The sequence below is a fragment of the Lepidochelys kempii genome, chromosome 10 (genome assembly GCF_965140285.1).
Source record: "Lepidochelys kempii isolate rLepKem1 chromosome 10, rLepKem1.hap1, whole genome shotgun sequence".
In the NCBI taxonomy this organism is placed as follows: domain Eukaryota; kingdom Metazoa; phylum Chordata; order Testudines; family Cheloniidae; genus Lepidochelys; species Lepidochelys kempii.
The window spans coordinates 30,049,677-30,311,015 of record NC_136389.1 but is presented as its reverse complement, the minus strand read 5'-3'; the positions used below and the strand labels follow the sequence as shown (position 1 = coordinate 30,311,015).

Here is a 261,339-nt window from a genome sequence, read left to right as displayed (position 1 = left end):
ACTGTAACTCCACTGATATCAGGGCAGTTCATCCGGGCATGCGTCAGTGCACAGGAGATCAGAATTAGGCCCATTCCCTCTGCACTGTGTGGGATGCATGTGTTCAAACTGGTCAGGAGTGGTTGCTTGGTAGGCAGAACTGGTGAGTGGTTAGAGCAGGGGATGGGGCCTGCTCTCTGCGATGTCACTCATTTGATGCAGAATGTGACCGTAGGCAAATCGGTAATGGCTATGTTTTCCACAGAGGCAAGGGATTTTTTGGCTGCCTCTGTTCTTGGGTGTGAGCCCCAGACAGAGACAACTTCTGAGAGGCGCTGAGCATCCACAGCACCCATTGAGTTCAACTGGAGTTGTGGGTGCTTAGTTCCACTGAAGATCAGGCCAAAGTGGTGGCAAGTTGGGCATCCAACAGGAGTAGCTTGTCTGAGAATTCTGTCCTTACCATGTCTGTTCCTCATGGTCCGTCTGTGGATGGGGACAATGATCCCAATCTACCACACTAAGGGTACATTTGCACAGCAAAAAACCCCAAACCACACGGCAGTGAGGCATGGAGCTCGGGTCTCCAGATTTGGGCTTGCGGGGCTTGCATTACGGCACCAAAAACAGCTGTGTAGACACCCGGAGAGTGGATTTCAGACCCCAAGCTCCAGCCTGAGCTGGAACATCTATGTGGCTATTTTTAGTGCCGTAGCATGAGCCCGACCCCGTGTCTGAGACTTGCTGCTGTGGAGCTGTTTTTTTTGCTGTATAGACATACCTAAAGGGCCTGATTCTCTTTCACACTCGGGCCCCTTTACATCAATGCCTGTTGATCTGAATTAAATTCAGATCCTTTTAAGAGAGCCCCGCGGTTCCTCTAGGGTGTGGGTGTATGTATGCTGCAGCTATGGTCTCTTTTAACAGTCCTGTTAATTAATCATTTCAAACCAGCTTGGCTGAGAGCCTAAAACCCCCAGCGGATCCCTAATCCAGCGCCTGATGGAGCGTGCGCAACCTTGGCACGTGCTCCCCGTGCTGCCCAACGCTGGAAAAATGCAGGCCTTGGCAGCCTCAGGACTGTCCCATGGCTGCCCTCTCCGTGTGCAAGGTGTGGGACTGTGCCCCACAGGGCTATGCATAGAGGGGAGTCTGAGTGGTCTATCACACCATTGCACTATCTGAGCACCTCACGGGCTTTCATGTAGCCATCCTCCCAACACCCTTGTGTGCTATTGTCCACGGAGTACAGATGGGGCACTGAGTCACAGAGAGACTAGGTGACTTGCCCAAGGTCACAGAGCAAGTCTGTGGTGCAGCAAAGACTCAAACCCATCCCTCCCAAGTCCTAGGCTAGTGCCCAAAACACTGGACCTCCTGCCTCTCTATGCACAGATCTCTCCGCTCTCACATGAAAAGGAGTGCCAACTAACTCCATTACACCATTTCCCCTTCTTCTCCAGTCCTCAGAGAGCCCTGCAGGGACCCCGGATCTGCATGGGGGCAAGACTGGGAAAGGAGGTGTATGAAGGAGATGTGTCTAAATCTCCTAGTCTGCGGTGAAACGCTCAACCAAGGTATTTACTGCATTATTGCAAACCGCTGCATTCTGGGGTGACTCCACAGTAACCACATGCTAAACCCAGGGGCAACCAGGTATCTAGTATCACACTGTAACATGCCTCTCTGCTGGTACTGTGAAAAGTGACCGGAGGCAGCTGGCTTCTGAACTATCACAATCAGTGGCCGCAGATAGTCCGTAGACGTAGACAGCCATATTGTACCAGTGGTAGTGCTGACGTAGAAGGGATAGGGAAACCTGCTCAGCTCGCCCTACTGAGCAGCTAACTAGGACCTGAACATATTGGATGGGGATGCTCTCAGATGCCTGTTCTATGTGGCTAAGTCTTTATCTCCACAGCTGGAGGCACCTGCAATCTACCTATGCGAATTGGGTTAACAGTACAGGAGCAGGTGTGTTAAAGACAGACAGGTTCCTGTGGGCTTGCTTATAATAAATAATACTTTTCGCTCCTACAATATCTTCCATCAGAGGAGCTCGGAGAGCTTCCCAGAGAAATCTTAGCCTCACCACATCCCGGTGAGGGAGGTAAACGTTACTTCCATTTTCCAGATGGGGAAACTGAGTCAGTGAGCAATAAAATGGGCCCAAGCCTCTAAGTCTTTTGCTGATTTCAGTGGAAATTAGGAGCCTAAGTCACTTGACCATGGCCTGCCAGGCAGTCTGTGGGAGAGGTGGGAATGCAGGTCTCCTGCCAGTGCTTTAACCTCCCCTTAACATTAACACAGGGATGAGAAAGGACAGGGTAAATGCTGAGACTGGGGGTCCATGACAATTTACACCAGCCGAGGATCTGCCTCTCCATCTTTCCCCCCTGTAATACACAGCACTGACTCCATTGCTAGTGCTTGATTAAACAAATAATCAGCAGCAATACTGACAAGTGAAATGAGTGTGCCTGAAGCTGCTTTAGTGAACACCGAGCTCCTGCTCGTCCTCTTCCAGTGCCCCGCGTCTGTGATCTGTGGTGCATCTATCCTGTTCCGTACTGGCTCCCAGTGACAGAGTGCAGCAGGCAGATGTAGCTAGCTAGTGAGAGAACTATTTCATTAGCCAGCATTTTGCAATGAAAGAGGGGATTTGAGGTGCCAACGCGAGGTGACATCACTCCCCTACCTGGAGGGGAACTGAGCAAATAGTGTGAGGTGCTGCCAAGCTAGCGATAGGGGTGGAAAGGAAAGAAATCATCCCCCGGCGTGGAGAGGAGGAAGAAGAGGAAACTAGAGCCAAGCAACATGGGATGCAGAGAATGAAGCTAATGGAAAAGGGGGAGAAAGAGTCATGGGCGGCGGGCATTGGGTATCATAGGCTGAGCCTACCCAGTCAGGAGTAGCCCCACCACTGCTCTGCTGTCAGTTCCCCTCCTGCTTCCCGCTCTGCGGGCATCTCTTTCCCTGTGCCATGGCTCCGGCTGGGGCTGCCCTGCCTGCCCTCCTGGCACTGGGGCTGTACTGCCCGGCCACCTGGCTCTGGAGCTGGGGGTGCTAGCCTGGGGCAAGGGCCAACAGCTGCAGTGTAGACAAAATGCTCTGGGCTCTGGCAGGAGGTGCAGAAGGGGTGGGGCCTTGGGTGGAAGGGGCGGGGTTGAGGGCTAGCCTCCCCAAGCCAGTGGTTTACCTGTCGGCCATGAGTGTGTGTAACACACTACAAATCTTTGGGCCCAATCCATAGAGGTGCTGAGTGACAGCTATAAGAATTGCTGAGGATGCTCAGTGAATCGCAGCCTCAGGCCCTTTGTGGGGAGGGGAGCAAACCTAACCAGCCAAACCTACCACAGGCAAATGATCCATTTGGACTGGACCAAGCAATATACAGCTCAGGGAGGATCTTCTTCTGGCAGAGCAGGGTAAACCTTCTGTGCAGAGAGCACAGGCCTGAAGACTGAAAAGCATGAAGGCAGAACAAACAAGGGGGATTTCCTGGGCCCACAGAGTTCATTGCCTGAGTCTCAGTTGCCATCTTTCACACCGGAAAACATCACAATTGATTTCTGTCTAGTACCAAGGCAGCAGGGGACCTTAGTGACAGTTAATGTATTACAGTCTTGTAAATTAATAATGCTTTGCCTTTCTGTAGCACCTTTCATCCAAGGATCTGAAAACCCTGTGAATCAAACCTAACCCTCCTCTCAAGCTCCCACGCCTGCATCCTCAACGGAGAAACAGTTATTGTTTGGCATGCTAAGAATTTCCAGTGCTGGGGAGCGTTTCCAGGGTGGTTATGCAAATCAAGAGTTCTATTTGTAAGAAAGCCACAAACCCACTTCCCACACCTCCCCTGCCTCCCTGCGTACCCCCCACATCCTCAGCACACTAACATCTGAGCAGGGGGACTTAGAGCAAGAGATGGAAACTGGACTTGTTCCTTTCAGGTGGCTTGGTGTGTGCAACAGGACATGGTACCGGGGATGGCTTTACCATGCCGAGACCTCAGTCTGCTGGAGGGATGGTCACGCTTTGGATGGCTTCCATGACTTGCTAAGTTCATGCAGACTGCACGGCTCTCAAAGGCACAGAGCTCCAAGCAATGGCTTGTAGTGTTTGTGTTAAACACACTAGTGGTGTGTAGCAAAGTGATATCTTATGCTTACATTTGGGCCCTTAACTCCGTGGGTCAGTGGCTTAGTACCAGAGCTATGGCATAGGTGGACGGGAGTCAGGAGATGCTTTTTTTCCTCAGTCTGTGGGCTAATGTGCACTAGGGATGTGAAGGAATAAGGATCCTGGTGTTGCCTATGGCTGGTGGCACTCAGTGACATGTGCACAGGAGTTTTGGAGCAGCTTTAGGGATCTGACTCCTGGCCTACTGGAGCTCCAAAATGCTGTGGGAGAAAAATAGTGTCTCATTGTGTACAAGCACCTGATGGTCAGTACAGTGATGCAACCTTAGGGATGGCTTCTCTCCCCCATTCCCCGTTGCTGGATCAGCCCCATGTTCCCAGGCACATGGGGTCAGCGGCTCAGAATTAAAATGGTGGGCTCCAGGAAGGAGAGGAAGGGGATTGTCAAGCTCAGACTTGGTGAAAGAAACCCCGAGGCCTGGTGCGGATGGTGGGGAAACCCCTCAGCGAGAGAGAACCATTGCAAGTCACATGATGCTGTCTGGGCTGGAAGACTGAGTTAAAGCAGACCATGACATCTAGTTTTATATGGGTCGGATTCATCCCCTGTGTAACTGGAAGTCAATGAATTTACACCAGGGATGACTTTCATCTAGAGGGCTGGGATTACACTGTGTCACTTCAGAGTAACGAATGGAAGTCAGTAGAGTTATTCTGGATCCACAGTGGTGTAAATGAGATCAGAGTTTGGCTCTGAACATTCAGTCATTGAAGCTCAGGAAAACCTCATAACCCCTTTGTCGAATCTATTCCTCCTGTGCTGGCTCCGCAATGTCCAGTGTGCTGGGGTCCTGACTTTCCTTCACGCCATTCGCTCACCTCCTTGGAGCTGGGTGATCCAGAGGTGTTGGTTTCTCAGTCACCGTAGTTCATGTTCCTCCCTCCTAGAGATTTATGAGGCAGTCTGGGTGAGAGCCTGCACTGGTGTAAATTGGTGTAAATCAGTGTAGCTCAGCAGCAGTCATTGAAGGAGCTACAGTGATTTACGTCAGCTAAAATTGGGCCCCATTGCTCTAGGTGCTGTACAAACGTAATAAATGGCAGTCCGTGTGCCACACTGGCCATCCGTGTTCAATACATTCATTTCCACTGCTGCCTCTCGCTGCTGGACCAACTGTTGAATGTACCACAGGGTCTTAGAACTGAGCTCTTATTCCTAGATCCTCATTTCTGCAGGGACAACTCCAGCTCGATGCTGACTGTGGTTACAGATTTCCCTTTAAGGTTACCAGCGTCAATTTTTATTCTAAATGGATTTAGTTATAGACAATCCTCTGAGGGATAATTCTTCATCCAATCATCCCTGCGCTGTGAAATCTCTACGGATATCTCTTGCTGTGCTTCCAACCTCAGCACAGAGCTCACAGTTCGTCCCTCTTCCTCTAAACCTTCAGCTGATGAGTGCTTGGCTCGTTATCCTCAGCCTACTTGGTGTGGCATTTCCATGGCTTTCTGGACTTCTCCAGCTGAGGTCAAAGGGCGATGAGATCAAAAGGAAGTGGAGACCCTGAAGAGGTCCAAGTGACCATGTTCTAATCACTTTGCAAGCAAGTAAGATGGAAAATGGACTAGTGGTGCAATGGGATGTTAGCATAGGGATGATGGGCACAACTGGGGCACCTGTGACAGTGATAAACATGTAAAGGGATAGGCTCCAATTCTGCTGTAAAACTGGCCCTTTTTATGCCATGGAGAGGATAGCTGGTGAAAATGGTCCTTGGAGAATGCCCTCAGCACAGTGGGGTCTTGAGCCAGCATAGAGATAGCATAGGAGCTCTGCACCAGTCCCTGGCATAGGGACATGGCTGGGGCAGGGAGTTGACCAGAGCACTCTGGCTAGTCTGGACCAGTAGAGCAGTGCATAGAGGAAGCCCGGGGGACTGCTCTAACTTTCACTGGGGACCAGGCAGGCCCTGAGCTGGGCCTGGAATTAGGAAGACAAAAAGGTGTCCTGAAGCCTCCTTAGCCCTCTCTTTTCACCTTCTTGGGTTGTCTTACCCCAGGAACACAGCTGGCCCTTTGCAGAAACTCTGTGGTCACCTTGAGCCCAAACAAGAGACGATTGCTTGAGGATGCCAGGTGAGGCCTTAGTTGCAGTGGAAGGAATGAGGCCGTGATGGACAACAGTGGTCTGGAATGCATCCGTTTGGGTCTGTAGTGCGTGTTATTGCAATGGGGCTACAATATCTCTCTGTTCTGACTCCCAGGAAGCAATGAAAATAGCGTGATGTATTTGTAGCCAACAAGCAGATCTGAAGGGAGATCTATTATTGCTCCAAACTCCAACCTCACTAACACATCTATTAGATCCAAGAAATCTGTTAGTCTTTAAGGTGCCACCGGACTCCTCATTGTTTTTGTGGATACAGACTTGCAAGGCTACCCCTGATACATCTATTAGATTTTGTCATGTGTAGCTAAAATATAAACATTCCTTGGAATCACAGACCTGTAGGACGGACCTTGAGAGGTCATCTAATCCATCCCCCTGAGCTCCGGCAGGACCAATTATACCTAGACCACCCCTGACAGGTGTTTGTCCAACCTGTTTTTAAAAACCTGTGGTGATGGAGATTCCACACCTCCCATGGAAGCCTATTCCAGAGCTTAGCTGCCCTTAGAGCTTGAAAGTTTTTCATAATATCTAACCTAAATCTCCCTCACTAAAGATGAAATCCATTACTACTTGTCCCTCCTCACTCTTCTTTTCGCAAGACTAAACATACCCAGTTGTTTTAACCTTTCCTCAGAGGTTAGGTTTTCTAAACTTTTTATCATTTTTATTGCTCTCCTCTGAGCCCTCCACTTTGCCCACATCCTTTTTAAAGCGTAGCACCCAGAACAGGATGGACACAGTACTTCAGATGAGGCCTCAGCAGCAGGCCTACTGACAGCAATTCCGGGCCCCACAGCAGAACAGTCGGTGGGTCCCCACGCGCACACACAAGCCGTGCCTGTGCAGACGCAGTCCATCTGACATTTGGGCAGTGCTGCGCCTGCGGTGGCTGGTGCCCAGCGAGCTGCCAGCTTTGCTGCTGGGCACGCTCTGCCGGCAAGGCCTGGGCTTCCACATGCCCGCCTGGTAGGGCTGCCAACTGTCTAATCGCGCAAACCCAAAAACCTTTGCCATGTCCCCTGTCCCGCCCCTTCCATGAGAGCATGCCCCTGTCCTGCTCCTTCTCCGAGGCCCCGCCCCCTGCTCATTCCATCCCCCCTCCCTCCATCCCTCGCTGTCCCCCACCCTCACTCACTTTCACCAGGCTGGGGCAGGGGGTGGGGGTTGGGGTGCAGGCTTTGGGAGGGAGTTTGGTTGCAGGCTCTAGGCTGGGGTAGGGAGGGGGTTGGGGTGCAGGAAGGGGCCAATTATTTCCCATTTTGTACTTGTGCCTTTGATTTTTCCTAACTAAGTGTAATACTTTGCACTTGTTTCTCCTGAATTTCACCTTGTTGATTTCAGACCAAATTCTTCAATGTATCAATTTTTGAATTTTGAATTCTGTGAGCATTCCTCAGAACTGTGCAATGTTATATGCTTGCTTGTGAAGTTGGGGCAGTCAAGTGGCTATGGGCCAGATCCTCAGCTTGTGTATAATAGCCTAGTTCCATGCAAGTCAAGTTACACCAGCTGAGGATCTGGCCCGATGACTAGTGCTTAAGGAAGCAGCGTGGGAACAAAGTGCAGGGCATCTCTCCTGAGTGGCCATGAGAGATCGATTTCCAAGCTGGCTAGAGGGTCTGTGCATCTCTGTATTGGGATCACAATTCAGTCACCTCATTAAGAAGAACCTCTTGAAAGACATTGCTTTTTGCTGTGACTCATTAAGAAGGAAGGTGTCAGGAAATGCCTCGCCTTGCCCTGCCCTAGCAGATGTGGTAATTGCTCCAGAGAGAGCCCATCCAGTCAAGGGCTCAGTGGAGGAGGGGAGACATTATCAAGACCAAGAGGTACAGCCCAGGATTACTTGTGAAACCTGGGTGAAGGTCAGAGCTATATCCGCAGTGCAATGCTACTAGTGTCACCATGGAGATGCTAGGTGCATGCATCAGTCTCTGGGAATCTACGCAATGCAGTTCAGTTGCTTCATTATCTACCTTTTCCCTTGCTTTGTAGTCCACTGCATACATTTCTAAATCGGAAGAGCCTCCACAATCAATTGAATTCAGAGGCTGTGCGGGCAGAGGCCAGAAGGCTGGGACACCTGTCTACCACTGTGCATGTGCGTTACCAGGAATTGTCATGGAGGACTATGGGAGTTCTCTCCACTGCCCAGTACTGAGGGGCTTTTGTGTTGGTGTTAAAAGTGACTAGGGTTGTCAGGGCCTTCATCAGATGGGGTGCAGGAAAGCGTGGACTTTGGGTCAGGGGTGTACAACACACAAGCAGGTGTAGATCCCAGTGTGGGTTCATCTATGGCAGAAAATCCACCTGGGGTGGAGTGGGGAGGGCTAGTCTGGAGCAAGGCTGCTGCATCTTCTTCTCCACAAAGAGGCCTACGGACAGCCAGTATGGCACTGTGCTGGGGTGGCTGCCCCACTCCTATGAGAGATAGGGCTAGAGTAGGCCAGAGTGGCTGCGCAGAAGAGGAACCAATCAGGAAAAGGCCTACTGGGAGCCAATCAGGGCCAGTATTACAGCCAGCCAATCAGGGCTAGGCTAGGCCCTATATAAAGGCTGCCCAGGAAGCAAGCAGGTGGTCTGCCCCAGATCTTCATTGGGGAAGGTCTGTCTCCTGAGTAGGAGACAGACACCTTGGACAGAGCAGAGCAGAGCAGTGCTGGGCAGGCTCACAGGAGCATAGAAGGGCTCTGGCCCAATACATTCCAGACTGCAGGCCCTGATAGAAAGGGCCTAGAGGGTGTGAAGGGGAAGTGGCTCAGGGACAGTTAGACACAGGGAGAGAAGGAGGGCAGGGAGGCTGCCACCAGAGTAGTGGGTGGGCCTGGGTCCCCTCCTCTCCCCCCCCCCCCTGTACAGCACCTGGCTGTGGAATGGTGTCCGTGACACCCTGCAACTGGCCCTTGAACAGAGGGGCTAGACTTGAGGGGTTGTGGTTGGCCACTGCGGCAGAAGCAAACTGGGAAGACTGCTGTTAACCCCCCATGCCCCCTGGAAGGTGCGAGTGTGGACCTGGGGGCACTGCTGAAGGACAGTGTCTTGAAGAGAACACTGGGAGCAACACAGGTCGAGACACCAATCGAGGGTGAGAGATGGGTGGGACACCACCAGCAGAGGGCGCTCCACATGAACTGAGCTAATTCCCAGAGTGATCCGCAGGAGGCACTGCGGTGGTGAGTCCCAACCCTGGTCACAGGCACCAAGAGCATGTGGCACTGGTCGAGGACAGTGACCAATAGCGGGCAGACTCAGTGCTTCCTCACAGCAGAGCTGCTGGCAGAACATAAAGCTCTCTAATCCCAACGGGATCGCTGAGGAAGGGCAGCGGAGCGCGAACCTCCAGCCCCAGACTCTCTCTCGCAGAGCAGGGTCCCCTTCTCTCTCTTACGACCCCCTGGTGAGCAGCGGCCCTTCCTGGCCTGGGAATCTGCATCTCCCTGGCTCAGCAAGCGTGAATCTGAGCCTTTAAGTGTGTTGGCACAAAAGGATCAAGAGTTAATCCTGTGTGTGTTGGGAATGCACGCGTAGGCACAGTGCCCTGTGCAAGCACAGAGATAATGAACACATGCGCTGGGACTGGAATTGGTTGAAATTTTGCCTTCAAAATACGTTTGATGAAAAATGGCCCTTTTTTTTTTTTTTCCAAAATGGAAACTTCGTTGGGAAATGCCAAAATTTGGATTGGGGGGAGGGGTGGCGGGATCCCAACAACTGAAAAATGTTGGCTGAAAACCAAAAAATGTTCAGCTTCCCCCCACCCCCAATGAAAACTCTTTATGGGAACCAAAACCATTTCCCATCCCACTCTAGTAGGACCAACAAAATGGGCCAGGACCTTACTGAAGCCAAACACCCCTTGAGTTATGACCTTAGGAATGATTTGTGCATTTGGCCCCAGGGTTAGTACAAAAGGAATCCTAGGGAAAAATCTGTACTGCCCTAGCATCATGCAAAAGGTGAGGAAATAAGGCCTGAAAACAATCAACCTGTGTGTTGGGGGTGGGGGTCTGGCTGGCCAACTGGCCCCTTTTAGGGAAGTCGGGCTACCATAAAACTTCTTTAAGGGTAGACAGCTCATTTTGGCTCACCTGGAAGGAACTAACTGCCCAGGTGGCTAATTGGCTAACTAGCATCTGGACCTGATAAAAGGCCATGGGCCTCACAGTGAGAAGGCAGCTCCTGAGGAGAATGTTCCTAGGGAAAGGTCTCCTGGATAGCTGTAGCCAAGCCTCCAAGGAGCATATGCCTGAGGGGATTCTGCATCAGGCCTAGATTGGTAGGAAGTGGAATCAGGAGCCAGATCCTCTGGGGAGAAGGTACTGGGAGGAGCTCCTCTGCCAAGGGAGCCTGGAGGCAGATGAAGGTAGGTGGTGGCTCAGGAGACCAGTAGTGAGTCTGAAGACCCAGACCTTCTCTGCTTAACAGAGGGTCCCTGCTCTGGAACCTAGAGTAGAGGGTGACCCTGGGTTCCCTAGCTGACCCCAAAGAAAGGAGATGTAGTTCTCTGCTGGGGCAAGAATTATAGAGCCTGGGCTGGAGCCGAAGACCTGGCATAAGGCCATTGGCCTGTTTGTTCTTTGGATTCTTTATTATCCTGCAAGGGATAGGGCTATAAGTGGCCTGGCCAGAGTGCTGAGGGGGGGCCTTGATGGGGTGCTAGCATCAGAGAAACTGTTGTATTATGCCTGGCCATGAGGGGGTGTGCTGAGTGACACCTCTCCTCCCTACAGAGACTCTTGCTTGAGAAGAGAAACATGACCCAACCCTGATTTACAGAAGAACTTCTGCACAAGTCTGTCCTATGATCAAATGTATGATAGGACATTAACAGCTGGTGGTGAATTGGCTTCCAGGGGGAATGAGAATTTATCTCCTGTAATAATAATTAGTTAGCTGTTAGTGCTTCTCTTCCAAGGATCTCAAAGCACTTTACAAGGGAAGGTTAAAATCCTCATTCCATTTACTGCCTTTTGTGAAGAGCCTTGAGAGCTACAGACAGCAGGTCAGTGGCAAAAGCCATCCTAGACCTCAGCTGCCTTACCTGCCATTCCAGTGTCCTGGCCTCTGGTTATACTGCTGCCCATCATACCTAGCTTGAGATCACCAGCTGTGTGGAGTGGTCGTCTGGTTCTGTAGTGTGCTTTGGTGGCTCTCTGGTGTCGGTTCCCATCTGACTATATGCCGTATAGGAATGTTTCCATCTAATGTGATATCCTGTGTCTGCTAGTGCCAGATGCTTCCGGAGGAGCACTAAAGCCTTGGAATAGATGATTGGGCAATAACATGCCCATAAGGGAAACGTCTGCCTTGCCTCTGGCAGCTAGCACTTTGTACCCCCAAAGTAAGGGGAGCTTATACCCATAATCTGTCCAATGTAACACTGCCCATTTATTCACTGTAAAATGCAGAGTCCTCTTTTAAAATCCTACTGCTATCTTATGGCAATGAGCTCCACAGACTGGCTTCTGCATTGTGTGACAAGGTATTTCCTTTATCAGTCTTAAATCTGTTGCCGTTTAACTTTGTCAGGTGTCCCTTTGTTCTTAAATGATCAGAAAGGCTTGGTAAGAATAACACAGTGATCACCTCTACCATGTGCCTGTAGGTTTTGTTTTCCTTTACTTCCTTCTGTTTCTGTTCCACTCATGGATTGCCTGACCTCTATCTAATCTTTAGAGTGTCTCCCTCCATGGCAATCACTTAACCCCTTCTGTTTCTGCCATGGTGTGTTCTTAGTTTTTTTTGGCACCTGAGTTTTTGATAAGTTGCTTGTGACTGTTGGAATTTCTAACTGCTTGAAATTTATCTGAGGGAAGGAGTGTTTATATAACCTGCCCAGGTATTTTGCATTGTGCTTGCCTTGGATCAAACATGCTGTATAAATAAAATTTAGTGCTCCTTGTAAGAATTTTTAATCCCATCCTGACTCTTTAGAATCTGTAACTCATGCTCACGTTGGTCTTAGCTGGGGCACTTGCAGTTGGTCACATCTGAACTTGTGACTGCTTCAGTCTCCTGAGAGGTGAGGGATGTGTGCTCTGTTGTCCAGGTTGATTCATCCTCCAGGGATAGATAAAGGACTATGGTGCTTGTGCTGTGAAAGGAGCCAGACTAAGGGCTTGTTAACGTGGCACGTTACTATGTGGCAATGGCAAGACAGGTGGATGTATAGCAGACCAGCTTGCTGCATAGTAACATCCCATGTGGACGTGGCTACAGTGCACTGAAACTCCCAGAGTGCAGATTGGCTTATGCTGCAGGATTTTCCATGCATTACAGCAGTGTCCACATGGGCTGCTACTGCACAGCAAGCTGGTCAGCTGTAGTTGCATACTCTGGCTGTCTATGCAGCAACTTACCATGTAGACAAGCCCTTATTTACGTACACTGTTGCATGGATTCAGGTAGCTTGTGGGTGAGCCAGGTGAACTTGCAGGTGCTTATACAAACTGGACCTCTCAATGTTTTAAAGTTTGCTAATCATTAGAACACCATGCTCTTTGTTCAGGGGACGCTCTGGGTGAACTGATGCCCCACGTGAAGAATTTTTATTGGTGCTACTCCTTCCCCATCTCCGCTTCTTAAATATCAACAAAATATGGCAGGTCCCTCACCCGACTTTGCCTACCTATTCTTTGGGTCACCTTTCTTCCTAGCCTCCTCATTTCTTGCCATCTCCCCTGGGTGACTTGTTTCTGATGAGCTCCTTTGACTTGCACTTTGGGACTAGCTGTTGAAACGCAGGTGTCTTCTGGCCAGATGGCTTCTTCCTGCAGGGGAACATCCCTTTCTTCCCCATGCAATATGGTTCTGTAGGCAGCCATCCCTCCATGCTGTCTAGGGCCACCCCTTTGTTTGTGTTTCAGGGAGAGTTATGTTCTGATGCTCTGACTACTGCTTCTTGATGGGCTGGATTTAAAAACTCCTCAAGTTACTATACAAGTGAATATTTTGATGGTGACAGCGATGTTGATCTAACCTGGGTAAGGAGCACTTGTGCCATTGCTGTTGAAGGGAAGGAGCAGGGAGGGAACGGACATTTTATGCAATGAAATTGTTTTCTTGGCAACTTCTCTATGTATCCCACACCCTGCATAGCCTGTCTGCTCCACCCTGAATTCTATCCTTTCAGAGTGGTCTGTAAATACCATCTCTGCTGGCCACTTCTCAATGCGTGAGATGGAATTCTTTGCTGAGAATTGGCACTGGGCATGTTTGAGACCCCATGCCAAGAGACATTCCAACACGCAGTGATTTCATATCACACATACCAGTTGCCTCTAAAGACACTTTTCAGAGTAGCAGCCGTGTTAGTCTGTATTTGCAAAAAGAAAAGACATTGTTTCCTTTTTCTTAGCACTACATCACATACCCCATCCCCAGTAAAACTGAGGCTGTGGATTCACAGCAGAGTCCTGGCTTGCAGTGATTGATGTGAGCTGGCTAGTTTGGGAAGCAGTACCAAATTTGGTTTTTTCACCTGTTTTTTCCAGCATTTATCTAGGGAGGCGACAAGCAAATTGTTTAAATATAGATAGATTACTCTGGAGTTGAGAGGATCCTAGTTTTCTCTTTCCTCCAGGCTGAGTATTCAAGAAACCTGTGTATAAATCTTATTAGCGATGCACCCATTGGTTCAAAGCCTGCCTGCCTTCCCTACACACATACACAAACTTTTAGGGGCCATTCAGAGTCAGAGCAGAACTTTGTGCTTCAAGCCTCTCAAAGGAGCTGAACTGGAACACCAAATCCAAATCAACGTGAGCACTGGAGGCATTTGAATTTGTATTGCCATCTAGATTCAAACTTCTCAGCTTAGGCCCATCTGACTAGTAGATCTAAATTAAGGGCCAGATTCTAATGCCTTTGAATTGTTGAGCAGGTTGTCCTTTAGTAGTCCCACTGTGTTCACTGAGAATACTCAGTGTGGCAGAGTACAGTACTATTCAATGTAAAAGTAAGGATCTCAATCTAGCCCCATACAGTGAATGATCTGGAGAGATATTCCAAATGTAGAGCACTGGGGTAGAGGTTTGGAAAAAATGGTTTGGTATCATTTTGGTTTTTTCCCCCCCTTCATGGGAAATATTTGACTCTCTGGGGGGCGGTTGTCAAAAGATTTTGATCAAAACCTGAAATATTTTGAATTGGAAATGCTGCTGTGGTGCTTTAAGGGAGTTGTCGGTCAGGTGCCTCATATTCCCATTCTCTTCTATAAGCTTGGCCATACTACATCTCCCATGACGCATCCCAGTCTCCCTCTTCATGAGGTAGTTGAATCACGCATCTTAGGCTGTGGTGCATCATGGGAGATGTGGCCTGGCCGGGAAATCCGACACACGGAGGAGAATGGCACCATGAGGCAACCAAACTGCACTTCTCAGGAGGCAATGCAGTGGCATATCCCAAATGAGACACTTCAGTTTTTGGCTGAAATTCTTCGGGCTTTTTAGGTGGAAAACCACTTCTTCAGGTTTTGGGCACTTTGTCTTTCAATAAAATTGAAACTTTCTGCAGAAAGCAGATGCTTCTTATTGCCATTTTTGTTTAGTCAAACTAATCTTCCAGCAGAACTGGTTTGGCAGAATACTGTCAACCCACCCTCCTAACGGGGCTTTAGCTGAGCAGTCAGTCTGCAGTCATGGGTCATTCAAGCTGGAGTCTGTCTGTTTTTTGAATCTTATGTTTTGCAGGAAGATCCAATTCCTGGTCAGCAGCATCTGAACATAGTATATGAAAACAGGAGCCCTGAAATGCCTCTGGGGCTGCATCCTCCACTTTAGTTTCCCAAACTTGCAGGAACGTGGCCATTCTTGTTCCAAACCAGTTCTTCATGTGGAAGCCGAGTTCTATTCAAGGCTTTTTCTCAGGGGCGGGGGTGGGGAAGTAGCTGGCTGACCATCAAGGGAATGTAGGCAAACATGTCAATGGAGAAAGCAAAGTTGTGCAGTACAGGGACCAAACACCTTCATGGGGGACCTGGGGCCTGATCCCACAACCTTTGCATGAGTAAGAACTAGTCTCATGAGTAAATGAAATCTCCATGAATGGACCGGGTGGGCTGGATCAGACTCCAGCAGCACTTAATCTGTGCCATGGCTGAGCCCTGGCACCTCTAGGTTTGGCAGTTCATGGCCCCAGCACCCCTGGGCTTCCTGCATCAGTTATGAATGTAAAAAGTTGCTTGAGCCTCAGCACCTCTTTCGTTACAAATGAAACACTGGGCTCCAGGATTTCTCGGGGCTCCTGCATAAACACAATTCCTTCAGTTTAGCTGAGATAAATAAGTGGCAGCTATTTTTACCGTCAGATTGTACACGTTAATGACAACTGTCCATACATCCGTAAATGGGTGACACTACCATTCCCCTTCCAGCAATGGGGCTAAATATTAAACACTAATCAAAAGCAAATGCTCATTCGAGCAAAACAAACCAAAGCTGGTTTGCCTGAGTCAGTGAGGCCAGCGGTGTGAGTCATTTGGCATGAGAGCGCATCGTGGAATACATGATCTTCTCTCCTCTGTCCACAGCCAAGGTGCTTTACACAGGAAAGGAAATCTGACCTATTGTTATAGTTGGCACTTGGAGAGCAGTGCATGTCAGTGTCTTTAGTCATCTGCTTCCCCCATGAGGGATTAGGAAGTGTGTGTGTGGGGGGGGAGCCAAAGGAGGAGATGTGGGCCTGGCCAATGGGGGAAGAGCAGCATGCAAGCTGGAAATGTGGCCTCTGTTTATACACAACTGAGGGAGGATTGTCTAGTCCTTGCACAAGTTGTTACATGGGTGGGTGTCGGTCTGCCCATCCTCACCACTGCCTCAGCACCACTTGTGCTGCAATCCTCAACCCTGCCTTTGTTTGTTTCCCCTTGACTATGGTCTCCCCTGGCTTGCAGCCTCCAGCACTCAGACTGTTGCTGCTCCTCGGTGCATTTCATTATCAGAGGGCAACCAAAAGCCTGTCCTCGGACCACTCCACTGAGCTCCTGGCTGTTTCTGAAACCAGTTCCAGATACCCTTCTCCCTCACACACCATGGACTTGGTTCAGCTAACCTCATCAGTCTAGTCTCTTTCCCCCACCTTGATATTACTCCTGGTCATCTAGTCCCTTGGTCTCCTCTGTCCATTCACACACCATCATCTCTGTTTGGTGCAACAGTCCTCTCTGCAGCTCCTGCTGTCTGCTGCAGACCACCTTTGTCCCCGTCCCTTGTACAGTCCCTCAATCTTAATGTGCTTTGAAATCTCAACTCTTCTCCCTCTGCTACTAGTTATCATCTGGGGGCCAGAGTCTGATTTCAGTTGCACTAGTGTAAATTCAGAATAAATCTATTGGCTCCCATGTAACTAGCGTAGCAGTAACTATCTTGTGTCACTTTGCAAAGCATTTTGGAATTGTGTGCGTGGAAGATGCTATGCAAAATAAACTTTTCTCTGCGTATGGCCTGAAGGCTGCCCTCAGGATGGAAATAGCTTGCATGCTGACGGGGCCTGTGGTGATGGGAAGCAATCAATAAATCATGTGCCATTTCTGGTTACACTGCAAGTCATTTTGTTACATATCAGGGTTCAGTCTGATTTCCCACCCCAATTCCTTTCCACCTGTTCAAAATCAAGTTGGCAATCATTGTTCTCAGCTGTGAAAGAATCAAATGTCAGCTTTTTCCCCCGAAGGAAAGAAATGGAATGAGAGGGTCAGCACAAAACTCCTCTTGCCACTACCTCCTATGTCAGGTTTCAGAGTAACAGCCGTCTTAGTCTGTATTCGCAAAAAGAAAAGGAGTACTTGTGGCACCTTAGAGACTAACCAATTTATTTGAGCATAAGCTTTCGTGAGCTCTGTAGCCACTTGATTACTAGCTGACTGAAGTGAAAGTCTTAGACATCTTTTACGTGTTCTGAACATAACGGCCACACTGGGTCAGATCTAGCCCAGTACCCTGTCTTCTGACAGTGGTCAGTGCCAGGTGTTTCAGAAGGAATGAACAGAACAGGATAACTATCAAGTGATCATCCCCTGTTGTGTAGTCCCAGATTTTGGCAGTCAGAGGTTTAAGGACACCTGGAGCATGGGTTTGTACCCTGACCATCTTGGCTAATAGCCATCGATGGCCTATCCTCCATGAACGTCTCTCTGTGGGTGGGTTGGTGTGTGTTTTTTTTTTTTTTTTTTTTTAAACCACTGTTAGTCTTGGCCTTCGCAACATTCCCTGGCAAGGAGTTCCACAGGTTGACTGTGTGAACTACTTTTTGTTTTTTAAACCTGCTGCCTATAAATTTCATTGGGTGCCCCTGGCTCTTCTGTTATGTAAGGAGGTAAATAACATTCCTCTAGTCGCTGTCTCCAAACCATTCATAATTTTATACACCTCTAACCTATTTTTCCCCCCCCCCCCCTTAGAAAAGTGATGACTAAGATGATCAGCCCCAGTTTTTTAATCGCTTCTTGCGTGGAAGCTGTTCCATACCCCTAATCGCTTCTGTTGCCCTTCCCTTCTCTGTAATCTTTCCAATTCTAATATCTTTCTTGAGGTGCTTGCATACCATTTCTGTAGACAAAATATAAATGCCACTATCCCTTTCCTAATGGTTCCTAACATTCTGTTAACCACTTTGAGCAGGAGTTTTCAGAGATCTATCCACAATGACACAAAGATCTTTCTTGAGTTGTAACAGCTAATTTAGACCCCATCATTTTATAGGTATAGCTGAGATTGTTTTCCAGTGTGCTCTACTTTGCATTTATCAACACTGAATATAATCAACATTGAGTTGGTGTCAGGCATGTCCAGGCCCTTTTTTAAAAGAACAGATTTCCCATTCCTCTGATTTTTATTATGAGGATTAGGCAGACATGGCCTAACTTATAAAGAAAGCAGTAGGTGAGAAGGTTCTTGAGCCCTTCTGAGAAGGAGGTGTTGCCCCTCAAAGCTTCACTTCAGGTGCAGAGAGGCAAAATTGCTCTTGCAACACCAGTATTTCTAAACCGACTTAGATGCTAGGCTGCCCATTCCAACAAGGGATGGGGTTGTATCCTACGACTATTTGAGACAATAGGCCAAAAATCCCCTTCAAGTCCATGGCAAAAGTCTTGCTGAGGGTATGTCTGCACAGCAATGAGTCTTGGTGCCTGGGTTGACAGCTGTGGGCTCACACTATGGCATGAAACATAACTGTGTTTAGACATGGGGCCTCTGATGCCTCTGGAGAGAGGATGGGCTTCACAGCCTGAGCTCCAGCCTGAGCCACAACAGTTACTTTTACAGCCATAGCACAAGCCAGAGTCTGTCATCCCAGGCACGGATACTCCTTGCTGGGAGCTGTCACTCACTGCGTGGACATACACAGAATTTCAGAAGAGCAGCATCGGGCCTCTATTATACACTACTGCAGTTGTGGAAAATAAGATTCCTCCACTAGTTGGAAGAAATCCAGCAGGGCTATCCAGCTATCGCAAAGGCTGTTGGCTTGTTTTGCCCTTCTAGTGGGTGACTTTTTTTCTGTTTATCTCCCATCACTGCTCTGAGTCGAACTCCATCAGTGCGTGAGAATTGGCCGTGAGAACGCTACCGGGAGCAAATGCTCCTCTCCATTATGCCCATGCATCCCTATAGGCCTGAGGAGGAGTTGCATCGATGTGTGTGAAAAGAGACTTTGGCCTCTAGGGCTTGAACCAAAGCCGACTGGGGTTAGGAAGGACTGTCTGGACATGTGTTGAATTATTTCTTTGCAAAATGGTTGAGGGGTGCTGCCATATCAAAATTCCATTTCCCCCCCAGTTGATCTCCTGCCCCTTTGGAGCCTTGGCCCCTCTCTGAAGGAAGCTAAGCCCTCTCTGAAGCTCGCAGGCTTCCATCCCTCTCCCACGTAAACTCTCAAGCTGAACGCTTTTAACTTGATTTTTGGGATCAAGTTAAAAGCATTGCCAGAAGAAAAATCCATGATAAGACGACTCCTTCCTCCCAGCACACCCTCCCCAGGGAGAGGGGCTTGGGGGCAGCCCCTTGTGAGAACACTGACTGCTCCTCCCAGCATGGCTGGCACTCATTCCTGCCCAGCCTGATGTGGAGGTAAGTTGTTTGCCCAGCAGGCTGCAGCTTGCTGTGACCATTGGTAGGCTGCTGTTTGCAGTAGGTATTTGGTGCACCTGTTTGCAGGTGGAGTGGGGAGTGAAGGATTTGCTGCCTGTTTGCAATCTACCTGTTTGTCAGGTGCAGCCTGGGCCCCCGGCATTGATTCCCACAATGCAGTAGTGGGAATGGGGTGACGTGCTGCCTTGAGGGAACCACATTCGTCCTGGGGCTCTCAGGGGCGTGGGGGGGAATCGCCCTGGGGAGGGTGCAATATGTGCTGGAGTACTTGGGCATGGCACAGCCAGCAGGATTTGCTCCTCTGAAGGAGAAACCGGCTGAACGTGCTCCTGTGACACACAGTCACGTTCCCCCTTGACGCTGACAATCTCAATAGCCTTGGATGCAAATGGAAAGCTTGTGCCCACATAACTGTGGTGCCTGAAGCCTGACTCATTCCACAGGGCTGTCAATCAAGTGGTGGGTGAAGAGGAATGCACACACCTGTCCCTAAAACAAGCAGCATCCTCCGGGTAAGGGGACACACCCTGCCCTGCTAGGCGACTGGCCTTGCATCCAGCCCCTGCACAACATAACATGTGACAAGAGGGGTCCTCTCCAGTAACTGTAAGAGCCAAGAGGAGAGCTAGGCAAATTCCTCATTGGAGAAATATGTTCTTAATCAACTTGTCATGGAATTTCAGAGGGAGTTGCCTTCCTTCAGCCAGTACTAGCTCTCACGAAGGAATTTCACTAGGCCTGGCTGTATCTTTGCTCGAGCAGATTTTGGCTTAATGATTATACACCTGAGGGGGTGTGTGTAACCCAAGGTGAAATCTCCCCACATTAGCAAGGGCTCAGCTCTAGGTCTTGTCTGAATAGAGTAAATAAAAGATTCATAGATACTAAGGTCAGAAGGGACCATTATGATCATCTAGTCTGACCTCCTGCACAACGCAGGCCACAGAATCTCACCCACCCCCTCCAGCTCAAGATGCTCCGGCTCAATGCTGATACTCAGAAAATGCAATGTTCATTTTCCAGTTGGCATGAACATTCCTTGAAGACCTGGACTTCCCAGATGATGTCACTCTCCTATCACATACCCAACACCATATCAAGAAAAAAACAACTCAATGCATTCAGCCAGCAAATTGGACTGAAAATCAACCGCAATAAGACAGATATCGTGACCTTTAATATTGCCTCACCAGTACAGATTGAGGATTATGTTCTCACCAATGTAGAAACGTTCATATACTTGGGCAGCACCATCAGCTAGGAGGGTGGAACAAGCCAGGACATCCGGAACAAAATCAGTAAAGCCGGGAACACCTTCAGGAGCTTAAATACAGTCTGGAAATCCTCAAAATACACCACCAAAACCAAACTCAAGATTTATCAGAGCTGCGTACTTTCAACACTACTTTATAGTGCAGAATGCTGGGGGATGAGAAAGTAGGACATGTCCAAACTGTCTTCATTCCATACAGCCTGCCTCAGAAAAATCCTCTGTATCTTTTGGCCCAGAACAATCTCAAACCAAGACCTATTGACACAGTGCAGCCAAGAGGATCTGAGCACCATCATTGCCAGGAGGCATTGGAGATGGATCAGTCATGTACTTTGGATGGAAACTGATTCCATCACCAGAGTAGCAAGAAGATGGACACCTGAAGGCAAGCGAAAACTACATGAAGAGCTGTGGAAGCCAAGCTGAAAAACCTGGGGCACAGCTGGAGAACCATTGCAAGACCTGCCAGAAACAGACAGGAATGGAGGAACTTTGTCACTGTCTAAACACTAAAGGCGTAATAGGAATGTGATGATGAGCAATGAGGTGCTTAACACTACAGACCCTAAGGCCAGAAGGGGACCAGTGGGATCCTCTAGTCCTGACCTCCTGCCTAACACAGGCCAGAGAATTCTACCCCGTGATTCCTGCCAGGGTGAGAATTGTTCTTCCCCATTGTGTAAATGATGTTATTGAGCCCAATAACTTGTTGAATTAGAGACAGACTCCTGATTTACAGCAGCTGGATCGCCATTGGAATCCATGGAGCTATGCTGATTTACATCAGCTGAGGATGGGACCCAAAGACTCCAAGCAACATTGAAATTCCTATGCCTGCAGCAATCATGAAATCTCAGTCTCTGCAGCTACCCCTACAAATCCACACACGGCATCCAACCTAGAAAACTAATATAGATGTGTTGCTTCTTGTCCTTCTGCAGCAATGTATTGCAGGGAACCATCTGCTGCTGCATTTTTAAGTGTAAAATAGAGCCACGAGCTCTTGCCTTATTAAAACAAAGAGTTTCCCCGCATTTTGAAGATGAGGAAACTGAGGCACAAGGGTGAAAGAGTCAACAAGGTCACCCAGGCCTCCTGAGTCCCTGGTCAGTGCCCTATTCACTTCACTACACAGTGTCCCACCTTCAGTTTCATGCATTGTGACATCCTGATGCTGCACCACAATGCTAGGCTGCCAGTCCTACCATATCCTGCTCATTGGGTGGTGTCTCCTCCCCCTCTCCCAGAGAACATAGTTTGAACATTGGCACCCTGGACACCCAGCATGGGCGCACACCCCATTGTGCTGCTACGTATGCTAGCCTTTTTTAAAGTCTGAGCTTAAAATTTGTATTCATGCTATCCATAAATATGAAATATCCTTGTGTCCGATACTGATGGGCATAGAGGCCAGATCCTCAGCTGATCTAAACAGATGTAGTCCAGTGAGAAGCTGATGGCGTTACACCTCTTGGGGATCTAGGTTAGACAGTTACATTACTGAACTGTAGCTTAAAAACAAATGAACACCGTTGCATGGGGGGGACAACAAAGTGGCCTGTTTCTTCACTAACTCTCTCCAGTCTAAATTTGAGAGCAGGTCAGAAAGTGTTGCCAACGTTTCCCATTAAATGAAATTCTAAAAAAACATGGATTTGGAACTAATGAAACATTCTGTTCTGATGTCAGAGTTCCTTTTGATAAGTTATAAATGTCAAAACACTCTTGTGACTCTAATGTAGGTGTATAAATATAGTATTAAAATCCTGTTAGTACAATATGTCAAAATAAAATGAATTGCAATTAAAAAGTTGAAAGACTTTTACCTCTATTGAAATGTTTTGACAACACTGAACTGAGTCAATGAATCATGTAAGGAAAAGGGGAATCAAGCCCAGTGTATTTGATAGGTGTTCTTAGCTGAAAACCAGTTTGTATCAAATACTTCCATTACATTTGGCACTAATTGGGCCCCTTAGCTGGCAATATCAGGAAAAGAGATGACTAAGAGGGGAATATGATATAGGTCTAGTAAAATCATGACTAGTGTGGAGAACTTAAGTGTGCGTTACCCCTTCTCATAATTGCATTGTGTGACCCCTAGTTCTTGTGTTAATAGGCAGCAGATTTAAAACAAAAGGAAATATTTTTTTCACACAACACACAGTCAACCTGTGGAACTCCTTCCCAGAGGATGATGTGAAGGCCAAGACTATAACAGGGTCCAAAAAAGAACTAGATAAGTTAATGGAGGATAGGTCCATCAATGGCTATTAGCCAGGATGGACAGGGATGGTGTCCCTAGCCTCTGTTAGCCAGAAGCTGGGAATGGATGACAAGGAATGGATCACTTGATGATTACCTGTTCTGTTCATTCCCTCTGGGGCACCTGGCATGGGCCACGGTCGGAAGACAGGATACTGGACTAGGTGAACGTTTGGTCTGACCCAGTATGGTGGTTCTTACGAATCCAAGACCTGAATGGGCTCTGGAGACTGGGCTGGGCTTTCCAAGTCAGTGTTGAAATACTTTGCAGGGGAAGCCTACCCAGCTACTGCACATATTGTAGTTGTTTTGGGGTATACGGGTAACCAGCCCTGGAGATTGAAGTGATCAGGGACCTTTCACCAGTACTAAATCCCCATGGAGTAGGGGAAATGAGATGTGATCCATGGGCATGCAGGGATTCATCCATGTAGTCAGCTGCAGGATCAGGGCCCTATGTAAGACTAGCAGAATCCGGCTCCCTCTAGCTCTGTTACTGCAGTACATGAATTTTCAGCTTCCTTACTTTTGTAACTGGGGAATATGAACACAGTGAGAGTGATGAAAAGGTCTGTCTGATGGAAACCTTTGAAAGCAAATCTCAGCCTTCCTTGCTTGTATTTCTACTTACTGGCTGTGTGTGAAGAATCATTTGCTTAAAGAATTAGAGGGGAAAAACTCCAATAGGAAGGAGCAGAGTTGATAGGAGTTAACTTCTTGCTTGCTAACAGCACCCTGTGTGCGAAGCTGAGCTGCAAGGCTGCACATGAAACTGCCCTCCGCTGCAGTGGGTGAGTGCTCAGACATCAGATTTCTCATCCTTGGCTCTTGTCAGGGCCACTCCCCTGATGAACAATATGCTGGTTTCCAGGAACCAGTTCTGCCTGCTTTCTGTTGTCAAACCTCCCTCATTCCACCTCTATAAGGAAAGCAAAAGGTTACACCCTCTGCAGGGGCAGATTTTGCTGCCAGCACCCATCCTGGAAATGAGGCTCTAACTGGTGCAGGCCAAAGCAGGGGGCTGGGCCTTACTTACAAAGATGTATGCACACACCTCTGCATATAGAAAAAGGCACAGTCCCTTCCACAGAGAACCCTGATCCTGAACTCCCTCACACTGGGGTAAGAGCACTGAAGCCAGTGCCTGATTGCGATCTCACTAAGCAACTGGTATTTGCAGCCAGGAGAGATGGGAACGTAACTAAGTGAATGTGTACAGAGAAATGGGCCATGTCCTGCCGCTGCTGTGAAAGGACAGAACGTAGACAGCATGTCCTAGGCAGAGCCTGCTCCCTAGTTTAGCTGACTCCAGTGGCAGCTAAGGGCATTGAGCACCTGCAGGAGAGGCGCTGTAACTAGCAATGAAGTGAGAGCGGCAGAAATGTTCTAGCTGGCTTTGTAATTTTCCATTCTCCCTCAGGTGCCCCTCACCTCCCTGTTTACTTTAAGCTTGTGGATCTAAAACAAAGGACAAAGTTGGGACAGATTTTGTTCCTGCCTATGCAATTAATGACTAAATAGTTAATGACCTAGAAAGCGAACTGCACGGCTGAAAAACTCCACAAACTGGGAGAAAAGTGGGAGAGCCTTTAGTTTTTACTGCAGCAGTAGCTGCCTCACCCAACCCTCAGCAGCCTGCAGGACCAGCAAAGAGCCAGACAGCCCTTTCTGCAGAGAGTCATTGTGGGCTAGGGCTTGAGCAGTTTCGGCAAACCCTGGTTCCTTTAACCCTTCCTCTGCTGACCGTGAAAACCAGCTTGTACTGACCACACCCCAGAACCCTGCCTGGTAACATTTTTGCAACACAGCAGCAAGAGAGGGAAAGAACTTCCTACAGCCGCTCACAGTATGTAGTGTGACATAATGGCCCATCCCAGACCTGCACAAAGAGGGGTGTGGGCTGGGCCAGAGAGAGAGACCGAAGGGAACAGCTCTGCGTGTGGGGGCTATGACTCAAGGCACCTTTCTGTCTAGCGACTATGCCCTTCCCTTTTTGCCTCCTACCAGTTGCACTCTGAGTGTGACTCTAGGATGGCAGGTGCCAAGGAGATCAAGTGATCCAAATGTCTCACTCCTTCCCTCGGACAAGACACCATGTCTTTATTGTAACACACTATGTCCCAAATTATGGCACAGCTCCACGGGAGTTGACTGAACTGAGCTAGCTTACACTAGCAGAGGGGCTGGGCCTTTTTTTTGCACATGCAATGGGACATCAGGTGTTTCAAGGCCTGTCAAAATAGGTGGTGGCATTGGGTATTCCAGGCCATAGGGAAGTGTGTGATGGGAGAAGGATCCTTCTGCCTCAGTGGGAGGAGGGACTCTAGAGTCCCAAGCTGCTTTTAGTAACAAATTATCTTCCTCACGCATAATTGGATGCCAGTGGAACAATCATCCCACATAAGAGTGTCAGCCTCTGACACCATGCATGATGGTCCCCTACTTGGGAAGAAGGGATCTGAGATCTTGGGGTGTGAGTGTGCCAGTCATTAGGAGGGACTATATTGCACTCACCAATGAGCCCATGAGGTGAGAAACCCAGTTGTTCCACTGCAAAGCCTTTCAGCACACTGCCTGCCTACACACACTGTCTCCAGATCCCTAAGTGAACCCTGAGGGCTAGGGCTTGTCTAGGTAGGGAAACTGACCACAATAGCAATCGTTGAATAAACTCTTCTGGACTCACTATTCTGGCATGACTCCCCATTTTGGTTCTCTTATTCTGGAATAGCGACAGTGCTTTGAATTCACACCCCACCTCATTCCAAAGGAACTTCCCTGCATGGCCAAGCACCTACCCAGTAACATCCCTGTCTGCCCAGGGTGGGGGCAGTTCCTCCCTCGCTCTGGGTGCGGGAAGGAGTTCTTTCCTGCCTGGGACTGGGAACCTGGCCAGCATCTATGGCTGTTGCATAGGTGGAGTGGAGCTGGGGCTCCAGCTTCGGGGAGGGATAGCTCAGTGGTTTGAGCATTGGCCTGCTAAACCCAGGGTTGTGAGTTCAATCCTTGAGGGGGCCATTTAGGGGTCTGGGGCAAAAATTGGGGACTGGTTCTGCTTTGAGCAGGGGGTTGGACTAGATGACCTCCTGAGGTCCCTTCCAACTCTGATATTCTATGTTCCCTACCCACTTTGCCTGCTTGCTGGCAGTGAGGCATCTCGGCTGAGCAGGACTCTAGATCGTTAAACTACACCATCCAGGTGACTGTCTCATGGCAATGGCTCTCCCTTGAGATAACCCTGCTTCTGAGTGCTTCGTGCTTCTCCCTCCCTCTGTTTGTTTACAATGGGGGGAGGGGCAGTGGGAGGAAAGATGGGATAAACACCTGCTGGTGTCAGGAGGCGGTGCAAGCATTCAGGCTCTGGCCCAAGGATATTCGCATGACAAGATCTCATTACTGATTTAACCAGAGGTGTAGACAAAGAGGATCTCTGTTCCTTATGCGCTTGTTTGCTGCCTAGGCCTGACCACCACAAATGATGAGGCCAGATCCCAGTTGATGTAAATCAGCACAGCTCCACTGCCTTCTGACCCATAATCCCCTGTGATGATTAAACTGTTTGGGGTGGAGACGGTTGGCGTCACAAACAGGATTATGCCTGAGCATGACCAATATGTAACGGCAGCAGGTGCCCCTATGCAGCAAAGACCTGGTTCCTTTGCATAAAGGAAGCTGAGAAATGATCTACTGCAGAAAGATGAATCCATCAGCCTTCAGTGAGTGCTACCAGTTAGGGGAGGAAAGATGATGGTGTTTTTTTTTTTTTTTTTATCTGATCAAGCCAGTGGAATAACTCCCTAATTCACTGCGTTTTTTCCATGCAGCCTTCACTTCGTAATTGGCCCAGAAATCTGTTCCCCACAGTGTCCCAGCACTTCCCTTGTAAATTAAATCTGCAGTGTCCTGCTCTTCTCTGTTCCTTGATTTACATCATGCTCTTGGGGTAAACCCCGTCTGTCTGTCTTGCATGCTCAAGAGTCAAGTTTATTTTCCTCCCACCTGTTGTTCTTCCCGCTTTCCACAAGGGGGCGCATAGGTCACATTTGCTGGAGTGTCTCAGCTTGTCTAGTCTGTACAGGAAGGAGGTTGAGTTAAAGCAGCAGTTGCAGGTAAGCAGGGCCCAAAGCATTTCTGTAGCCGCTAAAATACTATTGCCTGGGGTGAGTTGTTCTTTTCTTACACTTCAGTGGCAGGAACTGTAATAATACATGAGACAGGGCTTGTGCGAGGCAAGGAGCTGTAGAGGTTGGAGGAGAAGCTCTCCTGAATTCTAATCCTGCCTTTGACGCTAATTTGTGTGGCTTCAGGCAAAGCTCACCTCTGACCCACCTGAAATGTAGACAGTCCTACATGCCCGTGTGCCTGTGCAGTACATACGGCGATGTTACTATTTACCCCTTTGCTGATCCATCAAGTCACTTCCCTCTCTTCCTCGAAGCCTTGTCCAAATGCCACCTCTTTCTACCAGAGTGCTTTTCAGCAGTAGATCACAATCTCTTAACACCCCTGAGGTAGGGAAGCATTAATTTATTATCCTCATTTGCCAACAGGGAACTGAGGCACAGAGACTAACTGATTTGCCCAAGGTGTGGGTCACAGGAAGTCCATGGTGGAGAAGGGAATGGAACCCAGGTCTCCCACAGCCTAAGGCTGTGCTCTAACCACTGGACAATCCTTTCCCATCAGTGATGGGACTCTTGCCACAGTAGCAGAAACATCCGAGTCACCTGGGTTAAAAAAACTTGACAGGCAAATCTAAAATCCTCCAGCATTTTCCTGCATGCAGTTTGGCCTGTGTGAGCAGGGGAGACAGAAAATGAATCCCTTTAACCCATCTCGTCACAATGCTGCTCCCATCCACCGTTGCTCTGGGGCTTGCTCTGAATTTTGCACAACTAGAAGCTTTCAAATCTTAAAAAAATAAAAATAAATAAAGTGTCAACCTGAAGGCAACTTCTACTTTTATGGACACCAACAGCAATGCTGGGCTTACCTTTGTCCAAAATTCAGGCTCCTAAAACCTGGCTTTCAGATGAAGGTTGGCTTCCGTGGTGCACAATTCAGTTTGCTAATTCATCTCCATCTACACTCAACAGTTTGCCCACCTTAGCAGCCAGCTCTGTGTCATCACGTGTTAGGAGTGGGTTTGGAATGAACACCCTTGGTGGCTCCAGTTTCTCAAGGACTTAGAAATGTCAGTGCTTAGTGCAGACATCTGTCTGCCACGCCTCAGAGCCTTTGCTGCAGCCAGGCATATTCTCTGCTTTGTGTCTCTCCAAGCTGGCCTTTGTGGTTGGGAAGTAGTGTGGTGGTTCTTTCCAAATTAAGCTATGGACAAACCTAGCTGATCTCTGAATGAATTCACCATGGGTTGGATCTTCAGTGGAACTACAACAGTTGACACCAGCTGAGAATGCTTTGGCCTAGTGGGTGGGTCTCTTTTCTCCCCTCGCCTTCTCCGTAGCTCCTGATTGAGTTACTTGCGCTTCTTAGTGGGGTTTGTTGGTGTAGTGTAAAAATTGGGTAATATCCTTTGAATGTTCAGAAGCCGTCTCATAGGCCTCCTTGTCATCTCTTGCAGAAGCCATCAGAACCCTGCTGCAGCAGCAGTGTCCATAGGTAGCTGAGTCTGGTATAGTTAATAAACGTGGTTATTTGGAATCCATCTTTGGCAGTGTGGCTTCCCCGTATTCTTAATGCTGGGTAGACAGCAGCCACACAACAGTTGGGAATGAAGAATCAAGCAGACAGCACAGCATGTCTTCCAAGCTTTGACTACAAGAACATTGATCTTAACTAAAAGATGGCGGTGTGGGGGGGAAACCTTTGCTCAGTTGGCTCACTTGAGCCATCTGCTGCAAGGTGCTCCTCAAGCAGGCTTGGCCACAGGCTGTGCTGACAGCGCCTGACTCAAGTGGAGTTAGAGTTCCTTCCTCTAAGCCCAGGACACATGCCATATTGATCACCCTTCCACAAGGCGCTCGTCCGTGCTGAGCCATGAAGCTTTGGATTGACTCACAGCCAGTGCTCCATCTGCTGCAGGAACCAGCCCCATGGTCACTGCTTTCTGGTTAACAGCCTGCTGCCTGAATTCAGAAACAGCCTCCCCTCTTCAGTGCCCATTTCTCTGTCATCCTCCCCCGCCCCTGCCTTTGAATGTTTCCTGTTTCTTCTTTAAGCCAAATCACTTATGTCCTGACTCCATCTCTGCTTCTTTCCCAAGTGCTTGCTTCCTCTTGCCTGCTTCCCTTTATGGTGGCGAAAAGTTACAGTTTCATTGTGCAGCTCTCCTCTTCGCAAGGAAGGAGGCTCTGCGAGGTAGGAAGCCTGGTCTAATAGACTGGTCACGCTACTGAGACCTGCATTCAGCTCCTGGCTTGGTTTCAGACCTGCTGTGTGACCTTGTCCAAGTCACTTAATCTACCATGTCTCCATTCCCTGTCAGGAGCATGAGGGTTATACTGACTGTGACAGTTCTCAGGGTACTCAGGACTGGGAGTTACCTCATTATCCCTGGCCTCAGCATGAGGGAGTCTTGCTTGTGCTAAGTGGGGAGTTGGCTCCCTAACATCTCCAGAGTGTTAGTCACTTGAACACTATCCTCTGGGCTATACCAGCAACCTTTGCCTTGCAGGATAGCAGTTGGTGCTCCAGTCTGAATCCCTTTTGAGAAATTCCCCAGTCCCTATCCAGCTCCAACCTTGGCTACTCATGGCACTGCCAGGCCTGCTGGTCCCAAAGCAACAGAACACATTAGCTTGTAAGATTCTGCTCAGGATCAGCACTCTTGCTTAAAACACAGCGCTTAACTATATCCAGAGTGGAAACAAGAATAAGTTGATCAAGTGATAGTAAGAATACTGGAAACAGCTGGTTACATGTAAAACAAGATCATAACTACCTTCTAGAGGCTAAACTTAGCTCTCAGGTTAATTTTCCTGTCTAAAGAAACTTCTCACCTGGAGTTCTCTACAGCATTCTTAACCAAGGTTAGCTGAGATCCCAGTTTCACAAATGGGGACATGCTGTCTGTTTTGCTTCCTAGGTGCAGGATGAAGGGATGCTGTCTTTGCCTTCTAGAAACAGCCCCTAAATTCATGGGCTTTACTCAGACAGGATAAGTTGCCTCCAAGCTTCTGTCCTGTGCTCCTTTCCTGTTGATTTTGTGTCTCTTGGTTGATATTTGACTTCATATGTAAATGGACATCCACTGTGCTAGCTTCCATCCGAACAGATATACAGTTTTTTACCTCCTGCCTGGAGGAGAACCTGTTCTTTCACCTATGCTGGTGACTAATACCTTGATACATACATTAAGAAAATTGTGTGTGTACACACACACTTCTTGCGTAGTAGCTGTGCACATACTGGTCGTCAGTGTCATTGTGAGATGTGACACCATCTTTCATTTAAGACCTTTTTGGGAAACTAGAATGTACACACCAGATTCATGAGCTTTCTGTAATCTCACTCTTCCCTCCTTGTCAGCTGACAGTAAGATTCTTGAGTGACACTGACCTACTTTGCAGGGGTGTAGTGAGAATTCAAATCCATTGATGATGGAGTGCCATACAATACTCAGCTACAGTTCAATTATCCTTTCTGGTCTCCTCACCCCCAATCAGGCAGCTCCTGCACCCTCCTTTCCACCTTCAGAAAAAGAGAGGTGATCAAAGGACCAGGGAAGGACAGAGGCTGGGAGATCTTCAATCTGGAGGGTTTTCCCCAGATCCAGCAGCATCAGTGGCAGAGGAATCTCTCTGCTGCACCACCACTCTCTGTTGCCAGCGTGTGTCATGAGAGGCACTGTGCGGCTAGTGCCAGTGGCTGTTGGAGGGGAAAGAAGGATCTGGTGAGCTACCTTACACTGCAGCTCCCCATCCCCTGGTAGATCTCTGTGCTGGAAGCCCCTGTGCTAGGACACCCTTCCTGTTCAGGTATACATGCCATTAAAGAGGGCGGAGCTTTTCTGGAGCTTTATACAACTAATACCACTGGAGCTTGCCATGGACTCCAGCAAGAGGAGCTTGCCAAAGGGTAACACCTCCCTGCTTACCCGCCTACACTGACACCGATTATCCACATAGACCTACACTCTCTGGCAATGACACCAGTCATCCATGATCTGCCACCCACTTGCAGTGCCTCTGGAGCCTTGTAAATATTCCCAGGTATCCAGGCGAGCACTGGAGTCCACAGCCATCCTAAAACACAGCTGGGAGCTGCTTCGCCACCTGCAGAAGTGCACTCTTAGGTCCCCTGTTCCATTAAAGCAGGTTGTCAAATTGCATAGTCATTGAGCGTGTATATACCACTGTTGGACATGGACACTGACATGAGCTGCTTTGTGGTTGGTGCCTCCCTTCTGGGTTAAACTCTGCAGTAATGCTGGTATGCTGTGGAAGTCAGCAGTGTTTTCTCCAGGAATTGAAATGGGGGTGTGTGTCTGAATTTACGGGGGGGAGAGGTCAGGGCTGATGAGGAGTGAGACAGTGAGGGCGAAGACGGGCTTTATGGCACCATAGTAAAAACCTGAGAAATGTTTCATGACCATTTTATTAGATTTAACTCCTGTTTTAAAATCATACAAATTAATGTTGGCTACCCAAGCCGTCTGTGAAACACTACATCTACATTCTTCTTGGTTTCTTGTTATAATTTTGAACAACTCTGTTAATGAACTTCTTCAATGCAGTGCGTTCATCTTCAGTGGCATCTTGTGTGTCCAGTACTTCCATTCCTTCAATTGATAAGCTCATTAGTTCATTCACGTGATCAGGCAGAAGGCGACTTCTTTCAGAATACAAAATTGTATTCAATGACTAAAAAGAAAGCTCAGCTGTAGCTGTTGTAACTGGGACTAGAAAGATGAATTCCTACTACTTTCACCCCAGGAAACATAGCACAAAGATCGGGTTGAGCCAGTAGTGATGATAAAAAAGAAGTTGAAGTCAAATATTCATTCATTCATTCATTCATTCATCGTATGATATTCCACTCTGTGTTCAAATGCTCTATTCTGTCCTGATCACATGGTAGCCCCATTGCAGGTAGTGCCTCATTCCACTCAACTGTCGGCGTTTTTTAAGACCGGGATCTGTAAAAGCTATGTAGAGGTTGAGTAGAATCCAGAAGTCACTGTTGTAGAGATGTAAGAATCAAGTCTGTGTACTTTTTCAGCTGGCTTAACAAATACTTCTTGTCCCCTTCACTTAAGGAGTCAATATAAGTATCTAAGGTGCCACAAGTACTCCTTTTCTTTTTGCGAATATAAGTACCTTCACTAGTCAACTTCTGGACTGAAGTCTTTGCTTCTTCCAGTACTTTTTCAATGGATATCTCTCTGATCCAAATGTAGCTTCTCTTGCTGGACAGAGATCTACTACTGTTGTAGCAGATGCCTGGATGACATTATTAAATGACCCAAGTGGTTTCAACAGTTGACTTACGAGAGAGCATGGCGATGAGTCTTCTCTGAACTTAGTAATAAAAGTAGTCCATCTCAGCAGATACTTTCCAAAGCCAGTAATAATGGTTGTAGTAATTTTAAGACAACAGCCAAGGATCGCTCGTGATAAAGCCAGCAGGTTTTCCCAGGTTGGACTAATTTGAACTTCAGTCCCAGTGTATCTTTTATTTTTTCCCAAGATGTTCAGACTTTCTGGACTCTTGTTGAAAAAAGAATATAATGAAGATATTACATGTATGGCTTTTTAATGCCTTTCTGAAGATTCTGCAGTTTGTACTAGTGCTAGTTGGAGTAGATGGCCTCTGCAGTGTGTACAGGAGAGATTAGGGTTACACTTTTCTCTGAGCAAAGCTTGTGCTCCACCATGTCTTCCAGAGAAGTTTGCAACTCCATCAAATGCACAAGCAGCCATCTGTTTGGGGTTCAATTTACAAGCATTTAACCCTTCTAAGAAGTGGGTTGTCACAGATGTAACCATTGTGTCTTCTATAACCTGAACATCTAGAAATTCATCTACTGGCCTACAAGTGACATCAAGATAATGTATGCAGTGACGTAATACTTGATGCCCATTTGCATCGGTGCATTCATCAGCCATGTATGCACATTTTCTGAATGTGGTGAGAGAGTTCGTCACTTTCTCAGCTGCTGAGTCTTTCACTGTTGCACTGCATGCTTCTAGCCAGTCAGTTGAGTTTCCTGCACAAAGATAGTGAGCATTTGTTGGTCTTGGTCAGAACAAGAGTCCAACTTCAGGATTAACAAATGATGCACTTAATATTGGCCTACTGTTTGTAGTGTGTGATATCTCTTGCTTAAAGAGAAAGTATGACGTGACAGCCATGTATGTTTGAATAAACTGTGTCTCCAGCATTTTTAATAGTCTTGTTAAGTACTTCTAAAATTGGCTTTGACCGTGACTGGCTTATAAGGCTTTCTGCATGTCGATGCAGTCTAGAGCAGTGCTTCTCAAGCTATCTGGTGTGGGGGACTGGCAATTTTATTTTCCAACGTGCACACAGACCGGCAGCTGATGGCATGCGGACCGGCACCGGTCCGCGGACCACCACTTTGAGTAGCACTGGTCTAGAGGATTGGTGTTTTGCAGCCTTTTCACATTGGCTTTGCTGATCGGTCTGGCAAACCAAGCTCCTCCACTTTTATTATATAAATCCATGGTATGATCACATCTTGAATACTGCCTGCAGTTCTGGTCCTGGATACCTAGCTAGAGTAGGTGAGCTCATGTAAATACAGTCTGGTCCTGAAGCCTTCCCCCCCCCTCCCCTGGCTCATTACTAGCTGTCTCGGGAGAGCTCATTCAGACCTTGCTTACAAATCATAATTTGTATGATTTGTAAGGGGGAGGGGTGTTTGAGGAAATTGGGGGGGGAAATTGGGGTCCACTGCGGGGCGGGGGGTTGTTTGTGAGGATATCCCCGGTACTCAGTCCCATTTTATAGACCTGTTCAGAGCTGTTTTTAGAAATGTAGTGGAAATGTACAAACATCCCTATCCGTACAGGACACCAGGAGCACTCACTTTGCATGGTCCTTGCACGTGCAACCTCCTTTAAGAGGTGCTACTATTGCCTTTCTGGTGCATTTCTTAGATTGGATATGTATCCATATGCTCTGTCGTGCGCAGCACTCATGGTCTCGAAACACACACAAGCTCATTCTTGCACGATTTGGGCCTGATGTGGCAGTCCTTAATTGGACTAAAATGCCACTGAAGTCCAGGGTGATTCTAGCCTGTGCAAGGGCTGGGGAGGTCAACTACAGCTTGGCAGTGGTTTCTGTTCAGGGCTGCACAACTCCATGGGAAGCCGCAGATGCAGGATTTCTTCCAGAGCACCCAAGTGCATAAGGGGACATATTTCTCCTTGTGAGATTCTCCCAGTTTGCAGACCAGTGCTGAGGGGTGTGCTGTAGAGCTATGGGTCAGGGCACCTTCAGGAACACAGGAAGTCCCTCTCTTTCCCCAAGTGTGGGCATTGCGTTTGGAGCCAGCCCTTGTGTCTTCCCCCCTGCACCCCCACCTGCCTAAAGGTCAACCAGGATCTGGCTGGGTAAGACCTGCAGGTTGGGCCCTTGCTAATTTTCCTTCAGAAGATTCATTTCACTTTAATTTCCTCCCCACTAGATCATAGACCCTCAGGCTAGGGATTGACTTTCATTTACTTGCAAAGCACCAAAAATGTTTAGGGCTCTGGATAAACAGCAAAGTAAGTGTGTGTGTGTGAGAGAGAAAAAACTCTCCAAGGATGTGCCTAGTTAGTTCACCAGCAGTGAGAAAATGGCTAACTAAACACATAGTTGCCAACTTACCAAATATTGTGAGACTTGTGAGTGTGTGGGTTCCCCCTCCGCCCCATAGTCTTCATGTAATTGAAGAGCATCTCAGTGCCAGAGGGCAAGGGGCTCCTTGATATCTGATGGAAAATTTTCAGGTGGTCTGGTCAGTTCAGTGTATCTGATATGTATCATGTAAGGTGTTTACTGGACAACTAAGAACACACAGATCACGAACATTCTTGTGGGGCTGGCATGTGTAGTAAATGCCCAAGGGACCAACCCTAGGTGAGGGAAATGTGGCACTAAAATGTGTTTACCAGGCTGTGGAGAAGGTAAATATGTTTCTCCCAGACAAAGGACTGATGACCTACGCTTGCAAGTCAATTCTGACACCTGGTAGGAGACAAGTGCTCCCTTCTTTTGCATCGAAGGGGCAGAAACAGATCAATTTGTGTAACAGAAAACACCAGTGGAGGAAGAAACTAGTACAAACCTTTCACCACCAGACTCCATGTCGCCTTTCTCACAGGTTCAGTGAACGCTACTTTGGGGTAAGCCAACATTCTGAAAAATCCCTTTCAATATTCACTGGACTACAAAAGTGGGGCAAAGAACCCTCCCCCCTGTTACCTTTTCACCTAACAGGACAAAGAAACGGAGCACTTTGTCTTTGGAGAGAGATCCTGACCAGAGAGGTGGTCTGCCATCTTGCTGGAAGAAGTGTCTGCCAAGTTTTACCTGATACCTAGACCATAGTTTGTTAAAGTCTTACAAGTGAAAAATGCTTTCTAATGCTATTTGTTCATAACCATTTCAACCTTTACTGCATATATGGGGTCTTAAAACCTTTGTAATCTTGTTTTAATCTGAACCATCCAATGAACAGTCCCTTCAATTCAGTGATAAGCTGTGCCTTTCCTCTTTTTTTTAGAGGAGCAAACATCTTTGTGGAAAGGGCTGGATACTAGAGCACGTGGTTTTGGGGACAGTCCAGGACGGGACGGTGTGGAGGTCATCTTGCCACTACTAATGCTGGTGGAAACTAGGGAGTGACTGTGTTGCTGCAGGAGGCAAACTGCTGTCCCATTATGGGATGAGGGTCGCACAGCATACAAACAGAGTGCATCCCTGTTGCTGACTGAGCAGCCCCAGGCAGGGAGCTGCAGAACCAGAGGACTTGGGCTTACATGGCAAGTAATGAAATAACCCCTCACTGGTCTGGATGGCACCCAGCTCCCAAAATCCTAAAATTAACTGGGAATCTCAGATTGACTTTACAAAATTAAAAGTAAGTTTCTCGCCTCTGGGCTTGTGGAGAAAAGCTTGAAAAGTGACCGAACTGTGACCAGAATGCAAATAAAATCAACCCAAACCATCTTTCTATGATGGTATCGCTACATAAATCTCATAACTTTTGAAGACTTGGGGTTGGCAGTATCATAAACAAGTTCCCCTTTTCTGAGGCTTTAGGCCAGGAGCAGTGAGCACAGTTACTGTATAGATTGTATGTTTGTTTTTCTGACTCTCGGTTAAGATGTCAGCTGCTCATCTCACTAAAGCAGTGTTGTGTCTAAAGCAGGGGCTCTCAAAGTGGGGGTCACGAGCTGTCAGCCCCTATCTCAAAACCTGCTTTGCCCTCAGCATTTATAATGCTCTGTGAAAGGGGTCACCAATACAAAAGTTTGAGAAACCCTGGTCCAAAGGACTGAATGGCCATCAAATGGTACTGGCCCCTCTAATACTCAGTCACTGTGCTTTTTATTCCTAGATTACCGCTTTTAATGCCACTAGCCCAATTACACCCTCCATAATAATAAATCCTGCTCTTTCTCCAGCTGCTGTAGAGCCAGCCAGCCTGGTCCATGTTAATGACTATTGCCCTGTAGTGCTTGCTACAGGGCGGAGCCATCTCCACTCCTGTGTACATGGGATTTCCCTTCTGAGGCCTCTGTGAAGCAGCCCCAGATTATTCGAAGCAGCAGCAGCCTGGGTCATACACACCCGCCCCATTCGTGCAATGAGCTGGGTCGGGCTCTGGGCAGCCAGTGATTTCCAACCAATGACTAAATTGGCACCACTGTAACTAGTTGACCATGGGGGGGAGGGGTGTTGAGGAAATTCAGGGGGTGGGATTACATCCCCACTGGGGGGTGGAGGGGGGCGTTGTAAGGATATCCCTGGTACTCAGCCCCCTTTTCTAGACCTGTTCAGAGCTGTTTTTAGAGCTGCAGTGGAAATGTACAAACACCCCTCTCCGTACAGGACCCCAGGAGCACTCCCTTTGCATGGACCTCGCACGTGCGACCCCCTTGAAGAGGTGCTACCATTGCCTTTCTGGCGCATCCAGGGAGAGGCGGCGCGAGGCAGCGCCCAGCTGGCCCCTGCTTGCCCGGCGCCGGCGCTCCAGCCTTGGCAGCCCTCGAGCCGGAGCCTGCCCTTGCCGGCGGCTCTGCCATTCAGGATTAAGCCGCGAGCCGCGCCAGCTGTCGCTAGCCCTGCCAGCGGCGGGGATCGCTGGAGCCCCGCCGCGCCTGCGGGGCCGGAGCCCGTCACATGGCCCGGCCGGCTGGGATTAGGCGCGTCGCGCTGCAGTGAAAAGCCGCGGTGGCCATCCGGGGGCGGCGGCGGCAGCAGCAGGACGCGGAGAGGCAGAGCGAGCGCGGCCGGAGGGAGCCCCTCGCTGCAGCCACATGGCCGCGGGGCGCTGCAGCGGGCGCCGCGCCCCGGGCCGGGCGCTGGCCGGGAGCTGTGCCCAGGCCGAGTGACTGCGGGCCGCGGAGAATGTCCTATCTGCGGCCTCCGGGCAGGGACCTGGAGCGCTTCGACGGGCTCTCTCTCATCTACTGGTAAGCGGGCTGCTGGCCCGGCCGGGAGGGGGCGCCGCGGAGCGGAGCGCTGGCCCAGGGGAAAGGGCCGGGTGTTTCTGCCGCCTGCGGCGGCGCACAGCCCAGCGGGAATGGACCCATCGCGGGGGGGTCCCGAGGAGATCGCGTTGACTTGTGATCGGGGAAGGGCGCTGCTTGGAGTCGCTTTGCAGGTCCCCTGAAAGGAGAGCAGGTGCATTCCTCTAACTTCCTTCTTCCAGCCACCCTTTACAAGGCTCGACTATTTAAGGCCACTAGGCTTCAGCCCCCTTCCTCTGTGAGATGGGTCACTGGGGTTGTCTTTCTGGTTGGGGGAACTGAAGTAGAGCGAGGTGAAAAGCTTTGCCAAGGGTCCCACAGGGGTGGGAATATCTCCCCAAAGCTCTTGGCTCCCAGCCCCTCGTTTTGTGACCTCTCTCTAAGCCAGTAGCGTTTGTTTGGGATCGTAAGTGTGCACAAAACATTTCGAAAGGGACATTGCAGCCTTTTCCCCAGCGGCGCCAATCAAGTTGCACCAGTAGAAAAGGCAGCAGAATTGAATTGGTTCCCTGCTCCGAGACTCTTACACTAGAAGGGACTGAGTTTAAAAGATACATTTGCCAGCCAGCTTCCAGGTGTGATACCCTAGAAATGCTAAACTGGCACCTGGGGTATGCTAACCCCCTAGCTTGGGATCATAGAAACAAGAGCTCCTAGGACTAGGACAACTCCATGAGATTCTAGGAACCTGCACCAAGACTCTCGCCAATTACTTCCTCTCAGGTTGATAACTGGAGAACCACCCCATGGAAGGACAAATGCAACTAAAAATGACTTAAAATAAACCAGTAGCCTGTGGCAAGGAAAGGAAGAGGGTTTGATAGACTTTGGAGCTGAGCTGCTACTTTTTGAACAGTCCTTGTTCCAGGACACTAACAAGCAGAAATGGGTAAGGCTCCGAGGGTCTCTTCAGCTTGCAGAGTCATTTGTCCTTCTGCTCCCATTCAGATCTGGTAGCATTTCCCATCCATTTTGTCTAGGTTTAAATAGTGGAATGTGGCCTAGACAAAGGGGATCAGGCCCCTGGAGCCTGCTGCACAAGTCCAGTCTGAGACCGCAAATGAAATGAGTGGTGGTATCTGGTCAAAGGCAGATGCACACCCCACATCCATACGCAACTAGCAGTGCCTTGCTATGGGTCTGATCTGAGGCCTAATGAAGTGAATGGAAGGCTGTTTTGGATTGGGCACTAGGAGGAGGACCAGGTAGCTTGGATGCTCAATTCTCTCTAAATTCCACTTGAGGTTGAGTAAACTAGTTAATTTCCCAAATGGGGCAGTTGGAAGGAAGCCTGCCTGGTACAGTGTATGACTCCTGCATTCCATATGCAAATACTGTCGCCATCATAAATGGGGAATGTGCTGGAAAATTAGTGCTTAACATCGTCTGTCCAGCTGGTGTCATTCCAAGTAGGTCCATTGTCCTCAAAGAAGTTATGCCAATTTACCACCAGCTTAAATCTGCACCAATATCTAATTTAATTCTCCCAGGCTGGTAAGTAGTAGTAACCCAACTGCAGAGGAGCAGATAGGTTAAGGGACCTGGCCACAGCCCCAGAATCAGTGTCAGAACCAGATTTGGACCCAGGAATTCTTGATTAGCACCCTGATGCTCATACCATGCACAAAATGACACATGCAGTTTTGGTTCTGACAGGACATTTGATACTGTAAGTGCTTGCTTGGTTAGAAGAGTAATTATCTGATTAAACTGGCAGTAAATATACAACTGTGTTTAAAACCTCAGAAAGGGAGAGCATGGTGTTACTGAAACCAATCAGAAATAAATGACAAGGGCCTGATTCATCCCTCAACTGTTGTGTGAATTGAGCATCCAAGCTACCTGGTCCCCCTCCCAGTGCCCAATCCAAAACAGCTTTCCATTCACTTCCTTGGGCTTCATCTGACTTTCTAAGGTACATGCTTCCATGAAGCAGAAAATCTGGGCAGAGGAAAGACGGCTAATATCTAATTGTAAATATGGTACATAGACTTATATGTGGGACCCGCTCCAGTGTACATTGAAGCCAATGGGAGTGTTCCCATTGACTCGAATGGACCCAAGCTGGGCCCATAGTGCGACTGACTTCATTGGCTGATGAATTATGGATTCAGTGGGCTAGGACCTCAGCTGGTGTGACCTACTGTAGATCTGTTAACTTCAGTGGCCCTACGCTGGTTTTCCTCCAGTTGAGGATCTGGTCCTGTATTTCTAGTGACATGTGAGACACGTTCAGGGGGTTTTGCCTTTAAAAGCAATCCTGAGCTTTCTGAAAAGGGCTTTCTCTTGCCTTTGCTAGAAATAATTCACTTCTTATGTCCCCATAATCCCATAAAGGTTTCATTATGCCTTATAAGGAAGAACCTAGTAAGGGGAGACTAAGCTCTTTAAATTTGTTTTCTTTGATGGTTTAACACTTGAATGTTGAACTAAACGTAACAGAGATTTGTGTAGCTTCCACTGGAATTCATTAGCAAATTCCTTCCAGGAGGGATGGAGAATGTTATAAGCAAAGAATATTTTTGGATTGCTCAGTTGCTTTTTCAGCTGCAGGAAAAATTTTTACTCCTCTAACAACTTAAAACCCGAGAGATGCTTCCACAAGGAGGGTGAAGTCTGGACTTAAATCCAGATCTCCAGTTTCCAGCACGTCACCGCCTGTATTGAACACATGCAAAAGGTGCATCTCAGCCCTGTAGGATGCGCTATAATAATAAGCAATCAATTGTTTTCAGGCACACAGAAATGTGTGAGGTGCCTCCAGGAATAAGCAGAGACATTGTGCTTTCCCAAAGACGTTAGACGTTCCTTTTTAAAGCATGTGCAGTGTCATCATCTGCTCCTGAATTTGGCTCCCTCATGATTCCACCCGAACCACCTAATACTCTTAGTGACACTTGAGTGTATTCAGTGTTGACTGTGCTGACTTTAGGGCTGGAACTCTGAGTTTACACCTGTGTGGTGGAGAGCGGGATTTGGCCCAGCGTCTCCAACTTGGTGGAAGTGGAAATACTTGTGAGCATAGGGAGGTCTCTAGATTACCGCGTGGTAGGTAAAAAGGTGTGGGGGATGACTTCCAGTCCCTACATCCTCCTCTTAGGCCTTGTCTACAAGAGCAAGCTTTTGTAGCAGCAATTGGCCATAAGCAGAACTTTGGAACAATGGTGGAAGCAAGAGGCGCCCCAGCCTCCAGATTTGCGCTTGGCTTGTATTGAGCATGCTCAGTAATATCTGCTGAAGCCACTGCCCTCACTCTGCCCCTCCCCCCCCACTATTGGCAGGTATGAGTTGTCTCTGGTGGAAGCTGCAGTGCAAACAGGACTCAAGTGTTTTTTATCAGCATGTTCTCATGGAAGAAAGGATGACCTAGTGGATGGGACGCTAAGCTGGGCCCCAGGAGACCTAGGTTCAGTTCCTGGCTTAGTTGCAGATTCCCTGTGTGAACTTGGGCAAAGCCTGTAATTTATCAGTGCCTTTGTTCCCTGTGTGCAAAATGGGGGCTTACACTTTCCTGCCTCATATGGGTATAGTGAAGGTACAATCCACTCACAATTTTGAGGCGCTCAGCCTCTATGACAGTTAAAGAAGAAGGATGGTCCAGTGGTTAGGGTGCTAGCTGGAGAGGTGGGTTCAACTTCCTGCTCTGCCACAGCCTTCCTGTGGGACCCTGGGCAAGTCACGTAGCCTCTCTGGGCCTCAATTCTCCAGCTGTAAAATGGGCATAATGGCACCCCCCCCCCCCAGGGTGTTGTGAGGATGAATCATAGAATATTAGGGTTGGAAGAGACCTCAGGAGGTCATCTAGCCAATCTCCTGCTCAGGACCAATACCAACTAAATCATCCCAGCCAGGGCTTTGGCAGGCTGGGCCTTAAAAACCTCAAAGAATGGAGATTCCACCACCTCTCTAGGTAACCCATTCTAGTGCTTCACCACCCTCCTAGTGAAATAGTATTTTCTAATATCCAACCTAGACCTCCCCCACTGCAGCTTGAGACCATTGCTTCCTGTTCTGTCATCTGCCAACCCTGAGAACAGCCTAGCTCCATCCTCTTCGGAACCCCCCTTCACGTAGTTGAATGCTGCTATCAAATCCCCCTTCACTCTTCTCTTCTGCAGACTAAATAACCCCAGTTCCCTTCGCCTCTCCTTGTAAGTCATGTGCCCCAGACCCCTGATAATTTTCGTTGCCCTCCGCTGGACTCTCTCCATTTTGTCCACATCCCTTCTATAGTGGGAGGACCAAAATTGGACGCAGTACTCCAGGTGTGGCCTCACCAGTGCCGAATGGAGAGGAATAATCACATCCCTCGATCTGCTGGCAATGCTCCTACTAATATAGCCCAATATACCGTTGGCTTTTTGGCAACAAGGGCACACTGCTGACTCATAGCCAGCTTCTCGTCCACTGAAATCCCCAGGTCCTTTTCTGCAGAACTACTGCTTAGCCTGTAGCAGTGCCATATGGGATTCTTCCATCCTAAGTGGAGGACTCTGCACTTGTCCTTGTTGAACTTCATCAGATTTCCTTTGGTACAATCCTCCAATTTGCCTCGGTCACTCTGGACCCTATCCCTACACTCCAGCATATCTACCTCTTCCCCCAGCTTAGTGTTGTGACGTTGCACCCCATAATGCTTTATAGAAATATGCTTATGAGTAAATATGACATAACTGGAATATGTTTTATGCTAGATATGCCATGTAACATATCTTTGCAAAGGTTATGTTCTACTGAATGTATTCATCCTATTTGTATGCATGTATCATTTTTATATCTGAAGTTAGGAATGTTGGCTCTATGCTTGTATTTAAAGTATTTGCTGTAGAAAGCACTTACTGCAGATTTGATCAACATGGTGTGAAGGGGTTATTCAAGTAAATGGAAATACTTGGCTAACAATGGACCTTGATAGACACCAATCCACATCTGAGCTTTCTTGGGAACGTTCGGGCTAACATGTGGGCAATGGCTTGGCCTGTAGAGAACTGAGTCATGCATGGACATGTGACTTGCCCATGTGACTTCAAAAGTCCATCTTGTAGCTGTGATTCTACACAGGGAGGAAGAGGGGTTTCCACCCACAAGAGAGAGACTATATAAGCCCCTGGAAATCCCTCCATTCTGTCTTCAGATGGCTCAAGAGATAGCCTTTCCACCCCAAAGAGATGCCTGAAAGAAACTGGAACAAAGGACAGTAACTACAGGGGTGTCAGTGATTGCTGGACCCAGACTAGGAGGAAGTCCAGTCTGTAAAAGAAGCTTATTGGAACATCTCTGAGGGTGAGATTTACCAGCATTTAGGTTGTTACTGTATTAGGCTTAGACGTGCGTGTTTTATTTTATTTTGCTTGGTAATTCACTTTGTTCTGTCTGTTGTTACTTGGAACCACTTAAATTCTACATTTTATATTTAATAAAATCACTTTTTTACTTATTAATTAACCCAGAGCAAGTACTAATTCCTGGGGGAGCAAACAGCTGTGCATAGCTCTCTATCAGTGTTATAGAGGGCGAACAATTTATGAGTTTACCCTGTATAAGCTTTATACAGAGTAAAGCGGATATATTCGGGGTTTGGATCCCATTGGGAACTGGGTATCTGAGGCTGGAAACAGGAGCACTTCTTAAGCTGTTTTCAGTTAAGATTGCAGCTTTTGGGGGATGTAGTTCAGAACTGGGTCTGTATCTGTAGCAGGCTAGCGTGTCTGGCACAACCAGGCAAGGTACTGAAGTCCCAAGCTGCCAGGGAAAACGGGCTCAGATGTAGTCCCAGCACATCAGGTGGTAGTTCCCAAGGGGGTTTCTGTGACCCAACCTGTCACAAGTGTCATCTGCAAATTTGCTGAGGGTGCAATTAATCCCATCATCCAGATCATTAATAAACACATTAAGGATTGTGAGATGCTCAGGTACTATGGTCATGGGGGCCATCTGAGCACCTAAGGTAAACAGAGGGTGTCATAAATATAAAGGGAAGGGTAACCACCTTTCTGTATACAGTGCTGTAAAATCCCTCCTGGCCAGAGGCAACATCCTGTTACCTGTAAAGGGTTAAGAAGCTCAGCTAACCTGGCTGGCACCTGACCCAAAGGACCAAGAAGGGGGAAGGCTTTTGTTTGTGCTCTTTGTTTCATGGTGGTTCTCTCTTGGGACTGAGAGAGGCCCGGCAGAAATCCATCTTCTCCAATCCATCCTAATCCAAGTCTCCAATCTTGCAACCAGTATAGGTAAGCCAGGCAAGGCGGATTAGTTTATCTTTTGATTTATGTGAATTTTCCCTGTGTTAAGAAGGAGGTTTATTCCTGTTTTTTGTAATTTAAGGTTTTGCCTAGAGGGATTCTCTGTGTTTTGAATCTGATTACCCTGTAAGGTATTTACCATCCTGATTTTACAGAGGTGATTCTTTTACCTTTTCTTTAATTAAAATTCTTCTTTTAAGAACCTGATTGCTTTTTCATTGTTCTTAAGATCCAAGGGGTTGGGTCTGTGTTCACTTATACAAATTGGTGAGGATTATTACCAAGCCTTCCCCAGGAAAGGGGGTGTAGGACTTGGGGGATATTTTGGGGGGAAGACATCTCCAAGTGGTCTCTTTCCCTGTTCTTTGTTTAAAATGCTTGGTGGTGGCAGCATACTGTTCAAGGGCAAGGCAAAGTTTGTGCCTTGGGGAAGATTTTAACCTAAGCTGGTAAGAATAAGCTTGGAGGGTCTTTCATGCAAGTACCCACATCTGTACCCTAGAGTTCAGAATGTGGAAGGAACCTTAACATGGTGGCAGAGCAGTGGGATCATTTTGAACCAGAGATCATTTTGAACCAAAAGCTCAGACCTGAAGAGCTTTTTTTTTAAAGGTGAGAGCAGCTAGAGGGTTTTCTGTCTATTTGCCTGGAGACAGAGGTGTTAGAAAAATCCCTTTGTAAAAAAACTTTTTTGAGCTGGAGTTTTTTTCTACCTAAAGGCAGGGTAGTTAACCTCCTGCAGGGAAATTCACAAGTCTCCCCCCCCACCCACCCCCCGCTCCCCTCTCGGGTATACCTAGAGTTAAGCACAAGAAAGCAGGAAAATGACTACCAGTGAAGCAGCTAATAAACTAGAGTTGGCCAGATTTGAAGCTGAAGAGAAACAAAAAGAGCATGATAGACAGATGGCCTTAAGGCACTTGGAGGTGGAGGCAGAAAAAGCCAGGGTGGAGGCAGAGGAAGCTGCGCAGAAGAGAGCTATGGAGGAGGAGAAGGAAAAAGAGAGGAAGCTTGCACTGGAGATGGAGAAGGCAAGGGCTCAGCAGAATATACCAACCAACCCTAGCAATCCTTCTCCAGGTACCGCTTCCCATCCCAGAAAGTTCCCCACCTACAAGGCAGGCGATGATACCGAGGCCTTCTTAGAAAACTTCGAAAGGGCCTGCCTTGGGTACAGCATCTCTACAGACCAGTACATGGTAGAGCTGAGGCCGCAGCTCAGTGGACCCTTAGCAGAGGTGGTGGCTGAAATGCCTAAGGAACACATGAACAGTTATGAACTTTTTAAAACCCAGGCGAGAGTCAGAATGGGGCTAACACCTGAGCATTCCCGTCGGCGTTTCAGAGCCCTAAGGTGGAAACCAGACGTGTCATTTACCCGACATGCCAACCACATTGCGAAACATTGGGATGCCTGGATATCAGGAGCAAGTGTTAAATCTCCAGAAGAGTTGCCCTTCCTAATGCAAATAGAGCAGTTCTTAGAGGGTGTTCCTGAGGAAATAGAAAGGTACATCCTAAATGGGAAGCCCCAAACTGTAATTGAGGTGGGAGAGATTGGAGCCAAATGGGTGGAGGTGGCAGAAAAGAAAAAACTAGTAGCAGTTGGAGCGAATATCAGAAGGGGCAACCCGAAATAAAACCCTATCACCGGGGGCAACCCAAGGCCCCCCCTACATCCCACGGAAAACCCCAGACACCTTATCGTCCCACCACACCATTCTCTAGCAACTCACCTTGCCCCAGTGACCAGTCAACTGGGCGATGTTTTAAATGTAATGAGCTGGGGCATGTGAAGGCCAACTGCCCCAAGAACCCAAACAGATTACAGTTCATTGCACCGGGGTCACACCAAAGGTCCTCAGGCCCAGATGCCCCCCAGATACCCTTAGAGCGAAGGGAAACTGTGAGTGTGGGTGGGAAGAAGTTTACAGCGTGGAGGGACACTGGAGCGCAGGTGTCAGCTATCCACCAATCCTTAGTGGACCCCAACTTAATCAACCCAGAGGCCCAAGTGACAATTCAACCCTTCAAGTCCAACTCTTTCGATTTGCCTATGGCCAAGTTGCCTGTCCAGTACAAGGGCTGGTCAGGACTGTGGACTTTTGCAATCTATGATGATTATCTCATTCCCATGCTGTTGGGGGAAGACTTGGCCAACCAGGTAAAGCTGGCCAAGAGGGTGGGAATGGTCACCCGCAGCCAGACTAAGCAAGCTTCCACACCTATTCCTGTTCCTGAGCCTTCCACCAGGGCCCCGTCTGGGTTACCAGAGACCCAGATGGAGGTGGTGGAACCGGATCCTCTGCCAACGACTGCAACGGCCGTAGTGGATCCAGTCCCAGAGACCCAGCCAAAGCCAGTCCCTGAACCGAAACTGCCGAAGCAACCAGCACCAGAACCACTGCCAGCACTGAGTCCAGCGCTTGCAACTCCGTCTACAGCTCCAACACCAGAGGGTACCACGAGCCTGCACTGGCAGCAGCAGCAGATGACCCTACACAAGAGGCTCAGCCGGAGTCTGAAATACCCCATAGTGCACCAGCGGAGAGCGGTTCATCGTTAATGGAAACAGCCCCGTCACCTGCATCACTTCCAGAGGGACCAAGCCTAGGTCCACAATCCAAATGAGGAACTGATGTCTCCAGCATCAAGGGAACAGTTCCAGGCCGAACAGGAAGCAGATGAAAGCCTCCAGAGAGCTTGGATGGAGGCACGGAGCAACCCACCGCCTCTCAACTCTTCAAATCGATCCTGGTTTGTTGTAGAAAGAGGACTTTTATACAAGGAAACTCTTTCTAGTAGGCACCAGGAAAACTGGCATCCTCAGAGACAGTTGGTAGTTCCAACTAAGTACCGGGGAAAGCTCTTGAGCTTAGCCCACAATCATCCTAGTGGCAATGCTGGGGTGAACAGGACCAAAGACTATTTGGGGAGGTCATTCCATTGGGAGGGAATGTGTAAGGATGTTTCTGCCTATGTCCGATCTTGTGAGGTATGCCAAAGAATGGGAAAACCCCAAGACCAGGTCAAAGCCCCTCTCAAGCCACTCTCCATCATTGAGGTTCCATATCAGCGAGTAGCTGTGGATATTCTGGGTCCTTTTCTGAAAAAGACACCCAGAGGAAAGCAGTACATACTGACTTTCGTGGATTTTGCCACCCGATGGCCGGAAGCAGTAGTTCTATGCAACACCAGGGCTAAAAGTGTGTGCCAGGCACTAATAGACATTTTTGCCAGGGTAGATTGGCCCTCCGACATCCTTACAGATGCAGGAACTAATTTCCTGGCAGGAACTATGGAAAGCCTTTGGGAAGGTCCTGGGGTAAATCACTTGGTTGCCACGCCTTACCACCATCAAACAAATGGCATGGTGGAGAAGTTTAATGAAACTTTGGGGGCCATGATACGTAAATTCATAAATGAGCACTCCAGTGATTGGGACCTAGTTTTGCAACAGTTGCTCTTTGCCTACAGAGCTGTACCACATCCCAGTTTAGGGTTTTCATCATTTGAACTTGTGTATGGCCGTGAGGTTAAGGGGCCGTTACAGTTGGTGAAGCAGCAATGGGAGGAGTTTACACCTTCTCCTGGAACTAACATTCTGGACTTTGTAACCAACCTACAAACCACCCTTTGAACCTCTTTAGCTCTTGCTAAAGAAAACCTAAAAGATGCTCAAAAAGAGCAAAAAGCCTGGTATGATAAACATGCCAGAGAGCGTTCCTTCAAAGTAGGGGACCACGTCATGGTCTTAAAGGTGCTCCAGGCACATAAAATGGAAGTGTCGTGGGAAGGGCCATTCATGGTCCAAGAGTGCCTGGGAGCTGTTAATTATCTCATAGCATTCCTAACCTCAAACCGAAAGCCTAAGGTGTACCATATTAATTCTCTAAAGCCCTTTTATTTCAGAGAATTCAAGGTTTGCCAGTTTACAGCCCAGTGAGGAGATAAAGGTGAGTAGCCTGAAGGTGTCTACTACGAAGGGAAAAGTGATGGTGGCGTGGAAGAGGTGAACCTCTCCATGACCCTTGGGCATATGTAACGACAGCAGATCAAGCAGCTGTGCACTAGTTACGCTCCAACATTCTCAGCCACCCCAGAACTGACTGAACGGGCATACCATTCCATTGACACAGGTAATGCTCACCCAATTAGAGCCCAACCTTACCGGGTGTCTCCTCAAGCTAAAACTGCTATAGAACGGGAGATCCAGGATATGCTACAGATGGGTGTAATCCGCCCCTCTGGCACTGCATGGGCATCTCCAGTGGTTCTAGTTCCCAAACCAGTTGAGGAGATACGTTTTTACATGGACTGCTGTAAGCTAAATGCAGTAACTCGCCCAGACAACTATCCAATGCCACGCACAGATGAACTATTGGAGAAACTGGGATGGGCCCAATTCATCTCTACCTTGGACTTAACTGAGGGGTACTGGCAGGTGCCGCAAGATGAATCTGCCAAGGAAAAGTCACCCTTCATCACACATGTCGGGCTGTGTGAATTTAATGTGCTCCCTTTCGGACTGTGGTATGCACCCACCACCTTCCAAAGACTTGTAGATGGTCTCCTAGCGGGATTGGGAGAATATGCAGTCACCTACGTTGACGATGTGGCCATATTTTCGGATTCCTGGGCAGAACACCTGGAACATCTATAAAAAGTCTTTGAGCGCATAAGGGAGGCAGGACTAACTGTTAAGGCTAAGAAGTGTCAAATAGGCCTAAACAGTGTGACTTACCTTGGAAGGTGGGTCAAGGAACTATCAACCCCCTACAGGCCAAAGTGGGTGCTGTCCAAAAGTGGCCTGTCCCAAATTCAAAGAAACAGGTCCAATCCTTCTTAGGCTTGGCTGGTTATTACAGATGATTTGTACTGCAATACAGCCAAATTGCCGCCCCACTAAAAGACGTAACCAAAAAGAAACAGCCAAATGCCGTTCAGTGGACCGAAGAGTGTCAGAAGGCCTTTAACCAGCTTAAAGCGACACTCATGTCTGACCCTGTACTAAGGGCCCCAGACTTTGACAAACTGTTCTTAGTAACGACAGATGCGTCCGAGTGTGGTGTGGGAGCAGTCTTAATGCAGGAAGGACCGAATCAAGAGTTCCATCCTGTCATGTTTCTCAGCAAGAAGCTATCTGAGAGGGAAAGCCACTGGTCAATCAGTGAAAAGAAATGTTACGCCATTGCCTACGCTTTGGAAAAGCTACGCCCATATGTTTGGGGATGGCGTTTCCATCTGCAAACCGACCATGTTGCGCTACAGTGGCTTCATGCCGCCAAGGGAAATAACAAAAAACTTATTTGGTGGACTTTAGCTCTCCAAGATTTTGATTTCGACATACAACACATTTCAGGAGTTTCTAACAAAGTGGCTGATGCACTTTCCTGTGAAAGTTTCCTGGAATCAACTGGTCCAAATCGTCCTTAAGATGTGGAAAATATTGTTAGTCTTTATACAGTTAGTAGTATATTTAGAGATCCATGTGTCTTATTAACTCTGTTTTTTCCTAAAGCTCCAGGAAGAAATCATAGCCAGTGTTTTCACCCTATCTGTGATTTGGGGGGCGTGCCATAAATATAAAGGGAAGGGTAACCACCTTTCTGTATACAGTGCTGTAAAATCCCTCCTGGCCAGAAGCAACATCCTGTTACCTGTAAAGGGTTAAGAAGCTCAGCTAACCTGGCTGGCACCTGACCCAAAGGACCAAGAAGGGGGAAGGCTTTTGTTTGTGCTCTTTGTTTCATGGTGGTTCTCTCTTGGGACTGAGAGAGGCCCGGCAGAAATCCATCTTCTCCAATCCATCCTAATCCAAGTCTCCAATCTTGCAACCAGTATAGGTAAGCCAGGCAAGGCGGATTAGTTTATCTTTTGATTTATGTGAATTTTCCCTGTGTTAAGAAGGAGGTTTATTCCTGTTTTTTGTAATTTAAGGTTTTGCCTAGAGGGATTCTCTGTGTTTTGAATCTGATTACCCTGTAAGGTATTTACCATCCTGATTTTACAGAGGTGATTCTTTTACCTTTTCTTTAATTAAAATTCTTCTTTTAAGAACCTGATTGCTTTTTCATTGTTCTTAAGATCCAAGGGGTTGGGTCTGTGTTCACTTATACAAATTGGTGAGGATTATTACCAAGCCTTCCCCAGGAAAGGGGGTGTAGGACTTGGGGGATATTTTGGGGGGAAGACATCTCCAAGTGGTCTCTTTCCCTGTTCTTTGTTTAAAACGCTTGGTGGTGGTAGCGTACTGTTCAAGGAGAAGGCAACGTTTGTACCTTGGGGAAGTTTTTAACCTAAGCTGGTAAGAATAAGCTTAGGGGGTCTTTCATGCAGGTTCCCCCCATCTGTACCCTAGAGTTCAGAGTGGGGAAGGAACCTTGACAGAGGGCTATACAAGTTCCTATACAGACACACTGTTAAACAACGACAATCTGCCTAAATGCTTTAAAAAACACCCTCAGCAAAACCCAACCCGTTAGTGTATCTTCACAATTTGTGGGCATGGCGCCAAAGTCCCTCAGACCTCACCTGACTTCATTTTCATGGGATTGCAAATCAGGTGGGTGAAAAGCTTCCTCTCCCCAAAAGTTTGCTCTCCTCTCCAGTACACAATTTCAGACCCAACCCTGTATCCGGAGAAAAGCTCTGCTGGATTTAGCTGCCTGAAGAGTTTGTGCAGCAATCTGCCTAGCAGAAGCTGCTCTGTTTCTGCTACAGTATGTGTCTGATTAGTCCTGTTGATTGTCGGCTTAGGGGAAAGCCAAGCTCCCTCCAGGATCCCCAGTGTGTGAAAAGTGCCAGATGGGCTGGGTGGTGTTCTGCTGGCCTTATACTTTGCTTAGTATTTTGTCCAGAAAGCGAGCTCTTCAGGGCAGCAAACAGATGGCAAGTGAGATAACGCTGCCCCATCACTTTGATAAATGTGGCCCAACTCTGCTACTGATTAAAAGATTAATTTGTTATAGTGTCTGGAATGAATGAATGAACAGATTAACTAAACTGACCCATACCCTGGTACTTTTTGTGCAGTCACACCTGCTGGGAAGTTACACTTGGGCAACCTTTCCCCTGCACAGATGAGTGAACAGAGCAAGTTCTAAAATCTGTGTCCTAGGCAGTGATTAGTGGCCGGGGACTGGAAGCCAGTGCCCTTAGGTTCAGTTTCTGGCTATGTTGCTGTGATCTTGGGCATTTAATTTTGTGTCTCCATGACTCAGTTTTCCCATCCGTAAAATGGGCGCAATACTGCTGGCCTACCTGCGGGCACTGGGCCTGATTGAAAGCCTACTGAAGTCAGTTGATGGGATTTGGATCAGGCTCAACTATGAGGCTTAATTCATTAATGCTTATAAAGCACTTTGAGATCCTCCAGTGGAAGTGAAGTCAGCTTTGCAAAATTGTCATGAAATGTACAGCTTAGATACAAATATCATCCTCTCCAACAGTGAGGATAAAACAAATGAGAAATTATCTGCCCATCAAAAGTGATGACTTGCCTTGGCTGGATAGATTTTTTTGCAAGTCTGTGCCTTGCCATGTTATTTGTATTGGTGCTAGCATTGTGCTGGGTGCTGTACTAACATGGAACAGAAACACAGTTCCTGCCCCAGTAGCTCACAATCTAAGTATAAGACAAGATTCAGTATAAGGTGGATTCAGACAGATGTGGGGTGCACAAAGAAACAATGAAATGATACTGCTCAGCATGACCAGGCAGTGATCTCAGCACACCAGCTGTCTGACCACTGTGGAGTTTGTCCCAGCAAAGGAGGGATTTGAAGGGGGCCAGTGAAGCTGCTTTATAGATGTAGATCTCCCTCGCTGAAATACAGCCAGGAGCACAATGAGCAGTAAGATGGTGCAACTGGGCTGGAGAAAGGAATCAAAGAAGCCGAAGGAGTCGAGCCGTGCTGCTGACATAGGCAGGGGTGGGGAAAGGGCTGTGACAGGTGAGAACAAGACTTACTAAAAAGAGAAAGGAGAGGAGAAACGGGACGAAGGAAAGAGGAGGGAAAGAGCACTTCTAATGCAGGGGAGATAGAGAAAAATCAGATTACTGTTCAGTAGCAACTGGAATGTTACTGAGATCCTTGCCAGGAGTGGGGTTGTGAGGAGGGAGAGATGAAACCCGCTCAGCCACTGTGGGGTGGGGCAGCTCCTAGACAGGTCATGAGAGCTATTGTATTATTTACGCTGCAAGCTCTGTTGGGTAGAGACTGATCACCGCTCTGTGATGGCCCACAGAAATGTGACTGAGTGATAATGGATGAAGGGATCTGGTATGGCGTTTTCCTTCTCCGGCCAATGAAGGAAGTGTTGGAATAACCCATTGGCTTCGGTGGCAGAAGGTGGCGTCAGCAGCCGACAGGCTATCTTTCAAAAGCAGACACCGGGAGGGAGGAGGCCTTGGTGGGCATAAGGAGAAATGGGGCAGCTTCCGTGTGGGCTCGTAAAGGAAAACACACACGGTGCTGCCTGGGACTGGCTCCTGCTGTCCGGTGTGCCTAGGTAGCTCCATTGACTTGAGTGGAATTATTACTGATTTGGCCCCAATCCTACAAGTTACAATGCTTGGACAAGCCCCTTCATGCTTCTTCCCATGGTACCCGAGGCCTCACAGGCCCTTTGGTTTCCTCAGGGCTTAGCATAGAGGCCCACCCATTGCCGAATCAGGGCCTTATGCCAGTCTGTCAGGCAGATTCGATCCCTTTCAGCCTGAGAACATGAGGCCTCTTTCTCAGAAGGCATTGGGTGTTATGCTGTTTGGTCTCCACGGGGGCAGGGTTCCATCAACCGCTAGAACAAGCGCTGGTCTCAGTTTTCCTGATTTTTGTTTTTTGATTCCTACTTTGATCAAAAGGCCTATTTTGACCAAAAAGAAAAGGGAGAGAACTTTCCCACTTACCTCTTTTTTCCAAGCAGCTCAAGGGCTATTAGAAGTTTTTCTTACGTCAAAAGTTCAACAGAAAAGGTTGGTGAAACGTGCAATTTTTTGCCACGGGGGAACCCAAGAAACTATTTCCACAAAATGTTCTTCATGATTTTTCTTTTCATATTTCCACTCTGCAGTTAGATCTCATTGGAGCCAGAGGGTAAGATCCTTGTCCTAAGGAAATCTATGGGGTTTGTCCAACTAAATCAAATGGGACTAGGATTTGGCCCTGAGGACTTTATTTTAACATCCCTGTTCCTTTCCTTAGGCAGCTGCTTCTCTTCCCCTGCTGCTTTTCTTCCATGTACAGTGAATTTTTCAGTGGGCTTTGGAATCATTGGGACTTATCTCCCTTTGGTTTCCTGCTGTCGGCCTCTTATTTTCCCCAATTAATTTGCTGCCCATCAGGGGACCCAGACAGCTTAACCCAGAGGGCAGAAAGTATTTGCAGGCTGGCAGATGGAGTCTAGACTGGATGCCTGGGGAGAGAAGGGATCTTAGCTTTCAGTTCTTCCAGTCTGGAAGGAACAACCTGCTTTTGTTAATAAGTTTATAACCAGTGAAATCCTGCAGCTGAGGGGATTCGGAAACCTAGGGGACTTAGTAATCCTGTTAACCCTTAATACATCTGATTTGCTGACTGACTAAGAGCTGATTGATTTTAGCTGGAGTATTTTATTTTTCTTAATATTGTTTGTTTGTGTGCGTGCGTATCAACTTGTTTACTTGAATGAATACAATATTTTTAGATACAGCTGAGTTTCTACTGCATTTAAAATAGGTTTCCTTATAATTCAGGGCAAGAAAGAACGTGTGTGTGTGTGTATGTAAATCTCTGTGTTTGTGTACACACACACACACACACACACACACACGTCCACTGGATTGGAGTCAAAATTAGATCTATAGTTCTTGATTCTCTACTCTCTCACTTCAGTGGGGTTACACCAGTGTAACTCCAGAGTTGTAACAATGAATTGGGCACGTTGTGTTTATTTCACTCTTTGCACAATATGTGTTCTAGGGAACTCAGTGCGACAAGACTGAGACAAATGGCTTAATAACAGTAAAAGAAAAGATTTATGAAGAGTAATAATAGAAGAAACCTTGCAAAGGCTATTAGTCCTCACACTTCAATGTATAAACTAATCATGAACTAGTGTCATGAAAATTTCCCAACCTATTGGTATGTTATTGTGCTGTTAGATGCGCTATAGGGATTTTACTGTCCTTTGATGCATTTGGCTTTGGCCTTTGTCAGACAGGACAGTAGGCTAGATGGACCCTTGGTGTAATTTAGATTGGCAGTTTGTACCCCTCTGTGCAATCCTAGCAAAAATGCTACATTAATGTCTTGGCAGAACTGTGGTGCAGGAGATCCAAGTGGAGCTGTCTGCTCACTGAAGGTCAGATAAATAGTAGCATGAATTCTGAGGTCCACCCGTACTCCGTTGGAGTACTCCCTTACTCCCCGAGTAGTCTCACTGGGGGCCGTGGGAGCATTTGTGGATGTGTTACTATGCAGCCATGACTGGGTGTATGAGACTCTTGCCCAATGGCAGTGATGGGTTTTAGAGGAAGGTGAGAGAAGAAGAGAAAATGCTAAATGTGGGGGACGCTCTGCATCATGTCTGCAGTGACCTCTGATCATGGCTGGGATGTGGTATGGGTGAAACCTTGGAAGGGGGACTTCAAAGGGCAGCAGTGCATGTTTCCCTCTTTGGAAAAGCATGAGATAAATTGACGTTACTGTCCCCCAGACCTTGAAGGGCAATAGGGGTGCTGGGAAGGGCAAGCTGTAAGGAGCTCTCGAGAGCTGAGGGCAGATTTGGGCGAGTAGGATGGAGGAAGCATGGCTGTAAAATTAAACCATCAAATCAACCTCAGAAACTGTTCCAGGAAGGAAGCTAGAGCCTTTTGTTTGTCCACAATAGCCACTTAAACTAAGCAGATCTGTTTCTAAACGGCTGAGAGATTAGACTTCAATTGTAGAAAGACAGAGTTTCTGACTCTTCCCCAAATTACAGCAAGCTAGAAAAGCAGATTAACCTTTTGCTTTGTGAGAGAAGGTTGGGAGCAGAAGAGCAAGGATTGCAAATGCGGGGGCAATCCCAGTCAAACTGAACTTGCAGGGGGGCGCTATCGAGGAACATGCCGCAATAACTTGAGTGGTTTTGAAAGAAAAAAGAGCTTGTTAAAGCTTCCAAAAATGAGATATTTACATTCCGTTAATCTTGATCTCAAGTCAACACATCTGGCGATTTGGACTGAAACAGATGTTGGTACATACGGTACTTATAGAATGTTTGTCTCACTTGGATACATAGGTACTACACAAACAACCTCATCACAGAGCCGCTGATAGCTTGTTTACCCTCTCTTCAAACTTTGTAAGAGAAATGCTTGTCTTCCTGAAATTTCTTATTTCACTTTGCCTGTTGCCAAGGGATGTTGTGAAGCGCAAGAGTGTAACTGGGTTCAAAAAAGAATTAGATAAGTTGATTGAGGAGAGGTCCATCGATGACTATGAGCCACGATGTCCAGGCTCTGACTACCAGATGTTGGTACTAGACAACAGAGGATGGATCACTGGATAATTGCTCGGTTCTGTTTATTCCCTCTGGAGTACCTGGCATTGGCCACTGTCGGAGGACAGGGTACTGGGCTAGATGAGCCATTGGTCTGACCTGGTATGGCCGTTCCTATATTCTTAGATGATATTTGGGGTGAGGAGAGAGGGAAGGGAAATTAACCAGATGAGGTATTTTTTGTACGTGGAAATATTGAACTTTGAAGGGGCATGTGAAGCTGTGTATTTTACTTAAGGGGAAAGTCTAACCATTTTGAAAACCATCTCTCAAATCTGCTTTGGTCTATAAACCCACATTTGTTTGAGGTTCTTCAGTCCTCAAAAAGAAGGATTGCACAGAATTTTCTTTATGAAGTTGGGCTGACTACTTTTGATTTCCTCCTTCTGAAAACTACACATACTATCTTAATAGTCAGTGACATTTGAAAACTGTGTTGGGATAATGGCTGCATGAGAGAGTGTGACTTTTTTTTTAACTTCTTCAAATAATCTACACAATCTAAATATAGACAAAAATATTATTGAGGAGCCAGATCCTGAAATTTTTGCTCATTCAATCACTTGTTGGGTTTAGTGGGATGTTGTCTGAGTTGTGACTGAATAAAAACAGAACAAAAACTGAGTTAAGATGGGTAGACTTGGGGGTCAAGGTAGATAATCAGCTGAACATGAGGAGCTCCCAGTGCAGTGATGTGGCCAAATGGGCTAATTGGATCCTTGGATGTATAAAGAGGGAATATCAAGTGGGAATAGAGAGAATATATCGCCTCTGTGTTTGGTATTGGTGTGACCACTACTGGAACACTGTGAACAGGTTTGACATCAACAATTCAAGAAGAATGTTGAAAAAATCGGAGAGGGTTCAAAGACGATGCACAAGAATGATTAAAGGGTTGGGAGACCTGTCTGATAGTGGAAGACTCCAGGAGCTCAATCTATTTATCTTTCCAAGAGACAGTTAAGAAGTGACTTGATCACGTTCTATAAGTACCTAAATGAGGAAGAGGAATTTGAAGAGCCCTTTCTTGTCAATCTAGCAGAAAAAGGGTTTAACAAGTTCCAAGGCTGGAAGTTGAAACCAGATCGATTCAGGTTAGAAGTAAGGTGCAGACTTTTCACAGGGAAGGTAATTAAGTTTACCAAGGGCTGTGGTGGATTCTCCACCACTGGAAACTTTAAAATCGAGACTGGATTTTTCTTTTTAAAAACCATTCTCTAGTTGAAGCAGGAAGTCTTCTGGCCCGTGTCAGGCAGGATGTCAGACTGCAAGACCAGAAGGGACCATGATGATCACTTAATCTCTGAACCTATGAATTTATTTTTAGGATAGTGTTTTGTGTGCAGCACAGTGTGTCGTAGTTCTGATTGAGCTGCAGCAGTTATAAGCCTAGTTTTTTCACAAGTTCCCCCCACATCCCTGTAGAGGCAGGGGTGGGAAGCAAGCATCCTTGGGGCCACTTCCAAGAGAACTACTGTAAATGAACAACCACACCAGAGGAAATGGTCAGGGGCACAGGCAGCAGCTAGGCTAAAGCTAACGTCACACCTGCTGCAACCATTTGGTGTTCATTGCTCGTTCCCACATCGCTCCTGGCCTGGTGGGACTGCCGTCTCATAGGTGACGGTTGCCATCTTGGCCAGCACAGCGGGGATTGATGTGGGAACCCCCAGAGCTAAAAGCATGAGCTGCTACAGCCCCTGGAGCACTTAAACTGGAACTATAACAGACTCCTGTCTTCTGTGAAGCAGGCACAGGGAGACCTAGTTTTAGCAGGCGTTAAGCTGTCTGAGGGGGAACCTAGGATATACGTCAAGCAGCTAACTTGCATTAAGACAATGGCCCTGTCTTCTCTAGGATTTGACTGTGTTAATATTCACCCTTTCCCCAAGGTTAGGCATGGCCCTCCTTTCACCAGCATTCACCTTCACCCCTTAAGGAAAAGGGGACAAAGTGAAAGGCCCCTTGAGATCAGTGATGAGGGGAGGATGCCTCAGGGTGGGAGGAAAAGAGGCTCCATGGGTGTATGATGCTCATGGGAGAGGGATGCAGAATTCTAAGGCGGGGGAATCTCTGTGCATGCCCATTTCCTGATGCTCACTGTAACAAAATGGTACATTCCCACAAGCAGGAAACCAGCAGGAGTCTGCTACTTGCTGCTTTACTACATGGTACTGTGTGCATCTGGGCTAGGTTAGGGCTGCTTTGCTGCTGGCTCCTCTGTGTATATTGGGAATGCTGGGGGTCAGCTAACTTCGTGGTCCTACGTGTACCGTCTTGGGCAATGCTGCGGGCTGGTTCACTGTCTGCCCCGAATGGCGTGTTCTAAATGTTCCCTCCTCATAGTCCTAAGTAGGGCAAGAGAGAGATCAATTATTTATTTATTTATCTTTGAGTCCCAAGTGACCAGGGGAAATGTGTGAGAAGGCAAAGTACTGTATATATCCTAAAGGCTGGTTTCAGAGTAGCAGCCGTGTTAGTCTGTATTCGCAAAAAGAAAAGGAGTACTTGTGGCACCTTAGAGACTAACCAATTTATTTGAGCATGAGCTTTCGTGAGCTACAGCTCACTTCATCGGATGCATGCCGTGGAAACTGCAGCAGACTTTATATATACACAGAGAATATGAAACAATACCTCCTCCCACCCCACTGTCCAGCTGGTAATAGCTTATCTAAAGTGATCATCAGGCTGTGAATCCAGAATTCAAAACCATGCTGGGTTAGTTTTGTCCTTAGAAAGTTTTGCAAGAACCCACCCACAGCCGACTTGCCCTGTCAGTAACTGAAAACCGCACTTCGAATACATTCCTTTCATTGCTGATATGCAGGGACCCACCTGGGACAGAGAGATGTGTTTCCAGATTGGCTGAGTCTGGCTTCCGTAGAGCCGCTCTCCAAATAGCTGTGAATGTTTCCCCTCTGGGGCTTTATCCTGCAGTCCTGCCTGTCGACAGGAGCCCTGCCTGTGTTAAGGACTGGACGATCAGGCCCTGAGCTGGCCCTCTGTTGAAGCAGAAGTTGGCTTTGGCAGTCATGTCACTGACAAAGCTGTAATATGACAATACTTCAGCTGTTCTCCGTCTGGTTGTGCTGCTGGCCATCAGGAGAGGGAGGATGCAGGAATGTTGCTAGAGAAATCAGGGCAGGCCAATCAAAGTCATGATTTCTGGTCTCTCTAGAGAATGTAGGGTTATTTATCCTCTGTAGCCTATAAATCCTGGATTTCCCTGCACAGCTTCGCCAGGGAACTGCAGTTGCCTGGCTAGGTCCTGGTAAAAAGCCATTGAGAGTGCTGCTACTCCCAACCTGAGTGAGACTGCTAGACTGTTCTCAGTGACACAAACTATTAGTTATAGTACTTGGATTTCTCGTACAGTCACTCCTCACTTAATGTTGTAGTTATGTTCCTGAAAAATGCTACTTTAAGCGAAACAATGTTAAGTGAATCCAATTTCCCCATAAGAATTAATGTAAATAGAGGGGTTAGGTTCCGGGGAAATTTTTTTTGCCAGACAAAAGACATTATATACATATACAGTATAAGTTTTAAATAATTTTAAACAAACAATTTCATACTGTACCCCCCAATGATGATTGTGAAGCTTGGTTGAGTTAGGGGCGTAGCGGGGTCGGGGTGCAGGGGCTTGCCCCGCTCTACCCACCCGGCATTCCAGCGGGGGAGTGGGGTCGGGGTGTGGGGGCTTGCCCCATTCCACCCGCCCGGCACTTCAGCTGGGGAGCGGGGTCTGGGGCTTGCCCGCTCCCCGGCTGGAATGCTGGGTGAGCCAAACAACCTTATAATGGAACATAGCGTGACTTTAAACGAGTACGTTCTCGAATAGATCAGCAACCTAATAACAAAACAACTTTGAGGAGTTAATATACATACACATGCCACCTGGTCCTTGGAGTTAATTTGACACTTTGTATATAGGCCTGATTCGCATTTACACTAAGGCCTTTTTACACCACTTGGGCAGTGTAAAGGGGCCTTAAAGATTACATGTACCTTAGGGTAAATGAGAATCAAACCCCTGGGGAACATACTCCTCCTCGCCTTTGTGAGCAGCTTCAGCAGCAAGGTTAAGATGGTGTGAGGATCTGAGGCATTTCTGTTGTCTCTAGCACTCCTGGTGAGCGCTGGAGGGGAGAGCCGAGGAACAGGGGGAAGGGGAAGCGGGCACTGCTGTGAAGTATTTGTATAAACCCATGTCAGATCTCCAGCCGTATGGGTGCTTCCTTATGACCGGCAGTTTTAAGCCATGAGTAATCGAATTAACCCCTTCGCTACCACTGCAGGAAATGGCGCGTGCCTTGCAGCAGTTTCCTTGGGAGATGAACCAATGAACCAAATGTTGCCGGTTACAGGTGTGCTGGGCAGCACGGTGTTTTTCAGACGTATCTGCCTTCTCAGTCCGCACTGGAAGGGTTAACATGTAAACCGCTGGTCAGCACACACATATGCGCGCCCCCCAACCCACTGTCCTGCTGCATTGAAACATGATTGTCAAGGTTCCTCCCCCACTCTGAACTCTAGGGTACAGATGTGGGGACCTGCATGAAAAACCTCCTAAGCTTATCTTTACCAGCTTAGGTCAAAACTTCCCCAAGGTACAAAATACTACACCCTTTGTTCTTGGATTGGCCGCTACCACCACCAAACTAATACTGGTTACTGGGGAAGAGCTGTTTGGACACGTCTTTCCCCCCAAAATACTTCCCAAAACCTTGCACCCCACTTCCTGGACAAGGTTTGGTAAAAAGCCTCACCAATTTGCCTAGGTGACTACAGACCCAGACCCTTGGATCTTAAGAACAATGAACAATCCTCCCAACACTTGCACCCCCCCTTTCCTGGGAAATGTTGGATAAAAAGCCTCACCAATTTGCATAGGTGACCACAGACCCAAACCCTTGGATCTGAGAACAATGAAAAAGCATTCAGTTTTCTTACAAGAAGACTTTTAATAAAAATAGAAGTAAATAGAAATAAAGAAATCCCCCCTGTAAAATCAGGATGGTAGATATCTTACAGGGTAATTAGATTCAAAACGTAGAGAACCCCTCTAGGCAAAACCTTAAGTTACAAAAAAGATACATAGACAGAAATAGTTATTCTATTCAGCACAGTTCTTTTCTCAGCCATTTAAAGAAATCATAATCTAACACGGTACCTAGCTAGATTACTTACTAAAAGTTCTAAGACTCCATTCCTGGTCTATCCCTGGCAAAGACAGAATATAGACAGGTTTCAGAGTAACAGCCGTGTTAGTCTGTATTCGCAAAAAGAAAAGGAGTACTTGTGGCACCTTAGAGACTAACCAATTTATTTGAGCATAAGCTTTCGTGAGCTACAGCTCACTTCATCAGATGCATATTGTGGAAACTGCAGCAGACTTTATATATACACAGAGAATATGAAACAATACCTCCTCCCACCCCACTGTCCTGCTGGTAATAGCTTATCTTGGTAATATAAGCTAGAATATAGACAGACACACAGACCCTTTGTTTCTCTCCTTCCTCCCAGCTTTTGAAAGTATCTTGTCTCCTCATTGGTCATTTTGGTCAGGTGCCAGCGAGGTTACCTTTAGCTTCTTAACCCTTTACAGGTGAGAGGAGCTTTCCCCTGGCCAGGAGGGATTTCAAAGGGGTTTACCCTTCCCTTTATATTTATGACAATGATGTTTCTGAAAGCATCTGAATGCAAGGCTGAGTTCCTCCATGCTGTAACTCCCTTGACTTCAGTGGATTTACACCACAGAGGAATTTGGCCCATGCTAGACACAGCCTTCCCACTAAATAAGCTTGGTCTTTGTCTCACGGTTTTGAACAGAGTAACCGGGACTAACTTCAGTGGTGTCTCTCCTTATTTACACCGCTAAGGAGAATTTGCCCCACAGCCTCTCTCCTGGGTGAGAAGGGGGAGGCAGGAGCCAATCCTAATAGAAGATTAAAGCTGCAAACATGCAAACTGCGGCAGAGAATAGCTGAGATGAATAAAATGCTGCCTCTGCAAAGGTCGTGTGAGTTTCCTTCCAGTGGTTAATGTGGGAATGCTGGGGCCCTGACCCACCATGCCATCCTGTACTGCTGACTGTGCCACCTAATCTGATAACAGATTGGGTGATTAGCGAGCTGGATGATGCAAATAGCCGTAGTTATGGCAACAGGGAGAGAGGCCACAGCCCTTATGGGAGGCATGTTTATGGCAGCAGCCCTGCTGGAGCTTTAGGATTGAGATCTCTGGATAACAGGTGTTCTGTAGATGCATGAAATTAATAACTGGCAATAATAATTAGTCATTATTTTATTCCATTAGAATACGTTGCTGCTCTCCAGCCTGCTGTGTTGCAGTATTCCTAGCACTGCAGCCTCCTGTCACACATGCTGATGCTTTATTGAGAAGTTGCTGTTTTAATTCTGATCAGCTAAATTCTTCAGCTGTTCTTCGTTAATAGCACATTTCCAGGTGGCTTTGCAAGTTAAAAGAAGGACTCTGTTACTTTGTAATGAGCTGATGTTTGTCTTTCTGTCTCTTGGAATTGCTCAGCTGGCTGTCAGAAGCCCTATACTGCTGTCAGTTACTGGAGATTCTCCATTGGCTAAAGTTGTAGGGACCTATTCTTTTGGCATTTTAACTCTGCTGTCCCTGTGAAGTTTCTAATGACCCTGCTGTGTTAGTGACACTAGAGAAATCATGGGTAGCTAAAGGTTGTTACCCTGATTAAAATGTGAGTTTCACTTTGAACAATTTAATCAATATAATTAGCTCATTTTTTATTAATTTATCTGAAATTGTTCAGTGAATAATATTTATGAAAATATTTCAGCCGATGGATAGCTTGCAATATCTTTTCACCCACTGACCAGTGGAGAGTGTGTGTGGGTGTAATTTGTTACTGAAACTTTGACTGATCACCTGCGTCAGATGGGTTATTTTTTGTTTCTTGCTTGACTGCATAATCTTTGTTCAGACTACTTTTGCTTCAGCCCTAATTTAATTCTGTTTTATCACAAAACAAATTTAGGACCTGCATTAAAAGAAACCTGTGTAAATTCATAAAATCTCTTAACCAATGTTAATGGGACAAGGTAGAAAAGAGAGAAAAAACAAACGAACCTGAATGAGTTTAAACAAGAAGGCCTCCTGATACAACTCAAGGACTGTGTGAAGATCATGCCCGGTGAACAAGAACAGTGTGTAACCAAAAATCAGTAAACCAAAACAGGTGTGTCAAAAACTAAGCCTAGTTGGTGGACAAAATCATGAGGGAATGGGCTGTTCTCTCCAATAGGCTGTTCCATCCATTGCTCCCTTTGAGTCCTTAAAGAAACACTTTGGGGAGAAAAATAACTACTGGAGGGAGCTTCTCCATCATGCCTGCCACCCCCACCATCTCCTGCGACTTTTTCATCCTGATCCTGAGAGATGCCCTGACCAGACCAGAGAGGGACTCAGATGATCCTGTGCTCCAGCTGAATCTCCGACACCATCTAGGATGAAATGGGATTGGACTTTACTGACAAGAACAGCTCCAGCTCATCTCAACTAACTTCCCCAAAACTAATGTCCCCAAAAAGACATTTACCACCATCTAAGGAACTGAGAAACAAAGTGATTTCTCCTGCCCCCGCTTCTTAAAAATTCTCTCCAGCTCAAGGGAAAGGGAGCAAGGAACATTGTTAAAATGAAAGCCTTATTAAAACTTTACATTTCAAATGCTTTAACTGTTTCTCCTTTTCTTTATCTTTAATAAAAGGTTAAAGGATTTTTGATAGTGTTTGACATGGCACTAAGCAAACTAAAGCTTCTGTAGGCCAACCCTGGTTTAACATTAAACAGTGACTGGGTTATGTTAACATCTTTTGGTCCATTTATTCCATCTAGATTAATACAACATTTCTGACACCCAGTGGGGGGCCTGGAGGGTTAATACATACTTAGAAGCTAACACCTTGGCAAACAAACAATTGTTTTCAAAGTTAGTGTTAAACCAAAAAAATTGTTTTTAAACCCTTAAAGAGGCTGGGCTTGTTTGAAAAAAGCATGCAAAGCAAACTGTTTTATTGTTTTTGCTTGTTTAACCATTGTTTTAAAGCTAACTTTAACGTTTTCAAATGATAAAGTATTTTTAAGAAAAAGCAATAGTAGTAAAAATTAAGTTGCTAAATCAGACTTTTAAAGTTGGCTTGGCTCTCTTGTTAACAAAATGCTAGCTTATACCAGGGCTGCTGCTGCATTAACTGTAAATTAAACTTCAAACCACCAAAAGGAAGAGTTGTTGCAACACCAAACATTTTGTAATCGTTTTGTTTTTAAAATGTTGCGCAATGTTTTTGTTTGCATTTTTTTTGCAATGTTTTTTTCCTGTTTTGTTGTTTGTTTTGTGCCTGTGAGACAGAAGAATGTTAGTGGGGCAGGTTAGCTTTCCTGTAAGGGGCTAAGTTGCCATGATGGCCATTTGTCCTCTCAAATGTTGGTGGTAAAGCTGGTGGGCAAGGTCTGTTAGACCAAAAATGCCTGCAAATCTTGACTGCCTTTGCGTGTTGCAAATGGCTCATAAATGCAAGTGTAGTTCCAAAAGAACTTTCTTTAAAAAAAACAAAAAAACCAAAGCACCACACTTAAAGAAAAATGCCATCCGGGCTAAAATGTTTCTCCAACAAATTAAGATTGCTTACTTGGTGCATACAATTTTCATGGTTTGTGTAACTTGTACAGCTTTAACTGTGTAAGCAGCAAAAAAGGGGAAAATTTCTCCCCCACCCCCATCTTGAGTGTACAGCAAAAGACATAAGATCTAGGTTGTACTTAAACATGTTGCAAACATATAACAGCAGCAGGTTTAAGTTTTGTTTTAGCTACAAATATAGTGAAATGTAAGTTTACACTTTTTAGATGTTAATGAAACTTACCTATAAATTTTCTAATACTTAATCAAGTAAAACTTATAAACCCAATTTTAAAATATATGTACAACCCTTAAAATATAACCAAGTACCTTTTACCTTTCCTCTAAATGACTAATTTTTTTTTCTTTGTAACTGTAATTTTATGAAAAAATGACCAATCCTAGGTGGAATTGGCTAATGGGAGCAATTATGTTGTAATAATTTGGCCTATAAATTTTCTTTAATTGTAAATGCAACCATAAAAACTGATTGTAGCTTCATAAAATGTCTCAATAACCCAAAACGACAAATGTTAAAGGTTAAGGATACAAAAGGGAGACCAAAAAACCCCTGAATTCATTCAAGCAAAAAGGCTTGCTAATGTAACTCAAGGAATGTGTTAAAATCATGTTAAGAAACAAAGAATAAAGTATAAACAAAATAGTATATCAAAAACTAAGCCTAAATAGTAAGCAAAATAGTAAATGGATGGGCTTGTAGCAGATCGCTGCCTCACCAGCATGGCGCCTCCTGCTGGCTGTTCTGGGAATTAGCTCTCTCTGCCCTGGAGTGCCCTCTATAGGCTGGTGCCTCACTCTGTTACCTACTCCTCTGCAGTCCCTTTATCTCCACCACACATAGGCCCCACGTCCCTCCCAGACCCCGGTGCCCCTGACCTTGGGGTGCTACCCCTCACCCAGGGAACCCCAATCCCCTGAGCCCACCTCGCCTCAGTGACCCACTGCCAGTCTTCAACTAGTCCCAGCCCTCAGGGGCAAACTGCAGTCTGAAGTGGCCACTTGTCATTGGCTAGGGTGTTGGACCTACTGCCTTTCCCTGCAGCCCCAGTACCTCCTTACGCCTTCCTGTCAGGCCTCAGCCTGGGAGGTTGCCAGGCCTGAGCTGCCCAGCTTAGCCTACCCCTACCACTTCTCCAGTCCTGCTCTGTTTAAGGTACCCTGTGCTCCCAGGCAGCCAGATCCTTCCCACCCCAAGGCTGGAGTGAGATTCCCTGTCACCTAGCTCATAGCCCTTTTTATACCAGCCCAGATTGGCTGCTACCTGCCTTCTCCTGATTGGCTCCTTGGGGCAGAGCTGGTTTTAACCCCTTTCTCTCCGGAGCGGGGTGCTCACCCCGCTGCAGGGGTATTCCCCCTCCCTTCTCTTTGTAAGTCATTATTATTATTATTATTATTTAAGTCTTTAACTACTAAAACAAGCTTCACCCTCATGGCTGCCACCCATACTGTCTGCTAAAACCCCGGGCCTTCGTCATCCTGATCCTAAAAATGTCCTAACCAAACTGGGCCAAAGAAGAAAGACCCAGATGATATTTCTAGCTCCAGCTACATTCCATACGCCATCTAAAATAAAATCCTACTTAAACAATAGTGGCATCAGCTCATCTCAACTAACTTCTTTTCTTCCCCTCCCCCAAAAGACAGTAATTGCCAATCTTTAATATCAGCTAAAAATGGTCAGTTAAGAATATTTTTCCTTCTTAAAAACTCTCTTCAGCTCCAAAAAAGGGCAAATTGTTTTTGCCCCCAAAGCCTTATTTTATACTTTACATTGCAAACGCGTTAATTAATTTTCCTTTATCTTTATTTAAATTGTTGTAATTTATTATTGACATTAGCCATAATATTAAACCTATATCTAAAACCTCTATATGCCAAACCTTGTTTAATATTAATCTGTATCTAAATTTATATTAACACCTTTAGCTTATTTATTCCAGCTATACTAATAGAACAAGCCCCATGGCACATGCTGTTAAAGTATATTACAGAGCACGGTGACAGATCTGGAGGATCAGAGGAGGGAGGGGGCAGGTCAGCCAGTGAACTGGCTGCACAGTGCAGCAGACCAGGCTACGAGGTCATGCAATGAGTGAGCAAGCAAGATGTCTGGCTCTGAAGCAACTGTCTGCTGGGTGGGAGGTGGGGCCAGTCAAGTCTGAACCTCAGACTAAGTAAAAAGAAAAGGAGTACTTGTGGCACCTTAGAGACTAACCAATTTATTTGAGCATAAGCTTTCGTGAGCTACAGCTCACTTCATCGGATGCATATTGTGGAAAATACAGAAGATGTTTTTATACACACAGACCATGAAAAAATGGGTGTTTATCACTGCAAAAGGTTTCAGGAGAGTGGGGTGGGAGGAGAGAAAACCTTTTGCAGTGATAAACATCCATTTTTTCATGGTCTGTGTATATAAAAGCATCTTCTGTATTTTCCACAATATGCATCCGATGAAGTGAGCTGTAGCTCACGAAAGCTTATGCTCAAATAAATTGGTTAGTCTCTAAGGTGCCACAAGTACTCCTTTTCTTTTTGCGAATACAGACTAACAGGGCTGGTACTCTGAAACCTGTCAGACTAAGTAGTCACCTCAGGGCAAGGCATGTCAGGCCACTGACTGGCTGAAGCCCTCTGTTGGTTGCTGGCAGGGTTTCTCCAGCATTGGCTTCTCTTTATCACTTCCCTTCTCCCTAGGTCTGACTGTCATACGTATCCTGTGTCGTTTCCTTGGGCAGGTCTCTCTCCTTGTGCCCTTCTTGTGCTCATCTCTGCCCCTGTTCTTGTTGCTGTGTTTGAGTGTTTTCTGTTCCCCTCTGAGTCTGTCACATGCTCCCACATCCTGCAACCAGTCAGCACTGAGAGCAGGATGTAGTCACTTGCCAGGGAACAAGGAGACCAAATGCACCCATTCCGAAGCTAGGTAAGTATAACCAAGCAATTCAGCCTTTTTTTGCCGCCCCATGCTGTGGGCCCTGAGCCAGTGCCCCGCTTGATGTGCCTTTTTCCTCTTCCTGCTGCTCACTCCTTAGAAGCAGGGAAGAAAGGAAGAGGGAAGTGCAGAAGAGAGTCTCACTCACCCCCAGCCTCAAGACTGTGGGGCATGCAGAAGCTTCCTTTGAGACATGGCAGTATCCTCCTTTCTTCAATTCTTTTTGTGTTCTCTTGCACGCCATCAGTGTACAAGCACCCAAAGAGGGACCACTGACCTGGCTCCCGAGCTCCTGGAAGAGGCTATTTTATTATCATGAAGGAGGTGGGAGTAGCACGTACAGGTGAGGTTCTGATTTTAACAGGGCACCCTCCCCTTTTATGAGAAGTGGTGTGCCCCAGTGACTAGGGCATTGGACTGGGACACCAGAGGACTTGGGGTCTAGTCCCAGCTCTGTTACTAGTCTGCTGTGTGACTGTGGGCATTTGTGTGCCTCAGTTTCTCCATCTAAAATCCATGGATAATGATACTTTCCTCCTTTGTAAAGTCCATGGAGAGCTGAAGATGAAAAGAGTTGTTGATTGTTATGGTAAAGCCATAACTTCTGTGCACAAGGTAAGCTTTTGGGTACCCTAGAGCTTTCTTTTCTGATTGGACTTCCAGGATGCCCACTTACTGCATATGGGGGAGTCCTTCTATCTGTGCATTTTCCTTAGAGAAAGGTACTGCAATTTCTAGGTTCTTCCCTTAGGATTAACTCCAGGATCTAGACCAGGGGTCTCAAACTCAAATGACCACAAGGGCCACATGAGGACTAGTACATTGGCCCAAGGGCCGCATCACTAACCACCCCCCGCCCTGACCCCATCCCCACTCCACCCCTTCCATGAAGCCCCACCCCTGCCCCACCTCTTCCCACCCCTTACCTGCCCCCATTCTAACCCCTTTCCTAAATCAGGGCCTTAATTTAGTAAACTTGAGTCATCCATCCTATTTGTTTAACTTTTTAAAAACATTCTGACTTCATTTACCTACACCAAAGAAAAAATCAGGTGTATGTAAAAGAAATCAACCCCCCTTAGTTACCAAAAAGAAAAAGTTACAGTTGCAAAGTGATGACAGTGTGGTTCTGTATAGTGTTGTTTACAGAAGTCAAGCACTTAAAAGCAAGGAAATGACTGCTGACACAGTAAACCATGTTATTCTTAGCAGGTGTAAAGAAGCACATGTTTCATCAGACCACAAGGAACTTAATTAACTATGATGTCAGATGTTTCAGCTGGTTATCTGATAACTGAAACTTCTTGGGGGAGGGGAAGAAGGTATTAAACATCCAAATTATATATGTATACCTCAATGCCACATAGCAATCAGCTGAAACACCAATCCACTTGCATAATTATTTGTGAATTAATGTATTTCGAGTGGATAGAGCACTGGACAGGAACTCATGAGACCTGGGTTCTTGTTCCAGCTCTTGCCAGTGGTCTGCTGGGTGACCGCTCTGTGCCTCAGTTTCCCCACTGCAAAATGAGGATTATGATACTGACTTCCTTTGTAAAGCATTTGTGATCTACTGATGAAAAGTGCTAGAAAAGAGATAGGAATTATGATAATTATTGTTACACTTTTCCCTATTTTAAACTATACACGTTATTCTCAAGGAACAGCAATTACTTTACCAATAAATATTACCGTCAATGACTACATATATTTTCTGTCATCGATAACGCTTACCACTCATAGGGCTTTTCACCAATTGATCTCAAAGCACTTTACAAATGTGGGTAAGCGTGATCATTCTCCCTTTAGTCTCACATGCGGAGTCAGTGCACAGCTGAGACTAGAACCCTGGACTACTGACTCCTAGCTTGCTCACCGGATCATGGGGCATGTTTAACAGTATCTACCTTTTAAAAAAACTAGAAACTGAAATAAGGATAAAAAGACTAATAGAAAAATAATTGAAAAAAAAAATCCCTAGGTTAGATTTCAGGTTGATGGTGTGTGATGAAATAGGCCTTTCTTTAGATGCGAATATTTTGCTTGTATGTTAAGCCGGTTAAGGATGTCCTTTACTTCTCATTTCATTGGTCTTTTAAATGTTTTCGGGAGGAGGGGCTGGAAGTGGTGTGATAACATTATCATTACTTAGTGACTTTGACTTTCATTTTTTTAACCAAGTTTTTTTGTGTTAGGATTTGGATTTCTTTTTCACTGCTTCTGGCAGCTCTACTGGGGATGAAATATTAGGAGATCCGCTCTCATGGTGTTACAGTAAATGAACAGTGGAAGTATTTTAAGACAACCAGATCTGGAACTGGCATGCTGAGATGCCCCCCACTTCCCCCAAACAATTTGGTGAGAGAAAAATTTGGTTTCAAAGGCTCCTGGACTTTTGGTACCTCAATCAAGCTAGGTAGGAATTTTGGGGTTTGGATCCATCTCTTTAAAAGAACAAAACAAAAAAACCTCAACCACATCTCATAAAATCATAGGCCTGGAAGGGACCTCAAGAGGTCATCTAGTCTAGTCCCGTGCACTGATGGCAGGGCTAAGTATTATCTAGACCATCTCTGACAGGTGTTTGTCCAACCTGCTCTTAGAATCTCTCCCGCCTCCAACCCAAATACCATGCTGTGTATGGGTTTCAATGGAAGCTGAAAGCATTCCTTCTCTGCAGTGCTAAGGCATGTTAACCATGCAAAGGATAGAACAGAAATTCTGCTTTAACTGTATTTATTTTCAGGCATTCTTTTAGGGCCTGATTCTGGAAAGCATTTAAGCATTTAAGTCCCCTTCTTCAACAGAAATGCTAGCTAAGAGCAGGGCCTTAGACCTGAATAAATACAATAGTACCATTTTGTAACTCTCCAAAATGTTACATTTGGGTTATAAAGTGTTGATGAATTTGATACCTTCCTCAAAATATTTGAAAAAAAAAATTGTTGAAAGCTATTTTGATGTAATTTGGAGCCTGATTCTTCTCTGGCTTGCACAGTTGTAAATCTGGAGTAACTCTATCCAATTCATTTATCTGGGAGGAGAATCAGAATGCCGTCTGATAAATTACTACACCAGGTCCACTCAGTAGATGACTGCAGTTTGTATTGTTTTTATTAACTCCTTCAGCCTCTAGAAGGCAAATCAGAATATTTTGCTGTGTGGCATGTGCCCTCTGAATTTTAGCCCATTGGAAATGGGAGTGCTATTTTGAATTCAATCAGTACTAGAGATAGACAAAGAAAAATTTCCAACTAAACAGTTTTCTGTTGGAAAATGCCCTTTCTGTAAAATGGACATTTTTGTGTGTGAAACTGTGTTGATTTTGAGACTTTCCCATGGGGGATCAAAATTGAAACTAAAATTTTAATTTTGGATTTTTTTAAAAAAAAATTCAAATTTCATTTCAAATTTATTTTATTTTGTTTCACTTTGACTCATTGGCATTACTTCACCACATGTTAATAGCAGTACACATGTCACATTATGTGCTACGACTCCTGACATGTTGTCATAGATACTAATTAGAGGAGCAGCTGTTTTCAGTATGCTACAAAAATGATTCCAGGTTATCCCAAGGCTAGTGAAAACTGCTGCTGCTTTAATTGGTACATAGAGTGCTTGTCTTATTGTGTTGAAAATGTTACATTACAGTATAATCAGGAGACATTTTCAACAAGACAATAAGATAAGGATGTTTCAATCTGTACTAAGTAGCAGCTGCCCTTAATTTTAAAAATAAAATAGAATAAAAAATAAAAAAATATTTTGACTGCTATAGTGAGATGTCAGTTATAGGACATACTATGACTTATCATGAGATTTTGACATGGTTGGACAGGTTTTGATGTCATAGTTTGCCCTGCTACTGATATGTTACAACGTTTAAAAAATAATATAAAAAAACCTAAAATAAAATTAATTTTGAAACAACAATTTTTGTTTGGAAACACTGGTTTTCTAAATGTAATTTTCTTTTTCTATATGAAATTTTGGGGAATTTATATTTCAGGGGAAAATGTGAAAAATATTTGTTTTTGTTCCAATCAGAACAAAAACAGATATACAAAGTTCCTGGGAAATGGAAATTGAGACAGTTTCAGTCACCCTAGCAACCCGAACTTCAACCGTGCTAGCAACTCCAGGGCTGGTGGGACCATGCTCAGGTTACTCTTTGGCAGGCTTATCACTGTGGGCTGGATCCTGTGATGTGCTTGGCACTGAGACCCTGGTCCACGTAAAGCACTTAAACATATGCTTACCTTAAACATGCGGGTAGTTCCATTGACTTCCGTGACTCTCATGTTTAGGTTAAGCACATGCTTAAGTACTTTGCTGCATCAGGGCTAGAATGCTCAGTTTCTTACAGGATCAAGACCATAGTGAATTGCATGTGTATACATTTTTGTTTGTTTTCGTGTGTATGGTGTCTGGTTTTACCTGGGCTAAACACTCTGGGCCAGGTTGGCGTAATTCCATTGCCTCCAAAAGTAGTACATACCCACTGACTTCAACAGAACTTTGCCAAAATATTCCAGCTGAGAGTCTGGCCTATGAACCACAAAAGGTTAATTTTGTGACTCATTTTATTAGCAATGTTTCAGAGGGTTGCCTGGCCTTGTATAAAACACGTCATTTAATGAGTCTTAGAGGCAGGATAGAAATACTCTATTATTGTGGTTTTGGAAGATTATTCATGCATTAGTGGATTTGGAATATGATTGTTACAATAACCAATAGGAGCATAAAAGGTTTGAGGCTGTTTAAAATATCCATTTACAAATGAGTTGTTGCAGGAGGCCTGCCTGAACTAGCCTCCACTATCCACGTGTTTTGCTGTCTGGTGGGGGAGAGCATTTTTGGAAGAGTTGGACAAGAACTGCAGAAAAACAGAGGTCCAGCGGTTAGGATGCTTGTCCAGTACTTTGGGGATCGGGGTTCAAATCTCTGCTCTGCCACAAAACCTCCTGTATCACTTAGTCTCTCTGTGTTTGTTCCACATCTATAAAATGGGGACAATAGCACGGCCTTACCTCCCAGAGGTGTTGTGATGATAAATATACTGATGATTGGGAAGTGCTCATCCTTTAATAATGGGGACCATGTAAATACCTAGGACATTTAGATAGCTAGAAACATTATTCAAATAACCATCCCTCACTCCCAGATTCACTTTAACCACTCAAGCAAATCTGTATTCACTACAGCCAGTCAACATTTTGAATTTTCATCTTTTTGACAAAAAATTTTATACATTTATTTTAATGAATAAATTCACATTTTTGGAGGATGGTTTCAACCAGCTAAAGAGCTGGTTGGAGCTTTTAATTTTAAAATATTCATCACATTAAAAAAACTTTTTTTTCTTTTGAAATTGCAGTAAAATTTGTTGAAAAAATCCACATTTGTTACTTTTTTTTTTTTTTGACCCGGGGTAGTATTCACACCAGAAGTGTTTACTGGCCCTCTTGAAACCTCTTTGTGGATATAGGAATCATCCTGTCAACGAGAAGTAATAGCATCATGTGACTTTGGGTGACGAATCACCAGCTCAGGTAATGAACACTGAATAGAATGTACTCCAAGCAATACTTATGATGAGATGAGTACATATAAACCATTTGTTGAACAATTCCCAATTTGCTCTTGGCTATCAGAGCAAAGTTCTGGAGAACCAGAACCAGGAAAAGAAGGTACCTGACAAATGAACCCTTAAATACACATTTGTCTCTCTAGGAGTTAATACCCACTTCAAACACTGCCCAGCAGCAATTCATTCCTGCACCGAGATCCATTTTCCCATTGAGTTTAAAGCAAAATTCCCATTGATTTTAACACAAGCCAAGTCAGATCCTGCGGGTGGTATAGTGGAAAGGAATGTGGTCTAATGGTTAAAACAAAGCATTTGGCATCAGTTCAACTATTTCAGGCTCTGCTACTAACTCATTATATGACCTTGAGCTAGTCACCACAACCTTTGTGCCTCAGTTTCCTCATCTGTAAATTGGGGATCATAATGCCCTAACTTTGCAGACTGCTTTGAGAGCCTTAGATGAAAGAGACTATTTAAAGGCAAATTATTCCTGTAAACTCTCAGCAGATATTAGCACAGCCAAAGTTGATTTACTTGGTATTAACTGGGCAATGCTACAGCCCAAATAAGATATTAAAGAGGGAAAAACTGTAAACAGTGCAGAATGTTATTACTTTCAAAGCTTTGCTGCAGATTTAAAGCCTTCGGGGACATTAGCGACATGTCCTGGCTTCAGCGCTGAAGGGCAATGTTCATGTGTTGGTTATTTAGGGGATATTCCAAAAGGTAAACAATAAAAGACATCAAATAAATACACCACTGCTCTAATTATGTATGAGCAGCACTGCTTTGAGGAGGGGGTGGGGAGAGGCTGAGTGCGTATATATAGATGTCTTTGTTGTTTGTTCAGGAAGGCACTTGCAATAGGCCATGCTGGTTTTGTTTGGATTGCATAAGCTTTAATCTAAAGTTAGAGATGTTTTTAGTTGATCTGTGTTAATGTTGGGTGGGAATTAACATGCATAAGAGAAGGTCATGTGACCTCTCCCCCTTTTCCATTGCTTTATCGGATTCCTGCCAAAGCAGAGTGGCTAGAGGCTGGCTGGGCTGGGCTGGAATCACACAACCCAGCGAGATGCCAGCGATCTCAGTCCTTTACAGAGGTGCCGTCATTATTAGCAGGTAGTATCTCTGAGCAGCGAAACTGATGAAAAATGTGTGGCCAGTCAGGAGAAGGAAAGGAGATTGCGTGGTTGGGCTGGGGTGTTTAAGAGCCTCCTTGGGGAAATACAAAATTCCTGTCTGTGCTACAGATATTTAATGTCTAATCTCATCTCAACTGGGCAAGAGGAAGGGAGAATTCCTTTGGTTTCCACAGAAAAGTGATTCAGTAAGGGAGGGAGGGGGGATTGTGTGTCTGCTTCAGAAAGGGCTGAGGCAGTGATGCAGGCTGAGAAAATCAGAAGTGCCTCCCTTAGGATAAGGGGGAAGACTTGCCTTGTCCTATCCTGGAATATCTCCTGGCCCTTGGTACCTTTCCAGGACTTTGGTTCTTTCTCTCCGAGCTAAACGAGGGGAGGGAGCACAAGTGACTGTGTGATCAGGATGGAGTAAGGTATAATGGGGTGATAAGTGGAAGGGCTAAGGGTTATTAAATTGGAATGAGTGTAAAAACCTTCAGTGAAATGATGTTCTGAATAATGAGCTCTTTTGTTTGACTGCCTGCTCTCATGGGGAAGGTTTCCTTCCTATTCCTGAAGTCCCAGCATTGCATAGGAAGTGATTAAGAACAGAGGACTTTTTGGAAGTCCTACACACCTAGTATGACACTGCCTTGTGCTCAGGGTAATTTGCTCCGAAATCAGCCCTCTCTGCTCCTTTGCGATGCATTTTGTATGATCAGAAAACTTGTTCCTGCTAACGTTAATGCTGTGTGAGTTTGGGTTTTTGTTAATTTATTCCATTGTTTGGGGGGATCATATTTAGGAAACATTTTTGGAGTAATCAGCTAGTCACCTGTTTTATGAAACCCCTATCCTGACATTACGTTTGAGTTGGGTTAAAACTCAGTTTCCTGTTTGTTAATAACACGTTTTCTTCAGGCATGTATCCAAGTAACTCTGCATTGTAACTTCAATATGCTTAATTAGGGCCACATAGTCTGCTAAAGTAAATTGGTGTAGTTCTATTGAAGTCAGTGGAGCTATTCTGATTTACACTAGCTGAGAAACTGGCCCTAGATGTTCATCTAATGCCTCGAATATGTAAAATACTATATAAATATTAAGTATGATTAATATGAAACTGAAGTAGGAGGGATGAAGATTTTTTGATTGGAAAGTAAAATTTGATCAGAGACTTAGTCTTGGATATTATGGTCTCTGAGGGGTAGTTTTGAGCTGCGTGAAGGTACTTAGTTAGGATTTAAATCTTGATGTCCCTACAGGCTCTTCTGGAAAAATGAAGGGTTACTCCTCCCATCACCTGTTGGGTTTAGATCTGGTTAACAGGCTCTGCTGTATCCACTTCCATGTTATTGCTGAGACCAACCCATGTCAAATCTCATGCTGAATCACGAAACACGCATTTTTCCTCCAAGGTGAACTATGGGAACAGGAGAGTATGTGGCAAGAGGCTGAATTAGAGAGGACTCGGTACTGGGTTGTTGTCTAGAATATTTGGGCACTTTTGGCTTGTTAGGTTAAAGTCCTATGTAACACAGCTGTCATGAAAGTATCTCAGGGCCAGGAGAAGAAAAAGGACTATACCTGAATTCTAAACAGGGCTTTAGTGATCCAAATAAAATAAAAACCTGTATTTCTGAGGCAAGTTGAGTCTAATACTGAGGCACTCTGCAGCCTTGAGTCATTTTTAAATAAATAATTAAAGGGCAGAAATTTAAAGGTCTTCAGCATTGGCCTAACTCTGTTCCCATTGAAGTCTGTCCTGCCTCAAATGTCTCTCAAAAGCCTTCATGGTGGGAACTTGAGCTAGGTGGTGCCTCAGGATGGGAATTTGTCTATCCTAATCTCTTGTAGTGCAATATATTGGTGTAGCACTGTCGATGTCAGGGGTCTGGATGATAGTGTGTTAATGTGACCTTATTTATATCTGTGCTGAAATGTCAGAAAGGCTGGATCTCTACCTATGTGCCTGGGAGGAAGTCAGAGTTACTAGGGAACATACACAGCCTCTTGATTCTTCCCAAGTGTTTTGAAGTTACCTTGTTAATATGTTTTCTGTTTTTACTTAATATTGGGACTCATGTATTTGCTTGGGTGTCAGAGAGTGGGAGTCCCAGATTCTGGAGGTCTAGAGCATCTGTTTTTTGACTAGAAAGGTCGGAACGTTTTCGCTAAAATGAAATGTCAGCAAAACATGCCATTTCATCCGAGCCAAAACATTTTGCTGAGAGATATTGGTTTCCATGAAATCATAGAATCATAGAACTGGAAGGGACCTCTAGAGGTCATCTAGTCTAGTCCCTTGCACTCAAAGCAGGACTAAGTATTATCTAGACCATCCCTGACAGGTGTTTATCCAACTTGCTCTTAAAAATCCTCAACGATGGAGATTCCACAACCTCCCTAGGCAATTTATTCCAGTGCTTAACCACTCTGACATTTAGGAAGTTTTTCCTAATAATGTCCAACCTAAACCGCCTTTGCTGCAATTTAAGCCCATTGCTTCTTGTCCTATCCTCAGAGGTTAAGAAGAACAATTTTTCTCCCTCCTCCTTGTAACAACCTTTTATGTACTTAAAACTGTTATCATGTTCCCTCTCAGTCTTCTCTTCTCCAGACTAAACAAACCCAATTTTTTCAATCTTCTCTCATAGGTCATATTTTTCTAGACCTTTAATCATTTTTGTTGCTCTTCTCTGGACTTTCTTCAATTTGTCCACATCCTTCCTGAAATGTGGCACCCAGAACTGGACACAGTACTCCAGTTGAGGCCTAATCGGTGCAGAGTAGAGTGGAAAAATTACTTCTCGTGTCTTGCCTACAATACTCCTGCTAATACATTGCAGAATGATGTTTGCTTTTTTTGCAACAGCATTACACTGTTGACTCATATTCAGCTTGTGATCCATTATGACCCCCAGATCCCTTTCTGCAGTACTTCATCCTAGGCAGACATTTCCCATTTTGTATCTGTGCAACTGATTGTTCCTTCCTAAGTGGAGTACTTTGTATTTGTCCTTATTGAATTTCATCCTATTTACTTCAAACCATTTCTCCAGTTTGTCCAGATCATTTTGAATTTTAATCCTATCCTCCAAAGCATTTGCAACCTCTCCCAGCTTGGTATTGTCCACAACTTTATAAGTGTATTCTCTATGCCATTATCTAAATCGTGGATGAAGATATTGAACAGAACCAGACCCAGAACCGATCCCTGCAGGACCCCTAGCGTTCAGAGTGGGGAAGGAACCTTGACACTGTGAACCACTGATAACTACTCTCTGGGAATGATTTTCCAACCAGTTATATACCTACCTTATAGTAGTTCCATCTAGGTTATACTTCCCTAGTTTGTTTACAAGAAGGACATGCGAGACAGTATCAAAAGCCTTATTAAAGTCAAGATATAGATAATGTTTGGGAAGGTTTGGGGGTGAGAGAAAGGCTCATAGACTTTACGGTCAGAAGGGACCATCATGATCATCTAGTCTGACCTCCTGCACACTGAGGTAATGAACTTCCTCACTTTGACTGGAGGAGGGGGGAAACACATGAGACACTCTAGCTCGGTGGGTAGGGCACTGGCCTGGGATGTGAGAGACTAGGTTCAATTCCTTACTCTGCCTGATTTGGGGTGCTATGGGATGAAAGTCTTGCTCTAGAACAGGAAGCTGAGTTTGGATCTCTCAAGCCAGGGCCCTACCCACCTCACTATAGAGTGTGACGTGATGCAAAAGCATTTGAACAAAAACATTGAAAGTTGCCACAAAATGGAGTTGTCCTCCAGTCAGCTCCAATTTGGTCAGTGCTCCTCTGTGTTAATCAGGTGTGTGCTTTAAAACCTTGGAGCTGAAATCTCCTCCGCCTCTCACCAAATTCCTTCATTACAGAATGAGTTGGTTTAAACTGTTTTTGACAGTAGACTTGTTGGACTATTGGTCCAAATTCAGATCTAATTTGTGTACCAATGTATATCTGGAATAAATCCATGAGCCAGAGTGGTGGTGTTCCACATGGATGCTGGTCTTATTGAGAACACAAACACATATATTTTGTGTGTATGTGTGTGCCTGTCTTTTCCATCCATGTGTGGGTATGTATACATTTGCTTATGTCTGTGTAACTTTGCGAGGTTTTATTTTTGCCCTCTACCAGCATGCACCAGTTTGTGTCTTTTGAAACGGTGGGTTTTTTTGGTATGGTTTTATGGGCAGAGATTGTCGGGGTGGGGTGGGGGTTTCTGTGTGTGTGTGTGTGTGTGTGTGTGTGTGAGAGTCACTATTTTCGCCTCTTCAAACTGTATCTGGTCTCTTTTCCAGGACACTCATGGGACCATATGGAATGGATCGAACAGTGCACTGCATTGATTTCTATGACTGTGCAAATGGGCTGGGTGAGTACTTAGTTGATGTGCAAGTATCACCTTGGGGTATTGGAGAAAATGCACCATCAAATTGAGCTTCCAACATCTTGAGTGGCAACCTCCTCATGCAGGTACAAGGCTGTGTCTTCTTTTAAATAGCTTCTGGAGTATGTAAGGGAGCTATACCCTTAAGAAAGTGCTGGTCTTCTGGTTAATACACAAGAGTGGGTGATGAGACCTGGATTCTATTCCCAGTTCTGCCACAACCTTCCCAGGTCACCTTGGACAAATCACTGAGGCCCAGATTTTCCAGAATGTCCAGTGATTGTTTTGTGTACCTCCATTTTTGAGTGGCCAGCTGGAGACACCTTGATTGGGGCACCCAAACTAATATTTGTTAAATGTCAGTCCTTGTCTCTCTGAGTCTCAGTTTCTCCACTTGTATAATGGGGACATACATATTTCTCCACTGTTGTAAAATATGCTGAGATCTCTGGGAGAAAATAATTGTGTAGGTGTATTATTTTTATTATATTGTAATGTTCAATGACGGGAAATTGAAGCTGACTCCAGCATCCTCCTCACATGCCCCCAGCCCCCTGCCCTGACTCCTGCACCCCCACACATACCCAGCCCCCTCACATCCCATGCCCTGACTCTTGCACCCCCCACATTCCCACCCCCACCCTGAGCACCAAACGGGAGGTCCTGCATCCCCGACACATTCCCACCTGCACCTCTCGCTCCAGATGGGAGCTGCCGAGGTAAGCACTCCACACCCAAACCTCCTGCCCCAACCCTGAGCCCCCTCCCTCATTCTAGCTCCTGGCCAGACCCTACACCCCACCCCAGCCTGCTCCTTCACCCCCAGCCCTGTGCTCAGTGCACTCCCACCCTCAGCTCAGTGCAGAGAGAGAGGAAGAGAATGGGCTAGAACCAGGGAGAAGGTAGATACCCACTCTGCGTGGGCAGAGCCGGGATCCCAGACCAGCAGCATGCTGAGCGGGGCTGGCAGCTGGGACCCTGGCTGGCAGGAGCCAGCGGATGGAATCCCAGACTAGCAGCGGGCTGAGTGGCAATGGGCTGAGCCGCTCAGCCCACTCCTGTTCTGGGGTCCCAGCTGCCGGCCCCGCTCAGCCTGCTGCCGGTCTGGGGTTCTGGCTGCCTGCCCCTTGCCAGCCGGGGTCCCGGCTGCAGGCCCTGCTCAGCCTGCTGCTGGCCTAGGTGAACAGAACTTCAGGCTGGCAGCAGGCTGAGAGGGCTGGTGGCATAAGGTCAGCATTTTAATTTAATTTTAAATGAAGCTTCTGAAACATTTTGAAAACTTGTTTCCTTTTCATACGACAATAGTTTAGTTATAGAAGATACAGACTTACAGAGGGAGACCTTTAAAAAAACATTAAAATGTATTACTGGCACACAAAATGTTAAATTAAAGTGAATAAATGAAGACTCGGCTCACCACTTCTGAAAGGTTGCCGACCCCTGGATTAGATGGTCATAATGGTCTCTTCTAGACTTGACATCTCTGGATATTCACTTTCTGAAAACAGCCAGGATTTGGCATTGGGTGAATCAAAACGTGGGTTTGAGACCTTCCTAAGAATGACTGTGTTTCACAGAGGCAGTGAGGAGCAAATGAGCCTCTTCTTCCCCGCAAGCCCTTTAAGACCAATGAAAACACAAAGCAGTCCTGAAAACACAACCGTTGCTCAGACAGATGCTTGTCTTGACTTCAGTGGGAGCAGGGAGGCCAGCACTGAGCGCTTTTGAAAACCTCACTCTCTCTGAACACCTGTCTGGCAATGGGGCTGTCACCATGCTATAGCCCACCCAGACATGCCCCGTCTTTGGCAGCTAGCTGGCCCCCCTTTTCCACTCGGTGATGTCTGCAGCTAGACTATGGCTGCCTACTGCTTGTGCTGGCAGGAAGTACGTGCCATGCATGCTCTGCTCCTTGGGCACCCATGCAGTGCCAGCCACAACTTGACCTGTTCTCCCTGTTCGTTAGATTGAACTCCGCCCTTCATGAGGTGTGGATTGGAGGGTCTGTTTCTGGTGCCTGGCCAGCTGCAGATTGTCCATCTCCCAGTGAGAGCTGCCATGAGATAGGTAGTTAAAGTAACCTCATGCTTCCCTCTCTTGCCATAAGCGGAGTCTGCAGTGCTGCACAGGAGTAGAGAACCACTGCTCTAGCACTCTGCGCAGACGTTACCTTAGCAGCATACATTTCATGACTTGGAAGTGCTTTGTAATACCTACACTTTGAAAGGTAGGACAGAAACCCAAATTCTATTCTAGTCTGCTCATTATTTCCTGAGATTGAAGGAATAGTTCACCTGCATCCTGGAATGCTACCTTCAATTTAGGAGAATCACCTCAATTGTTACAAGTGGGGTGTGTATGTGTATAATGTATGCAGCATAAAAGCTTAATATCATATAGACAGATCCTCAGCTGGTGTGAAGTAGCAGAGCTTGGAGCTAGCTGTAAAATCTTTTTTCTGCCCCCCCCCTCCAAATTATTAAATGATTTTTGGGGGGTCACATGTCCATGGAAAATTTTGCAGTTTTTTGGCCAAGAAAAAAAAATCAGCCATAAAGTGAAATATTTTGATTCTGAAATGGTGCTGTGGTGAATCATGGAAGTTGTAGTTCTGGTGCTTCATGCTCCCATTCTTCTCAGTGGGCTGCGCTTCATGGTCAAACCATGTCTCCCATGATGCACCATGCACCTCTTGGTGAGAGGAGGCAGTGCATTGTGGCCGTGGTACAACCTGACAGATGAAATCTGGCTGAGGAGCCTGGCCTGTGGAAAGAGAATGGGAGCATGAGTCACTGGAACTGTAATTCCCATCAGGCACCACTATGGCATTTCAGAATCAAAATATTTTGGCTTTTGGCCAGTTTTCAGTTCTGTGTTTCAACAACTAAAAAATCCCCCAAAATAGAAATTGGCTCTTTTTAATGAAAATTTTTAGTCAAAAATCCAATTTCCTGTTGCAAAACAGCTCCTATGGAAAACTTTCAGCCAGCCCTTTGAGTCAATTTATGGTAGTTTGCACCAGCTGAGGATCTGACCCATATTTTAGTTTTTAAAAGCATGAAGTTTTTGGCTAGGTTTGTGTGCAGTGTTACCAGCACAGCACAGAAGATGCGGCCGAAGGAGTCGGGTGGAGGCCAAAGTTGGCCACTAACATAAAGTAGAACTACTTTACAGCCCAGAGCAGCTGCAAATCCTTATCATGGAAGGTGAGAGCCAGAGTAACACATTATGTTCCGTAGAGTGCATACTTAAAAAAAAAAAAAAAAAAAAAAAAAAGAAATGACAAATCCATCTGAATTCATGATGGGGAGCAATCAGCGAGACTCTTCAACAATCATAGCCAAAGAGAAAGAGGTGCTAAGAATTTCAGCTCTGCAGATGAACTAGTAAGTGGAATTTCAGCTCTCCTGAGAAACTAGTGCACGGTTGTTTGGTAGCTGTCTATTTTCAGCCGTCGGAATGAGTTGGTTGACAGTTGTGATGTCATGTCCACTGAAGGAATAGCTCTGCCTCTATGGAGCTTCCACTCTGGTGATGGGCTAACCTGTGCAATGACTGGGAGCTCAAAGCGTTTCCATTATCCAGTGGCTCGGAAATTTCAGCTCCATAGATGAACAAACTTGGTTCAGTTGCTGGGATTGCAGCTCTGGGAATGCACTAGCTAGGTCAGTGTCTAGAAGCTCAGTAGATTGTCTAGCATGCATTAGCCTTTCACATGTCCTTAAATGGTATACTCCATCCATATGTTGCTATATCAGGTTCTAAAACTGTATCTCTCCACCAGACTCTACCCAAGAAGGGGCGAGAGGCCTTTGTAAAGTGTTGCAATATGATGCAGCTGGTGGTACTGAAGTCTGGTGATTGTTTCCAGTGCAGTCCTTCAGCTTTTCTTCCTGTTCTGTTGTGGGATGAGCAGCATTTCTCAGAAAAGCTGAGGTCCAGTCATCCTCACCTCATCATCTTAGAACTGAGCTGAGTGTGGTTCACCTGCCACCTGTCCCTGACCCCAGACTGAAAAGAAGCCAGAAACTGCAAGTGTAACAGAGGGAGTAAGAGAAACATAACTGAACGTTGTCAGCTTAGGCGTGGAACAGGAGTCTGCTCCACGGTGTCTAAGAACAGGGATAAAGGTCACAAATCCTGAGGTTTGGTACCTGGGATGGAAAGCCAAGGAATGCATGAACAGGTGGAAAGCACTCAACTTTGAGCAGCATATCACAACCTGGGCAATAATAATAGTTAGCCCTTACATAGTACAGTTCATCTACAAAGCTGGGTACCCGTGACCACCTCTGTTTTACAAACTGGGGAACTGGAGCACAATGACTGACTTTGCCCAAGGTCACATAGCAAATGTGGCAAGGCAGGGGCTTGAAAGCAAGTCTGTTGTTTGTTTTGTGCCTGATCCAATAGACCTGAGTGTCTATTTGGCACCTAGTTGTTGAGCGTCACTGAAAGCCACCAGGGATCATGACCGCTAGACTAAACGAACAGCTTATCCAGGGACCCCTTGACCTGTAGTGGAGATGGAGATCCAGGGGCACTATGAGATTACAGGCCTGAGTATTTTCTCAAATGGCACAGGAGGGAGCAGGGTTTGGTGCAAAAGAGCAACCCCAGGGTCTGAATTTTGAAATATACCCTAAAGAACCTCACACAAACGCTGTCTGGGTCATTCTAAGCTCTACCCTGACCTGGCATTTCCGCCATAAACCTTTACTCTGTGAAAGAGAAACCATTGATGATACCCGTACCAAGTCCAGGACCTTTGCCAGAAAAGAAAGATTAAAGAGATCCAAAATAGGCTAGATTATCAGGCCCTAAGAATGACTTAATAAGCACTATACTGGGACACTGATGCCATCACAATTAAAGGGGCACTGTCAATTTAATTTTGGTCCCAAATATGAGTTGGGTTAAAATAAGTCAGCTCAGACAAGGGCTTAAGCTAGTGGACGGCCCCTTGTTCAGCAGAGAGGAAGTCTTGGAAGCTGGGGTGGGACAGAGGAGAGATGAGAAGGGACTTAGTCTCCGTCTCTGTTTAGAGCCTTTGGGATGAGTACTCCCTCCTTAGGGTTCAGGGTAATGTGTAGTCTCCTCCCCACCCACTTCTCTGTAGCCTGGCCTTGTCCCCCTCCTCATGTCTATCTGGGTTATGTCCTGCTCCCATTTCTGGTCGTTGGGGCCTGCTCCCTCTGAAATCAGTGGCACTCTCTTGCTGTTCCTCAGCTGATTTCTGTGGCAAAGCCCTTTGTACCCGTCTTTGCCATTGTAATAATAATAATAATAAATAGGAGTTTTGCCAGTGATTTCAGTGGGGCAAGTTCAGGACCACAGTCCTTCATCTTTGTGGCTATCTTCCCCTCGCTGCATATATAACTATCCAGCTCAGCCAATCACCCAAGACATTTCCCTCTTCTCCAGAAGCTCCTCCATACTACTTCTTACTATCCTCAGCAACTCAGATGGTTTCTTGCTTGTCCATCTTTGGTGTCAGGTTTCCCACCTGCCTGTTTTGTCCTTGGCCACATTCAGCCCCATAATTTCCATTCCATTATGCGTGCCACATCCTTTGCTCCTGCTCCCACAAATAGGGCACTAGTGCAGAAGAGCAGTTGAACAGCCTGAATATTAAGCCACACAAATGCAAAAGGATCCTATGGTTGTAAAATGCTTATCCAAAAATAGAAATAGGGCTTGAGCTGTGTCACAATTTAGCCCTTTAGGTTGGTTTCTGTATGTAACAGGAGACTCTTCCCCAGGGGTGTTCTGAGTCTGCAGCTGATGCAATTTCTGCTGCATTAGAAGTAGCTGCATATCGCTGTGGAAAAATCTGAAGTCTCTTAGTACCCAAATTAGGGGCAGCGTGCAGGGACTAGACCTTTCAAGTGTGAGAAACAGACACGGCCCTTTGCACTGCTTTGGTTCTGATTCTTAAGTGTATGTGTGTGGAGGGGGAACGCACGTGGGAGTGGGTGGCTTTGGGGGAAGTCAGGGGAGGAGGCTGTTTTGTTTGCCAATATTGGAGTTAAAGTCAGTGTTTTCCCCTATCAAAGTTTCAATGTGTCTGAGACTAATACTGTGAGTAATCACTGACTTTAATAAATAGATCGGATTTTCTGATGACATTTTTGGGGATAAAGGAGGATTTGTAGATACTCTGGCTATATTAAACCATTATTACAATTGATTCATGGACACTAAGGAGAAATGAGTGATTACAGGTTTTTTCTTTCAGTACCTAAACAGAGGAACAGCTAGACTCTGCAGTCTTCAAAATACACCTGTGTGTGTTACACTAGAGTTGTAATTCTCAGCAAATATATAATTTTACATTATTTCTGTCCCATATTTTGTATAATTTCTCCCTGTTTTTTTTCTAGCTGATACAGTGTAGAAAGATGCATGGGTGATTGTTGGAGTCCTCATCAGTAAAAGTCTAAGTGCACACAATGAGACCTTAAAGCTCTAGATACTCAGAGGAGACAGAATGGTCCTGTCAGAGCCTATTAATCACAGCACTTGGTCTTGGTAGAAAATAAATTGTGTCTCCTTAGATGTTCAGGAGAAACATCTGCAAATCCTGGAGAAGGCTACCTGAGGCTGTCAACATAATATAACCGTTTTTCTGCTAGGCAAGAGGGGGAATGCAACAGCAGAACACAGGTGTATGTATGGGGGGACTTGGCAGTTTGTAGCCCCTATACACAGAAGAGGTGGGCTATGCGCACATACCAGCATAGAAGAGGGTTTTGGGACAGAGCGGTGGCATGTGGCGTCAAGTGGTGACCAAGTGCCTTGTAGAGGGTCTATAATGGGTAGGGGCACTATTCTAGCCACCTGGCTACTCCGACAGCCAGAGAGGGACTCTGGAACTGTATCCCATCTACCACAGAGTTTGCTGCAGTAAGCCCACTCACTCAGGCTTTGTGCAGTGTGGGGAGGAAGTGAATTTCAGGCTGAGGTTTATCTGGTGTTCTGTGTGGTGTATTGCCAACCCCAAGTGTTGAACAATCCCGAGCCATGCCCACAATCATGCTACTGACTTAAAAATAATGAGATTATCAAAAATAATTTTTATTCACTTTTTTTTTTGTTTTTGAACCTTTTGGGTTCATCTTTTAAGCTTTTCTACACAAATTGAGAAGGCTAGAAACTTTTGTTTAAAAGCTGAGGTTCTCAGGTAATAATTTGACTCTGGAAGATGGGCTCTTATGAAAAACTGCTATTATGGAGAGGGACACAATACAATGGCTAGTTAACAATACTGCTGTTGTAGACAGTTAAAATTGGTGTACTTTTAAAGAGCAAATGTTCCCAGATTATTAAAATGGAAAGAATTTCCAATATTCAATTCATATTTCTTGCTGCTTGTTTTTAGTTTTTGCACTTTGCTCACTTTGGATAGCTTGAACACACTAGTCAATTTCACCTCAGTTTCTAGTCAATTTCACTTTCAGGCTCCCCTGCATTAGCCCAGGTGCAATGCTGCAATGTTGAGGTTACAAAAAAAATCCACTGGCATTTTTAAAATAATAGAAATATTTGCACTGGTCTTCGGTTTTGTAAGAATAGGCTTTACAAAAAACATACCGTTGGACCAAATGACCAGACAGTGTCCCTTTAACAGGTACACTATATGTGACCAGACTGTGGTTAGGGTTAAGACAGGTGCCAGGCTGAGCTCTTTAATGGAGGCTGTGAAATGCAAATAAGAAAAAGGAATTTGAAGCTTTTCTCTCTGTTGTGCCTTCTTCCGTGCTACTCTTTATGCCTAAAAGCCCTTCCTATCCCAGTGCTAATGCACTATTAATTCAGATGTCTTCTGGAAACTCCTGTCTTCTATGAATCCTGCTGATACCAACCCAGACCAGAGGGAAAAAACACATATTAAAAAAATGTCCCTGGCACTCTCCCATTGCTGTGTCTCCCATAGTGCTCAACATGCTGTTAATGCTTAACAAAAAATAATCAAAGAAATTGAGGTCTTCCAGTTTTCTTACTAATTAGAAACAGAAAGAGACCAGCACCCCCTTTCCTCAGCAAAGAGGTTTGTCAGCATTTCTAACCATGCTCTCTAAGTGCCCCTGACTGTGAGAAATGTGTGCAAGGACAAGAGGATCACATCCTTCATAGACATTTAATGAGAAATTGAAGTGGGGCACACACACACACACACACACACCTGTGTACTTTTGCCCTCAGGTGGCTTCATTATGCGTGGGCAGTGCTCAGAGGCCCGAATACTGCTTGGGATGCATGTCTGTGGCCCCTGTGGGAGTCAGTGTGAAGTGCGGGTCGACCTAAGGGCAAAATGACCCAGCAGAGTGAAGGGTCTCTTGATCTCCTCCCCTTCTACAGGGTGCATGTTGTGCAGACCTGCATTCCATTCATCTTCCATTAGATCCCCATTGCTAGTGTGGGAGAGGAATTAATTCACTGCATTTATTTAATCCTGAGCTTCCTAAACGCTGCTCTATCCTCGAGGTCCCTGCCCTGAAGGTGCTTCCTTCCTCTGAATCCAGTCTTGGGCTGTCTTCAGCCCTGACCCATGTGAGTTTCTGCAGGCACAACCCAATCTGTGGGCCCCCTGGCAGTGCAAAGTCCACCAAGTGGTGGAGTGAGTGCTTAATTTGTGTCAGGGCTGAGCCCCGGCATCTCTAGCCTTGCCAGTTCATAGCCCTGGCAAGGCTTGCTGCGTCAGTTATGAAAGTAAAAAAATTGCTTGAGCCCCGGCACCTCTTTCATTACAAATGAAGCACTGGGTGAAGCCAGTACTGTAGGGCACCCTCCGCATCACAGGGGGCCCACAGCTGGCAATTGTCTCTCCAAGAGTAGGCAGCGGTGGCCTCTGAGGAGGAGATGTGCGGACTCAGCACATTTTTAGGCATCTTCCAATGGTAGGACTCCTCTGGAGCCCCATCTGCTCTCTCTTGGCTGGGCGTCTTGGGGATGATGGTGGACCAGTCGCCTCCTGCCATCCCTCAGGGCATAGGTGCTGACTCCATGGGTGCTCCAGGGCTCCATGGGTGCTCCAGGGAAAAATTAGTGGGTTTCTGCACCCACTGGCAGCCAAGCTCCCCTCCCCCTCCTCTGTGTGCGCCGCGTCCCCGCTCCTCCGCCTACCTCCCAGCGCTTCCCGCCCGGCCGCTGCCAAACAGCTGTTTGGCAGCGTTAGCACGCTCCGGGAAGTGGGGGAGGAGTGGGAACTTGGCACGCTCAGGGGAGGAGGCGGGGAAGAGGTGGGGCCAGGGTGGGGATTTGGGGAAGGAGTTGGAATAGGGGCAGGGAGGGGGTGGAGTTGGGGCAGAGACTTTGGGGAAGGGGTTGTAATGGGGGTGGGAAGAGGCAGGGTGGGAGTGGGGCCTCATGGAAGGGGTGCAGTGGGGGTGGAGCCAGGGGTAGAGGCGGGGGTCGAGCACCCAGGGGAAAGAGGGGAAGTCGGCATCTATGCCTCAGGGCACGTTTCCCCCGGAGCACAGCTGTACCCAGCTGCGCACAAGGGTGTGTGCTCACTGCACCCAGTGGGCCAGTGCAGGGAGTCAAGCCCATGGTATTCATCCAGCCCTGGCGCTCCCCACTTTGCTGCCATGGTTCTGTCTCCACAGCGATACGGCTCAGGCTGATACACACATCCTTCATGGTAGCTTTCTAAATCTAGTGATTTCTTGGAACTTTGAAAATACTCTTGGCCATCTCACCAGGCAAAGCAAAGGAGATAAGCGATTTAAAATAATCTCTGGGTTAGGGCAGATAATCTCCAATTAATTAATTAGAAGTGTTATTTACAAGTGCCTACTTCAGAAAGACGCTAAGGCAGCTAGGTCATAATTTACGCTGTTTTTGTTTTGCTGATGGTTCAAGATAGCTCTGCTATCACCAGTCTAAAACCATGATGATTCTTTTCCAGATGGGCCAGATATGTAACATTATATCTCTGCCACTGGATTTGAGATTAGATTGGTTTATGGTGCTCTAGTGTGCTAGGGCTTGTGATATACACAAAGATGCAATCCCTGCCTTAAGGAAGTTTACAAACTGTCAGACGTGATGTAAGGAACAAAGGGTAATAGGATGCTAGGGATGAGCGCACTGGAGGAAAGACAGGGTAATGGTAGAGTTGGGTTGAAATTTTTAGATTGTCAATTAAATTTTCACCATTTTTTTTCTTGTTTTTATGAGAACTGGTCAGTATTTTAAACTTCCACATTTAAAAAGTGGGGGGCAATTAAAGCATTTCAAGAAAGTTTTTTCTCTTGTTCTGGTGTCTCTAAGTAACATCAATAGAATGACAACGTCACTCAGTGGGGCCACTGGGTAGCGTGATGAAGCATGGAGTTCATTGGTTAGCTATAAAGAAATGTTTTAGCTGGCTAACTTCATGTAGCTGGCATGGCAGGAAGTGGGTGGTCCAGGAAGGTGGTTGCCTTGCATCTCTGGAGAGAAGGATGATCCATGCACAAACAGCTGATAAAATGGGACCTGAATCTGGACCATCCTTGCTGCTGAGTTTGGTTTTGTAAAATTGAACCGTAACTGATGAGTTTTTACAAAACCCAGATCCATCTCTCTTGGCCCATCAGAAAACAGGGAAGTCTAACAGGATGTCAGGCATCTTCCTGCTGTTGTGGGAACCCTGGCGTATTGTATATATCAATGTACTGGGGCAAATGAAATCCATGGAACGATGACAATTTACACCTGCCGAGGATCTGTCCCTTAGAGCCTTTCCTTGGCTTCTTTTGTGCACAAGGGGAGTTTCGGGGGAGGGAGGAGGAATAGGACAAAGAGGCACTTACACACACTCAGGGAGCAGCCAGCATCTCACAATTTAATGGTTTCTGAGTTCAGCGGGGGAGAACCGGAGGTCCACAAGCAGCACTACACAACCCTAAGGGATCAGACCAAGGGCATGATCCCGGAATGACTCACCATGCCCTATGCTCTCTGTTTGTAAAATGGGTCATGAATCCCTCCCGCCCTTCATAAAGCACTGATAACAGTCAGCCTGCAGGCATATATTATTATCATCTTCCCATCTGCACTGGCTGGCAGCGCACACTGCACACTTCTGGAGTGTGTAGTAGTTGCTGCTCCTGTGTGTGGTCCCTCAGCCCCCAGCTCCAGTCCCTCTCCCCAAAACACGCATGCAGCTGCAGCGGCCATCAATAGTTCCCGTGGCCGCTTTGGAATCAACCGGCTTTGTTCATTTCTGGCTGAGTGTTCTCAGAAGGTGTTGGGCAATGGCTCCCCATCCCTCAGGGCCCTCCCTTGGGGCATGCGTCCAGTGGGTTTCATTTTGCCACTGCTCTTGTTTGTGAGGCCATTTGGAGGCTGGGGAGGGAACCTGGGCTGCGGTGTCTTCAATACACTGCTGTCTCAGTTCTAGGTCTCCAGTTCCTCCACCCCAGCCAAGGTGACCAGTGCCATTGCTCAGAGTCGGGGTGAGATGGATTAAGGTCTGAGGTTCTGTGACTCTAAGAACCTCTCGGTGCCAACTGGCCAAGGGGTCACTGCTTTGTAACATAACTCCTAACAGGCCTGAAAAACTCTCTACACCTAGCACCCCACTTTCATGGTATCTATCCATAAATGATGTCATGGAAGATTTTCAGTGAAAGCCAGGATCATGCTGATCATTAATATTGTTGTGTCTAGTCAGATACTATGTAAAAAGTTATATATGTACAGTGAAAATACATTCCTAAAGCCTGGCTCAAGGCAGGTTTGGCAAACTGGTTTCGGCCAGACAAAGGATGTGTATTCCCTTGTCCACCTCGGTTCACATGAAGCCTTGTGAGCCAACCCAGTGGAAGCCCTGTTAGCATATTAAGTCAACATGAGGATGTGAAGTCAGCCCACCAGGGAATTAACTTTAGGTGTCATCCTGATGCTGGGGACCAATTGTGAGTTTTGGGGGATATAAGGAGAAGGCAAAAGGACACCTCTTCATCCTGCACCTGAGGAAGTGACTGGGCAGAGAGATTACATTCGTGAAAATGGGATCCCCAGCTGCACTGGGTGGAAGTACTGTAAAGGGCATGTAGGTGAGATAAGATAGCTTTTAGACTGATGTTTAGTGTGATGGGTGCCACCTGGAACCGGGGTACTACTGAGCCCCCTGACACACCAGCCTGGGCTCCCTCTCACACTGTACTGCTGTGACAAGCTGCAAAGCCCCCCAGCCGGCACTTTCACCAGCATTCACACAGGTAGGGACACACCCAGCTGCAGTTACACGCAGGCTTTCTAACCACCAGCTGCCCAGCCTGGGACCCCAGAGCAGTACTGTCCTTCGCTGTGTATGGGTTTAATACCCAGTCTGCCTCTCCCTCAATGTGGGGAGAACAATGCACACTTGTGGTAACCAAGCAGAGATTTTCCCCAAGCACTCCAGTCAAAACTCACTGATTTTGACTAAAACAAAAACAAAATCTGTCTTTTGTAGTTAATAAATTTAAGTGATTATAAGGGCCAGTAAACAGATCAAAGCAGATTACCTAGCAAATAAACAAAAAACACAAACTAAGCTTAACATACTAGATAGATAGTTAGGATAGAATTAGGAGAGTCTCACCCTGAGAAATGATACAAGCAGGTTGCAGATTCTTAAGGGACAAGCTGCACTTGCTTTACAGCTTGGACTCTCCAGGTGTTTCATACACAGACTAGAAATCCCTTTAGCCTGGGTCCAGCACTTCCCCCAGTTCAGTCTTTGTTCCTCAGGTCTTCTTGTGTGGGGAGTGAAGAACCACAGATGATGTCACTCCCCACCTTATATAGCTTTTGCATAGTGTGGGAACCCTTTGTTCCAAAGCTTGATTCCCAGACCAGTCTGTGGAAAAATACTGACATCCCAAGATGGAGGCCAGCATCATGTGGCCTTGTCACATGTCCTTATAGAGTCATAGCAGCCATCACTCACAGGCTGCGTGTAGTGTTCTCAGGAAGGCTCACCAGGTGGGAGATAAGCTTCTCCTATTGTTCTCCCTAATGGCTCATTGACCTGAATAGGCCCTTCACAACCAGCTGTCTAGACTGAAAGCATTTTGTCTAGTGGGCATTACCCAGGTGTAACTACAATTGAAATACAGATACATAGTCAATATTCATAACTTTAGATACAAAAATGATACATGCATACAAATAGGATAATCATATTCAGCAAATCATGACTTTTCCAATGACCTCTCACATGACTTATCTTGCATAAAATGCATCATAATTATGCTATAACCATATCATACTCATATCACTATGAAGAATATGGGGTGCAGTGTCACAGTTAGCATGTTGAAGTTGTTTGTCTCTAGAAACCATGTATGGATTTTGTTTTGTGCCAGGAGCTGGATATCACAGGGGAACACTTCAAAGGGGCGCTGGGACTGGGGTGCACTTATTGATAAACTACAAAGTCAAGTGAGGGCTGAGGAGATTGTTTGGGTGGGTAGCAGGCTGCTGTTGTCAGGGAGCTGGCACCCAGGTAAGCACCAGCAAGGTCTGTCTTGCTGGAGGTAGGGGGGTAGCCAGGTGACTCTCAATCCTGGGTAACCTGAGAAAGCATCACAAGTTCCATTGAAACTAGACCCACCAATGGAGGCGGGGTTTGCTCAGGTTCCCAATGCAGGGGGCTGGTTGGACTGCCTAGAAGATCAGGGAGAGGTCAGCTGCCTAAGTTTTACATATGGCCAGAGGGCTGTGACCATTTTCTGTGCATAAGGATCTTGTGACACATCCATGCCTTTGTTGTCTCAAGACTGCAATGCGCTCTGTGAGGAGTTGCACCTTGAAAGACATTCAGAACCGGAAAAGGCAGCCTGCTTGTTGACCAGGTATCTCACTGTGGGCACGTCACCTGGCGTCCCAGGAGTCCTGCTGCCTGCCGGTGGGTTTCTGGATGAAGTGTAAGGTGCTGGTTGGAAAATGCAAGTTATTTTCCATGGGAGACTTTTAGAAAAAAATCATTTCAAAAGAAATGACGGTGAATGTGCTTCATTTTCTTGATGGGAAGAATTGACCGCAGGGAAAAGGGTTGGTTTCCAAAAATTTTCCAGTTAAAAGAAAATGTTGATTTTTGAGAACTTAAATATGTTCCTAAAAGGTTTCTGGTTTTTTGAGGAAAACTTCAACCAAAATGGACATTTTTGCAAAGATTTTTGTTCTGGTCAAACAAATATAGCAATATGGAAAAAATTCTCACTGGCTCTAGTTCTAAACTATGAAGCCAGAGTTTTAAACTGTGATCACCTGCCTGCTTCGGAAGCCACAGCCAAGACCAGCGGAGGAGCTCAGACTGTAAACAAGAAGAAACTATTAGCAGGGCCTTCTCTGTGAGAACCCCTTGACTTTGGAACTCCCTCTGCCCTAGGTCCAGAATGGCCCCCATCCAGTGGCCATCAGTTCATCTCGTCACGTGATCATCTGGAAAAGGGTGAGAATCCTAAGGGTGATTAATGGATGGAGGAGGAGAATTGTTTCTACATTTAGTGTGCCTGGCTTGCTGGCTGCAGGTCTCCTGGGATGGGTGGAATGGCTGCAGTTTAGCTCTAGTGAGGGGAATTTGATGTCAAGGGCATCCGGAATGAATGGGCAGGTGTGCTCAGAAATCTAAACAAGGTCACGGTATGTTGAGATATTCATTGCTGACCAGGGAATTCAGCTGCACGACTCCCATTAATTGTAATGAAAGGAAGTTGTGTTGCTAAATCCCTTAGTTGGCTTTGCAAACCTCCATCTAGATCCCTTAGCATGGCATTAAGGTCACAGATCTCCCCCAGAGGCTGCTCAGTAAAAATAGCTATTGATTTCTAAAAGCTGTCCTGTTGATTAGGATTTTTCAGAGCTGTTCGACGAGGAAGCCACTGGGCATAAAGGACCTGGGTTGGTTGCTTTTCCAGTGGTGCTACAGCGTCCCATGTTGGGGGTGTGGGACTGAGCATTCTTTGGCATGTATTCTGCCTTCTGAAGAGCCCCATTCCTGCCTTGGATTCAGTGCAGTCAAATGTCTGATCAGCAGTGGATCTCTGGGAAGATTTGTTAATTAAAGCCAGCACTCTTAATCCCACTGTCCACAGTCCAGAGCCCTAGAATTGGGATTTAATGAGCCCATGACAAATCAGTCTCTTCTGCCTTTTCCTGCCAAGCAGCTTATGTAGTTCGGCATTGCCATGTGTAAGCACCATAAAAACCCCTGCATTAAAATAACATCAGCTATGCCGCATTCAGAGGCAGAAATGGGTTGTGGTACTCCCTTAGCAAAGAAGCCTCAAAGCAGGGGATGCTCTTACTCTGCTCTTCATACACAGAAATCTCTTGAATGCTATGTAGGAATATTTGGTCCCAATTCTGGACTATGGTCTTGCTCCTGTGTACGACTCCAGAGGAATAAAGGGGCTGGAAGCCAAGTGGATCCCTTCCCCACCAAGAAATTCCCATAGTGGTCTGGAGGAACTTACTGAGGAAGTTCATGCCACTGAAAGCTCAGCTGGCACCAAGAGGGCATGACTTGCTTTCAGTCATGTGATCTTAGCTGGCATACACAGGTTGGTGCAATGAGAAAAGAAACGTGCTGGATGGAATTATTAGGGTGCTGCTGTATGGAACCCCCCTGCCTTGGAGTTCTCCATGGCACTGCCAGGACACCAGCTTTAATCAGTTAATATTGCTAGAGTCCTAAATGCGAGGTGGCCATCTTTTCAAAATGAAAATCTAGGATTCTTCTGTGGCACTGTTGTTCAGGGTGGTGAAATGCTCATGGGCTAAGCATGCGCTATCTCTGATCTGCTCTGCCCAAGTCACAAAGGCTTCCTCTAAAAGCTGGAGCCTCTACTGCTTCTGCCAAAAGGTTTTATCTCTGGAGGCAGTGGTAGCTTCCTAACCCTCTGTGACTCAGCCATTAGAGGGTACCATGCAACATGTGCCGAACAGCGTATATTAGCAGTGACATTTCTGTTCCCTGTGTTAAGTCTAGTGCTTGATTGGACACTTAAGTGGTGGGAAGAGCTGAAGATCTCTCTCTCTCTCAGGGGCTGGAGATGCGGCTGTTCACAATAATGGTCCCATGATGCAGCCCTCGTAGTCTGGTCAGACATTGGAGCTGGGTGTTAGGGATTTATCCATCAGCAGAATTTGATTTGGTTGAATTTGTCTAGTTGAAATGATTTGGTGGGGAGGTCTCTGGAGTCATTCCTGAGCGACAGGTCCCTTGGATACTCTACTCCGTGGCGACTGATTTGCGTGTGTACTATTTATTGGTTGTGGTTCGTGCTGTGCCATTGGGCACCCAGGTCACATACTATTGTTTCTGCTCCCCACTGCATGACTCCCAAACCCAGTCACTTTACAAGATGGGCCCACCAACCTTTCAGCTGTGCAGGCGACATGGCTGCAAGGCATTCTTTGTAACATCCCTTAATGTATTTAAAGACTGTTATCAGGTCCCCACTCAGCCCGTCCTTTCTCAAGACTAAACATGCCCAGTTTTTTTAACCTTTCCTCTGAGGGCAGGTTTTCTAAACCTGTTATCATTATTTTTTGCTCTCCTCTGGACTCTCTCCAATTTATCCACATCTTTCCTAATGTCTAGCACCCAGAATTGGACACAGTACTGCAGCTGAGGCCTCATCAGTGCCTAACTGGAGTGGGACAGCTACCTCTTCTATCTTGCATTCGACACTCCTGTTAATACAACTCAGAATGATCTCAGCTTCTTTTTGCAACTGCACTACATTGTCAACTCATATTCAATTTGTGATCCACTGTAACCCCCAGATCCTCTTCAGCAGTACTACCACCTAGGCAGTTCTTCCCCATGTTGTAGTTGTGTGTTTCCTTATTGAACTTCATCTTTTGATTTCAGACCAATTCTTTAATGTGTCAAGGTTGCTTTGAATGTTAATTCTGCCCTCCAAAATGCTTGCAACCCCTTCCAGCTTGATGTCATTACTCTCCACTCCATTATCCAAGTCATCAATGAAAATTTTGAAGAGTAGCAGACCCAGGACAGATCCCTGGGGGACCCATTTGATACACCCTCCCAGTTTGACAGTAAAGCATGGATAACTACTTCTTGAGTTTCACAGTACCAGCCGTGTTAGTCTGTATTCGCAAAAAGAAAAGGAGTACTTGTGGCACCTTAGAGACTAACAAATTTATTTGAGCATAAGTTTTCGTGAGCTACAGCTGAATGCATCTGATGAAGTGAGCTGTAGCTCACGAAAGCTTATGCTCAAGTAAATTTGTTAGTCTCTAAGGTGCCACAAGTACTCCTTTTCTTTTTACTTTTTGAGTATGGTCTTTCAACCAGTTGTGCACCCACCTTATAGTAACTTCAGCTAGACCACATTTCCCTCGTTTGCTTATGAGAATGTCATGTGGGACTGTGTCAAAAGCCTTACTTACATCAACATAAATCGCATCTACTGCAACCCCCCATCCACTAGGCCGATAACCCGGTTAAAGAAGGAAATTAAGTTGGTTTGGCATGATTTGTTCTTGATAAATCTGTGCTGGCTATTCCTTATACCTCTATTATCCTCTAGGTGCTTACAAACTGATTGTTTAATAATCTGTTACAGAATCTTTCCAGGTGTCAAGGCTAGGCTGACTGGTCTATAATTCCGCAGGCCTCTTTGTTTCCCCTTTTAGAGATAGGTGTTATGTTTGCCCTTCCCCAGTTCTCTGGGACCTCATCCATTCTCTGAGTTCTTGAGGATAATTGCTAGTTCATCAGGCTCTGCTGTCTTGAATACATCTAACTTATCTCATATTCTTTAACCTGTTCTTTCCCTAGTTTGGCTTGCATTCCTTTTCCCGTGTTAAGATTCATTCTGTTGAGTATCTGGTCACCATTAAAATAGGCATTAAACTCTCAGCCTCCTTGACACCATCAGTTATTAGCTCTCTTTCCCCAGTAAGAAGAAGACCTATGCTTCCCTTTTTCTTTCTCTTGCTCCTAATGAATTTAAAGAACCTCTTCTTATTGCCTTTTATGTTCCTTGCTAGGTGTAAGTCATTTTGTGCCTTGGCCTTTCTGGTTTTGTCCCTATATGCTTGCGCTATTCTTTTGTACTCTTCCTTAGCAATTTTTCTACGTTTCCACTTTTTGTAGGATTCCTTTTTGATTTTCAAGTGACAGCCATATTGGCCTATTACTATTCTTCTTAACTTTCCTTCACATCTGGATAGTTTGTAGGTTTGTCTTTAATAATGCCTTATTGAGAAACTGCGAGCTCTCCTGAACTCCTTTGTCCCATAGAATTTCTTCCCATGGGACCTTACCTACCAGTTCTCTGAGTCTCTTAAAGTCTGCTTTTTTGAAGTCCATTTTCCTTATTCTGCTACTCTGGTGTCTTCCCATCCTAAAAATCATGACATTTATCATTTCATGGTCACTTTCACCCAAATTGCATCCCAGCGTCAGATTTGTAACCAATTCCTAACTGTTGGCCAGAATCAAGTCTAAAATGGCTGTCCCTCTAGTTACTTCCTCCACTTTGTAAAACAAGTAGTTATTCCCAATAAGAACTGACTGGAATTTTGTGTTTTGCCATATTACTTCTCCAACGGATGTCGGGGTAGCTAAAGTCCCTCATTATTACCAGATCTTGTTTTGGATATTTCTGTGTTTGTTCTGGAAGTCCTTCATCCATCTCCTCTTTCTGATTTGGTGATCTATAGTAGACGACTACCATGAAGTGGTCTACCTCTATTTTTGTCCCTTTTATCTTTACCCAAAGACTTTTAACTGGTCTGCCTCTCACCTTCTGGTCCTCAGAACAAGTGTGTGTATATATATATATACTTATTCTAATGCAACATTTCCTTCCTTTTCCCCCCACCTGTCCTTCCTGAACAAGCTATACACCTCTATTCCAATATTATTTCAGTTATGAAATTTATCCTGCCAAGTCTCTGTGATACCAATTAAGTAATAATTTAGTTTATATACTAATACTTCTAGTTCTTCCTGTTTGTTCGGTGTACTCTTTGCATTTGTGTATAGACATCTAAGCAGATTCCTCCATTGATTCCCCTCTTGTTGCTCCTATGACTTTATTGTAATTTTCCATTTCTTCCCCCCACCATCCCTCCCAACATTTAGCCCTCTGTTAAAGTTGCCATTTTTTATGCTTACCTGTGGGTAGCTCTTCCCCTTCTTGATCAGGAGACCAAGGACCCTATCTCTTCCCCCCTCTTAGTGGCCTTGAGCTTCCCAGCCTTGGGAACAAGTATTTCCTCCTCCTCAGCCACTGAGGTCCGCTCCTCATCTTCTGTTGCCAGTTCAGCACACTGGTTCTTGACCACCTTGGACAGGGGACCTGCGAGGGGGAGCACTGTCTACAGCCCAAGATGGCCAACAGCCACTCTCCTCCCTGCAGAGCAGCCAGTTCCTCCTCCTCCTCTGGTGTTGCCATAGTAATCTGTAGTTGGCTTGCATCCTCCACCCCAGATATTTCCACATGTATCCTGTTGATGAAGCCATCTAAGTGAATTTGCTGTTTATACTTGAGCGAATGTTTGCTGTATTTGTGCAGTATTTTCCCTACATTGACCGGTGTTATTCAAACCCTGGGGAAGTAACATCATCCCAAGTATTAGTTCCTCTTATGTGGGTTTGTGTTGGATTTGCCTTGTGTATAAATCAGTCTTCATCCCCCTGGTGAAATCTGTGGAATCAAGCTGGGGGTGAAGGGGAGATTGTATTCATGACATGGGGTGATGTTGGTTGGCTGTGTTTGGAGCTGTCACTCTCCATGACCCCTATGGTAGTGCTCTCCTGTGGAAGTTATGCCTGGTGCTAGCTGCTGTGTAATTGAGTGACTTTTCTTCCTAGGAATTAAGGTAATCGGTGGCATCAAAGAGTTGACAAGAGAAGAATATGGAGTTTATGTAAAGAGGATCCTACCAGGGGGTGTTGCTTATGCTGATGGTGAGTTAGAAGCCATGGGAAATTGAGTAGTGATATTATATTGGCTCACATCAAGTACTTATACTGATCCTGTTTCTGATGCTTCTTCCTAAACCTGCTTCTAGATCTTCTGGCAAACTATTTTCATGTCTAAGGTCAAACCTGCTCTCTTGTTTCTAAGGTGTTTAGGTGATCACTCCACCCCCTGCACGGAAACATATCCATGCTACACAGCAGATTCTCTCCATTTTAGGATTCTGTTTTTAAAATCAGATCTCATTAGTTGTGTCTTGCCTCCAGTCCACAAAGACCTCCTGAGACACTTGCTCGATTTTGCTCACTCTTCGCTCAGGCAAACCTCCAGTGAGTTTCTCCTGAGTAAGGAGGTAGTGGGAACTGGCCAGAATTCTCAAGATTTGGCCCCTTTGAACCCAAACCATCATTGTTTTTTCCAAACAGAATTGTGTCTCTTGATCAGTTAACCAATGGTCTAACAATCCAAACTAATCTAAGACATATAATCATTAGCATCTCCAGATACAGGAACAATTCTAGACATCCCCAAAACCTTCTGCATTTTGTGATTTGCCTTTATGCCTTCCAGGGAATTAAAGCATAGTACAGGATGGATTAACCATCCATTCAATGTCTCCCGGTTTCTTTGTTTAGGACGCCTGCAGCCAGGAGACCAGATCTTGGAGGTCAATGGAGATTCTTTGATTGGAGTCACGAGTGAGAGGTACCATATCCAAATGCATTCATTTCAGTTCCATGAAGTCCTGTAATGTGTGTTGGGGAACAGTTGGCGTGAAGAACGTTGCAGTGTTGCTGCTGTCCATGTTCTGTACATAAACAATGGGCTTCTGGTTCCAGTGCTATCCATCCAACGCTCCTTTCCTAGGCAAGCCTCCCTATAAAGTTCTTCTTCTATAAAGAAAAGCTTCCTTGTAATAGCGCAAAGAATCCCAAACTGTATTGGAAGTATCCAGAATGAAAACTCAACCTGAACCCACCCACCCTCTGAGGTCAGAGGAAGTGGAGATAACTTCATTGCCCCAGTATTTGTTACTTTGACGCTCTGTGCAATAACAGTGCACCCGACACTATGCAAACACAACAAAAGACGAAAGTCTGATTCTGGGCTGCACCTCTTATGTAGAAAGGTAAAGGCTCTTTATACCAGCTTTGAGCTTCCAGGTTCTGAGCTGTTCCAGGAGTCATAGTGGCCCGGGGCATAAGTCAGCGTAGCCCAGAGGGCTGCTTTACCGTATGGTAGCCTTACACGCCTCTCTATGAGCATCCCAGAATTGTTATAGTGCTGAGTGCCCTGGAAATCCCCCCTCCTGCCTATGATAGGCCCCTACCCTCAAACCCCATTTCCCAGCATGGTCCTCTGCTGGCAGCCGGGCAGGAGAACAGCCAAAGTAGCACTGTGTTCATGGGCCCAATACAGTTCCTGCACTGGGGGAATCCCCTGGAGGGCCGCATTCTGACCCATGTCTCTGCGCTCCAAGGAGGTTGCAGTGTAAACCAAGACACCAACAATGCATGAATGAGAAAATTCAAATGTCTAAGAGGAAAGATTGACGATTTAAACTTTGAGGTGCCGGTTGTTCTTTCAATAGTGTAGCAAATGTGTGGCTTCCTCAGAGTTTTTCATCGTCACTATGCTGCCCAAAACAGCCACATGGAGACTTGGAAAATAGCAGGCATAGGACCCTAATCTTCCTGCTCCAAAAGCACTGGTCCCTTTTGCTTTAGGTGACAGAAAATCCCCATTAGATTTTAGTAGCATAGGGCCTACGGCACACAGATAAGTCTCTCTTTATGTCCTACCAGTAGAGAGCAGACACGCTCTGTTGGCTTGATTCATGGCTGTGCTAGGGCTCTGTACGTGTGGTGCTCTGAATCTGGCTGTGCATAAGGGAAGGAAGGCTTGCAATGTAGACGGTAGTGAGGAAATACTTGCTAATGGGTTAGCCTTATTATCTGAGGGTCTCCAGCTAGTGCAGCAGTGAGGAAACTCAGGCGGTGATTTACCTTCCCTCCAGTTCTGCTGGCAGACAAGGTAATTGGGGGCCAAGGAGATGTTCTGTCTGCCAATGGCCCTTGCCAAAAAGAAGTTGTTAAAGTTTTCCCAATACATGGCTCGCTGTTGAGTTTGACATGCTGATGTGTGAGCCCCACTGACACATAACTGTGGCCCAGTATTGCTCTCTTGTCCTCTTTTTGCACCTGACAGTCATTCTTGTCTTCCCACAGAGCTGTGGATATTCTCAGGACAGCCTCCGCCACCAACCACATGCGCCTTCTAATAGCTCGAGATGATGATGCCAGGTAAAGTTTCATTGTATTCCACCAGGGGTAGGGGCCAGGGGAATTTGTTTGCACTATATATATATATATATAAATAAAAAAATGTGATCTTTGTGTGTGATATAAAATAAATAGGAAAGTGGTCAGGGTTGTTGGGTTCTTGGTAGTTGTACTTGTACTGCAGCTCTAAAAGACCCTTTGTTAGTCTGTCAGTGGTGCTGCCTGCATAGTGAGGGTCTAAGGAGAACAACTGTTGGTCTTTTTTCTTCTTCTCCCAGTTAAAACTTGGCGCAGGAACAATCAGCTTTATACTACACAACAATAAAATCGAAAGTCCTAAGGAAAATGGCCAAAGTCATGTTAACCCTAAAAGTGCTTTGTTTTAAAGCTGTAACTGAAAGGGAAGCAAAGCCACCTTCTCTCAGGTCCAAATCCTGTCCCCAGCCCCGGGGAAATGGGATGTGCGCTAGGTCTGTGGAGGAAGCGCTGCTCCACCCCTTGCGCCATTGGGCTCTTCCTCAGTCACTACTATCACTGCAGTAGCTTTCATGGCCATTACCTGGTCTTGGCCTCTCCCCGGGGAGAGTAGGCTGTGGAACTGTGTGGTAGCAAACTCGCTTCTAAGTCCTCCCCCTTTAGTATGGCGTATGGGAAGCCCCTCCAGATCTGTGTTGCATGGTGTACTGATGCCTAAATGGATTCCTCAAATCCTTCCCCGTCTGAGCTGTGGAACAGCTCTGGTTCTGTCACATCATAGGCCCTCTGAGCCCATGGAGAGGACAGCAGGATTCGCCCTTCAACTTCGAAATGCATGTGCAGAACTGATGTAGGCGTCCGCAGTCCAACTGCGGCGGGAGGGTCTGAGAATCAGTCAGCTAGGGGGGAGGTTAGCTTCTTCCCAGATCCCCTCTGCCAGATGCTTCCCCTGAAGATCTTGCTTTTTGTGGGCGTGGCGGGAGGGATGGTTAGGAGTTGGCCCATTTAGATTGAGGCTGATGGTGAAACATCCAAAATGAGGTGTGAGGAGAAACAGGCTGAGAGGTGGGTTGTATTTAAGGAGACAAGTCAGGAGTGGACAGGTTGATTTGTGAGTGATTGGCTTAAAGATGGTAGCTAAAGCCACAGGGGTGGCTACAGTCACCTAGAGAGAACATGCAGAGGGCAAAGAGGAGTGGGCCAAGGACAGAGCCCTTCAGAATAGTTCATATTTCTCATCTATATTTTCCTGTCCTCTGAGATTTTAATTTTCTCCTCTGGGTCTTGGCCACTTGTTGATAAGCTCTAAGACTATTTGTTTTGTCCCAAATGATCGCTTCTGAAAGCCTCTCAAGTCCCAAATCTCATCAGACCAAGAGGGAAACAGCGCTACTAAGTGTCCTGGAGAGGTGCTGGAGCTGCCATACGTAGGGAGCCAGGAGATATATATAAAACGTAGTCATTTATACATACGGCTGCCAGGTGGACAGGGCAGCCCAAGTAAACTGGAATATCTCAATTGCATGTGCTTGTTGCAAACAGGAGACACGGCTGGCTGCATAAGAGCTTTGGACTGTTGCTTTGAATGGGATGTTCACCTGAACACTGGCAATAAGCCATCGGGACACATCTCTAATACCCTTCAGGGATGGCTGAAGCCTGTCTGGTTGTACTTTAATGAGTGTGACAGCTATGCTATCTCTTTTTTTAGAGAAGCAAAACAACAACAACAACAAAAAGTAGTACTTTGTCACCCGGCCAGGAGCCAAAAACCGGGATGACTGCATATCTGCTTAGTTGCTGATACTATAATCTCTTATTGGATCTTAATAAATGAAATCTGTACAAATAGGCATGCTGTGTAAATGTTGGTTTTGAGAAATGAAGCAGGCCTGTGTATTCTGAGCCCTGGTTTTGGTTTGTTGCTGTTTCCAAGCCAGAGCTGCACATCTTGGTTAATTTCAGCATCGCGCCAAGGTGCTTAGGCCACGGAAGAAAGCTTGACTGTGTTGTTCCCAAGGAATTAATGTGCACCGGGGCTGTAAACAGAAAGTCTGTCGTGAAAGTGTAAGAAAGGCCTGATCCTGCACTACGGAGATCAGTGGGGCTTTGTCCTAGGGTGAAATCCTGACCCCACCAATTGACTTTTATGGATGCATGATCTGATCCTAAATGAGGTTGGAAGGTGAGAAGATGATAGGTGCTTGAGACTAAGCCTTCATCTTGGGAACATCAGGAACTGGAGAGGAGTGGTAGGGAGCTGATACAAGTCTGACAACTCAGTCAGCAGCTAATACAAAGTTGAGAACGTCCCTGAGGGAAGCACCAGGCATGGACCTGAGCCATGATGTTCAAAACCTGATAAAAGCTTTCCAGTTAGAGGTGTTTGCAACTGGGTTTTCTGCTTGGGCCTGTATCTACTTTGGCTCGGTCTTCATGAGAGAGATAATGCTGCATTATGATGCAAGACAACCTCTGCTCAAATGAAAAGACTTCTCAAATTGTTTTGAACATACATCCGTCACTGAAGAGGAGAATTCGTGTCTCTGATAAGGCCTCCCTGCTGTAGTGGAGAAGGGGTCCCAGAAAGGCCCCACCAAAATGTGGGAAAATGATCTGACAGTAACGGCTGGGGAGTTAGTCATCTGGATCCTTTGGCTTTATTTGGTCACTACCCTTGGATTCAAGGCTACAAAAAAAGGTTAAGCCACAAAATCCTAGACCGATAAACATCATATAATTTTACCAGTGCCATGCTGCTCAAGGAGCCTGACTGCAAGCCCATGGAGGTCAAGGAGAGTCTTTCCACTGATTGGACCAGGTCTTCATTTTGTAAAGTGAGTTAGTGTTTAAAACTGTCATTTCATTAATTAGGGTATGTCAACATTACGAAATTAGGTCGAATTTATAGAAGTCGGTTTTGTAGAAAGCGTTTTTATTCAGTTGATTGTGTGTGTCCCCACACAAATACTCTAACTGTATGTAGTCGGCGCAGTGTGTCCACAGTACCGAGGCAACCATCGACTTCCGGAGCGTTGCACTGTGGGTGGCTATCCCACAGTTCCCACAGTCTCCGTCGCCCATTTGAATTCTGGGTAGAAATCCCAGTGCCTGATGGGGCTAAAACACTGTCGCGGGTGGTTCTGGGTACATATCGTCAGGCCCCTGTTCCCTCCCTCCCTCCATGAAAACAAGGGCAGACAATCATTTTGCGCCTTTTTTCTTGAGTTACCTGTGCAGATGCCATACCACGGCAAGTAATTAGGAGCACATTAAGCACCACACGCATTATCCAGCAGTATATGCAGCACCAGAACCTGGCAAAGCGATACTGGGCGAGTAGGCGATGTCAGCGTGGTGACGCGAGTGATGAGGACATGGACACAGACTTCTCTCAAAGCACGGGCCCTGGCAATGTGGGCATCATGGTGCTAATGGGGCAGGTTCATGCGGTGGAACGCCGACTCTGGGCTCGGGAAACAAGCACAGACTGGTGGGACCGCATAGTGTTGCAGGTCTAGGATGATTCCCAGTGGCTGCGAAACTTTCGCATGCGTAAGGGCACTTTCATGGAACTTTGTGACTTGCTTTTCCCTGCCCTGAGGCGCAAGAATACCAAGATGAGAGCAGCCCTCACAGTTGAGAAGCGAGTGGCAATAGCCCTGTGGAAGCTTGCAACGCCAGACAGCTACCGGTCAGTAGGGAATCAATTTGGAGTGGGCAAATCTACTGTGGGGACTGCTGTGATGCAAGTAGCCAACGCAATCAAAGATCTGCTGATATCAAGGGTAGTGACCCTGGGAAATGTGCAGGTCTTAGTGGATGGCTTTGCTGCAATGGGATTCCCTAACTGTGGTGGGGCCATCGATGGAACCCATATCCCTATCTTGGCACGGGAGCACCAAGCCACCGAGTACATAAACCGCAAGGGGTACTTTTCAATAGTGCTGCAAGCCCTGGTGGATCACAAGGGACGTTTCACCAACATCAACGTGGGATGGCTGGGAAAGGTACATGACGCTCGCATCTTCAGGAACTCTGGTCTGTTTCAAAAGCTGCAGGAAGGGACTTTATTCCCAGACCAGAAAATAACCTTTGGGGATGTTGAAATGCCTATAGTTATCCTTGGGGACCCAGCCTACCCCTTAATGCCATGGCTCATGAAGCCGTACACAGGCAGCCTGGACAGTAGTCAGGAGCTGTTCAACTATAGGCTGAGCAAGTGCAGAATGGTGGTAGAATGTGCATTTGGATGTGTAAAAGCGCGCTGGCGCAGTTTACCGACTCGGTTAGACCTCAGCGAAACCAATATTCCCACTGTTATTACTGCTTGCTGTGCGCTCCACAATATCTGTGAGAGTAAGGGGGAGACGTTTATGGCGGGGTGGGAGGCTGAGGCAAATCGCCTAGCTGCTGGTTACGCGCAGCCAGACACCAGGTCGGTTAGAAGAGCACAGGAGGGTGCGGTGCACATCAGAGAAGCTTTGAAAACCAGTTTCATGACTGACCAGGCTACGGTGTGAAAGTTCTGTTTGTTTCTCCTTGATGAAACCCCTCGCCCCTTGGTTCACTCTACTTCCCTGTAAGCTAACCACCCTCCCCACCTCCCTTCAATCACCGCTTGCACAGGCAGTAAAGTCATTGTTGCTTCACATTCATGCATTCTTTATTCATTCATCACACAAATAGGGGGATAACTGCCAAGGTAGCCCAGGAGGGGTGGTGGAGGAGAGAAGCACCGGGAGGGGTGGTGGAGGAGGGAAGGACAAGGCTACACAGCACTTTAAAAGTTTAAAACTTTAAAACTTATTGAATGCCAGCCTTCTGTTGCTTGGACAATCCTCTGGGGTGGAGTGGCTGGGTGGCCGGAGGCCCCCCCACCACGTTCTTGGGCGTCTGGGTGAGGAGGCTATGGAACTTGGGGAGGAGGGCGGTTGGTTACACAGGGGCTGTAGCGGCGGTCTGTGCTCCAGCTGCCTTTGCTGCAGCTCAACCATACGCTGGAGCATATTGGTTTGATCCTCCTGCAGCCTCAGCATTGAATCCTGCCTCCTCTCATTATGCTGCTGCCACCTTTCAGCTTCAGCCCTCTCTTCAGCCCGCCACCTCTCCTCCTGGTCATTTTGTGCTTTCCTGCACTCTGACATTGTCTGCCTCCACTCATTCCTATGTGCTCTGTCAGTGTGGGAGGACAGCATGAGCTCAGAGAACATTTCATCACAAGTGCATTTTTTTCGCCTTCTAATCTTGGCTAGCCTCTGGGAAGGAGAAGATCCTGTGATCCTTGAAACACATGCAGCTGGTGGAGAAAAAAAAGGGACAGTGGTATTTAAAAAGACATATTTTATAGAACAATGGGTACACTCTTTCACGGTAAGCCTTGCTGTTAATATTACATACATAGCACATGTGCTTTCGTTACAAGGTCGCATTTTGCCTCCCCCCACCGCGTGGCTAGCCCCTCCACCCACCCCCCTTCCCGTGGCTAACAGCGGGGAACATTTCTGTTCAGCCACAGGCAAACAGCCCAGCAGGAACGGGCATCTCTGAGTGTCCCCTTAAGAAAAGCACCCTATTTCAACCAGGTGACCATGAATAATATCACTCTCCTGAGGATAACACAGAAAGATAAAGAATGGATGTTGTTTGAACACCAGCAAACATACACTGCAATGCTTTGTTCTACAATGATTCCCAAGTACGTGCTACTGGCCTGGAGTGGTAAAGTGTCCTACCATGGTGGATGGAATAAGGCTGCCCTCCCCAGAAACCTTTTGCAAAGGCTTTGGGAGTACATCCAGGAGAGCCGCAAATGCCAGGGCAAATTAATCATTAAACATGCTTGCTTTTAAACCATGTGTACTATTTTAAAAGGTACACTCACCAGAGGTTCCTTCTCTGCCTGGCGGGTCTGGGAGGCAGCCTTGGGTGGGTTCAGGGGGTACTGGCTCCAGGTCCAGGGTGAGAAACGGTTCCTGGCTGTCGGGAAAAATGGTTTCTCTGCTTGCTTGCTGTGAGCTATCTACAACCTCCTCCTCATCATCTTCCTCGTCCCCAAAACCTGCTTCCATGTTATCTCCATCTCCATTGAAGGAGTCAAACAACACGGCTGGGGTAGTGGTGGTTGAACCCCCTAAAATGGCATGCAGCTCATCATAGAAGCGGCATTTTTGGGGCTCAGACCCGGAGCGGCTGTTCGCCTCTCTGGTTTTCTGGTAGGCTTGCCTCAGCTCCTTAAGTTTCACATGGCACTGCTTCAGGTCCCTGTTATGGCCTCTGTCCTTCATGCCCTGGGAGATTTTGACAAATGTTTTGGCATTTCGAAAACTGGAACAGGGTTCTGATAGCATGGATTCCTCTCCCCATACAGTGATCAGATCCTGTACCCCCCGTTCGGTCCATGCTGGAGCTCTTTTGCGATTCTGGGACTCCATCATGGTCACCTCTGCTGATGAGCTCTGCATGGTCACCTGCAGCTTGCCACGCTGGCCAAACAGGAAATTGAAATTCAAAAGTTCGGGGGCCTTTTCCTGTCTACCTGGCCAGTGCATCTGAGTTGAGAGTCCTGTCCAGAGCAGTCACAATGGAGCACTCTGGGTTAGCTCCCAGAGGCCAATACCGCCCACAGTGTCCCAAATTTGACCCAGCAAGGCTGATTTCAGCGCTAATCCCCTTGTCGAGGGGTGGAGTAAGGAAATCGATTTTAAGAGCCCTTTAAGTCGAAAAAAAGGGCTTCGTCATGTGGACAGGTGCAGGGTTAAATCGATTTAACACTGCTAAATTTGACCTCAACTCCTAGTGTAGACCAGGGCTTAACCATAAATTGATTTTGGGATTTTGGGTAGATTAGGCCCAGAGAACCCCTACTGGAGGCCTCAGGGTTCTGCCACACCCTGTCCCAGAGAGGAGCAGAAGAGAAGCCTTCCAGGCAGCCTGGAGTAATTGTGAGGAAGCAGCTAATCAGGGTCCAGCAGAATCACATAAAAGGAGCTGCAGGGCTAGAGACACTCAGTTGCTGCCTGCTGCTGGAGGAGAAAAGACTGTTCCTGGCTGGGGAAAAGAGGAGCTGGACCATGGACAGTGCAGTACTGGGAGGGACCAGGGGAGCAAGGGAAGCTCCTGGCTAGCTGCTGGGACTGCCTAAGAACTGAGCCCAGAGAAAACACCCACAGCTTAGTGGAATTGACAAAGAAATTCAGCAGCAGTGTGTGCAGATGATGTTCATCTTCCAGAAATGTTTCCCTCTTTGCCACTAGTGAAGCAGCAGGGGAAAGTTGGCTTGGTTTTGGATTGCCAAGGAGGCGGCCTTGCCAAAGTATTTTATTTCTGGATTGCCGCATCTGTCATTGTTTTAATGGAGGTGGCTCTGGGAGACTTGGACTAAGCGTCTTTTTTTCCCAAGTTCGTATCCTGGCTGAGGCTGGACACCTGTACATTTTTCTTCCTATTCCAAGGGTAAATTGCCATCACTGCCCTTCCCCCTGGGCTGGCTCAGTGACTCTGGCCAGTGAGAAGAGGGAAGTGGAGCCAAGGCCACTCCGTTCCTGGAGCAGGTAGGAAACTGGTGAATAGCCCTGCTTATTCCTCCGCACCCAGACCAAAGTCTAGAGGTGGGTGGTTCTCAGTCACTCCTCGTCCCTTATGCAGAGACAAAGTCAGAAGCTAGCTCTAGACAATTAGCCATACTTGGGAACTGGCAAAAAAGAGAACATCTACATTGCATAGTGGAAACACCTGGACAGGCCCCAGTGGGCTTCTCACACTGTGTGCTCTATGTAATGAAAACCATAGCCAGACACAGCAGGGGATAACCCGGCTGGGCTCCTCTGGGCAAGTTAGAAGAAGGTGTTCGTCATAGTTATTGTGACAATCAGTTTGTTTCTAAGCCAATGCCCCTGGGGGCAAGTAATCTGCCATTACCCTTGTTCGTCTGCTTCAAGCTGCTCAGGCATGTTACTAATATCTTAAATTGCAGCAGATGTTTCTAAATATATACATACATGTGAGTGTGGGCATGGCTTTGTCTGAGGCTACGGCTCCTTCGTGCATCTGTCAACAGTGCCTCCAACCACCCCAAGAAATAGATTGCTGTAAACTGATAGGACGCAGATGTCCTTGGCAACCAAACTTGAAGCAATTTATTTGGTCTTCATTTGCTCTTGGTTATCTGCTAAATCTGCCAAAGGTTATCCAGAGAGAGAGTTGGGCAGTAATCAGTTTAATTTTTTTTTAAAGATTTGCAGAGATTTTGCTTACATAATCGCCTCACAAAATGTTTAATACATGAATACATATCTCCAAGATTAAAAGGGATGCAGGAGGGTGAAGGCTTTTTATGTGTGCTTATTTATTTATTTATTTTATCCCACATTATCTTTTAGCGATGTCTTTGAGTTCTGAGGAGTAATCATCCTTCTATCCACTTTGCTGTCAGGAGCGGTCACTGACACAGATTCAGCCACGGCCGGTGACCCGCTCGGCCCTTTTCACATCAGCTGTTGGGCTCGAAGAATGACTCAGCCAATCTCTGGGGAACACAGGGAGCCTGATTCTGGTGTCCACGAGGGCTCCCTTCCGCCGCTCTGGAAGAGTACAGGGGCATTAGAGAAAATGAGAATCAAGCCCAGAGTTCGTATAACATTAATACAACATTATTATTAATAGCATCATCTAGGTTACATGCTATTGTTTCTGCTACCTGACTGGATGACTGAAGCATTTTAAAACTGGTGAATAATGAATGTGAGGATTAGCTAGAAACTCACTTTTTCAAAAATGAAATTCTTGTGATTCCAGGAGCTGGTGCTCTAAGAATAACACTGAATATCATAGGACTCACAGTAAAATCACAACAGTTGGCGACGTGGGGTAGCTGAAAATCAGCGTATGTGCCAATTGCTGCTTTAAGCATGCATTGGGCTTTCAGTGCTCTGAATGTCTATTTCCTGGTGTCTCATAGGCTGTATTTATAGAGACAAGCTATTAATTCTAGGGTTTTATTTAGAGTCCCAATCTCTTTTTTCCCATCTGTGGAGCAGAGGGTGAAGTTTCTAGCCATTGTGCTCTCACGTAACCTTTGACGTAGGACTCACCCTTTGTTCTCCCCAGAACACAAGGGCATCACAAAAAAGGTATTATGGGATAAAACAACAATATTCTGCAGAAAGATTGGCCTCCTGCTGCTTAATCTGTAGCAAAGTCGGCCTGCAGCTGGCTGCTGCTGTGCATCCCCTCTGATCTGACTCCACTCCAGGGGTCTGTACAAGTTTCAGGGCTCTGTAACAAGGACACTTCTGTTATCCTAGATTTCAGTATCCTTAGTAAAAAAAAAAAAAAGGGTGGAGGGGGAGGAGTTGGGCTGGGAGTGTCTTATTAAAGGGAAAGTCCCCCAATTTCAGCCCTCTGTTAGTTAAATTAGGCTGGACATTTAACTTCCACAAGGACCTGATAAGATTAAGTATTTTCCTACTACAGCTGGTCAAACAGTAAATAAAACTAAAAAAAGATTTATATATGTATTTTAAACTATTTGTGCCTGAAGGCACTGAGCAAGGTTGGCTTGGATTCGTGGAGTCAGATTATTCCTTAGTCAGTATGCGGACAATATCTGTGCACTTGCAGATCTCCCAAGCTTCATGAAGTTTAGCACAAAATGATCTGTCTGGAGAGTCATACCAGAAAATGCATTACTTGCTGTTCATTATTTACCTCAATGGGATTTTAAGCATGTATTTAAATGCTTTGCTGAATTGAGGCCTGCAATATCTGGTCTCTGAGCAAGGAGCCCAAACAATACCATGTGACTAAGGTGTTCGGTCATATCACGCCAATAATAACAGGTTGGAGTGGATGGTTTGCAAACAGTTTACAGGCTGAAAATTATTCATCCAAACTATTGGGCACATAATGGCTTATCTTCACAGAGCTCGGGATTTGTTAATTGGAAAAAGGGCTAAAATCAAAAATAGGATTATATGTCACGAATAGTTTGCCAGCTCTGTATTCAGCACGTAAACTTGTTTGTGGGCTAGGGCTAAAATAACGAGATCTGCTCATGTGGTTGGATTCCACTGATTGAACGACTGTGGAAATGGTATTATTTTTTCCAATAAATGGATTCCTGAGGCTCTAAATACAGTTGAGGGGAATATGTAAATACAGATGAGCCCAATGAACCAGCTTCTTATAGCTAAATAATCACTGGAAATTAACTTGCATTACAACACTGATCAAAATTCAGCGCACTGGATCCTACACCCATGATTGGTAACTCCGAAAGTAAGGGAGGCTGAGGTGGTGGTGCTCACTAGATCTCACCCGGCAGCCTGAAAAAACCAGCTCAGTTCTGCAAATAGTCACGCGTGTGAGTAAATGTAATTGAAAACGAGAGCTACTACACTGAGGAAGTTACTCATGCATAGTTTTTTGCAGAATCCAGTCCTGTACCTGCAGATGTCCAGTGAATCATGATCCATTCAGTCAATAACTCCAGTATTAGAGACTTCCGAGCAAATGGCTTGTTGAGTTGGTTGCTAGAACTATGACCAGTCCTCCTCGGTTGTGAGAATTAGGGTGGTGCAAAACTGACTTAAATATTTTGGGGGGTGCGGACGGGGGAAGAATCTGTCATTGTTTCATTTTGAGAGATTTTAGAGGCTTTGCAGCATTTCCTGCATGGGATTTTTGCACTGCAACAAATACAATTTTGAGAGCTCACATGTTTCACTTTCTCTTCTTCTCTCTTGAACTCTTCTTCATCGGAATAATATTTTGCATTTTGAAGTTTCAAAGCTGGAAACTTAAAAAAAAACAAAAAACAAAACCCCAAACAAAAAAAAATAGCTCATTTGCCACTTTTCACTGAAAGATGGTCTCTTTTTAATTAAAATTCACGTGATTTCAGGGATTTTTTGTAAAGTTCCAACCATTTGTTCGCAGTTGCAGTGATTTCCCCAAATCTAATGGGGAATTGCATTGAGCCAGCCTTAGCGCCAATGCTCCTGACTTGGCGAATTCCAAATGGGTAACTATGTTCATGTACAAGGCCACTGTGACCTGGCAGGATGTCTCCCCAGCTTCACAAGCACTCACTGCCATCCTCAGTGGACAAAAGGTTTATTTGTTCAAACATAAGCAGCTAATAGACAAAATCTGCTCCTTAGCTCACCCTTTGTCCAAGGGTTTCCCAGCCTCCTCTTCCAGGGGTCTCTGGTAATCCTGCTTCTTGCAGCTTCCCCATTCCTGCCGGCTCTGCTCCCCTTCTGGGACCCCAGCCTGAGGGCTATCTCCCCGAGCAGCTGGCCCCTTGTTCCAGGGACCCACTTTGCATTAGCTCCACTCCTCTGTGGTTCCTCTCCCAAGACATGGTCTACCCTCTGACAAGCCTTTTTAGCCCTACCTCTTTTAATTGGCTTGGTTGGGCCTACCTGCTCTGATACAGGGGAGCTGGGCCTGGTCTACTCACTGGACCAGCTCCCCTGTGACAGCCATGTTACTGCTGAGGTTGAGAGAGTTCAGAATGGGAGTGTTTTAAATGCAACAACCCAAAATCACAGGAAACCTGTGGCTCTAGGTGCACTAGGCTGTGGAGTTAGGCATGGGATGGGAGAGATGACGGGTACATCTACACAGCAAACCAAGGTCTGGCTGTAGCTTGGGAGGCATACCCACGCTAGCTTTAACCTGACCAGCGTGGGGACAAGAGCAGTGAAGACGCAGTAATATGGGCTTCAGCATAAGCTAGCTGCCTGTGTACAAGCCTGTTGGGGACCTGGGTATGTCCTGGGGCTGCTAGTCCATGCAGTAAAGGAGCGAGCTAAAGGAGGAGTGAAGAGTCCCGCCCAGGAAAAGGAGGAGATAGCGAATGGAAGGCTCACAGGGTCAGCTGCAGCCTGGCTTTCGTCGCAGCATAACTCAGCAGTGATACGGGATTATGAGCGAGCCACGGGAAGATGAAGGGTTTTACTGGAAATGATACGAAAGTGAGATTTGCATCAACAGAGTTGATGGAAATTGTTGCTCACTCTGATAGCTGCTGTGTTGTAAGGAGCCGCCACCTGAGAAAACACTGTTCTCTCGTCAGCTGCCATGTATCTTTCCCATTAACCTGCCTTGGTGTGTGCGCGTGTCACCTCACTGGGGTTGGCCCCATGGCCTCATGGAGACCTCTGCTCTCCTTGGCTTGGTATCTCAGTTCCCAGGCCAGTACTTACCAGGAGTATAGCCTGAGCTTCCAATTGCTCCGTAACGACTGCTCTAGACAATGACAGGTGCCATGGATGGACTCAAAAGGGACTAGCCTCTGGTCCTCCTTGGGCAGCATCCTGGTGCCTCTAATATGAAAGTGGGGAGTGGAATGCCACCATACTTGATGGCAAGTATCGGTGCTGTCACACCTCAGCAGCAACATAAGTACCAGATGCTCACCAACAGACTCCTGTCTGAGCTGTGTAGGCCAAAGGGACACCATTGGTGGAGAAAGGGGCAAGGAGAGGAAAGGAGAATAACGGGCCCGCTCCCTTTTTTCCACCACTGTCTGGATTTATTTTCTTTAGAAGTGGTACAAACCACAAGGTGGGATCCAGATCTGAGCTAGAACTACCCTAAAGTCGAGATATTTGGGTCCAGGTCACCTCTGATTTTCTTCACCTTTCTCCTTCTGTTGTGTCTCACTTCACCTCCTCCCCTGGTCTCTGATCCTCTCATTTTAAAAAAAACTATGTCAGTCTTAGTGCCATTTGTGGAATAGGTTCTGGTTTCCCCCTATTGCATTGGCCTTTCTGGCTAGTGATCAAAAAGAGGAGCTTTGGGCAGCAAAATAGGGTGAGGTAGCAGACCAACTGCACTAGGAGAATTTTAAAAATAATGAATATTTTTCTGATGCTTGATGAGCAATGCAGCATTTTGAAGACTGTGTTGGACTTGTAAGCGTTCCTTTTAAGGCGGGGAGGGGTATTCCTGGTCCTGCTTTTAGGCCGTGAGGCGCTGTCGGGAAACAGTCAGTCTAGAATAAGGTGAGGTGAGTTGGGCCTCTCTGTTTCAGGGAGCAGCCTGCTTTGTCTCTCTCTGCTTTTGGGTTATCGTTCTGAATTCTAAAAAATAAAGTAGTTAAACTGCAACCTTCTGTCAAGAGTATCTTATGTTGTTTATTTCACTTCTTTGTTTGTATGCCATGAGCATAGCAAATATGATTCACTACATTTATTACCATAGGCAGGTAAACAACTGGGGGCCCGAAGCTGAATGGAAGAGTCCCACCCCATAGCATTTTGGCCCCCACATTCTAATGCCCTGTCTGTAATCCCTAACTGTTACCCACCATCTGTATCATGCTCACAACTTGTTCTTTTAAGTTAAATTGTTGGCTTTAAGCTTCCTTCTCTCCATATATGAATTATAGCAGCGTAGTCAAGGGTGGTGGTTTGAAAACATGTAATATACCCACAATTCCAAGGATGATAATTTCACAACATGAGCTGGTACGTTTGACAGTTATTTGCATTTCCTTCACTATTATGAAAAGACCCACAAATGGCCAATGTGTATTAATTTTTTTTTTTTTTTTGCTTAGTTACAACTCCCCTTAATAGTCTGTGTTCAACTTTTATGTCACATTAGGCTCATGGCTGGAGATGAAATTATCCTGGACTAATCCACAAGAGGCATTCTGACCCAGTGGTTAAAGCCCAGGGCTGGGTGCCAGGACTCCTGGGTTCTATCCTCATCCCTCACAATGGACAAATTACGCAACTACTTTGCGCTTCAATTTAGCAGTCTGTGTTACTGCGTGAGTAATATCTGAGAAGGATGTCAGGAAGTTTAATTAATGTTCATGAAGTGCTTGAAGCCTGTGGGATGAAAAGGGGCATAGAAGTGTGGCACAAAGGGGCCATAATTCAGCTGCAAATGCCAAGCAGAGAATTCCCCCTGTGTAGGGAATTTGCTGCTGATGCATCTGCACTGCAGCCAGCCTCTGCCTCCAACCCCACAACACACAGGATGGCGCATGCAAAAGTTATGCTTTAGCACAAGAATCTTCTACTGGTGTGAGGTTGATTATGGACTCTAAATCAGCGGCACAAGCTTGAGTTGCTTGGAAACAGCTCTGATTTACATTGGGACAACTTGTGAGCTGTATCTGGTTCCCTAATGCCTCATCCTGCACCAAACTGAGCTCCAGCACACGAGGGAATTAAGCCCACAAACTGGTTAGTATGGAATAAACATTATAGGCTTTGTTTGCATTGTAAATCCATGCAGAAGTGTACTGAGAGACTAAGTGAATCTGCTGGGCCTTGTCTTTTAGGAGAGAGTTCTCAGAGCTGCTGGAAAAGTTTGGATCTCATAGCAACACAGAATCGGCACGGAGTTCTCCTGTTCACCAAGGCGGCAGTGAGTATTGACCCTCTGGGTGCTGAATACTTAACTGCATCTTGGCTGCTTGAGGGGCACAGTGCAGAAAATGTCAGCCCAATCGTGGATACTAAAAGGGAGAGGGAGACAACTTTCTTGTGGTGAAACAAGAGAGGATTAGTTGGTATCTAACACTTGTCCAGCTCCTTTAACTCCACCTTCAATCTACAACAACTCAGGAAAATATTGTGCTAGTAACTTATAATAATGTCTAGTTCTTGTAAAGCAATTTTCAACAGTGGACCTCAGAGAGTTTTAGAAAGAGGGTGAGTACCACTATCCCCATTTTACATCTGGTGAAACTGAGGCAAGAGCAGTGAACTGGCTTCTTCAATCCAATGACCAACACAACGAGTTGGTGGCAGAGGTAGGACTAGAACCCAAATCTCCTGGCTATTAGTTCTGTGTCTGCTTGCTGCTTTTTGGGAAGAAGTATGTGACACTGTAACACAGTGGTATTTGTTATTTACCACAATCACAGATTGGAATTTGTGGTGAGAAGGTAAAAGTCTGTTAATTAGTTTAGAAATGTACTGGTATCATTAACATCAATGGTAGGTATTTCTGCCTCCAGGTAAAGAACCATGAAAGCTGTTTTAATTCTTGACTGTGTAGCAGGGACAGCTGGAAAGGAGTAAGGGGGGAAAATGCTTTCATTATCTGGACTGTCTTATTTTGTCCTTTAGGTAGATATTTGGAAAGTACGTCCTCGGGGTCTTCATCACGTTCCCAGAGTCCCCTGCTGCTGAGCCCTGCAAATTCTCATGGCCCACTCATTGGAAACTCGGCACATTCTCCACACTCAAGCTCGCAGTACGTACCATATTACTCACACTAGAGCTCCTTAGGAATTTTTCAATGACATTTTTTTCATTGAAAAATGCTGATTTGTTGACAGCAAAACCAATATATCTCCCAGTTCGGAAAACCATGCGGGGACACTCTGAAATTGTCAAAATGTTTTGTCTGGCCACTTTCTAAATGAAAAATTCTGGTTCCTGGTTCAAAATGACTTTTCATTGTGAAATGTAAGCAATTTAGATTTTAAAAGTTTTTTAAAAAGAAAAAAGGTAGAAATCAAATGGAAGAATTTTGAAATTACATGTTTCAGTTGACCCAAACCAAAACCTTTTGATTCATGACATCTTTTGAAATTTTGACTTTTTGTCCCAATTTTGAATGGTAAGAAATTTAAAACTCTCAAAAATATTAATGGGACAGGGAAACCAGCTCTAAGTTACACAGGCATCAACTCATAAAGTCTGCAGGCTTGTCTGTCTGTTTCTAGAACATTATTTGTATTGCCGTAGTGCTTATAAACCCTTAAAAGCCCCCATTGCCAAAAAAGTGTCAAAGATGTCTATGCAGTGTCGTTGTAGCCATGTTGGTCCCAGGATATTAGAGAGACAAGGTGGGTGAGGTAATAGCTTTTATTGGACCAAGTTCTGTTGATGAGCGAGACAAGCTTTTGAGCTACACAGACCTGAAGAAGAGCTCTGTGGGGCTCGAAAGCTTCTCTCTCTTACCAACAGAAGTTGGCCCAATAAAAGATATGGCCTCACCCACCTGGTCTCTCAAAAGTGTCTAGTGATTTGGGGGGCACAACCTGAGACACCTGAAAGGGCCTGATTTTCAGAAAGTGCTGAGCTCCTGCCGTCTGAAAATCAGGCTTTTTAAAGAGGTCTCAACTTGAGCTCCTCAAAATTGAAGAACCCCAGATCGATAGTCGCTTTCTCTCTCTCCCTCTTTCTCATTAAAACTATCCTCTAATATCCAGGGCTTGTCTACGCTTAGAACGCTCCAGCAGCACAGCTGCCCACTGCGGCGTTTCAGCGTAGATGCGACCTACCGGGATGGGAGGGTTCTCCATTGGCGTAGGTAATTCACCTCCCCCAGAGGCAGTAGCTGGGTTGACAGAAGAATTCTTCTGTTGACCTAGTGTTGTGTACATGGGGACTTAGGACAATTTAAGTACACTGCTCAGGGGCATGGATTTTTCACACCGCTGACCAACATAGTTAAGCCGACTTAATTTTCTAGTGCAGATCAGACCCCAGTGTTTGTCTTCGGATACATTGACTGTATCTGCTCCTGTACTGGAGGATGGATAAGCAGTTGCTCAGTGTCTTTCATACTGTTGCACTCTGTGTTGTTTTTAATATTCTTATTTATCACTTGTATTATGGTAGCACCTAGGAACCCCAGTCATGGACCAGGACCCCATTGTACAATCACAGAGCACAGCCACCGCCCCAGAGAACTTAGCCTACTGTGCTATAGGCCATCAGGATCTACAGAATGCACGTACACCATTTCCATCCCTTGAAAGGTGAGGGAGAGCCCAAGGCTCACAGATGTCTGAGGGGCCAGCATGGTACGTCTTTTACAAACATGTCCTTGATGGAGAGGTCCTGCAAGGCTGTTTTCAAACTGCAGATCATGGCCTCGTGATCCATTGCCCCACCCTCGGGCAGTCATTTCCACCAGTGCAAAGTCAATGGCAGTGCTACCCTTCTGATCTGGCAGCATTTCACACCTGCTCTGTGCCGTGAGAAAATGACGGCACAAGGGGCTAGGGAATGGAGAACCAGGCTTTTTATTTCTGTGAAGAGTGGCACCTTCGTGTTGTGTCTATATGTTTTAATTCCAAGCTTCCTATTTTGTAAAGTACAAAAGCCAGACTCTGCTATGTGCAGGGAGGGCTCTGCTGCCGGCTCCACCTACAGGAGTGCCTGGCACTGTTAAGGTTTGCATTAACATTGGTACTTAGAGCGTGGCATCTCAGATTAGGGCCTGCTGCTTTTCTTCCTTGCACTAGTGTAAATCCGGGGTAATTCCCAGGAAGTCAATGGAGTGGCCACCCACCCCCATGAGAGGAAAACCAGCCCCTTCGTTCAGACACAGAAATTCCACGTGGAAGGTGAACTCCACAATGTGTCCAATATCAGCTCTTTATTAGGGATTTGCAGAGGATAAATATTTGGCACAAAAGGCTTTAAGCCACTTGGATCAATGGACTCATGCCTGGAGACATCCATACAGAGGAGAGAACTGCTCATCTATCTGGCAGCCTTCTAGACCGCCTGGCTTCACAATTAACCCTGTTTACTGCATAGCATAGGCAGGAGGTGACCTGGCTTGGCACTCACGTATGTGCGTGATGGAGGTGGCTGGTAAAACAGTGTTCAGCTACCAATAAAGCAAAAGTTCTGCTAGTCTCCACCCTAGGGTGACCAGATGTCCTAATTTTATGGGGACAGTCCCCATATATGCAGCTTTGTCTTATATAGACGCCTATTATCCCCCGTCCCGATTTTTCACACTTGCTATCTGGTCACCCCATCTCCACCTGGGGGATGTAGAAGAGGGTAGGCAGGCATGAAATAGCCACCTTCTAGAAGAAACACCAGCATTCAAACCACTTGAAATTTCAGATCTTGGAGACTATGAGCCTGTGTGCAACTATGGTATAATCTAGACTCTTACAAAGTAGTGACTCCTTCTATTCTGTACAGGCTCTTATGCTGCACTCATCACCCCAGCAGCTGGACATCTTCCACTAAGCAAGAGGACTAACATCTGCAACGTATGGTTTATTCTCTTCCTCACCTCTTCCCAGATAGTGCAACAGATGTGCTTTTTTTTTTAACCACTATGTTCGATGGCATCTTATTTCCTAAAAAGATTTCTTTAAGAAGTTTCCTTTGCAGGGCCGGCTCCAGGCACTAACTTTCCAAGCCAGTGCTTGGGGCAGCATTCAGAACGGGGTGGCAGTAGTCCGTGTCCCGCAGTGGCCATTCGGCGGCACCCCTGCCGCTTTGGCGGCGGTGGCAATTCAGCGGCGACTGCTTGGGGCGGCAAAATTGGTGGAGCCGCCCCTGTTCCTTTGTTGTAAAAATATGACGCCCACGCTCTTCGCAATATTCTTTGTTCCCCAGGTTGTATGACAGCCACGAGTTTAAAGGGATGGGACTGTTTAGAAGTATGGAGAAGTTATCTCTTGTGGTGATTGCATAGTTCAACAGATCACATAGCTCAAAATACAACACGATGACTATCAGGAAATGAAAAGATAATTCAAGTGACAGGTTGCGTACAGGTGCAGATTATTACGTGGATGTGGTTAGAAGACTTTATCTTAGAAGAGAGAGAACCAGTTAGTTACCGCCTTTATTTACTAAGGATGAGTGGCCTTATCAAGTGGTTGAGGCCCACTCTTGCTCTTCCAGTAATGGCAGCCTTGCCCGCTGCTCCAGCACCACCACGCTTTGTCCCATACTGCTCCCCACGCAGGGAGAAAACTCCCTAGCAATATTTATCAACCCACCCACAGTATCCACTTCTAAATCCCTCCCTAAAACTTGCCGCTGTTGTGGTGCCTACAAATCATTCCCACCTGGCATTGATTAGGAAAATAACTGGCTATGACTTCGGCTTTTCTGCTGAACTCTGTTTTATTGTTACCCCCCTCCCATCTCACTGCCACCCCACTGATCTGTTTGGTCCACCCGTTGTGCGCTGTCTACCATGAAGATTGTAAGCTGTTTGGGATAGGTAATCTCTTCTTCATTACTTGTCCAGGCAGTGCTGACACAATGGGCCCTGGTCCTCAGTTAGGATTCTTAAGAACTCCATAATACAAATAAACAACAATAACGGTAATAACATTTATCCCCATAAAGGTAGTGGATTTCCCCCCCCCACACACACACCTATAAGCACCTGAAGCTTTGCCCGTTTCTAGTCCTAAACTCAAATCAAAAATATTCTTGAAGTTCAGAATGGTTTTGATACGTGTTTTCTTCACTCCCATTTTTAGGAGGAGTGGGGGGAGAAAGGAGGCAGAGGGAGAAGAGGTTGAGAAGGATAGGGAGATTGCAGACTCAGGAACAAAACCAAATGCAGAACTTTTCATTCAGCAGTGGTGGTGACTTGCTAGAACACTACTGTGTAATTACAGATGTACTCGATGGCTCTATAGAATAAAACAGACCACTGTTGTGTCTTCTGCTAACTCTTCTGTTCCTTGCAGCTACTCCCTTGAATCAGGGATTCAGTGCATCTCCATAGCAAAATCCTCTGGGTTGGGGTTGACGATCAGTGGCGGATCTAACAGGCCAGAGGGTCCCATGATTTATGTTCAAGAGCTTATGCCAGAAGGGGACTGTTACAGAGTAAGTCAACAGCATGGAGGGCTTCTGTGACCTGTGAAACAGGAGTTTTTCCTGAAAGCTTCTGCTGTTTGGAAGGAGCTCTCACTGGGATGGGTGAATAATCTATGGCGTGGGAGAATAAGGATGTGTATTGCAGGAGAATACTTTGAGCAGTGTCACTCTTTTTTGGATGCACTAATCCTTGTGGCTAAAGCTTGATGCTACACAGATGTCTCCCTCGTTTAGGATGGGCGGCTCCGGCCTGGTGATCAGTTAATTGCCATCAATAAAGACTCTTTGGTGGGCAGCACATATGAAGAGGCCAGAAAAATACTTGCAAAAACCAAATGCAGGTAGGCGTGCACCAGCAGCCCAGGCGAATAAGTTCCTTGGGTACAAAAAGCATTTCCTATTATTGCCAATAAAGGCCATATCTTGAGATAGCTGCTGAGTGTTAGGTAGGAGACCTGCACATTGTTCTAAGCTTAAGTGCAAGAAGAACGTCCTATATTGGAGACCTTCATACCTCAGGAGGTCTTGAGTACATGGAGCTTCTCACATCATAATCAGGAATGGCAGGATACCTTCCCAACCTGTCAGTCTTTGTATGGCTTTGCAATGAGCATGTTCCATCACACAGACCTTCCCAAAGTTCTGCAACAGAATGTGGGCTCTCATAAGAATCCTGTCTGATGAAGACAGCTCTAATATTGTTGCGTGTTACACAGGCAATTAACAAGCTTAGCTCAGAGGAAAGACCACAGAGCTATTCCCGTGAAAGTTCTGAAACCTTAAGCATGTGTAGTTTTTAAGCACTAACAAAACTTGGTTATTTTCAGACATGAGGGAAACACAGAAGTGGCCTTTATTCCTGGAAGGGGAAGGTTACATCCCGGACTCTCGGTTCATAATAGCATCCAGTCGCCGCCTCCTAAGGCCATGGGGAATGGTGTTAGCTCTTGCAGGTTGAAAGTCCACGTGAGGTCACCTGAGGTACGTTGAAGTTCAGTATAAGACCACAAAGACCCCATGATTTCCATCTCCAATCGGATTACTGTTTTTAGGGACTCTGTGATAATCCTTCCAGATTAGCTGTTTGGAAAGTCAGCAGTGTGGAGCCGTATGGCTCTGTTTGCTCCCGTACGGAGTTGGGTATTTTACATCTGAGATTTGTTTCTTCTGGTTTGGGGTGAAAGAGGATCAGTCAATTGAAGTGATGTGTTTGAAAGTCGCTGAGACATGTTTTCATGTCCAGAGTCCTGGTTCAAACCTATTTTCAGAAGTCACAAGTGAAAAAAGCAACTGATGACAGTAACTCAGTGAGTACCTGCCCACATTCAACAGCCATCAAATTCAGAACTGTCAGCACTCTTTCCTCATGAGGCGCAGCACTATACGGTATTTCCTGAAGCTAGAGGTGACTAGGAGATTTGGCCATGCAGCTCCCATCCAAATCAATGAGTCATGTGGCTAAGAATGTAGTGTGGCAGGTTATAGTGAGGGGTAGCTCTAGTGTTATAGAAGGAGCTTGTAAACTGTCATCACTGTGCATTACACCTGTTGTGCATGGGGCACAGATTCATTGCCAGTATCTGGGCTGTAACCTCCTAGCTTTGGTTGTGTTGTATTTCAGCAGTTCTCACCCTTTTCCATACCATAGACCAGAGGTGGGCAAACTATGGCCCGTAGGCCACATCCGGCCCGTGGGACCATCCTACCTGGCCCTTGAGCTCCTGGCCGAGGAGGCTAGCCCCTGGCCCCTCCCCTGCTGTCCTCTCTCCCCCGTAGTGACGCTGCCGTGCGGGCTGCTAGCTTCGGCCGCGTGGCGGGGCTGCGAGCTCCTGCTGCTCGGAGTGGCATGGTAAGGGGGCGGGGTTGGATAAGGGGCAGGGAGTTCTGGGGGGGCAGTTAGGGGACAGGGAGCAGGGGGCTGTTGGATAGGGGGCGGTGTCCTGGGGGTCGGTTAGGGGCGGGGGATCCTGGGAGGGGGCGGTTAGGGGTCAAGGAGAAGGAGGGGTTGGATGGGTCAGGAGTTCTGAAGGGGGCAGTCAGGGGGCAGGAAGTGGGAGGGGGTAGATAGGGGGTGGGGCCAGACTGTTTGGGGAGGCACAGCCTTCCCTACCTGGCCCTCCATACAGTTTTGCACCCCGATGTGGCCCTTGGGCCAAAAAATTGCCCACCCTGCCATAGACCCAACTGGAGCCCCTCTCCCATTTAGTATTATGATTGTAGCTCTCTGATCTCAGACTGAGAGTCCCCGCTGCATATGATTCCAGCATGTCCTTGTAGATACACCTCTACCCCGATATAATGCGACCCGATATAACACGGTAAAGCAGCGCTTCCGGGGGGCAGGGCTGTGCGCTCTGGTGGATCAAAGCAAGTTCGATATAACGCGGTTTCACCTATAATGTGGTAAGATTTTTTGGCTCCCGAGGACAGTGTTATATCGGGGTAGAGGTGTAGCTCTGCTTTCTGTCCATTGGGTAATACTAGAGGTGCCCTTGAGATGATCCAAACTCCCTAAGAATTCATGGGTGTCTTGGATATGTAGGGTTTTAAACAAACCCTGGTGGCTACAACACACTGGGTCATCCATGGTGTGATTCCACTGCTCTCAGTAAAGTTACTTCAGTTTAGCCCCTGTGTATGCAATCATCCAGGAGATTCTTAGCTTCCACAGTAATGAACATGGGAGTGAGGCGCACAAACCTTTTGAGGATCTGGGCCTCTGGGACTATTACTGAGACAACCCCTTTTACTCCAAACCCAGGACTCTTGTTTGGTTCATCATCATTGTTCACACTCTCTCTCTCTAGCACAGTAGGTTCATATGGTGCTTCACACAAGAGATGGTTCAGTCTGATTCCTTAGGGAGCAGCTGGGACCTATTGAGCTCTTCCCCCTACCTTTGCTTTTCACTTACACTGGCAAACTGGGTTTAGCATTTTGTCCTCTGTGCTATTTTGTTTTGTTTTTTAGACCAGACAAGAAAATCTCTTTCCTGTGCCTTCTCCATCACCAGACATTTGCCCCCCAGAGCTCACGATATCTGGTAAGAGGCATGCTTTCTTGCGATCTCCTCTGTTTGTGCAGGGGGCGAAGGTATCTAGTCCACAACTCCTCAGTATCAGAAGTAATGAAATGAAGCTTTAAATACCTACAGCAGTGTAGGTGGAGTTTAATAATGTAATGACAGAGTCCAGTCCATTAGGACTGATTAAATGCAATGGTGCAATTAATGTAGGGCTCTATTCAGTAGGCATTAGATACACCCATGTCAGCTTGTCTATAGGAGCAGAGGTCTTTGCAGGGGTGACTGAGTGTCTCAAGGGATTAGCAATGGGATACAGAGCCTTTCATCTCTAGGTCACTGTTTCTGTATCGGGTTGGTAGTGATGGAGTGTCACTGCTATTATCTAAAGACCGTGTGAAATGTGGTTTTGGGATCAGTCCAGTGGCCAGATATCCTTACTGCAGTCAGCACTAATTGGCAGCCTTGCTGGTGGGACTGAATGGCCCTTGGAAGCTGAATTGCTGTTAAAAAATAGATAAATCAGTGTTGCTTCCAAAGCACAGCATGGCCCCAAACAGGAACATGATTCCACGATCATTGAGCCAAATCAGTTGACTCCAATTATCCATGAAGAGGTAGTTGTAAAGCGTGGGATAGAACAACCATTTAGGGGGCTTTGTCTCAGCATCCGAGGCTCACATGTAAGAAGATATTTGTCTTTCAAATGTTGTTTTCCTCTGTGCTCACAGACCACTACATACCTCTTGCTTTCACATGGTTTTTTTTTTTTTTTTTTTTTTTTGCTTTGGTTTGAACAGAAGACTCCCTCCTTGCAGGTTTCTCTTCTGGCTGATGCTTGAGACTTACCATTTAAGATAAGAGTTGGTTAGAAACATTTCCAATTTTGAAAAATTTCAGTGGACAATTTTTTTCCATACACACATCAAACACATTTTTCAAGCACGAACATGAACACACATTTCTTCCACTTAAGATCCCACTTTGTATAGTTCTGAATCCTAAAGTGGCTTGATCTGTTTGCACATTAAACACTTGAGGGCAATTTTCAAGCAAGCGCAAAAATCAGCAAGCCCAGCTTAAGCACACTAATAATCCAAGGCACGTATGAAGGTTGCAGTTTGCAAATGGGCATGTGCCAGCCCCAGGCAGTGTGATATCTGCGTGCTTGTTTCAGGTACGTGTATGCTAAAATGTACATGCTCTGTTTTCTCCAGCCGAGATTGTGCATTAGTTGAAGATGTAGAACGTTTTGAGGAAAAAGAAACTGAGCCCTCTGACTGATCCTGAGGCATTTGTGGCTTAAATAACACATTCCCAGCTCAATAAACTTTTTCTCCTTCAGGCATTTTGAGCCCTTCCACTATACTCTCAGAGATGTTTGTGTTTGATTAATAAGAAAAAGAAAATGAATAATATCTACAGAAGCCCATCTGATCTGTTGGGCTCATGGTTCTGCTCCCCCAAGGAGTAAATGCTTTATTTGCCATGCTGCCTGTCCTTGTCCATTTCTACGTCAGCACAGTAGAGCTAATGCTGTCAGACTGCTTTGCAATACACAAAGGTATTTTGAGACAGACATTCATATGGAGTAATGTTCCTTGGGAACTGAGCTCCTAATTACCATGATACTTTGAATTGATGATATAGCGAAATAGTTTTAATGAGTGTAAACGTCTCTCTTCTCCTGCCATTTGGGCAGTTCATAAAAAGAATTACTGCACTCAGTGATGGCAGGTAAAGTCGCACTGGGATGAATTCTGGACTCACATAAGTCTTCACTATTCTTATTGGAGCCCTTGGAAATTACAGTTTAGTGACCCAATAGATAATCTTCAGCATGATGCCGTAAAAGTTATTCTGACACTGTGGGTGCACCCCACCGGGGATAAAGGTGTGGAGTTTACCCCATGCTAGCTAACACATGGTAACTAATATGTGGTAAAACATCCTAGTGTGGGCAAGGCAGTATGCACATGTGATCAGGTATAGGGTGAACCTACAGGTTACCTCAACCAACTACTGTGTGAAAGCTACACCTGCCTTAGCCACACTAGGTTTCGCTATGTGATTGTCACCACCCTTTAGCTACCACCTGGTGAAACCCCACCTTTTGCCTAGTGCAGACAAGGCTAACGACAGACTGTCTTCTACCCCCCAATGCATTTTGCATTGGCGTTTGAGAAGAGATCCCTTGGTTGAAACAAGAGAGAGCTGCAGGCAGGGAGCTCTCTGTTAAGGACCCTCCACTCTGAAATATGCTTCCCCACACTGGTAAGGCCCCCAGGCCTGCTTTGTTAACCACAGGACATGCTGTCAAGAACATATTTCCTCTGGAAGGTGGGGGTCTGAAGGGATGGTCCAAGGCCAGCCAATGGGGGGCAGTTGTTTGTTAGTCTATCTACATTGCAGACCTGTGAAGCAGTGTAGTCTGGTGGACAGGGCCCTAGGCTGTGAGTCAAGCAACCCCTGGGTTCTATTCCCAGCTTTGCTATGTGACCCTTGGCAAGTCACTTCTCCCTTGTGTCCCTCTCCCATCTTTTAGGCTGTAAATTCTTTGGGACAGGAACTATCTCCTGCTCTTTTTCTGTACAACGCCTCGCACACTGGGACACTGATCTCAGTCAGGCTGCTAGTCATGCAAATAGTATAATCTAGGCTGAGAATCATCTCAGGCAGTCTATTACAGATGTCTGCTTTTAATAGCTGGTGTTATGAGTGCTGTGAAGGGCACAGAGTTGTGAACAGGCCCCATTATACATTGGAATAAACAAATAGTCTTGGGGTGAACAGGAGCTTAGTCTGAAATCTGAACGAGTCACTGGGGCCTGTTGGCTGATCACCAGTGCCTGGTGGCCTTCAGGATTGCCTAGGATGTTTGTGTTAAGAGTTTATGAGCAAAGCCGCATGGAGCTAATCCCGATTAGCAAGGAGTTGAAGGGGAATGATCAGCCCTTGAACCTACACAGCACGGGGCTGGGTGACCAATCCAGTGAACCCGTTTATTACCTCAGGCCCTGCTTCCCAGATGCTGGCATTAGCGGGACAGATAAATATCAGGATTAGGAGGATTATGCTTGTGACAGCACCTCTGCTGCTTTTCCCCTGTGTTTCCATAAAATCTTCTCTTCATTTGAGAGTCACAGTGAATGGCATTTTTTCAAAAGTGCCTCAGTGAGTTAGGAGCATGTGTCCCACAAATTTTTTTCAACAGGACTTGTGCTCCTAAATCCCTTGTTCTTTGGAAAATCCCACCCACTGATTTAAAACAGCTGGAGGTCTTTAAGGTGATCTGGGTATCAGTTTCTTTGTTAACCTGTGCCCCAGTTCCCAGGCAGTGCAAAGATGAAAGAAAATGGCTCTCCGACGCTCTTCTATGTTACATGATCCTGTATCACTGAAGTCCATGGGAATTTTGTCACTGACTCTGGTGTGAACAGGGTCAGGTTTTATAAGCCCCTTTTGTTATCAGATTCAAAGAGCATCATTAGCAGGGTCTTAAAAGCAGCGGTGGCATTACCCATTTTTAGAGTCTATCTGGGCCTCCCCCTAAATGAGCAGCAGTTTCTGCAGCCCTTTTCTGAATAGGTCTGTTGGGGGCTGCAGGAATAAACTGAATTGTGGGATTTTCCTATGCACAGGTCCCACTGAAGTCAATGGGACTTGTGTTCCTGAGTCATTTGGGCACTTTTGAAAATGCGCCCTGGAATGAAGAGCAGGCTGTCAGTGGCTGGGTCTCTCTCCCAATGCCTCAGTCGTCCTCTCTGACAGAGACACTCTACTGTTTCCCTTCTTGCAACACAATTTCTATTGTTGTGGACACAAGCGCTCTCCAGCCTCACCTTAACCGTACACCCTGCACATACTATGTAGCCTGCTCAGCCTGAGTGAAAGGGAGCTGGTGCTCTTCATAACAGTAACGCAGGGAGAAATCCGGCAACACGTTTTCTTAGGGTGACCAGGTGTCCCGATTTTATCGGAACAGTCCCGATATTTGCGGCTTTTTCTTATATAGATGCCTATTACCCCCCACCCTTTGTCCTGATTTTTCACACTTTCTGTCTGGTCACCCTATGTTTTTTGGTGGTGTTTTTAACCTGTGAATTCTCTCTTTAATGAGAGTTCAGAACACTTCTCTGAGACCACACTCAGTCCAGCACTTACATAAACGTTACTTTGAATCTGGGTTAAAACTCTTGGGCTAAGGGGCCAGTGGTAGATTTTTATAAAACCTCACTGATTGGGTTTTGGTTCTGTAAAACTGAAGCATAAATTGGGGTGGTCGGAATCCAGGTTGAATTTTATTCAAATCACCAAAGTTCAGAGTCCCAGGCCTCATATATAAACTTCAGGCCAAGGTTTTCAGAAGTGACTTGTAATTTTTGGTTGCCTTCATTTGTGATGCCCAAGTGGAGACTTTAAAGATTCCTGCTTTTCAGAGAGTGCTGAGCACCCATCCTCTGAAAATTCTGGCCTCTGATGTTAGCTCATCTGTACTTGCAACATATTTCATGCAATGCCAAAGCCTAGTTTGGGATGTTCCTTGTCAACATATCTCTTCCCCCCACTATAGAATCTCAGGGTTGGAAGGGAGCCTCAGGATGTCATCTAGTCTAACCCCCTGCTCAAAGCAGGACCAATCCCCAGTTTTTGCTCCAGATCCCTAAATGGCCCCCTCAAGGATTGAACTCACAACCCTGGGTTTAGCAGGTCAATGCTCAAACCACTGAGCTATCCCTCCCCCCCCTTTCCATGCTCTTCTACTAATGATTGCTTAATGTTATTTAGCACCTGCTTCACCTTCTGGTCAGAGGGCAGCTTCAGGCAGCAAACCAAAAGTAGCGCTGGATCCCCATATTCGACTCAAGGATGGGAAACTCGAACTGGTAAGTTGAAAGGCTTCCTGCCTTGAAATTGAGATTTTGTGCTCAGTAGGGGGCTCCCAGACTGCATCTGATTACATGGTGCCAGCTCCTCCTCCTCCTTTCCAGCTGCTGAATCGCATTAAAAGAAGCTAAAACTACATAAACATTTCCCTCATATTGCTTTTCCATGAAGGAAATTGCTGTAATTTGTATGAGGATGGTTATGGGAAGAAGGACCAGGTGGTGGCAAATGAGAGCAGAGGTGGGGCCAGATGGTGGTAGACGGGAGGGGAAGTCAGGTTGGATATTAAGATGTGATCCATGCTATGAAAGTCTGAGAACCCCACTATGTTAAGTTACCCTGGCAGTCCCAGGTCAAGCAAGATCAGGAATTGAAACAGGTCCTTCTTGCTCAGAAAGGGCTTTACTCATGGGTCTCTGCCTCAGAGATCATTTTGTGGGCCTCTGTCCAATTCAGCATTCCGTGTTAATAGAGCAGTATCAATGTCCTGCTTGGAGACAGCTGCTTCACTGGAGGGATAGGTGAGGTGCCTTTGGAGATAATGGGCCAAAAAATGTTGAAGGCCAGAGGAAAACATAAACACAAAATAGAACAGCAAAAGAAAGAACACTTTCTGCATCTTCAGATCTTATGAGCAGCAAACCAGGGTGCAGGGGCAGACTCAGTCTTGGTCTGAAGGCTAGAGATGGTTGAAATTTTTCAAAGAGAAAGTTTGTCATTCAAAAATAGCCCTTTTTGGATGTTTTTAGAAATATTTCAGTTTTTCATCAAAATCAGAAATGAAAAAAAATGATCATATTTGGTTTTCTCTTGCTTGCTTGCTAACATAAATGGCTGAAATCCTGTTTTGTTTTCCTATCATTTAAAAAAAAATGGAAATCAGGATCAAAAAAACCCGCAAAAAAAATTACAAATGAAAAATTGGTCAAGTTTGAACCCAAAATGGAAAAATATTCTGATTAGTTTATTTTTTTTTGCAAACCTGTTTTTTCCTCTTTTCTTCTGGCTTCAATAAGGAGGACAATTGTATTGTATTGTCTTAGTGGGAGTGTCATCCTGGTATGCCACATCTCAGCTGGGGCTATTGTCTTTACCATAATATTGCTGGGTTAAGATTACCTTCCAGATAAATGACTGGTTAAAATGATGCTGATCATTTTATTGCACGCAAGATGCTAGTAAGTTCTCTTGCTGTACGTTTTTATAGCAAGGAGCAAGGTCATTATTTGCAACTCCACAGCCTCCTGACCTTTGCCTTGGTGATCCCCACTGTGGGGGTGTCTCCCCTGTTTGCTGGATCACCAGATGTGAGTGGGTACCTCTTGAAGATGGGATGGGGGATTTTGGCTCCCTCACCTATGGGAGTGCTGCGTTTAGAAGTGGAGGTTGCGGTTCACGGAACAGATTGAACAGATTATCATGAGTGGGTGCTGTGGCAGGTAGTGTGAGCACATCTAGGTGCTGGGTGAGCAGCTGACTGACTCAGCGAAAGAAGTCTATGCTCTTACAGACTTCCAGAGCCTTTGCTGCGGGGAATGAAGGGAGATACTGCACTGGTAAATATGGAGTCCAGAACCAGGGAAATGGAACACATAGGTGCAAATGGGAGGAGCATAACCCAGCTGCTACACGGGTCACATTAACATGAGCTTACTTTCATCTTCACGTTGTCTTGATATGTCTTGTTCATGGAATCAAGAGCACGCTGCTGTTTGGTGCATGAGTGTCCATCTCAGCCTGGCCCATAGGGGCTGCCGTACCTACAGTTTCCACTTGGGACTTACTCCTGTAGCTCAAGCTGAGGAGGCTCATGTTTTTAGCTCTGGAGGGCACACAGTAAATCCATGATTGATGGTCACTACACAAGCACTCTTGACAGCTGCAGGGCAGATGAAGGATCAGGACTGAGAGTGCCAGGTGAGAGGATCTTGATCTTGAAGAATGATGGAAACGTTGGAGAATGATTGATTGCAATAAGGCTTTGTCCAAACCTGGGCATTGCCTTACTTACTTAGTTTTGTAATTTTCTGTCTTTGCTCAAGCCATCTAGAGGTATTTGGTGGAAAAAATGGGTTTTTTTAGGCTGTTAATCTTTGGCAATATGCCATTTATTTTAAATGTGGTCGTATATTCTCAAATCAGTGCACAGACTATACCTTGGTGTCTATGCACTGAAAGCCCATGGAAGCACATGTGGTGCTACGGGTATATCTAGGTTTCTCAGCTTGAATCTTTCCCAGTTCTGTTGCACAAACATTATGTTCGGGCTCATGCTGACGGTGTCAATGAAAGGCATTGGAGTTAGTATGTTGCTTGCTTTCAGGAGAGATTAAAATACCACAAACCTAGTCTGAGAGAATCTGGTGCCTTTCTGTTTGCATAGAATAAATCTATAGCACTGGGTCACGTGACCTAATCTGCACCTACATCATCTAGTGCTGGATTCAGTCTGCTCCACCTGATTCCCCTTTATTCTAATCCAGAGCCTGACCTGGGTGTATAGGACTATTAGTATACATGTGAGTCATAGTTCAGGTAACGTGAGATACAGACACAGTGCTCAAAACATTGATTACATTATTTAGGATCACAGAGCTCATCCAGTACAATTAGGTTCAAGTCCTAATTTGATTAATGAGATAGGGGGATAATAGGCTTCTACCAAAGTATCAGAACAGGACTCATGAAAAAAATGACACTGTTGCACCATATCTGAGTTCAGTTTGCGGGTCAAGAAGGATGTGCACTATTCCTCCAAAATTCGGAGATGTAGAGGTTGCCAGACCTGAAACGGGGAAGACACAGCGTGGCGGCATCACGTGGATTAGAACCTATGGGCATTTGAATTCTCCTGGCTTGGCTTTGTGTCCAGAGAGCCCCTAAAATCTGCCATGTCTTCCTATAGTAAGGTTATTGTTGGCGTTAGTGTTATACATCTATAGAGAGCTTTTGATTCAGAAGGACCCCCCTTCTGCTATCTATGGGTCCAGTCCTGCTCTCATTGAAGTCAAGCACTTTTTGCCATGATGGCCTAAATTCTTATTACACTAACCTACACCCATTTCACGGCCCCTTCATACTGCTAGAACCATGTAAGTGGGCATTAGTGTAAAGCAGGGATCTCAAACTCAAATCACCAGGAGGGTCACATGAGGACTAGTACAGTGGCCCGAGGGCCGCATCACTGACATCCCCCCCCCCGGCCCTCTGCCCCTGGCCCTGCCCCCACTCCACCCCTTCCATGTGGCCCCGCCCCTTCTCAGCCTCTTTCCACCCCCATTCCAACCCCTTCCCCAAAGTCCCCACCCCAACTCCACCCCCTCCTTACCCCTATTCCAACCCCTTCCCCAAATCCCTCCCCCAGCCCCGCCTCTTCTCCGCCACCTCCCCTGAGCGCCTGGCTCCCCACTCCTCCCCGCTCTTTCCTGGAAAGCGCTAAACGCCGCCAAACAACTGTTTGGCAGCAGAAAGCGCCTGGAGGTAGGCAGAAAAGCAGACACGGCGCGCTGGGGGGAGAGGAGGAGGGAGGGGAGCTTGGCAGCCCTCAGGAAATAACTCCGGGGGGGAGGGGCAGGGCCTGGCGGTCCGCAGGAAATAACCCCACAGGCTGCATGTTTGAGACCCCTGGTGTAAAGGCACATCTACACTGAAACCGCTACAGCTGCAGCTGTGCTTCTGTAACCCTACAGCGTAGACACTACCTAAGCTGATGGGAGGGGGTTCACCTGTTAGGGTAAGTAATCTACCTTACTACAAAGAGGCAGGAGCTAAATTTACGGAAGAATTCTTCCATCATCCTAGTGTTGTCTGTACCAGGGGTTGAATCGGCACACCTACGTCTCTCAGGGGTATGAATGTAGATGTAGCTATGCCAGTGTAAGTTCCCAGTGTAGACCAGCCCTAAGCAAGAATCAGGCCCAATATCACAATGTATCAAGTTGTGCTTGAAGTGCTGAGGATCTAAAGGATGTTGTGGGTTTTTTCCTAGTTAAAGTGTTTTGATAAACAAAACATTCCAATCCTCTTCAAAGGACGGGGACTGGAACTTACTGGTGACTAAATGGTGAGGCCTAATTAACTTGAGAGTGTCCCTTGGGTTCTTTATTCTCAACCATTTTATATCAAATATGAGCACCCTGCCCACCCATACTGTATTTTCTTGTAATGTGATGGATACAGTCTAGAAATATACCACTCATCCCAAGGTTATCTCCCCACACAGGCTTTTGGATAGGTATAGCGACTGTCATGAGTATCTGGTTCTATTGTTCCTGTTGGAGCTGATACAGCTTGCTAGGCAAGACACAACTGTTCCAGGCATAGAGGCTAGAGTTTGCTGCCACCTCATGGTGGACGAAGCAGTTGCCTTTTCAGGTTGGAATCCCAGGAAAATGAGGAATGTAGCATGTGGGCACAAAGTTTCCCGCTAGAAATGCACGATGCTTCTCCATTAGAATTCAGGATTGAATTTTCTCATTGGTCTCTACTTATTCTGGCTTTAACACAAAGTTGCTTCATGTATAAAGAGCATAGCACACTTTACCTTGCACTTTAAAAGCTGTATTTCTGAATGCCATTTTATTTCCCACAAAAGGGATTCTCCAAGCTTGAGAAAATCCGGGATTTCCCATGTGTCTAGCCGTTAGAGAAGGGGACAATACATGGCTACAAATCTAGGCTCTGTCACTGACTCGATGCAGAATGGGACCGTGCATTAGTCACCTAGTCTCTGTGTCCCTCAGTCTTGTCATGTGTAAAATAGAAATAACATGGGTATATTTGTCTGTGTTGCTGCAGTGAGGTTTGATTAATTAATGTTTGTGTCTGCTACACAAACTAAAGAAACAATAAATAATAACAACGTAGCTCTTTAACTGGAAGGCCCTATGGAAGTGTAAAATATTATGACAATGCCTTCTGCTGAAAAAAGCAGTGAGACTTGTCTTGTTTGCACGCTCTAACCACACCGAAGACTCATTCTGGGGAATGAGAGAGCGAGCATAAATGGGAACCTGAAAGGAAGTTGAACTTTTAGCAGCACAGCCTCAGCTGGTGGAAATTGTCCATTGGTTTCACTGGAGCGATGACAGTTTGTATTAGCTGAGGATCTTCCTATACTCTATAGGACGTGCTCATGGGAAGAGATCAGAAGAGATGCAACATGGTTCCAGATCTAGGTGAGGAGGTGACTTGGAGACCTAGGCCAGACCTGCTCCATGAAAAGTCATGTTTATGGCGTGAATGATGATGAACTTGATGATAAATCCAGCTCAAACTGCCCCCGCCCCCCAACTCCTTCCAGAAAACTTGCATTCCTGTGGGGATTATTCTGTGGACTTGTTGCTCCTGTTTAAAGGTGCTGCAATATCTGGGTCTGGATGTGACCGAGGAGAAGAGGAAGCAATTACAGCAGAGTCTGATCACAGATTCGCAGGGAACAGTGGCCTATGGAGGTGAGCAGGGTGCTGCGATGTGCAATATGAGACCGAGGGTGCATTTAATCCCTGGTATAATGCCATTGACTGCTCTGGGACGTGAGACATGCCACCTGTGAGGTGACAGCTAGAATAAAGACACAGACCCATCAAATCCTGTATCTTGGCAGGGAGTTAGACTAGATGACCCTTGCGGTCCCTTCTAACCCTATGGTTCGGTGCCCAGACAGGTTTTAGTTCAGATGCAATTTATTCAGTAACTAATCACACAAGGAAAAAGCCTCTAACTGGTCCACATGTAAAATGGGAGTAACAGAGAGGGAGTGCACAGGCCCCTTCTCCTCAAACCTTCAGCCTGCTCACCAGCAATGGCAAAAGGAAGCTGCAAAAACAGAATGACAAACCTGCTTTCTGTGGGCTGGCAGGAAATTGCTGCCCCCTAAGGTTTGGTCACGTAACTACTTTGTCTCTGCACTGAAGTTCAGCATTGCTTCCAAGAAGTTTCTCTGATGAAAATGCTAGGTGGTTGAGTTTCGTTTGTTTGTTTTTAATCCTAAGCAATGCTTTCTAGAAAATTGGCACAGAGGTCTCTAAACCATGGCTAGCAAAAGCATACTGCATATTGACCCTGCATTCAACGTACAGAGATTTGGGATGGGATAGAGAGAACCTTCTCTCTGCTGGAGGTGGTTGGGTTTGCTATAATGTTTGTAGTGATGGAAATGAAATGTATTACCTTCTTCTGGATAATCTGTGGCTTCTGTGAAAGTTGGCTGTGTAAACTCAGTTCCAGGTTCTCTCTTCATACTGTGACTACTCTCACTCTTCCCCCCCCCATAGATTTTCTTCAAGCTCTCAGGGATCTGCTGCAAGATGAGCGGGAGGAGGCTGGCCTTGACGCCAGTTCTGTGCTCTTCACTCAGCATGAAGTGGCCAGTTTATTGGATACATCTGCTTTTCACTCTCTGGTCAGCCTTAGCCAAATACTGTTTCTTGCTTCTCTTCCTAGCCTACTGCACCCTGCCTTGGTTCCAAAGCTCCTTTCACATCAAAGACCTTCTGGGTCTTACTGTGAGCTGGTGTAAGAGAAAGGGATATACTATAATATGATTTGGGACCAAGTAGCTGTGTCCTGGATTCTTGGTCTGGATGATAGCTGTAAACTGTGGAAAAAAATAGCGACAGTGCTATCTTTCTCCAAAAGGCAGAGCAGGCAAAGACTAACGGGCTATCTTTCACTTATACTTTAGTTATAGAAAAGAGAGGCTAGAATTTCATCCCTTAATCATAAAGCTTAAAGGAAATCCCATAAAAGACCTGACTTCACATGCTTGATGACTAAAAAAAAAAAACCTATATAATGGTTTGAAGGAAGCTGCTGATGTCAATTTTCTAGCCATACAAAAGAAAAAAATTACCATAATAAAGCCATTCAAGCTATTTCATTGCCTAAAGGTGCTATCTTATGTCACTTTGATGGTGATACAGAAGGAAAATTAGCCATGGTGAATCCATTCCAGCTATTGTCACTTCAGTAACACAGTGAGAATTAACCACTGGTCCAGCTGTCTCATGGCGTGGAGCCTGAATTCCTATGGAATACAAAACCACAATTAGATTATTTATTGTGACACTTGTGTCGTTTTGTAAAAACACAAACTGTCTTTGAAAATTATTTGGAATAATCATTGGTAGGGGTATGTCAAAAGTATGCATGCGTTGTAACCACATGCTCGTGGTGGAAGAAAAGCCGAACTCACTCACCGTGTGCACCAATGTCTTCCAGACTTTTGACTCCGTCAGCTGTACCGATGGCGAGGAACTGGAACAGCTTCAACTGGAAATGACAGATCTGCGGCAGGAAGTCCAAAGGCTGAAGGTGAGGGTTATCTTTCAAGCATGTTTTTCTGTCCTGGGCGTTTTGTACTCAGTGTTTCAATATTCAAATATAGTGGATGTAACAGTGTGACAATTGGGCAGGTCTTCTATGTGTATCACACCTTTACATTTCTAGGCATTTGTTGGAGGCAGCCATCATTCTGCATTCAGTTCAATGTGGGTTGTTACAGAGAAGACATGTGTACGGTGCTTCCTCTCATCGAGACTTCATTTTTGTTCTTTCTTTGTTTTTTTCCTTAAAACAAAAGTTTAATGTGCCAAAAGGGTATGGTTACTCCTTTTTTACTGGAAAACCATAGAAGAAAATAAATATTTTTAAAATATCCAAAACATAACACAAATAATTCACATCTCATATTAAACCTAAATACACCCCCCACCCTCCCGATCTAACCTAATATTGGCAGCTCCGCTGTTAAAAGCATGATGGTGAGAAGGTGCATTTTTCAGATACATACAAGGTGTAGCCAATGAAAGGCAGTTGCAGAGTAAGAGTGCATCTAAAAATATGGCTGTTATAGAGGAGAGCTGCAAGTCCGTAGTTGCTTCTAGTGAATTAATTCAAGAAAGTCCTATTTCCTGCGTTATTCAGGAGATAGCCTAGGTGATCACAGTGGTCCCTTGTTGCCTTTTCATCTGCGTGAATGTGCTGTCAAACATGATGCCTGACCAACTGAAAATCTTCCTCCTAGTCTCTTCTGAAGGAGGTGGAAAGCAGCAAGAAGTCAATGGAATATGAACTTCAGAGACTGAACCAGGTTAGTTTAGAGGTTTCTTGTGAATTGTCCAGTGGCGGTATTAGCCGGGCTCCATGGATGCAATTGCACCCACAGAAATCAGGCCCAGATGTGCCCTTCTACAGGCAGGGTTGCTTGGGGTAGAGGGTGAGGGTAGGGGCAAAATCACACTTCTCAAGTGTGCTGCACCTGTTGTTTCCATTACTTTAGCCAAAGTGCAAAAGGCAGGCTCTGTTTTAATGTTCTCTGGGGTATGTCTACGCTGCAGTAAAGAACCCATGACACCGAGTCTCAGAGCCTGGGTCAATTGACAGGCTCTTGGGGCTCGGGCTGAAGGCCTGAAAATTCACAGTGTAGACATTTGGGCTGGAGCCTGGGCTCTGAGAACCATCCCCCTCGCAGGGTTTCAGAGCCAGGCTCCTGCCCGAATCTGAACATACAAAAGAACGGCCATTCAGGGTCAGACCAAAGGTCCATCTAGATCAGTATCCTGTCTTCTAACAGTGGCCAATGCCAGGTGCTTCAGAAGGAATGAACAGAACAGGTAATCATCAAGTGATCCACTCCTGTCCTCCATTCCCAGCTTCTGGCAAACAGAGGCTAGGGACACCATCCCTGCCCATCCTGGCTAATATCCATTGATGGACCTATCCTCCATGAACTTATCTAGTTCTTTTTTGAACCCTGTTATAGCCTTGGCCTTCACAACATCCTCTGGCAAGGAGTTCCACAGGTTGACTGTGCGTTGTATGAAAAAAATACTTCCTTTTGTTTGTTTTAAACCTGCTACCTAGTAATTTCATTTGATGATCCCTAGTTATTGTGTTATGAGAAGGAGTAAATAACAATTCCTTATTTACTTTCTCCACACCAGTCATGATTTCTGTAGACCTGTGTTATCCCCCCTTAGTCGTCTCTTTTCCAAGCTGAAAAGTCCCAGTTTTATTAATCTGTCCTCATATGGCAGCCGTTCCATACACCGAATCACTTTTGTTGTCCTTTTCTGAACCTTTTCCAATTCCAATATATCTTTTTGAGATGCCCACATCTGCACGCAGTAGTCAAGATGTGGGCATACCATGGATTTATATAGAGGCAATATGATATTTTCTGTCTTCTTATCTGTCCCTTTCTTAATGATTCCCAACATTCTGTTAGCTTTTTTGACTGCCGCTGCACATTGAGTGGATGTTTTCAGAGAACTATCCACAATGACGCCAAGATTTCTTTCTTGAGTGGTAACAGCTAATTTAGACCCCATAATTTTATATGTATAGTTGGGATTATGTTTTCCAATGTGCATTACTTTGCATTTATTAACATAGAATTTCATTTGCCATTTTGTTGCCCAGTTACCCAGTTTTGAGAGATCCTTTTGTAGCACTTCACAGTCTGCTTGGGAGTTAACTATCTTGAGTAGTTTTGTATCATCTGCAAATTTTGCCACCTCACTATTTATCCCTTTTTCCACATCATTTATGAATAAGTTAAATAGGACTAGTCTCAGTACAGACCCCTGGGGGACACCACTATTTACCCCTCTCCATTCTGAAAACTGACCATTTAATCCTACATTTTGTTTCCTATCTTTTAACCAGTTATCAATCCATGAGAGGACCTTCCCTCTTATCCCATGACAGCTTACTTTGCTTAAGAGCCTTTGGTGAGGGATTTTGTAAAAGGATTTTGAAAATCTAAGTACACTGTATCCACTGGATCCCCCTTGTCCATATGCTTGTTGACCCCCTCAAAGAATTCTAGTAGATTGGTGGGGCGTGATTTCCCTTTACAAAAACCATCTTTGACTTTTCCCCACAAATTATGTTTATCTGTGTGACTGACAATTTTATTCTTTGCTGTAGTTTCAACTATTTTGCCCAGTACTGAAGTCAGGCTTACTGGCCTGTAATTGCCGGGATCACCTCTGGAGCCCCTTTTAAAAATTGGCATCACATTAGCTATCCTCCAGTTATTTGGTACAGAAGCTGATTTAAATGATAGGTTACAAACCACAGTTAGTAGTTCTGCAGTTTCACATTTGAGTTCCTTCAGAACTCTTGGGTGAATACCATATGGTCCTGGTGACTTACTACTGTTTAGTTTATCAGTTTGTTCCAAAACCTCCTCTAATGACACCTCAATCTGGGACAGTTCCTCAGATTTGTCACCTAAAAAGAATGGCTTGGGTTTGGGAACCTCCCTCACATCTCAGCCATGAAGACTGATGCAAGGAATTAATTTAGTTTCTCCACAGTGGCCTTATTGTCCTTGAGTTCTCCTTTAGCATCTCGATCATCCAGTGGCCCCCTGGTTGTTTAGCAGGCTTCCTGCTTCTGATGTATTTAAACCAAAATTTTGCTATTATTTTTTGAGTCTTTGGCTAGTTGTTCTTCAAATTCTTTTTTGACCTTTCTAATTATATTTTTACACTTCATTTGCCAGAGTTTATGCTCCTTTCTATTTTCCTCACTAGGATTTAACTTCCACTTTTTAAAGGATGCCTTTTTGTCTCTCACCTTTTCTTTTACTTTGTTTAGCCACAGTGGCACTTTTTTGGTTCTCTTACTATGTTTTTTTTTAAACTTTGGGGTATACATTTAAGTTGAGCCTCTATTTTGGTGTCTTTAAAAAGTTTCCATGCATCTTGCAGGGATTTCACTTTTGGCACTGTACCTTTTAATTTCTGTTTCACTAACTTCCTCATTTTTGTGTAGTTCACCTTTTTGAAATTAAATGCTACAGTGTTGGGGCACTGTGGTGTTTTCCCCGCCACAGGGATGTTAAATTTAATTATATTATGGTCACTATTACCAAGTGGTCCAGCTATATTCACCTCTTGGACCAGATCCTGTGCTCCACTTAGGACTAAATCAAGAATTCCCCCTCCTCTTGTGGATTCTAGGACTAGCTGCCCCAAGAAGCAGTCATTTAAGGTATCAAGAAACTTGATCTCTGCATCCTGTCCTGAGATGACATGTACCCAGTCAATAGGGGGATAGTTGAAATCCCCCATTATTATTGAATTTTTAATTTTTATAACCTCTCTAATCTCCCTGAGCATTTCACAGTCACTATCACCATCCTGGTCAGGTGGTCGGTAATCTATCCCTACTGCTGTGTTCTTATTATTATAGCATGGAATTACTGTCCATAGAGATTCTGTGGTACAGTTTGGTTCATTTAAGATTTTTACTTCATTTGATTCTATGCTTTCTTTCACATATAGTGCCACTCCCCATCTTACCCATCTTATTATTTAGACTTCTAGCATTTGTGTATAAGCACTTTAAAAACTTGTCATTTTTTAGCTGTCTGCTATTATATGATGTAATTGAATGGGACTCTTTTTCATTTGACATTTTCTCATCAGATCCTACCCATATTTTATCATTTTCCATTCTCTCCTCCTTACTAGTACATAGAGAATCTCCATTAATAGATCCTCCCCTAAGGGATGTCTCTCTCCGAACCACATTCTCCTCCACGCCTGTCGGCTTTCCCCCAGCCCTTAGTTTAAAAACTGCTCTACGACCTTTTTAATATTCAGTGCCAGCAATCTGGTTCCATTTTGGTTTAGGTGGAGCCCATCCTTCCTGTATAGGCTCCCCCTTTCCCAAAAGATTCCCCAGTTCCTAATATATCGAAACCCCTCCTCCCTACACCATCGTCTCATCCACGCATTGAGACCCTACAATCTGCCTACCTTGTGGAACTGGAAGCATTTCAGAGAATGCTACCAGGGAGGTCCTGGACTTTTTTGACTCAACATCTACATTGCAATTTTAAGCCCTGCAGTCCAAGCCCCAGAGACTGATCTGGGTGACCTGGGCCAGCTGCAGTCATGCTGCAACTCTTTTATTGCACTGTAGACATACCCTGGAAGGTGCATACATGTGTGGGTTCCAGCCCTTTGCCAAATGACATGGAAGTTGCAAAGAAAAAATATTTATAATAGATGAAGGTTTTTTGCATGGTACCATGGGAAGAACAGCAGCAGCTTTATTGTGAGCAGCTCCAGGAACGCTGATGAGTTGATATGATATCGGTGGCTGGTGGGGATGCTGTGTTAACAAACTCTCCCTGCCGATTCCAGAAGGCGCTGGACTTCCTGTCCGAGAACCGCACCCTGCACAGCAAGCTTCAGGTGGCTGAGGTGGTTCAGCAGCAAGCCCACAGTGCAGAGCAGGACTATGAGGAAGTGATTCACCTGCTCGAGGCTGAAATCACTGAGCTGAAAACTCAGCTGGTAGGGAAGAAAACAAAGCATGTCTCTGAAGCAGAGGTAATGTACCCCGAGGGCTCAGGAGGGGATGGCTGGGGACTCAATGGACCAGTCGGAAAAGCCTCTGGCTCTTGCTTTTGTAATAACATTTTATTGATAGATGGATCGTAATTTGTAAAACAGAGGCTAGCAGATTTCCAAGGCTCATGCTGATATTTAATATGATTTCCAGTGACCAGATCCAAAGAAAAGGCATCCTCCACAACAATTAACACCCAGGCTAGCTCCTCTGCTAATCACCATTGCTCCACGGACGCTGCATGTGCACTAGCTGAGAATCTCACCCCACCCTCCATTCCTAAGCTCCAAACTCAGGCAAAAACCTCAGAAGAGAGATGTGTCTTGTACCAGGCCCTGAAGGTCAATGACTGGGTTAGTGGGCTAGCATGGGGAGCAGATTCCAGAATGGGGGGCCTTTCATTAAGAGTGCCCAGCCCCCAGGTGGTTCAATCTAGGGACTGCTACCCAACTGATCATAACTATCATGAGTAACGGAGAGAGCCACATGGGAGCCAGGTCTCAGACTGAGACCACACTAAGGCAGATTAAGGTACAGACCGGTAGACATGAGATGTGTCTTTGCCAGCTGCTCCTAATTAGGAAGGGCAGTCCCATATTTTAGCTCAGTACTTTATTTCTACCTGCTCTGCCCCTGCAGAAAGTCTCTCTTCTGGTTCAATGGAATTTAAAGTTACATCATCCCTGTCTGTCCTGTAATTGGGCCCATTTGTCGCAGCTGTGGGAGCCCATGGTCTGTTCATGCCCCTGTCTTTTTTCCAAGCAGCCTGAGAACAGTGCTGGTATGAATGTAGCCCCACTGCCACTCTGTGGGAAGTTCTGTCATCACTGAGGACTTTGCTGTCCGTGTGCTTCTGTTTTCAAGCCTGTCATTAAATTGGTGCCTCCAAGAGCCTAAAGTGGGCTGACGCTATCTCCCTTCTCTTCCCACCTCCTTCTTTCCACCTCAGGGAGGCATTCTGGAGCTGAAAAGACGGCTGTCCCTGGCAGATGGCCAGTTGCGGAAATCTGAAGTCATGCGGAAGCGCTTGGAAATCTGCAACAGGAAGCTGCTCCTGTTTGTGCAGGTGAAGTATTGAAATGTGGCCACTGTCTATAGGAGCTGCCCTTAGCTGGTTTACTCTGCCTTCTGTTACCATGACAGTCAAAATCACTTCCTGTTCTAGATGTTAGATCGTTTATTCTTCCATTGGATCCTGGAAAGATGCCCTCTGTTAGTGTCAGGAGAACCTATTGAGTACAAACCTCCCTAGAACTTACACATGTGGGAGCTCTGTATACCCAAGGGACTAAAATCTTCCCTCTTTTACTCGTATGCAACCCCCAAGAAGCCCAAGGACTAGGCCCAGAATTCTGATGGTCCCTATTGTATTCCACTGAGGGGTTAGCATGTGTACCATGTGCCCCGAGTTGGAGAATTTGAAGGTAGTGTCTATTGGTCTGGGCATGCGCCCAGGCTCGCCTCGTGGTTTCATCTGAGGTGATAAAGGGTGGGGACCACATCTCCAGTTCCTTCTCACCACTGCTGAAAGTTCTGTGTCTTCATCTCTTATGCACCTTTAAATACATTGTTGTATTATCCTAGTTTTAGTGAGCAACGTAGACAGATTAGGGGTTTGTTTCTCTACCCCCTCCTCCCCATCCTGTGTTCCCATGAGCAGGTACTGGACTATGCCGAGAACAATGGGCTTCAAATTCTGTGTCTCCTGCCCGTGTTCCCTCTTGGTTAACAAACACCGACGCCACCTCTACTGCTTGGGGGAAGCTCACGCTGCATCCAGGTGTAGTATCTGCCAGTCCTTCCCCAGCCGTACCCGAGAAGGCTGGGCTTCCCGCCTCTGGAAATACCTCATGGAAGTCACCATGAGGCCTCACTCGGACCTAGGCCAGGAGACTGACTTTCCGCCCCGCCCCCCGGACATTGGCCTGAAACCTCAGGGAGTGTGCCTCCTGCTACCAAGTCCAAATCTGGCACCCGCAGTACCACCACCATGGAGCCCATGCTGGGGCCCAGTCGGGAGGTAACGAAGCCATATCTATAAGCATTGGAATAAGTCTTCCTCAAAAACGAAGGAAGTGGATGGTCCTTCGATGAGTTCAAGCCAGGGAGACAGAGGGCGCTCTAAACCACATAGACACGACAAGAAGTCCCACAAGCAAGGTGATCCAGCAGTCCTGGGCACTGGACCACAGGGACTGTCAACATCAGTACTCCCAAAGATGCAGGATCTGCCTGCTCCGGGGAAATCTGCAGCGCCACAACCAGTTCCGAATAAAGAAAGGGTACCTCTAACACCAGGGAGATCAAGAACAGTGTTTGAGCCCAGGGTCTTCGCACTACTTTTAAGGAGACTGTTTCCCCCCCTCATGCTATGCCACAACTGCGAGACCCCTTACCTCCCGCTCCGACAGTCTACATAGTTTCACCGGCTCTGACTGTATCGCCAATGGAACTGGAGTCCACCTTCTCATCCTGTGATAAGTTAGACGCTGGAGAGGGACCATCGATGTTGTACCAACCGTACATGTACTCGGGAAGGCTATCCCAATCTTGGCAACACCCTCCGCTCCAACCCAAGGGGACCACCTCAACACCCTCTGGATCCAGCCTTCTGGCCTTATTGGGGCCCTGGCCCCAAAACCCCCACTCAGAACCTTCCCAATCCACAATGGAGCAATCACCTGCCTCCCCATTGAAGGCCCCTTCTAGCAGGCGCTTGGATCTGTTCCTGGAGGAGGAACCCCTCAGCCTGGCTCTGTGGGTGCTGCCATAAACAGCGAGATTCCCTTCCTCTTCCCCAGAGAAGGCAATGACTACAGTGTCCCCTTCACCTCCACACGACTTTAGGCAGTTGCTAGAGCTACAGTGCAGAGTCATGGGGGAACTCCACATTCCCCTAGAGGAAATTCAGGATACCCAGCACCAACTAGAGTCACATTGCCTATTAATGATGCCATACTTGAACTGGCCAGGACAGTATGGCACACACCAGCCACGTGCCCGCCTACCCCCAAAGGGGCAGAAAAAGCCTCCTATGTTCTGGCTAAGGAGTCTGAGTTTCTTTTCTCACATCCAACCGTCCTCCCCCCACCCCCCGAACTCCCTGGTGGTCCAAGCAATGACTGAATGAACCAGACAACCCCACCCATGCTCCACACCATCCGACAAGGAAGGCAAGTGTTTGGACCTTTTTGAGCATAAGGTCTTTTCCTCAACCAGACTCCAGTTCAGGATTTTGAACTATCAGGCATTACTAGCCAAATACGACTTCCTGAATTACAGCAACCTGGAGGAATTTGCTGATGGACTCCCACAACAGGACCGGACTTGTTTCCAGGCAATCTGAGGAAGGGAAGCTGGTGGCCAGAACAGCGCTCCAATCGGTGGTGGATGCGGCAGATATTTCTTCAAGGGCAGTGGCTACGTACAAAGATATGTGTAAGGAATCTTGGTTCCACTCTTCCGGTTTTCCTCAGGAGGTGCAAAACACTGTTGCAGACCTCCCCTTCGATGAATCCCATCTTCTTAATTAAAAGATGGATGATTCCGTACATACTCTCAAGGACTCCAGGACCACCCTTTGCTCGCTGGGCATTTACTCGCCTCCCCCAAAGTGTAAGTTCCACTGCCCGCCACCCACACATCGCTACAGATCCCACCGGTTTTACTATCAGAGATCTTATGAGCCACCAAGGAAGCGACAGAAACCCCAGAGATCCCACCCTCTGGGACCCACATCACAGGCTTCTACCTCACAGCTTCCACCCCTAGGCTAAAAGATATTTCTGAGTCAACCTTCAGAGCTGTCAACCACTTTTCCTACCACCTTATGATCACCCTACCCTCTTTGAGGGTCATGTAGCTCTCATCTTCCAAGCTCAGAGTGCAATAACAATGGACAAATGGGTGATGAATGTCTTTCACCATGGCTGTATGATCGAATTCGTCATGCTACCTCCTCTAAACCCCCTCTCTTGATGTTTCCTCAGGGACCACTCTCACAACAGCATCCTCACCCAAGAGGTGAACTCCTTACTACAATGGGGAGCAGTAGAATGCATTCCCCCAGAATCTCAAGGGATGGGATGTTAGTCAACTTACTTCCTGATACCCAAGAAGAAAGGTGGATGGAGACCAATCCTGGACCTCCAACATCTCAACTGCTTGATTCACAAGCCCATTTCAAATGGTCTTGCTGGCAGCGATCATCCCATCCCTAGAAAGAGGCAGGTGTTATATGACTCTCGATATGCAAGACGCTTATTTTAACATCAATATCCATCCAGCTCATGGGTGCTTCCTGAGATTGACACTTGGCAACCACCATTTCCAATATAGGGTGCTCCCCTTCAGAATAACTTCCACCATTCCCAGAGTCTTTCACCAAGGTTTTTTCTGTCATAGCAGCCTATATCAGATGATTCTGGGTCTTGGTATTTCCATATCTCAACGACTGGCTCTTAGCCACATAGTCCAGGCACGAAGCCCAAGTTTCAACTTCAACGTTGCTTGGCCTTCTTTTGTCCCTCGAGTCAGTATCAACATCGAGAAATTGATCTTTGGCCCCATACAATCTCTGGACTTTATAGGGACCACCATCAGCTCAGTCACAGCACAGGCCTAGCTACCAAGAGACAGGTTCCAGACGCTGTGAGAACTCGGAACTCTCATTGTCAACAATGAGGACTTGCCTGACACTCCTTGGCCACATGGCTTTGTGCACATACGTCACTGCCTTTGCTTGTCTTCATTCAGTGCCTCCAGTTTACTCTCCCAACTGTCATGCCATGGACCTCATGCTGGCAGTTCCCCACAGGGTACTCTCACCTTTCCAGTGGTGGACAGACCCACGTCATGTCTGCGTAGGGGTTCCCTTCCTCCCCAGACTAGATGATTATCACTGACATATCCCTCATAGGCTGGGGAGCGCACATGGATGATCACATGACACAGGGAATGTGGACTCCTTGGGAATCCAGGATGCACATCAACATCCTGGAACTCCGAGCTGTAAAGAAAGCATGTTAAGCCTTTCTCCTATTCGTCCATTCCTATCAGGTTCTTATCATGTCAGACAACACCATCACTTTTTTCTACATCAACAAACGAGGGCATCAGATCAACCATTTTATGCACAGAAGCAGTCCATCTCTGGAGTTGGTGCATCACCCACCAGATCCTCTTTTCCGCAGCCTGTCTCCCAGGGACACCGAAAGTGATTGCGAACTTGCTCAGCATGCATTTTTCAATTGACCACAAGTGGGAACTCCATGGCTCAGTAGTTCACATCTTCAGCAGCTGATGGGGCGTGCCAACCAGAGACCTTTTCACCTCCCACATAAACAGCAAATGCAACAAGTACTGCTCCAGGGGATGTCTCAGCCACCACTCTTGGGTGATGCTCTCATACTCTCTGGGTCAGACCAAATTAACTACAGTATGCCTTCCCTCCTCTACTGCTCCTACCTTGAGTACTCCACAAGATCAGGCGAGACAGAGCAACTGTCATTCTGATCGCCCCCTACTGGCCCAGACAATTCTGGTTTCCCAACCTCCTTCGTCTGTCAACCCGTCCACCAATTCCCATCCCCACCTTCTCCAGTCTGCTGACACAGTACAACAGTGAGATCAGACATCCCAATTCACAGGTGCTCCACCTCATAGCTTGGTATTTGGATGGGCATCTGCTCTAGAACTGACTTCTTCCTCAGCTGTGCAAGACATCCTCTCCAGCAGCAGGAAAGAATTCGGTATTTATTGTTACTGAGCCAAGTGGAAACTCTTTGCCTCCTGGGACCAATAAAAGGGAATTTCACCAGTATCAGCGGGGATCCCCCTCCTCCTGGACTACCTCCTGTCTTTGAGGGCATCATGTCTTACCCTCAACTCTGAAAGTCCACCTAGTGGCGATTTAGTTCATTCCACCATCCCCCCGAGAAAGGGCACTCTATCTTTACTTACCTACTAGCTGTGAGGTTTTGGAATGGTCTCATCAGAACCTTCCCACCTGTCCAACCCATTGCTCCCCAATGGGACCTGAACCTAGTTCTATCTGTACTAATGAAAGTACCCTTTGAAGCATTGGCATCATGCTCCATGTCAAGAGTGGACAAACTACAGCCTGCGGGCCGCATCCGGCCTGTCAGATGTTTTAATCCAGCCCTCGAGCTACCACCAGTGAGCGGTGTCGGGGGCTTGCCCCACTCCACGCATACCATGACTCCGCACGGCTCCTAGAAGCAGCGACATGTCCCCCCTCCGGCTCCTACGCGTAGGGGCAGCCAGGGGCTCTGCACACGCCCCCCACCCCAAGCATTGCCTTGGCAGCTCCCATTGGCCAGGAACCACGTCCAGTGGGAGCTGCAGGGGCAGCGTCTGCGGACGGGACATCACACAGAGCTGCCTGGCCATGCCTCCGCATAGGAGCCGGAGCAGGGACATGACGGTGCTTCCAGGAGCTGCAGGGGTGGCGCCTGTGGATGGGGCAGTGCGCAGAGCTCCCTGGCTGCACCTCTGCTGGAGGAAGGACATGTTACTGCTTCCGAGAACTGCTTGAGGTAAGTGCTGCCCGGAGCCTGCACCCATGACCTCTTCCTGCATCCCAACCCCCTGCTCCAGCCCTGATCCCCCTTTGAACCCCTCAGTCCTAGAGCACCCTCCTGCACCCCAGACCCCTCATCCCCAGCCCCACCCCAGAGTCTGCACCCCCAGCTGGAGCCCTCACCCCCTTCCACACCCCAACCCCCAATTAAGTGAGCATTCGTGGCCCGCCATACAATTTCCATCCCCAGATGTGGCCCTCAGACCAAAAAGTTTGCACACCCCTGCTCTATGTTCCTCTCCATGATAGTTGCCTTCCTTGATGCCATCACTTCTGCGAGAAGGGTCGGTGAACTCGGAGCCATGATGGCAGACCCCCTTTCCCAATTTTCCATAAAGATAGAGTGTCCCTATGCCTGCATCCGAAATTCTTGCCAGAGGTAATCTCCCACTTTCACATCAATCCATTTACTTAGGCTTTGTCTACACTACAGACCTTACAGCAGCACAGCTGTACCACTGCATCTGTGCTGCTGTAAGGTCTCCCATGTAGCCGCTCTGTGTCTGCTCTCCCGCTGGCATAATTAAACCACCCCCAATTGAGTGGCAGTAGCTATGTCAGCAGGAGAGCGTCTCCCACCGACATAGCGCTGTCCCCATTGCTGCTTTTGTCAGTGAAACTTATGTTTGTCGGGGGATGTTTTTTCACACCCCTTTGACCGACAAAAGTTTTATTGACAAGAGTACTAATGTAGACAAAGCTTTACCTTATTTCTTCCTGAAGCCCCACCCATCTATAGAGGAATGACGACTCCACTCCCTAGACATCCAACGGGCCTTAGCCTTCTACCTGCAGAGGACAAGACCCATCAGGAAGCTCCCCAGACTGTTTGTTCCAGTAGCAGAAAGCAGGCAGTCTCTACCCAGAGAATCTCCAAGTGAATTTATGTTGCATTACACTTTGCTACCAACTCTCTGATCTACCTCCCCACACTGGGGTGTGGGCTTATTCCACAAGAGCCCAGGCTTCAATCCTGGCCTCCCTCCAGGACAGGCCGCTCTGGGACCTATGTAGAGTAGCCACATGGAGTTCTGTGCACACCTGCAACGCACTATGCCTTAGTACAGGACTCGGCAGTAGATGCCTCCTTCGGCGCAGCAGTCCTTCACATGACCATTCCATCTTCATCCTTACACCCTCCTCTGGCTTAGGTACTGCTTGTTAATCATCCTCGGTGGAATACAGTAGGGACCATCACTCCAAGAAGAAGAAGAGGAGGTGCTTACCTGTAACTGGAGGTTCTTTAATATGTGTGGTCCATAGCTGTATTCCACTTCCCGCCCTCCTTCCCCTCTGTTATGGATCTGTTTGGTTTGCTGTGGAGAAGGAACTGGAGATGCAGTGAAACCATGAGGTGAGCCAGGGCGCATGCGCAGACTAGTGGACACTACTTTCAAATTCTCTGACTCCGGGCGCATGGTGCTCATGTGCAAACCCTCCGTGGAATACAGCTAGGGACCACACATTCCGAAGAACCTCCAGTTACAGGAAAGTAACCTCCTCTTATCTGACTGTAGCACCCAAAGGCTTCAATCAGGGCCCATCGTACTATGTGCTGTAAAAACACATGCCGGCTACATTGTGCAGACCCAAGTCCTAGAATAACTAGGTGTGACTCAATCCAGAAGACCCTCATATAGTGGACACTAGAGGCCAAATCATCCCTCCCTTCCTGCAGTAGTGAACGCTGACCCTGTGGAACCAGTGCAGTTCTGCTGTGGAAAGGGGGACAGGATCTGGGGAATCCACACAGGAAATCCACACTCTGAGCACCATGGAGTTTCCTTCTTGCAGGCTCTCTGCATCCACCACAGTGGAATGCTGGGATGCCATGGGTGGGGAAGAACCGGGCTGGTGGATCTACCCACTGCTGTCCCCCATGGAGGAGAAACAAGGGAGTTGTGAAGGACCCTGCAGCACTGACTGTAGCTGTATCTTTGTGCTGTTCCACACGCCAGTCAGAGGGAATTCTTACCTCTCCACCTCCTGTGGTTTTCCACAAGATGCAGCCCAGATACTCGGGCTGTGACCTGGTTCTGGAATTTTGCCATTTGACTGTGACTTACAATCTAGTCCATCGTGTTAGGAATTATTTTAACCTTACCTTTTGATAACTGACTAGTCATTTTTCTCATCACATGTCATATATCAACTGGAAAACCAATTTTGTTCCCGCAACACTTTTCCGTAGGTCTGCTCTAGACTCGTGCCTAAAATGTTTTTCTCCGTTTCATTTGCTCTTCCTCCCCTGTCATGGCATGTAGTAATCTGACATTCTAAATGTACATTGAAATGGCAATGTGATACAATGGTACACTGGCCAGCCCTCGGGGAGCTGTCTTTGACTCAGCATACCTGCTACGGGGCTGACCAAAGTCCATTGAAGTCAATGGAAATCATTCCATTTGAGGAAACAGTAAAATGAAAGGAAGAGCAGATTCTATATCCGTTGTGCTGGAGAGAGTGGAAATTAGACTTCTATAGGGCGACAGAACTACAGAGCTATAGCAGTAGATAGTGGCTTATATAGACATTGATGCTGGATATTGGAGTATATAAGTACTGATTTGACTCTGCCTCCTCCTTCCTGCTTGCTACTTGGACTGGCTTATCCCTCTTCTTAAATGGGTTGGGCCCTGGCTTCTTTTTTGTGATGCCTGGTGCCTTCAGCCAAGGTGACTCTTTGCAGTGCCTGAGGCATGAGGGGTGCTGTCCCTGGGGAAAACTGAATAATGTTACCACTGCTGGCAAGGAGCATAAAACCTAGTACGCAAGACACAAAGTACATCAGCACGAAGCCCAGCAAAGAAATGATGCTCCCAACAATAATAGCATAACAAAGGGGGACTTTATTGGGAGCAGGAATATAGGATCTGGAAAGCAAAGGCTTAGGGTTAACTAATAAGTACTAACACGTCAACAAATTGTCCAGTGTCCTCTCTGGCACCTTCCCAGGTATATGAGATGCCGGGGATGAGTCTGGAGACAGGTGCAGCAGTGCTGTGAACGCTGGCTGGCTTAAACAAAACAAAGGATTCTCTTACAATGTCTTTGCCCCTCTCCTGGCTCCCTGGTCTGGAGTCCTGCGGAGTTCCTGGCCGGCTCTCGTGAGTCAGGCTCCCTGAGCTGTTCTGCTTCTTGCTCAGCTCCCAAAGCTCAAAACTGAAACTAAACTAGTTTCTTTGTCTCTCACTGACTCAGGCTGTCCCCTGACGCTGAGGGGCTGAGCAGCACCGACGTGTCACTGGCCCAGCAAAATGCTTGTCCAGATCACACCATGCAAAAGCCTCCCTTCAGGCATCAGCAGGAGTTTCTAGTCCATTCCGTCCCCACCCGTGACTCCAAGCATGTTTGAAATGGAATCAAAGGGCTCTGGACGCCATGACTTTTACAGTCCCTAGGGTAATTAGTACCCCCTAGAGGCTGCGTCCAGAGTTCCAGGAGCTGGTGAACTCCAAGTGGGTGGGTTACACAAACATCGCTGAACTTGGAGGGACATACCAGCAGCCCAGAATGCCTTCCTCATATATATTACTTACTGCTGTTTGGGAATTCTCTTTCTGTGCACATTGCCGGCTCCGTCCATGGGTGGGCATGCCTTCAAGAGCAGGACCAAGGCACAGAGTGTGAATAATGGGGAAGCAGACACTCTGAAGTACAGCCTGAAAAATTATTCTTTAAGAGTGAGTTTTTTAACCTTGCATCTGATACATTTTAGTGTCTGGATTAATTTACATAATGTCTGTATATTTGCATAGGATACACGTTTTGCTTCTGTTGCAAAAGGCCTTGAGATATTAGCTTCAAGGGCAGTGAATAAACAGAAGCTGATTACTGTCATACTAAATCTGAGCCCCAGCAAAAACGCACGGGGTTTGTTCTCTGGAATTTGTCAGTCCTGTAAGTTTGAGATCTTCTCTCCCCACTCTCTTTTTCTCCCGCACAGAATGTTCACAGGGTCCTGAGCACACCCAGCCAGTTACCAGATGAGACAAGGTGGGGAAAGGCTTCTGAGAATTGTGAATGTGTGCATCAAATGATCTTGTTTTGACCTTTGTCTGGCTGATGTGTTTACAGGGTGTCAGTTGCTGCTGTTGCTTCTCATCTAGGTAACAAAGGTCTTGAGTAAATACAGTCACTTTGTGAATGAAACAGATGGTATAGGATGGTCTTGTGGCTAAACTACCAGGCTGGGACTCAGGAGATCTGGGTTCTGTTCCAAACTCTTTCTGAGTGACCTTGGTTAAGTTATGTAGGCCAAAGCTTGGTTGCCCAGGCTTAGGTACCTAAATAAGTGGCCTAATTTTCAGAGGTCTTGAGCAGATTAAGTCTGAGTTGCAGATCTTACCTCTGCAAAATTTGCCTAAGATTAGCCTGTGTTTGGTTTTGGGCCCATCTCCATTTTTATCATCTGTAACTGAAATTGGGAGTTATGCTGGCTCTTATTCATCTTTGTCGATGGGAGTCTGGCAAACGAACTGAGGTGTATCGCTAACACTGAAAAGGTTACAGGGACATTGTTAAGGTTTGTAGCCCTACCCTACAAACTGAACGTATCTTTTTTTAATATCTGTTGGAAAAACCCGTATCATTCTTTGATGCATTGATTTGGTGCATTGATTTCCAAAACAAATGAATCAGAAATTTGCTTTTTTTATTGTTTAAAAAAAATCAGCATTCCCATGCTAATGAGCAACCTCATAATAATACACCAGTATTTATGCATGACAGGGGGATGGTAGAGTTCAATTTCAGATAAATCCAAGCCATCTATACATACAAAATGATGGGCTCTAAATTACCTGTTACCACTCAGGGAAGAGATCGTGGAGTCATTCTGGCTAGTTCTCTGAAAACATTTGCTCAATGTGCAGCAGTTGTCAAAAGGTACATCTACACGGCAGTTAAAAACTCGCAGCTGGCCCATGCCAGCTGACTTGGGCTCCCGGGGCTCAGTCTAAGGGTCTGTTCAATTGAGGTGTAAATATCTCGGCTTGGGCTGGAGCCAGGCTCTAGGACGGGGTGGGCAAACTTTTTAGCCCTAGGGCCACATCAGGGTGAGAAACTGCATGGAGGGCTGGGTAGGGAAGGCTGTGCCTCCCCAAACAGCCTAGCCCCCGCCTAACTCAGCTGGCACAGGCCAGACGCAGATGTCTAATTATAGTGTAGACATACCCAAAAAGGCTAATAGAATGTTAGGAACCATTGGGAAAGGGATAGATAATAAAACCGAGAATATCATAATGCCATTTTATAAATCCATGGCACAGCCACACCTTTAATCCAGAGGGAATTCTGCCCCCCAAAATTTAAAATTTTGCACACAATATTTTAAAATTCTCCAAAATTCTGCAAATTTTATTTGTCAGTAAATAAATGTGGCTCCAGCATGGCAGTGGGGAGCACAGGTCACTGGCTGCATTGAGGTGGGAGATCACCCTGAAGCCCCCACATCCCCTGATACAGGGACTTGGCAGTGAGGCTGCACCTGACCCTGACAAAGTGCAAGAGCTGGGCCTGCCCCAGAAACACCCCAGGGCCCTGCCCCTCTGCACCAGGGGCACCAGGTGTCGGTGAGCAGGCTCAGCTCAGCAGGATCCAAGTGTGGAGGGGCTTAGTGTGGGAGGATTCAGGTGGGGGGTGAGAGGTTTCTGTGTGGGGCAATCTGGATGCAGGTGGCTCAGTGGGAGATCTGGATGCATAGAGACTTGTTGGGGGGTTCTGGGTGCAGGGGCAATGGGACTCTGCAGGGGATCCGAGTAAAGGTGGTTGGGGTACGGGGTGGGGGGTTTGTGGGAGAAGATGGGGCTCGATGGGCAGGGCTGGGTGTGTGGGGTTCAGTGGGGGATCTGGGTGCTGGGGGAGTGGTGCTTGATGGGGTTGCGGCCCAGGTGCAGCTGGTTGGGGAACAGTGGGGCAGGGTTTGGGTGTGGGGTGCTCATCGGAGGGGTCCAGGTGTAGGGGGGTGGGGCTTGTCAGGGTGAGGGTTTGATGGACCTGCTTAATGGGGGAGCCCCAGCTGCAGCCAAGGGGACGCCGACATCCCCTTTCCCCCCATGATTCCCCTATCCCCTTTTCTTCTCCATCCCCCTCCCCTCACTCCCACATTCTCCTCCCCCTGCCCTATTCCACCTCTCCTTCTTTCCCTACTGCCTCTTCCCTCATTTCCCCACCCCCACCACGAGCACTCACTGTTGCACAGAATAAAAAATAGGAAAGCTCCCAGCACACAGAAGGGGAGCACGATTGGCACTAGGACCCAGGAGGCGGCATCAGCAGAGCCGAGACAGCCTCCTTCAGCTGGGCAGCTCTGCTCTTGCAGAATGAGGGGGAGGCAGTGGCATGTAACCCCATGTGTCCCAGGTCACCCCCACCTCCATTCTCTCCCCCCTCCCATGTGGTTTCCCTTTCCTTCCCTGCCGTTTTCTGCAGGGAAACATAGGAAATTTGCGGGGGGGTTCTGCGGGTGCATGCAGAATCCCCTCAGGAGCAACAGCTTGAATACTGCGTGAAGTTCTGGTCGTCCGATCTCAAAAAAAGATCTATTAGAATTGGAAAAGGTGCTGAGAAGGGCAACAAAATGATGGGGTATGGACCAGTTTCCATGTGAGGAGAAATTAAAATGACTGGCACTGTTCAGCTTGAAATAGAGATGGAGAGGGGATATGATACAAGCCTATAAAATCATGGATGGCACAGAGAAAGTGAACAGGGAAGTGTTATTTAGCTCTTCACATAACTCGAGAACAGGGGGTCACCCAAAGAAATTAATAGGCAGCAAGCTTAAAACAAGCAGAAAGAAGTACTTCTTCACACAATGCACAGTCAGCCTGTGGAACTCATTGCCAGGGGATGTTGTGAAGGACAAAAGTGTAACGAGGTTCAAAAAAGAAATGAATAAGTTCATGGAGGATAGGTAGCATCAACGACAACTAGCCAAGATGGTTAGGTATGCAACTCCATGCTCTGGATGGCCCTAAACCTCTCACTTCCAGAAGCTAGGACTGGATGACAGGGGTGGAACTCTCGCTAATTGCCTCTTTCAGTTCATTTCCTCTGAAGCATCTGGCACTGGCCACTGTTGGAAGCCAGAACACTGAGCTAGATGGACCATTCATCTGACCCAGTATGGCTGTTTTTATGTTTCCAAGGTGGTGGTTTCTAATACTCTGAGAATATTGTTTAAAACTCTTTGACAGTGTCCTTGCATTAATGAATTACATCACCACAACACCAGTATGTCTAAAAGAGAAACTCTTGTGTTGCTGGCAGAATGAGATGAAACACACAGTACGTTGTAATTTGCAGCGGGGGAGGGGGGTTCTCTCATGAGTTGCTAGTCAGACCTTTTGCTGTGCTGCTCATTTTATTCTGGCAAGATTGACTTTTGTTTTTAAGAGTCAACAGTCGGACAGAGGAGGATAAAACAGAAGCAAACTTGGATGCGTCTCTTCCATCTCCAGATCTCCTGGACCTATTGATATCCGAAGCTAAAGAATTGTTGGAGCCCATTCTCGCTAACACCACAAAGGATGGTAAGTTTTGTATAACCCTTCTCAGTGATGAGGCAGCTTTAGAGGCCCAAATTCAGAGGAGAGTCTGAAGCTAAGAAAGTCTAGACGCAGTGTACTTCTTGTTGGGATAACTTACACTTTCACCCCATACTTGTTAAACCAGTTTAGATTCCCTTAAGCTTATTTAGATTCACACCTGCTTACTGATGCATAATTAATTTATACCCCACTCTCCGTATGGATCATCTCTGAATTTGACCTACAGTGTTGGAGGGGAGGGAGTCTAGGACACGTCAGATTGATGTAACTCCTACCGAGGGACCAGGAAAAAGGAGTTTAGCAGGAAAAGTAGCTAACAGAAAGGGTGAAAGGCGTCCTTGGCATGAAGTTCTATCAGCTTAGACCCCCCCCCGCTTCTGGATAAGTGGGTGTAAATCAAGCTAAGGGATTCTAACTCAGTGTGTGGGAGTCGAAGTCAGCTGTCTTACCTGCAATTCTGAATGTAGCCAATGGGCCCTAAACATTTCCAGTGAGAAGGGGAGGTATATCCTTTATGCAGGTACTATGCTCCCGGTGCTGGTTGCATTGTACATTGCTGTTAAGGAACAAATAATGGTGTTTTCTGACCCTTTGTTAATTGGTGGCTGTGTTCCTGTGTCTGCAGTATTGCCATACAACTGGGACGAGTGCCTGACTGGGGAGGGAAGCCTCAACTACAAGGAGTAAGTGTCAGGTCTGCCTGGGCCTCTTAGTTCTGCCGGAAGTATTTGCAAACATCTCAGCCTTCTGAAGATCACTGTCCACCTACAGTTGTGGTAGATTTTAACTGGAAAGATCTCAACAAAGATTAAAAAGCTTCTTTTGAAAACATGGCTAAAATTGAACACTGCTCATTTTGTATCCCTTTATCGTTTTCATCCAGACAAGTGGCAACACCTCGTACGCCTTCCTGAAATACAACGTAACAGGCTCACTCGCTCACGCTCTGAAACGTAGATCTGCTTCATCCAAATCTCATCTCCTGATCTCGTTCAGTCTGAAACACTAGATCAGCTTAATTATAATCCGTTACAGTCTGTGCAGTAGTCAGCCTCCTGGATTTTATATCATATGTCTTCAGTATATTCCATATAAAAGTTAAGTTCTAGGGAGCCAGTGGGCAGCATAGCAATGCCAAGTCACTAGGCAAGGGTGCTCATCTAGGACTGGCTGTTGAAAGTACGAGCAGAGAACCCATGCACTAGAACAGGAATAGGTAGACATCAGGGGGTTCCATGGACTGGCACAGATGTGGCAATAAAGAAAACACAGAGACATCAGAGGTGAGAGGGGACATATTCCTTCTTCCGTACTATAGAGACCCAGCCTTCAGAAAATGCTGATGTCAGGGAAATGAGTTCCTTCCGAGGCAAGCCATTCGTCCTGCAAGGGAGTTCCAGCAGGGAGCAGGGCAAATTCTCTTGCCAGTTCCTGTTGTGTTTTTTATAGCCTGCCTTTGTTCGGGCCAAGTAGGGTTTTCTGGCTCCAGGACTTGTCTGATCGACATTTTCCTCGGTGACTGTATGGTTCTTCAGTATGAATAGAGCCCTGCTGAGGGTCTGAATATTACTTGCTCCAAGCACTACATATATAAACACACACATTTAATTCTGATGCACTCCAGCTATCACTCAGCAGAGTACAATCAGCATGGGTTGTATTTAGGTACCGATTCTACACCCTTCAGTGGGAATACTCTCATGCTTTAAAGTTAAACATATGCTTATGTGCTTTGCTGAATTAGGGCCTTATTTTTGAGACCTTAATAATGTATACTTCATTGTCTCAGGCTAAACCTTTAGCTGGCCATCTCAACTGCACCCTAAAAATCTCCAAGCACCTCTGTTTCGTGTGTGCAAAACAGATGCACTGGCAAATTTTACAGGGCAATTAAGTAGTCCTACAGAACGTGTGACCTTTATATTTTTCATAAACCATCCCTTCCTTTAACACAGAATCCTGTTTTTATACTAAGTTGCCATGGGCGTTCTTCTCCCACACCTTTGTAAAATTTGATTTCTGTTTCCAGCCATCTTCATCAGGAAACCACATGGCCCCCTCCTCCGACCCATAGCAAGAGTGATGAGCCGCAGCTCTCGAGCTCAACCAAGGAACTGCCTGAGAAGACCACATAAATCTCCTGAGATGCACTCCTATGCATAACCGTGTATATTCATAACACAGATGCTCTGCTGGGAGACAGGATGCAGAATGGATGGTTCAGTTTCCAGGCAGAGCAGAAGATCCATGAGTTTTCTGCTGAGACACTGATTCTTCTGAGTAGCCACCTAAGACTTAAGCAGCAAACCCACCCGCATGGCTACCTCTGAATTATTATACAAGGCTGTTCTCTCTTGGTTCTGTCTTTATAGACAGCCGGAAACTTATCACTGAGGGGATGTGAATGCATGGACCCCACAGGCAGGCAGCCTTTAGAGCTGGCATTCTATAAAGTAAGAGGAGCATGGACTAACCAGAGAAGGACACGTGTCCTGAAAGGATTCCTTTTGGGATTTCATATGGGAAAAACCAAAGTAAACTTAGTGGACTGTAGTGAAACCAACCTACTCTGTAGTGTCTATAGCTGTCTTGGGATACAGATCATGTGTTTTTTGTAAAGCTTATCCCAGCTGCAATGCTTGAAGTGGAAAGAAGAAGCCCGGAGGTAGCCGACAGTGTTAATAATGTGGTACCTGTGAGCTCTGCTGAGCACAGAAAGGACACCATGGAACTATAGGGGTGTGGGGTAACACTTGGAAACTAGACCCATGTGGTTCGAGGTTTTATGTGGTTAGCAATGAACATGGTAGAGATCTGATATGAAAGCACAGCCTGGCAAATAAAATGAAAACACTGCTTAGAGGGTGTTTGATTTCTGAGCTGGTGAGGTTTGGAATTGGTTGGTTTGAGTCTCTGGGATGCGTTTAACCTACTTGGGCCAGCTACTTCTTAGCCTCAGTTTTTCCCTTATGTATGACAGATGTTGGCAACTAGTAGCAAGTTGAACTGAGATATCACATTATAAATGGGCATGTTCTAGCTTTTTACCCAGGAACTTTTAAGCATAGCTTCAAATTTCCTCTTTGGGACTTAAAACCACACAGGTCCCACACAATTGTCAAAGGAAGGCATGTGCATAATAATAATACCCTGTTGTGACGGGTACAGTCACAGAGACCCCCCTTGGGACTCTCACCTGATGTGCTGAAACTACCTCTGAGCCCGTTTTCCCTGCCAACTTGGGACTCCAGAACCCTGCCTTGTTGAGCCAGACACACTACTCCGCTCCAACACAGACCCAGGGTCTGAACTACGTCCCCAAAGCTGCAGGCTTTAACTGAAAACCACTCAGCAGGTACTCCTATCTCCAGCACCCAGACACCCAGTTCTCAATGGGATCCAAACCCCAAATAAGTCCATTTTACTCTGTATAAAGCTTATAAAGGGTAAACTCACAAATCGCCCGCCCTCTATATCACTGATATGCACAACTGTTTGCTCCCCCAGGTATTAATCACTTACTTTGGGTTTATTAATAAACAAAAGTCATTTTATTAAGTATAAAAGTAGGATTTAAGTGGTTTCAAGTAATAACAGACAGAATAAAGTAAGTTACCAAGCAAAATAAAACAAAACACGCAAGTCTAAGCCTAATACATTTAAGAAACTGAATTCAGGAAATCTGACCCTCAGAAATGTTCCAATAAGCTTCTTTCACAGACTAGACTCCTTCCTAGTCTGGGCCCAATGCTTTCCCCTGTTACAGTCCTTGTTCCAGCTCAGGTGATAACTAGGGGATTTCTCATGACTGGCAACCTTTGTTCTGCTCCACCCCCTTTTATAGCTTTGGCCCAAGGCAGGAATCCTTTGTCTCTCTGGGTTCCCACCCCTCCTTCTAAATGGAAAAGCACCAGGTTTAAGATGGATTCCAGTATCAGGTGACATGGTCACATGTTACTGTAAGACCTCATTCTTCATTACCCACAAGCTGGCCCCCATGTCCACAAGAAGGCTTGCAGGTAAATAAACCATCTACACCCAGTTGTCCTAGTCAATGGGTGCCATCAAGATTCTAAACCACCATTAATGGCCCACACTTTGCATAATTACAATAGGACCTCAAAGTTATATTTCATATTCCTAGTTTCAGATACAAGAATGGTACATTCATACAAATAGGATGACCACACTCAGTAGATTATAAGCTTTGTAACCTTTTGCATAAAGCATATTCCAGTTACATCATATCCACATTTCTAAACATATTTTTATAAAAATATGGAGTGCAACGTCATACCTGTATTCACTTATTTATATGTGACTTTTTGTCCCAAAAGATCTTAAAGCACTTTACAAACAATATACATACAAAAATCTCTTCACCACTAACATGCAGCCAGCTCTGGGATGGAGGAGAGCAGCTAAGTAAACAACTAGCATGGTGTAAGAGATGGGGGACTTTCGGCTAAATGACCTACTAGGTCCCTTCAATCTCTAATACTCCCCATGGTAAGGTGACTTTCATTTTAACGAGAATGAAAGAAGATAACAATTATACAAATATATTACACTGCATCATGATCTGGGCAAAGAAAACATGGCAAAGCAAAGTGTTGCATGGAAAGCATTGTATGACCTAACCAAATAAGTGGAGAGGGAAGGAAACAGACACTAACCCAGTACAATTCATTTCCTCTACCCAATATCCATGAAAATGTAAGACTATAGCTACAGCCCTCTGCCAACCCACTTTCTACAAGGAGAAGAGCCTTTCAGATTTTAGCCTCTGAAGACCAGAGGATTCTGTACTCTCAGCAATCCATTTGGGAATCCCCGGGTTCCTGTACCCAGACAGTCAGGACCCTTTCGGGAAGACTTTTACATGGTTTTCAAAAGAGTCCATTTTTTAGCCTGACCCTATTGTTTTCTGACAGTATCTCATCGCACAAGTCATGTCCCCTTTGAGATTGCTTCAAGCACAGTCTCCTATTAATAGCCTTGTTACTAGCCACTACCCTTTCAGAGAAACATTGAAAGCTAAGCTCTGAGGAGGAGAACGCTGCCAGAATTGATGTAGATTTTTGTGATGATAAAATTGCTGTCGTGCCTTACTGTTACGCATATGGTATTAGGTCGGAGGCAGAAAGCAGAGCAGGAACACTGACCTCTTCCCACAGTAACTCGGAGACAAAACGGGAAAGGCAAAAAGAAACAAATAGCATGTGCATAAAAGTCAGTTGAGAAGGCACCTAACTGAAATGCATCTTATTTATATAGGGCCTGTTCTAGCTCTCCCATAAAGCGCTTAATTCTGCCTTCAGTTGCAATTGGTATGACACTATTGTAGAATTCTCTGTAAAACTTATCACTGTAATATCTAAAAGATCTCTTGGTGTCAGTGGCTGTTATGACCATGTATCTGGGGTCCAAAATGTTCTAATGGAAATGAGGAGAAGCATTTACAATAAAGATCAGGAAGTCCTATAATGCATTAGTCTACAACCTGCAGTTAAAACGAGTGAAAAATAACAAGGGTTATCCACTAGAGGGGAGCCCATACTGTCCCATTAAAGTAATTAAACCGTAATCCTAGACTGCATTCAGTGCACTGCAACCACATAAACTTGCAATCACGCATCAAAGCAAAATGAAAATGGCTGGAGTTTGGCCTGGAAGGCTGTGGGGTTTGAATCTCACTGGTTTGGTGTTTCTTACTCACTATATCTGTGCATTTTTGCTTAAGCATGACAGAAGATTCAGTTCTTACTGCTTATTTGTTTTTGTTTTGTTTTTCCTAATGAACAAAACATAAAAGAGATGAGCAAAAATATTTAACAGCTACAAAAGAGGAGGCTGCACAGCCAGGTACCAATGGTAAAATCTTGAAGGATCAATAGTGATGCAGATATGTGCAGTAAAGAACCACTGATACAATATTTTGTGATGGGATAGGTAAGGCTGTTGTATGAGGGATCATTTGGGTGAGTAGTTGGTGGGGACTCGAGATCTGGATTCTCTTCCCAGCTGTGGTGCTGACTCAGTCTTTTAACTCGGATAACTCAGTTCATCCCTTTGTGCCTCAGTTTCTACATCTGTAAAATGGGGATAATTATACTGACCTACCTTGCTGGGGTGTTGTGAAGCTACATCAGTGTTTGTAAAGCACAGTAAGTGGGTTTGAGAGTCTCGTACGAGAACCTCTCTAGAAAGGGGCATCATAATAATAATTATTTTATTTTATTTCTCTCTGTAGAAATCTCCCCAGAACGAATCATGTCAAGCACATTCCTAGTTGGGAAAACTTTTGCTTACCCCTAAGCCCGGTGAAACTGATTGCTGCCTTTTTGTTAAATGAAGCTAGATTAAAAATTAGAAAGTTTATTGGCTGAGAACCATTTCTCATCCCCAAGCTAAATGTCCCTTAAACATGCTTTGGAGTGAGCTGGCATTTCTGAGTCTCATGATGCTGGTGGATGTACTGAAAAGTGGCCCGCCATTGAGTGACACCGGCTGCATGGAAGCCCAATACTGGAGAATGGATACTCGCTTCCAACCTGCTTTAAATACAGCTTTAACAACCAGGTGAACTTTGCAGTTTAATATTTAAAGAGGCTCTTTAATGTTTAAACAAGACTGATTTTCTCTGGATCATCAGTAAGCACACGTGAAAGGAGGATGGAAAATGGCTTAGTGCAACAATACGGAGGGGGTTGTCCACAGAGTGCTACTTTTCTATGGGGACCTTCCTTCTACACTGGATTCTGAAATACAAAACCTAACCAAAAATTTCCACAGATTCTAGAATTTCCCTGCTGCTGCTGCTTTCTGGATACACCCTTGATGCTCCCTGGTTCTCCGGGTATTCCAAGAGGAGTTTGTTGTGGAAAGGCCCCATGGTGCCACAGTCTGAAAGGGCGGACACCGAGCAATGCGTCTACACTCAGAGTTCAGGAATCCTGGGCAGAGTTCCAATCCAGCAGTGAGTCTTGGGTGCTCCTGGTTGTGGTCGCCGCCTCCAGTCATCTTTCCTCAACAACCTTCTCTGGTGTCTTCTTCTGCGACAATCTCCCACTATAGCCTCCCTCCTTATTCCCAATGCAAGGTCGCAAGCTCCAGTACTCACAGCTCCATGCAGCTCTGGGCAACAGTGATACTGGGTCCAGCTCCACTTTGTCTTTCTCGGGTGATTCCTCCCTGGCACAGTGCTCCTCCTGTCCTGGGGCGGTGCTGGTCGGCTGCTCTGTACCTCCTAGGCTCGGGCTGGTTCTCAGCTGCTTCCCTTTGTGAGGGCCTGCTTGCTGTAGGTCCTTATGCCTGGAGCTCGAGACACACCCACCCTGTGGTGCTCCCTCTCTACTCCCTTGGTACAATGTGCACTTCCTTATCCTAGAGCAATCGGCACTCCCACTGCCTCAGGACAATGTTTTAATGGGGCTGTGCTCTCTAAATCCCAAACGGGTTACATTTATTTCTCAAAGAATACAGTATATAAATTGTAATAAGAACTAGGCCTGTGTATGTGGTCATACATGTTAGTTACAGTACATACACTTCTCAGCCTTACTAGCAGGTGCAGCATAGCCTGGAGGATGGTGTGGACTGCACCCTCAGCAAGTTTGCAGATGACACTAAACTGGGGGGAGAGGTAGATACGCTGGAGGGTAGGGATAGGATACAGAGGGACCTAGACAAATTAGAGGATTGGGCCAAAAAAATCTGATGAGGTTCAACAAGGACAAGTGCAGGGTCCTGCACTTAGGACGGAAGAATCCAATGCACCGCTACAGACTAGGGACCGAATGGCTAGGCAGCAGTTCTGCAGAAAAGGACCTGGGGTTACAATGGACGAGAAACTAGATATGAGTCAACAGTGTGCCCTTGTTGCCAAGAAGGCTAACGGCATTTTGGGCTGTATAAGTAGGGGCATTGCCAGCAGATCAGAGGACGTGATCGTTCCCCTCTATCCGACATTGGTGAGGCCTCATCTGGAGTACTGTGTCCAGTTTTGGGCCCCACACTACAAGAAGGATGTGAAAAAATTGGAAAACGTCCAGTGGAGGGCAACAAAAATGATTAGGGGACTGGAACACATGACTTATGAGGAGAGGCTGAGGGAACTGGGATTATTTGGTCTGCGGAAGAGAAGAATGAGGGGGGATTTGATAGCTGCTTTCAGCTACCTGAAAGGGGGTTCCAAAGAGGATGGCTCTAGACTGTTCTCAATGGTAGCAGATGACAGAACAAGGATTAATGGTCTCAAGTTGCAGTGGGAGAGGTTTAGGTTGGATATTAGGAAAAACTTTTTCACTAGGAGGGTGGTGAAGAACTTGAATGCGTTACCTAGGGAGGTGGCGGAATCTCCTTCCTTTGAGGTTTTTAAGGTCAGGCTTGACAAAGCCCTGGCTGAGATGATTTAATTGGGGATTGGTCCTGCTTTGAGCAAGGGGTTGGACTAGATGACCTTCTGAGGTCCCTTCCAACCCTGATATTCTATGATTCATTGGGCCACAGTAGCCCAAACATAATACTGGAGGGAGTGGAGCTGCTAGGCGGGGCTTTAGGTTGCAGCAGGACTTCAGGTGCGGTGGGGGGCAGCTTTTTGGTAGCGCTTGAGGTAGGGTCGGGGGCTGTGTGGTGCAAAGGGGGTTAGGGTAGCTGGTGGGGCTCTAGGTGATACCATGGCTAGGGCTGCAGGTTAGTTACGGGGGACAAAAGTCACAGTGTGATTTTTCTATTGGCTTTGATGCTTTGTCCTGACTGATTTTCTCAAATAGTGGTTGGTGGGTGTCAGCCCCATGCAGAGGGGTGGGAGATGGGGGGGAAGCTGAAGAGCAAGCCTGCCCCCCAGCTCCGGGAGAAGGGCAGCTCCTGGGGGTGGAAGTTGGAGAGCAAGCCTGTGCCGTAGTTACCCTGCAGTGCAGCTCCTCTCCAGGGGCCTGGGCCTAGCATCCTGGTCCTGGCATGATGATCAGGTGTGGAGGGTTGCAGTACCGCACTGCTCCTCAGGGTGGCCTTCCCCCTACTCTACCCTCCTGACCAGAACTGCAGGAGCCCCTGCTGCTTGATGTGGATGCAAAATGAGCTTGCTCTCCAGCCCCTACTCACCCTGCCAGCCTCACCAGGCAGGAATAGGGTTGTGGGGCTGCCATGGAGGATGCTCTTGGGGGGCAGAAGCGGGCAGTGCCCCTCTGCAGGGCCAGCAGGAGGACATTTTTTAATAAAAAAGCAGGGAGCAGTCGTGGTACACGTAGTACCCCGATTTCTACTGCACTCGGGGTCATTCTGCCTTACTTTTGGTGAAAAGGGCTGTAATAAATCTGCAGTCTTAACTGGGCCGGAGCTGGGCGGGGCAGTGGGCGTGGCTCTGTCGTGGGCGGGGCATTGCGGCACAGAGGGCGGGGCTATGAAATAGAAGGGTTGGGCATGGGCGGGGCTGTGCGGCCCAGTGGGCGGGGCGCTGGCGGCGCGGCGATTGAAGGGCTGCTGTATGCCGCTGACCCGGGGAACAGCCGCGGCAGCAGGAGGCCGGGACGCTGCCTGCGCCATGGATCCGGTCCGGCTGTTCCGCGGCGCGGTGTGAGGGTGAGTGCCGGAGAGTGGGGCCGGCTCCCAGCCCCTGCGGTACCCCGCAGCCGGGGCAGCATCCCCAGCTCCGTGCCGCTGCCTGGCTCGGCTTCCCCCCGGCTCCCCGCCCTGCCCCCGCCCCCGGCTCGGCTCCCGCTGCCGGCCGGCTCCCCCGCAGCTCCGTGCCGCTGTCTGGCTCGACTTCCCCTCGGCTCCCGCTGCCGGCCGGCTCCCCCGCAGCTCCGTGCCGCTGTCTGGCTCGGCTTACCCCCGGCTCCCTGCCCCCGACCCCGGCTGGGCTCCCGCTGCCGGCCGGCTCCCCCGCAGCTCCGTGCCGCTGTCTGGCTCGGCTTCCCCCCGGCTCCCCGCCCTGCCCCCCCTCGGCTCCGCTCCCCCGCAGCTCCCTGCCGCTTCTCGGCCCGGCTCCCGCCCCCGGCCCGGCTCCGTGTCGCTGCCCGGCTCGGCCCGGCTCCCCCGCAGCTCCGTGCTGCCAGCCCCCGGCCAGGTGCCTCCTCCGAGTTGGCGCCCCTCCCCCTTCTTCTGCGGGCGGCTCCCTGCCTCCGTCCCCGCCCTTTCTGCTTTGCTGTCCCGGGCCGGTCCCGGCTCTGGTGCATCCCGGGGGCTCGGAGCTCCGGTTGCCTCCGTACGGGGCTAGTTCCGCCCTGGCAGGTGGCGCACCCCAGCCGTCCGCTACGGCGCCCGGGGCTCTGCGGGCAGGGCCTGGGGACGGTGCCGTGAGCTGCCCGCCCCGGAGAGCGGGGTAGACCCTGGGGAGTCTCCCCACAGCTGAGGTCGCAACCCAGCTCCCCATTCCCGCTCCGGGGCGAGGAGCTGTGCTGGGGTCCAGACTGGGGCTGGCCCTAGACCCTGCTTGCTGTTGCTCACCGCCTCACCCAGCTGGGAAGAACCATTTCGCCGCATCCCCTGTCGTGCGGATCGTGTCCGCTCCAGCCCCCTCTTCCTGGGTGAGGGGCAGGGCGCAGGGAATCTCTTCCTCTGTGTAACTCCAGTGCCAGCCCTCCTTGCTGCTCTGAGCAGCAGGGAATTGATTTGACCCTGGACAATTTCGCTGCTGCCCCCGGGGCTCTAAACAGCCCCTGTAAAACTGGAGAGACAAGGTGGGTGAGGTAATAACTTTTATTGGATCAACTTCTGTTGGTGAGAGAGACAAGCTTTTGAGCTACATAGAGCTCTTCAGGTCAGTTACCCAGCTAGGTAAAGTTAGGTGCTGAGCAGCAGCTCTGGAACTGGAGCTGCCAGCCTGCAGCCTCAGGAAAATGGCACTTCTGTGGGTCCCATCCAGCAGCTTTTCTTTGCAACCATAAAGTCTGGAAACATACTCCCTGCCCCGCCGCTCCAGTCTTGGGCTCTCACACAGCTCTGCTGATGCTTTTCAACCTGACCTGCAGCCCTCTGTATTAATCCTGTCTTGGGCTCCCACATAACACCGCTAATGTCTCTGAATGCTGACCTATATCACCCTTTCTCCTCAACTGCTCCAATGTGGGACTCCATGAAGCCTTCCCAATGCACTTAAGTCCTGAACTGTGCTGATGCCTGCTGATCCAGTGTGTCCCGCACCCTTTGGTAGTTCCAAACTTGTAACAATGGTTAGGGGCAAACTGCTGTGTGATGTGGAAGAAGTTAATGGTCTATCCTCACTTGAACCAACCAGGGATTTGATTTCTGCCCATTAGATGCTCAAGACTTCACAGTGATAGTAAGGCTACTCTAGAGTAGCTTAGAAGAAAATTCCCACCGCATCAGCTGCAAGTTGGCAGCCCTAAGGTGGTCTGTCAGTGGTGCTGGACGGGAGTGTCTGGTTCTCTCTGACAGAACGCCAGAGGCTTGCGTGTACTAGGGCTCCACTGGTACAACTGAACAAGCACTAGCATGGGTGGGATTTTTTTCCTCTAAAGTTGCCTGGTGCAGGCACTATCTCTGTGGGTAGGAGAGTGGGCTGAGGAGTACAGGGAAGGGAGGGGACGAGTGGGTGGAATGAAGGAGACGTGAAAAAAAATCAGTCTTGCTGATTGGAGAAGATCGTAGTTAAGAGCCTCAGGGGAGCAGAGAGAGGAGTAAAGCTGTTGGAGTGGTGATGAATAACTGACAAGCCTGAAAACACTTATCTTGCAGTAAATCACTTTACACTCTAAAATTCATTTAGAAAAAAACAGACTAAGTTCTTGTTGCCTTCTATTTCTGGTTCCCATATTTAACTTCTTGCCTTCTGGTTGTTTTAAAAGCATGAAAATAACTCTTTTTCCCTTAGCAGTCTTAACCTTTCAAAGTTTCTTCCCTTCTGCCTGGGCTTGAAATGAACACAGAGCTAACATTGGCATGTCTGCCCCAGCCTCATCATGGATATCATTAAGCTCTTTTTTCTATATATGTTCTTATTCTGTGCTCATCACCATGGTATCAGAGTAATAATCTTCCAGTAGTGTATTAAGCAACATGATAAATGACTTTCATGTGTTTGTTCTCCCCTCCTCTCTCCAGGTGCAAATTGTGTTTGTTCAGAGGTGTGCTTTGATAGTTTCTTTGATGGTGTTAGGGGTTTTTTGTTTTGTTTTTATGTACGTGACACTGTGTTTTTTAGATCAGAGATGGTGATACTGGAGAAGTGTGCCTTGCATTTAAATGTAATATGGAATTCAGTGGATGGAATGCTAAGCTCTGGTTTTGTCTTGCTAACTGACCTTTTAAATAATATTTTTAAACAAAGGACTTTCAGAAGGGCTGGTTGTGCACAACTCCATTTGATGCCACTGAGAACTGTGGGTTGCTGAAAATGAGGCCCCAAATATTTCTAACTTCAAAGGCTGGCCCCCCAAGTTAATATAAAAGTATTGATATGTTTGGCTCCGCTCCTGTGTGCACCTTGACTGGCTTTAGTGCAGGGTTAAAGCAGGCCCAGCTGTTCTCTGGGTCGGCATACTGGTAGTTTGGGTTTTCTTGGCACACTAGTAACACACATTGCATCCATGACTTGTGCAGCAATAGGAACATCTGAATATATCATGAAACCGTTTGAAGATGATACAATGGTGAGCCTTGCTCAAAGGTCCAATTCAGTCCCTTCTCCACCGGTGCTGTGCCTTTTGTGAACAGGGCGTGCCTGCATAACAGTCCCGGTAGTGTGGTAGATCTTCTTAGTCAGGGGTGGGCAAACTTTTTGGCCTGAGGGCCGCATCGGGTTTCTGAAATTGTATGGAGGGCCGGTTAGGAGAGGCTGTGCCTCCCCAAACAGCCAGGCATGGCCTGGCCCCTGCCTCCTATCTGACCCCCTGCCCCATCTGTCCATCCACCCTCCCTCCCCCGCCCCCCTCCACTCTGTCCCCTGACTGCCCCCAGACTTCCTGCCCCATCCAACCCCCCCTTCCTTCCTGACTGCCCCCACCCCAAGACCCCTGCCCTATCCACTCCCCCACTCCCTGCCCCTGACTGCCCCCTGCTACCTCATCCAACCCCTCTTCTCCTTCCTGACTGCCCCACCCCAGGACCCCTGCTCCCACTCAACCCTCCTGTTCCCTGACCACTCCTGGCCCCAACCATCCCCCGAACTCCCCTGCCCTCTATCCAACCCCCCCCCACACACACACTCCCTGCCCCCTTACCGACTGCCTGGAGCACTGGCGGCGCGGCTGTACCAGGACAGGCACCAGGACAGAGCATTGTGCTGGCGGGGTAGTGAGCTGAGGCTGCGGGGGAGGGGGAACAGCAGGGGAAGGGCCGGGGGCAAGCCTCCTGGGCCAGGAGCTCAGGTGCTGGGCAGGATGGTCCTGCGGGCCGGATGTAGCCTGCGGGCCGTAGTTTGCCTACCTCTGTTCTTAGTGCATCAGTCGCTGTCTAGAAAGCCTGTCAGTTCCACTCTGTGAACTCCACTACACCAGGGACAAGTTTGTTTGAAGACACTTAGCTGTACAAATAGCACCGCACACACCATGGGGCTCAGTTGTATACTGTTTAGCCAGTGATCAACTTCATCTTGGTTCATCTGCTAGCATGTCTAGCGTTTTTTTTTCCTGGAAGTCTGCTGAGGCTGACATGCAGATGCTGGTAGCCATCTGGGGAGATGAGCTCCGGGAGAGGCTGAACTCTGTAAGGAGCACTGTGCTGTGTAACTGGGGCTCCAGGCAACTAGCAGAGATGTTCTTTAATCAGAACACCAAGTGGTGCTGTGAAAAGATTAAATATTGGAACCAGAGTTCCTTCCAATAAAGCTCAGGATAGGAAAAGTAGGTCCAGCTCTGCATGTAAAATGTATCTGTTCTCTAAGCTGGACTGAGTCATTGGACCTTCCATGCAACCTCCTGTGCTACTGACTAGCATGGAGACTACTTGCAGTGCAGTAGTGTGAATGCCACCTTTTGAACCGGGTGCCCAAGAGGGATGAGGAGCTGGCATGCGAGATGCCAGACTGAGCGATTCCCAACATGTTTCCAGGATCTCTCTGGGAAATCCCAGGACCCAGCCACACTGTGGCAAAAAGAAAAGGAGGACTTGTGGCACCTTAGAGACTAACAAATTTATTTGAGCATAAGCTTTTGCTCACGGCATTCAAGCCAGTTTGGCAGGAGGAGAAACCTGGGAATGAGGAGCCTTCTATGCCAAGTATGCAGCTTTGCATTGTATTAGGTATCAACGGGGGCTTATCTCGAGACCATATGGAAATTTTTTTTTCCTCTGGGTTGTCATTAACAATGCCACTCATTTACTGATAAGAAGACTGTTAAACCTTCACAGGTAGCTGGAAGTGTTTGCTTCTTCCTTGTTCTGCGAGTCTCCATGATTCCTCCTTCCTTTCCACCACTCCACTTTTGTATCCTAATTTTATTGCATCCCTTGGTATTCCAATGAATGGATGAGATATTGCTAGGTAAATAACCCTGCCACTTATTTTTCATTGTAGTGGCTCTGTTGCTCCATAGGCATAGAGGCAGGTGGACAGAATCCAGAGGGTGGAATGGTTGGTGGATCTCAGATCCAGGAAAAAAGAAGCTGGAAAGTCCTATTGCTTCTCATCAAGAGAGATGGAAAAGGGATTTTGATCAAATGCTTTGGTATGAGGATGAGGCTCACTTCTGGAGGACACAACAGTTTTCGGCAGGAGATTCTAGAATCTCCAGAGATTTCCAGAAGGCGAGGAAAGAGTGACATGAGAACAGATGGTTCCAATGAGAGAACTTAAAAGGTCAAGAAAACATGACGTAACAGTTGATCCAGCAACTGGCTCCTGCCAATACAAATGTGGTAACCAGGACAGCAACTACTGTTGATCTTCCCCCTACTCTCCTGTAGTTTCTCAGGTATTCCCCACTTTCACATGAATGGGGCAAGGAAAATGAGAGCCCCAAACATGCACTTCTTTCTGTAAAATACTATTGCTTTAGTTACTGTAGATGCTAGTCTGGTTTGATACTGCAGCTGGTCATTGTGTGTGTAATATAGCAGATTCCAGGAAAAGTCAGACAAGTAGGACTCTTTTTAATATCGATTGCTCAACAGTTTTGTCCTCCACAATGGCCCTCCAACTCTAAGCCAAATTGCTGCTAAACAATGAGAAATAACTGCAGGAAACCATTCAAAGTGTCCCATACTCCCCAAAGCACTCTTGAAATCCCAGCTAGAAGTAAGTGCTGCAGTGAAGTGTGTAAGTGATTTGGGAGCACAAGTCCCATTGATATATATTTATTTATTTGTTGCACTTGTGCTCTTATGTTGTTGTGGTTCCTGTGAAATTCCCACCCTCTGTTTCCATACATCTGGCTACACGTCATAAAATCTTTTTGCCTGTACAAAGATAAAAGGAAAAGCCCTCATGGGAATAATAAAAATGGTAAACTAGATGTTAGCTTGAATGTCTGATTCTAAATAAAATATTCTTTCCCCAGTTCTCCCATCTGTATAGCAAAGGGTACAGAATAGTTCTAATTTGAACAAAAAGAAAAGGAGTACTCGTGGCACCTTAGAGAATAACAAATTTATTTGACTCCTTTTCTTTTTGTGAATACAGACTAACATGGCTGCTACTCTGAAACCTCTAATTTGAACAGCATGCTGGGCTAATCAGTAACAACAGCCCCAGGTGCAATAGTTTGCCTTTCCGTGCACAGGTTGCTGCTTGCCCTGCTGCTTACTCACTTCCCTACTCATTAAGGACCCCCTTTTTTCTTTTTCTTGTTCAAATTGCAGCAGGTAGATATTATTGCTATATTAGTTACTAAACTGTTGTGGGTTAGGAAATCTCCAGCATCACTCCTCCACCATGTTTTCCACCCTTCCCTCCCCCCCCACCCCAGAATCTGTAGCTGATTCACCACTATCTAAGGTTTGTGTAACCTGGGAACAACTTCATGAGCCACAGCAAAAGTGGGTAGACAGGCTCACCTAGAATCACAATCGAGATGGAGGCTTTGTTAATGTTCCTCAGTGGGAATATAGTCCCTTTCCCTCAAAGTCTCGAATTTCTGGAAAATAATTGGCCGTGGGCATGTCACTGGGCCATTCTCGGCACAGCTGGGCCCTTCCCAGGTGATCCATGTAAGGCTTGCACCACTACCGAATAGTATCCATTGGTTAATGTATTGCTGGAGACTGGCCAAGAGTGGGCACATGGGTTCCATCAATCGCTCCTGCACAGTTTGGGAAATCCACTGCTGAAAAATTCCTCCATGATCTCTGCTATACTGGCTGTTTCAGTGACATGCCCCTGCAATGCATTTTATGTAGTGTTTCTGCATACCTACCTTCATGGTGACCTCTGCCACCATGGATTTCTGAGCCCTAAACTGGTCCAACTGACCAGTAACTAGGCAGGTCAGGTTTCTATAGGAGGATCTCATGGTGTTTTCCATGGGGAGCAGTGCTGTCATCTGGGTAGTTAAGGGGCTGGAGTGTCTGTGCTGTCTGGCCACAGAAGGATGGACAAATCTTCTTCTATCTGAAGTTCTGCAGCCATTTCTGCTTGTCCCAGGTCTGAAGAACAACTCTAGCCCATTAGAGAGTGAGCGCAGACCATGGCCACAAACTAAGCTTTATCCAGTTAACATAGTGCTAAGTACTGTCCAGAGGGGGGAGTTTTATGTATGATGTAGCACGAAATTCCTCAACTGCTAGTCTCTATCTCAGGTACTCAGCAGGTACATTCCAGGGCTACCTTCAATGTCTCATGAGTGCTGTTTAGAAGCTTCGGCAGAAGCCATTCTGGCTGTGTGAAAGAGGGGCATTTATCCTGAATTCCTAAAGCTTTTCTGAAAATGGAAATTGTGCCAGCACCTTTTCCCTGGGAATGATGGGGAATTTTCTGGGGCATTTTGAGTTTGATATTTTCTCCCACAGCCCCTCTTGACTCCTAAACCTTTCAAACTCTTTCTCAAGCCACTGTTACAGGGAATTTGGCTGGGAAGTGTGGAATAGGCACCCAGCGGGGCGGTAACTCTGTAACAGTGTGGTGCAGCGCAAGTACGGGCGAAACAAAACTGTTCCTAAACCAGCATGGCGACTGTTTTGCTGCCTCGTTGGACCTTATGCTGCTGCCATTCTGCAGGTTCAGTTAGCAGTGGCTCATTTCTCTAGTGTGGACACAGATTAAGACTGACTGCTGTTTTCTAGGTTGCTGCTTTCTCTGTGCAGGACTCGTTGCCCCCCTGTAGAGAGAGGGCATGGATTTCATATATGGGAGCCAGGTCAGCGAGTGCTAACCAGATCACGGCTGAATACCTTTGGCTGTTAGGGTTCTTCCACTATGTTAGCGCTTACCCAGAAGGTCCCTGCACAGGCCAGGTACCACAGCTACATAATCAAATTACAGCCTTACGGCACAAGGTGCCCAGTGCTCCTCTTGGCTCGGGTACCTGTTACATGATACCAGCCTGGCTTTCTGAGTGCTTATTTGCTCTCACCCTGTTTGCTTTTTGCTGGTGTCGGGTGCCCTGGTGATGGTGTCTCTCCACACTGTTGGGCCTGCCGCTATTCAATTTCAGTGCTGATGCGGTTTCTCTAAGATCCATTGAGCCCTGAACCTGTCTTATGGATCGAAAGAGTTAAGTGTGTCTCTGGCTGAACGTGAGACTCTTCTACTACGAGCTATCCCCAAACTTCTGAACTGTGATAGGCTGTTCTCTTTGCAAATCCCCCCCCCCACCCCCTCCTAATATTGAGGTGCTTAGACCTTTCCCTGTGAGAGGGTAAAGTGGCTTTCTTGTTGAAATCTTCCTGAAGCTGGTGGGTGTATTGCTGCTTAGAACCTTTTAGCTCTGTTTCACCTCTAATCCTCAGCTTAAAGCAGGGGTTAGTTCTGTGTCGTAGCTGTTGAGTTCCGTGCTGAGTGACAGTACTTTCAGTGTCTGCTCGGCACTGGAATTTGAGTGGGGTAGGAGCTGCGTGGATTCTCAGACCCAGAGCCTGTCTTCTGTGTTCCTAGCATTCTCAGACACTTGGTATTCATGGGACACACATGCAGAAAGCCACGTAACACGCTTTTTCTAAGGGTGTACATATTCTCTCAGGATACTTGTTACTGGCATGTGTTTGAGGGTTAAAACCCCAGCGAAGGAGGCAGCGGAGGAATTCTGATGGGTGGCTTGGATAAAGGAAGTGCTGAGGTCTGTACTGCTTGTAACCAAGGGAGGCAGTTGTTTTCCTTCATTCCACTGTGAGCAGTTGGCGTTGTCACTTGTCAGTGGGGTGCGATTCTTGGTTAAGTGGTGGGCAGGTTTTGTGAGCACTCTGCCTCCTTTGGCTCTCTTAATCAGGTGGGTTAAGAGATGTTTTAAATCCCATGTGCCAGACAAGGAGATGCAGGTGTAACTGTTCCAGCACTGTGGATTTGTGTGGTGGTATGAGACAGCGGGTAGAAGACACAATTTGGAATTCAGGCTTGGTGAGCCGCCCAAGGGTCTCAGTCTCCCAGGTATGGTCAAGCAGCTCTTTGACCTAGCAATCTGTTTCATGCTCTGAACATCTGTTGCTGTTGTAAGTTGCATTTAAGCTCTAAGTGGGATTCACAGCAATGGTGTTGGGACACAGAAACGTGCACTGCTTATATGCAAGACAGTGTAGCCTAGTGGGTACAGCATTACACTGGGACGAGGGAGACCTGGGTGCTATTCCTGACAGTGCTGCTGGCCTGCTGGGTGACCCTTAGGCAAATTACTTCACCCCTCCGTGGCTCAGTTTCCCTATCTGTAAAATGGGGATAATGATACTGACCTCCTTTTGCACAGCACTTTAAGGTCTAGTGATAAAAAGTGCAAAATATATGTTGATGCTTATTAGAGTTTTTGTGTTCAGGGTAAAAATCTAAAAGCCACTATTCCCTTCCCATTGCAGATGTGCGGTTAAAAATGGTGCAGAAGTACCAGTCCCCTGTTCGAGTCTACAAATACCCTTTTGAGCTCGTCATGGCGGTGAGTGATGTTGCACTTCTACCTCTTCTCCTACAGCTGAACTCTCGACAGCAACGTCTGGCATCGTCAGGTGTTAGGGCTCTGGTGTGAGATCATGAGTTATTTAGAGCAGGGTCCACGGGCCGTACATAGCCCACCAGAGCGTTTCATAAGGCATGCGGCCTGCTTCAACACAATATACTAATGGTCAATTCATTAGCGTTTTGTAATGTTTACATCATTTTAGCTTACACAAGTGCCTAAATAGACAATACTGTAGATAGGTTGTTTCTATATAAATACATAAAATATAAATCAATACGGGTAACATTCTGTCTTATTAAAATATGGAGAATCGGTTTGGCCCACACAAAGGTGTGCTTAGGTTTATGGCGCCTTCCTGTGCAATAAGGTTGGGCACCATCGATTTGTAGAGGAACTTTCTTTAGGATGAGTTCGGGGCACAGATTTCTTCCTTCCATTTCAATCTGCTACGTTCACTGCCATACTTCAGAAATAATCAAAATCTGCTTCAATCTAAGTATTCTTTTAATCTAGTAAAATTAGTTCATTAGTTTATTTCTTGCCCATAGGCATGAGAACAGTGTCAGAAGGACAGGAAAAATCATGCCATTTGTGCTGGTTAGTATTTTTTTTTTTTTTTTACCCTGTTTGCTTCTCTGACGCATGGGTCCCTGAGCAGCCATCTGTAAGATAGAGCTGCATCCTTCGCAGCTGATTCTTAAAGCTAGTGGGACTGTTGTTGGTAAAGGCTATCCATGCCTGTGAAAGTGCGGGCAAGCAGCCAGCTGCGCTTGGTTAGGGCCTGGTTTAAGGAACCATCTTTGGATATTCCCAGACTCCCAAAATACCATTTTGCTTAGAAACTCCCAAGGTGAGGGAATATTATTAATAAAGTGGCAATGAGGTGATTCTATAGGTTTCAATGATCCTTCTCAATCTGGCGTGAGACGTGTGCATGGGACAGAGACTATGTAGGTAAGTGTGATTAGAGCTGGTTAAAAAGTAGGGGGAGGGGAATCTCTTCAAAAACAAATTTCCCCTTTTTTCCATTGAAATTTTGGCCTTTTTTGAACTACAAAATTTATCAATCAGCCTTATGTGATGCTATCCCCATCGTGGTGGATAAAGGTAAGGGCTCTGGTTCTATAACTGGGCGATTTTTGCTGCTACTCCTAATGTGATATTTCTGACTCAGCTACAGATCTCTAAGGAGTGAGCTGAATAGCCCTTGGGTGGGCTTGCACCTTGCTCTGGCAGACTTCAGAGGGAAGCACCGGGCAGCTGGTCATTCAGCCCAGAGGCCCCCATATGAGTTCATCTTTGTCGCATCTTGTTCAGTAGCTGTGTAGCTGCTTGGGGAGACTGAGCCTTTTTGGGTTGGAACATCCCCAGTGTGTTCCATGAGCCCTTTCTACTGAACTAGGACTCTAGCTTTTCCTAGTGGCTGATACAGATGGTGAGTAAAGGGGGAAACATTTAGATGAATGGTTTGGAGTGTGTCCATGGATGGAGGATGTATGCACCATTCCCTAGAATGGTTTTCAGCCTTGGATTCTGTTGGCCCCATTGCTACTTCTAGATTACTGCATGACAGCAGTGGCCCTTGGTGCCTTTCCTAATGTACAGCTGGTATATTACTATACAACTGGTCTGGGACCTGGTTATCCGAAACAGCCTCTCAACTGCTTTGACAAGAGGTGGAATAAGACTGGCTGGCAGGCTCTTGCAATTGGCTCCCAAATTTTGAATGCGCCATTATGGTGGTGCTTTCTAAACTGAGAGGAATCCAGTCCCCTTGAGGCTCCTTCACAACCAGTCTAGTGTGAAAGGCAAAGCGTAAGGCCCTCTTTTGTTCAGTGTTGGACTGATTCTTTTCATTGGCTTTCTGTCCTTGCGAACTTGTGAACCGAACGCCAGGGCCGTGTGTGCTATGGAAATTTGTAAAACATATCCCAGGCTAACAAAGCATGTTGCAGAAAGCTCCTACCAGAGCAAGCATCTTCCCCGCCATGCTGACTCTGTGCAGCCCCTGTTAAAACAATACAGCAATGGTCATTACAAAGAGATGTGCAAATAGCACTAACATGCCAGATGTACATCTGCTTCTCAGCACCATCACAGTCTAACTTAGCAGGATTGCCCTGATGCCAGATGCTAGTCAATAGGTTGCCTGCTAATACAGGACATTTGCCTCTAGACAAATCCATTGTAAGCTTGTTAGCAGAACTCCTGCAGGCTAGGGTTTGATGGCAGGGCTTTAGAGCTGTGCTCCGGCTCTGCTCCAGGCAAAAACCTGCAGCTCCACTGCTCCGGAGCTGCTCCACTCTCCAGCTCCGGGCTCCGCTCCAAAGCCCTGCTTGATGGGGTCTGTTTGCTCTGGTTTCAGGATGCTTTCTACTTGACACAACTGCTAGCTCCCTGGGGTTTGAAGACTTTGGGAATGAAAAGTGACATTTAGTCCTTTATATGCCTAATTAACTAAAACCTTGTGTCACCTCTGTAAAGGTATTAGGTACATTTTACAGATGGGGAAAATTTGAGGCACAGAGATGAAGTTACTTGTCCAAGGTCACGCAGCCCATGTGAGGCCCTTACTCTGTGTGGCCTTGTCTACCACAGGGAGTCTGTGGCAGAGCCAGGAGTGCAACTCAGATCTCCTGAGGCCCAGCGTCCTCACTCCGCCAGGCATAACGTGCTGTTACTGTGAAGGCTGAAGTCACAAAGATTCTAGAGACGCTGATGTTTGAATCTAGTGACAGTGGATCAGTCACGGTGCAGTATCCATTATCTTATTAGACGGATTTAAATGGAATGTTCCACTAGCGTGGGAGGCAGTGAGCATTTCACACAGATGCAGAGTGCTTAACTGTCACTGGGTGGCAGTTACGCATGGAGAGTGGGAGTAAAATGAAACAAGCTCACTCTTCAGCAAACGACTTTGCCATCACTTATGCTCATACTTACGCGTCCCCATAAGCCAAGCATTTTCATCCTCTTCGGTATTGGGATGCCCCAAAATGCTATGGGCATGTTTTCTGGAGTGCAATGATTCAGTACAGCGCTTCATGGTGGGTGAAGGATGATCTTGTGCTTGAGGCATTCGATTTGGAAGCAGGGGACCTGAGTTCAACTCCTAGTTCTATGACAGATCCCCTATGTGACCTTGGACTTCACATCTCTCTGCCTCAGTTCCCCATCTGTAAAATGGGGATGATAGTACTACCTGTCTATTCAGGCTGTGAGTGTTGTGGGGTAGGGAGTGTATGGACCGCACTTAGCACAATAGGGCCCCAATCCCAGCAGTGCCTAAAGGACTCAACCAGAGTAAATAACAATAATGATAATGGGATGTGTCTGGCTTTGATTTGTAACTCCTCGGTGCCCATGTGTATTCTGTTGTGGAGCGTAGATTTTTAAATAGCTTCGTATGTGCTTCAGGTCCTATTTAAGGGAGGTACATATTGGGGTGTAAACAGATTGACTGACTGTTTCTTTAAACTCTTCTGTATTATGCCTTCCCTGATCGCCGCCGCGGTTGTTGAAAGGTACATACAGTCCTCTGTCTGACCCGACAGCTCATTTGTCTTGTGCCAGGTGCTGTAGAGATGCATAGTAAGACAGTCTTAAGAGCTTACAATCTAACTCAATAAGATAAAGGGTGAGAGAAAGGGGTATAACATGCAAGCGTGGTGGTGACTAGGGAATGTCATGTTAGTTTAATGGGTTGGTTTGCAATAGAATGACAGGTTCAGTGCATCCATCCATAGGATCCATGGATCCCTCAATCCACCCCATATGGATACAACAATGGCTTATATTGTCTATATGACAAGACATGCAGACAGGAAGGGTATCTAGGTCAACTGCAGTCCAGTGTTTTATAAAGTTTACAATATTGATGCATCCTAGTATAAAGTTTGAGGAGTCCCTAACAGGTTAAAAGTGCAAGTCTAGATTATATCCCAGACCGGCAGAATCAGAATTGTAACAAAAAGGTATGTTACACACGCTTCTGCAGCCTCCATTTTCACGCTTGGATCCTGTTAGCAGGAGAGTATTCCCCCTGAGCAAGGAGAGCAATCTCTGTCTGAGCAGCTGGAATGCTGCAGCAGATGGGAGAGAGCTTTGCAGAGCAGCCGAAGAGATTGGATGGAGCTCTGAGTACAGCATCTCTGTAACTGAAGAAGTGCTGGAGAGGCACTGGCCTGCAGGTGCATGTTACCCACTCTGCCCTTGAATGTTTTGCGACTGACGCACAATGGCACTTGGCAGCGAGCAGACTGCGTGCCCACTGCTCCGAGGCTCCTTAGGAGCTGCCGTGACCTAGAGAGTGACGCAGTTTTCAGAGTGTGACTGACATGGCATTTCTGGCTGACGCTAGCCCAGAGTATCTGTGAGATGAGCAAGAGGCGGAAAAAGGGTTTCAAAATAACTGTCCCTGTACACTGACGGGAGCTGAGCAACACATACATGGCCCATGAAATTGCCTAGTATAGATCAGTGCAGTACTTACAAAATGGATATTACTATGGGAAACCAAGTCTTACTTTAATGGAATAATTAAAACTATAGAAATTGGTCTGCACTCAGAAGGCAATGGTCTTTTTACTTGGATACCTGTGTCCAGCAATGGTCCATATCAGATATTTTTATAGGAAGATGTCTCCTCTTCCACTTTCCAGCCTGCCCTGTTAGTTCCTGGATTATCCTTAATGTGACTGGCAGAAGCGAACAGGTCTCGAGATACTTTTCAGAGCCCACAAAAGTCCTGCTGTTTTACGACCTGCTTCAGTGTGACCTGATGGTTTGAGGCCACAGTACCATGTTGTGCTGATGCAGTACGAACAGCATGACATCCTAATGCCCAGGTTACTGTCATTGGACAGATACCAAAAATGTCAGCCCTGGTTAGACACGCTGTCTTAGCTGCCTTCGCTTGTCCAGTTTCTGTACCCCCTCCATTATTACACAGAGTGGGAGTGAGCAGCATCAGCCTGAGCAGACCGCCTCTGATGCATTCCTCTCTAGCTGGTGGTGTGGGATGGTTCTCATGTACTGAATATGAAGTGTTGGATAAATGCTCTTTGCTGCTGAGAGCAAATGAGAGCAGCTATTTGATTCATCCAAGGCTCTGAAACAGTTGCTGGTTGCATTTGTTTACTCTGGACTTTAATATGTGTATTTTTGGGAACATCAAAAAATTCTTTCCCTTAACTGCCTTCTGTTGTTGATGCTCAGTATGTGGTACTGAGGCAGTGTTGGGGCTGAGACCCCTGTTGGCTTAGAATTATTTCACTTGAATAGTTGGGAGGGACTGACCCCAGAACTACATTCCTTTTGGGTGGCTCTGCCCTAGAATTCATGTAAGTTTCCTTTCACTGAAGGAGTCCATACAGTGTGTTTCAGGCCCTAGACTCTTCCTTCAGTCATATCCTCTCTCTTCTTGCTTGCAGACACATCACCATGTACTGTAATGATGTGATCTCAAGCTGAGCAGGGTCATTGTAGGTCAGGACCTGGATGGGAAAGCTCTAAGGGTCACCAGAGCGGGGTGTCAGTTTTTCAGTGGACTTGTACTTTTATCAGTACTGAATCAATGCCTGGCATGGTGTTAGGGGGCACTGTGCTGTTGGAGATGTCCTTATTATTTGTATTCCAGTAGTGCCTAAAAACCTGCTTGGGCCCCACTATACTAGATACATTGTATATAAAGAGAAGATGGTCCCTGCCATGAAGATCTCAATTGACAAAGTAAAGTTGAGGACCCTGGGCACTTGTGGGTGTTACATATTTCAGGCAGAGCACTTTCGGTAAGAGTGTAAGTCTGTTAACCAGAGTGTCCTGGCCAAATTCCAATCTGGGTTATGTCCTGCCTACTTGAATTCCCACTGCAGCTTCTGGAAATGACTGGTTGAAACTGTCCTGTCTTGCAGGGAAGTGCACGTGCATCACACCCTTGTGCATTTTATTTGTAATAACTTGGATCAAACTTTTCATGGGTCTGTATGTGTCCAGTGGTACATCTGGCCTGCTCAGCTCCTATCCCCAAGAGCCCTGCTGCCCCTGGATGCTTTGCTTCACTACCTTCCTTCTCCAGGGTACCAGACTTTCCACAAAGTGGGACAAGGGAAATGTGTCCAACTAGCGATCGTTCCTGAGTGGAGCGTGGCTTCTGGCCCCACTGCTGAAGGGTTGTTTGCAGAGTCCAACATATCCTGGTGGTTGATCATGTCTGGATCTGTGTGGTGCTTCCTGGGGGTACCCAGGGTTAGGGAGGCACCTCACTACTGCCCACCCTTAGTGCGAGGAAGCCTTGTCTGTGCCTGGCATTCAGCTCCCCCACTCCACCAGCCAGGTGCAACACACACACTCCCCTCTAGGTTAGTAATGGGCACATTCAAGCCCTGTGAGCTCCTCCCTGGGCACTCGTGGTATTCACAGATTTGCTGCTCCCAAAGGACCAGTACATCCCAGCTTACCAGGTCCACTTCAGATCACTGCTCTCCTTAACTCGCATCTGTCTATAGTGAAATCCAGTATTAGTTTAACAAAGCTCAGAGATTCAAGTAGCAGCAAATAGAAGTGTTGGAAACAAATGGCTACATACAAAATAAAATCATAACCTGCATTTTAGAGCCTAGAGTTAATTAACAAGACACTCTCCTGTCTAACCCGGTATTGCTTGCCCAGAATCTTTGCAGTGCTTTACAGCCAGCTGACTGTGACCCTTCTCTTATGAAACATCCCCTGTATGCTGTCAGTTTACCTCCTTGGTGAAGGATTCTGTGTATCTCTGTGCACTTCAGGATATACCAGCCCAGCTCTTTGTCTTTATTCATACACAGGATACCCCCTGCGGTTTTTTACCCTGTTGATTTTTGCAGTCTGTCCTTGTGTACCTGTATTCAGTATGCAAATAGACATATCATGCACAAATGGCCAGACGGAGAGATGGGTTTCAGCTACCTCCTGCCTGAAGGGAACATCTCCAAGCTATGTCACCTGCTGGGGTCCTGCCTTAATGCCAAGACCTTAAGAGCATCATTTTTCTCCTCTAAACTCCTTAAATATTATCTGTACATATATTTCACAATGGTTATGATGAGCAGTGGGCTACTGGCTCTTGATGGAGACCTCTCATGCTGCTCTTTAGTGAACTGTTATGCAGATATCTGACCATGGGTGTCCCTGTACAACCTTAGGTGCTGCACCCCCTGTGTCCTCTGCCTGTTGGCATCAAGACGACCTTCAGTAGGTTTGTATTTAGGTAACAAATGAAGGCGAATACTGTAGCAGAATAGCCTGACTGGAATGGTGTTTCCTGTCGGGTGGGAGATGGAGCAGGTCCGTGATTTCCAGGATAAGTGGCATCCAGCTACAGTGCATGTCATGGTCCTGGAAGGTCTGCTGTGTTGCCCAGTTGTGGATGCATTGTAATAACCAGCTGGAGCTAACTGAATCGTTCCTTTCACCGAGTCTGCAGGAATGAGGCAGATCATTGGCTCCTGTCCAGAAGGCACTAACACTAGATCAGTGTTTATAGCTCTGGAGTCCAGTGGATCTCTTACTGGCAGTCTCTGGGCTGGAGTGGAAGTAATTTGCTCAGTCGCAGAAGGCTCTCACCTGTCTCCATAACTGCTTTGCATGTTTTTGGAGGGGCTTTTCCCTTGGTGGAGTCCTGACTCCTCCATACCTTCCCTCCACCCCCAACCCCACCCACGTTATCTCTTGTGTTACCCTTGGGTAGATAAGAGACAGAGTTCTCTTATGATGAATATCATGAAGATTCTTTATTCTGTCTGCTGGACACACATGGCCCTTGGTTAGCCTAGGAGACCAACCCTAGAGCCTGAGCTGCCATGTATCACCGCACAGGGTCTCCCTAAGTGCTGGCCTGGCTTAACCAGACACAGAAAGGACTGCTGGCTACAGTCCACTCTCTTTGAGCCTTGGATGGTGATTGACACAACATCTGAACCATAGGGTTAGAAGGGACCATACGGGTCATCTTGTTTAATGGCCTGCCAAGATGCAGGATTTGTTGTGGCTGAACCATCCAAGAGAAGTGACTGTCCAGCCTCCTTTTGAAAACCTCCAGTGAAGGAGCTTCCACCACCTCCCTAGGCAGTTTGTTCCATGAGGGAGGGTCACAGCTCTTTCTAGAGTCAGTCAAAATGTCTCTTCCCCCACCCTGCCTCCCCGCACCAGCTAGAAGTGGCTACTAAAGAGCAATGCAACACCCCTCCTCTCCTCTGGGGGGGGGGGAGATGCTGCTTTGGAGCTTTTCAGCCCCAAACTTGACAACATACCTTCTCTCCCCTCTTTCCCTCCCCCACCCCCTCCCCCCCCAGGTTCCTCTGCAGTGGAGGATTGCATTGAGCTAGAACACAACCTTGAGGAGTCATGGTAATTTGCACAATGGTAAATGTGACTCCACGTAGGAAGGGATACGTTGTGTTTTGATGTGGTGTCAGCTGGTCTCGGTTGGCTCTAAGGTGAACCCTACTGTTCACAGCCCATTCGCATGACACAGCGGTCTCTGTCTACGCTGAGTGCTTCACATCATGTTAGCTAGTGGGGCCCCTATAGGTTATGTTGTAATGCGAGGTAATTTTTCCAATGTGGATGAGCCTTCATGCGCTTGCTAGACCCCTAACTGGGTTTTACGTGCAGTGATTTGTCCTCCATTTTCTCCCATCTCGATCTGTGCACTTGGGCCTGTTGTTCTTTCACGCCACTGTCTGCAGACTGCCCCACTGTGGGAGCCACGTGACCACAGAACCACTCTGGAGCAGCATTTGTAAGATGTAGGCAAGCGCGATTCCTCTGAGCCCAACTGCCAGCTCTCCTTCACAAATAGCTGCCTGGGTAGGCAGGGGACTCCTTCAGCATGGTGCTGGAGGCAATGCAGGCAGAGAACAAGCAAGAAGGTTGGTGCCTCACCTCGTTTTACCCAGCCTGCTGAAGGAGCTTTCTCCTAACATGCAAGGTCCAAACCAGTCACTTCAGCGGTAATGTGTACTAGCGGGGAATTTGTGAAGCCTCTCTCTAGCCTTAGAGAAGTGACTGGCATGGGGAGAAAGCCAGAGCTGTTCTGGGAATCGTTATGTAACACTGTGCTGACTTACTGTATAATCCCCTTCAGTTTCCTTTCATGAGCCGAGAGGATAATGTTCCCCTCAAGGATATTCTGGTATGAGGCTGGATAACCTAATTCTGAGCGCTGCCTCTCCAGAGCACGCAGGAAGTACTCAGGACTCGGCAGGTTCTGGGCTGAAACGTCTGCACATGTACAGCAGAATTATGCTGGTGAGGTGTTTTATTGCTTGCTCTGCTTTGGTGCTTGGCCGTCTGTGCTGTTAGAGGCAGAAATATCCCAGTCCAGACTCCTGAGGCACATCTGTTGTGTAATCTGTTTCTAGGTCACTTGCCTGACGGGTTATGGAAACCCACAGAGGAGAAGCAGGAGGAGTTGTGTAAAGATCAGATGCCCTGGGCATGTGCTCACATTCTCTGGGGCATGGTGGATGGCAGAGGGTAGGCAGGAATGCATCGTCTACTCCCTTATCCTGTGGAGAGGGGATAGGTGAGAGGGGCACCCCAGATGTGGGGAATTGTACTGAGTCACCTGCACCTTCTCTCTAGACCTTTATCCTTTGAAAGGGTTTGGGGGAGGATATGGAGGCTGGAAGGTGAGGGATAGGAACAGAGTAGCTTGGGTGGTGTAAGGGAGGGGAATGCCCCCTCTTTTCAGAAGGATTGTGACTTTTTTTTTTTTAGAGTGTCATTTCCTTTACTGGAGAGAGATCTCTCTCGTGTGGCACTTTCTCACTCGGGGTCCCCCAAGGTTCTCCCAGCACTATAACTTGACCCGAGTTTGTAACCTGTCATGGTATGGCTGGCTGGAAACATGGCTACTCCTCTGGGAGCTAACCCTGTGTCTAGGTCTGGGACTGTAACCAGTTGATAACACTGTTTGGTGGCCCCCTTAACCATGCTTATGGAACCAGGCTGGCCACTCTCTTCCTCTGGCTGTGTGCACGTTGCTCCACGTGCTGGTGGTGGTGGTCTGTGTGTGGTGCATGCTGAGCTGGTCTGGGCTAGCAGAAGGGATCGTGCTGTCGTGCACGGAGACGCGCTTGGCAGTGCGGACTTTCAGCCATGGCTGACCCATGACTGGTGTGAGGCAAAATGCTGCTGTGCGCGTAACTCGGCCATATTGGTTGTATCCAGTCAGATGGGTGTCCCAATTTGGTTCCAAAAACACGGTAGTACTTAGGCCCGGTGTGCATGTTAGGGTTTGTGCTGCTATTTCCCACTGTGGCTGCAGCTCCGCTGTTGGTAGCGCTAGACAGGACTCCAGTCAGCCACAAGTGTGCTAAGCCCAGAGTTACCTACCCCTGCTCAGAGCAGGTCTACGCTGCTGGGAACACCGGTGGCCACTGATGGGGTGTCTGCACCGGTTCTGTCGCAGCTGCCACCACCAGTGAAGCTGCATTGATAGTATAGCCGTGCAAAAGCTGGTGCTATAATCTCTGAGGTAGACAAGGCCATAGAACAGGATAGGCCTGAAGTGACAACCATTGTAGACCCTCCTTTCAAGGGGAAGGGGTCTGTGTGCAGCCTAAGGAAAAGTCCTTTTGCTAACTGTTATGGTGAGATTGGCACTTGGCTAATTGGGTGTATTCAGGGGTTGGAGTTGCCCAGGCAGCTGCTGCAGCTGTTCAGATCAGGTGCTCGGGGATTTTCTCCTGATCTGGTAATAAGTCAGCCCTGGAGAGTGATTGTAGCAGGAAGAGGCAGTTCCACAGTCTGTGGCCTGGATTCTGGTGTGGAGCCTTGGCAGATTCAGGCTGTAGGATTTGCAGGAAGTGAAAGCTGGAGGTGAGCAATGCTTTGCTCAATGAGTGTTTGTCCCAAGTGGGTCACTCTGAAAGGAGGGGGATGGGATGACTGAATCGCTCATTGCTGTACGCACTTGAATCATGTTGGATTGCCTACAGACTCAAAAGGAACTTAGCTCTTGACTAGTCCAGTGCCTGCAGAGTCATGACTCCAAGGGGCTTCTTCCTTGGAAGAACTCAGGGAAGAGTTACTGCAGCAAGGAGCTGGAAGGGCAAATGCAAGCAGGTTAGCTTGTTCTAATACTATGGCTGGGAACCTGAACGGGACTTAATGTTATGTTTGGCTGTGCTGTTTTTCTGTTTTGCATCTTAAACTCCATGGAGTGATTGGGGGGGCGGGGAGTGGCAACTGCTGGTTAATGTCAAAACTCTTCCTCCTTTCCCCTTTTAGGGTTGTGATTACTGCCTGTTGGAGGAGAAATGTGCTGGTGGGTCTAGCTGCTGAGGGTGAAAGCTCAGCCTCACACTTGGCTTCTGCTTAGCAGCGCACCCCTGTATCTCTGCGGTGATGAAAGGGATACCAGAGTGGACAATAGTGCTTTATGGGGTTTACCAGAGCACTGTGGTGCAGCTCTCCAATGTCTCCTCCACGTGACCCACAGGCAGCTGCCACAACCTACTGTAGTTTGAGTTGCTGTTTGTGTAGAGAAGATTAGCAGAGAGCTTAAGGTTGACATGTAGAAGAGGAATCCTTCTTCAAACCAGGAGATAAAGCTTATTTAAGATGTGTGTTTGGGCTGTTATCTTAGTTATTCCATAGGGGCTGTGTGCCTACTTCTAACAGGAAGGAGTGACTCATTAGCAGTGAGTCATTAGTTAGTGGCTGCTGTTTCTAAGCTTGTTGTTACTGGGGTAACCTATTCCATTGTGGGGAAGGCAGAGCAGTAGTGGTCTTTACTCTAGGTTGCAGAGTGGACTCCTGGTACCAGATCTGTGCTTGAATTCAAGAAGCAATGTGTCTCCTTTGCTTTAAGATGTTTCATGTTTTTAGATTTCATAGCGATTAAACCAACCTTTTTCTTACTAAAGAGGCCGTATTTAGGCCAAATTTGACTATCTTTAGGCTTTGTGAAAATGAGCTTTTTACCAAACCTCTGGCCCAAGCAAAATGGCTTTGACCTTCCCAAGGAAACAGCTGGGCAGAGAACGGCTGCCCTGCAGCATTGCATAATGTACTTGGGCAGTACACTAGTGCTGAAGCAACACTGCCTAGAAATTTGGCCTATAAAGAAAATGAAATTGACTAGTCTTACTTCATTATTTTAGAACTTGACCGAGCAGCAATATGCGTAGCTGCCCTGTATGCCTCCTGCCCTGAAGGAGGCCCATGCTAGGGGAAGTACCAAAAATAAACAGCATCAGGAGTGAAAAGTAAACTGAATATCTTAAGATCCGTTCCAACAATCTGTATTGGTAACGTAGTTAGTGACAGGTTGATTTATACAGGGACCTAAATTGATAGTGTCCCTTTGTGTGAACTAGTGCTTCATCCCAATAGATGTGCTGGAAAGGTGTCTGTCGTCTTGATACCTGAAAGAAAACACATGTTCAGGGGCCTTTCCTAGAAAGAAACTGGCACTGGGCAATGTTTTGCAGTCTTTTGCCGCCTCCTGTTACTGTGTGACTTGTGTTCTCTGGGCTCTTTGCTGGAAGCAGTGGTTTAGTTCCTACTCCATCTCACCTCCTAGGAGGTAGTAGGGTAACCTAGCCTGGAGAGTCAGGATTGAGGACACCAGGACTGACTTCCAGGAGGAGATGTAAAACTGAGGAAATAAAGGAAAACGAAGGGCTGCTCCAATCTCTCAATTTAGGCAAATGCTGTGCATTACTGTACGCTTTCCCTGGCAATGCAGGTTGTTTTCTTGACTTAGACTTCTTTTGGACAGTGAAGCTAGACTATCAGTTTCACTTTCTCCCCAGCACCCAGTCCTGCACTAGCCCAGTGCAGCAGATTGCATTACCGACACTACAGAGGAAAGTTTTTTTTTTTAAAATTGTGGAAGTTCTAATTTTTTTTTAAACTTATGGCAACTTTTCTATTCCTATTCAGTTCTGTGAAGCACTTGAAGATCCTCTGCTGAAAGGCATTAAGTGAAGAGAATGGAGTAATACACCATGAAAAACCCATTCCCCCTCCCCACCCTCAAATTTAGCTCCATTACAAACCTCTAACCATGTCAAGTTTTACTACATGAATGCTTCACATGCCATCACCTCCAGACCTTGCCTCCTATGCATGGAACACCCCTACCCCAAGCTTATCTGCAAGGCCTCCCCTGAATTTTGTCCGTGTTTGAGTACCTCCTAATAACCCACTGCCATGCTGCTTATTGTGAATCAAGCTGATATGCATTCAAGTTGCTCTACTTGTCTGTCTGTCCTACAAGCTCCTTGGAGAGGAGGTTTTATGGAAAGTGCCTAGTATGGTGGTGGGTGCAACTGTAAATAAATGAACAAACAGGATCATGTACTGTACAAGGAGCTTATGACTCCTGCTGAAGTCCCTAGGGCAGACAAACTGAGGAAGATGGTGTGACGGGTTGGATCACAGAAACTGCCTTGGGAAGTGCCAGCTGATGTGCCAAGACTACTTCTGCCCCTGCTTTCCCCTGGCAGCTTGGGACTTCAGTGCCCTGCCTGGTTTGAGCCAGACCCACTAGCCTGCTGCAAACCCAGACCCAGGTCTGAACCACGTCCACTAACAGCTGTAGGCTTAATTGAAAGCAGCTTAAGAAGTGTTCCTGTCTTTAACACTCAGATGCCCAACTCCCAATAGGGTCCAAACCACAAACAAATCTGTTTTACCCTGTATAAAGCTTATAAATTGTTCGCCCTCTAAAACACAGAGAGAGATGCACAGCTGGTCGTCCCCCCCCGCCAGGTATTAATACATACTCTGAGTTAATAAGTAAAAAGTGATTTTATTAAATACAGAAAGTAGGGCTTAAGTGGTTCCAAGTAGTAACAGACAGAACGAAGTGAATTACCAACCAAAATAAAATAGAACACTCAAGTCTATATCTAATACAGTAAGAAAAATGAATACAGATAGAACCTCACCCTCAGAGGAGTTCAGTAAGCTTCCTTTTACAGACTAGTCTCCTTCTAGTCTGGGTCCAGCAATCACTCACACTCCTGTGGTTACTCTCCTTTGTTCCAATTTCTTTCAGGTATCCTTAGCCTCTCTACCCCATCTCTTGAGCCAGCTGAAGACAAAATGGAGGGGTTTCCTAGGGGTTTAAATAGACGGTCTCTTGTGAGTGGATACTTCTCCCTTCCCCTGTGTAGAATTCCAGCTACAGGATGGATTTTTGGAGTCGCATGTCCATGCATGACTCAGAACTTACAGGTAGCAGTCATGGTTCACATCCTCATGTCTTTGACGTCCTTGAACGTCCTCATGTAGGCTTCTTATGTGGATTGGAGCCTTCCAAGATCTGTTGTCCGTTAAGTGGTCAATCAAGATGCACTTAACTTGCAACTTCCTTTCTAAAGAAGCTGATCAAAAGCCTTACTAAAGCTGTTTAAAATCAAACAAGTACACAGCCAATATTCATAACTTCAAATACAAAAATGATACATGCATACAAATAGGATGAATAGACTCAGTAGATCATAACCTTTACTGAGATATGTTACATGGCATATGTAGCATAAAACATATTCCAGTTATGTCATATATACATAAGCTTATTTCTATAAAGCCTTATAGGGTGCACCGTCACAGGTGGAAAGGGTTCTTCCTGCACCAGTCTCATGGATCCCTTCGGACTTCTTTGCTGTTGGTGCAAATGGAGGCTGGACTCAGCTATACGTGGGCTACTGGGTTAAGTTGCCAGAAACTCCCAGTCAATAGAGAGCAAATATGATGGACTTGGAAGACTCTCTTGTGTCACACACAAGAGCAAGTTCCTTCAGCCAACCAACCACAGAAGGGAGATCAGCTCAGATGTCATTATGTGCACAGTGCAGCCTGCCTGGGGGCTGTCAATTACCAAAGCAGTGTGTACACCCGCAGCATCTGGGAGGCTGATTTCCCACTGCCCATGCTTGTGTGGCCTGCTGCTAGGAATAGCACCCGCCCTTAAAATAGCACAGGCTTCTGAGGACACATTCCAGCTCCCCTGCTCTTAGATCTCTGAATGGAATGGTATAAATTTCAGGCGGTCAGCAAGCTCAAATATCCAGAGTAGGAAGAGAGACTATCCTGCGTGGAATTCTGGCCTTCAGAGCTCGCATCCTTAACTCACCCTCTGTCTGTTAGCATGTTCATCAAGTCGTGTCCCCACATCCTGTGTTCGTCTCTGCAGATCTCCCCAGGTCTGTAAGGCCTTCCATTAAGGCCATTCTCTTTTGATGAAAGGATGTTTTAAAGCAAATTTAAAAGCTTCCCAGAGCGATTGGCTAATCACCAGTAGTCTAATCTCACCAACACGATAAACTGTCTTATTGGCCAAAGGCGTCTTATTGTTCAAGCCGCTTGATTTGCTACAGGTTTTCAAGCCTCACTGGAATATTCACAATGCCAGACAGTGCCAAAGGATGCTCCTAGATATCCGGTTTCCATGCTGCACTTTGTTCTAGGGTCACAGAGCTAGGCATGCATCCCTAATTACCTGTTTTCTGAAACCTGCCATTGTTAGCGTACCAATCTCTCTTACAGAAGAGGAGGATGGGGTTAACATTCCCTGCTTCCCCCACCCTTCTCCAAATTCATGACCTTCACTGTCCCAAGACCACTGGTTTCACCCTCTTGTCCCCTGGAGGAAAAAACCAACCTCCTCCTCCTCCTCCTCTCCCCCACCCCCAAATTTTTCCTGGAGCATTTAGGCAAGGGTTACTTCAGGCAGTTCAGCCCAGGCATTCCTTGGCATGAGATTCTCAACACTGGGCCAATGAAAGCTTCAAGCTACCCCTTGGGCCACCAGGGTGTGGTATTACTTGGCACCTGCCTTCATCATTTCTGACTTGTATAATATATTACATATGCTGTTAACACTCCTGCAAAGATACCAAAAACCCTATTATGACTTCACACCTCTGCAGACTAAGAGCATGGCCATAGGAGGTAGAAACTGGTACAGTAGCTAGAAAGTGACCAAAGTGCCGGCAAGGACACATGCTGCGCTGTCAGTCTGGCACTGGCATGGTTCAAAAGCCTAGCTGCAAATTACAAATATTGTCTGTTTGAGTATCACCAGGCCCCTCACACACACACACACACACACACCCCACCTACCTCTGAATTGCCCTACAACTCTTCAGCAGCTAGCTTGACAGAGAAGTCAAAAGTTCAGCCTTGCCTCAGCGAAGGCTTCAGACAGCCAAGCCTACAGGCTAAAGGCAGATGAACATGAACTGACCTGCTCTAGCAGTCAGCTGCAGTTCAGGTGTCCTTTGTGCCGCACAGTCACATGGCAAGTTTAAACCCCTGCAAACTCCTATAGAATTGGCGGATCCCTTGGGTTTTGCTGAAGGCTTTTGTCTTAAGATAAAGATGGACCAAGGAAGAACAGCAGCTAGTTCTTGACACCTGCTCCACTCTTTGCTCCTGGCACCTGCCCCTAGCTCGGGAGAACCTTTCTGATAAACTAGCATTAAAAATATTTACCGAGCAAGATGAAATTCAATAAATACAAGTGCAAAGTACTACGCTCAGGAAGGAAAAATCCAAAGCATACATAGAAACGGCAAATAACTGGGTAGGTGGGAGTACTGCTGAAGAGAACCTGGGATCACAAATTGAATGAGAGTCAACAATGTGATGCGGTTGCCCCCCCAAAAAAAGTACAAGGAAAAAAAGGTAATAGCATCCTGGGGTGTCATATAAGACACGGGAGGCACTTGTCCCGCTCTGCTCGGCCCTGGTGTGGCCTGAGCTGGAGTTCTGTTTCTAGTTCTAGGTGCCGCACTTTCAGAAGCATCTGGACAAGTTGGAGAGAGTCCGGCAAATGGCAACAAAAATAAAAGGTTTCAAAAACCTGACCTGTGAGGAAAGGTTAAAAAAACTGGGCAGGTTTAGTCTTGAGAAAAGACGACTCATGGGTGACCTCATAACAGTCTTCAAATTTGTTAAAGGCTGTTATACTGAGGAGGGTGATCAATTCTTCTCCATGTCCACTGAAGGCAGGCTAAGTAGTAATTTGGTTTAATCTGCAGCAAGGGCAATTTAGATTGGATATTAGGGAAAAAAATTCTAACTATAAAGTAGTTGTCCCCAAATGGTGGGGCATGTCCCCTTAGGGGGGCCTGGCATGGCATGGCAAGGCCTGGGCCAGCCCCCATGGGCGGGAGGGAAGAGCCACCCAGCTCCACTCTGTCCCCAGACAGAGCCCTGGCTCCAATCCCCTCCCGCCCCTAGCCTCAGCCATGGCCCCTGGCTGCGGCTCTGCTCCCGGTCCCAGCCCCACCTCCAGCCGTGGCTGCAGTCCTGCTCCCACCCCCCAGACCTGCCCACAGCTGTGGCTTACCCTTGGGATAAGGGTTGTGTGTGTGATGTGAAAAGTTTGGGGCTCACTGCTATGAAAGGTTAATTGAACTGTGTACTAGGCTTCCAAGGGAGGTTGTAGAATCCCCATCGGTGGAGGTTTTTAAGAACATGTTGGGCAAACAGTTGTCAGGGATGGCCACGGTTTACTTGGTCCTACCTCAGCTTGGGGGTGGACTAGATGACCTCTTGAGGTCCTTTCCAGCCTTGCATTTCTAGGGCACTTTACTCAGAGAGGCCCAAAGGGAGTGAATTTAATTCTTCTGAATTTACCTGTCTCCAGCCAGTGCTAATGTAGTGCAAGTATCACACAAACACTTCATTCTTTATCCCCTGTTATTGTGTTGCTGGGGCCATGCACAGCTATGCTAAGGCACTTCAATTCTAACTTGCAGCTGTTCTGGTTCTGGCCTCTTCAGAATGCTGTTCGGTCAGGCAATACTTTTGGGACATGCCCAAAATTGGGAAGAGGGAGGAAGGAGGATTGGAAGAGGATGGAAATTAATGTAATTGTCTTACTTCTGACCTTATAGGGTTGCACCTCTGGTCTCCAGAGGTGGAACGCCATTCCACCAACCCACAATAATCCCCTGGCTCTCAGATACCTCACATTACCACATAACATGGAGGGGCCCCGTTAGCTAACATAATGTTCCCGTTGCACTTTCCACCTCCCCCTTACCAATAATGGAAACTGTCCACTCCGCGCCCTTCCCCTCCATTACTACACAGCCAAAGCTTCCTCGGCAGAAGAGCTTTGGCTGACGGCAGAGCAGCTGGGGCTAGAGATGGAGAGGGAATGAGGACAGAGCTGTGGCTTGGGGCAGAGTAATGGGAGCTGGGGCCAGGGCTGGGGCCAGAGCTGGCCCGGGGATGGAGCAAAGGGTGGCACTGGGGGAAGAGTGGGACTGGCCATAGCTCTCTCCCCACCCTTGGGACCTGCTGCACGCCCCCTCCCCCCCCGAATGTTCCTCCGTGCCCCTCTAGAGGGTTGTGCCCCACAGTTTCGGGACCACTGATCTAGACTGTCCCTGACAGGTGTTTGTCATCCTGTTCTCAAACCTCCCACGACACAGATTCTACAACCTTCCTAGGGATTAGCTAATCCCTGCTTTAGTAAAGATTGGTGTGCAGTTGTGCAGCACGCTATACTTAACCCTCTGCATTAGCTCCTCTTTTCTGAGATGAAAGGGATTTTGTAGCTCTGTGGCCTGACAGCAGAGGTCTTTATGAATGGCCTGGTGGCTGAGGCTCAGGGCTGGTCTACACAACAAAGTTAGGTATCACTCCCCTGAGAGATGTAGTTTAGCTCATCTAAGGCCTGGTGTAGACTCGGTTGACTTAGCTAGCACATCTTGGAGAGGTGGACTTACGACAGCAACAGAAGAGCCCCTTCTGTCACTGTAGTAAGTATCTACACAGCTGCAGCACTTCCAGTGTAGGCATAGCCTTATTCTTCATTGCGTCTCCTAGGCTTACGAGAAGCGCTTTCCCACGTGCCCAGAGATCCCTGTCTTCCTGGGCAGCGAGATCCTTCAGGAATCCAAGAGCGATGATGGAGCTGTTCATATCGTCGAACGGAGCTGCAAACTGAATGTGGACGCTCCACGGCTGCTGAAGAAGGTGAGAGCCTAATGTACACAGCGTCTCCAGGCTTCCTTGTGTCTGCTGCTTTGGGCAGTAGAGTCTTGAGCCGTGGTGACTGCTCTGCTCCCACATCTAACGTCCTGTATGGCTTTGTTCTTCCTTCCTTCTCAGATCGCTGGGGTAGAGTACGTCTTTTTCATACAGAAAAACACCGTGAACTGGAAGGAGCGAACGCTTCTCATTGAGGCTCACAACGAGACTTTTGCAAATCGTGTTGTCGTCCTTGAGACGTGTAGCTACTCGGTAAGTGCCTCTCTTCCCAAGCAGCCTTCCTCTTCCTCTTGACCATGCGGTGAGCCAGAGCAGCTGAGCGACCGTAGCAGAAGCTTTCTGCCTTGGGATAACAGCCAGGTGAGGGCGCTCGGAGGAGTGTGGATGCTGGGCCATAATCCAATGTGACTTGGAAGCCCGTTGACCTGGATTGGGGGCTCCATTTTGATGGGCACCTGAAGGCACTCCCAGAGGTGGGACTGCTCAGCAGCTAGCTCATCTGGGGGGAAGGAGTTGCCTTGCCTTGGCTGGAGCATTAGGTTCTGGGGTGAGATCAGAGAGCAAGGTGGGGCTCTAGATTTGATGTAAAGTGTTCCCCTAGTTCTCCGGGCTTAGAACTAGAGTTAAGACGGATGTCTGGCCAGTGTTGGGGTTTGGCCTTGGCATGATTCTAGCAGTTTAGGGAGGAGGCCCGAGTACTTATTGTGATGGGAAGTTGAGGTGATGGGTAGGGGAGGTAGTCGGGGCAGCTGAATTCTCATACTGCTCCCAAATGAGCGCAGTTCCTGGCTTCCCTGTCATGCTCTTTCTGTCCCCGGGACTTCCAGATTGCTCCTGTGTCGATCATTTAGATAAAGTTCTTATGCTGCTTATCTGTGGCCTGAGAAGATGTCACCCAGCGTGTTCCACTTGTCGAGTGTTTGTACCATATCGGTGCATCTGGGCCACAGGGGTTCAATTACCATTAAAAATAGCTTCATCTATTTCTGGAAGCAATCTGATACCTCACCATGTTTCCTAAACAAAAGTCCAGATCATGTTACTTACCTGCCCTGTCAGCACTTGTACGTTAGTGCAGCTTCTTGAAATCAAAGACGCTCGCAATGGCTGTTGCTCCTAGTGAAGCAAATAACTTAACCCCCTGCCCAAAAACATCTGTGTGGTGTGGTGCTCATGGAAATGATAATGGATCAAGTTTTTCCATTGCTGTCACCGTGGGTCTGTCTCAGCTGCTGACTGTGAGATGCTGCTCGGTGAACCCAGCAGTGATGCTGTGTATATGCATGTCTTTGCCAGTGCCAGATTTCACGCTACTGGGATTTCTCTGACTGCAGTGTGTTGAAAACCTTCCTTCCAGAGTGGAACTGCTGGGTTTCCGAGATGTCTGCTTTCCAGAAGGGAGGAACTAGTTGTCTGCATCCTTGAGATGCTCCTGCTGTCTACTTTTGCCCATTTCCTCTTAATTGTGGGAGTGTACAGGAAACAAGTTTTTCTCATGTTTCAACCCCAGCTGTGTCTTGAGAAATAAGATCTTTCTCTGGCTGCTGCCTATAATCCCTATAGGGACATTGTGTTCTTGACTGATCTCTCTGTGCGCTTGAGGTCAGTTTTTTTTGTACTCTGTTGCGGGGCTAAAACAGTCACACATAAGGGGAAAGGCAGACCCCTCTATTCCTTGTCAAGGAAAGAGCTATGTGGGTGTTTTCCTTGAGGAAGAGAATGTAGGGAGACTGCCTAGAGAGGAAGGATGTTCTGTGGTTAAGGCAGTGGCTGAGACTCAGGAGACCTGGATTTAGTTCCTCGCTCTGCCACTGACTTCCTGGGCAACTTGGGGTGAGTCATTTAATTTCTGGGTACCTGTTTCCCATCTGTTCAACAGGGGAGGATAATTTCCCCCCCCCCCTTCCTTCACTCTGTCTTATCTATTTAGCTTGTGAACTCTTTGGGGCAGTGGCAATGACTGTCAGGTGCTTCCTCCTGGTTATCAGGCCTAGCAGTTGGAACAGAGGTCAAAGCTGGATGTAGGGTCAGGGCTGGGCTGAGGGTAGCGCTAGAACAGAGATCAGAGTCCAGGGACAAGCCAAGTCAGTACCGTAGCTGGAGTCCAGGTATGGGCCAAAGTTTGAAGCTGGGTAGTCAGAGTCCAAGGGTCAGGAGGCAAGGGCTGAAGCGAGGTCGGAGTAGCACAAGGACAAGACCTGGAACTGGGCTCAGGCAAGGCTGGGGCAGGAACAGGCTCAAGAGCAGGCTGGAGAGTCCGTTACTCTGCAAGGCAGCAGGAGGGTTCCTGGCCAGGCAGTACTGTTGCACAGATTGATCAGCAGCTCTGGCATGCTTGGGGAAATAGATGACCCCAGGCTCAAATGACACAGTCTCTGCTCAGGGACAAGCTGCTGCCGCACGCCTGAAGGCTGAGTCACGGCAGGCTCTGATGGAGGGCAGCTGAGTGAGCAGCCCTGGTTTGACTGCGAGTTTGCTTCACAGTGACCATCTCTTGCTATTTGCACGTACTGCATCTAGCACCATGGCACTATTGTAATGCTCTTTCTACTCCTGCCATTACCATTTGGAGAGCCAAGCAGCAGAAGTGGGTTTAGTCTTGATTTCCTTGGGTGGGGAGAATCCCATCCTAACAGTGGTTGTGCTCCGGATGTGTCCTAACGTGTCTGTCAGACTGAGCATCGCAGTCCTGATTAATCAGATCACTAAGTGCTGACAGACCTACATCCTGTAGGGAGCCCCCTGGTCTGCAGCCTGGGAGAGTGAACAGCCCCGTTACTGCCTGGCGTGAAGCCTGGCAGCCTTGGTCTGCTCTGCGCTGTGTGACCCTGGGCCTGTCTCTGTCTGAGTTTAGGTTCACCCTGAGAATGAAGAGTGGACGTGCTTTGAACAGTCTGCGTCTCTTGACATCAAGTCGTTCTTTGGCTTTGAAAGCACAGTGGAGAAAATTGCCATGAAGCAGTACACCTCCAACATCAAGCGGGTGAGAGCTGGCTTTCCCCTAGCTCCGAGAAGTGCAGCTCAGGTGTCCACAGCCCATTAGAAGTGGGGAAGTAAAATGGCTGCTCGGGTCCAAGGTTGCCATGGCAGTGAGCGTGAAGGGTCATGAGATGCAATCATAGAAGGTTAGGGTTGGAAGGGACCTCAGGAGGTCATCTAGTCCAACCCCCTGCTCAAAGCAGGACCAATCCCCAATTTTTGTCCCAGATCCCTAAATGGCCCCCTCAAGGATTGATCTCACAACCCTGGGTTTAGAAGGCCAATGCTCAAACCACTGAGCTATCCCTCCCCCCTTATGTTCTCTAATGGGTAGATCAAGGGAGTGGGAATTGGCAGGAGACCTAGGTTCTGTGACCAACTCTCCCCTGTGCCGTTGCCATGAATAAGTCCCTTAGCCTCACTGTTGCCTGAGTTTCGTCCTCAGTAAAAAGAGAGAACGCAACTCTAAGGAGCAGCTGGGCCCTGCCATGGGTTTCAGTCTCTGTAGTAGAGAGTGGAGGTTAAGCCACTATCCAACAAGCAAAACAACTTGTTTGTTTGGATATCTCCATGAGAGGTTGGACGGGAATTATTCTGGGTGAGAGCTGCATTCCATGCGCAGTCCAGGCTCCCTGGAGTCACTCCCTGACCAGTGTCCCACACAGGAAGCCTTCTTCCTGAATATGCACACAGGAAGGACAAGCCCTGGGTACCTGTTGATTTCATGCCACTGAAGACTCCACTCTGATGGGATCTGGGCAGTGCAATGGTGTTAGTTTGACGGCCTTTTCCCTGGGTTTAGGGTCGCAGGGGAGCAGTGCAGCAAACAGGTGAGATGTGTAGGGCTGACTGACCCTGTTTTCTCCCCTCCCCTGAACCCAAACCTGTTCTTACCCCAGGCATTTTCCTGAGTAACAGCACGTTTTCTCTTCTCTAGAGAGAGCCTTTCACACTCCAAGTAAAATTCCCCACACGGGCCGTTCCGCTCCCTTCTGCCTTGCTCAAAAGCTGCTGCATGAGGACATTAAACACGGGAATGTGCTCCTTCTTCCCTGGGCTAGGGAAACTCCCCCTTCCTGCTTATGGCTGGGATGCTAATCTCTCGGAGTACTAGAAATCCTTTCACTTGGCGTTGCTCTCTAATGCAAGCCTTCACTTCCAGGGCAAGGAGGTGATCGAGCATTACCTGAAGGAGCTGATCTCCCAGGGCATCACCTTCATCCCCCGATGGACACCTCCACCAGTGAGCAGGCAGAAGGAAAAGAGGGCCCTGGCTGTGGGACACAACCCTGGTATTGTGCCAGCGGAGTCCTGTGTGCATGGAACTAATAAAGAGCATCCAGGCAGCTCCTGCCCTGCTGCAGAGACGGCTAGCCCTGACGGTATGCTATCCCCAGGCAGTGGTGGAGGTTGGCAGTGTAGACGTTCTGGTTCTCACATTGGGACATTTCTGCCACTTAACTCTTGAAGCTCCTGCAGCCTGATGTACGAAAAGGCTCCAGCCCAATGTGAAAGTGTCTGCCTGAGCAGAAGGAAGTGAGAGGTCATTGTATCATTGCAGTGATACCTGCAACATTGGGAGCTTTAACCCAAGATTCCTGGCCCTTGTGATTGGGGTATGTCTCTAGGAGCTTCGAGAACAGCTGCTAAAGCAAGAAACTGAGATCTGGGGCTCCTGGGTTCTGTTCCTGCCTGGCCTTGGTCATGTAGCTTCTCTATACCTTAGTTTACCAATCTGTAAAATGGTTTGAATACTTACCCACTGGCTAAGGAAGCTGCAAGGCACAATTAATATTGGTAAAGTGTCTTGAGATGAAAGGTGCTCTAGAAGTGGAGAACTCCACTTAGCAGCCAGGTGAGGAGTGGGGGGTGGGGGGAAGATTATTGGCTTCCCTTTCTTCACGTATCTCTGCTCTTGAACTGCCAGCTCTATACGACTCTCCCAGCTGCCCTCTTTCCATTCCGTTGTGGGTCTGCTGCCCAGCTTGGCTGGATCTGTGGCATAGGTGCTGACTTTTAGTTTTCTCCAGGGGTGCTCAACACTCACTCTGCCCCTTCCCCGAGCCCCCGATCAGCTGTTTGGCAGGGGCGCCCCCGATCAGCTGTTTGGCAGGGGCGCCCCCGATCAGCTGTTTGGCAGGGGCGCCCCCGATCAGCTGTTTGGCAGGGGCGCCCCCGATCAGCTGTTTGGCAGGGGCGCCCCCGATCAGCTGTTTGGCAGGGGCGCCCCCGATCAGCTGTTTGGCAGGGGCGCCCCCGATCAGCTGTTTGGCAGGGGCGCCCCCGATCAGCTGTTTGGCAGGGGCGCCCCCGATCAGCTGTAGCTGGTGGTGCTGAGCACCCACTATTTTTTTCCATGGGTGCTCCAGCCTATAATCTGCAGTGAGGGTGAATTTAGGGAGGCTAATTTGTCCGGTGGGACTGAGGGGCAGCAGCGTGTTCTCTAGGCACATGATCCCCGTTGTGTGATACTGTAGCCCATTGTATCCAGGGTCAGAAATATTCTGCCTGATGTGGAGCTGGCCCCGAAGGGTCCCCTCTGCTCTCCTGTCCCTTCTGTCTCCACATGCTTCCAGCACAGCTGCTGGCCTGTGCCACGACTCTTTTGGTACCACGTTCCCTGTACACACGCGCCTCCAGCTGCACATCTGCCTGGAACTCCACACGCTGGCAGATGTGATCCCCTTGTCCTTTGTCTCGATGTCCTGGAGGGACCCTGCGCTGCAGTAGCCACAAAGGACAATCCTGATGGCGAAGAGGAGCTACTAAAGTTATTCAGGTTTCAGAGTAGCAGCCGTGTTAGTCTGTATTCGCAAAAAGAAAAGGAGTACTCGTGGCACCTTAGAGACTAACAAATTTATTTGAGCATAAGCTTTCGCAAGTGAGGTGTAAAAAAAAAAAAAAAGGCGAATACTCACCAGCAACCACATACCACACAACAGAACCACTAACCCAGGAACCTATCCTTGCAACAAAGCCCGTTGCCAACTGTGCCCACATCTATTCGGGGGACACCATCACAGGGCCTAATCACATCAGCCACACTATCAGAGGCTCGTTCACCTGGACATCCACCAATGTGATATATGCCATCATGTGCAAGCAATGCCCCTCTGCCATTTACATTGGTCAAACTGGACAGTCTGTACGCAAAAGAATAAATGGACACAAATCAGATGTCAAGAATTATAACATTCATAAACCAGTCGGAGAAAACTTCAATCTCTCTGGTCACGCAATTACAGACCTAAAAGTTGCAATTCTTCAACAAAAAAACTTCAAAAACAGACTCCAACGAGAGACTGCTGAATTGGAATTAATTTGCAAATTTGATACAATTAATTTAGGCTTGAATAGAGACTGGGAGTGGCTAAGTCATTATGCAAGGTAACCTATTTCCCCTTGTTTTCCTAACATCCCCCCCCCCCCCCCCCCGACGTTCTTGTTAAACCCTGGATTTGTGTTGGAAATGGCCCACCTTGATCATCATACACATTGTAAGGAGAGTGATCACTTTATATAAGCTATTACCAGCAGGAGAGTGGGGTGGGGGGGAGAGAAAACCTTTTGTTGTGATAAACACCCATTTTTTCATGATTTGTGTGTATAAAAACAAACATCTTCTATATTTTCCACAGTATGCATCCGATGAAGTGAGCTGTGGCTCACGAAAGCTTATGCTCAAATCAATTGGTTAGTCTCTAAGGTGCCACAAGTACTCCTTTTCTTTTTGCGAATACAGACTAACACGGCTCTTACTCTGAAACCTTTTTTTAAAGTTATTCACTCTTTCCCCCTGGTGGCTGTCCGTGGAATAGCATTTCAGCAGCTTCCAGACTGGCTGCCGTCCCCTCTTGCTGTAGGAATATAGTGGAGTGGGATTTTCCAAAGAGCCCAAGTTAGGTAGGTGTCCAAGGAGGTGGGTGCCTAACTCCCTGAATTTCCTTTGAAAACCCAAGTCAGAGTCCAGGGCATCTTTGGGATGGAGGCAGGAATTAGAGGGCATATTGGCACCATTGAGTGGCTGACCCTGCTGTGATGCCGTACACATCCAGAATTACTGACTCAATCCCCATGCCCTAATTGTAATCAACATGTCTCCAGTGGACCCCTTGGGATGCTTTCCAGCCCTTCCCAGACAAAAGCCAGGCAGACTGTTGATGAAGGAGGCTAAGAGTGTTTGACAATTCCCAGTGGAAATTGTGTGTGTGTGTGTGTGTGGAAATAACTGTACAATTCCCCAGATCCTCCACTCCTACCAGGACTTCTCCCCTGAGCTGCTGTTTTCTTCCCTCTCCAGCTGACAAACTGGACGCTGATTACATTGAGCGGTACCTGGGGCAGCTGACTCCAATGCAGGAAAGCTGCCTGATCCGACTCCGTCAGTGGCTGCAGGAAATGCACAAAGGCAAGGTAGGCAGCTAGAGGCAGAACTCCCTGCCTGGAGACAAGAGGGGAGCTCTCCAAAGAACTGATAGCCTCTCGGAGGCAGCTTTGCTTAGCAGCTTGATCATGTAACTGGGATCCAGGAACCTCTGGGTTCTAACCCCAGTTCTGCTGCTGATTGGCAGTGTGGTCTAGGGCAAATGACTGCTCTGTGCCTCGGTTTCCCCATATAAAAATGGGATTGTGAATAACTCACATGTGCTGAGGCTTGCTTGATAGTGGAGTGCTATGTTAAGACAGCTGTTTCCTGATAAGCTTTAGGTGAGTCATATCACTGCTGCCAGTGGCAGTACAGAATACTATGCCCTCCTTTCTTCTCCGCTGCTACTGCTGGTGGCACTGCCTTCAGAGCTGGGTGCCCGGGCAGCAGCTGCTGCTCTCCCACCTCCCAGTTGCATGCACTGCCATCATCAGCAGCAGTGGAGAAGTAAGGGTGAGAATACTGTGACCTCCTAATAGGCTTCTGACCCTCTTAAGAACATAAGAACCGCCATACTGGGTCAGACCAAAGGTCTGTCTAGCCCAGGATCCTGTATTCCAACAGTGGCCAATGCCAGGAGTCCCAGGTGAGTGTTTTGGGTCAGGGCCCCCAGTTTGAGAAAGACGGTGGAGAAAATTTTTTGTGGGTGGTCACGGCATAAATAGCAAATTTCATGGATGTGTAACATAGCTATGAAATTTGCTATTTATGCCATGACCAACCCATGAAAAATGTGTGATTTCTCTGCAGTTTAAGTCAACCCCTTGTAGTGGTTATCAAGTGGTCTTGCTTCCCTTCAAAGTCTAGCTCGCTGCACCTGTGGGGTAGGGTGAGAGAACCTGCTAGTCACGCTGTGTAGATCAGTTGAAAACCTACACACATCCCAAGGCTTTTGGCAGACATTGCTCACTAGAGTGGTGGGTGATCATGCCTAGCTTTTATCTAGTCCTTTTCCAGGTGGGCTTCATAAGCTAACTTGCTTAGGGGCTGCCTTAATTTTGGGAAGAATTTTGTTTAAATCTATTTTTTATGAAAACTCTGTATTTCAAACTTGATGCAGAAACTTCCATATTGAGGAGCAGGGTGTGTCTGTCTGAACTCATGCAAATAGTTACTCTTTGGTTTGAGTGCCATCTACTTGAACTGTCCAGAGACTCCAGTGTGGGGATCAGAGTAGAATGATTTGCAAGTGCAGCCAGAGTTGATCACAGCAGTTGGGTGCTGATCCCAGGTTGCGTTTGGCTCCCACAGGCCATACTGGAGATTGTGAGACAAACGTGTCCCTGCCACTCCTCCATTGATTAGAGCACTGTTACACTGGGGAAGAATTCAGCCTCATGTTTAGTGGGACGCTACCAATGGTTGTGGGTTGCAAGGCTGGGGAGGGTGCACGGTTTGTTTTCTCCCTTTCCAGACATGCCCTGATGAGCGAAGCTTGGCTTTTCTGGATGGAGATGCCCAGCCAGGGCTGGGCTGGGCTGTGCTGTGCAGTGTCAAACGCTTGTGTGGAGGAATTGTGCCTGACTGCTTGACGTTAGCAGTGCTAAGTCCCTGGTCGGGTCTAACGCACAAACACAAAAAACCTTGTGCCAGCAGAACCAGTGTCCAGGCTCAGCGCTGTGAAATGCAAGCGTGGGAGGGACACGTTCAAATCTTATTACTCCGGTTCTGGGTCCCTCCCCTCCATCCTTACTGGGCATTTAGGGGGCTAGAAAATAGTGTGCTGTGTTCCTGGGGAGCAGGGAGGCAGGGGAGCTTCGTTACTAATTGCAGCCCTTGATCTGGCTCCTTAGGAGTAGGACTGCGCTGTGAACAGAGCTGCCCGTTCTGTCCCGCCTCGCCCACAGCCAATAGTCCCATCAGGCCTACAGGATAGGTTATGAGAGTGGGTGGGGATAGGCTCCAACCCGCTCTCCCTCTCATTCTCTTACCCTGATTAACTAACACTCTCAGTTCATGACCAGAGCAGGGGAGAGGGGGAGCATGCAGTAGTAAGAAGAGCTGTGGTGGTTAGGTGGGATTGAACGAGGCATCTGAGACAATGACTTCCCACTCCATTGGTAAGCACTTCTGAGAGGCAGGGAGACTTGGCAAAGAGATTTCTCCTGACCTTCCAAAAGAAAACTGAGTTCACATGCAGTGCTACAGTTGGCTTCTGCGCATGCCGCTTTCCAGCTGGGAGCGGGGCTGGATAACTGCTTTGGCTTGACAAGCCTTCTGCAGTCCATCCAGCAAAACCACATGGACTCCTGTATCTTATGTGCCAGCTGTCAGGCATCCTGCCCGAGCCACCCTTAGCTGAGAGTGTGACGGGGAGCCACATGTGTGATGGGTCAGGACCCAGGTTTTGAGCTGGAAAGCACAGTGTAAATGCCTGTTTGTGTTTTTTTCTTGTAGTCAGAGGCTGGGGAATGGAAGCCGGAAAAGGTAAAATCTGGAGCATGTGAGCAATGTGAAAGAGTTGCCCCTGGGGGTGTGGGGGGGGGTGTGTGTGTGCGCACACGCACGTGTGCTCTTCTTGGCAGCTGTTTGTTGTGCTGGATCCACTAATAGGGTGAAATTGACTCTGCCTTAGTGACAGCTGTAGGTAGCGTTATGCACTTCTGGTAGGTTTTGTGTATTCTCCATGCCCTTTGTAAGCAGAATGGATGGTACTGGCAATTCAGACCTCATCCCAAACCCCATTTATTCCTTCCTTGTCTGCTTTGTAGAAGCATAAACAGCTTATCAGGCGGGTACTGAGTCAAACGCTTGTCTCAGACCATTTGAACTCAGCTTCAAGGGGGCTGATCTCTTACTGTGACTTTTTTTTTTAATTTTTTTTAGTTCCAGGGTAAATGTCCCTGTCACCTCTCCAGAGGCCCATTGCAGATCTCCGTTCCTGGGAGCTTGCCCCGTTGGATGTTTGTTTTTAAATGAAACACTCCCATTGTCCCGTTGCAGTGTCCATTCTCTGTTCCTTCCACAGCAGTAGTCAAGTGCTTTGCTGAATAAAGTCTTCCATAGCTGGAAGGCCAGCCAGAGAGAACTGGAGACTGTAAATGATGTAAAAACTGCAGATTCCTACACAGAGCTGTAAGCAATGGTCTGTGTGCTGCTGTTAAAGCAGCCAGGTATTGGTACACCAATAATGAGAACTACAGGAGCATCTTCATTTGCCTGCCTATGGAAATTACTGTCTCTGGAATTGTCTCAGCCAAATGCCATCCCTCGTGTCAGAAATCCATTCCGCTAACTTAGCCTTTGAACTTGATTCTCTGTATAACAATACCACTTCATCCTCTCAAAGCTCTGCCTCTGACCCAAATGTAAGTGCTCACTTGTCCCTGTGCATTGCTGTATTCAGAACTGTACCGCTGCCCTTACCTAGGCTTTCTGGTTATTGCTATGACAGACTTTCCTCTGGCGTAGTAAGTAAGCTCTTGCTTTAACTATGTAGTAAGTAGGCACTTGATTTATCTATGTAATCAGCCATGAAGAGTTCGTTGTAACCTGGGGTCAACATGACACTTGAAAATGGCAAAACTTTATGTAATAGCCACAATGTTGGATTCTCTTGACAGGGACTCAGCGGGCTCTCCTGGATGTTATGTTTGGTTATTTCTGTAAGGATTTGAACTAGCGTTGTCAATTAATCACAGTTAACTCACATGATTAACTAAAAAAAGTCATCATGATTAATCACAGTTTTAATCACACTGCTAAGCAATAGAATACCAATTGAAATGTATTAAATATTTTTGGATGTTTTTCTATATTTTCAAATACATTGATTTGAATTACAACACAGTATACAAAGTGTACAGTGCTCACTTTATATTATTTTTATTACAAATATTTGCACTGTAAAAATGATAAATAAAAGAAATAGTATTTTTCAATTCACCTCATACAAGTACTGTAATGCAATCTCCTTATCCTGAAAGTGCAACTTACAAATGTAGATTTTTTTCTTACATAACTGCACTCAAAAACAAAACAATCTAAAACTTTAGAGCCTACAAGTCCACTCAGTCCTACTTCTTTTCCAGCCAATCGTTCAGACAAACAAGTTTGTTTACATTTATGGGAGATAATATTGCCTGCTGCTTATTTACAATGTCATCATAAAGTGAGAACAGGTGTTCGCATGGAACTTTTGTAACTGGCATTGCAAGGTATTTATGTGCCAGATATGCTAAACATTCATACGTCCCTTCATGCTTCGGCCTCCATTCCAGAGGACATGCTTCCATGCTAATGATGCTTATTTCAAAAAATGAGTTATTTAAATTTGTGATTGAACTCCTTGGGGGAGAACTGTATGTCTCCGGCTCTGTGTTACCCATAGTCTGCCATATATTTCATATTACAGTAGACTCGGCTGGTGACTCAGCAAGTATAGTTCATTTTAAGAACACTTTTGCTGTAGATTTGACAAAACGCAAAGAAGGTACCAATGTGAGATTTCTACAGATAGCTACATCACTCTACCCAAGGTTATAGACTCTGAAGTACCTTTCAAAATCTGACCGGGACAAGGTGTGGAGCATGCTTTCAGAAGTCTTTAAAAGAGCAACACTCTGATGCAGAAACTACAGAACCCGAACCACCAAAAAACAAAATCAACCTTCTGCTGGTGGCATCTAACTCAAATGATGAAAACTAACATGCGTCGGTCCGCACTGCTTTGGATCATTATCGAGCAGAACCCATCATCAGCCTGGATGCATATCCTCTGGAATGGTGGTTGAAACATGAAGGGACATGAATCTTTAGTGCATCTGGCATGTAAATACCTTGCAACGCCGACTACAACAGTGCCATGCGAGCTCCTGTTCTCACTTTCAGGTGACATTGTAAACAAGAAGTGGGCAGCATTAGTGCCTACAAAAGTAAGCAAACTTGTTTGTCTGAGTGACTGGCTGAACAAGAAATAGGACTGAGTGGACTTGTAGGTGCTAAAGTTTAACATTTTTATTTTTGAATGCGGGTATTTTTTGTACATAATTATACATTTGTAAGTTCAACTTTCATGATCAAGAGATTGCACTACAGTACTTGTATTAGGTGAATTGAAAAATACTATTTTGTTTTTTGCAGTGCAAATATTTGTAATAATATAAAGTGAGCACTGTACACTTTGTATTCTGTGTTGTAATTAAAATAAATATATTTGGAAATGTAGAAAACATCCAAAATATTTAAATAAATGGTATTCTATTATTGTTTAATGGTGCTATTAATAGTGATTAACTTTTTAAAATCACTTGACAGCCCTAGTTTGAACCAACCTAAGTAGCCCTGTGGATAGCGTCTTCCTCTCAGCACTGAAGACGTGTGTTCAAACCCTGCTATAAAAAAATCAGCTGTTTCTATCTGAGTGTGATGCGGACAAGTTATTGCAAGAGTTTATTAAATACATTTTGAGCTCTGACATGGAAACATGTCCACCCTCCCCACCCCCACCCCCGCCAACATGTACAAATGTGAGGTTCACAAAGGGTTCGTTAGAAACAATTAACCCCAGGTGTGCATCTAAGCTATCTCTGAACTTATCTGCTCTCAACCCCTTTCTCTCCACTGAATCTGTTCTTAGGGCTTGTCTACATGGTGCAGTAGTCCACAGTAGAGGGGTATAAATTCTAATTTGCACCAGCATGTTGCACGCTAACTGGCCCCCATGGACTCTGTTAAAAGTTCCCTAGTGCGCGTTGTGTAGGACTGTTTGAAACGGGACTGCACTCGGGAACTTTTAGAGCAGGGGTTCTCAAACTGGGGGTCAGGAGGTTATTACGTTGGGGGGGGGAGTCGCGAGCTGTCAACCTCCATCCCAACCCCGCTTTGCCTTCAGCATTTATAATGGTGTTAAATATGTAAAAAAGTGTGTTTAATTTATAAGGAGAGGGTTGCACTCAAAGGCTTGCTATGTGAAAGGGGTCACCAGTAAAAAAGTTTGAGAACCACTGTTGTAGAGCATGCCAGCAGGGTCCACACAGGCCAGCTAGTGCACAGCTTATGAGTGCACGTTAGAATTGACACCTTTTGTAGTGCAGACTAATGCACTATGTAGACAAGCCCTAAGTGTGTCTATTGCAGCTTCATATCAGTACGTGTAACTGAGATTGCTTCAGGCCTGAAATTCCTGGCTGCTTTGCTTCCAGCCCTTCTTTCTATTTTCATCCACGTCAGTAAGCTGATAAAGGAGCTTTTCGCCCTGAATACACGTATTATTTGTGTTACAGCCATGTGCAGGTGGCCCATCTGGGACCATGGCCCTATTTCGCTAAACCCCATAGCAATGCATAGGAAGAGACTGTCCCCGCTTTGAAGAGTTTGCAGTCTGAATTAAGATGAAATGCAACACACAAGCTTAACCTGAGGCAATGGGGCGCAGAGGAGATTGGAAGACGTAGTGGCAGATTAGCTGTATGCGCAACTTGCAATTTCAAGTCAAATTTAGCTTTGTTTGGGATTTATTAATGATTTCTGCAGGCCAACTGCCTACCCGTGAGTAGCTGGCAATTTTATCTTGGGCTTCAAGGTAGAAGTGGATCTCCAGGGATTTGAAGGAAGTCAGAAAGTACTCGTTATCCTGGAGTATGCCCCAGGCAGAAGGGGCAGCGAGAGCCAAAGCACAGAAGTGTTGGTGGGAGAAGTGGACGAACATTTGAGGCCAGTGTGATTAGCTGAAAGCTTGTGGGGGGCCATGAGATCAGATTTGAGAGGAGATAATTGGGGGGGCTACATTGTAATGTCATGAAGGGTAGCTGTCATGGAGAAAGGAGAGGGACTGACATACTTGGACAAGGCCAGTGTGGAGGTTCAGCAGACGGGCCGGATGATAAGAGCCTGCACAAGAGCGTGAGTTGTAGTGTTCCAGCTGAAGGGAGCCTTTGGAGGGTGTCTGGTCTATTTACAGAGAGCCCAGCTGTGACCAGTCTCCACAGGGCTAGCACAGGAGCCTTCCTGTAGGCTAGTGTGTTGAACAAAGATGCTTTTCATCCTTTGCATGGTGCTGTGTGGCTTTCCTGTCTCTCTGGGGAAGGAACATTGCAACTTTGTTACTTTCAGGCAGGATTTGTGGGTGGCTTGTCTCGGCTGGTGGGGGAATGTTTTGGGAGACTCTGGCTAGCAGAGTTCACTGCAATTCCCAGCTGTCTATTCCATTCACTGGCTGGCAGTGTTTCTAGAGTGAATATGCATGGCATATATAGGCCCAGGTAGGTGGGAGGGCCCTATGTCTGGAGGGGGGCTGGGTTTGTCATTTCCCTACAGTCCTGGATTAGCTGGAGCAGACCAAATGGACATAGCAGGAGGAAAGAAAATTAAACTTCAATCCTTCTCCATGTCTGGGAGGAGCTAGAAGCTCCTTTGCATCTTGTTGGTGTTTGTGGGAGGGGAGCGCTGGCAGCAGTGCAGTCCAAGCTCTTTGGAACGAGTGTGTCTCCTCTGTCTCCCAGATCCCCAAAGATGAGCATATCCTTCGATTCCTGAGGGCTCGTGACTTCAACATCGACAAGGCTCACGAGATGCTTTGCCAGTCGCTGACCTGGCGCAAGCAGTACCAGGTGGATTACATCCTGCAGACCTGGAGACCCCCATCCCTGCTGGAGGAGTACTACACCGGAGGGTGGCATTATCAGGATAAAGGTAGGATGGTGTGTCTGCACCACCAGTGCAGTCACCTGTGGCTCTGTGGAGCCAGCTGTGCCGGCAGGTTACACCATAGCATGGGTACATTTCCTAATACATATGAATGTCCCGATTGTGTCAAAGCAATCTCTTTGTATGTGCAGATGAGGCTGAATCTGGCTGGCCTAAAGCTCCCCTTGATAGGAATATGCTTTGGGCACCATTTTTTTTCTTTGAATTTTTAAGAAAATGTCCTGCTTATAGGTAAGGAACTCTGTTTACAGTGGAAGCTTCTCCTACCTAAGTGCCCCATCCCTTCCCGGAAGGGTCTGTCCCCTAAGGAGATAAGTAGGTCAGACTCCAATCGATTCAACTGACAGCCTCTCTGAGCTGCTGGCAAGGCTGTTGTGATATCATCACCTTCCCACTGAAGACTGGAATAAGACCACAATGTTTTTCACACAGCCCACTAGTCAGCATTGGCCTAAGATGGTTAGCTGTCCTGTGGCATGGATAAGAGAGAGTCTATAGCTCAAACCCCCCAATACGCCCTCTCTGGGCTATTCCATCTCCCAGGCACCTGGCCTATTTATCACTGACAGGAAGCTGAGGTTAGATTGGCCATCTGAATGCTACTTTTTCTTCAGCAGAGTTTCCAGGTTCTTTACAGGATCTCACATTTGGGGGCTTAGAACCAGTGTTTTCCCTGTAACATCTTTGTTCTTTGCTTTGAAGATGGCCGCCCCCTCTACATCCTTCGCCTCGGTCAGATGGACACAAAAGGTTTGGTGAAGGCCCTGGGAGAAGAGTCGCTCCTGCGACACGTAAGGGATGCTTTTATTACCTATATAACTTCTGCTGCTACAATTTCTCTGAGAGGTGTAGATGAAATGCAGATCACGGCAGCAGGCCCGTGTGGGAAGAAGGGATCCACTTGACTAGCAGATGAAGGAATTGGTTCTAATACCACATATCAGTTGGCCTTGTGTATCTCTCTCCCATCAACTGTTGATGGCGATAGGGTTCAGCATGCAGCATATGGGCACTATATGGCCTGCTGATTGGCTGCATCTCACCAGATACAAATTTGGAGGCAAATTCTTCATTGTCTTCAACAGTTTGGCCATCATAGAACATGGTTGATACAGTGGCTATTAGGGCTTATCTAAATGAGTACTAAGGTGCATCTGCAGTGGATTCCCAGCTGATGTAGATGTATCTGTCCAGCTCCGCTGAAGCCAGCTTGCCAGAAATAGCAATGTAGCCAGGATAGCAAGGGCCATGGCTTGGATTAGCTGCTTTAATACATACCGGGGCTCCAGGCAGGTACAGACTAGGGTAGCTAGCTTGAGCCACTGCCCATGCTATCCTGGCTACACTGCTGTTTTCAGCACGCCAGCTCAAGCACAGAGCCCAACCTTGAGGCCTACTGGCACAGTTCCTACCACAGCACTTGCTTACTTTGCCATCACCTTGAACAAAACTTAGAGCAGCTAGTCTCCTCTCCAGCATCCGAGCCCCTCTCAGTTCAGGAGAGAGAGGGGAGCATGGGAGGGGAATCAGTTCTGATTCCCTGTTTTGGAACGCCTCCTCAGCCCCCATGCTACCAGGCAGCTCTATACTACTCCTCTTGTGTAGAGTCCTTAGTGGCATGCATAGCAGTGTAGCTCCTCCCAACCCCCAACATACTCACCAGCCCAGAGTGAGGCAAGACCCAGCCGTGGCGCAAATGTACGAGGAGGAAGTTCTCTGATGCCAGGGCAGTTCTCTGCAGGTGATTTGCAGCTGGATTGTGGTCCTTACATCACCCGAATGATGCAAAGGGCCCATAGCTGGGCTTGAGAATCTGGTCCACAGGGTCTTGGGGCCTTCAACACACAGGCCTTGTAAACTCAGTAGAACTGATTTTTCAGCAGAGAGAACTTTTCCAAAAATCTCGTTTCTTGTTCCGTATACACGTAACATGGCTGGTTTGTCCCTTTTATCATAATAGGCTGTTCTGGCTCTAGCTCCCTGTTCATGTGATTTCCTCAGTGTTCCCCCATGGTGGAGTAGGCGATGTGGGCTCTTCTTTGGGTGTGTTGCCAAAGTAACCTCCAGTCTGTGCGCACTCTCTCTCTCTCTCCCCCTCTCTCTCATTTCAGGTTTTGTCAATTAACGAGGAGGGACAAAAGAGGTGTGAGGAAAACACCAACCTGTTTGGCCGTCCCATCACGTTAGTATGCGTTTAACTGTCTTAAGGCCCTGGCATGGTGGAAGTAACATTTCAGTGAAAGTTTTTAAGATATCATGGATTTTACTGAAATAAGTAACTGGAATTCTTAGGCCCAAGCCACAGACAGGAGTATTTTGTTTGTATCAATCCCTACTCCAGCCAAGGCAGGGGTGTCTGTGTATTGGGCATAGCCTAGATGAACTGTACAACTCGATATGAAGGAAAACAAGGCTATTTGTCCCCAATCACATTGTCCAGCTTTTCTGCCACATTCCAGGTGGATCTTCTACCTGATGCCTTGGTGATCCCAATCCAGCTGCTTGAAGCCTGTAGTTCTGGCTCCGTTTGCACAGCATCAAGTTTTTAACTAATGCAAAATAACTCTTTAGTGCCATGACAGTAGTGCCCAGATTGTGTCTTGGTGGATTCAAAAGGGCCTAAGCTCCCTTAACCACCTTGAAATGGACAACCTGTGTCGTCCTCCCTGGGAGGAGGAATCCATTCCGGGCCTACAGAGCCAGTGTACTGAAAATACTTTTGGACTCTGGCCACCTGCTGCTTGTTTGTCGTTGCTCCACTGGTACTGCCAGTCCCTGGGTTTAATAGACTCCCCTGGGTTTAATAGAAAGTGTACGATAAACAAGTTTTGTGCAACTCTTATTTGTGCTGGCTGGGCAGGTGCTGTGTTGGTGAGAAATGGGGATACTGCAGCACAGTGGTGACCTCTCCCATTCTTCTGTGCATTTCAGATCCTGGACATGTCTGGTGGATTTGGAAGGGTTGAACATGCGTCACCTGTGGCGGCCTGGAGTTAAGGCTCTCCTTCGGATAATCGAGGTTGTGGAGGACAATTACCCTGAGACACTAGGGAGGTTACTGATCGTGCGAGCACCACGGGTTTTCCCTGTGCTGTGGACTCTGGTAAGTGAAATCCTTACTGTACAGACAGTGAGAACTGGGCCAGTGCCACAAGTGGCTAAAATCTCCAGTGCTGTAGATGTTGGAGGGTTATGGAGGAAAAAGCTCTTGGGCAACCTGTCGTTGGACTGAGGAGAGCTCGACACTGCTCATTGGTGGAGCTCTGGAATTTAGCCATAGTGCTGCCACGGAGCAATCTATGTCGTCTTCACATCACTTTTAGCTTCTGTCATCCTGCCAGCGTTGATTAGAGTTTGGGATCTACACTCTGAGCTCTCATATGGCACTGTGCTGCATTACCACCGACCGACAGCCTAGCTCTTGGGACTCTCTCTCATACCGATGTGCAAGAGTCATGCCAATAAAAAGCTCCAGTTGGCACAGGTTTGAATGGCAAAGATAAACAGCTTTTAAATCCCACTTGAAAGCGCACTGGAGAATAAAGTAATGAATGTGACCCTGGCTAGGGCCTGCTGGATGTATAGGCCACAGAACAGAACTGACAAAGCCCAATGCAGTTCTGGAATAGTGTTGAGGATGGGGACGTGACTTCTAGTTTTATCTAATGTGAGGGATGGCGGGGGGAACTCTGTGAGAGAATGGAAATATTTCCAATGTATAACCTATTCTGGTTCAGGGCCATCAACTTCCCTGTGGACTCCAGTCCACAGTGCTAGGAGTGTTTCTGGAATGTGGTGCAACATTCTCTTCAAATTACGGTCCATGCCATAAGAACATCATCTTCTGTCCACCTGTATTTCAGGTTAGTCCTTTCATCAATGAAAACACCAGGCAGAAGTTCCTCATCTACAGCGGCAATAACTACCAGGGTCCTGGAGGGCTTGTAGACTATCTGGACAAAGACGTGATTCCAGATTTCCTTGGAGGAGAATGTGTGGTGAGTTTGCTGTAAGGTGAATCTGAGATATGCTGTCTTCCTGGGGGCCTAGTCCTTCCACTCCTTCCCTTGGAATAGTTACCTTTCTAGACTGGTAGTGCCCAAAGGCCCACACTGGACTGGGGACCCATCGTGCTGGGTGCTGAGATCATCCTTCCCTCAGAGCTCACCTTCGGAGAGGTGGCGTTTTGCTGAGGAAGCCTTTATGAGGGAGATGCGTTTAGATGTTCTTGAACCCTTCTGCTCTTATGACTGCCTTGACCTTGAATGTTGTGGAAAAACGGAACTTGGTCCTTGGACTTTGAGAGTTCTTCCTCGAGTCAGTGTGGTTTTCCTTGGGTTATTCATGTCTGTCTTCATCTTGCTTAAAAATACCTGAAATGATGGGTTGAGCCACAAGCTAGAGATTGGTGATCATGTCCCAGTCCCATGACATAGCACCAAAAATATGACTCCACTGCTTCAGTTGTCAAATGGCATCCAGATTAGCACAGGTCTAAAAATATCTGGTCTGGCTCCTTTAGTGCCTATTGGATTAGGGAGATTATTAAAGGGACACAACCAGACTGAAAAAAATAAACGAACACATCGTGCATATAAGGCTCTTGATTTGATTTTTTGGGGGGTTTATGCATAAATCACACATTATAGGTAATGTGCCTTTAGTCTGAGCTTTAAAAAATTAGAACTGTTTTCATATTTTTGATATCTGCCATTGCAGCCACTTTCTTTGAATCTTGTTAACATCATGTAATATTGTGGAGGCACTTGTGTTCTTATTGTAGGTTGCCCAGAAATGTCTCAATAAATTATATTAAATTGAAATAATGAAAAAGACCTTAAATTTACTTTTTCATCATTTATGCTGCTCACCATGTCACACCCCATTCAGACAGTGAAAATACAACGATGAGATTTACTTATTTCTCATCAATTTTGCTTTCAGGCTGTCTGGTGCTAGCACCATGGTGCAATGGCTGGATTCCAGATTCTGTCTGGAGCATTTAAAATTAAGCTAGGGCTCTTCACTGACACATCATGGTAAAATTTCAAATAATGTTGTAGAACTGTCTTTTAAAGAAAAGAACACTCTAAATCGGGGTCCCAACCTAACTGATGGGATGTGTCCCTCACAAAGAGCAGGGGCCAGATCCTACTTGTGTAAAGCCAATGGAGCTATGGCATTTTACTCCAGCTGAGGATCTGATGTTTCATAATAGGTAACTGGGTATATTGGGGGTGTCTAGATATGACCATAAATGTTAGTTTAGAAGTCCCAGTACAGATGTGTGTCTCTCTCTCTCTCTGGTTCTTGCAGTGCAATGTCCCTGAGGGTGGACTCGTCCCCAAGTCACTTTATCAAACAGATGAAGAACCGGAGAACTCTGATCACATCCGACTATGGACAGAAACCATCTACCACTCTGCAAATGTTCTTAAAGGGGCTCCTCACGAGGTACAGACCAACCATGTGCTGTTCTGGGGAAGGCAGGGAGGTCATTCCAAGGGGCTGTGCTGTAGATTTGTTCTTCTGAAGGCTAGGATAGCGCTGTGAAGGGATTCCAGCATGTAAGTGCTGGAGGTGTTCTGGCAGCACAGTGCTCTGCAGGGGATGGCTGAGATAAAACTGCCAGCATTTCAGAGGTGTGTGGAAGTTAAGAACAGTAATTTGGGGTTCAGGAAGCAGTTTCTCTAGTCTCTGGTGTAACTTGTCCCTGTACACACACTGTAGCACCTTCCTCCTTTTTCTGGAGAAATAAAGCGTCCATCGGCTTCCCCCCAATATCCTTGTGTCCATTATTTATCGTGCCTCTGATCTTGTGAGAGAAGAGTACATGAGCTGGGAATATTCAAGTGTAATCAAAAAGGACAAAGTTGGGGAGAGAAATCCTTTGATCTGAGAGTGATGCACCCATTTCTAACCATGGATGATAGCTCGTTCTGACTCAGCCTGTTCGATTTCCCCGTGCAACAGCCAGTTGGAACCTCACAATTAGCCGTTCTAAAGCAGTCCACAGCTGAGCCCCAGAAACCTTTGCTTTGGTGCCAGTTGTGCTCAATGGAGGTACCATGGGAACGGGCACGAAACAGGAACTCCTCACTTAACGTTGTAGTTATGTTCCTGAAAAATGTGACTTTTTAAGCAAATCCAATTTCCCCATAAGAATTAATGTAAATGTGGGGGGTAGGTTCCAGGGAATTTTTTTTCACCAGACAAATATACTCTGTGTGTGTGTGTGTGTGTGTATGTATATAAAGTTTTAAACAAACAATTTAATACTGTACATAGCAATGATGATTGTGAAGCTTGGTTCAGGTGGTCAAGTCAGAGGGTGGGATATTTCCCAGGGAATGCCTTACTGCTAAATGATGAACTAGCACTTGGCTGTACCCTCAAGGGTTAACACATTTGTTGTTAATGTAGCCTCCCACTGTACAAGGCAGCACAAATGGAGGGAGGGGAGACAGCATGGCAGACGGAGATACACACCCTGTGTGTGGGAGAGAGAGGTGCATTGTCCCTTTAAGTACGCTGACACCACACTCTAAGTACATTGCCTTTAAAAGGATCAGGAAGTTGAGACAGCAGCTGCGGCCAGCTCTCCCCCCAGCTCTCTCCATCCTGAGCCCTGTTGTGTCTCCCCACTGCTCTATATGGAGAAGGGGTAAGCGAGGAACAGGAGTAGAGGGGAGGGGGACACCTTGACATTAGTCCCCCTCTTCTCCCCCTCCCCTGCACAGCAAGCTGGAGGCTTCCAGGAGCAGCTCCAAGGAAGAGGGGAGGAGCAGCACATAGCTGAACTGCAGGCAATTGGTAGCCTGCTGGGCAGCTGCTGCACAGGGAACTTAGGGGAGCGGGGAGCTGACAGGGTGAGGGCTGCCGGTCCACCCTGGTTCCAAGCCCCCACCAGCTAGCTCCAACAGACTGCTCTTCCTGCAAGCAGTGGACAGAGCATTGCGCAACTTTAAACTAGCACGTTCCCTAATTGATCAGCAGCAAAACATTGTTAACCGGGATGACTTTAAGTGAGGAGTTACTGTACTTTGTAAGGCACTGCCGATGCAGGAGAAGGTTGTGGTGAAAGTGGCCAAGCAGATCCACGGCAGTGAAATCTGCAGGCAGGAACTGGGATCAGCTCATGAGCCCCTGGGGAGCTGAGAACTGCAGCAGTAATGGATCTTAAGACTGCAGGAGCTGGGCAGATTTGTGTGTGAGGGGAAGGTGGGAGGATGTTGGCTCTCACCTGAAGACCAAGCCCATAAAACCTGCTTGTGTTGCTGCTTGTTTAGATCGTTGTGGAAATCCTGGAGGGTGAGTCTGTGATCACGTGGGACTTTGACATCCTGAAGGGAGACGTGGTGTTCTGTCTCTTTCACTCCAAGCGAGCGCCCGAGACCAGTCGCAAAGAGGCCCCTTTATCAAGTGCTTCGACTGCTGGGGACAACATGCAGCTAATCGATAAGAGCTGGGTTCTGGGGGTGGATTACAGCCGCATGGAGTCTCCGCTGGTGTGCCGGGAAGGAGAGAGCATTCAGGTTGGACATCCTGCACCTCTTGACCGCTAAACAGCCATGGTGAACCAGTAATGTTCAGAACCTGGTAGTGGAGGGTAGATGTGACTGTTGAATAGGTTGCACAGGGAGTGGCAGTTTTCATTGATGTTTTTCGGCGAAACTTAAACAAATTCCAGAATCCCATGGTTAAAAATACCCCAAACAATGGGGACTGGAAATCCTCCATTGCAAGGGAAGAGAGGCTCTTTTCATAGCTCTCTGCATAAGAACTAGATTCCCAGTCCCCCTGAGGAAGTGCATAGCATGGCAGTACCTGAGTTAGACTTGTTTCCTTCAGCGCATTCTGAAATGCTCTATGCTGTGTGTCATGCTATCTGGAGTGGCTCAGGACCGGGAGTGCCAACCTCAGGGCAGACTGTCAAGGAGCAGGGCAAAAACCCCAAACTGGTTGTATGCTCTATAATTAGATTTCACCAACAAGTGTGAATGCCTAAATCACTATACTAATCTTACCATAGAGTCACAGACAGTCTCCTTGGGTACTCCTGTCTATCTTGTGATAGATCTGTATTCGGGTTACTCCCAGTCCCAAAGGACCACTCACTTACCTCAGGTCAACTGTTCTTCAGATCTCACACCAAAGAAAACTCTTGTAGCCAATCCTGTAATAAACTAACTAAAAGCTTATTAACTAGGAAAAATAAATGAGTTATTTACAAGGGTAAAACAGGTAAAGATACACACACAAATGAGGTACAGTCTTAGGTTCCAAAAAATTATAGTCGCTATTATATGCATGCTTTGTAAGTCCCTTCCTGCTAACCTAAGCTCAACAGCTGGGGACTCCTTGCGTGTGTTTAGAAATTCTTGCCTCTCAGAGTTCAAGCAGCATAGGAATAACAATTTCTCTTTAACTGGCATTTTTATTCCCTTCCCCCAGCGTTCAAGCTGTGATGGAATAGGGCTTGAGCAGGAACCCTCTTCAGGGATGTGGGGGAAGCAATCAATGAAGTCTTTTGTCCACAGTGGCTTGTTTGATGTCTAGACTTTCTTTTGTTAGGGAGAAGATAACCCCTCTTGTGGTGAACCGATATTTCACACTTGGTAATGCTTCTCCCCTGACTGTGGGGGATTTACTGTTTTAGCAAACACATTTATAGTTCTAGAGTTAACTTTTAAATATTACCATATAACATGGGACGCAGTTGTTATAAGTAGGATTAATACATGCACACGGGGAGGCCAGACTGGTTTCCAGCTATGCATTTGTCAGTGTTTAGTGAGGCCTGGGGCCTTAGCATGAGCTTGCATTTGGAAATACAAACCCCCTTTTTTTTTTTTTTTAAAGGGGGTGATTATTTTTTTTCAAACACTTGGCAGTCGCTTGATGGTGCTCTTTGTCCATCTCTTACAGGGATCTCATGTGACTCGTTGGCCTGGCTTTTATGTTCTGCAGTGGAAAATGCACAGCTCTTTGCCCTGCTCTGGCACCAGCCTCCCTCGAGTAGATGATGTCCTGGCCTCTTTGCAAGTTTCCAGTCACAAGTGTAAACTCATGTACTACTTTGAGGTGCTTGCATCCAAGGATTTCAGGTAGGAGCCACGCTAGGAGTTAGGCTAATGTGTGACTTGCAGTAGAGGAGCAGTCCAGCAAAGCAGGCTGTGACTCTGGAATTCCAGTCATATCTAACCTTTAAAATGTCTGTGGCACACCATATGGAAAATGGATACAAGTAGATTGGTCTTCTTCCTTAGAGAGACTTCCCTTTGTTAGCACCAGATGGAGCCCTGATGCATCCTTGTTCTTGGCAGGAAGTGAAGTTCTCCCTTTGTAAGGGCTATGACACGACTATACGTCCTCTGGAGGAGTTACTCATTGAATGTGTTGCCTTACCCCAAACGTCTTTAATAGTTGCTACAGCTTCTTGAATGGGCGTGGAGCACCGTTACTTGGAAGACCAGTGCTTAGGAGTAACTTTGTAGCACGTGCTTTCCAGACCATTGGGCAAAGTAACCAAGTGATATGTCAGGGGTTCGAAGGAGGATATTGGTCACATGACAACAGACTTGTCTGCTGAATAAGTCTGACATAGAGGAAACCTGCAGAGTATCTGTACACCCTGATGTGTTATTTTTTTCCTATTAAACCGTTTCTATGGTGCCTCCCAGCAGAGAAGCTCTCAATGCTTTACAGACAACTAACCCTCAGAGCAGGATACTGGAAGAAAAAGTGTGTGCGTGGGGGTGGGGGAGAAAAGGGTGGTTGTTTTTTTAAGTTGAAGGCACCAATAGGACACAACTTGCTGAGTCAGTGGCAGAGAATAGCAAAAACCCAGAATTCCTAACTCTAACCATTCAGACTTACTTACCAGTGCTGTGGTTGTGGGGAGAAATGTGGAAGTGGCTACAACAGTAATAAATAGAACCTCAGACTGCCTCAGTGTGGGGAAATCTGGGTACCACTGCCAGACGTGTTCAGTGAGGGAGAAACTATGATCTGATGCTGGCAGCCCACGGCAAACAGACCCGTCTCAATTCAGCTTTTTTGATAGCTCTTTTGATAGCATCCAGTGTGCCATTAACTGCTCGCTTAACTGTTTCTCTGCCCACACACTGTATATAGAGCCCCAGAGAGCTTACTATGCCCTACCCCCATGGTAACTATTATAAATGAGTCATCACCTTTGTAGAAGGGTGCTAGTATCCCTGGCTGTGACAAATTAATTCCTCTTTGTGGCACCTAGGTACCTTGAAAGTCTTTACATCTGGCGAGACCACAGTGAGGATAGAGTGAAAAATCCCACTTTGCACATCACTCTGGAAATAAACTAATGGAATCTCAGACCAACTTGAGTACCAGTAAGAAGCTGTATGTGTAACAAACGTATCCATTTTCTTTCATCCCAGGGGGTCCATGTCAAGCCTGGAATCCTGCAACAGTGGCTTTTCCCAGCTCAGTGCAGCCACGACATCTTCCAACCAATCCCAGAGCAGCTCCCTCATTTCTAGATAGCGTGGTGTAGGCCTCTACTGACCTCTGAAATGTTACATCCGTGCTCTGAGGCCTCCTTCCAGGGCAGCTCTGTGGACCAACCCAAAGAGGCTGCAGTGTGGCTCAGCATCAAGGCTTTGGGGGCAGTCATTCACAAGACCACGAATAGCAGCAGTCTGGGGAACTCTTTGAAATCTATTTTCAGTAAGAGATGTGTGACTTTTCAATCTGCAAACTGGATTCCGTTGAGAGGCCTACTTACCAGTTGTGTTTTAACAGACCTGTGTTTTAGGGTGAATATCACTTTGCATGAATCTGTGTATTACTAAGGTTAAAGGGCTCTTTCCAATCAGTCCTATTTCTACATAAGATAGAGGAGACGGATGTGGCCTTATCTGTAATGACCCGTAGAACTAGATTTATTCACGTGTAGCAAAATTAGTCTAGTTCTTCTGGGCGCCTGCAATACCAATGACACTCAAGGTACAGTGGGTGTTTCAGCAGCAGGGACTTGAAGCAAATTGTAAATAAATACCTTAATACAGGTCAGTACGTTTTGAGGGGGGCGGGGGGAAAGGGGAGAAACTTCCAAGGTAACCCAAACCTGAAACCTCTCCCAATCCGATCGGATGTTGCTTGGAAATACTTTCAGTTTTTTTAGTTAAAAAACACAGTATTTCCTACAGTGCATAGGCAGAAAGCCTACCTCCAGCAAGCAAGTCCTTTCTTAAAGACACCCACTTGTCTTTATTTCCTCCTCAGGTTTATGAGCAATAAATGAGTGTCTCTCTGACCCACCCCATCATACTGGGTGGGAATCGAATCACATTATAAAGGGCTAAAAAAAGCAATATGTTCTTTCCTTAAAGGCACAAGGTTTTATGGCAGCATTATAGGAGCTGCTCCTTTAAAAACGGGCTAACATGGAGAGGAGAGAACACTCTCTTTTTTTCTAAAGTACGTGTGCATGAGTATTTAAACACTTAATGAAACATATTTATTCAAATTGTATCATAGCTTATTTTAAATTATTGTTTAATGTATTGATCATTTCAATAACTATTTATTTATTGAACCAGATCATCTTTTTTTAACCAACTGAACTGTTTTGTTTTAAAAGGGAACGCCGGATCATCTTGAATCCCACAGACCTTTAGATTTCATTTCTAGTCTCTGTGGCAGCTGGGCATCTTAGCGTTCAGGGCTGTAGCACTCAGGGCAGTGTGTCATCTCTTTTCCCAAAGCTCATGGGAGTGGCCCCACTGACTTCAACGTTACTCGCGTGAGTAAGGGTTTGCAAGAGCAGGGACCAAGCTTGTGGATGTTATTGGCGGGGAGGGAGAGGCGATGCATTAAGAGCTGTTGAAGATATGTTCATGTACAATCTCTGCTGATTACGTCAGTGATGGACATATTGCAAAAGGAGTAAGAACCCATTTAAAAGAGTTTACATGGCAGAAAAGAGGTAGCTGGTATTCTTTCCTCAAGTACCAGGAAGTTAAAAAACAGGTGGTCAATACTGAGCTGCTTCTCGGCAGTATTTATAACTAACAGACACCCAAGAGGTATTCCTCAATAAGGAGTTTATTTTCTCTGCCCTACCCATCCTTAACCGTTCTCACTACCTTCATTTGCTTGTTTCTAAGTACAGGGCATTGCCAGAACTGGGGGGAACTAATCGATAACTGGAGCAATGTACATACGGAAGATAGTGTATAAATATGTAGGCTGGATTTTCAAAGGAACCTAAGGGAGTTGGGTATCTAGCTCACATTGACTTTTAGTGGCAGTTTCGGAAGACAACAAATAGAGGCCCCTTTGAAAATCGCAGCTATCACTCGTAGCATGGAAAAGGAAAGCTCCAGTGCTCAATGCGAACACCTACGTAGTAAAACCCTTACTAAATAAGAATGAACATCAGGGACTCTTCCAAGCATTTGTTAGTGCTTCGTTATTTCCATCAAGTGAACGAGGCTTTTGCCTTTCTCAGATAGGGGCTGCCATTTTAATGATACCTCTCAACCAAACCTTTGCAATCCCAGTTTAATGCAAAGAGGGAGTGGGAAATGGGCTTCACCATGAGAGAGCCCTGGAAATCAAGTGGGTGAGAATGAGTGTATGTGTACCCACACACACAAAGTTGCTTTAACCACAACTGACACATTTTCTAAAAACAATTACTCAATTTACTGTAACTTTTAAACTGTTTTTTGATTTCCAGCACTTTTCACCAGCAAAGCCCAAGTCCTATTCCAAGATGGCTGCTTGTTCTTAGTCTGACAGTCATGTTTTTTCACATTTACTCTGTCCCTGTGAGAATAGTTCTCCTTCATCCAGTAAAAAGCACTGAAGGTGGAATTCTCAGCTTAGAATTTGTTACGCGCGTGCACATTGTGAACTGAGATGGGGAACAAGAGCCTTAAGTGAAAGGGGTATGGGCCAGGGGGAGGGCTCGCTCCTGCTCTCTTTCTAGGACTTCTTACAAGGGCCAGTGTTCTTTCCCAAACATCAGTCTCCCATGCACTGCGTACCATGTGTGAGACTGCACTGTAATTCCAGCTGTGGGACAAAGTAAAACTCCTCTGAAATTTGACTTTTTTTCTAAGCTACACTAGCTCATTTCAGAAAATAAGGCATAATGCTCATTTCTTCAAAGCATGCTCTAGTGACTGGAGCATAAGGTGACTGGTGTCCTGGGTTCTATTCACAGCTCCTTGTGATCCAGAGCAAATTCTTTAGGGTAGAACAGACTGAACTCCCGAGCGGCAAGTGGCTCTTTAACATGGCTCCTGTGGCTCTTTGCAGCACAGATACTAAAATACCATGTGATTTAATTATGAACCAGTCAGGAGGCTTTTACTATGTTAACCAATTGTAGTAGATAAAATAATACTTGGGTCAGTCATTTGGGGGGGTTATAAATACATACACTAAAATTTCCCCTGCCATACTGTTTAAAGATGAATATATAGCACTCTAGTAAATGAAACAACGAATTCACACTGTGGTGGCTCTCTTGGGTAATGCTGATCATTAATTTGGCTCCTGAACCACTGAGGTCTGAGGATCACTGGGCGAGGACTTTCAAAAGTCTGATAGACCCACGTAATTTTTAGAAGTGCTGAGCACCTGTCACTCCAGTTGAAGTCAATGGAGCTCTGGCTGTGCCAAACCGCTGGAAAATCCAGCCCAGCTGTCTAAGTGGGCACCTAGAATTAAATCACTTCTGTAAATTGGGGCTTTAATCTCTTTGTTTGTTACTCCATCTGTAAAATGCACAGGCTCATTGCAAGGTTGACATTTGTAAAGGATTCTGAGAGGAAAGACAAAAAGTATTATGTGACCATCTCTATAGTTTAAAAATCACATGGCCCTATTTACACCTTGACTTGTGTATGTGTGTCTGCAAATATACCCCAACTTGCTGTGTACCAGATTGCATATATGGGGGCAAAACAACAGATGTAGAAAATGTGATTTCCATTGAACTCTGGATGCCAGACTAGATTTCTATTGTCATGCAGGGCAAAAGCCAGAATGTTCCAGTTGAGTTCAGGGCTTGTGGCTAAATATTTAAATGGTGTTTATTTTAAAAGGGCTTTTTTTAAAAAATTGTCCTGCATGGACTACACCCTTAGCCTTACAGAAGTGCTGAGAGGGAGTCCAAGTGGCCTTGACCTGACTGAAGCGGCAAGGCTAGATTTCTTCCCAGCAGCTCCTGTACTAAGAGAACCAAAATGAGTTTTCTGGAGCACAAAAATCATACTAATAAAGCACTGTTATATTTTTTCTCTGTTAGGGATAGCCCATAAATTCCCTTTGATAGGGATCCCTTTCTCTATATTGTTTTCCTATTGTGGAAAGCGTGTGGAAACAATCTTCTATGGGATGATTTAGCTAGTGAAATTCTGATTCAGTGTCAGAGGATTAGGATACTATTTCATACACTGTTTCAATAGTCTGTTTTGCATTTACAATCCCAGAGCCCAGGGTTGGACTTCAGTTGCTGCTTAAAAGGTGGCAGTTGCACTCCCCTTGCCTACAGCCTTGCAAACAAGTAAGAAGCTGATGCCCTACTCCAAAGGTCATTTTAATGGGTCAATTTAAAAACTGGTGGGTGGGAAATGGGTCAATTTGCAGATCCTACCTACTGAACTTGGGTGCTAAGCTGTCATGTGTTTAACGTATCTTGTAAGGCCAGTTGCATCAGCAAAGCCAGTAACCTTCTTTTGAAATGCATTTCACTTCCTCACCCTCCTCCACAATTGTACTATGAGCTATTAACGCAAAAAAAGATGAGACCCTTCTTTCCAGGTTCAGGCTGAAAGACTAGTTGAAGGACATTTGTCAGAGCCTCCTGCCTGGTGTTGGCTTCCTATTCTCCCAGCACAGACTTGAGAAAATTCTTCTAACAATCCATAAAGGATGTGCATTGTCAGCATTGACCATGAATCAGTTTTAATGGCACTGTAACACTTCCACGCTATCTGTATATAAAGACGAAATGGGCATTATTTTTTTAGGTAAATATACTATTTTCCCCACTCAACCTGCTCCTGTCTTAACTTTTTTACAAGGGTCTTGTCAGCAAAAAAACCCAACTTGTTTTGAGAATTCAGAGCATGCTACCGGACTACACAGGGTGCTTTGTGACATGTTACTGAGCAACAAATGTGAAGCTAAAGGTGCAGTTACTTATGGCAATTGGAAGTTGAAGTTACCAGCTGTAATTTTCTGCTCCCCATATTTCTGTAACTTAAGAATAAAATGAATGAACCAATAAATGTTTTTTGAGATGACTGACTAAATATTGCAGTTGTGGTATCTGTCAGGTAATCTAAGGTATTTATAGTGTATCTATTGCTCCAGTTATCTAAATGTCCCAAGGAGTAAAGATGAACCTTACCTTATTTCACAAACCTGTCTCATCTGCTGTGTTAGCAGTTCAGTTAAAACTATTTTTTTTCTGTAGTGCCAGAGGATGATACAAGATCCCACAGCAGCACTTCCAGTTCCACAAAGATTCTCAGGGGGTAAAATTGGAAGGAGCCCCAGTGGAAAAACCTGTCTGTTACAGACCATTTTCCCTCAGGGTGAGAGAGAATACTGGTTTATTAAGAGTTCAAACAGTCACTTACTAATTGAGTTTATTCAAGTGTTAAATCACCAAAAGCAAAATCAATTCTTAAATGTACAGACCGATCTGACTCTTCAAATATAGCATAAAAACTCCACGGACTCTGCTTAGGTGGAGAGTCACAGTAAAAATGATCAAAGTGCATATTCAAGATGCTTGCAGCAGCCAGTGGCACATTGGAAGCTAGTTACTTTCCTCAAGAAGAGGAAGCAAACAAACATGTTTCTGAAAAGCCCTTTTAGTCTACAAAGACTCATTGACCTAGTAAAATCACCAACCTCCACCTGAGACGTTTACTGGCTTTGACAACTTCAAAATCTACAGAACCTCAGTCCTCTCTGTTAAGCAAGTTTCTGCACTCGGAGGGCAAATGCAATTTTTACAGCAGTGAGTGAAGCCTACAGCACCTACCATGTTGGAACATAGTTGAGAACAAAGGAGTTAGATGCTGCCCCTGGCCCAATTAGCATACGATTTAACTCCTGTGTTCCACCTCTATGTAGCCTGTGTGCGCTGTTGCCTTGAAGCTTTTCCGTCTAGGTGAGTTATTCTTTGTGTCCTGGGGGCAGCACAGGACCAGGGCCAGAGAGTGAGTCCCCAGCTAAACTCACCTTTACTAAAAGGGGGAGCAGGGTCACTTCTAATTCCCAGAGCAGCGTGTCTGCTCTAGCCCCAGTGCAACAACCTGCACCCTTGACAGGGAAGAGTGGGAGTTACATGCCCTTCAGGAGGGAGACTTTTGGGGACTGACCCCAAAGGCTTTTCACATAACCTTGTTGATGACCCTATCATAAACTTAATACGTCCCTCACTGCGGCGAGGAAAGAAAAGCCTTCCAGCCCAACTGCACGAAACACAGGTTGAGTGAAACAAGCCAGACGTGCCTGAGTTCTAACCATGCCGCTCAACCATCGAATGTGCTCTGGCCTGAGAACTGGCCCAAAGCTAGAAAAGCCATGGGCTAGTGCATGTTGCACTTCCACTGATTTTTCTTAAGTTTTCTTCTCATTGTCACTAATTAATCAAGCTCAATTTACTGCGCAGGGAATTCCTCATCCACAAACTAATGCAGTGAATACTGACCAACCCCCTGTAACCTCCACAGTTATTACAGGCCCCTGTTCTCCATAGTAGAGCAGCAGTTGCTGCTATTGCACAGGGATTCCCATGTCCCCTCTCTCGCTCCTGAGCACCAGGCCCATGAAGGGAACTGAGAGATTTCTGACTGAGGAATGGCAAGAAGGGAGGCAGCTGCTGGGCTGAGCCCTTAGTCACATGTTCTGTGAATACCACCTTGTGCCCCTTCTTGCTGCTGTTCTGCGCCAGTTACTAGCTTCTCATTTCAGGACAAAGCAGCCCTTGGTTGGTCCTCTGTGCTGAGAGCCAGTACCACAGCTGGGGAGAATCTCTCAAGTCTTTCCTCACCTGTCCAGTTAAATGAGTGCTTCAGTCTCTGGCTGGCTTTGATCTTGTGTGTCTTCTGCCTGGTACTGCTCCAAAGGGCATGTATGACTGGCTTCTCCATTCATTTCCTTCAGCGGATGGTACATGTAGTCACCACTTCCACAGCGCTCCGCTGCCCAGCTCCTGAGAGCGAGCCTCACATTTCCTACCATGCTGATCAAAAGCAACAGTCCCAAAACTGAGGTGAAGCAGATCCAGGTTCTCCTGTGAGAGAGGAAGGAATAACCCAGCCTCAGAAACGCAGCACCACATGTTTCAGGACATCTGCAACTATGCAGCAGATTTCAGGTATGTGGCTCCTGGCTGACTGACTGCACCACTGCTGCAGCCTAAGGTCTTGCTTCTCTCAGTGGCTTAAATGGGTGCTTTTAGCCTCTCAGACTGGCTGCTTCTATGGTGTTTGGCCTCTTCCTTTAACGCTGACCTTTGGTCTCCCTCTTCCGCCAATAGAGCTGACTGTGGCAGACAGACAGGCTGGGATTAGTGAAAAGCATGTTCCTCTGTGTGAAATGACTGGGGCACAGAAGGAAGATGAACGAATGGCTGCTGGACCCCACTGTCTCCAGCAAAGAAAGGCAGGCTCCATTTGTTTCATAACTAAGGCTATGAGTTGGTCACAGAGATCAGGGAGGTCATGGATTCTGTGATTTTAGGTGACCTCTGTGACTTCAGCCCTGAAAAGGGTGGGGCTTGGGCAGCCAGCCCTATGTTTGTGTGATTTATTGTGTATTGCCTGTGGCTTTTACTAAAAATACCTGTGACAAAATCTTAACCTTATTCATAACAAAAGCAGAACAGAGTGTACTTGAAGCGGTTCTCTCATTTCACTAACAGGAGCCACAATGTAGGGTTAGTAAAAGTAAGTGAACGGCTTTAAATGTGGAGGCCCATCATTAGCAGTGCAGCTGGTCTAGTCTCTCCTCATCAGTAATACAAGCACCATACGATGGTGCTGCACCTGGATGGCCTGCAATCAAAATTAACTTGCCCAGAAGCTGGAAATCAAGTGCAACCCAGGGCAAAAACTAGGCTTAGGGAGTTTAATTCACCGGTTTGGTTCCTTTGGATGCTGTGTGCATGGGGCTCTGCTTCCCTACAGGAGTTATTTGCAGTTCAGAGCTAGTAGGGCTGGAGGACTCAGTTTAATTCACATATGCTGGTGCAATATTGTGAGACCTTTCGCCACCATCCCCTATGGTGCGAACCCTGCTGCAGCTAGGCCAGTGGGGAACAAAGCCCTTGTCTTACAATTACAGAGGCAATTAACAATCTACCCCCAAGAGCTTAGCCAAAGTGAAGATGAAGCATGATTCATCTCCCTCTCCAAACGCAGGGGCCTCCCTGAGTATTATTTACAGACTGCCTGTTGGCCGAACAGGATGTAAGAGGAGGGAGGATAGGGCACACGCTGGCTACTGAGTCTCTCCCATGGGGCCCTCCCATGACAGCTGTTGGGCATTGGTTGCCCTTACCTTTCCCTCTAGTCTTGTGCCAGAGTAGCAACAGCAGGGCCCTAGCTCTTGCTTGTAGACCCACAACTTGAGGCTGGCTTTCAAAGCCAGCTTAGACACACTCTGCAGCCTAGGGGCAGCTCCCTCCTAAGAATTTTATGCTCACCCAGAAGCCTGATGAGCTGAGCATAGAGCTTCAGGAGCAATCACGTGTACTATACACAATGAAGCAGGAGATTTTCACACTCCCTGGCCATCCTCCCCACCTCACCACAAAAGGCCAACTGGCGGCAGGCACATGCTGCTCTATCATTTGTTCATATATAATCAAACATCGCACACTTACTCTGTGAGAAGGGATTTCTCATCACTCCCTGCCAGAACCATGTGGAAAGCCAGACAGTGCCCAGCTGGAAGACAAGATGACGACTGGTGAAGGAAACAGGCGTGGGCGGGATGGAACTACCTCACGCCGAACGAGCCCAACCGAAGAGCAGGGAAAAGCATTAGCTAGCCAAGGTGGCGGCTGCTTGGATCATAGCTCCGTGGAGCTAATGACAAGTGAGACAAGCTTTGGTCCCTATGGTCACATCAGTGTCACATGGTAAAGCTGCTGCACCATGTAGCCGAAGAGAACCAAGCAAAGCGGCATACCTCTGGATAACTTGTCCTGCAGGCTGTCCTCATAGGTGATATTACAGCTGCCTGTCTCCTGGTCACAAGGACAGCCGTGCTCGCAGTCACAGAGCTGCTGGCAGTTTGGCCCATACCAGCCTATGGGGCACTCTGAGGAATTAAGGTCAATTGATTACAAAGAAAGCAGGCTATATTCCCTGCAGGCGGGGATTTCCACATCAGCACAAGCATATTACCTCAGCCATGCATGTCCCACTAAAGCCACTGCATGTAGAGTAATTGTTCAGAAACACTTAAAGCTTCATTTCCCCAGTGTATTTTCGCATACTACCTGTCTATCTCAGGCACTTATCTAGTCCCCCTCCCCATAGCATCTAAGCACCTAGGAAATGATGTAGAGGCTATGATTTAGTTTGGAAGAACAAGCGTTTTATGAGAATAAGGTGACAAAAACTAAAATTAAAAGAGCACAGTGTAATTAATCTGTGCAACTCCCTGCAGCAGGATCTTGAGGCAGAAAGTAAGATTCACACCAGCATTAGATGTTTTAATAAGAGCAGGTGCAGTTACGCAAACTAAGAAACAAGAGCTACAGGCAAATCAGCCATTAAAGGGAGAGTGCAAAACCCAGACTTTCAACATCTTCGACTCAGACTAGGTACATGCTAGAGGTTTTAGTGTGGAGCGACACCCAGAATTAAGAGGTCATGGTCAGCTGCCTTTGGCTTTGTCAGATTTACAGCTTTCTGGCTGAAACTTGGCCCATGTGTCAGGCCAGGTGTAAATTAGGTGGGAGTTCAGCTGGTTTTGAAAGCACACAGGGAAAGAGCCAGTCTCTTCCAGTTACAAAAGAAAGTGTCACATTTTTAAACAGCATTTTGTACATAAAAGGCAGCCACCTAGCATAGCTGTAAGCCTGACTTGTCTGCATTACCATGACCCAACTGGAGAGTCTATGCCTGGGCTTGCTTGACTGAGTCCTGTGGGGCAGAGCTCATGTCTTCCTTAGTCTGAACGCAGGGTTGCTCCATACAGGGCATTTAAAGCCTTTGTACACACACACCGCTCTTGTGAAGAGATGTCACCTTGCTGACAGATGGCTCCTTGGTAACCAGCAGGGCAGGTGCAGGATCCATGCACAGAGTCACACGTTCCACCATGCTGACAGAGGCATTTCTGGGTGCAGCCATCCCCATAGGAGCCACTAGCACACACTGCAGGCAAGCACAAACTCATCAGGGCTCTCTTACTGGCCACGCCAAGAGCAAATGGAATTCTCTGTATCAACATGCCAGCACCCCTTCCCCAGCGCTCTCCCCATTCACTGAGTATTCATTACAAAGGGACAGGACACCACAGCACCTCCTACCAGCCAATCAGCTGCTAAGCAAAGCGAATTAAAACCAGGCACGTGCCCTGTGACAGCGTGGAGCGAACCTGCCTCAGCTGGGAGCAGGGCATGCCCGGAGAAGGAAGAGATCAGTTTGCAGGGGGCTCCCGTTAAGGGTAAGGGGGGGGGACAACTCTGCTCTTTATGCCTCTGATTAAGTGTCCAGAAAAGGGAGCTCCCACCAGAACAGGTAAAGAGGTTGGACAGGACTCCTATGTTGCTGTAGCTGTTTCCCGCCTCCCCTTTAATGGGCAACTGATCCCAGTGAGGAATCCCCAGCTGGTGCTGGACAAGCCCCCTCCACCCCTTTGCTCACCACAGGCTGGCTCTGTCAGAGGATAACAGCTGAGAACCTCATGGATAGGGGAGGGGCCTTCAGGAAAGCTGAGAAGCCCTGCAGCTCAGGGACTATCCCCAGGCCTGGGCAGGGGCAAAGACTTCCCAAGGGCTCTAGAAAGCACTTGCTACATGGGGAGAGTTAACTAGTGCCTGATGAAGTCACAGATCTCCTCAGCTCCCATTGATGATTTGAGCACCTGCAGCTCCAAAGCCTGTGATGGATGTGTTGCTCACGGCGAGGCCACAGAGATGCTGCTAGCTGGGTGATAATGCTGGGTTGGGCTGTTTAATAAAAGGCCTTTTAAAAACAAAAAAACCCTCCTGCACCTTTGATCATGTGTCCATCCCAGACCCGTCAGCTTTCACCCAGGCTCCCTTCCCCATTGCTACTCTATTGCTGTACCCCAGGAAACTCTCTGGAGGGCTGGAGAGCCAGGAGGGTGGTGACATCACCGTTATTAAGGAGGTGAAACCTCAGAGGGAAAGTAATTTATTCACACTACTTAAAACTTATTTAACTACGACAGTTGAGGAGAACTTATCCTGGTTTAGAGGCTGAATTCACACTCCACACCCTGCAGTTAAAAAGGCAGGAAGCTCGCAATCTACAGTTCTCAGACCTATCTGACTGGGAACCACAGCTTGGAAATCCTGGTTTTGCCTAACGGGGGAAAAATGCAGTAAACCCCTTGCAGGCCATTATGTATCCTAAAGGCGCAACAGAAAAAGGACAACACAGCTTGTTGTCTTTCTTTTGCAGCTCACCCTTACAAAGCTCTTACAGAACAGTGTGGATGTTAGATACGGTCAATAGAATCACATTTCCCCACTGCTGCAGGCATCAGGTAGACAGCGCCCTATAACGACGGATCACGCGGTCCCCTCCATAGTCATAAAGAAGAAGATTATGATACAAATTGGAGTTACCTTCACTGCAGTTGCTGCCTATCCAGCCAGCATCACAGAGGCATCCAGCTGCACAAGGAGGAAACACAAATCAGGCATTGCAGCTGAGACAGGCAGCGAGACTACAGATTGCTTGAGACACCAATGCCCCTACTTAGAACATGCACCCGGAAATCAAGATAAGGGTTAACACACACTCCCCTCCAGGAGAGTCAGGGAGTGGACCAGCTGCGCTCATTTGCAGCTGCTGCTATAAAAGGCTTGGCTCTCAACAGAGCCTGGAGTAAGAGCAGCTCTCCTAAGGAAGAAGACTTCAGTTCTCAGCAGAACACAGGTGCTAGATACTGGAGGTATTTTCTGTATGCAGAGCATGAGTGATTGGGGTGGGCTGGAGCAAGCCATGTTCTTGAGAGGGCTGCAGTCAGTCACAAGGTACTTTTTCTGCAGGGATTCCTAAGAGTAAGGGGCAATGGGTTGTGCTGGGAACTTGTGGGAGGAATCACTCAGGCTCATTAGAATGAAAGTCAATGGTGACTCTTAACTAGAAAGGCTCCAGTGTGGTATTTCAGCAAGGCAGGAGTGGTCCAAGGAGGTGACTGCCCTGCTGTTTTGTCATGTAACAAGCTCTGCAGTTCCTACAGGGATACAAGGATGTGGAGGGGCCCTGGGAGGGGAAATGTTCACAAGAGGCTCTCTCTTCAGTGGTCTAAAACCTCTTCCAGACAGCTAAGAGCATAGCCTTGTTACTGTGTGGAGCTAGGCGGGAGGGGTTCCCCTACTCTGATTAGGTGGCAGATGTGAACTATGAACCATAACCTGGCCAATCTCTATAAACCCAATAGCTGCACCTCCCTCCCCACCCACTGCCCCCCAGCTGGTAATGATGACATATAGCATGTGACACTAGTAACACACCCACCCCTCTGTTGCAATGGGCTTGCTCTGTAAATAGGGGTGGCTTACACTCAGTGCAGATGCCATGCTGGCTGCAGTTGGAAGGCCCGCAGTCCAGGACACTGCAATCTGGTCCTCTCCAGAAGTCCCCAGTGCATTGGCATTCTCCCAGCACGCAGTGCCCATGCCCGCTGCAATCTGGAGCCTCGCAAGCAGGCTCGTGGATACACATGACTGTCGAGACGCTCCGAGGGCAGCGCCACATGGCGTCGGACTTGCTGAGGACAAAAGGCAGTTCCCATGAGCAAAGGCTGGGGTGCGAAAGATTCCCTGCTCCTACAGCCCTGTGGCATGAGGGGTGAGCTGTGCAGATACTGGCAAAAACTGAAAGCCAGAATCGCTGAGTCCTCCAACAGGGAAACACGCCCAGGCCTCTACTGGTTCTTGGATCAGCTGGCACGTTAGTAAGGCTCATGTAGATCAGCTGCCAGACACTTCATATTTGATCCCCATTTCAGTCACAGCCCCATTTGATAGCTTGGCTAGCAGCCTGATGATGGCGAGGGTTGTGTAATACCAGAGCACTTGGGAAAATTAGGTAATCACTCCAAATCCCATTAGTCCAGGGGTGGCCAACCTGTGGTTCCAGAGCCATATGCGGCTCCTTGTACAGGCACCGACTCTGGGGCTGGAGCTACAGGTGCCAACTTTCCAATGTGCCGGGGGGTGCTCACTGCTCAACCCCTGGCTCTGCCCCAGGCCCTGCCCCCACTCCACCCTGCCCTGCCCCCTCCCCTGAGCCTGCAGTGCCCTCGCTCCCTCCTCCCCTGCCAGAGCCTCCTGCATGTCACAAAACAGCTGATCGGGAGGGAGGGGGAGGTGTTGATCGGTGGGCAGGAGGCACTGGGAGCAGGGTGGGGGAGCTTATGGGGGCCTGCTGACATATTACTGTGGCTCTTTGGCAATGTACATTGGTAAATTCTGGCTTCCTTCTCAGGCTCAGGTTGGCCATCCCTACATTAGTCACTCACTCAAAGGAAAACTGTCACGCTTTTCCTGTGCAAACTCCTAATGCTTCAAACGCTGATTATTCCCTCTTGGGTACAAGGTGAGAAGTACAGAGCTCGAATATGATAATTTAAAACAATAATAATTATATTTACACAGCACACTTCTGCCTGAAAAAGCCCAAGGCATTTCCCAAACAGAGAGCCACCATCAAAATACAGCCACCTCTGGGGTGGATGACAGCTGCTAGGTAGCCAGCTGGCACACTGTGCAAAAGGGGATGGAGAACTTTAGTCTAGGCCCACCACCTACTCTTCCAAGGACTAATGGAACCCTTTATAGCTGGGCAGAGCAGATAAGGTCTCTGAAAAATATTGTCTCTGGCCTCCTGCCTCGGAAAGAGAGGAAGAGGGTGGAACCTGCTGGGATTCATAACTCTTACTAGTCTAGCTATCTCATTCATGCCTGATGTCTAGACTGGTACTTTGCACCAAGACGTCAAGTTATTTCTGTGACGTTCTAGGCAGGTCAGAGAGCAATACAGTCCCCTCATCCTTCCATACACACAGACCAGAATGAAGGACCAGATCTGTTCCCGAAAGAAGCAGGTGCATTTCACAGGAAAGTCAGTGGGAGTCCAACCCACTCTCGCCAGGCCTGAGTTTAGCCCTGTGACTCTGGAGTGGTTCCCACAGAGATCTTGTCTATGTAGAGGAGAGCTCCTCAGGCAATGAACTGGGAAGCTGAGGTGTCCCCATGGTTTTCACCATCCAGCGCCTACCAGTGATCCGATGGGTAACTCGCAAGGGTTCCATTTAAAACCAGAGTGGCTGACCCTCCACCATCCAGATTGATAGCATTCACGACACCCTGCTGCTTTAGGAAGTTGGCCATTTCCCAGAGATTGAGGCTGCAAAACAAAAAACAGTTATTGCAGTTTAGCACCAGGGGATGCAAGAGCCATCTCCGGGACAAAGTAGCAGCCTCTCTGACAATCTGGAGGGACTCTGAATTCTTGAACTGGGTTTGTTCAGCACCATTTCCTGAAGCTTCTCATCGGGTCTAAAATCTGTTTAGATTTAGGATAGTCTTCTTATAGAGGAAGCAAACATTTCTGCTGGTGGCCAGTGGATATAACTGATATTTAGGATTGGCAGAATTTGATTTTTTTTAATATAATTTGGATGGATAATATCTACGTTTATTTTTAAGCATTTTTTTAATCTATTTATATTTTCACAGTTGTGGGAAACTATGGGGGAGAAGGGTCAGGCAACAATGATTAATGACAGCAGATGTTAGGCTTCAAAAAGTTAAAGCTTTATAACTATTAAAACACAAACTGTCAACGTCACATGTCAAAATATACAGAGTAAAGATCCTTAAATCCAACTCTCATAACTTCTCAAGCAGCATTTTCCTACTTTGCCTATCTGGAAACTTTGATTGTCAACAGACACATTTTTGTCAGTTTGTGTCTACGGTGGAATTGATGTTTACTGACATTTACCAAAAAAACTGAATCCTGCCAAGCCTGCTCACAGCTATGGCCCTGGAAACATAGGAGTGAAATGGCTGCCCTTGGATTTTTGCACTATGGTAACTATGACAGTGGAAAACCTCAGCCTGGGAGGACTACACCAATGGAAAGAGTTCAAAACTGAGCTCAGACCCCCAGTGCATGTCAATTGTACACATTGGGGGATGCTAGCAGTTCTCACTTGATGCAGCTCTACTAATGCAGATGAGCACTCAGACAGAAGAACCAGCTTCCTTGCTGCATATCAGAAGAACCTGAAAAGGGACAGAGTCCACATAAATCATGCCTCTGTCAGAAAGATGTTATCCCTCCTAGTGGTAAATCTAAGAGGACTATCCCTGAAAGAGCTGAGAAAACAAGAGAAGTTTCCCCCTCCAGTTCTACTTCATGAATGTGACAACACTGTGGGGAGAGTCAAATTCACTGTTTCGTCCGGTCTAGTTGGCCATTTCCCAATGGGTCCGTCACAGGGAAAAGACACTGTTCACTATAGGAAAAGGTGACCTTAAACTCTCAAAACCAGCTGGGAAAGCTGGCCGCAGGTGCAGGGCCTGAAATTCAGAGTCCAAAGCCAGGTGGCACCTCTGTGATCATCTAATCTAGTGGTTCTCAAACTTATTGATCACGCCGACTTGTCTGTGTCCGTAGTCATATATGTGCCCGCCACACAAGTATATATGCGGTGGCGGTGCTTCCCTTGAATCAGTTTTGGCTTCTGTTTTCTCACTTGAGTTGTTTGGTTTTTTTCCTGTTGCATGAATGAGCAAACTCTCCAAGGTAATATGAGCAAAAGCAAAACTGCGACTGTGGTCCATGCTTACAATTAAATGTGCACACTGCATTGTAGCAATCAGATGGCCACGACTTTGTATAATGGTAGGCAAGTTTAACAGAAATCCGTCAAAATGCACGGCGCCACCTGAGGACCTGATATGTCTGGAGGAATCAGCTTTGCTAGTTATTCATTGCTGTAGGTACAATGTCTGCAGTAAGTGTCTACCCTCACCCCCCCAGAATACATTCCATGTCCCCCAGTTTGAGAACCTCTGATCTCATGTATACCACAGGCCAGAGAACTTCCCCTTAGAATAACATCCAATCTTGATTTAAAAATAGTCAGTGATGGAGAATCCACCACAACCTGGTAAAGTGTTCCAATGGTTCATTACTCTCTCAGTTAAAAAATTATGCCTTTATTTCTAGTTTCAATTTGTCTAGCTTCAACTTCCATCCATTGGATTGTGTTCTACCTTTCTGCGCCTAGACTGAAGAGCCCATTATTAAATATTTGTTCCCTATGTAGATACTTAGAGACTGTGATCAAGTCATCCCTTAACCTTCTCTTTGTGTCTGTCAGTATAAGGCATGTTTTCTAATCCTTTAATCATTCTCGTGGCTCTTCTGAACCCTCTCCAATTTGTCGACATCCTTCTTGAACTGTGGACACCAGAACTGGGCGCAGTATTCCAGCAGCAGTTGCACAAGTGCCAAATACAGAGGTAAAATAACCTCTCTATTCCTACTCAAGAGTCCCCTGTTTATATGTCACAGGAATCAATTAGCTCTTTTGGCTGTAGAGTCACATTGGGAGCTCATGTTCAGCTGATTATCCACCACGACCCCCAAATCTTTTTCAGATTAAGCCCTTTAGTCTTTCAGATTAAGCCCATTAGTCTTAAACTCCATTTCAAGTTTGCAGCATCCGTTTATTGTTCCAAAATATACAGGATGGGCCTAAGTTAGCCCGGTGTAGTTCTCTTTAAGCCAGAGAGTTACACCGTGGTTGATCGGCTCCAATACCTTTAAATTCTCTTGGTTTTTTTTCAGGAGTGCAGGAGGGAGAAGGAAGTTATAGACTAGGACACACATCATACATCTGGCTTCCAGGACAGAGTAAGCTTCCATTTTAAAAAGTTACACTTCTAACCCTTTTAACTGACATGTGGGGGAATCATGCAAATGCAGCACTGTCTGGATAGCTCTGCAGACAAGTGAAAACAATAGGTCCAACCTGTTCCCATTGAAATGAACAGCAAAACTATCATGAATGTCAACAACAGCAGTATCTGGCTCAACACTGCTGAGAGGAGAAAATTATCCTTGTACATCACAATGAAATCTCCACTCTGAAGCCTAGTGATGGCAACATCAGTGCCAACACGCAATTTCACTTGAGATCATTTTAGCAGAAAGATCCAGCATCAGTTCTTCTGTCTGCAGTCGTGGATTTAGAAGGGAGAGTGGGGTATCAAGAGCCCAATTGGTTCAACAGGGCATGGCTAGCAGTAATGGAGCCCTGCAGGGTTGTTCTCTCATTAACTCGAAGTGCCTGGCTCTGCCTCTTTATCACTGCAAACTTTTAAACGGTGCCTTAAACTTACATCTGGCTTTACTGAACATGGGAGCAGATGTTGTTCTCAGTACTGGCAGTGATGCCGGATCAGTCCCTTTGATACTTTGCCTGCCCCGTGAGTTTACTAAAGAACGAATCCTCAGCCTTACCCCCTCACATCAGTCTGTCCATCCACATGAACCAAAATCAGTCGCCCGAGCCTGTCATGTCCCACTGCTGTCCTGGCAGATATCACATTGATGAACTTGTCAAAGGTCCCTGCATGGGGAAAAAGGACAATTCACAGGCAGGTGAAAGAGCTGACTTTACAGATACCTCCATCTGGAAAAGACTGAGCACTAGTTGCTAACTTAACTCCAGCCTTCCCCATCTAACCTCGCATAGGAACTAGGGATAAGAATTTCCATAACCGCTCTTGTTACAAGAGACTGGCTCGTTCGGGGAGATTGGGAATGGAATATGGAGCCCTTCACCTCTAGGTCAGGGTTCAGCTGCAGCCCAGGTTGATGGTGACTGCTCTTGTGAAATGAGTTTCTGGCTTCAATCTAGTTCTCCATGGATAAGCATTCACACTAAAATAGAGTCCCTTGCTAGTACCTTCAGGCCAAGGACTAACGGGATATTATTATTTCTAGCACCCAAAGCCTCTAATCAGGATCAGGGCCCTACGGATGTGGATCTAGAAGACAGTCTCTCCTCCAGAGTTCACAGTCTAGGAAATGAGTTGAGAATCCACGCTGGCCTGGGTCAGATGGGTTTTGCAAGGCATTGAATCAGTCCCAGGACTCCTGAGGCTGTGTGGACAGACCCTGCATTGCATTATGGGAAGGAGCCTGCTCCCCGCTCTCTCCAACTTCCAGGGGAGAGCTCCAACTGTTGTATCTTGTTACAGCAGCGACTGAGGTGGGGGATAGGAAAAGACAGTGTCAAGATACTGGCTGAACATCAGCTTATTGAGTGACCTGTTAACTCTCCCACTCCCCATATTACTAGATTGGCATGGGCACCGGGGTGCTTTGCTTCACAACCCAGACAAAATAAGACTCTCTCTCTCTCTCTCTCCTTATCCAAGCAAGGCTTATTTTCAGCTCCCCCACCAACAGCACTGGTGGCAATGCTAGTGCAGCCCGGCACCAACAACCACGGGCACTTTAACCATTACACTGTCTAGACCTATTCTGAGCAGGGTTAGGTGACTTGGTGTCTAAAATGGCGGCAGGTATCCCACCGCTATCACCAGCTGTGCAGGCAGTAGCAACAGGGAGACATGTTAATGCTTCGGGTTCCGTTACAATGTGGCACATGCTATACCCATCATCTGATCCTCCCCAAGCAGTATGGGAAACAGTTTAGCTCTGTCTACACTTGCAGATGCACAACTGTTTGCAGATGCAGCCATGGCCGACAATGGGGGTGGCACGTACCAGTGCAGACAAAATCTATAGCTATGAAACCAAGATGCCCATTTACAACCTCCTCACAAGGCAGTTCGTCAGCAGATTGGAGGCAGTAGCTTAGGATCTTTACCTGTGGCTTGAGTCTTGTCACACTCCGCTGTCTTACTCTGATCGACATACACCTCTCCATCTCTCAGCAGCCAGACTACGCCGCTCACCAGCTGCACAAATGGGTTCACTTGATCCAAAACATCTTCCTCCGACAGGTAACTGGGGGAGAGACCAGAGGAGTGATCAGAGGTGGATCATCAAAGTGCCCCAAAACCTTTAGTGATGCCAGACTATTGCCTCGTCTACATTAGGAAATCCATTTATTCCTGACAACAGGCAGCTCAACCAGTTCTGGAAAAATATGTGACCATATGCGTAGATCAAGCCATGTTCTGCACTGTTTCAGAAGCAATGGACTGAACCTGGCAGGCAGCAAATCTATACAACACCCCGGGTAATACCCAAGTGACCATCAGCCCCTTTTGTATACTAAAGCTCCTGCATTGGTACCACCAGGAGAGCTGAACCAGAGGAGCAGTGGTAGGGAGATAGGGAGATTACGGCAAAACACCTTACTCTAGACAGAACCATCCCCGCAGCCAGAAACACATCAATTTTCAAGCACAGGCAGAGCCTTGGGCTCTGTCTCCACTAGCAATGTGTTAAACCTTCTACAACAGCAGCTCCATCTTAACAGGTTTAAAAGAGCCTAAGTGGGCTCAGTTTAATCTGGCAGTGAAAATGAGTTGAGAATCCACACTGGCCTGGGTCAGATGGGTTTTGCAAGGCATTGACTCAGTCCCAGGACTCCTGAGGCTGTGTGGACAGACCCTGCATTGCATTATGGGAAGGAGCCTTCATAAAAAAAAAAACCAAAAACCCCAAACCAGCATTCTTGGAAGCAGAGCAAATGCTGAAAAAGGCATTCATGACTAGAACCTCCAGGCCAGCTAGTAGGCATGACCATCCACATGAGTTCTTATTCACACAAACGTTCATTGAAAAAACAAAGCATCACGAATACAAGCGTGATTAGTGGTGAGCGTATTTAGCATTTGAATGGCTCTCATGGCATTGTGAGAAAACCCTTCACAATTCATGTCAAATGCATCCCATTTGGTCCAGGAAATACAGAAAGCTTCTTAAGTGTATTTTGGAAGACTATTTTACTACCCTTTACTATCTGTGCTGGATATAATGCACCATGTACTTGAAAATCTGCAACTTTCAACATATTTATGAAGAGGGAAAGTCTAATCTGTAAGTTTAATATCTGATATTTACGAACACTGATTCTCACCACTCTCCTGGGAGGTGAGCATTATCCCCTTTTGATTGGTGAGAAACTGAGGCAGTGGCAAGCTAAGGGCCTCATTTCCTGAGGTACCAAGCACTCACAAGCATAGAGGAAATCAACAAACTGGGGGTATTCAGCGCCACTGCAAATTCAGCACCTAAGGGACTTGCCCAAGGTCAGAAAGGGGAGTCTGGAGCAGAGCCATGTGTAGAAATTATGAGTGACTGGCTCCAAGACTAGTGATTCATAAATTCAGATTCCAAGGCCAGAAGGATCCATTGTGATTGTCTAGCCTGACCTATTGTAGATTGCAGGCCAGAGAACCTTTCCAAAATGATTTCTAGAGCAGATCTTTTGGAAAAATGTCCAACTGAACTACAAAGCCCTGAATTAAAAAGATAAATCTCACTCTTCAATAGACCACAGGGTATCAAGGTTAAATGAACCAGTGCAAGATCGGGAAAGCCTTCATAGTGCCTAGGCACGTATCACTTTTTTTAATAGATGGGCTCTGTTTTCCCTACAATTAATTGTATGTAAAAGTGATAGTCACACAACTTCTGTGTACACAGGTGCACATTACAGACTACTGTGTACATTACAGACAGAGGAGAAAATGACAGGTTTCAGAGTAACAGCCGTGTTAGTCTGTATGCGCAAAAAGAAAAGGAGTACTTGTGGCACCTTAGAGACTAACCAATTTATTTGAGCATGAGCTTTCGTGATGAAAGTGATGAAGTGAGCTGTAGCTCATGAAAGCTCATGCTCAAATAAATTGGTTAGTCTCTAAGAGGAGAAAATGGTTCTCTTGGTGTATGCCTAATCAGTTGCCTATGCAATGCATAATACAGAAATTGCACACGCAAAAATGACGGTTGTTTGGAACAGTCTGTAAATATGATCCTTTATCTGCACGGTATTCCAGGGAAACAGAACTATTTCTGCAAAGCTTTAATATCCCTTTTGTCCATCCAACAATGTAAAACAGTAATTAAAAAAAAAAAATGAAGCTGCTGGGTGACTACATGAAGCCCTAGTATTTATCTTGATAGGCTACATTCAGCCCTGGAAAAATATCAGGGTCTTTCTACCAAGCTGCTCTGATAGATCACACTGCCAGTGCTTCCTTTCAATAAGGAGACGTAATGTCTGAGATCAGGCCAAGAGGGCCATTCTATAATGTACGGGATTAAAAATCCCCATTGTTATAGTAGGGGAAGGTCCAGAAGCCAGTTCCTAAGGGGGGCACTTTCTGCCTTAATGTTTATACTGAGCCTTTTGAGACAAGAAAATGGCACAGAAAAGCGCCCAGATCCTTACCCAAACACCATGGTGCCGTCCTTCCTGATGCCAAACTGCGCATTCTGCACACCCCTGGCATTTCTCACCAGCCTTCCATCGCTCACAACGTTCCCAAGGCATTCTCCGGTGACCATGTCAAAGTAGCCACCATTTTGGGCCACCAGGCACTTGCCACGTCTTGCAGTTTCTATCACAGTGGACCGAAGGCTTGAATTGCAACCTCCCAAGCTGCCAGGCTCTAACACAGAGAAGGTTCTCAGGGGGTTGCTCACAAAAGTAAAGTGGCCATAGACTTCCCTTTGCATCACGCCCTCTGGCGGGAAGTAAGACACGAATCCTCTTGTCGTAGTCATGGGGAGTTCGATGCTAGTGTTGCTGGGCCAAGTTTCATGTGTTACGTTGCCACGCACAACAGCTTGACAATCTCTGATGTACCTGTGATGGTGACGAGGACCATGGTAGGAAGGAGGATATGGCAATAACAAGTCGTCATTTAATGAACTCCTGAAATGAAGCGATGGGTGACATTGTGAAATCTAGTTCTCATTCAATCAGCTGGTCTGTTTTCCGCCTGTCTGTCTAAGCTACTTACAGGACCCTCTGAGCACCTCACAGTCTTTTCAATGGGTTTAGCCTCACGATATCCCTGCAAGGGGAGTGCTCCTATCCTCATCTTACAGATAGAACCGAGGCACAGCCCGTGGCAGCAAACCTCCCAGCCCGGGTTGACAGACTTGGGCTTGCAGGGCTCTCACTGGCGCTCTAAAAACAAGCGTGTAGCCAGCAGCTTGAACTTACAATTCAGACTCTGAAGCCTAAGGAGGGAGCGGGCTTCAAGCCCGAGCTCCAGCCTGAGTCACAACTTCAAAGCGCTGTCTACACAGCTATTCTTACAGCACCAATGCAAACCCAGGTCTATTGGCCTGAGCTGGGACACTCACTCCTGCAGCCTATGTAGACATACCCAGAGACACTAAGGTCTTGTCTACACTTAAAACTTTTGCCACTTTTAACTTTGCTGGCATAGTTAAAGTGGCGACCCCGTCCTCTCCCCACCTCCAATCCATGCAACTATGGTGGTATATTGGTACAGCTTATTCCAATTCGGCTAAGTGAACTAAGCTATACTGCTATAAAGCATCTTGTACTGGCATAACTACATCTACGCTAGGGCTTTGCTGGCATAACTGTGCTGATTAGGAGTGTGATTTTTTTCCTCTCTTTTAAACCAACATAGTTATGATAGTAAAACTTCTGAAGTATAGAGCAGATTAAGTGTCTTGCCCAAGGTCACACAGAAAGTACATGGCAGAGCAGTGAACGGAACCCATGTCTCAAGTCCCTAAGCTCTTATCTACTAAGGAAACCAGCACCATTTTGCTGTCACTATTGCAGTACCAGCAGTGGGAGTGCTGGCATAGGCAGGGGACAGGTATTTTTAAACTATGCATCATTTAAATGATCAGAGCAGGCCTAGATGTCACAGTGGCAAACATACCTGCACCCTGTATATACTAGGGCTTCTATTGCAGCTGTTCGTGCAACAATGAGAGTTTTCCTAAAGAGCTTAAATCAGAGCTGGGCAAACTGCGGCCCGCGGGACCGTCCTGCCCAGCCCCTGAACTCTCAGCCGGGGAGGCTAGCCCCCAGCCCCCGCTGTCTCCCCTTCCCCGCAGCCAAGCCGCCACAAGGGCAGCACGGCTTGCACCCGCTCATCTCCCAGGCTTTCCAATAAGCCAGTCCTGCTGCTCTGAGCAGCATGGTAAGGGATCAGAGAGCTGGCGGAAGTTCGGGGGGGGGCGGGTTGGATGAGGGGCAGGAGGACCCAAGGAGCTGTTGGATGGGGCGGAAGTTCGGGGGGCGGTCAGGAGATGGGGCAGTTGGATAGGCGTGGGAGTCCCGGGGGGCCTGTCGGGAGGCAGGGCTGTGGATAGGGGGTGGGGCAGTCAGGGGACGGGGGTTGGATAGGGGACGGGGTCCTGTGGGGGCGGTTGGGGGCGGTTAGGGGCAGGGGGTCCCAGGAGGGGGTGATCAGGTGACAAGGAGCAGGGGGGCGGGGTCAGATGGGTCGGGGATTCTTAGGGAGGCAGTCAGGGGGCGGGAAGTGGGAGGGGGTGGATAGGGGGCGGGGGCTCAGCCTTCCCTACCAGGCCCTCCATACAGTTTCGCAACCCCAAATTGGTCCTTGGGCCAAAAAGTTTGCCCATCCTGGCTTAGATAAAGCACTGTTGACAAGATGAGTGGGGCGGGGCGGGGTGGAACAGGTGATGTGGGAGACGCCCAGGATAAAAGGATTTGCTGAACTCAGAAGGGGGCTGTGATGTAACTTTTTTTTTTTTTTTTTTTTTAAACAGTCTCTTGTGTTCCACATGCTTTGATAGATGGACACCACTAAAACTGGGTTCCAAATTCTTTACTCGTTAGTAAATAGGTTGTTACTTTGTGTTGCCTTTAGCATGAGGCAAAAGGAATAATGTCTGCCACAAACGCACCTTATATTTTTCTGAGGTTACCACATATGAATATCAGTCACTAACTATATTAAAAAAGACATTACCAGGAGAGCTGCACAGAGGAAATTAACTCTGACCTATTAGTTAACTGATACAAGGAAATCCTGTCTTGAATACCCAAGACAGTTAGGTCTTGTTTACATTATAGACCTTTATTAGCAGAATCAGGGGTGTGTAAAATCCACATCTCAGACAACTTGGTTATACCGCCCTAAGCCCGTGTAGACAGCACTTATGACACCGGGAGACCTTTTCCCGCCAACATAGCTACTGCCTCTTGGGGAGGTAGAGTAACTACACTGATGGGATTGCAGCTGCACTGATGCAGGGTTTTAAGTGTAGACACGCCCCTAGAAAAAACATAATATAAAGGAATTATACATTGAGACATACAAAGCTCACTGTTTCTTCAGACTCCCAAAACCCTGGTCTATGCTTATAGAATAGTTGTGCTAGCTGTCATAGGTGTTTGATTGTTGCCCTAGTCCAGGTTTGTCACCAATGTATATGGGGCATAATTGAGTGGAAATAATTTCTGAAAGGAGGCTAGGTAGTAATCAACTATTGGCATGACTATAAAAGCTAAAACACTCAAATGTTTCTTTCCTGGCATGTTCTCTCTTTCCTAGTGTAGACAAACAACAAAGTACAGTACTTAGCTTCTAGACCATAATAGTCATAGTCTCATTTCCAGGAATCTTTCTTTTCAATGGCTTTTCTGTCTCTCTTGCTTGCTTTGTTTATGCTGTGGCTCCACAAGCAGGGGATGTGTTATGTTTTTGCTCCTACACACTAAGGTAAGGTTAAACCAGTTTAGAGCAGTTTGGACATGGGGAGATCTGCTAAAAGTTCATTTTCCCTCTAAGTGCATGTTGCATCGGAGACAGGACTTCCCACAAGTAGTAAGTACCGCAAAGTTTGTTCCCTAGACCCTGTGAAAGGTGCAGGCCGGCCGAGACACCCCCCGCCGCACCATTTAGGGCAGGGATTCTCAAACTGGGGGTCAGGACACCTCAGAGGGTCGTGAGATTATTACATGGGAGGGTCGTGAGCACTGTTCCCTCAAAGCTGTGCGCGCACACACAGATCCTAAAGCCTAAGCACACAGTGAAACACTGTGCGCACAAAAATTTGCACAGAAGAAATTTTTTGCGCACTCGGCCTGTCAAAAATTAGAGGGAACGCTGGTTGTGAGCTGTCAGCCTCCCACCCAAACCCTGCTTTGCATCCAGCATTTATAATGGTGTTAAATATATAAAAGAAGTGTTTTTAATTTATAGGGGGGGGGTCGCACTCAGAGGCTTGCTCTGTGAAAGGGGTCACCAGTACAAAAGTTTGAGAACCACTGATTTAGGGGAACAAACTAGACACGGGGTGGGGGGGGGAATGCAGGGACAGCACGTGCCATGAACAGAAAATGCTGTTAAGATGGCCCCCATGAGAGCACTACAGGGGGAGGGGTAGATGGTTTGGGGGAAAGGGGGAACTGGGCTGAGTTTATTAGTGGGGGAGGGAAAAGGGGTGGCGAGGGGAACTGGCCGGGGTCCCTGGTTGGCGGGGATGGGGACACTGGACCGGGGTTACCAGCGGGCCGGGTGTGCTCCCTCCCCAGCCTCGACACCTGGGCTGGTCGGACCAGCTGCCCAGCCGGGAGGCCAGAGACTCACCCCCCGTCGCTGCCGCCGTGCGCTGTGCGGAGCCAGCTGAGCAGCGCCAAGGAGGCGGCGAGAACAGCCACAGGCCGCGGCCGCCACCGCCGCCGGCTCCCGCAACTCCGGGCCGCGCACCCCGTCGCCAGCGTGGAGCCCGCCATTTTGAGCGGGTCGGAAGATCACATGAGAATGGGTCATGTCACGTGACGAGAGAGCGAGAGCGAGAGAGAGGAACTAGCTGAGGGTTGTGCGCCACCTAGTGTCAGCCCGGCCCTATCGCGGCCGCCAGCGCCCGCTGAGGCCAGGCAGGAGCCTGGCGGCCGGGCGGGGGGCTTTGCTCAGCCGCAAATTGACCATAGGGGGCAACGTGTGACAGCGAGAGGCTTCTTCATACCCCAAACCCTGCCCCCATTAAACCCCTCATAATGCCCCCTCCCAGCTGCCCCCAGGAGACTAGCCTAGAATAGTTTCTATAACCCCCCCAAAGAACCCCATGAAACCCATAGTACTCCACAGAAACCTACCCCCAAAACCTGAGCCCCTTCAATTGACACCCTGCCCAGCCGCCTCAGAATCTGGTCTCTTGTGATCCCACCCCAAACTTACTCCCTCTGTTGTGACCCTCGCCTCTCCAAACCTGCCCCTATGTCGGGACCCCCACATTGGTTCCACACCCAACAGGAGCTTTGCGGGCTCTCACAAATTTAGCTGCACTCCTGATATTTGGAAGGTTGGTTTGTTTTTTCCCCCGCCCTAAAGCCCCTGGAACTCCTTGGTGCCAAATGGGCAGGGGACATGGGGCACATAGGGTTTTACAGGATCCCCCATCCCTGGGTCAGCTATCTGCATAATAGTTCTCCAAAAGGTGGCATGAGAAGTCTCTACCAAGAGCTAGTAGCCCACTGTTCGTCATAACCATTGGGGTATTCATGTACAGATAATATTGAAGGAGTTATGTAGCTTTACAAAAAATTATATTCTTAAGATCTTGGAGTTAAGGCACGTCACCAGGAGGTGACAACCTCAGAGCTGTTCCTTTCAGGCAGGACATAACAGACATCCATCTCCCTGTCTGGTAATTTGTGTTTTGTGCATTTTCTGCCTGTTTGCATACTGAGCCATAGACAAAAGAACAGATTGTGAAATCTATAGAAACCAACAAGCAGCAGGATGGGTGTCCTGCTTATGAATAAAGACAAAGGATAGTTGTATATCGTGAGGTGCAAGGAAACACATGGGGTCCATCGGCTAGAAGACAAATGGATAGTATGTCTATCCTATCCTATCCTACTAGTATGGATAGTATGTTTGCCACATGAAAGGAGGGTCACAGCCAAGCCTGGGTGTAAAACCTTGCAAGGACTTTGAGACACAAGAGAACCTGGTTAATTAACGCTAGGCTATAGAAAGTGTTATGTAAGCATTTGTTTCCAATACTTCTACTTACGACTACTTGAATCTCTGAGCATTGTTAAATAAACTAATACTTGATTTTACTGTAAACATATCTAAGTGCTGTGAGGTAAGTGAAGCAGTGATCTGAGGAGGAACTGGCAAGCTAGGGTGTACTGTTCCTCTGGAAGCAGTGAACCTGTGAATAGTGTGAGTATCCAGTGAACCAGGGCCTGGACGCTCCAGGGAGATGGTCAGAGGGCCCAGGGGTTAGTGTGCCTGTTGCTTACCTGTAGAGAGACAGCAGAGCCTTTACAAGTCTAGAGCAAGGGGTCTCAGACTTCATTACACTGTGAGCCCCTTCTGACAACAAATTACTTCATGACCCCAGGATGGGGGATCAAAGCCTGAGCCCAATCAAGTCCCACTGCCCTGAAGTCTCATTCTTTGGTGTCGGCCCTGGGTAGCGGGGCTCAGGCTTCATCCCCAGGTCCCAGCAAGTATAAGCCAGCCCTGGTGACCCCATTCAAAGTTGGTGGTGACCCACTTTGGGATCCCGACCCACAGTTTGAGAACCGCTGGTCTAGAGGGGAGTGCTTGTGTTGCCTGTGGCCAGTGGCATTGGGGAGCTGAACCCTGGCAGGCACAGACAAGGCTTCTTCATGCTAAGGGCAGGTGCTACTGAGGTGCCTCACAAACCTGGGTACCACCAGGAAGTGTCACATCTCGCTCCTGTAGTCAGGTGATTATGGGAGAATCTGGGCTTCCATTCTAAATGAGAAAAGGGTGGAGCCCTCCTGGCTGTGGAGATAAGCTTGAAAAATGTGACTCAAGCAGGGCCGGCTCTAGGATTGTTGCTGCCCCAAGCAAAACAATCCCCCCCCCCCCCCGGCTGTTTTTTTTCATGCCCCCCCTCCCCCAGCTCCACCCCAACTGCACCCCTTTCCAACCCCTTCCCCAAATCCCCGGCTCCGCCTCCTCCCCAGGATGTGCGTATTTCCCCCCCACTGCATTGCTTCCTGTGGCTCCCCCCCGCTCACCCTAGCTCACCTCTGCTCCGCCTGCTCCCCTGAACACGCTGCCGCTCCACTTCTCCCTCCTCCCTCTCAGGCGAGGGAGAGGCAGCGCGTTCAGGGGAGCAGGCGGAGTGGAGGTGAGCTGGGGTGGGGGAGCGCAGGAAGTAACCGGGGGGGTAGAGGAACTGCTCCCCGCCCCAGCTCGCCTCCGCTCCACCACCGCCGCCTCCCCCCAACCGCGCCGCCGCTCGGCTTCTCCTCCCTCCTTCCCAGGAGATTATGAGATTCTTTCAGCCCCAGCCATTTTGACAGGAGTTGCATGGTGGAACTCTAAGCCAGGAAAGAGCTAGCTGTACATCAGAGGAGTCCTTTTTGTGTAGAAGTTTTATCATGTTTAGATTTCAGGAACTGTCTTGTGATCTGTACAGTATGGGGTTGGATATTTGCTCATCCTGTAACTACTCTAAAAAGGCACTTTTCAAGCTGAGGTGTGGACCAGTGATTATATGGACCACTTACTGGTGGGCCACAGACAGCTGTGAAGTCACATGATGCTGGCTCCACCTCTTTGGTTCCCGGTGCTTCTTACAGGCATCCTGGCTCTTCTGCTCACTTTCTCCTACAGCTTATGCTAGAGATCCCAGTGAAAGCTGCATGTTAGCAGTTGCTGTATTTGCTAGGGGGGCACTGTGCAATAGCAAATGAGTCCTTGAGTGGGTGGGGACATGGTCTGCACTCAGATGACAGGGCGGGGCACTGTTCATGAGATGATCTCTAATAGGATGTTACTATGCAGAACATTGAATACCACTACTCTAAAAGTTTACGCCAGAGAGTATCCCCACATCAAATGTGGAGAGTTCCCTTTTTGATCCAGCTCTGTTTGATTTTTATTTTTTCCTAAACAAAATGGAATTGATTCCAGGGGGTAACACAGGCTTGGTGTTTGTTTGTTTTTTTTTAAACTAATCTACCTCTCCAAATTAAACATCACCCCAATAATCACTTGCTTAACCTTCAGTTGCTATCCCATACATAGTCAAAGATAGATAATATTTAAAGTCAATCCCTTTTCTACTTAGCTTGGATTGTGTGTCGCCATAGTGAAGTTATTTACTCTCTCTGTGCCTCAGTTTTCCCATCTGTAAAATAAAGATGATGCTTCCCTAGCTCACAGTATTGATGTGAGGATAAATACATTAACATAAATAAGGCACTTGGGGCCAGATCCTTAAAGGTGCTGAGTTTCTAGCTTCTACTGATCTCCCAGACCTGTGCCTTAACGTACAAGTCCAGTTTCCTCAGCAATACATAGTTTGTCTTTAACTGTATGCATTTTTAATGTTATTTTTTTCTTATTTGAATAAGAAAAATCTTGAAGTCTTCCTTGATGAATTGCCCTGATTTACAAATGGAAGTTAGGAGTCTTGGTGCGTGTGGGCCGAGGACAGTGTGCAAGAACCTTGATATCTATAGATAGAGTCTGCACTTGTTCAGGGCAAAGAGAGTTTGGCCATTTACTTCAATGGAGCAGGAGCAGGCCATTAAATGATAAAATCTACAGAAAGTTATAACTGCAAACACACACATCAGCAGTCATGAATCAGCCGCAAATCTTGCTCATACATTTCCTGTGAACAGGCTCATATCTGCTTCATGTTTAACATCAGTACATATGTGGCAAAGTCACTTATGCACCAAAGCACCACTCTGTTAGATTTAAATTTTATCCTCTTTCTAGCAATTACGTCAGTTGTTTAGCGATTATAATTCACTGGCTTCATTTATATCTGGTACAGTACATAAATCCCAGAGTGATTAAGTTCTGGGCCCAAAAGCTGAGATCCAAGGCAGCTCGAGGGAGGATCAAGAGGAATAACAATACTATTTTGCGCTTACATAGCACCTTACCTCCAAGGATCTCCAAACATGGGGATATTTCATTATCCCTGTTTCACAGCTGAAGAAACAGACACTCAGAGCAGTTTGTGGCCTGTTAGTCAGAAATGCTCTGTGATTTTTTTTTTTTTCAGCGTGGTACAGTAAGCCATTGGGCAGAGCAAGGAACAGTGTGGAAGAGTTCTGGATCCCAGGTAGTGCTTCCCATGGGCTCTGCCAATGTACAGCCATTTTGCTGCTCTCAGACTCACTCCCTGCCAATGTCTCATGTTCGTTGTGAGGCATGTTTTCCATTGACTGTTTTCCCCAGAGCTGCCTTTCACCTCCTGATTCCATAGGCTGTACGTGATGGGGTTTAGCCAGGGCTGGCTCTAGGCACCAGCAAAACAAGCAGGTGCTTGGGCGGCACATTTCTAGGGGTGGCATTCTGGCGGCAGCCATGCTGCCCCTGGCTAGAAATGTGCCCCCTGCTGCCCCAGCTCACCTCCACTCCGCCTCCACCTGCTCCCCTGAGCCTGCCGCTGCCGCTCTGCTTCTCCCCCCTCTCTCCCAGGCTTGCCGCGCGCCAACAAGCCTGAGAGGGAGCGGTGAGAAGCAGAGCGGTGGCGTGTTCAGGGGAGCAGGCGGAGCGCAGGTGAGCTAGGGCGGGGGGTCGTGAGGAGGGGAGCCGCAGGAAGCAATGGGAGGAGAAGGCGGGGCCGGGGATTTGGGGAAGGGGCGGAGTTGGGGCCGGGCCGGGGCCACAAATTTTTTTTGCTTGGGGCAGCAAAAATCCTAGAGCCGGTCCTGGGTTTAGCATGGCCATTAAAATGCAATACAGAGCAGAGACCAGGATGTCTATACCCAGCGAGTAGCCCAAGCGGGACTGGTTATAATTAAACAGAGCCATGCTGTAATACACAACAAGGATGGTAAGGTGGGAGGTACAGGTGGAGAAGGCCTTGTGTCTGCCCTCAGTGGAGTAGATTTGGAGGATGGCTTGGATGATGCAGATGTAGGAAACCACAGTGAAGAAGCAGGGTCTGATGCCAATGAATACAATGGCTGCATGCAGAACAGCTTTGTTCAGGGCAGTACCAGTGCAGGACAGCTCCAAAAGAGGGCGCACGTCGCACATGAAATGGCTAATACCATCTAGCCGACAAAATGACAGAGCAGACATCAGAAGAGAGTGGAAGGGCGAATTTAGAAAGCCACATGCCCAGGATCCAGCAGCCAGCTGTAGACAGACTCTCCTGTTCATAGTGACTGTGTAAAGCAAGGGGGGGGCATATAGCAATGTATCTATCATAAGCCATGGTGGTGAAGAAGACCCGTTCTGAACCAGATGATGTAATGAGAAAAAAGATTTGTGCCATACACCCAGCACAGGAAATGGTCTTTGTCTCGTGGAGGAAATTCACCAACATTTTAGGGATAGTAGTGGATGTATAGAAGAGGTCTATGAGGGACATGTTACAAAGAAGAAAGTACATAAGGGTGTGAAGACCAGAGTCACCTGTGATTATCATAATGATCATAATGTTCCCCACAAGGATAATGGTGTAAATAAGCAAAAATACCTGAAAGAATAATGTCAGCAGTGCAGGATGTTTTGAGAATTCCAGAAATATGTATTCTGTCACCCGTTTGGTTTTCCATTTACCCCTCTGGGAAAAAAGAATAAGAATTAATCAATAAGCCAAACACCTCTAACTCAGAAAATACCATTCCTGCATCTGAATATGCTAGACACAGATTGTTTTAAAGTGCGTAACTTCAGTTTGGCACCAGCTTCCAGTTCCTTCATTCTCTGAGTTTCTGCCTTCCTCCCCTCAGTTGTTTTACTTCTATACAAACTATTTAAAGAGTTGATCATGTGTTCTGATTTTATCACTGGCTCTTTGTTTGATGACACCCCTTGGATAGGTTGCTTCAAGGGGTAAGCTACCTACTGTGCCAGCAATCTGTCCTGAGATATTCACCATGCTTCAGATACTAGTTTCATCTGATTTCCAGCTATTTGCTTCTCATTTCTAGCTTTCTACTCTGGGCTGATTAAACGGCGTGTCTGACTGAGATTGCTTGGGAACCTTGGAGCACTCAGACTCTGTTCACTGAGACAACAGATGATAAAAACAGGAGTCATTCTGCTTTCTTAATTAAACCTAAACAGCAGTGATAAGTGCAGTATAAATTAGCAGGAGGATGGGAGTAGATGGAATGGTCTAACCTGCTGTTTTCTGTAAAATATTGTATCCTCACTGATTCCCAAGGTTTGGTCAGGGGGGTTGTTTCCGCAGCAGTGTTTAAAGAGAGGTGGAAACATTTTCACCTAGGGGATTTATTCACAGAAACATCTCAAAATTAACAAGAATCAATTTGTGCTGTGGGGTTCTGCAATCACACATTATCAAGTGGATTATTATGGGTTAGGGTGTCTGCCTCTTAGGTCTCTTGTAATCCCCAACTTTAAATGCTGCAATTATTCAAATGTTGCCATTTGATTCAAATTAACACTTGCTAGATGGTCTGTGCTGTTTCATGCTAGTTTTCCAACATTAGGTTAAATCCTGAAGTCCTCATTCAAACAAAACTCCCAAATGAAGTCAACACTAATAAGGTGACAGGATCTATGCCAGCTCTTCTGAGGTGTGCTCAGCTCTCATTTAAAGGGTTTAGCAGCTGAGTTCAGGTAAGCATTGTCTACTTAACCACACTCTTTAATCAGCAGATTAAACTGGAAATATGGGACCAGATTTATCTCATTAGGGTCCTGATCCTAAGGAAGGCAGGTCCAGTTGTTAGGGAGTAGCCTAGTCCTTGAGAGACCTGGGTTCAAGCCCGTACTCTGCCACAGACTTCTTGTGTGACATTGGGCAAGTCATTTAGGCCCAGATCCTCAAAACTATTTAGGCACCATTGATTTCAAGGGGAAATAGGTGCCTACCTACCGCTGAGCATCTGGGCTTTAATCTCCCTGGGCCTCAATTCCCCATCTATGCAATGGGGAAAATAGCATGGCCCTGCCTCACAATGGTATGTGAGGATAAATACATTAAAAATTGAGAGGCGCTTAGATATGAAGGGAATGGGGACCAGAGAAATACCTAAGAGAGACTGATCCTGATCCAGTTCAAGACAATGAGAGCTTTACTATTGTCTTTGATGGGAGCAGGTTTGGGCCCCACCAGCACTTGCTGGTTTTGGTTGGCTCACAAATAGCTTTTCTCCTAGTAGTTCCAGCCCTTGAAAAAACCAGGAAGGGATGGCTCCAGACATATATATGATCCAAACATTTCTGAAACTCATAAGAGCTTTGGGCTTAAACTTTGCATGAAGATTCAGATGTGTTTTTCATTTTATCCGAACTGATTCACTCACTCTAGGATATAAACATCCTAGAAGCACCATCTCTGGTATGGGCTCCAGAAACACCCAGGATGATATCCTGTTCCCACTGAAGTCAATGGGAGCTTTACCACTGCCTTAAATGGGGAGACGATCTCCCTCCTAGTCTTCCCCCATCTCAAAGTGATTGGCATCTACTCTAGTCAGTGACAGACTCATTCAGTGAAATTTTCATTCATTGGGGTGCTTGACTGGTGAGAAGTGGGGGAAAGTCCATTAAGGAATAACTTGGACTGTTTCATTATCTGGAATAGGTTCATATTACTCACTCGGCATATGCTTTTTGAGCCTTACGCTGCTTTTGATGCACACCCAGGAGGAGCTGCATCTAGAGGTATAGTACCCTTATCAATATAACACACATCTACCAATGTGATATATGCCATCGTGTGCCAGCAGTGCCCCTCTGCCATGTACACTGGCCAAACCGGACAGTCTCTCCATAAAAGAATCACTGGACACAAATCAGACATCAAGAATTATAACATTCAAAAACCAGTCGGAGAACACTTCAACCTCCTTGGTCACTCAATTACAGACCTAAAAGTGGCAATATTACAACAACAAAACTTCAAAAACAGACTCCAACGAGAGACTGCTGAATTGGAATTAATTTGCAAACTGGACACCATTAAATTAGGCTTGAATAAAGACTGGGAGTGGATGGGTCATTACACAAAGTACCACGGCAAGTACCACGGCAAGCATGGAGCCCGCTCAGGTAACCGTCACCGTATGTCTCCTGGGTGCTGGCAGACGCGGTACGGCATTGCTACACAGTAGCAGCAACCCATTGCCTTCTGGCAGCAGATGGTGCAATATGACTGGTAGCCGTCATCGTCGTGTCCAAGGTGCTCCTGGCCACGTTGGCTGGGAGCACCTGGGCAGACATGGGCGCAGGGACTAAATTTGGAGTGACTTGACCAGGTCATTCTCTTTAGTCCTGCAGTCAGTCCTATTGAACCGTCTTATGGTGAGCAGGCAGGCAATATGGATTGCTAGCAGTCATACTGTACCATCTTCTGCCGGGCAGGCAAGAGATGAGGATGGCTAGCAGTCGTACTGTACCATCTTCTGCCGAGCAGCCATGAGATGTGGATGGCATGCAGTCCTTCTGCACCGTCTGCTGCCAGCCAAAGATGTAAAAGATAGATGGAGTGGATCAAAACAAGAAATAGACAGGAGGGCGCAGTACGCATCAGAGAAGCTTTGAAAACCAGTTTCATGACTGGCCAGGCTACAGTGTGAAAGTTCTGTTTGTTTCTCCTTGATGAAACCCCCCGCCCCTTGGTTCACTCTACCTCCCTGTAAGCTAACCACCCTCCCCTCCTCCCTTCGATCACCTCTTGCAGAGGCAATAAAGTCATTGTTGCTTCACATTCATGCATTCTTTATTCATTCATCACACAAATAGGGGGATGACTACCAAGGTAGCGCAGGAGGGGTGGTGGAGGAGGGAAGGAAAATGCCACACAGCATATAAAAGTTTACAACTTTAAAATTTATTGAATGCCAGCCTTCTTTTTTTTGGGCAATCCTCTGTGGCGGAGTGGCTGGTTGGCCAGTGGCCCCCCCACCGAGTTCTTGGGCGTCTGGGTGTGGAGGCTATAGAACTTGAGGAGGAGGGCAGTTGGTTACACAGGGGCTGTAGCGGCGGTCTGTGCTCCAGCTGCCTTTGCTGCAGCTCAACCATACACTGGAGCATACTGGTTTGGTCCTCCAGCATCCTCAGCATTGAATCCTACCTCCTCTCATTGTGCTGCCGCCACATGTGAGCTTCAGCCCTGTCTTCAGTCCGCCACCTCTCCTCCCGGTCATTTTGTGCTTTCCTGCACTCTGACATTATTTGCCTCCACGCAGTTGTCTGTGCTCTGTCAGTGCGGGAGGACAGCATGAGCTCGGAGAACATTTCATCTCAGGGCGTTTTTTCTTTCTTTCTAATCTTCACTAGCGTCTGGGAAGGAGAAGATCCTGTGATCATTGAAACACATGCAGCTGGTGGAGAAAAAAAAAGGGACAGCGGTATTTAAAAAGACACATTTTATAAAACAGTGGCTACACTCTTTCAGGGTAAACCTTGCTGTTAACATTACATACATAGCACATGTGCTTTCCTTACAAGGTTGCATTTTGCCTCCTCCCACCGCGTGACTACCCCCTCAACCTTCCCCCCTCCCTGTGGCTAACAGCGGGGAACATTTCTGTTTAGCCACAAGTAAACAGCCCAGCAGGAATGGACTCCTCTGAGTGTCCCCTGAAGAAAAGCACTCTATTTCAACCAGGTGACCATGAATGATATCTCACTCTCCTGAGGATAACACAGAGAGATAAAGAACGGATGTTGTTTGAACGCCAGCAAACATACACTGCAATGCTTTGTTGTACAATGATTCCCGAGTACGTGTTACTGGCCTGGAGTGGTAACGTGTCCTACCATGAAGGACGCAATAAGGCTGCCCTCCCCAGAAACCTTTTGCAAAGGCTTTGGGAGTACATCCAGGAGAGCCGCGAATGCCAGGGCAAAGTAATCCTTTCACATGCTTGCTTTTAAACCATGTATAGTATTTTAAAAGGTACACTCACCGGAGGTCCCTTCTCCGCCTGCTGGGTCCAGGAAGCAGCCTTGGGTGGGTTCAGAGGGTACTGGCTCCAGGTCCAGGGTGAGAAACAGTTCCTGGCTGTCGGAAAAACCGGTTTCTCCGCTTGCTTGCTGTGAGCTACCTACAACCTCATCATCATCATCATCTTCGTCCCCAAAACCTGCTTCCGTGTTGCCTCCATCTCCATTGAAGGAGACAAACAACACAGCTGGGGTAGTGGTGGCTGAACCCCCTAAAATGGCATGCAGCTCATCATAAAAGCGGCATGTTTGGGGCTCTGACCTGGAGCGGCCGTTCGCCTCTCTGGTAGGCTTGCCTCAGCTCCTTAAGTTTCATGCGGCACTGCTTCGGGTCCCTGTTATGGCCTCTGTCCTTCATGCCCTGGGAGATTTTGACAAAGGTTTTGGCATTTCGAAAACTGGAACAGAGTTCTGATAGCACGGATTCCTCTCCCCATACAGCGATCAGATCCCGTACCTCCCGTTCGGTCCATGCTGGAGCTCTTTTGCAATTCTGGGACTCCATCATGGTCACCTCTGCTGATGAGCTCTGCATGGTCACCTGCAGCTTGCCACGCTGGCCAAACAGGAAATGAGATTCAAAAGTTCGCGGTTCTTTTCCTGTCTACCTGGCCAGTGCATCTGAGTTGAGAGTGCTGTCCAGAGCAGTCACAATGGAGCGCTCTGGGATAGCTCCTGGAGGCCAATACCGTCAAATTGTGTCCACAGTACCCCAAATTCGAGCCAGCAAGGCCGATTTAAGCGCTAATCCACTTGTCAGGGGTGGAGTAAGGAAATCGATTTTAAGAGCCCTTTAAGTCGAAATAAAGGGCTTCATTGTGTGGATGGGTGCAGGTTTACATCGATTTAACGCTGCTAAATTCGACCTAAAGTCCTAGTGTAGGTCTCTAAGGTGCCACAACTACTCCTCATTCTTTTTACTGATACAGACTAACACGGCTGCTACTCTGATACTTGGCATTGAAACAGTGATTTATATTCTCTCAGCACTGTACTAACCCTAATGAGTTAATTAGGGAAGTTGTCAAGGTTCCTCCCCCCACTCTGAACTCTAGGGTACAGATGTGGGGACCTGCATGAAAAAACCTCCTAAGTTTATCTTTACCAGCTTAGGTCAAAACTTCCCCAAGGTACAAAATATTCCCCCCGTTGTCCTTGGACTGGCCGCTACCACCACCAAACTAATACTGGTTACTGGGGAAGAGCTGTTTGGACGCGTCTTTCCCCCCAAAATACTTCCCAAAACCCTGCACCCCACTTCCTGGACAAGGTTTGGTAAAAAGCCTCACCAATTTGCCTAGGTGACTACAGACCCAGACCCTTGGATCTTAAGAACAATGAACAATCCTCCCAACACTTGCACCCCCCCTTTCCTGGGAAATGTTGGATAAAAAGTCTCACCAATTTGCATAGGTGACCACAGACCCAAACCCTTGGATCTGAGAACAATGAAAAAGCATTCAGTTTTTTACAAGAAGACTTTTAATAAAAAATAGAAGTAAATAGAAATAAAGAAATCCCCCCTGTAAAATCAGGATGGTAGATATCTTACAGGGTAATTAGATTAAAAAAAATAGAGAACCCCTCTAGGCAAAACCTTAAGTTACAAAAAAGATACACAGACAGAAATAGTTATTCTATTCAGCACAGTTCTTTTCTCAGCCATTTAAAGAAATCATAATCTAACACATACCTAGCTAGATTACTTACTAAAAGTTCTAAGACTCCATTCCTGGTCTATCCCCGGCAAAGACCCAGCATACAGACAGACACAGACCCTTTGTTTCTCTCCCTCCTCCCAGCTTTTGAAAGTATCTTGTCTCCTCATTGGTCATTTTGGTCAGGTGCCAGTGAGGTTACCTTTAGCTTCTTAACCCTTTACAGGTGAGAGGAGCTTTCCCCTGGCCAGGAGGGATTTCAAAGGGGTTTACCCTTCCCTTTATATTTATGACAGAAGTGCATGGTCCTTTGAATGGGGGGGGCAGAAATATCTGGGGCTGGGTGTGTAGTTCGGATTCTGGTCCATATATTCGGGGAAGAGTCTGAAGGCATAGGCCGACTCGTGGGCTTGGGCTGGGAGCTCATTAGCTCTCCAACTAAACAAGGCTGAGCCTCGGAAAGGAGCTCTCCAAGGGAGCCGCAGGAAGTGGTGCTGGCAATTCAATCCAAGGCGCTCTCAGCAGAACTGAAAGCGTGGTGCTCGTAGGAATTGTGCTGCTGAAGGTACTATTGTCTGGCTAAGGCCTTTAACCAAGGTTCCCCTCCCTATAGTCTCATCGGACACAGTCGGGTTCTTCACATCCACTGTGCTATTTTGTGGCTGTGTGCTGTTCCCTACACACAGATAGTTGAAAATGCTGTGAAATGCCATGAAGGCCTGTACGTAACAATGACTGACATAGATTACGACTGGCTTTTGTTATTTCAGTTCTAACCGCCTATAGCCTGATCCATGCCTTCCACTGGAGGAAAGCTCTGACAGTCAGGCCTTATGGATACTTGGATGTGAAATTGATTTTTCTGAGTACATTTTGCTCCCAGATCCACATGACAGAACTCAAATCCAAACCTCTGCTGTCCCTCCAGGCATGCGTCTGCCACAGATGTCAGAGGAGCTCTGTGACTGTGGAGAGAGGAGATATTCTTGTGCCAGTCTGACAGCACAAATTGCAAAAATTTCAGGATGAAGGATATGATGAATCCACTTTTTATTCACTTGATATCAAACACTATCTTGAAATAGAGACAGTCACATTTTTATTGCAGAAAAATCAAGCCCATTACTGAGCAGAAGTAGAGTGACCATGTGTCCCTATGCTGAAAACAGGACACCTGGTAAAATTACTTGTATTCAAGCGAGTTCCACAGTAATCAATGAGAACTATGCAGTACAAATATTCAAATTAACATCAAGTTGACTGAGCTCCTGTTAAAAAGAAATACTATGTAGGGGGATTCTTTTTATTTACCTTCTTATCTTTAAGGCTTTAGGATTCACACGGGGAGGATGACACACATACACCTCTACCCCACCCCACACATGGGGTGAGGTGACACCCACACACTCCCATACATCATATGGGGGGCGGGCACGGGGTGACCGACCAACCCTCCCTGCCCAGCTCTCTCCACCCTCCAAGCCTATCTGGGTCCCCCACCTCTCCTGGTACCCGGTGCTGTATCTTCCTAAGGCAACATGTTGGAGGGAAGCACGCAGGGTCACATGCTCCCCTCCCCAGATTTCTGCCTGGGTTCACACCAGAACGTGGCCATCAGCAGCCTTTCAGAACTTTGTGGGAGGGAGGGGACAGGAGCTACTTCCAGCCACAGGGGCGGGGGTGGGGGATGGGCAAAGGGATGACCTGGCCTATGTCTTTGCAGAGCTCATCTCTTCTTTCCCTCCGCTCCCCCATCCCTGTGTGGCTGGAAGCAGCTTGTTCCTTTCTGCCGGCACAGTGTATAAAGGCAGCTAACACCTCCAGGCTGCTGCTGGCCACCAACATAACCCAGCTGTCTCCGGCTACAGTGTGGGCAGGAAGGGGTTAAGCCCTAAGGCTGCGTTGTGCACCAGGGCTCAGGGAACCTGACTGCAGGGCCTTCAGCGAACCTGACCAGAGAGGCAGGGGAGGATGCCTAGGGGATGCAGGGTGGAGGTGGGGTGGAAGAGGGTGCTAAGCCCCTGCCCCAGGAGCTGCTGTGCAGCCGGCAGGTTTGGGGTGGGAACAGGCTAGAAATCACTCCCTCTGCCCCCCACTCCAGAGCTTAGCTGAGGGGTGGAGAGGCTTCCTCGTGCCAGAGCTGTGCAGGATTTTGGTACATAAAGAGCTCGGTTCCTCCTGGCCAGCGCCCTGGGCTAGAGGGTCTTGAGGCAGTAGGGGAAGGAAGCAGCCTGCTGGCCAGGCTGTTGGTGAGCTGAGCACTCCAACAAGGGGTTGGTTTTCTGCACAGTGCTGGGAGTGGGATGTGCCCCGCCAGGCCAGGTATGGAGAAGCAGTCGGGCTAGGGGGTGTGAAGGAGCAAAGCAAGGAGAGGACAGTGAGAGGGGGAGCACGTAAAGGGTCCATGGGTGGGCAGCAGAGGAGTCACGTAATTGGCCACTGCCTAGTGCCTGTCTGCACTCACTGGCCATCGCAGCTCACAACGCGCAGCCAGTGCCAGCCAGAAACAGGATGGGGGGTGGGGCCCCGCTGGCTGAGAGTCTGCACGCAGCGGGGGCTGCGCTGATGGACCAGCAGGGGGAGTGGCCGGCCCCAGGCACTGCATCTTTGCCCTGCCACCAGCCTTGCACACCCATCCCCATCGTCGGCCACTGGACCCACCCCCACTCATCGCTGGTAGGCAGATGGTTGGTAAGCAGGGATCTGTCCAGCAGCAGGACCCACAAGCACTGATTCATAGATATTAAGGTCAGAAGGGACCATTATGATCATCTAGTCCAACCTCCTGCACAACGCAGGCCACAGAATCTCACCCACCCACTCCTGCGAAAAACCTCTCACCTATGTCTGAGCTATTGAAGACCTCAAATCATGGTTTAAAGACTTCAAGGAGCAGAGAATCCTCCAGCAAGTCACCCGTGTCCCATGCTACAGAGGAAGGCGAAAAACCTCCAGGGCCTCTTCCAATCTGCCCTGGAGGAAAATTCCTTCCCGACCCCAAATATGGCGATCAACTGAACCCTGAGCATATGGGCAAGATTCACCAGCCAGATACCCAGGAAAGAATTCTCTATAGTAACTCAGATCCTACCCCATCTAACATCCCATCACAGGCCATTGGGCCTATTTACCATGAATAGTTAAAGATCAATTAATTGCTAAAATCATATTATCCCATCATACCATCTCCTCCATAAATTTATCGAGTTTAATCTTAAAGCCAGAAAGGTCTTTTGCCCCCACTGCTTCCCTTGGAAGGCTATTCCAAAACTTTTCTCCTCCGATGGTTAAAACCTTCGTCTAATTTCTAGTCTAAATTTCCTAGTGGCCAGTTTATATCCATTTGTTCTTGTGTCCACATTGGTACTGAGCTTAAATAATTCCTCTCCCTCTCCGTTATTTATCCCTCTGATATATTTATAGAGAGCAAACTTATCTCCCCTCAACCTTCTTTTAGTTAGGCTAAACAAGCCAAGCTCCTTGAGTCTCCTTTTATAAGACAGGTTTTCCATTCCTCGGATCATCCTAGTAGCCCTTTTCTGTACCTGTTCCAGTTTAAATTCATCCTTCTTAAACATGGGAGACCAGAACTGCACACAGTATTCCAGGTGAGGTCTCACCAGTGCCTTGTATAACAGTACTAACACCTCCTTATCTCAACTGGAAATACCTCACCTGATGCATCCCAAGACCTCATTAGCTCTTTTCACAGCCATATCACATTGGCGGCTCATAGGCATCCTATGATCAACCAATACTCCAAGGTCCTTCTCCTCCTCCGTTACTTCTAGTTGATTCACCCCCAGCTTATAACTAAAATTCTTGTTATTAATCCCTAAATGCATAAGCTTACACTTCTCACTATTAAATTTCATCCTATTACTATTACTCCAGTTTACAAGATCATCCAAATTTTCCTGTATGATATCCTGGTCTCTCTCTAAATTGGCAATACCTCCCAGCTTTCTATCATCTGCAAACTTTATTAGCGCACACCCACTTTTTGTGCCAAGGTCAGTAATAAAAAGATTAAATAAGATTGGTCCCAAAACTGATCCCTGAGGAACTCCACTGGTAACCTCCCTCCAGCCTGACAGTTCTCCTTTCAGTAGGACCCACTGTAGTCTCCCTTATAACCAATTCCTTATCCACCTTTCAATTTTCATATTGATCCCCATCTTTTCCAATTTAACTAATAATTCCCCATGTGGCACCATATCAAACGCCTTATTGAAATCTAGGTAAATTAGATCAACTGCATTTCCTTTGTCTAAAAAAATCTGTTACTTTCTCAAAGAAGGAGATCAGGTTGGTTTGGCACGATCTACCTTTTGTAAAACCATGTTATATTTTGTCCCATTTACCATTGACCTCAATGTCCTTAACTACTTTCTCCTTCAAATTTTTTTCCAAGACCTTGCATACTACAGATGTCAAACTAACAGGCCTGTAGTTACCGGAATCACTTTTTTCCCTTTCTTAAAAATAGGAACTATGTTAGCAATTCTCCAATCATATGGTACAACCCCTGAGTTTACAGATTCATTAAAAATTCTTGCTAATGGGCTTGCAATTTCATGTGCCAATTCCTTTAATATTCTTGGATGAAAGAATATGATGGGGTGGGGGGTGGACACAGAAACCACGGGACATTTTGCCCATTTTAAAGAAAAAGTCAGGACACCTGCAGGAGGGCTTAAAAATGGGACTGTCCCTTTAAAAACGGGACGTCTGGTCACCCTAAGCAGAAGTGAATGCATTTCTCCCAGAACAGTGGGTGATGTTTTTCAGATGACACACAGTGAAAACTCCCATTTCTTGTGAAATTGGCTCACTATCATTTGTCTGATGAGAAATATGTGTTTGTTGTGCAGGCTGTGCAAGATTGATTGGGTGTCCTCAGCTCGTCGTTTCCTTGCTGTTAGGAGTTTGGTTTTGTAACCATGTTATAGGTAACTATGCTGCTGTTTCTCAGACAGGTGGCATGAGGCAAACTTGACTCATCCTGTGCAGTGGAGTTCAGGAAGTAGACCAGACAGCTGCATAAGCAGAAACCAGTGCATTCCAAGATGTCAGCTGATGAACTGTTTGGACTATTGTTCCAAGTGCCTCCCATTCATGTTGAGAGAGTGGAGCCTCCATAGGTGGTTAGTTTCATTCAGAGTTGGAAGCAAAGGAGAATACTGTATCTAGGTGAAACTGAAGGGTGAATGATTTCTTTCAGAGTAACAGCCGTGTTAGTCTGTATTCGCAAAAAGAAAAGGAGTACTTGTGGCACCTTAGAGACTAACCAATTTATTTGAGCATAAGCTTTCGTGAGCTACAGCTCACTTCATCGGATGCATACTGTGGAAAGTGAAGATCTTCTTATATACACACAAAGCATGAAAAAATACCTCTTCCCACCCCACTCTCCTGCTGGTAATAGCTTATCTAAAGTGATCACTCTCCTTACAATGTGTATGATAATCAAGGTGGAACAGATTGATAGAGCCAGAAGAGTTCCCAGAAGTCACCTACTACAGGACAGGTCTAACAAAGAAAATAACAGAACGCCACTAGCCGTCACCTTCAGCCCCCAACTAAACCCCTCCAACGCATTATTAAGGATCTACAACCTTCCTGAAGGATGACCCAACACTCTCACAAATCTTGGGAGACAGGCCTTGCCTACAGACAGCCCCCCAACCTGAAGCAAATACTCACCAGCAACCACATACCACACAACAGAACCACTAACCCAGGAACCTATCCTTGCAACAAAGCCCGTTGCCAACTGTGCCCACATATCTATTCAGGGGACACCATCACAGGGCCTAATAACATCAGAGCCTATCTATCACACTATCAGAGGCTCATTCACCTGCACATCTACCAATGTGATATATGCCATCATGTGCCAGCAATGCCCCTCTGCCATGTACATTGGTCAAACTGGACAGTCTCTACGTAAAAGAATAAATGGACACAAATCAGATGTCAAGAATTATAACATTCATAAACCAGTCGGAGAACACTTCAATCTCTCTGGTGACGCGATTACAGACATGAAAGTTGCTATATTACAACAAAAAAAACTTCAAATCCAGACTCCAGCGAGAAACTGTTGAATTGGAATTCATTTGCAAATTGG

The 261,339-nt window shown here is 46.9% G+C and overlaps 3 protein-coding genes across 11 annotated transcripts; 2 read left to right on the top strand and 1 right to left on the bottom strand.

The window, feature by feature from the left end:
* Positions 1 to 37,045: 37,045 nt before the first annotated feature.
* Positions 37,046 to 159,921, top strand: LOC140918363 (syntaxin-binding protein 4). Of its 5 annotated transcripts, XM_073362555.2 has the most exons (23): positions 37,468 to 37,538; positions 38,319 to 38,484; positions 78,033 to 78,106; positions 97,956 to 98,051; positions 98,700 to 98,769; positions 100,293 to 100,367; positions 114,628 to 114,713; positions 115,421 to 115,547; positions 119,767 to 119,908; positions 120,134 to 120,240; positions 120,727 to 120,880; positions 122,870 to 122,942; positions 127,710 to 127,807; positions 133,165 to 133,261; positions 134,084 to 134,211; positions 135,030 to 135,122; positions 135,835 to 135,900; positions 139,973 to 140,161; positions 141,130 to 141,246; positions 150,728 to 150,777; positions 154,180 to 154,316; positions 154,960 to 155,017; positions 156,364 to 159,921. In XM_073362555.2, exons 3-23 carry the CDS (start codon positions 78,040 to 78,042, stop codon positions 156,467 to 156,469), a joined length of 2,136 nt encoding a protein of 711 aa, XP_073218656.1. In that variant the 5' UTR covers positions 37,468 to 37,538; positions 38,319 to 38,484; positions 78,033 to 78,039; the 3' UTR covers positions 156,470 to 159,921. The 5 variants fall into 5 exon arrangements, with proteins under 5 accessions (XP_073218660.1, XP_073218654.1, XP_073218659.1 ...); XM_073362553.2 differs by lacking the exon at positions 38,319 to 38,484 and having other exon boundaries at positions 37,051 to 37,538; XM_073362557.2 differs by lacking the exons at positions 37,468 to 37,538; positions 38,319 to 38,484 and adding an exon at positions 49,543 to 49,683.
* A 3,903-nt stretch (positions 159,922 to 163,824) lies between these two features.
* On the top strand, positions 163,825 to 222,709 carry SEC14L5 (SEC14 like lipid binding 5). 3 transcript variants are annotated; one of them, XM_073362546.1, is made up of 17 exons: positions 163,825 to 163,916; positions 173,235 to 173,311; positions 192,179 to 192,328; positions 192,464 to 192,595; positions 195,198 to 195,326; positions 196,485 to 196,704; positions 199,623 to 199,735; positions 202,146 to 202,175; positions 207,191 to 207,380; positions 208,098 to 208,186; positions 209,507 to 209,577; positions 210,327 to 210,498; positions 211,259 to 211,393; positions 212,712 to 212,849; positions 214,685 to 214,930; positions 216,324 to 216,502; positions 217,817 to 222,709. In XM_073362546.1, exons 2-17 carry the CDS (start codon positions 173,249 to 173,251, stop codon positions 217,920 to 217,922), a joined length of 2,163 nt encoding a protein of 720 aa, XP_073218647.1. In that variant the 5' UTR covers positions 163,825 to 163,916; positions 173,235 to 173,248; the 3' UTR covers positions 217,923 to 222,709. The 3 variants fall into 3 exon arrangements, with proteins under 3 accessions (XP_073218647.1, XP_073218648.1, XP_073218649.1); XM_073362547.1 differs by lacking the exon at positions 202,146 to 202,175; XM_073362548.1 differs by lacking the exons at positions 163,825 to 163,916; positions 173,235 to 173,311 and adding an exon at positions 173,894 to 173,932.
* NAGPA (N-acetylglucosamine-1-phosphodiester alpha-N-acetylglucosaminidase) lies at positions 212,618 to 243,408 on the bottom strand. Of its 3 annotated transcripts, XM_073362549.2 has the most exons (11): positions 243,247 to 243,408; positions 239,085 to 239,570; positions 236,547 to 236,686; positions 235,169 to 235,277; positions 231,908 to 232,036; positions 230,188 to 230,396; positions 229,246 to 229,293; positions 227,675 to 227,803; positions 226,608 to 226,739; positions 226,300 to 226,363; positions 212,618 to 224,706 (listed from the first exon to the last, which is right to left on the bottom strand). In XM_073362549.2, the coding sequence occupies exons 1-11, from the start codon at positions 243,390 to 243,392 to the stop codon at positions 224,472 to 224,474; spliced, it is 1,827 nt and encodes a 608-aa protein (XP_073218650.1). In that variant the 5' UTR covers positions 243,393 to 243,408; the 3' UTR covers positions 212,618 to 224,471. The 3 variants fall into 3 exon arrangements, with proteins under 3 accessions (XP_073218650.1, XP_073218651.1, XP_073218652.1); XM_073362550.2 differs by lacking the exon at positions 226,300 to 226,363 and having other exon boundaries at positions 224,583 to 224,706; XM_073362551.1 differs by lacking the exons at positions 212,618 to 224,706; positions 226,300 to 226,363 and having other exon boundaries at positions 227,653 to 227,803.
* Between the last annotated feature and the right edge of the window lie 17,931 nt (positions 243,409 to 261,339).

Coding starts and splice junctions, on each gene's coding strand:
- LOC140918363 (XM_073362553.2), top strand. CDS start 37,474: ATGTCCTATCTGCGGCCTCCGGGCAGGGACCTGGAGCGCTTCGACGGG. Junction 120,881..122,869: donor TCCACGTGAGGTCACCTGAG/GTACGTTGAAGT, acceptor TTTGTTTTTTAG/ACCAGACAAGAAAATCTCTT. Junction 127,808..133,164: donor AGGATGGGAAACTCGAACTG/GTAAGTTGAAAG, acceptor TCCTGTTTAAAG/GTGCTGCAATATCTGGGTCT.
- SEC14L5 (XM_073362546.1), top strand. CDS start 173,249: ATGGTGCAGAAGTACCAGTCCCCTGTTCGAGTCTACAAATACCCTTTT. Junction 199,736..202,145: donor AGGAAATGCACAAAGGCAAG/GTAGGCAGCTAG, acceptor TTTTTCTTGTAG/TCAGAGGCTGGGGAATGGAA. Junction 210,499..211,258: donor TCCCTGTGCTGTGGACTCTG/GTAAGTGAAATC, acceptor CCTGTATTTCAG/GTTAGTCCTTTCATCAATGA.
- NAGPA (XM_073362549.2), bottom strand. CDS start 243,392: ATGGCGGGCTCCACGCTGGCGACGGGGTGCGCGGCCCGGAGTTGCGGG. Junction 230,397..231,907: donor AGTTACCCATCGGATCACTG/GTAGGCGCTGGA, acceptor TTTTGTCCTCAG/CAAGTCCGACGCCATGTGGC. Junction 224,707..226,299: donor GAGAAATCCCTTCTCACAGA/GTAAGTGTGCGA, acceptor CCTCTCTCACAG/GAGAACCTGGATCTGCTTCA.